Source organism: Anastrepha ludens, chromosome 3 (genome assembly GCF_028408465.1).
Source record: "Anastrepha ludens isolate Willacy chromosome 3, idAnaLude1.1, whole genome shotgun sequence".
Classification (NCBI taxonomy): Eukaryota; Metazoa; Arthropoda; class Insecta; order Diptera; family Tephritidae; genus Anastrepha; species Anastrepha ludens.
Window position 1 is genome coordinate 25,398,463 of NC_071499.1, and position 288,358 is coordinate 25,686,820.

Consider the following 288,358-nt stretch of genomic DNA (forward strand, 5'->3'; position numbering starts at 1 on the left):
GTTAATGCAGCTAAGTTAAGAAAGAAGAATTTTTAGTAGCAACAAATAAAAAAATTAAATTATTAATTTCAGATTTTTTGCAATACAAATAGCTGGAGATTTTTTCAGTAGTTTTTACTTTAACTAAGCAAGGAAATATTAAAAGGGGGCAGATAAAGTAGTGTTTTCTTTTACTAAGTAAGTAAACTGAACTTAAAATATTAAAAATGCCTCCTTTTGAATTAAAAATTTCAATTTGTATACAAAAAAATATGGCACTTCTACAGTTACTTTTAAAAAATTAAAGTTTTTCTTTTTAACCCCTTCAGACCTGAATTATTGTTAATGGATAATAAACTTTTTTTTTTACTAATTATTAGTAAGAAGGACATCATAAAAACAAATGTGTGAAAAATCATACATATTTATTAAGTTTTCCGAATTTTTTTATTTTATTTTTTAAATTAAACTAATTCTTCACTTGAGGTCCGAAGGGGTTAAGACAGCAAATTCATAAAGCGACGCTAACATTGAGCAATCGAAAAAGGTTTTTAAAGCTAAAAGAAAATCAATTTATATTGGCCGATTTCGCACATTTAATAGGTCTGTTCTTGTATGTAAAAATTATCCAGTAAAAACTTGCAACTTCCCCTCGAAATGTAATGTCATTTAACCCTTTGCGCTCGACGGCTTTTTCGTTTGGGTGGAGCAGCAACTCGAGACGATTTTGCGCATATATTACGAGTGTCTTATATGTGGCATGCAATGAATTTATATACAGATTAACATACGAAAACGTTATATTTTAAACCGATATATGGAAAACATATTTTGGCCTTGATCAAGTTAGATATTTACATTTTACCGTAAACTATTCAAGAGAGTTCAAAAATAGAGCTACAGGTGTTTACACAAATACAATAGAAGGAAATTGGACTGCAATATAGAGAGCTGTCCCATACAGAAGCAGAAAACTAAAACTTATAAAATTATATCTTTTTATATTTATGTTAAAAAAAGAATCCTTCAACTGGATTACTAATAGAATTAATAAAGTTTTTAACTTGAATGTTGTTATTTTGTGATGAATTTATATATATTATTCCACTTACTTTATATACTAAATTTTAGTTTTTGTTATGAATAATTCTTTTACACAGCATTTTTGGAAAATAGGGGTAAAACTTGTTTTTGTTTTATACCAAAATTCACGAAATTTCCTTTACATTAGCCTAATATCTTTATTCATAAACCAATAGTGAACTTCTATGAACTGGATATAAAGAAATCTAGTCTAAACAAACACTGTCGCCTCTCACTCGCCGTTCGAGTTGCTGCATGAAACATCGTGGCGAGGGAGAGTCGCCACTTGAGCGCAAAGGGTTAACACTCTCTCTCTCACTTTCCGCAACTTTGCCAGCTACAAATGATCAGGTTTTGGTATTCATGTATCAAAAACATTTGCAAAGTAGGGGAAATGGAGAGAAAGTTACAAATTATTTACTTCATGAACAGACTTAATATATTTGTTTTTAATTAAAAGCGCCATGTTAAACTTTTAAGGAAACTTTTATCGTCAGCTGTTTTTAGCCATTTTTTCTGAATCGAGGCTTGCAGACCTATGCCCCATAATCGCTAGGCACACGCATGGCTTGCAGCATCTCTAATCAGCAGTTGAGCGTAGCCGTTCACCGAGTTTCTCTAGCATGTTTACTGAGCTTCTTTACCACGTTTACTGAGCTTCTCTCTCTGTTATACCAGAATATGCATGCAGGGTTTTAGTAGGAATTTGAACTCCTACTTTCTGCTTGCATAAAAATTTCGATTTGTTGCTAGAAAAATTTCCACAACTCGGCACAATCACAGACCAATGCTCTCACATTTTCTCACAAGCATCTCAATTAATTATTTCGATAGTGGGAAGTAAACCGCAAGTTAAACTGACAAATACTTTATATGGACCCTAATATTCAAAGAAATTGCAAGTTTATGCATCAAATATCGTAATTATGCATTGAACGAGTTTTCAATAATTAAACATCAGTTTGTTCGACAATGGGAATGAGAGTCAAAGGTTAGGCGGTGAAATAAGGAGAATATATCGAGTAAATATATTTTATTTATATATGTATGTATGCATGTATGTATGTATAAGTATATATAACATTGTGATTGTGATATCTGTTATTTTTTAGAATTAAAAGTGCTTGCTAAATGTTTACAATGATTGTTATTATCATTATTAAGAGTAAATGGGCTTGTAATTTATTATTATTATTTGATATTTGTGTGTATTCATATGCGTCTTTATATATACTATCCATTCTTTAGCGTTGAGTCAAGGGTTCTTTTCTCTATATTTAATTGTTGCTTATTTAAGGTTTCTAAAATGTGACTAAGTGCAATTTCGTGTTTTTGTTTTATAAATCTCTGGCAACAATATTTTCCGCCCCTTCAAAGTTCCACATTTTATTTTACACTAAATTTGCAAATTCATTTTTTGTTATTTTTTTTTTTAAGTGCTCTCAGTATGCTTTTATAAACGTACATATGTATGTATGTAAATGCGAAAATTTGTTTCATATCAGTGTCTGGCTAACCAATATAATTAACGGTATCTGTGTCTAATTCAGTGTTTATTTTTTTTTAGTGAACATTTGCTTTATTTGTTGCTTTTGATTTTCAAACTATATTTAAATGGTGCATTGTCGATTACGTAGGTATGTATGTGTGTATATAAATATGTAAATATCTGTATACAAACAAAAAAATTTACCTTCAGTCAATGCGTGACATTCGCCAATTTTTGCTTTTTGACTCGCGAGTTAAATTTTTTAAATTAAATTAAACTTTTCAACTCGCTAAATTGATCTCATCGAACTGTAAGCTTTATTTTTTACTGACATTTGGTATAACCAACGGCAAAACATCGACATTCTAATAAAGAACGAGATTTAATTTGAGACGAGATTTTTCAAACTTGTTAAAAGCCTGCCTTAAAAAGGATATGCCCATTATTCATGCAAGTTGGCTCGATATTAAAAAAACGTACATACCGCATCCTATTTCCGGCCCTAGACATTAAATAGAAGAAATTTTGAATGAAAGGAAGTTACTCATAGAGAGTCACACTCTGGGCATAGATACCAATAGCGATGCGTTTCCACGACAGTCGGTTCTACGTTACCGAAACGACCCAGATTTATATCCGGCCAAGGATGGGGAATGTTTATGATGCTACAACAACAACAACCAATAGCGATGCTTAGAAAATATTTCCTCAACTCATACCTACGTGACCATAAACCAACTCAAGTTTTGAGTTACAATCAGCCCAACCAGCCCGAGCGAGACGTGTCTGGTTTCCACGATAGTCGATTCCACGTAACGGGAATGGCACGGATTTATGTCTGGCCAAGGACTGTCACTTCAGCAGCATTCCCCGTATATGTGTGAGGAAATGCTTATGCTGCTACAACAACAACAATGGAGGAGTCTAGACTAACCAAATTCTGGGAAAATTGGTTTCCAGCTCTTTGAAATGCATTCTTCGAAGTACAATATTTTTGGGTAATGTTTTTGTTGTAATAACAAGAAAAGAATCTGCCCTTGCTCATCTCCAAAGCTCCTGCAGAAATCGTTACGAGACGCTCGGATACTGGCGATCGTATGCCAGTGCTTGTCAGTATTCCATTCCATTCAAGTATCGTGTTGTTTGTTTTACTCGTAGTAGCCTCACTGAATATTGGGATCTTCGTTTTCCACAGAAAATGGGTTGCTTTTTTGCAAGTATCTATATTAGTTCACCTGCTAGTGCTGTTCTAGGTTTTTCTTCAAATTTTGAATACGGAAAACCGAGAGTAATTAGACTGCTTTAGTTGAGAATCTTTGTTTCTGAAATTTTCTTTGTGCACTCGTCTGCTTCCTCGTTTTTCGGAATACTAGTATATCTAGGAAGTTGTACAAGCTGTCGGTTTTAACTTATATCGCAGTCTAAGCGTCTACAATTAAGACGCGCTTTAATGGACAAAGCGCAAGGCGAATTTATTACAGGTGACAGCAAACACGTATAAGTAAAACCCTACATGTATTTGTTGTTGCGTTTGGTTCAACCATCACGTCAAAATCAGCAAGCAAATGTAAACATACGAATGTAAACATACCAATACATACAAACAAAGCATATCATTTTGACGTAAGCCATACCTACGGTAAAAAATTCAGCTGGGTGAATACTGTCACCTTAATAAATCCACCTTGACAAAGCGCTATCACTATGTCGACCATAGCTTGAAAAACATTGGAAGTCGTATAAGCTTCGCTCAGCCATAGAGACCAGATCCCAGCTCGAATATGCATTTCTCTCAGGCACATCTTGCTCGAATATCGACTTTCCATTATTCTGTGAAATTTAGCATCTCGTCATGTGAACAATATTAGATTTCCACGTAATTTTCTAGGGACTTGCACGCCGAAGTTGTAGCCAAAGTCGATCTCGGTGAACTAATCACAAACATCTAAGTTGATCCCTCGCATTCTGCGTACATACAATAGTCGGAACTAGTATTACCCGGCTTTCAATATTTCTAAAGACTGTCACCCCAGCAGAAAATTCTTCAGAAAATTTCTTGTAATGCTTTGTACTGCTACAAATACTAACCCTCGCCGTCTTTATGATGACATGAAAATACGCAGACTGTTAGTCACGCTTAGAATATTTTCTCAACAGGTCATGACAGCCAAAGAGCGAGAAGTTAGACGCAAATCACTCAATGTTATGTTTAAGTCCACAACTATACATCTGAAGAAGTACTGTTTAAATTTTAACGATTGCTTTTTGAAAATAGTATCAGATAACCCAAATTTTCGCTCTTTAACGTATACCGATACTTCTGAAGCAAATATTATTCACTCAAGTTGGAGAAATAAAACTCTCAAGTCTAGAAATTTAAATATACTCGCGAGTGAATCAAAAGACCAACAAAATGGTGCGGAAGCACTAGATGGATTCTGGATGAATCACCACTTTAATCAACGAGTCAAAAGACAGTATTCCGCACAATTCCTAAATTTTTTTTTTTAATTTTTTGAAAGATGTTAATTCTGGTTAAAATTCGCCAAGACATGCAGTATGAATTATATAAAATGGTATCCTCGACTTTAGATATATAGCACTGGCAAAGCAAAGGACCCTACGGGAGCCTAAGTGAGATCTTTTTACAGATAAGCCAGCACTCTACCTAACCAAATTCTGGCTATTGACAATGCAATGTACATATGTAAAATATGTGGAATAGGATTTTCTACGGGGAAACTGTAAATACATACGCATGACAAACAACAAATATGGAGAAACACTACATGGGATTTTTCTCCTCTCGATCACCTATTGTAGATATTTACCTTTTTGCATAAACACCACCACAAACGTTTCACTTTTAATTGTAATTGTACCCGTATCGATTTAACTTTGAATTGCTTATTCGTTTAAATATATTATAATTTTGTGATTTTTGACTTATGATTATTTTAAAAAACATGTGTAGTACGATAAACTTTTGAATATAAAAAAGTGACATTTGTAACAGTTGAGATTTATCGTTTAAATACTGTTCAATAATCCCCTCTATAACGTTTCTGTTTCACTCGTGGTGCTATTCGTATGCATGCATGTAGGTATGTGTGAATATGTGTGATGGACAAAACATATTGAGCGGGGTTACATCTGTATTTTTGTTGCTCAAACCAGATGTGTTTCACAAACACATATGACCAATCACAATTAATTGCCCTTATAAAGAAAAAAGAAATATGAAAAAAATCAGCAAAAGACTGAAGAATTTTAGTAGAATACAAAAACAAGAAACTACACGCCAAATCGCATTGATTAGAGTTTAATAGTCAACATTTAGTGGCAAATACTGCGTTTTAAAAAACTGCTTTGAAACGATTTAGCATAGAAGCAGAGGGAATTTCCAAAAAGCTGTGCGGAATGCCATTCTCTTTTGCTGTTCCGATTTATAGTTTCTCAAAGATTCTCATTCGAATGGAGATTTTAGTATAATTTTTTGCACATTGAGCTATTTTTTCGTGAATGAATGCCTGTTTACCCACTCAATAATTATTGACCAGCTCTACACTCTCTTCAGAACTATTCGACTACTAATTTCAAGTTATACATATATACACATGCATATACATATACACATATAATTGGCGCTCACACATTTTTGGGTGTTTGCCGAGCACACTCACACCCTCCACTTTGTGGTGTGCGTCTTAATGTTGTTCCACAAATGGAGGGGCCTACAATTTAAAGCAGCCTCGAGCGATAGATGGGTTATTATAAGAAACTATTTCATGGCAGAATTACACTCGAAGGTTGCCTGCTGAGAGGCAAGGCTATAAAAAAAAAATGGTTCTCTCATTTTAATGTTACGGTATTTAAAATTGATCGTTTGAAATAAACAAAGTCACTTTCGGAAGTGAATTTTTCTGCTCGTTAACTTCTGCACTTATCAATCGGAGGCTGTTGTTGCGGTTTCGCAGAAAATTTCGCAAAAAATAGGTGGCCCAATCAAGTTGGCAGATGGCGCATATCGTATTTGAACACCTTATAAAGGGACAAAACATCATAAAATGCATAAAAGCCCAACGAATATGCTGGCTTTGACACGTAGAAAGAATGCCAGAGCAAAGAGCATCACAAACGGGTCTTCATCGAGTCAAGACCAAAGAAAAGATGGATAGATTGGGTTATCGATGACCTCAAAGATATGAACATACAAAGGTGATTGACAGCGAATCGAGAAATTTGGATAAAGATAGTTGCGGATGCAGTGGCGCACCCATGCCTGTCATGCTAAGAAAGAAAGAACTTCTGCACCAACTCTGCTTTGAAATGTTCACCTACGAATTGGCGAGTTTTAAATGACTTTAAGCTAGTTGGAGATTTTACAGTTTTTGGCCAGTAACTGCGTCCTAACGCATGGCGCAGATACTTGGATGATGACAATGTCCGTCAAGATTCTAATCCAACGTAACGTAATATTCTACGTTACGGGATTGACTCGTGTTTTTCCCGACCAAGGGCGGCCGCCCCAGTAAACTAGCCCTGTCTAGTGTACCATACCTCACAGTATCCGCAGAGGCGTCTCTTGGTGTCTTTGCGAAGATTTTTGGACAACGGCGAATAACGCAGGCGATGGAACAATGAGCTGTATGAGCTTTACGACGACATAGACATCGCGGCAGCAGCGAATAAAGATATAACGGGTCATGCCGTCCGAATGTATACAAACGCTCCGGCTCTGAAAGTATTCGATGCGGTACCAGCTGGTGGTGGTGGTAGCAGAGGAAGAGGTTGGTCTCCGCTGCGTTGGAATGAATAGGTGAAGAAGGACTTGGCTTCACTTGATGTGTCCAACTGACGTCGGCTAGCACGAGAAAGAAAACCTTGATTGATCGGCAAAATCGCTTAAGCGGTTATCGCGCAAACCAAGAAGAAGAAGAAGAGAACTTATAACCATGATTCAATTATTAAAGGTTTGCTCACTTGTGACATTAGAATTTTGACACTCCCTTACAAAAGGTTGCATTTAAGAACGGTTAGAAAGTGGAGAAATTAAATACCTTTTTGGTAAAAATGGTAGCAAAAAACGTTTTCTTTTTACTTAAATTATAACTGGTACAAACAGAAATTGCCAGGAATGATATTAAAAAAAATGTGATTAAGTTAAACCCAGACTGATATTTTGTGAATTAATTTTTAAATTGAAAACTGATCACAATATGAAGCTATTATGTTACCTAAGCAGTATGGCCCTAATGAATTCCTTGCGCTTTGCTTTACTATGCTATGCCCACGTAAGTTTGGAGTTTTGACCCCCAAGTCGCGATTATTCATTCCTAACTACTTGACAAACTACCACGGGCATGAAACACCAAATGATAAAAATGTTGTTTGTAATAGCAGAGGCTCCTCATAAAAAGCCATCTGCCATCAGGAGGCTATGATTAGTTCCATATTGCTAAATGAGCTCTTGTTGGTAACTTATGTAGCTTTGAAGTAACGTATTAAGTACTTCCCCCACCTGTATTTGAAAGGCATTGGACTCAAATTGTCAAAACGTTCATCTTTCACGTTCATTGCCCCAAAAAGATGCTTTGTGATATCCTGATTTAAGCTGTATAGCAGTATGTTTTCCATATCGTCTTGGTTATTCACATACCGAGCAAGTGCTTATACACCCTTTTGAAAACGAAATGTTTTTCCTACAAATTTTACATTTCTTCCACTTTTGCTAAACATTTCTAGAGTTAACAACCCAGTGACTTGCTAAGGGAGCCGATTTGTCAAGAGGGAATGAGAAAGCTGCTTACTGAGCAAACCTTTTATTATTGAATCAAACTTTTTTCCCCCAATTAAAAATAATTATTTAAAAACATATTCAACTCTTTGCTTTCAAAGTCTTGATGTGCTATTTATATGACCACGGCTGTATGTGCCCTAGTAAGATTTTGACTGCAGCTGTACATATTTTTTACACATCTTCTTTTTTTTTTTTTGCAATAATATAACCGTTGAATTTATGGTACTCAGAGAACAACTAAAATAATTCGCGCAACTGTTTTATTTTCTTTTTTCTAGATATATTTTAATCCATATCAAGTGGATTCAATTGGCCATTCCCCAATATGCCTTGTCCGACTGTGCATGTTTTGCTGATTAGGGTTATTGTAGTGGTTTGTGGATTTTGATAGTTAAGCGTGCTTTTCCATGTCAAGAAAAAAAAAATCCATTACCACTATGCGACTTTGCTCTTTATATTATTTATATTCCACGCTCCTGCTTGGTTCATTATTAATTTTTAATTATACTAAATTTCCTTAATTTCCGAGAGATTTTATAGATTTTATTTTAATAATTGCTAGTTAATTTGTTTAGTTCATATATTTCATATTTCCTATTAAATAAGTACATTTAAATTCATTTATTGAACAGAGATTTTAATAATCATAAAATTGTAAAAAAATTAAATAAGGTACAATCATACGATTACAGTATTTTATATATGTATGCATGTATGTGTGTATGCGTGTATGAATGCATTTAAAATCTCTTTCAAAATGGCATAACAGAAGAGTAATAAGTAATCCGTTGAGAGGGGTTTCGTTTAAGCACAAAGTACAGCATTTATATAATGTATGTACAACAACAACATAAAGGAGAAGTTGGAAACTTAATTTTAAATTACAACACTTGAAATGCAAAATGTACCTCTTTTGTTTTCATTATTGTTAAGCTATACTGCTTATATTTGCTTTTGTTTACACACAGTTGCGGATAATATTTTTGTTTTTTGTTTTTTTGATTTTTCACTATACTTGCCTTTGTTTTTGTTTTTCAAATTAAATGCGCTCAAATGCTATTTACTTCAAACATTAACTATACATTTACATAAATTTACTTTATTTGATTTTGAAATTTAACAATATTCCTCTTATTTGCCGTTAAAATGAAGGCAATTTTGTATGTTAGTTCGCAAAGAAAAAACACATAATCAACTCATGGTGAATTATTCAATTTTAAAATATCTAATATTATTGTACAATATATTGATTCTGCAGCGATATACACAAATGTTTGTATGTAACTGTGTTTTTTTTTTTGTTTTGTTTGTTTTTTTGGTGTTTTTGTTTTTCTTCTTTTTTTTGTACAATAATTGTAGTCGTTTTATCTTATGGCGCTCTGTGCTTAGTTAGTAATCTCGTTTTCTTTCCAAATTAATTTTTTACATGATACTTGCAACAAGCACTAACGATGTGGAATTAAAATTGCTTTTTTTTCTTGTTTTTTGTTTATTTGGAGAAATTTCTTTGTGTGGTACATTCATTAACGTCTTTGACTTAGAATGATTTTATATATAATTTGTATTAAATTACTGTATGTGTGTATATGCATGTTTGATTTCTTATATACGTACTTTAATCCAATGTTTACTAATTTGATTTGGCGTCAAATGTGAATTATATTTAATTGTGTTATAATTAGTTTTGTGACACGAAACATACTCCGTCGTTTACTTGGACACGAGCAGCACTCGTTTTAACTATCGTATATTTCTTATGAATGTTTGTTTTTTTTGCGAGTATATTTTTTATGTAATATTCATATACATATATGCCCTTCGTTCTATGGTCGTGCATACTGTTGGAGCATTTCGGTGGCCGAAAGCAACAAAAGCCGAAATTGAATTTTGAAAAATACTCGAATTTGAAATATGTACGTTGATAGTTTTATTCAAAAAAAAAAAAAAAAAAAAAAAAAAAAAACATTACACGGATTTAAACGAAGTTTGAAGAATATGGCAATAGGCTAACTAAGACTGACGACTAAGGCTATCATTGCTTTCGTTAACATACATATGCGTATGTACATATGTATGTATGTATGTCTTTTCATACCTCTACAGATTTCCCCGCTTTTTCACCATCGCCAATAATACTGCACAACGTTCTATGACAGTTTTGTTGTTTTCTCGATTTTTTCTTGAATTTTTCTTGAAAAATGTAAATTACTTTTTTCATCACGCAGAAATATGGAAAAAATGACATGGAACGCATTGCAGGATCACCAACGATATGCTGCTGCTGCTGCTTTCAATTTCCTATTGTAACTTCAACTTGCCTTAAGTTTAGGTATCCTCTGCTCTCTCTCTCTCTTTCTTACTTTAAATATATATTTATTTATTTTATTATTAGTTTTATAAACATTATAAATAAGCATTTAATTGTTAAAGTATTTCATTTTATCTTTCCTTGCCTTTTCATCTCCAAAAGGGTCGGAGTGGCTGTGTTGAATATTGAACAAGCAATAAAAAGTGTCACTCTCTCATTCGCATGCTGTACTCTCTACTCATTCGTTTAAGTGTTGATAATACAACAATTCAATAACTCTCTCATCTGCTCATTACAATAAAACTGTGTTATTTATTAGCTAAATTTAGTTATACCATGTTTTTTTTTTGTTTTTAATTTTTTATGCAATTATCTAATTTAACAAATCTTTCCAAGGTATGTATGTTATTTTTTCACAAAATACTTGGTGGAATTTATTTTTCGGTATAGGCCCATTCACCAATTTTCAAATGGGGTTTTTTTGTTGTTTATATATATGTATATATATATATTATATATATATGGAGCAACTTTTTCTGTGTATATGCCAAAACTTAACTTTCAAAAAAATTCTTTTATATGCATATGTTTATAAATTTTCTACTACACTTAGTCCCCCTTCCCCCAAGTTTTCGCTAATTTCACCTCAATCCTCAATATAGATGACAGATTACTGATAGTTTAAAGCTTAGCATATTCCAAAAAGGTAGTAAGGAGTGTCTGCAGAAAACGTAGTCTATTCCCTCAAGTTCAAATGCAGACTTTAATGGTGGCGTTCACGTAACGGCCGATTCAATACTAAAATAATGCGTCCTCTTTGAATTTCTATGCTTATTAAATCTCAAACAATGCGTCCTCTTTGAATTTTTATGCTCAATTTTAGTTAAATTGAAAATCATTCACCAAAACTAGTCTAAAAAAATAGTTACACGAATTTCTTAGTTCTTCTACTAACAGAACAGAACAACAGAAAATAAATGAACAAATTAATCAACATCAATTTTCATTTGAAAAAGCATTCACACGGAGTAGTCAATAAGGCCTTTTAAGTACGAAAAAACATATTACTTCGACTGGGTAGGAGCAACCTTAAACAACACATTCTCCCGATTACTAAGTAATTCTGTATTCAATTTGATTTCTCTTTACGCCAATCATGCACAAAAACAATTATCGAAGAAAAGGAAAGCAATTCCGCTCTACCTTAACGTAACCGCATCATTTTCTTCTATGCTAAGTTTTTTCCCAATTAAACAGTTTTTTGTTTGTTTCACAGTGACACGTTTTAGAGTGTGTCATAGGATTTTAAAACAAAAACAAAAAATAAATTATGTGATTTATGATTTTTGTGGTTGCATAATTTTTAACAAATCTGTTTTTTAGCATTCCGACAGCTTTAATCAAGTTCCTCGCTAAAACTGTCTAGTAAAGTTATGGAAAACCGAACTGTTTATATTATATATTAAAATAAATACTCGTAAATAAAACTCAAGAAATTTAACTGGGTCCTCAAACTTGTAATATATTTTCACTTTGCACATAAAAAATAGGTATAAATTATTTTGTGGATCGTAACTTATATTGTAGTATTGTTCGAAAGTATTTTTGACTGGCACTTTCTTGTAAAGGTGAATTCTTCCTCAACTTACAAGGCAAAATAAAGTCAATTATTCTTACAACAACCAAACTTTTTTTTTTTTGTTTTGCAATAAGTGCTCTGCTTAAATATTGATTTATTTTATTTGTTTTATGTTTATATTTATCAATTTCATCATTAACTTTAAACTTCAATGAATTCATAATTGGTATTTAACATGATGTATAATTTAAACGCATTCCACATTTGAACGAATTGCATTTTCAAATTTTCATGCATCCCTTTACACGTCTCTCAAATCTCGTTTACTATTGCATATGAATTATTCAATTACTTACACACCTTAGACTAATTACCCATTATGCGCAGCTGTTGCTCCCTGACTATTAATATGCTCTTCACTGGGTGTTGGCGGTTGATCCCGCCGCGGCGGCATGCGTTCGTTCACCGCATCCAGTCCCTTGGCTTCGGCGAACGAAGTGATCTTGTGATTGGGTGAGAAGCCTTGCATCGCATTCTTCAATGACTGTTTGCCACCGGATAGTGCACCCAATGGCAGTGCACCGGTTGGTGTGAGCCCTTTCAATTGTAATACAGATTCAGACTCCTCACGTAGCACTGAGAATACACGCGCCATTTTACCGATCGCACGAATTTTATTCCGTATGACTTCTTTGCGTAACGCCGCCTCGTCGTCGGATAGCGGTTCTTCACTCTCCTCGGTCATAAGTTCATCGTCCGAGCAAATATTCAACACATTCACCAACATCTCGGTTACTTTTTCGCCCACAAATGGCAAAGACCATGTGAATACGTCCATGAAATTCGGAAGCCAGTATGGATGTGAAGAGCAATTGAATTGCCTGATGTTCATCACATTGTTCTCATACTTCAGCACTGCCGCTTTGTTGTTGTACACATCCAAGTAATTGGGTGCCGAGAAGATGGTTATAAGTGAGGGAAATCCAGTGGTTTGACTTTTGCGATACATGCGATAGCCGGCGTCCTGCGCCTCATGCGCACGTATAATCGATAGAAGATTGTTGTTTTGCAAAAAGTCACAGCAGGCAGCGTAGCTGTAGAAATATGAACAGCCGCGCACCGAGTTGTGCGAATAGAAGTCCGAATTTTTCTCATTGCCGAAATCTTCTAAGGGATCTGACCACAATAAATCACACATTGGACCGAATGCTGGTGGCTCCTTAAATCTATCCAGACGGCGTATATCCTCCAACTCGTGAATCTCGGGTGACAAACCGCCATGGACACACAGAAACTGTTGGTTCATTAGTGCCGCTAGGGGTAAACAATCGAAAGCCTCCATGCAAGCATCATACACCCGTTCCGAATATTTAATCTTGCACTCTTGCTTGAAAGTGAAGTACTCTGTTAAGTGACGGCATTCGTGATTGCCACGCAGCAAGAATAATGTATTCGGGTAGGTGATTTTCAGTGACCACAAATACAAAACGCACTCAATACTAAAATAGCCTCGATCCACGTAATCACCAAGGAAGAGGTATTTGGTGGATGCTGGTGACCCTCCTACTTCGAATAATTTCATGAGGTCATAAAACTGTCCATGTATATCGCCACATACTGTCACTGGCGCCTCGATGTCTATCATAGTTTTCTCTTGGCGCAGCAAAGCGGCACCTTCTTGAATAATTCGCAATGCAGGGGCCTCCTCTATGCGACCTTCAAGAATGAAATGTTGCTTTAACACGTCGTGATTTGGTTTACCAGTTCGCAGATCAAAAACCTCTGCCATAGTTAACTTGTGGCTGGGTGGAAATGGAACGTTGTCAATTACGCGTTCCTTTGTATTGACAGCAGGTGTTTTCGCAACTCGTGTTGGACTATCCGCTTGTCCACCGGCAGGCGTTGTGCCACTGCTGCTGCCTGCAGTAGATTGAGTTTCTGTTGGAGCATTGCGTTGATCCGTAGCCGCACTTGTTGCCCCACTAGCTGTTGCCGAATTTGGATTGGGGTTCACACCCTGAGTGACGGTTGATTGATTATTCGAAGACATATTTTTATGCTTAACTGTTTTAACTTATGCTTCTATTAGATATAAATGCTCAAGGTCTGAGCAGTTATCCCGGACACTACACCACTAAATAGAGGCTACACCTCTCCAATGTTTATTTTGTTTGGTGTGTGAATTTCACTTTGCCTGCGTAATTCAGGTTTTTCGTATTTAATGATATTTCGTTTATATCCGCACTTCTTTATTGTAGTTTTTTTTTCTTTGCTATCCGTATACTCCTTCTCTAGTTTTCTTTTACAGTCACTTTCCTTTCGTGCACTGCCTCCCGTTTTTTCACTGCTTGCTTGCCTTGTACCCGTATTGCCTTTTTGACTTCTGCTCGGTGCTGCACTACCTATTGCCTTTGCCTTCTTTTTTCACTATCTTCTTATTGCACTCTGCCCACTGCCAGCTTTTGCAAAACTTTCACTATCGTCACTGGCTTCGTTAATACTCCCAATGTTTATGATAAATTCATTATTGCAGGGGGTATTTTTAACTTTTCACTTTTTTATATAATTTTCCAAACAATTTTAACAACTTTCTGCTAATTTGCTCAAGTCTTGGTTGGTGAAAATTTTTTCGTTTCTCTTCTATTTGACAATCCAATATTGTTGGTGTTGCATAGTTGCTTTTCTTACGCAGAGTCGCATTCAATGTGATGTTAAAATAATGGCATGAACTTATTACGTGAAATTTCGCTCGGCGCACGAATACAAAATTTTTCGCAAACGTAACATATAGTGAAGACAATAAAGAAATATAAAGTTAATGGGGAAAAAAAGAAGCAAGAAGTTGCCAAAATGGAGCTATATAGCTTTTAACTGTACTTAAAAGACGTAAATGAAAAATTAAGGCTAAATCAGAGATCAAAGTTAAATTATTTACAACCGGAAGTCTTTATGTTTCAAAAATTAATTGACCGTATTAAATGTTTAAGCCTTCCTGTTAGTGTATAAAGATTCCATTTTAAGCGATTATTTTCACAAAAAGTTTTACTATTGCGAAAAATAGACTTTTCATCCTTTAGGAGATAATTATTCATACCCATCAAATATTTTTAGTACCGTTATAATCAACTTCAAATTCAACATTTCGGAATGACTTGGGGCGGTATTCCCCAGTCGATCGCGGTTGTTTAGAGTTCTGAGCCTTTATGCATTGAACTCTGCCCATCGTTGAAACGTTTAGTAGCTGCAGGTATGCTTAATATTCTCTTGCTGTTATTAAGTCCGTCCGCAAGAACTTTTGGTCTATTTGGCCGTCGGTTGGTTGGTTGGTTGGTTAGAGTGGAGATTCATCCTGAATCCAACTAGCGCTTCCGCACCATTTTGTTGCCACATCCTCTTTACCAACTTGTTATTTACGGCATGACTATACCCAGTCTGTGCGGTTCAGGAACCTTATTAGGTTGTTGACATCTAAGCCAGACAGTTGTTCGAGCTCCTCGAACAGCGGTTTGCCCAGGGTTAACATTCTGTCCTTCCATAGGGCAGGGCATTCACAGAGGAAATGGAAGATTGTTTCCTTTTTCTCCGGTTGTTTGCAACTGTGACAGTATGTGTTGTGAGGGATGCCCATTTTGGCTGCCTGTTCTCCGACAGACCAAAAGCCAGTTATGACTGCCGTTAGTCTCCAGGCATCCCGTCGTTTCATGTTTAACAATATTGATGATTGTTTAAGGTTGTAGGTGGGCCATAACGTTCTGCTGATTTTGCATTTCGTCTGGCCCCTCCATCTACACTCCGCCATTCGGAGGTATTTTAGGGAAATTGTACTCTTGACTGCGCCTAATGGTGTGAATACCGGTTCTGCAAGAGCGTTATTCATGGCAGATCCCCCTCTTGCCAGTTCATCTGCTTTTTCGTTACCTTCAATATTCCGATGTCCTGGGACCCAGATTAAGGTAACATTATGTTTTTCGCTCAAGGTGGAAAGGCTATTCCTACTTTGTTCCACCACCATTGAGGTTGTAGTCGCTGAATCCAGTGCCTGGATTGCAGCTTGGCTATCCGAGAGAATAGCGATATTGCTCTTAAAAGAGAAGTCTGTGATTAGTAGCCTACAAGCTTCCCCAATTGCCAGTACTTCCGCCTGGAAGACACTGCAGGTATTGGGGAGGCGCACAGATTTTTCAATTTTAAGTCTATGAGAATATATACCAGCTCCAACACCACAATCCATTTTAGAACCATCTGTATAGACTGTAGTGTCGAAGTTGTTTAATGAGAATCCCTTATTCCACTCTTCCTTAGATGGAAAGAGAGTGGCAAAATTCCTATTGAATGTTACCGTCGGGACGATGTAGTCAGTCCTCACCGAGGTTAACTGAGTTTGCCGCAATAGTAGACTGGCATGACCATAAGTGTTTTCTTTCCAGCGGCCCGCTTCGTTTAACCTAAACGCACTCATGGTTGCCGTCTTCTTAATATGTAGGTCTATTGGAATAATTTGGCCGTCAGTGGTCATAATTAATTTCATCTAATGATAGGCCTAAAAGCGAGCTGTTTCGACAAGATCAAGCCAAAGAGTAAGATTCATTATATACGTTTCCACCACAGTCGGTTCTACGTTATCGAACCGACCCGGATTTATATCCGGCCAAGGACTGTCACTCCAGCAGCATTCCCTGTATGTAAGTATGGGGAATGTTTATGCTGTTACAACAACAACAACATACACTATATAAATAAATTGGTTTGGTATCCTTTCTCTGCCCAATCCTGACTTGAAACTCCAACTATGCGGTTAGGATTTCACACATCGTTTCTTCTGTATCAAGCCATGGATCAATTTGCCATAGAAGCTTTCAATGTAAAGAAAAGCGTGCAAAGCCATTCAAGTAATCCCTCTACTAAACGTAATGCCTCATCCAAGTCCAGTTTTCTCAGTAAACCTTTGATGGAGCCGAGTTCGGCTGAGAGTATGCGATTTTTCTTCTAGCCAATGCAGCCGCTACTTTGTTACCAAGCAACCCCTGTTTCCTGGAGCCCATATGACCCGGATAGCATTGTGGACTCAAAGACTAGGACGACAAAGTCTTGAGTGCAGCCTGACTGTAGCTCAGAAGGACAATTCGCTCATTTCTCGGGTTTCTTTCTAAATTTATGACTGCACATTTATACTGGCAAACACCTACGCTAGAAAGATGCTGGGAAAACTACTCATTGCCATTGACATTGACAAATACAGCTTTGTTTTAGGGCCATAAATTCCAGCGCTTATACTTTCGGGTTGTTTTGCGCCTTCGGGTGGAGTATGCAATATTGGAGGGTCCTTTCAAGAATAGGTATACTTCAGTTAGCCTTAGAGGCCACTTCAATCTTGAACGTCTTCTCACATTTTATAATCTTTGGGCTATCAGTTCTCGGTGGTTGAGAAAGCGAGCGCTAAAGGCTCAACAATAGTATGTTTTTGGATGAGACAAAATGTTTTATGTTAAAAGGACATGTTTCGCTTACTGTTTACACCTTAATCGCAGCTGAGGGTCAGTACGCATCGCGCCCGCCTGTTAGGAGCTGAAGTTTAGACATGACTTCCCATACTGTCGATAGGACGGATCTTGATACCCACGGCACTGCTCCGTATACTAAAGGATTTTCCAATAAGAGGTGTTATTTTGATATTCAAAGAAAAATGCTATTTTTTAATATAAATGATCGGATGTTTATCATTTAACATCAGGCAAATGATCACCACGACCACGCTTACAGGGCAATATCCTTTTCATGAAATTTTCCATAACCGAATTGCAAAGTGGCTGCCCTATGTCCTCGATAGCCTCACGAATTCCATCTTTCAAGTCTCGAATCGACCCTGGGTTGTTGGCGTAGACCTTCTCTTTCACGTGGCCCCAAAGAAAAAAGTCACAAGATGTTAAATCGCAAGATCTCGGTAGCCAATTATGATCACCTCTTCGAAAGATAACACGATTCGGAAACTTTTCCCGCAAAAGTTCAATGGTTTCGTTGCTTGTGTGGCACGTTGCGCCGTTTTGTTGAAAATAAACGTTGTTCAGATCAATACCATTCAATTCCGGCCATTAAAAAATCGTTAATCATCTCTCGATAGCGATAGATAACACCTGTTATTGGAAAACCCTTTATAATTTGCCTGAATATCATCCATTTCATCAACATGGTTTCATCCATCTCAGGATTTTTGAACAACAACTCCAAATATCTTCTCTTGGTGGACACAATGATGGCTGTTCTGAAAAGGTTTATATTCAGACCCATCTCAACATACCCTCTCTACGTCAGGTACAATTTTTACACTATATCGCAAAGGGTATTCTTGAACTTACTGACTTACCCCTTGCTTGCGAGGCGGATGAGCTGGCCAGACAAGGGACATGTGAGGTGATCTCCCCGCGAAAGGAGAAAATTGGGATCCCCCTGACTACCTGCGGTCTGCTCCTGGAAAGATGGGCATCGCGCCAACTCAGCGAGCGTTGGGCAAGTACACAAACTTGTAAGATCGCGAAATCCTTCTGGCCACATGTGGACCGGGGGCGCTCGGTCGAGCTTCTGAGGTTGACAAAATATCAGTTCTCGAATCTCGTGGGTTTTCTCACATGCCACTATGCGCGAGGAATGCATGCTGTGAGGCTTGGAATTACTGCAAGTCCCTTTTGCGATGGATGTTTGGAGGATGAGTGCTAAGATCCAGGCATCTTGGCTCTTACTTCTTTGCTGCGTCTGCTGATATAGCAGGCGTTGTCATTAAAAAGCTGATGAATTTCATCAGTAGCACAAAGCGGTTGACGCAAACGCAGCACAGTCATCGTTCGTGAACCACACACTCTAACCCACCCTCCTAACCATCCCAGCACCACCTCTCCCCGCATCCCATCGGTCTTCCTCTCTCACCTCAACCTCACCTCCTTCATAATGGTATCACAAAGTACCAATCCGTTTTTCCTCGTCCAAGTGTGCTCATTCCTTGGGCAACCATACCAACCTAATCCAACCCACCTCTTGCTTTGATTGCAATATCCTTGCAATGATAGATTTACAAGGTTTGCTCTTTAACTATGGTGAAGAAGAAAATTGTGAGGAGAAGTGACATTGTGTTGATTTTTTTCGTATATCACCAAGCAGCACTTAAGTTACTAGTTTCGAAATTGATTTCCATCAGGGTGGCTTTATTTCTGAATACTCATATTTGCTAATTAAATTTATTTTCCATTTTCAAGACTCAGTTTAACAAATATTTGCGCAAGTGATGAAGCTCTTAGTTACTGAAATTGCTTAGTTTTGTTTTTGTTATTTTTATTGAGAACGCAATGATTACACATAAAGTAAGTCTAGTTTCAACACAACTTATTTGCGTTCTCTGTGTTGCGCGCCTCACAGATAATGTCGTATTATACTATACATCCATATATAGCGGGTGTTTTTTAAGAGCTTGCGAACTTAAAATGATAATACAAAACAGAAATATTGTTGGAATGATTTTTTTATTATAATCTGGTTAGATTCGATGTGGTTGTTGTAGCGGCAATACAATGTAGTGTATATCACCGTACGTATTCGTCTAACTCATCTAAAGGTAGGCCCAGGAAACGTGCTGTTTCGACAGATTGAGTCCAGAGGGAGAGGGGTGTTATATGAGTGGGTTTGGTGGGCCATGTGAAAAGGTGGTTAGTGTCGTGCGGGTTGCCTTCACATGCAGGACATATGTTTAGTACGTCGGGGTCAATTCTGGATAAGTAGGAGTTTAACCTGCTACAATATCCAAAACGTAATTGTATCAGTGTTACGCGGGTCTCAAGGGGAAGCTAAAGCTCTTCATCTGCTGCAGGTGGTGGTTGGACTCCGAATACGGCATTCGGTGGTCGGGCGCTTAGGAAGCTGGTGACGGTCTCTCGATGAACGTCGTTTATTGTCTGTCTAAACACTGTCTGGTCCAGTAAGTGTCTGTTAGTTTTGTACTGGATCTTGTCGGTGTAATTGAGTAGTTGTCTCCTGACGTGCCTGGGAGGCGCCTCTGGCTCAAGCAGGTGTCTGCAAGGGTGAAACCTGCTGTAGCACCCAAGAAGAAACTGTTTGCTGAGTATTTTATTGTGCTCCATTACGGGGAGCATTTGTGCCCCGTTGTGAAGGTGTTAAAGAGGGGACATCAGGAGACCACCCGTCGCTATCCGAATAGCAGGGTTTTGGCGACCAGGCAGGTGCAGCGTAGTTTAGAACCGGCTGGCCAATTGCTTTAAATGTCGATAACAACATTTCTTTGCCTTTGCCTCAAGTGCTGCCGGCAAGCGATTTAAGGACCTTGTTGCGATTTTGGACTTTAGTGGCAATTGCGGTTGTGTGCGCAGAGAAGGAGAGCAAACTGTTAAAGGTTACACTCTAAATTTTGGGATTGTTAACAGTCGGAATTAGGGTGTCATCCACTTTAACCTTGAGTTGCAATTTTACCTCCTTTGTGCAGGTGGTAAAAAGGGAGGCGGGAGTGTCGACTGATAAATATCATCTAGTAGGGTGGAATGGCTGACAGTATCGAAAGCTTTCTTCAAGTCCAACGCTACTAGGACAGTCCTCTTGCAGGAGCGGTTTTGGTTAAGCCTGCGGTTTATCTGTGCGTTTATGACGGTGAGTGCTGTGGTGGTACTGTGCATTCGTTGGAAGCCATGCTGATGGGGGATGGGACCAGGTGATTCGTGAAGAGTGGGAGTAGGAGGGCTTCAAGTGTGTTTCCTACTGGGGAAAGGAGAGTTATCGGCCGATAAGATTTCCCTTGGTTGGCGGGTTTCCCAGGTTTCAGCAGCGGGACCACTCTCCCTGTTTTCTACTTGTCAGGGATGTCCACATTTCGATGTCTTCTTCAACACTTCGCTTTTCACTTCTTCACTTCACTTTTGTTTCAGCTAAACTACTGAACAGAAATGTTAATGCAATTTGCTATTCTCAGCTCTCAAACCATAGTTATCGATATCGATAGATTTTATGCAGTTAAAAAAACATCGATATATACATACCTACGAGGTGTGTTCAAAACGTAAGATGTCTTCTTACCCTTTTCGAAAAATATTTACTTATTTTGTATCCTTCAAAATATTCGCCCTCAGATATAATACATTTGTGCCACCGCTTTTTGCAATCCTCGAACGACCTCTGACCAAAAAGCGCTTGGGTTTAGTCTAAGCTTTTCCAATGATGAGGACTATATTATCCGACGAGTACAGTAGTATTTCCTAATAATTTTCTATTAACATTTCTTACTAAGTACTCCCCCGGGTGTATAAAGTTCGATTCCGGCTAAGGTCTAACTCGTCTTAATCTTTTGTTTTCTTTTTGCTATTTTTACTATCAATAACCAGTTTATTAATAATCAGTTATAAAGCAGAAATTGTAATTTCTATTGCTCGATGTCCCTTTCACTAGATGGGCTCCAACAGTAGCCGTTCACCATCCATTGTACCAAAGTCTTGAAATGGTGTCAGTTTTCGACATTCACCATCTCTTCTTCCTCATCGCTCTTATTGCACAGGTTTTCCGGAGAGTCGAAGCATTGGCACAAAAAAGTTTCACCACCGCCCAAGGTGTTCAAAGTGTCGTTCCCGCGACAGTCGGTTCTACGTTACCGGAACGACCCGAATTTTTATCCGGCCAAGGACTGTCACTGCAGCAGCATTCTCTGCACGTGTATGGGGAATGTTTGTGCTGTTACAACAACATCTTCAAAGTGTCACCAAAGATGATGGGTTTTATGTTTTGAAATTAAAAAAAAGGGTATCTTTGTTAGTCGATTATAAGAAAAAGAATATTAGGGAGAATGCGACGCTATACTCGTACATTTAGGAAAAATGTAGATGACATTACGGTGCTAAAAACAGATGTAAATTCGAAAAAAGAAATGGACAATGTATTCATAAAAAAATTACGTTGCGATGTCTGTCCTACAAAAGTGCTACTTAACCAACTTCTATAGTTCAGATTTAATTTCTTCACGTTATTATTAATTTCCAAAAAAAAATGTATTCGTAAAACATATTTACCTACATTCCACATTTTATTTAAATTTAGAATTTTGACTCAATTCACAAATTTTAAGGGGGAACGCCACTGTAGGGGGTAAAAAAAATAGTCGATTTTTGGGAATTTTTTTTTGAAAGTAGGAATGACTATTCGAGGATCGGACGAAAGGCAATTTATTATATATGTATTAAACTATGTTGATGTAAATTTTTATAAAAAAATATTGAAAATTTACAAATTTATGTAAATAAACGTAACGAGTTAAAAAAATGACGTCATCTGGTGGCAGCGATGCAGCAATGAATAATCAGCTGAAATCAAAAAACCAAAAATCTTATTAATCTACACAATAGTGGCTATCGTTGAACGTAGCCGTTTGTTTTTTCCTTTTTTTTAACAAAATGGTGGTGATTTCAATTTCGATGTGGGTTTTTTACCATTTTTTTTTTATTTTTAACAGGCCTAAAAAAGTTGTTATTTTCAAATTTTTAAAATCGGCTACGTATAACGCTACCCAATGCGATAACAAAAATTTTGAAAAAAAAGAAAATTAAAATCGGTTCATTAGTCTTCGAGAAATCGTTGCCGCTGTATCAAAAAAAGTCGTTTCGAGAAAAACGCGTTTGAAATAAAGCATCGTATCGTAAGCGCTACGGGGCCGAACCGACGGGCGCTCACTTAAGTGACCATAGAATCGGAAATAAAGCGAATTTCGCTTTAACATTTTTACCACATTTTCTTGAGTAAGAATTTATGCAAAAAAAATCAATTTGTTTGAATTTTTACTGTGGCGTTCTCTCTTAATTCGTCTTTATTTTTACTTTGCGGTCAGCTGTTTTTCACACTTGCAAACTCTTACAAGTAAAAATGTATCCAGTAAAAACTTTCAACTTCCCCTCTAAATGAAGTGTTAATTTGCTCTCTCACTTTCCCCTACTTTGCAAGTTTGCACGGATGCATGAACACCAAAACTTGTTTCATGAACAGACCCAATAATAATTATCCAAAGAGGATATAGAGACATGTAAACGAAGCTATTTGAAGAATAATCCTTAACTGGTTGAAAATCACTAGAATTCCAATTTATCCAACTTGGCAAGCTTACAACTTTTAAGTTAAAACAATTGTTTGAAAGGAAATAAATAAATGTGCGCATTTTTATTGGAGGATAGGTACTTATATTTTGTTTTCTTTCATTTTATTATTTTATTATTTTTGTAGTCTGTAAACGTTTGGTTGTTGACTTTATTTTATTCAAATAACATTGATAATTTGGTTTTGTTACTTAAATTTTTACAAATTTTATAAGGGATTGCATTATGTTCTGTATACCGTCGAAAGGTAATTTCTTCTTCGCGTTGAATTTTGTTGTTTGCTAATCATTTTTGTTCTTGTTTGCTTTTTTATAATAATCGTATTCTTTTTTCCTTAATTTTTCTTTTTTTGATGCTTTGCAATTTGCTTTGGATTTTTATTTTTTGCTTTTTATTTTATTTTTTTATTTTTTGCTTTTTATGATATACGTAATTAATATGTAACTTTTACAATAAAATTGAAAAATTTTAAGATTTATCTAGAAATGAAGATGTGCTCTCTGCTACTTTGCAATTTTAAATGTATGACATAATCTGCCTTTCCCGCTCACAGTACGAATTTTCTCTTTCAAACTCTTTTTGTATGTATATACGAGTATGCATAAGTATGTATGTAAGTTCTCACGTTTCAACGGTAAACGATTATTTGCCGCATCCCTCTCTTTCCGCTTTGGCGAATTCACACTTTTTCATAATAATTTCCTAATATGTATTTTTTTTTATATATATTTTTATATATGTATTGATATTATTTGAATTTGTTGTTGATTTTTTATTGAAACATTATTCGCTGCTTGTTTTTGTTTTTGTTTTACTTTGAAATGAAGAAATATTGCGAATATTTGGTAATTGTTTTTATGTTGTCTGTTTTACTATAAGTGGATTAATAAAAAAGTACTGGTAATCATTTCATTTCAATTTCATTTGAAACTTAAGATTTATTTAAAATTTATATTTGAGTGCACGAAAAATTACTACAAAAATAGAATTTGGAAATAAATTAAACAAAAACGTAGGCGTTGTTGTACATGCCGCGGAGGTTTTCAGCCAATCGCTTGCAAGATTACCTGGAAACACCCACCACAGTTGAGTTTACGCTATCGAAAGGGCACGGATTTCAATCCGGCCAAGGACTATCACCGTAGCTGCTGTTGCTGCTACAACAACAACCACCTGGTACGGTACTACCATTCACATTCCCGCGACAGTCGATTCTACGTAACCGGAACGATCCGAATTTATATCCGGCCAAAGACTGTCACTTCAGCAGCATTCCTTGCTATAACAACAACAACACTACCATTCAAGAGTTGAAGGCTTTAATAGTTCTATCTATCTAATATGAAAATATGTTTTTGAATTTTCTTTGCTCCACACACAGAAATTACGATAAAGTCAATCTCTATTGGTTTTGAAATATTGCGGAATATTCTTTTTGATTTGGTAAAATTTTTTGTTAGGGGGAGAGCCTGCTTTAGAGGCTTCAAAAAATCGATTTTTTTTTTATTTTGCATAAATGTCTTCCCAAACTATCCAAGAATGTGTACTCAAAATTTCAGAAGCAAATTCAAAATATTTTCGGAGTTACAGAAGAAATTGTAAGCAAGCGTCGAGCAGGCATACGAGCGGCCGGATCGTTCGAAGTGAGATTCCTCGGTTTTTTTATTTTTACGATTTTTCCTAATTGGCGGGAAAGGAAGCCAAAAAGTTAAACGTACTATCGAAACGAGATAACATAGATTGTATTCGGAATTAAATTCTCTTCTAGTTGAACCTAAAAAACCTTAAGAAAGTTGTGATTAACCCACTTTTTAAACAATCTAAAGTGAATTTGTTAAATTTTTTTTAATTAGCGAAAAATTTTTGAATTTCTCACTTTTTGCTTAATTTTCTTGGTTTAACTAGAAGCTATACTATACTAAAATAAAATTTTTTTTTGGGGTTTTTGGTTTCAGATGAAAATTGCGACCTGCATCTTTCCCGCCGCACGACACATGCACACTCGAGGCGCTTTGGCAAAATGCTTGTACCAGGCATAATATGACATATATTTTAATGAAAAAATTTGAGAAGACTGCTGAAATATATAACAACAACACCTGAGAGTTTCGTTACAATCGAATATTTCTTTCCTTCCCAAAAAAATCCACGAAAAATTCGATTTTTTGAAGCTTCTAAAGCAGGCTCCCCTCTTAATATGAATCGAGTTGTTTTGTTGTAGAAAAATTTAAAAACTTATTTTAGGATTTTAATATTAGATTTATTAAGGGGGAACACCACTGTGAACGCGTGAAAATTAAGCGATTTTCATGAATTTTTTTTTATAAATAGGAATGATTGTTTGCGAATCGGACAGATTATAATTTATTTAACATATATTCAACTATACTGACACAAATTTTTATTAAAAAATTTAAAAAACTACAATTGTTATTAATATTAATGCAATGACGTCGTAAAAAACTGATGCACCCTAGTGGCCACGATACAGCGGTGAAAAATCAACTGAAAGCAAAAAACCAAAAACATTCTGAATCTATACATGTTGTTGTTGGTGTTGCAGTAGTAACGTTGCCCTGTCAGTGTAGTGTAATCGCTGGTCGTCTTCGTCTAGCTCATCTAACGGTAGGTCTAGGAAACTAGCTGTTTCGACAGGTTGGATCCAGAGGGAGAGGGGTGTTAGATGAGTTGGTTTGATGGAGTATGTGAAAAGGTGGTTGTGTCGTGCGGCGTGTCTTCACATGCCGGATACTTAATCTATACATCAATGGCTATCGTCGTACGTGGCGGTTTTGTTTTTATTTTGTATTTTTTTTTTTTTTTGAGAAAATGGTGCAGGTTTGAAAAATGAGTTTGTGTTTTTACCCTTTTTTGTTATTGAAAGGCTTGAAAAAATATTAATTTTTGGAATTTAAAAAAACGGCTATGGACGACTGTAGCCAATACATGTACAAAAATTAAAAAAACAAAAAAAAAAAAAAATTAAAATCTTTTCATAAGTCTTCGAACAATCGAGTCCACCGCGTTCAGAAAAATCGTTTTGAGAAAAACGCGTTTAAAGTTTTCATTGGCCGTTGCTACTCACTGCCTGCACTTATTGTATTGGGTATAACTTTGTCAATCTTCAAGATTTTAAGTTTATTTTTTTTTACATATTTTTAAATATATCTACTTTAAGAAAATGCCAAAAACAAATCGATTTTTTTTTGAAAAATCACAGTGGTGTTCCCTCTTCAGAACTTTTTTACAAATAGTTTTGTGTTGAAAAGGCAATGTAATAATTTTTATAGAACTGATTGAAGCTTTGAGGAAATAAAAACTTTGGTCTGTCTTTTTGGTTTTTTGTACAAGATGGCGCAAAATTAATCACTCTATCGGAAGATAGAGATAAGTTAGATAAACTAGGTTTTGATTCAAAAAGCATAAAAGAAACAGAAAAAAATCGGTTATTATAAAATTTTAGAAGAAGAGTGATCAGATTTCAAAAAAAAAGAAGATATTTGCAGGCATTGAATTGAATTGCCAATTTATTATTATTTATTAACAAAATTAAAAATTAAACTTTTTTTATTATTTGGGACCAAATCAAACTCAAACTCTGTTTTAACTCGATTTATAAACAATGTTTTGTTTGAAGAATAAATCACAAAACCAACAATGAGAAGTTTAAAAAATCAAAAATACATTTTTTACATACCTTTTTGGGAGTAATTCAAACTAAAACTCAAACTCTGTTTTAATTCAAAACTTTAACTAAAAAGTTTATAGTTTTGATTCAGAAAAAAACAGAAAAAAATTATTCAATTGAAATGCCGATTTATTATTTTTTATTAACAAAATTAAAATTTAAAACTTTGAAAAAACAAAAAATTTTTTTTTGCTTACTTTTCTGGGACCAATTGAAACTCAAACTCTGTTTTCACTCAATTTTTAAATGTTTTTTTTTTTGTTTTCAAGGAGCAATAAAAAAATGTAAAAAAATCGGTTATTTTAAAATTTCCGAAGCAGACATACAATGATCAGATTGAAAAAAGAAAGTAGAGTTTTGCAGCGCTTAGTTTCTAAAATTCTCTATATAATTTTGTGTATTCGTGCAATGGTTTAAACTGTTTTGTATTTTTGCTGTTCTCTTGGGCGATATTTTAAGTTATAAGTATGTACGTATTTCTATAATGTAAAGTACTTCAAATTGCTATAAGTTTTATATTATTTTTAATAATTATGAATTAATGAAAAAGTATGTATGCATGTTTTTGTTTCTTTTTTGTTTGTTTTTGGTTTTTTTTTTTTTTGTTTTTGGTTTTGTTTTATTAACTTAGCATTTGCTTTGCTGATTGCGTTGATGGTCTCAACTTTTTTGCTTTTTTGTTTTTTCTTGTGAGTTTGCACATATTGTATTTAACTTATTTATTTATTTATTCATTTATTTCTTTATTTATTTATTTATTTAATTAGCTTTAATCTTAATTGTAAATTCACATTTCAGTTATAAGTAAGTGTAATATTATTTAAGAAAATTTTAGTAAATTCTTTATAGATAGTTACATATCGCTTACGTAGAAAGGAAATCAAATAATAACTGATAGTCTATTCATTGATTAACAATTAACTAAACAATTTCAATGCGATCCCCTCACAATTGGTTAACAATCATCATACATTTTACATGTGCATATTTATAAATATTTACTTTTTAGATCAATAGATTACTTGTAACCATTATAAAAATATCAAAATAAAAATCGCTAAGCTTTATGATTATTTCGAGATTCTTCTTCGGTTCGGTCCAAGTAAATCAGGGGCAAATAGAGAGAGAGAAAAAGAGAGAGGGAGAGGCACACATATATATATAGAGAGAGAGTGAAGAGAGAGAAAGGAGAGAGAGAAAGGAGAGAGGAAAGAGAGAGTAGAGCGAGTAAATAGAGAGAAAAGAGAGTGAATCGAAAAACTGCTTATTATCAAAAGTATACATTACAGGCCTTAGGCACAAAAAGTGTGCTTTAACTCAAACAAAATTTGCAAATTTTCCGAGTAAAAGATGCGTTTTGTATATATGTACGTATGTGGAAAATACTGCTTAACTTGCGCGCAAACATTTGTTGCTGTGAGCTCAAACTTTACACTCCGGACTTTATCACAAAAGGCGGCGTTTGATTTGAAAGTTCAAACTGTGACTTAATCACAAAAGCGGCACTTGATTTCAAAGTTCAAGCTGTGACTTAATCATAAAAGCGGCACTTGAAGTCAAAGGCGGTGCTTGATTTCGAAGTTCAAAGTGTGACTTGATCTCAAAGGCAAAGCTGGATTTCAAAGTTCAAACTGTGACTTGATCTCAAAGGCGGCGCCTGATTTTAAAGTTCAAACTGTGACTTGATCTTAAAGGCGGCGCTTGCGTTCAAAGTTCAACCTGATTTCAAAGTTCGAACTGTGACTTGATCTCAAAGGCGGCGCTTCATTTCAAAATTCAAACTGTGACTTGGTTTCAAAGGCAAAACTGGATTTAAAAGTTCAAACTGTGACTTAATCACAAAGGCGGCGCCTGATTTTAAAGTTCAAACTGTGACTTGATCTTAAAGGCGGCGCTTGCACTCAAAGGCGGCGCTTGCTTTCAAAGTTCAAACTGTGACTTGATCTAAAAGGCGGCGCTTGATTTTAAAGTTCAAACTGTGACTTGATCTTAAAGGCGGCGCTTGCTTTCAAAGTTCAAACTGTGACTTGATCACAAAGGCGGCGCCTAATTTCAAAGTTCAAACTGTGACTTCATCTCAAAGGCAAAGCTAAATTTCACATAGCGAGTTAAGCAATTTTTTTTTGTTTTTGCATAAAAAGTGAAATGTAGATACATTTATTAGCATGAAAATTCAGTCTACATTGAAGTTAACTTTTTATGCAAAAGTTGAATTTTCTCTTCTCTTGCGCAAGAACGTAAAATAGGTATATACAGGCGTGTAAGTATGTTCGCATCTTATAGATACTAATTTCGCATCACTGAAAGCTAAGTTTGAGGATGTACAGATGTACATATGTACATACATAATTGTTAACTATATGGCAACTACAAAACAAATATGAATCGCTTTTCTCAGCATTTTTGTAAAATGCCTATTATGACTTAGAGGAAATTTTAATGACCGAGCGAACAGAAATAAAGGCAGCAATTACATATGTATGTATGTATGACTATAATGAAGATGGCACGTATAAGACCACAAAACGATCACCAGATGAGTGTGCACGGCGTTTACGCCAACATTACGTGAAACACGACGGTCGCTAGGAGCGTCGCGCCACGCCTCGTTACTCCATAAACCAGCATATATGCACGTATATAAGTACAATATGCAGGTGTAGGTGCGTGTGTGCAGCTGCACATACTTCAACTGCTCAGTAGCTTGGCGTACTCGTATTCACTTGTCAAATACAAATACGACCACCTTATGATGGTCTCACCAATACAGTTGCGGACACGCAATCTCGGTTGCGAATGCGTATAGAGTTCGAGTCACTTTCGTTTGATTCGCGCGCGTACAACAACCGTGCATCAAAAGTAGGACGAGAAGATATAACAACGACGAGATATATTTATTTAATTTTCTATGCATTTCTTTTCATTTGCTTTGTTTCATCTTTTGTTTGTTTTTATTTTTATATTTTTTGTTTTTGTTTTTGCGTGTTTAATTCTCTATTTGTTTCTGTTATACTTTTGACACAACTCCACGATTCATTCAACTTGCATTTTGATATTTCTTTCCTAATCTGTTTTTTGAATTCTTTCCTTAACCTAAGAGTTACGTTCCTTTTGTTCTCATTTATCATATATTTTCTTCTGGCTGGCTTTCCGCTTGACCGTTTACTGTTTACTACCCGTAGTACAAATACAATGTTGTTATGAAACGTAACGTTGAGTGCGGGCACTTGGCCTACATATCTACTAAAACACTGTGGACTTAGAATTATCCATTGATTGCATTCGCATTGGCGTTAGCATTGGCATTCGCCGCTGCAGCAGCGGCAGCTGACAATGATTTTTGTCCCTCCTCAGCTGGCGATGGCGTCGAGTCGCGTCGCGGCGGCATGCGTTCGTTCACCGCATCCAGTCCCTTGGCTTCGGCGAACGAAGTGATCTTGTGATTGGGTGAGAAGCCTTGCATCGCATTCTTCAATGACTGTTTGCCACCGGATAGTGCACCCAATGGCAGTGCACCGGTTGGTGTGAGCCCTTTCAATTGTAATACAGATTCAGACTCCTCACGTAGCACTGAGAATACACGCGCCATTTTACCGATCGCACGAATTTTATTCCGTATGACTTCTTTGCGTAACGCCGCCTCGTCGTCGGATAGCGGTTCTTCACTCTCCTCGGTCATAAGTTCATCGTCCGAGCAAATATTCAACACATTCACCAACATCTCGGTTACCTTCTCGCCCACAAATGGCAAAGACCATGTGAATACGTCCATGAAATTCGGAAGCCAGTATGGATGTGGAGAGCAGTTGAATTGCCTGATGTTCATCACATTGTTCTCATACTTCAGCACTGCCGCTTTGTTGTTGTACACATCCAAGTAATTGGGTGCCGAGAAGATGGTTATTAGTGAGGGAAATCCAGTGGTTTGACTTTTGCGATACATGCGATAGCCGGCGTCCTGCGCCTCATGCGCACGTATAATCGATAAAAGATTGTTGTTTTGCAAAAAGTCACAGCAGGCAGCGTAGCTGTAGAAATATGAACAGCCGCGCACCGAGTTGTGCGAATAGAAGTCCGAATTTTTCTCATTGCCGAAATCTTCTAAGGGATCTGACCACAATAAATCACACATCGGACCGAATGCTGGTGGCTCCTTAAATCTATCCAGACGGCGTATATCCTCCAGCTCGTGAATTTCGGGTGACAAACCGCCATGGACACACAGAAACTGTTGGTTCATTAGTGCCGCAAGGGGTAAACAATCGAAAGCCTCCATGCAAGCATCATACACCCGTTCCGAATATTTAATCTTGCACTCTTGCTTGAAAGTGAAGTACTCTGTTAAGTGACGGCATTCGTGATTGCCACGCAGCAAGAATAATGTATTCGGGTAGGTGATTTTCAGTGACCACAAATACAAAACGCACTCAATACTAAAGTAACCTCGATCCACATAGTCGCCCAGGAAGAGATACTTGGTAGAGGCGGGTGAGCCGCCAATTTCGAATAGTTTCATCAAATCATAAAACTGGCCGTGTATGTCACCACAAACGGTCACTGGCGCCTCAATATCAATCATGGTCTTCTCTTGGCGCAGCAGTGTGGCGCCCTCTTGAATGATGCGCAGAGCGGCAGCCTCCTCGATGCGTCCCTCAAGTATGAAGTGTTGCTTGAGTACGTCATGATGTGGCTTGCCAGTGCGTGCATCAAATACGTCGGCCACTGTTAGTTTGCGACTCGGCGGAAACGGCACGCTGTCAATGACGCGCTCCTTAGTCGATAGACCTGTCTTTTTGGTGGGACTTTGTTGAGATTGCGTATTCGAGTTCTCGCCACCGCCACCATTGCCCGCTGTCCCATTGCCGCCGCTCACTTTGTCATGTGTGTTGTTGGTAGTGGTGGCTGCACCACCGCCACCGGTGCCAGTAGCATTTGACTGTTGTTTACCATTTTGCTGCGGCACCGCTTGATTGCCCGTATGCTGTGTAACCGAAGACATGCTGTTTGTTGTTATTTTTTTTGTTTTTGATTTTTTTTTTTTTATTTTTACTCGCTTTTCGCTTAGTTCGGTGCTGTGAATTTGTGAGCGATTTGCCAGAAACTGTCTGCGTTGCGGCTACTTTTGGCCGTCGCTAGCAGTGGTAATGCAGCAGTTGCCTGCAAGAAGAGGGAAAAGAATAAAATATTTTTTAATTGTCTTATTTTTCATATGCATTTCCTATATATTAAATTAATGCCTTTAATAAAAGATGAGGCATTAAACCAATGCAGACGATTTTAATTAAATGTAGCAACCATTGCGAAATATTTCTTTGAATAGCCAACCAAACTTTGTTTATTCGATGCCCATAATTTTTGCTCTTGCAGAGTAATGCCAGCTGCATAATCAGTATATTTTCAAATACATACAAACATATTTTTTTTTGGTTTTTTTTCGTATACGCGAAATATACTTTTAGTCAACATCACATGTTAAAAAAAAAAAATTACATGAAGTTGAGTAAATTTATTGTTGATAAATTACTTTCAGTTTAATTGCACGGCATTCTTGCAAACCTCGTGGTTGTGGTTTCGTTATTATTTCTGATTGCGCATTCTGGCACTGCTAATAATGACTTTCACGAGATTCATACCCCAAATACATGGGGGTATTTTTCATGCTACGCCAAATTTTTGGCCTACTTTATGGCGTAGAATGAAAATGACTACATCAGATGCAGCGCACCACGCGGTGTACGAGACAAACATTTCCATTTTTTCATTTTTGTTTTTCAGGTAAAAAATTACTGGTTTCATCTGGCCACTGGTTTACAAATAACTCATAATTTTTTTAAACCAAGAACCAGGCCATCCAATTCCTATATAAAATCAGTCGCTGATCCCGAAAGGTTAGGTTAGGTTGAAGTATTTGACTTGTAGTCACGCATAGACCGGTTCGGTCCACAGCGATACCAGATGGAGCTCATTAGTTATGTGTTTTGAAGTAGTTGTTGTTGTAGCAGATTATTAAACTCTGCTAGTGCGATGCAGTCACCTGTCGTCTTCGTCTAAATGGTAAACAGATCAACCTTCCCCAAGTATAAACTGAGAATGCTCACGGGCATTCTTACAAGGCTCTGTAGACCGCGTAGTCATCTACGCATGATCGGGATTTGGTCTATGGACTTCTGTCGTTTTTGCGAGCAATTTAAGGAGATTCCAATGCACCTTCTCCTGGAATGCATCACTATAGCGTAGAGAAGGTTAAGACATTTTGGCCAACTGCAGCCAGAAGAAAAGATCGTAAGCTCAATCTAACCCAGCTCTATCCTGAGTTTAATAAGGGAACCGGGTTTGGATGAGGTACTGTGAGAGTAGAGAGTACAAAAGGTCATGAGGTCGAAGTACAAACCTCATAAAGGATCTATCTGTCTATCTACAAAGACTCGGAAAACGTGATATTTCGACAGGTTGGGTCTAGAGGAAGATGGGTGTTAGGTGAGTAGGTTTGATAGGGCATGTGAATAGGTGGTTAGTGCAGTGCGGTATACCTTCACATGCTGGATACATATTGGGCATGGCAGGGTCGATTCTGGATAGATAGGAATTTAGTCTACTACAAAATCCACAACGCAATTGGGCCAAAGTTACGCCAGTCTCGCGAGGCAGCTGAAGCTCTGCATCTGCATTAGGTGGTGGTTGGACTCTGATAACGGCCTTTAGGGGTCAGGAGTTTAAGAGGGTGGTAAGAGCCTCCCAATTAATGTCGTTTAGTGTTTGTCTGCATACTGTCCGGTGTAAGAGTTGTAAATATATTTTGTCCTGGATCTCGTCAGTATAATTTGGGAGATGTCTCCTGGCGTGCCTACGGTAGCAACCTAGAAGAAACTGCTTGCTGAGCATTTTGTTGTGCTCTTTAACAGGGAGCATTTATGCCTCATTGTGTAGGTGTTCCAGGGGGGGGGGCCATCAGGCAATATCCCGTGGCTGTCCTGATAGCAGCAGAGCTTCATCCACTGCGAATCGCTGGTAACAAGCAACCGGACAGGCAGTCGGAACGATGCAGATTTATAGCCGGCCAAGGACTGTCACTCCTGTAGCATTCCCCGTAAATATATAGGGAATGTTTTTGCTGCTACAACAACAACAACCAGACAGGTGCAGCATAATTTATAACCGGCCGGCCAATTGCTTTAAATGTAGCCAGCAACATTTCTTTGTCTATGCCCCAAGTGGGGCCGGCAAGCGATTTGAGGACTTTTTTGCGGTTTTGGACTTTAGTAGCAATTGTGGTTGTATTCGCAGAAAAGGAGAGCAAACTATCAAAGGGGAGGCCCAAAATTTTTGGTTGTTTACTGTCGGCATTGGTCAGAATTAGCTGTTCCTACGACAGTCGGTTCTACGTAACCAGAACAACCCGGCCAAGGACTGTCTTCTCAGCGGTATTCCTCGTATATGGATGGGGAATGTTTATGCTGCTACAACAACAACAACAAGAATAACAACCTTTAATTGTAGTTCGACCTCCTTCATCCAGGTGGAAAAGAGGGTCGCCGTGGCTTGAGTGGGAGAAAGTTGGATATTCCCCTCAGTGGAAAAGCGAAAAAGTCTGGTGAGATAGTCTACCCGCATTGTGCCCGTTTCTACTGCGATTTTAAGGAGATATTTCTAACTTGGTGCTGATATTTCTTGTAGTGCATCAAACTGTCGTACCTCCAGATATTTTAATCGCGTTTTGAATAACGCAGAAGATTCACAAAGGAGATGCTCTACCGTTTTTCTTGAGCTTGAGAACTTTATATATCCGCGCACATTTTAGTAAACGTTAATTTGGGCTGGTTGTATTGGAATCAAACAAACTCGTAGACAGTGAGCGAAGATTGGAAGATCAAAGGCACGGATGGAAATTTAGTCTTAAGCCATAAAAAGTAGTTCCGATCTCAAGATTTCTGCTTAAAACGGCACAGAGCCACAAAGCAGGCTATTGGCAGCACTATCGAAAAGTTGATAAAGTACATACCAAAATAGTGAAAAAAATTGATGTCAAAAGTGGGATTGCATGGAACAAGTTTAAGCCTAACGATTACAATTTGCGTGAGCATTTCTGCGAGACAAGGTTGGAGCGCTTTCGTATGACAAACGGTATCTTTTGGAGTGGTGAAACCCATTTTCATTTAAATGGAATTGTTAATAAGTAGAATTGCTGTTGTTATAGCAGCATAAACACTCCCCATACATATACGTGGAATGCTGCCAGAGTGACAGTTCTTGGCCGGATATATAGTAAATCCGGGTCGTTCCGGTAACGTAAAACCGACTGTCGGGAGGGAAATTGCTGTTATTGGTAACCTAAAAGCAGAACCCACTATTAAAACATTAACAGTCCCAAAGTGACGGTTTGGTGTGCATTGTCAACCAGTGGAATAATTTTACTATTTTTTTTTTGTAATTGTCGAGTGCACCATCCAATTTCTGTGGACGGTGTCTCTTATCGGCGCGTGCTGAACGATTATGTTGTGCCAATAATGAGAGAACATCCTTCCTTGATGTTTTCAACAAGATTGCGCCACGCCCGGAGAGTCCGTAGCGATACTGCGTGATTTCTTCCCTAAAAAACTGATAAGCGGGTGACCAGGATACCCAGGTCGTCCGATCTTTCCGCTATGGACTCTTTTCTATGCGTGTAATTCAAAAGTAAAGTCTATGAAAAACACACCCAGCCAGCCATCAACTCAGCGCTAAAAGTAAATATCATTCGCGAGTTTAATGGCATCCCGACATCAGACAGAGTACGGAGGTCAGATTCTAAGAACGTATCCAACGTACACATTTAGATGAAATAATTATTTTTTTTATTTTATTATTAATTAAATTAATAAATAAAAGAATTGAACTAATACAAAAATTAAAAAATAAAATACGCACTAGTCTTAAACTTTTATGACTAGTAAGTTTTTTTAATTTAGATTTTAATTCCTAATCGTGCCAGCGGACCACCCTATATGTATGTATATTCGTACTCTCATAATTAAGTGCTTTATTTTATAAAATATTCGCATTATTTTCATGCTATCTTTTTTTGGTTCATTCTTAGAAAAACATTTTTTTAATTTTAAAATTAATTAATCAAAATCAAACACTTTGTACAAAATTCACAAAAATTTTAAAAATTGCCATCAAATTTTTCCAGTTTTTAATCAAAATTTGTGCTAAAGTACCAATCAAAAAGGCCATAAATTTAGTTTGGAAAATTGCCCGAATGTGATTCGCAGGTGTTTTGGCCCACTTGCGGGCAATGGCTTTTTTCAGCGCCTCGAGACTGGTCTCCTCTTTTAGTTCAATCCTTGCTCTCCGAAATAGCCCATAGACAATAATCCATCGGACTCGCGTCTGGTGAATTTAAGAGCTATTGTGTGGACGTTATGAAGCTCGGAAGCTCGTTGTTTTATAGCCATCCTTGACTCACTCGAGCTTTGTGAGATGACGCCGAGTCTCCTCCTCGCCGAGTCAACCTCCAGAATGACCGCTTTCGGTCAAGCGAAGCAACTCCTTTGCTCTTTCAAGTCTGACTTGTTGCTGCTTTGGCGTGAGATCATGCGCCTTTTGGATCTTGTAAGGCTTGACTTTGAGATCATTTTTCAGTATGCGGCGGATGCTACGCTCAGATATTTTCAGTTCTTGCGCCATTTGAATGGCACTTCGTTGGGGACAAGTCGCTTCTTCACTTTTTTAACCATTTCACGTGACGTTGCAGTCTTTTGATGACCACCTCCATGACGTTTCGCGATGCTACCAGTATCATTGTAACGCGTAATGGTGCATCAGCTGCGCGAGCGGTCTGAAGTTGTTTACACTTCGAGTGCCGGACCCTGTATATGGAAGAAAATGCTCAGCATTCTGTGCAAGATAAATTGTCAAAAATCAACGCGATTTTTGAGCGATTTCAAACTCGCACTGAAATTGAATGGGCTACAAAACTGTATACTTAGAAAGTTTCTAGAAATTCTAATTGAAGAGTTAAACGTTTTGAGGGGAATGTTTTGATTTTTTTTTTAATTTTATACAAAGTCTGGAACTTTGATTTATTTATTTTTATGATTTTTCTATTTCGATGAATTATGTATTTTTATGATTTATATATTTCTATGATGGAACTATCTAATGATTGATTTTATATATCTTACTAATTTTTGTAATTTCAATTTAACCCTAATCCCATATCGTTCCATTTGGCACCTTAATCCCATGTCGATGGGTCGGCGCTTATTTCTACTATATAACGCCAACAGAAAATTTGAAAAAATGCATAAGGTATCTTCTAAGCTTTAAGGGGGGAGCCTGGTTTATGAGGTCTAAAAATTGCATCTCTTTGCGATTTTTGTTTTTAAGGAAAAAATTAATTTAGCACTGCAAAGTTTTTTCTATCTTTTAATGAACATTTAAAAAGTATAAAAAATTTTTGTACTGGTTAAAATAAGTTGAAAAAAATGTTTAACATAGAAATTAGTAGAGCGATGTTCCTTTATGGACATAGAGGGAGCCTTCGACAACGCAAATTACAAATCCATAGAAACAGCACTCGAGAAAAGAGGTGCAAACCCAATATTAACACATTGGATAAGCCAAATGCTTAATCAGAGGATTATTAAAGCCTCGTTAGGCCAAGCTGAACTGAATGTCACAACAGTAAAAGGATGTCCGCAAGGAGGAGTTCTTTCTCCACTGCTATGGTCCCTACTAGTTGATGACTTGGTGCAGCACCTAAACAATAAGGGATTTATAACCATTGGCTATGCAGATGACATATCTGTTATAATAAAAGGCAACCATGAAAGGACACTAACAGACTTAATGCAAAATGCCTTGAACGCAACATGGGAATGGTGTAAAAAGGAGGGGCTGTCGATCAACCCTAACAAAACCACAATAATCCCCTTCACAAGAAAAAGAAAGCTAGAGTTTCCTGCATTGAAAATAAATGAAACAGTGATAGAACTAAAGGAAGAGGTCAAATATCTAGGTTTAACTTTAGATAAAAAACTCACTTGGGAATCACATATCTACACTAATATTATAAAGAGGAAAACTTTGTTTGTTTGGTTGTAATGAATAGGCTCAAAAACTACTGGACCGATTTTAAAAATTCTTTCACCATTCGAAAGCTACATCATCCACGAGTAACATGGATTATATTTTATTTTGGAAATAGGGCTCGAGATATAGGTCAAAACGTGGACCCGGGTAACCTTCGGATGTGTATGTACAATATGGGTATCAAATGGAAGCTGTTGGTGAATGCTTTAGTCCAGAGTATTTTTCATACCGCTCCGTGACTAGGGTCTCGAGATAGAGACCAAAACGTGGACCCTAGAATGTGTTTGTACAATATGGATATCAAATTGAAGCTGTTGGTGAATGCTTTAGTACAGAGTATTTTTCATGCCGCTCCGTGTTTTATTGCGTTTACTTGTTTCATCGACGATGATTACCACGTCACCCTTGTCGACAGGTTCAGGTAGAGGTTGATACCATTTTGCGCGACGAGTTAGGTTAGGAAGATATTCCCACACCCACCGTCTGCAAAAATGGTCAGCTGTGTTCTCGTAGTCCGCTTGACAGCGGTCTGGAATTCAAGACATTTTCGACATCCGCTAGTGCTGTATGCGAAGTATGTGCTCGTTCGCGCGAATTATGTCCGACAAAATAGATTTGACGGAGCGAATCATCCTCTCTTATGCTCCGCCCATATGCGGTGCGGCCGGGGGTATAAAATGCCACTCCACCTCTGGGTACTTTTGCTATAACTCATCAGACGAAATTCTCTCTATCTCGGCTTGTAAATAATATAACAAAAAAAGCCATGAAATCCTTGTGGACAACCAAACAATAACTAGGGAGATCCTGGGGCCTCAGCCCTAGTATGGCCCTCTGGATATACACCCAAATGGTTAGACCAATCATACTGTATGGGGCACTAGTATGGTAGAGCAAATCTATTCAAAAAACAGCGATAACCAAACTGGGAAAAGGACAAAAGCTTGCTTGCCTATGCATCACAGGGGCTATGAGAACTACCCCAACAGCTGGCATGGAAGCACTCCTCAATCTCCCACCACTTCATATAGCAATCCAAGAGGAAGCAGCTACGCAAGCACTCATGATACACATGAAAGAAATATTCAAATTGGGCAACCCCACTGGTCACCTAAATATCCTAAATAAAATCAAAAACACCATAAGCATGGCTCAAGTTTCAGACCACATTGACCTAACCCTCTGTTTCACAAAAGGATACACAGTTACCTTTCCTGAGAGGATCGAGTGGAAAACAAACCCGAAATGGATGAATGATGGTACACTGAGGGATCAAAAACACCTTATGCTGTAGGAGCAGGAGTAGTGGGGCCCAGAATCCACAAATCATACACTCTCACCAGGGACACCACTATCTTCCAAGCGGAACTATATGCAATAATGGAAGCAGCAAACATCATGCAACGTAGAAACCACAAGAGAGTAAAGATCAAAATACTCTCGGACAGCCAATCAGTTCTAAAAGCTTTAGATAGCTATACCTACAACTCAAAAACTCTCTTACAATGCCACAAGGCACTCAATAACCTGGCAGTCAAAAACAATGTTTCATTAATTTGGGTACCGGGACATGAGGGATATGACGGCAACGAAAAGGCAGACTTTCAAGCCAAAAAAGGGACAGATGTAAACTTCATCGGACCTAGTCCTATGTTCGAATTCAACAAAAACAACCTGAAACAAAAAGTAAAATACTGGGCCAAAACTCTATTAAATCAGCATTGGAACAACGTAAAGGGTCTTAGACACTCCAAAAAGTTCCTAAGTTTCAACGCTAAAAGAGCTACCATGGCCCTCACGTTAAACAAAGAGAGCATTCGCACTCTCACAGGCGCCCTCACGGGTCGCTTCACCTGCAACAAACACTTACATAAATTTGGCATAACTAACACCAGCACCTGCAGATTTTGCTGCGAAGATGAGGAGTCTATAGAACATCTCATTATCGAATGTCCGAGGTTGACGCATAGAAGGAAAAGGTTTTTAAACAAGTTCATGCTTACAGATGAAGACCTTCAATCACTCCCTCAGAAGGAGCTGGTACAATTCATAAGCATACTTAATAGTCAATAGACAGCATAGGGGGCACAATAGATCAATATGGTCGCAGTGTTAAAGGGCCATACCTTAACCCTTTACAACCATTAACCATTAACCATTAGTAGAGCGCTGCAACGCTGGAGTTTCCAACTGGCGTACAAGATACAGATCGTAATTATTATCTAAAGCAAAAAATTCAAATGGGTTTCTAATTATCATGATTTTTTATTCTACATGAACTAAGAAAACTGAGAGAAATTCTAAAATTTCAACTTTTTGGAGGTTTTAAAGAAAAAAATGCCTTTCTATAAAAAAAAATTCACTTCAACTTGGTATAAAAATCTTGAAAATTTTTTTTTATCTATTTTGTTAGTTCAAATAGAAGAGAATTTAATACTGAAGGGAACAAGCTATGATTCATTTCAAAAGGTTCATTAGTTTTTTTTCATTCATGTACGCCAATTCAAAGAAATCATAAAAATGAAAAGTCGAGAAAAGAAGATAAAGTTTGTACTATAGCTGTCCGGTCACAGCGTAACTAACTAACGCTCGCCTACCTTTGGCTTTGTATCTACGGAAATATTGAGAATTAGGCTCTGTAACTTTGTGTAAATATTCTGAAATATATTAGGAATCGCTTAAAACGAAAAAAAAAAAATTGATTTTTTTGACCTTATAAACCAGGCTCCCCCCTTAACTAAGCATATCCGAAGAGAATTTTTGAATTTTTTTATTTTAATAATATTTTATCATAAGCAAATGGTATGAAATATGCATCGTGCAGTAGTTTCATAAAAAACGGGCCGGACACGAACGACCATCGACATGGGATTAGGGTTAATAATTTACTTTATTTATTTTTGTAGAGGTATTAGTGTTTGTATTATTGCATTTGCCGTACTAATAAAATCCATAACTGACCCTTAACCTTACTGTTCTAATGTTTCGAATAAAATAAATGCAATGAATTGACTTTAATAAGCTATTTCCCATAGCTATTAACTAAAAAAGATTAGAAAAATATGGGCTAAATGAAAGCTAATGTAGCAAAAAATGTAATTTTCATGGTGCGCCAAGGTTCATGTCCGCAAATGTATGTGCAAATAAATACTTGTGTAATTGTAATAGCTTTGCTGCAATTTTTATTGAATTGAAATTTACTATCGCGGCCCATAGAATTTAGAAAATAAAATATAATTGCAAAATGAATATGCGCCAGCCACAGTAGGCGCTTGCCTATTGTGAATTCGATACTAACATAAACAATGATTAAAAATAATTTCTCTAATGGCAATTCGAAATATTTCTTCGCTTAATAAATCTGCGAGCAATTAGGCGAGATCACTTGCAGCGCCGTGCACAAATGTTTGCAATTCACTCATTAAGTGGTTGCCAATGCATTGCGAAAGCGGCATACTTCCACTGGCTATGGTGGTGTCACGGGCTATTGTGTTTTAATCCCTCAAATCCTCTTTAAAATTCGTAGTCTTATTTGTTCGCGGCTGCACGAGAGGGGGAGGAGGAATGAAACTTGCTTGCATATTCATTTGCACAGGCCAAAGTAAATTATTTCAATTAATTTACAACGTAATGAATGAACGATTTGCTGCCACAGATTTTCACACATACACACACACACAAGAAGACATATTTGTAGGAAAATACACACCCAGCAAACAGCAAGATTTGCTATGTACATACAAATGTACATGAAACCGCATCTCGCAATAAAGTCAAAAAATTGCAATCATTAAAACGGAACAAAAAAAAAAAAAGAAATTAAAATGTTTAAATTGAGTTTTTTGAAGTATTTCAGGCACACATAAAAGAAATATTTTTTCAGCGCACTGTAAAATCGCCAAATTGGCATTTTTCATATCACCTTTTTGTTTGATGTCCGATTTTTACGAGTGATATCGCGTCGCCTGTTCTAATTTTAGGAAAACCACCCACAACGGAACAGAAAAGTAGCCGTTAAGTGCACCACATTTACAGAAAAAAGTATGAGTCTTTTCTTTGCACTTTAGTGTTTCAAATTTTGATCAAAGAAATTTTTATAAATTAATAATAAAATTTTCGAGGCGGAGAATTTTAAATTTGTAAAAAAATGGTATATCAATTTATAAATGACAATAGCTGCCTCGGTAGCCTAGCGTAAGTGCACTAGCCTGCCATCCCAGCAGTTGTGGGTATGAATTTCACGTAAAACACTTTCCCACACTTACCCACTTTCCCTGTTTCTAAAAACAAAAATAAATCATTCCGCAACCCCAAAAACGTATCCTTTCCATCAATTACACATTGCATCAGTAGTTGCGCCAGCAAGAGGAAGCGGTCAGCCGCTGTTAAAGCGCAGACGCACCAAATTTAGCGAAGTCCTCAACCATCTGTGCGATCCTTCTGGCAGAAAAATGTGAAACACAGATGGCGCTCCAAGCAGCAAGAAGGCGTTGTTCCTAAGCAACGACAGGTGGGCATTCCCACTACTTAGGACTGGTAGCGGCAGGCTAATCACCTCCATCGTCAGAAATCAAAATAAATTAACGAAACCAACGCAAGACTGAGTCTTGTCGAGGCCCTATGCTCCTAAGAGGAGTGAACAAGGAAAAAAAAAGAAAATTGTAAATGGCCACACACCCGACTTGGCAGCTTTCGGTTATTTTGAGGTTAGTTTGGCTTGACAATTCACCAAATTGTTCAAATTTATTATATTTTGAAAAACATGGTTAATTTCGCGCTGCTAATCCATAAGTCATTGTTGAAACACTCTTTTCGTCCAGAAAAAGTCAATGTTAGGTGTGATTTAGGCGCCAGCGGAGTCACTGGCTAATTCATTCATGCGATTTAACTCCTTGATATTATTTTCTCAGGCGATATGTACGTTTGTATGTCATGCATTCCCATAACAGCCGGTTCTACGATACCGGTATGACTCGCGGTTTTCCCCGACCAAGGGCTACCGCTCCAGTAAACTAGCCCTGTTTAGTGTACCGTATCCCACCCCCAATCTCTCGTCACAGGAGCAATCCTGCAATCCGGCTCCACCCGAACTCCACCTCGGTTAGGTGCCATAAGTGCAACCACAGGGAGTGGTCCACAACGTTTGTGGCCACGTGTTGCTCCCGCCATCAGGCGACCCCTGCCTCAACGTCCTCAGTGCCGGTACGTCAAACTGCCGCCACCAACCATACCTTAACGGTAAGGAGCCCTCAGGCGCAACACAACTCCCTTACTGACCCACAATCCAGTGTGGGGACAAACCAGCAGCTCTTGGTCCCCCGCACAGTCCAGAGTTCCTCGGAACCTGACAACAGTCCAGTGCAATTCTTGCAATGGCTGGTGTGACTTTCGGAGGTGCTCTGGCCTGCGCACCACCCGTGAGTGGACACGCGACTTCGTTGCCCCCTGCTACAGAGCTCTGCACCCGCAACCGCCCGTCAACGTTACCCCACAACAACTTTTGCGAAACGCATAGCAGGACCAACGCAGACAACACCACGCGTCCCTCACCCTCGAGTTACGACCATACTCCCGAGGAGTTTTAGACTTTTACAATTTAACTGCAACGGACTTACGAGCAAGATTGACGAGATAGTCGACTTCATGAGCCGACAAGGTATCAAGATAGCTGCGGTCCAAGAGACAAAATTGCACGCTAGCTCCTCCCTGATTACCAGGGACGGCTACAACGTGCACTGAAAGGATCGCAAGCGAGACAACGGTGGAGGCCTGGTGTTTATAGTCCACCATACAGTGCAGTATCGTCCCATTGATGAAGGCATCGAGCGCAGGGACAGCACCTTAGAATGTCAAGGGATTGCTGTCCGGTCAGGCGATGCCGAGCTCGAAATATTTAATATATACATATATATCCCCTGTCACCTGCTGCCCGATATTGGTGCGCTCATCAGGGGTGAAAACCGATTGTTAGTAGGTGACTTTAATGCGCATCACGATCTTTGGCATTCAAGCCTGCCGAATGATCGTAGGGGACAGTTATTGGCAGAGCAGATAGACGATTCAACATTCAGCACTGTAAACGACGACGCCCCCTCCAGGGTAGTAGGCAATTGCAGCAGCTCGCCTGACATCACAATTGCTAGCGCAGGTCTGATAAATAGCATAACCTGGTGACCTGTGCTATCCCTTGCACCAGACCACTTGTCCATTATCAACTCGATCGAGAAACCTGCCGACTTTGTTTCCGCGGATCACCGGTCATATATCAACTTCAACAAAACTGATTGGACTAGATTCGCGGAATTTACTGAAGACATCTTCGCCGCTCTCCCCATTCCCACCGATGTGCGCGCAAGCGAACGCGCATTCCGCAAGGTGATCACAGCCGCCGCGGCTCGCTTCATACCCGCTGGAAGGATCCGGGACTTACGTCCCAATTTCCCAGCCGAAGCAGCTGTTCTGACGAACAAGCGTGGCCGATCCCGGGGATCCTCTGATAAGGGATCTCAATTCGGAGATCCGGCAACTGGTAACTCAACACAAGCGGAACAAATGGGAAGAGCATTTGAAGTCCTGCAACTTCACCTCTGATGTGAGTAAGCTCTGGTTCAACGTAAGGTCCCTGTCGAACCCGACCTAAGCACAACGACAAGGTGGATATCACCTTCAACGGTTGAAGGTGCTTCGTCGGATCCGAAGAGATGCGCGAGCTACTTTAGCCGGCAATTTATTCTGCGCGGGTTACCAACTGCCGTTAATGCGTTTGAATCGAGCTCTCAAAGAAAACCGGCCGGAATGGGACGGTAGACATGACAAACTGATTTTGCTGACAACGCCAGGCCCCACGTTGCTAAATCGGTCCAGTTACTATTTAGAATGACTGAGGAAACCTTGCCCCACCCGCCGTACTTCCAAGACATTGCACCTTCGGATTACCATCTGTTCCGATCAATGCAGTCAGCCCTTAGTGGGAGCGGTTCGCTTCTTACGAGATCATCGCAAACTGGTTCAAGGAATGGATCAAGTCAAAAGAACTCGAATTTTTCGTCAGAGGAGTCCGTATGCTACCTGAAAGATGGAGTCAAGTTGTACAGGGTTGCCAATATTCGACGGACCCATCTGGCAACCCTGTATCTTTTGACAGAGACGTCAGATCGCTTAATGACATGCGCGTTGGAAGCGTCAGTCCAAGCAGATTTTTATCATGGAACAGTACACGCCACGCGAGCGCTCCCAAATTGTTGAAATTTACATTCAACAAAAGAAGTCAATTGTGAAAATTCAACGTGGGTATAAAAAATTAAATATTGTGAAAAGTGCGCCTTCTAAGAACACCATTAAACGTTTGTACGAAAGGTTTTCGACTGGTGATGCTCTTTCTAATCCAAAGAGGGCAAATTGCTTTTGTACGGGCGGGTGTTGAGACGTCGCCAAGGACATCCCAAAATCGCCGTTCTCAGCAGTTGGGCATTGCTCAGACCACTTTACAACGAATTATCCGCATTGATTTGCATTTATTCCCGTATAAGATTCAATTGACGTAAAAATTGTTGCCTGCGGACAAGCCTCGTCGATTGGAATGGGCCCAAAAAACCCATGGGTCCGTCGAATATGGGCAACCCTGTAGCTTCTAATGGCACATACTTCACATAATTCTTTAAATAATTCGTAACTTTGGCTAAGGAAAGACGGAAACTTATTCCCATAGCCAATAATTTAGAAATCACACATTCTCAAATGTTCTAAACTGTGTTTGCTGGGCAACTGTCTACAAAATACAAATATACACATCTACCCATTAATACCTGTTCTCATATGTATGTATTTATGTATATATGTTTGTGTTTGCATTTAGTTCAAACAACCGTGCATTTGGCACCGTTAGCGTTTGCACCCGCATTTAATGTGTTCTACATGCATACGCGTGAATATGAGTGTATATGTGTGGGTGTGTGAATGGATGTGCATGGGCATATTACTTATACGACATGTGGCTCGCTGATGAGCTGATATAAAAGTATCAGTTGTTTTGCATATTTCTCGCAAACAAATGTGATTTTTCCTCAATTCTATTATTTTTACTGTTGTATAGTTTTTAAAATTTGAATTTTTATTTTTAATGTAAGTTTCTGGGCAACGCCATTGTTCGATGCATAAGTATGTATGTATGTGTGTGTGTGTGTGTGTGTGTGTGTGTGTGTGTGTGTGTGTGTTTGTGTAGGTATGCATGTACCCACCTGTGTTCCCCAAAGGCTGCCACAAAAGATGCAGCCTAGAATTTGCAATTTACAATACAAAAGTAGCATACATACATACGCACACAGTGGATGCAAAAAATGTGCGAAAAAGAAAACGAAAACACAGTGTATGCACACAGTAAGCGCATATGTACATACATATGTATGTATTTGGGGCGTAGACATAAAAGGTGCAAGATAAATATTTTTTCCTAATTTACTTTTGCTTGGCGCAGAATGTGGTGTAAAAACAAAACGAGCCTACAAATATGAACAAACATGTGTACACACCTACGTACATGCATACATACATATATATGTACATATGAACAAGTAAACAAGCGGGAAAATAAATACAATGGTACACAAATTTTAACGGCGCGAGTGCGTTCGCTTTGACAAAAACAATGAATACATTATGCATACATACAAACATACACAGGAACTATTTGTGGACGAAAAGTGTGAATTTCGCTGTAGTTTCCATAATTTTTCTTAAAAGTATTTTCATATGTACAGTGGCGAGCGTAACTGAGTGCAGCGTATTTTGTTTTTTTAATATGTACAATGTTTTTTGAGCTAGAATTTTTTTATAAAGGGTGGTTAAGTTTCAAGGGCCGGTGTTGATTTTGAATAAAACACATTTTTTTAGGAAATTATTGTCATTTCTCTTTATTATGATAATATTGATATGGCTCAATTACATATGGAATATAATATCGGTCAAATGGCCGCCGCGGCCTCGGCGGCACACCTCCATCCGATAGTCCAAATTTTCGATGACGCTGAGGCATAATTGAGGTTCTATGCCGTTATCTCATCTTTTATCTCTTGAATTGTTGTTGGCTTATCGACGTACACCTTTTCTTTCAAATAACCCCAAAGAAAGAAGTCCAACGGTGTCGTTGACGTTTAGGTGTGGTTCACATTCAACATCGGCCCTTGAAATTTAACCACCCTTTATAATTTTTTTTTTATTTTGTTATGTGTTTTTCTTCATATTGCTATGCTTTAACCAGAATCTTGTATGCAGATCAAGCTTTTTTTAAGAAAAATCATCAAATTTTCATCTAAATTTTGAATTTTTTATTCCGAATTTCTAGAAAATTTTCGAGTATGCAGTTTTGGTTCAATAAAGTGTATGTTTTGCAGGTATCACGCAGAAGCTTGGACTATGACAACATCCAATGAGGCGTCCCTTGGGTTGTTTGAGAGAAAAACTCCGCGCTTGGAGCTTTGCACGTTGGCAACGGCGAATATCGCAAGCGATGGAACGACGAGCTGTGTGAGCTTTACGACGACATAGACAACTCGCAGCGAATAAAGATCCAGTAGTTTTGTTGGCTGGGCCATGTCGTAAGAATGGATACCAACGACCCGGCTATGAAAGTATTCGATGCGGTACCAGCTGGTGTTAGCAGAGGAAGAGGAAGGCCTCCTCTGTGTTGGAAAGATTAGGTGGAGAAGGACTTGGCTTCACTTGGTATGCCTAACTGGCGCCAGTTAGCAAGAGAAACGACTGGCGCGCTTAGTTAAATTCGGCCGAAATTGCTTAAACGGTAATCGCACCAATCAAGAAGAAGAAGAAGAACATGTATGTTCTAAACGGCTAAAGAATCAAGTTGATTTTCTGAAACCGCTTTGGCGTCTTTTTTTCATACAACAAGGGCATTTTATAAAAACTGGAGTTGATTCTTCAGAAAATAAATTATTAAAACTCCTAGCAATTTTTTAGCCGGTAAACATTTGCACTCATTTTATTAAAATTGTATGTGCCACGTTGCTACGTACTCGATTTTCTAAAAATTCAGATTAAAAATTTTCAAAATTTAGAAAAATTAAAAAAAAGTTCTAAATTTTGTGAAAAAAAAAATTAACGAACAAATTTTAACTCGAAAAACATTTTAAATATTGAAAAAAAAATCACAATACACGTATAGGGTTTTTCAGTAAGAGCGCTTCAACTTTTGAACTTTTTTGAATAAAACACAAACGATTTGACTTTTTTAACTAATTTTTTTTTTATTATCGAGTTTGAACATATACATTTAAGTATGAAATTCGATTTCTTTTGCATGACCACCGCGTGCACGTTTTACGAAGTGCAATCGTTGAATCCAATTTTCGACCACTCTTTTGCATAAATCGGCCGAAATTCCAGCAATTTCGCGTTCAATATTGGCTCTGAGCTCACAAATCGTCGCCGGCTTGTTACTGTACACCAATGACTTCACATAACCCCAAAACGGGACGGCTTGTTAAATGGACCGTAAAATGGCCGTAATGCTCTTAAAGTAGCAGCAACAGAACGATTATTTTCATAAAAAATTTGCACGATTTGCAATCGTTGCTCAAGTGTGTAGCGTTCCATGATGAAATGTATACTAATGAAGTTTACAAATGACAAGCGAAAAACAAAAAATATTGCGTCGTTCGCCCTCCCTATCGGAAAAAAGTTGAAGCGCACCTATTGAATAACCCTTTAGGTATATGAGATTTTACTCAACCTAATCTTTGTACATGCAATGTGGCGCAAAATTAATAATCCAATTTTTTTTTTTTTTTTTTAATAACTTTTTTACTAAAAAATTTAAAAAAGATTTCGAGTGATGGAAATCTTTATATTGACCTTCACGCGCTCCATTGCTTGTCAATTCATATACTGTTGTTGTTGTTTTTGTAGCAGCAGTCTAGTTCCCAATTGTCAAATATGATTGACGTACAACGCCATTTGCAAAAATTTTACATCTTTCGATAGGTGATTAATTTTGTGCCACCTTGTAGTATTAATAATAACTGAAAAAAAGTGCAATAACAAAAATATAGTAATTTTAGTTGCCTAACTTTTTGTTATTTTTTTATAAAAATTATTTGAAGTTCTAGAAAATTCGATTATCACTTTGCAGCGGATTCTAAAGACTGCTTTCTCCTCTGTTACTAACACTTTTGCCCTTCTGCACTACAGCTAAATTGAGTCACAACTTTTTCTGTTGCCACTACTTCGCTTGGAGTGGAGTACGCTTTAAAAGGAAAGGATATATTATGGATATATATATATATATATATATATTAGGGCGGGTCGATTTAAAAATCGCTCATTGCTCTGTGAAAATCATATTCTAGGGATCAAAATAATAAACTTTGCCGAAGGAACCATACCTCTAAAACGAATTCTGATGTCCCCCATTTCAAAATATCACCATTTTTGGCCTTTACATGAAAAAATCACCTGAATGGCTATGTTTTTTTCTTTATTTTTATTTATTTATAATAATATCTATTTTTTCTCTTAAGAAATTTATTTAGAACATATGTAAATGAAAAAATTAATTTAAGTGAGTTATAGAAAGGGAACTAAAAAGTTCGACCCAAATTGGGGGACATTAGAATTCGTTTTAGAGGTATGGTTCCTTCGGCAAAGTTTCTTATTTTGATTAGAATATGATATGAATATATTAGAATATGATTTTCACAGAGCAATGGGCGATTTTTTTGCCTCCCCACAAATCGACCCGGCCTAATATATATGGGTAATTCAATAGTGTCATTCCCTTTATCTCCCATTGGCGCATAGAGCCTCAATAAAGCGTTTCGACCCGGTCCTGTTTTTGACAAGCAATTTTAGTGCGTTGCATGATTTCCCACATTCATGAACTGATTTTTGTAGCGATCTTCTCCATGTAGTCTTAGGTCGGCCCCTTTTGCGGCTTCCTTAAGGGTTCCAATCAACAGCCACTTTCCTAATTTTATATGGTTGGCCATTGGCTGCACGTTACACTTTTTTATATAACTCATCATCTGATGACGTTTGGTCACCACACCTCGAGAATTCTCCGGAGACATCTGTTTAGAAAACTTTAAAGTTTTCCGGTTAGATGACGCATTTTATGTGGCTGCTTATGCTATACAAGCAGCTCTAACAGTTAATGAAAAACGCATTTATTTTGTCTATAGTATCTCTCAAACTTTAAAGATGGAAAGTTAATAAGAATTTTAATCAAATATATTTTTTAGTGGTTTGGTTACAATATTTTGATGGTAAAATATTACGTATTCCACTCCTTCGAGTACTTTTACAGGAGCAGCATGGCTTTTTTCCGGACCGCTCAACAGTGTCTAATTTAGCTGTATTTTCGGATGATTGTATCGCTGCCTTCCAATCAGGGCACCAGGTTGACACCGTTTATACCGTCTTCTCTAAGGCCTTTGATTGGGTTTCCCATATAATACTAATAAACAAATTAGGCTGTATTAGCTTCCACTCAGCCTTCTTAAGTTGGATCTCATCTTACTTGCAGAATCGCCATTCTTAGGTCGTCCTCGACCACGTTAGGTCTCTTCCTTTCGTTGCTTGCTCTGGGGATCCACAAGATAGTATTCTTTTTGTTCTGTTTATCAACGATATTTATTCTTGCTTTTCGTCAGCAAGATTCCTGCTCTGAATTGATGCAAATTGATTTAGATAATTTCAGCAACTGCTGTATCAATAATCGTCTTTGGCTCAACATAAATAAGTGCTTCCAATTTCCAAGCGTGCGACTGTTATTGACTCCTTTTATCATATTTCGAGAACACCCTTGTCATGTGTATGTGAAATTAAAGACTTGGGTGCAATATTTGATTTGAAGTTTACTTATACTAGTCATATAAATTTAGTTATTGCCAAATCTTTCGCCATGCTTGCTTTTGTTAGGCGTCATAGCTCCGATTTCTCCGATCCTAATACGTTGAAGCTTTGGTATACGGCGTTTGTCCATTCCAAACTAGAGTATGCAACTTTCATTTGGTCTCCGTATAATTCGTGCCATGCTGCTGGAATTGAACGAATCCAAAAAGTATTCTTAGATTTCGCGTTGCGTAATTTACGCTTTTCGAATCCTATTCCTACATATGAAGCGCAATGCTTATTGATCAACTTAAAATCATTGCAAATCAGGAGAATAATCCTATCTTTATCCTTCATTTTCGACTTAATACGTGGGGCTGTTGACTGTCCGATGCTTTTTGAGAGGATTTTCTTTAATATTCCGGCCAGAGCTCTGCGTTGGTCGGAGTTCTTCTATATTGGTCTTTCAAAATCCCTTTATGCTCAGAATGCTCTTATTTCCAGAACCTTAATTGAGTTTAATAAAATCACTAGATTTGTTGAGATCGATTTTTCATTTTCAAAAGATCACCTATTCAAATCTTTGCATAACTATTTATTATAAATATTATAGTTTAATTGTACACTCTTTTTTTATTGTCTATTAACCTTAAAATATGTCTACTTAACATAGCCTATAAGAATCTTTTATGTATATTCATTGGTTTAATAAATAAATAAATAATTTAATTTTAAATTCATTTAAATTGATAAAATTTTGAAATGCGTTCCAACCAGTGCGAGTCAGTCTGAGCCTTTATCACCTTCACCATAACGAGTTTTAATTTTTTTTAAGTACATGAGAAAAAATTATAAAATTGATAAAATTGTGTAAATTTTTATTTTCAAATTGTATAAAATTTTTTTTATAAATTTCTTTGTTGAAATTTTTAAGTTTTATTTTAACTTCCTTAATAAGTTTCCTAATTGCTGTCAAAAACTAATAAGATTCGAAAGAATTCCTGCTGAAATATTGCAACCAGTAAAAAAGCTTGCAAAAAGGTTGGTTACAAATTCCTCATCTAAAATTTTAAATTAACGCAATCGCTTCCGTGACAATATTTCACACCAGACTAACTCTCAAAGTCAACCACTGACATATAAATCGCAAAGTCAACTTTGGGTGGCCCACTTGGGAAAACTTTACTCATTATAAAATTCGACTTGATAAAATATTTTATTGTGAAAGGAAATATTTAAAAATTGTATGCTGCAAAATTCTGTGTAATAAATTTCTCAGACTATTTAATATAATACAAAATGTTACAGCGAATCGTGAAAAAACAAAAAAAAATTCCTTTGAATCCAATGATGCACGTTTTCCTTTTGACAAACTGTTCCGTAATATCTCTGCTTTTCAAGGTGTTCCGCCTGAGACTATGCAAAATGGGTTTGATGCCGACGTAGCTCGGTCAAAAGACAAGCCACCTGACCTTCACCACCTCTTGCTTAAACTGTTACATAATGCCAGTGCTTTTCAAAGCATCCCGTTGCTTTAAAATACAAATTTTTTGCTTGGCGGGCAGCAGAGAAGTGGTGAATTGAGAGCGGCAATTATTCAAATAACCAGTGCAAATTACGGGAACGGTTCAAATCACTAAAAATTTAATTGTATATTAATTTCGTTTGTGCCTTTTATCATAGTCCCTTATTGCAAGTGATATGTCCGTATTGATATTCAAATATTGATGCCTCGTGTTTGCCTCGATTGTCATACGTTAGCAGTAATTGGAATGCAAAATACTCGTATATGGCCTTATTTCGCCTTATAACAATGAAGGCAATTACAGGCGCGCATGTGTGTGTGTTTTAGCATCGATGTAGCATTGTTGAATTGCTAATTGCTGTCACTTCTTTCTGAGTTTTTAAAAAATACTAATATTTTCATTGAAAACATAGCATATGCACATTATTTGCTTTGCAGTACCGTAAAAATACAGAATTATGGCCCAAAATAAAATTTTTATACAGGATTTTAATGCCCATAATTTTATTTTTACATTATTTTTCTTTTACATAATTTGCAAATACCGAATTATGACCCAAAGGAATTTAAGCTATTTAAAATTTGTTTCACATTTTTTCCGGAATTTTTACCCAAAACAGTATTGTAATGCAGAAATCAGGATCTCTCCCATTTTGAGTACTGGCGCTCCAACTCGACAGTTTCTTTCTCTGCTATGCGCATATTATTCAGGGTCTACTACAGTTGTACCTCGGTTAACCGGGCCTCTACTAACCGGATACATCTGTTAACCGGCATGCTGTGTGTTTGATTTTATATCTCTATTAACCGTGCTTTACCTCTATTATCCGTGCGGCGTATAATAACTTTTTTCAATTTAAGTGAATGTGCAAAGAAATAAAATTCGGGGATTCCCATTTTTTGTTTTTATGTAATAAATTTGTATCAAATTTCACTTTCATTCAGTCTGTAAGTGAAATTTGATCTCTTAACAGGTGCTTTTGTGAAAATGGCTCCATCAATAAGTAAACTGACAAAAAGAGCAAGAAAAGTTCTTTCAATTAAAGAGAAAATAGAACTGATTAACGAATATCGCAAGAACCCATCCGTTCATTTTTTATCTGAAAAATATGGTGTTGGCAAACAAACTGTACGAGACTTAATAAAAAACAAAGAAAAAATTTTGAAATATGAATCGGAAAGTGATTCAATTCACGGTTTAAAAAATAGACATACTCTGAAAAAATCCGAAAATCCAAAGGTTGATTTTGCAACATATGAATGGTTTCGACAAGAAAGATTTAAGGGATGTCCCATTACAGGTAATATTACTCAAATCCAGACATCCACATAAGCTGAAAATTTCCTGCAATTTCTAGGCGAAATGATTACTGAGAAGGCAAAATATTTTCATGGTAAATTAAACATAAATTCCGAGTGTAAGTATTCATCTGGTTGGCTGGAAAAATTCAAAAATCGGCATGGAATTCGTAGGCTGAAATCCACAGGAGAAAAGGAGTGTGCTGATTATGTGTCTGCAACGATGTTTGTGGAAGACTTAAACGAATACATTAAAAATGAACAACTTACAACTGAACAAATTTATAATGCAGACGAAACCGGTCTATTTTGGAAGTGTTTGCCCCAAAATTCGTTGGCGAGTGGTGATGAATATTCTATTGAGGGGTACAAAGAGTCCAAGGAAAGAATCACAGCTTTACTTTGTGCAAATGCAGCTGGGACTCACAAGTGTAAATTGATGATAATAGGAAAAAGTGCTAATCCAAGATGTTTAAAAAATGTTAAATACATTCCTGTAGTTTATAAGTCTAATAAGAGAGCTTGGGTAACACAAGAGCTATTTCTGGAGTGGTTTAACAACAATTTTGTACCAGAGGTAAGAGAACATTTACAACGCATTGGTCTCGAAAAGAATTGCAAAGTTCTTTTGCTATTAGACAACTGTCCAGCACACCCGGATGTAAATGCAATGATATCTGATAATGTTACAGTAAAATATCTACCACCGAATTGTACATCTTTGATTCAGCCTATGGATCAAGAAGCCATTCGGAGTTTCAAATGCCAGTACCGTAAATTTATCGTGCAAAAACTTGTGGATTCTAATAGTCGACACGAATTTGTTAAATCTTTGAACATTAAGTCAGCTGTGTCAGTATGGACAGCAGCGACTTCGTGGGATTCTGTAACCCCACGTGTTTTAAATAAAGTTTGGAATAACTTACTATCTCAAGATGATGAAAATGATTCAACTTTTAGTATTGAGATACAATCAGATGTATTAATACCACCTGGTTTTACAGCTGATGCTATCTCAAAGTGGATGGAGTGCGATATTGATGTCGCACCGTTTGCTATTGTATCTGATGATGAAATCGTTAACATGGTCAATCAAACAGAAGAATATGAGCTTGAGTCAAATTCAGAGGAATCAGATGGAGGTAATACGGTAGAAACCCCCACATTAGCTCAAGCAATAGAGGCTAGTAGTGTTTTGTTAAAGTTCTTAGAAAACTATACTGGTACAGGTATTTCAGAACCAGACAAAATACAAGTGTATCGCATACAAAGTCATTTACTTAAGGAACAAATGAATTCTAAAAGACAAACTACTTTAAACGAATATTTTAAATTAATATAAATATGCATTTAAGTACCTATATGTATGTATATGAAAGTATATTATAAAAACAGTAATAAGATATGTATCTGTATTCATAAGTATGTTAATAGATGCAAATTTACATGTTCTTTTTAAAAATAAATAAAAATAATAAAATTTTTGAATATGTATTTCAAAAAACCTCTTTCAACCGTGTTTTCGATTATCCGTGCTGAGCCCGGTCCCGAGCAACCCGGTTAATCGAGGTACAACTGTAATTTTATTTACTTTTTCAACTTTACTTATTCAGTTGAATTTTTTTTCACATATTTCACACCACTTAGAACTGTGAAAAGTTCAGAATTCAGCTGTCTCGAAGCTCGAATTTCTTGCTCCCAATATGTCGGTGAAAAATCTGAGAGTTCTAAAATGGTGGATTTCTCGATAAAAAATTAATACGCGAGAATACAACTGCGGGGAGTATTTGTGATTGGACTGGTTGATCTATAATCGTTGTTGTTGTTGGTGTTGTTGTATCAGCAAAAACATTCCCCATACATGCAAGGGTAGTGCTGCTGGAGTGGCAGTCCTTGGCCACATATATAGTAAATCCGGATCGTTCCGATAACGTAGAACCGATTGTCGGGGGAACGTAGCGTCGAACTGAACAATTTCTTTGTGATTGTTTTCCGCTCAATAAGAAAAATAATAATTGGCGCGTACATTTCTGTTAGGTGGTGCGCGTTTTACAGTTCTAAGCCGACTCCGAACAGCAAACGGTTTTTTATGAAAAGCTGTTTAATAGCAGAAATATGCTCGGAGGTATAACATTGCCTGCCGAGGGGCGACCACTATTAGGAACTACTAATTTCTATCATTTTGCTGTTTCATGTACGGAGATTCGAAGCTACGCACTCCCAAATGGTAGTTACACACCAACCCATTCGGCTACGGCGGAAGCCTATATAAGAAATGTTTATATTTCATTTTTCTAGTTTTTTGTTTGATTTAATATATTATTTTTTATATTTATATTTTTCATGGTTTTTTTTTTATTTATATATTTTTTATTTGTTTTTTTTTTTAATTATTATTTTTTATTTACTTTTTTTTATGATTTTTTAGAATTTTGATTTTAATTTTCTAGTTTTTTTTTTTATTGAGGGCATAACGCATTACTGGCAGCCATAATTCTTCTTTAGTTGGAAAAAGTAGTACACGATGCCATTAAAAAAATTTACAACTGCGATTACGAGGAGTTGTTTACAGCTGCTCCAAGCTTACCATGTGACATCTCTGACCTGGCTTTTTTCTTGGCACCATATATTGCGAAATTCAAATATGGGTTCGTATGAAATTTTGATTTTTACAATGGAATAGGAAAGCAAAATCTATTGAGAGAAATTAATTGAACTGCAATGCGATTGAATTGAATTGATTGAAAATATGTACAATGAATGACTTTAATAAAATAGAAAGATTTGCACGCGTCAACGTTTCTTGTTATAGACTGGAGATCAGATTAAAGTTTCCAGAAGAAAAAGGAGGAAAATGATATATGTACCTATGTGAATTTTGTATTTTTTTGTATGGAACGTTGATTTTTTTCTTAATATCATCATTTTGATATTTTTCTGTTTATTCATAAAAAAATAACTTTATAGGCGAGATGAGACCAGACCCAGCTGAATCGATTATTCGTTCCAGACATATTAGAGCAGGGTTTAAAGTTCAAAGACGAGCCGATAGCTATTACAAAAGAGCCTTGTAGCACCGAAACATTTTAATCGACTTATGGACGGCAGGTTAGAGTCATGTCAGCTAGAAAAAAGCCCTTGACAAGGACAAAAGTATCTATACTTTAAAATGTTGCAAAATAAGGCGAATACCCCATTGGTTGATGGAGAAAAAAGTTTTTCGATCGAACGAAAATTCTGTAAAATGTTTTGGGCAAGGCATTTTATTGTTTTAATTTTCATCAGATTGTAAATGTGATAATTTCATAAAGATAAAACTTTTCATAGTTGCCACATTTTAACTTTAGAAGAAAAGAGTGGGTACCCTAAACGATTGCATTCTTCAACATTCCTCATACATCTGCTGTTAATTGAGGACCCCTCGTGATTTTTCACGATTATCCAACATAGCACGGAGTTGCTACTGTGAGTAATTGAGAATTTTAAGCAATAAATTATTACTATTTTTACAAAATTAAATATATTTTCTTTGAATGAATCCAGTAATAATAAAGGATTGGATATGAAATTTTTGAATTGGTCAGGAAACAGGTCAGACGACCAAGCCATAGAAAATGTAAATTCGATTATGAAGCGAAAAACTCGAGTAATGGAACTAAACACGATATGAGACCTTAAAAACCCCATAAAACACGTGTGACTAAATAAAACAGTTACAAATGAAAGCTATATAATTCTATACGAATTGAGCTAAAGAATATTTCGAGGGCAAAAGGCGAGGATATCCACAAATAAAAGATTATAAACTACTTTAATAGTTACGGATTATACTGAAAAAGACTATTTTTCAATTGTTTCTAAGCGTTATTTATTATTCGCAAATAAATGGATGCACAAAATTTAAGAATATATGCGATTTTTAAACTAAATTAATTTGAAAAAATTCGTAAGACTCTGGTCTGGGTTGAACTCTAGCAGAGTAGCCAAATGCTTTGAGAAAGAACCAAGCAGGAAAATAGCGACCTTTCTCCTAAAACTGAGAAGAAAGCACCAGATAGTACGGGTGGGTGTAATCACAGGGCACAACGTCTGTGGTCAGCATATGGCTGCCATGGGTGTCGTAGACAGCCCAATATGCCGATCCTGTCTTGAGAATGACGACACTGCAGAGCATTTGCTCTGTAGCTATTCGGCGTTTTCCAGAATCAGACTTAGGATATTGGGTTGCGATACACTGAGTATGGCTAAAGTTCATACACTTCCTCTTCCGGATTTCTTAAGATTCATCCATGTGGATTTGTGGAAGAGTGACCTAAAACTAATTTATCCGTCTTATCATCCACTTTTTATCATTCCTATCTCTATTCTTTCCACTGAAATCTATCCGGGTGTTGTACAATGGTCTCCTGACTGAATATTTGGACTTGTCCAACCCTCCACAAATCTAATCTATACCTAAATAAATTCATGTTTTGCAAGCACATTTTTTTCAGAAACTTGCTTGAATAAACAAAAAGAACTTTTTTTTTAAATGTATGTACTTATAAAAAATCACGAAAAACCGTCCAATATTGCATTAACTACGAGATATGTGTATGACCGCTTAACAAAAAAAAGTTATATAATATTTTGAGATGCAACGCTAGTAATCTCGCCGAGTGTATCAACTTTCAATCTGATTTTTTTACTTTTCTTTTGTTGAATATTTTTTTAAGTTATACTCGAATACATTAGTCATTGGGCCCACAATGGACACATCGTTGTCTCTATGTGCGATTGCGGCTGCCAAACCTAACCTACTTCAACTTCACATTAGTCATTGGGAATACGGGTTGTATGAGTGATCTTGATATGAAATTAATTTGCCCTCTAATCGACTTGTTCCAGGAAGCCATACAAACACTGCGCTTGTAAATTTATTTATTTTTTTATTTTTTTAATTTTATTTTATTTTTTTTTTGTGTTACTCCATAAGTTTGCTCTATGGTAATAAAATGGTACAGCATGCCAACGCTTGGAAAATTACCGTTGAATTCCCATGGGAAAAAGGCACTTTAACGTAAAATTGGTTTAAAATGTTGGCAAGTCGATATTATTTAATTTGCTTTCACAAATGCCCAAAAAATTATGCCATATGATTTATTTAAAAAATAATAATTTAAACTATCTGGTGAAGGGATCGTAAAAATAAAACTTTCTAACTAAGATAAAAATATATATTAAATATCAACAGAACTGTTTAAACGTTTTACAAAACGTTTAGAAATATATAATAATACTAGGTTGTTCAATAAGTTTTGCGGTTCGATAAGAAAAACACAGTTTTATGATTGGAAATACACTTTATTATTCAGTATAGTCTCACTGAACATCAATATATTTGTACCAACGCGATGCCATTTTATGAATTCCATGCCTGAATTTAGAATGTGGATTAGCTTCAAAATATGCTTCCACAGCTGTTGTGAACTCATCATTTGACGAAAAACGCTTTCCACGCATGCATTTTTTTAGGTCTGGAAATAGATGGAAGTCGCTGGGGGCTAAATCTTCTGAATACGGTATTCCAACAATTCGAATTTTAAGGGGTTATACGCAGTTATGAAGCAAATAAAAGACGGGTTGTCAAGGATTTATCCTGAAGAAACTTCAGAATATTTTAATTTGAAAATTTTTGGCGGTTATAAAAGCATCCTTCAAGAACGTAACAAAATTTTTTATTTATGAAAATGTTGATTATAGAGCGCGCTGCAGGCGATTTCTGGAACCTCCTTTAAAAAAAGACGATTTACGGTGTACATCGTAACTCAGGATTGGATTATCTGAAATCAAAAAACCAAACAAATTTTGTTAATATATTAGATTATCTAGTAATTAATCGTTCGGCTAATCAAAAGAAATCAAGAAATGATTTCGATTTCTACGTTAAAATTTGGCCGTAAATTGATTATAAAATGGAAATAAGTATCAGATTTACAAAAGGAACGATTAATTACTAGAAAATGTATCTTTAAAGATTGAGTTAAAACGGTTGACCGATCAAACAAGCCGTTTTCGAGATATCGTGTACACCGACTTGAAAAATGCCGTTTTGAAAAAAACACGTTTAAAGTTTCAATACCTACCTTAAAACGTGTCGAGGCATCTCTACATATTTAGGTATAACTCCGAAAGTATTGCTTAGATCTACTTCAAATTTCGTGCGCATACTGTTGAATATATGTACATTACAAAAATGCAATAAAAAAATCGATTTTTTTGAAAGTCATAACTGCGTATAACCCCTTAACTCATGGATTTTAACCATTGCCAAAATGCTCTTGTGACGCACTACATTGTCCTGATGAAAAATATTTTTTTTCTTTTGCAAAGTGGGTAATTTTTCACGAATTTTTTCGTTGAAGTGGCCTAAAAGGTTACAACAGTATTCCGAATTTGTTGTTTTACTAGTTTCACAAACGAAATTACTTTCGCCTCCAAAAAAACTGGTGCTAACAACTTCTTGGCCGATTTTTGGACACAAACTAGTTTCGGAGACGAAGAGCCAGGTTCTCACTACTCTTTAGCCTCTTGTTTCGATTTAGAATCATGGGGATAGACACAAGTCTCATACATGGGGATGAATCGACGCACAAAGTCGACTTCATCCTTACGAAAACGCTCGAAATGTTGCTGATTGCAGAGAAAGTCGGATTCGAATGTCTTTTTTGCTGCATTGTTAGCGAATGCGGCACCCATTGTAAACACAGCTTTTTGAAACCAAATACTTCAGTGAAAATATTGTTTACAATGAAATGCCTAAGTCTTCTACTAAATCTTTTTCAGTAACTCGACGATTTTCCAATACGAAACCCTGTATTTTTTATACGATTTTTGGTATTGCTGCTTTTTTTTGACGTCCTTAATGTGGCTGGTCTTCAAGGCTTGTACGACTACGTTAAATTCAGCAACCTATTTTTCCACTGTACTAATTGTTGGTGAAAAGTCCTTAAACACTTTCAACATTCGTTAATAAATTTGCTTCGCATTTAAACCTTCCAAAAATACAAATTCAATCACTGCACGATACCTCACAGAAATAAGTATATGTGAAAGTTTTTTATACCGATGTCTTTGTTGATAGTAACGGTGCATTTTTGTTTGGTATGCCAAAGTCTGCATTTGCAGTCCAACTTAACTATTCGGTTGCAAAATTCTTCTTTAGTCATTATTCTTAGTACCGCTGTTACAAATTTGTGTTGGGTTTTCATATGAAATAAGTATATGGGCAATCAGAGATCAGTATTGATTGGTATCATAAGGAAAAATTTAAGTGTAAAATAGATTACTTCTTTTGAACAAAGACTAATTGAATTATTCATGGGTTAATTTGTAGAATGCCACGTGGAGGACATTTATCCGTTTAAGAGCGTGGTCTGATTCGATTGAAATCGCTGCTAGAGTAAATCGGCATAGGAATACCATGAGCAACTTTCTGAAAAATCCAGAAACATATGGTCAACTCAACCGAAGCGGCAGATCAACTAATATCGACAGCACATGCAAACGAGAAATTCGTCGTCTGGGTGCTCAAAAAGAGATGTCTTGCAAGAAAATGAAACACCATTTAAGTCGGACGGAACACTTAAATATTGTTTGCGGGAGCCGGTACCAAGACTATTAGCACGCCACATTAAGGCTCGTTTAGCATTTGCCGGAAAATATAAATTTTGTACTAACGAATTCCGAGACATTTTATTTTCAGATGAAAAAAAGTTCTACTTAGATAGTCCAGATGGTTGCCAGAAATATTGGCGGGACCTTAGGCAACCACGGCAAACGCGCCATAAGGCCGGCGGGCCAATTAAAAGGTCAAAAAAATCGATTTTTTTTTTTTCCTGAAATCAATAGCTTAGATATTCAAGAACATGAGACACAAATTTTCAGAATTAAATTCCAAGTATTTGCAGAGCTACAGAGCCGAGCGTAGTGCGGCGTCGAGCAACCGTGCGCTTATTGTTGTAGTGTAGAGCGCGTTTTCTCGGCTTTTCATTTTCTCGATTTTACCTAATTTATGTACACGATTGCAAAAAAACTAAACGAGCTATCGATTTCATTCAAAATGCGTTATCTTCAGTATTGTTTTCTCTTCTATGTGAACTAAAAAAAACATCCAAAAACTTTTTTTAAGCGACTTTTTTTACCCAGTTGAAGAGTTTTTTTTTCCTTGAAAAACCACTTTTTTTTTCTACCTTCCCCAAAAATTCGAATTTTACGTGTTTCTCCCAATTTTCTTAGTTCACATCGAAGATAATTACATCAAAATTAATAATCTTTTTTTTTTTGTTTTCAGATGAAAATTGCAAGTTGTATCTTGTACAGAAGTTGGATACTTCAGTGGCAAGGCGCTCTGGGAATCTATTGATAACTCGGCTTACAATATATTGTTGGAGATTGTACATATTTTTTTTTTTAGTTCAAATATATATTAAACTATCCCCAAAACTTCATTTGGCTAATTGTTTTTTTTTCTCATCCTACAATGCTTCGCGAAAACTACTGAATTTAGGACATCTAATTGGCCCGCCGGCCATAAGCGGAACAAGGGTGGCTGGTCTTTGATGATTTAGGCCGCTTTCGGACATGGTGGAAAGTCTTCAATTTGTTTTATTCTGATAAGAACCAACGCAGAATTCTATGTTGAGATATTAGAGGATGTTCTCATTGAGTTTGCGGGAAACATATACGGAGACGACTGGGCTTTCCAGCAAGACAACGCCCCACTCCATTCGGCTCGTTTAACTAAGGCCTTCCTATCGTGAAGAAAAATTTCAGTTCAGGATTGGCCAGCTTTAAGTCCCGATTTTAAACCAATTGAGAACCTCTGGGGAATATTGCCGGCCCATATTTATAAAAATGATCGGTAGTTTGAGCCAATCAAAGACCTGAAAGATGCTTTAGTAAAAGAGTGGAACAAACTTGACAGACTCTAAGCCTAAGCGTATAAATGATGTTCTTTCTCAAAATGAAAAAACATATTAATTGTTAGAAAATCGAAAGTTTTAGAAACGTTGAAAAAAAGTGTAAATAAAGGCCAATGCACATATACTTATTTCATATGAAGTTATTTTAATTTCTTTTTTAATTTAATAACTTTAATCAAGTTGAATTTTGTTGTATAACTTTTTGTTCCTATTTTTCCTAAATATATACAATATTAAAATCATTGGTTGAACCTTTCTCCTGCTTCTTTATAGGTTTTCATTTGAAAATACCCTTGCACATATACTTATTTCTGTGAGGTATTTGATTTTTTCCTTTGTAAAAAATACTGTGTCACGTCAATACTAAATGGCTTGTAAACAAATAATGAATTGACAGATTGAAATGAAACTTTACTTAAGTTCATGTGAAGAGTTTACCAATGTAAGTATCAAAACAAAAAAAAAAATTCAGGCTAATAGCAGCGCCTTCTCTCATCGAACCGCAAAACTTCTTCAACAACCTGGTACATTATTTTGTAATTAAAAATTTCTTAGTCCATTATTTACCTCATCTGTTTTTTTTTTATTTTGTTTAGATTTTTTTTTAATTTATTTTTAAAATTTTTTTAGTGTTAGACGTTCATTTGGTGTCTATTTTTTTTCTTGCCGCAGAATAACTGTATATACATACATACATATGTATACGTACGTATATGTAAGCAGCAATTTCAATTGCGAATTGCGAAATCTCAACCGCTTACTAGCGAACACAATTCCTTATTTCTAAGAGTGGTAGCTTTTAACTGAACACTTGTGTAAAGTAGTAAATTCAAATAAAACTTTGCTCGATGTGTGCACAATTAATTTTCATGCATACGCACATATGCCTACATGCATAAGCGTATGGAGCCACCAGCGAACTACGCCTTCGCGCACACAATATCGCCAACGATCTTCAATTACTTCTTTTCCCGTAGCGCCTTCACATCATTGCCGTTTAATGTCGCACACAATCTCGGTCGCTTATAAAATACAAATGATTTCGGTTTTTTATTTATTCGTATTTATTTGCACTTGTATGAACTATAATTACTTGTACACATGTCGTATAAAACATATGTACGTATGAATGTACGTACATTATCTGTGAAACTGCTGTACGTTTTATGGCTACTCTTGCATGTGCATGTGTGGGTGTGTGTAAACATTCTTGCCAACTTATTGTTTAGCGAGCGTACGGACACCTGCAATTTTCTTTTATTTCTATTGTTTTTTGTTTTGTGTGTTTTATATTTTCTCGAGCACACCGCGTATTGGTCAGCGGTTTGGCATTTCCTCCGTTTTCTTCCATCTGTGTTTAATCAACACAGTACCGAAGCATAGCCGAACACTCGAAATGGCGAAGCAATTTTCACGCAAACACAAACTATAATACAAACATACATACTATGTACATAGGTGTGTGCATGTGTTAGGTGAAACTACGATCAGCTAATCTTTAACAATGGCACGGAAAATAAGCTCAATTTCATATTCTCCACCGAAGGTTATTTAATATTTGTATGTACAGGTGTGCATACACTTTTTTAGGTGATTAGGTGAATTTTACATAAACTACATGAAAATACATAAAAATAATAATGCGATAATAGACTGGCGCATACACGCTTGCACACATGCATGCATGCGCATCCTTGAAAGCTGCACAGGCTAGGCTTCCCTCCCAATTTGTGTTGTACGACTACAAATGGAGACCTGAGGAGCACTGCAATGCAATTGAAGATGAGTACTATTACTGCCGGAACGTGAGTACTATTGGTACTATTGATGTTTTAATATTTTTAATCCGCATAAGCCATCGAAAGCAGAATCAATCAGGTCAGTCCATAAGTTCGTGCGTATTTTACCCATAATTTCACTTTTGTACGATTTTTGCATACAAAAAATTATTCGCGGAATATAACGGAACTATTTATATTTTCTTTGATAAATTGTGCATTCAACAAGTGATTCTAATCGCCGATAGAAGCACGTGTTGTTAAAAAATAAAATGGAATCTTCAAACGCGTAGAAGAGGCATATTTTGTATTTTTTTTATAAAAGTGGTAAAAATACAACAACTGCTGCTGCAGAAATAAACACTGTTCACGGAGAGAATACCGTGAGTGTAAGGACTGCGCAAAAGTGGTTTTCAAAATTCCGAAGTGGTAACTGCGACGTGGAGGATGCCCCGGGCGCTGGTCGTCCTGAAGTATTTAACTCCGACGCCTTGCTCGAACTCGTGGAAGCTGAGCCAAATTTGACAGTCGATATGATAGCTCAGAGGTTAAATTCATCGCATGTTACAGTTCGCAGGCACCTGGTTCAGTTGGGAAAGGTTTCAAAGCTGGGTGTTCTCAGCTGCTGCAACGGCTTGAAAATGAAATTTTTTTGATCCGTATCGTTACTGGTGATGAAAACTGGGTCCTTCACAATAATCGTGTTCGCAAATGCGAATGGTTAGATAAAGATGAAACACCAGAACCGACCCCTACAGATGGCCTTCACCCCAAGAAGATTCTCCTGTCTATTTGGTGGGATATGGCCGGTATTGTTTATTATGAACTTCTGGAACCAAACCAGAAGATAACTGCTGATTATTATTCCCATCAGCTATCAAACCTGAATAAGGCGCTTAAAAAAATCGACCGTCTTTAGTGAATAGACGCAAAGTTTTGTTTCACCACGACAACGCAAGACCTCATACCGCAAGGCAAACATTAGATAAGCTGAACGAGCTGGGATGGGAGCTAATGCCGCATCCAGCATACTCTCCGGATATTGTACCTTGTGATTATCACCCTTTCCGTGAACTTCAATCCCATATGAGTAACAAGAACTACTCCTCAAAAGAAGCTATAAAAAGGGATATCGAAGCGTATTCTGGCTCCAAGGACAAAAAATTTGTTGAGCAGGGAATTAAAAATTTGCCTAACCGTTGAGAAGACATTGTAAATAATAATGGAAAATATTGTATATTATTGATTAATAAATACTTTAAACATCTTTTTTATTAATTTTAAAACCACCTTTAAAAAACGCACGAACTTATGGACAGACCTGATACATAGTCGACATTTAGCCGTGGTAGTCAAGGTGGCGCCAAATTATTAATCTAGTTTTGTTTATGAATAACTTTTTTATTTCTATTTTATTTGTTATTTTTATTTTATTTCTAATTTTTTTTTTTAGTTTTTAACTTTTATTATTTTTGTTCTATTAATTTTTATATTTTATTTCTTATTGTTATTTTATTTTAATCTTTTTTTTTTCTTTATATTTTATTTTTATTTCATGTATCATTTCTAAACTGTTTTCGTTTTCGTTTTCCTTTTTAGTTTTATGTTATTTATTTTTTATTTTTATTCAGTTTTTTATTATTATTGTCTTTTATTTTATTATTATTTTTTATATTGTACGAGGGCGGGTCAATAAGTCCGTGACTTTTTGTATTTCTGATCTTTTTACTGAAAAAGAAATACTGCTCCTGTCAACAGGCATCTGTCAGTTGACTCCTATCGAAATTTGAACGTGCTGCGTCAGTTAGTTTGTGTTATACAGCTACCTTTATCAGACTACCCAATCAAAAATTTGGTATATATTTCTTATAAAAAATATTTAGCTGTAATACTTATGTATATTTTTTTAATAAATTACTTTTTTTGAATCCTTTGTCTCAAAACACCGTGTGGGGAAGGCGATCCTACTTCCTTACATGCCTAAAATGGGAACCTCGTATCAGACACATGATGTCTTTTTCAGGCCAAAGAGAACCTCGTATCGAATACGAGATGGTTTTTACGCACGAGAAAAACTTTCATCGAAAGCGGCACACATCATCGTCGCTCGGTTCAGAAGGCAACTGTTACCCCGGCAATACCCTTCTAAAATGTGTGTTGCACACGAACCATTTACGACCCAAAGGCTTTACAAAAATCGGGACAGTAGTTTGTCAGCGATGCTCTTTTAAAGAAATTTTGTAGAGTTATTAATCAAATATAAAATTAGCCGAGAAATTAAAAAAAAACCAAAAAGAAAGTGATTAGGCGTAACAGCTTTGTAATTGTCGCCTCACCTAATGAAGAAAAAGAAAATGTCTTGCTTTCCTAATGATCATTTGTAGATACAACAGGCTATTTTCAAACTAATCTATATACTTATGCAATCTATTTGTGTATGTAGGTGACCAAGAGCACCTCTTTCCAATTACTTCACAGTCCGATTTGGTAACGAAAAGAATTTTGTTGCAACTTGTTTACTGCTGCTGTTCGTTGCAGTGCAGATGACAAACAACTAACAAACTTGCAAGCATTTGCAGGTTGACAAGTGCGACAGAAAGGTGGTGGCGAACATTGGGGAAATATATGTAGGCATGTAGGCATGTGCATATGTATGCATGTAGATGTGTACGCATGGGAGAAGAAGTGATTGGCCGACAGCAGAGCAGGTAGGCGCAGGCAGACACTTTATCTAATTTTATCGTTTTTGAAGTAAAGTGTCTCTCTACTGTTTCACGAGGTCGCCGTCAACGTTACGCCTGTGTGTATGCTTACATACATACATACATACAAACAAATGTACAAACAAACATATAGATATATGTAAGCACATTTACGAACATATATACAAGCATATATATATAGGTGAACCCATATACATACCCATCTATGCATGAATGAGTGTACCCCAACCGCTGACACTTGTACGAATACTGAATATAATGTAATCCTTGTGTCTATGTTCACACATAAAGGGTGTGACGAATGCAAGCATATTTTTTTTTAATTTATCAAATAAAGTGAGTTAAATTTTTTTTTTTTTGGAACGAGTAAAAATTACAACTATGCATGGACTAAAATTCGCTTCATCTGGCTGCGATGGCTGCCTTTGCAGAAGTGCAGTTTGTTCTCCCCCCGTAACCAAGAATGGCTCGAACAATATCGCTTTAAAGACAGTTCATATATAGGCCACGCCGCTTATGCTTCGAAAGATAAATTAGAATAAGAAACATCTCCACCACCGGAGTTGGAAAACCCCAGAATGCCTGCAAGTGCGCAATTTTGCTACTGTTTAGAGGCTTTCCAGCCTCTAGTGGCAAACAGCTGTGTCGAAGATGTCTTTTGACGCGAGTGAATACGGCAGCGAAAGAATCGATGAGTGTTCCTATATTTTATAAAAGTTGTGCATTAAATTGAGAAAATCAAATTAACACAAACATTTGCTAAAACGCTAATACATACGCGGCGAAGGTATACAAACAATGAACGAATTAAAATTGTTGAGGTAAAGGATTTATGCCTTTTTTTTTTTTTTTTTTTAAATAAATTTTATAATACCTCAAGCATATTGTGAAAAAACTCAAGCCGATCGAACCAAAATTGATAAAGTTATGAGTATTTGAGCGTCCGTTGCTCCAGGCCGGATTTTTATACCTGCGCCACTTCAACCCTCCGGCTCTGGCCAGACTGGCTTTTTCGACTTTGGACGTGAATTTAACCTATTTCTATTATAGCTAACGACTTGAGCTTCCTGTTAGCTTCCTAAAATTAAATTTTCTATCCATTTCTAGATTTAACCTTATAAAAAATGATCCTCAAACAGGACGAAAAAGGCCAGAAAGGGTGCCCAACGGAAAGTTTTAAAAAATGGTGTCCAACAGAGGGTTAAAGCGGTCTTCTGAAATTTGTTGTTTTTCAGGTACGTATACGCTACTAGACCAAACAGTACACGGTGCTTTTTCACACAATTCACCAGCTGTCACTGAACGCTTTTTTGTTCGTTTTATAATAATTATTAATTTTACAATAAATAAAATTGTAAATTTTTGTTGTAAATTTTTTTGTTGTAAAATTTGTAAATTTTTGTTGTAAAATTTGTAAATTTTTTTGTTGTAAAATTTGTAAATTTTGTTGTTGCAATTTGACATTAATTTACATTTTGAATTAAAGAATAAAAAGAATTCTTTCCCAAACATTTTGAATCAAATATTATTTTAAGACAAACGAGGGAGACATACAAAATTTTTTTTATTTAAATTTTTTTTCCAAAAATTTTACATTTTTTTAAATACCGTATTTTATTCTAAAATTTATTATTTCGAATTTAAAAATAACCGAAGATATTTCAACAAAAATTTTGAAGTAAAACATATCAAAAAATTCCCAAAATATTTTTCCAAAATTCCAAAAAAAATGTTCCCTAAAAATTTTAATTTTTTTTCCAAAAATTATTTTTCCAACATTGTTCCCCAACAATTTGTTCGGCGTCCATATGCTTCGAAAAATTTTAGAATCGAAAGAATGATCCTCTCAGAGACACCTCGAAAAGCATCTCTTTTAATGATTGCATTCGCGAATTTTTTTGGTTCCAGTGATTCTGTAGGCAGTCATGATTTGCGCCTCCGGATAATCACTAACTTTTTAGTATTTTGCAATGAAAATTTAGGAAAATAACATTCACATGTTGCACCCAATTAACTTTATTTAATGGTACGAAACTTACGCACGAACCACCTTGTGAACCACCTGAACTACTAATAAAATACTAACAGTATTTACAAATGATACTTGAGGAATGTAAGAATTACGAAGACATTTTAGGTCTGAGTGTTATCTTTGAGGAGTTACGAGCTCTAATACCTGCAACACCTGAACAAATTCTACAGGCACTGAAGTTCCAGCTTAAGGGTCTGGATAGTTTCTGAATTATATGCATAGCTGCGATGCCACAAAAACGTCTAATGGAGTACAATCGAAGTTGCGGAAAAGCATCTGATAATATGATTAGCCAATCGTTTCCACGGCTTTCGCTTATACGTTACCGAAACGACCCGGACTTAAAAGGTGAAGTCCAAAATAAACAAGACTGAGCTAAAATAGAAACAGCAGGAGCTTTGTTCTGACAAATTAGAATTTATTTATTCAAAATAGTCCCTTCTGGCTTCGATATACTATTTTGCGCGATCTAAAAGATTTTCGAAAGAGTGTTTCAGGTCATTGACCGGATTGTCCTTCAGGACATAGCCTTTTGGATGGCCTCTACGGACGCAAAACGTTTTCCTTTCATGGCCAAATGCAATTTTCCGAAAAGGCAGAAGTCAAGGGGGGCCATATCAGGCGAATACGGTGAGTGATTGATGGTTAAAATGCGATTTCTAGTCAAAAAATCAGTCACAAGGGTGGATCGATGAGATGTCGCATTATCATGCAATAAGCGCCAGCTTCCTCCTTCGCGGTATTCAGGGCGAATTCGACGAATGTACGCCAAGATCTAAAATTGCATTGACGGTTTGGCCCATTGGCACGAACTCCTTGTGGACAATTCCCTTGGAATCGTAAAAACAAATGAGCATCGACTTGATTTTTAGCTTCTCCAAATGCAATTTTTTGGGCGGCGGCTCGTCTGAGGTCTTCCATTCGGCACTTAGATGCTTAGTTTCAGGTTCAGCATTTATCACTCGTTACAATGTTGTAAAGGAAGTTCTCGTCCATTCTCGCCTCTTTAATGAGATCTTTCGAAAGTTGAATTCTGAGTAATTTTTGGCCCTCACCTAATTTGTGCGAAATAAAACGTGCACAGACTTTTCGTAAGCCCAAATGATCAGTTAAAATGCGATAAAGCGATGTTTAGGAAATATTCTTCTCCGATTCCATGAATTTCAACGATGATCTCGGTTCAGTTTTGATAAATTTACGAACAATTTCGTTGGAGTTTTCGGTAATTACTGATTTTGGGCGGCCCGTTCATTGTGATTTATGTCCTCACAACCATCTCTGAAACGTGTAAGCCACTCATTAACTCTGGCATGAGATAGACAATCATCGCCATAAACTTTTTTCATCAATTCAAATGGTTTGGGAAACGTTTTACCGATTTTGAAACAAAGTTTGATATTTGCTCCTTGTTCGAAACTCATTTTTGTACCGATGGCACAAACATACTGACACTTTAGACGCAATAAATTCGCTTCCACTGAACCGAATGTCACCAAGCTCTCACTGGAAGTCAGCTAGGGATGTAACTTCTACCGCACTAACTCATTAAAAATATGGCGCCATCAAAAACATTTTTATGACGAAAGCCTTGTTTATTTTGAACTTCACCTTGTATACCCGGCCAAGGACTGTCACTCTAAAAGCATTCCCCTTACATGTATGGCGAATGTTCATGCTGATATAACAGCAACAACAAGGATTACCGATTATTTTCCAAATACAGATCTTCAATTTCAGCACACCAAAAGTCAGTAATCATGGCTATGCAGCTCATCATTCCTGGCAGTATGCAGCAATAATGTCATCACTTCAAATCAACACCAAAAAAATTCATTCAATTCATTGAAAATGCATTGACTTTTCGAGCAGCAGCCGATATCCGAATTGCTGGTACCCAGATATGGCACTTTTGTTTATTAAAACAGCTGCCCAGATGAGAATACGCCAAAACTTCGAAGGTTTTGAGCAGCACAGCTTTCAGTACAGATGTTTCAGTTCTTCAGTTCAAGATGTTGTAGAAATAGACATCAAATAAATTTCGCATAGCACCGCAGCCAATATTTTGAAAACAACAACAAAAAAGCACTCAGTGTCAAAATAACCTGTGACTCGAAATGATGCGTATACTTAAACCACCCTGTACAAACGGTAGCTACACGATTCGCTGTGCTTATTCGAACACTGTCATGTTGTTGGCGAGTTGGAAGGCGAGACCGTTTGGCGGAGGCTACGACGAATTGTGTTGTAGTGTCACGGTGGTTGTTATTATTATAGACAAGTACTTATTTTTAAAATAATAACAAAAGCCGTTGACGCGATGCTGGCGATCAACGAATTGGTACATTAGTAGGGCTCTCGCAGAGCAACACAATCCAATTTGGTATTTCAAAAACACTCTGAGGCACTAGGCCGACGACGAAAACCTACGGGAATGACAACTTAAACGAAATTCAAAACTTACTTGCATAAATATGGATATTCACATAAATATATGTATTTATGTATGTATGTATGTTTGTATGTATTTATGAATATATAAGTGAAAAACTGGCTTGAATGACTGCTCACTTTAAGTTTTTGTGGATAAATATGTTTTTACGTGCATATGTATGTATGTGTTAGAAAGGTTGTACGAAAATACATGCAAAGAAACGAATACTTGCATAAAAAATTCAGATTTGATAGCAAAACGAACATTTGAATTCTGCTAAAGTTTAAAGTCAGTTTGTCCAGCTAATTCGTTAATTTGATAAACTGGTTTTGGCATTTCATGAAAAGCGTAGACGAATTTTTTATCAGCAGCCACCCAGCCAGCATAGTTATCAAACTTGTTGCTCAAAATATATTCAAAGCACGGGCATACCTACAAACATACAGACATACAGACATACATACATACATATGTACGCATGATTCGTGGGCATGTATGTAAATATGTATGCATGTATGTAAGTATATATGCCATGTATGTATGTATGTATGAATGAAAACTTGCAAGCTAACTTTGTACCTTTGTGCGTACATATGTATGTATGGATTTGTGTCAAACCTTAGTCCATAACTTCCGTATTGGCATATGTAACATAGCTGTGTATTTGTATATACATATTTCATACTCCTTTCTACAGGTATGCGGGCATACATATGTGTATGTATGTAAATACTTTTTTGAATTACGGAAATTTGTTTGGAACAGGGTTTTTCTAATCTTGTGGCATATTCCAACATAATTCTATGTACTACTACTGTGCCGCAACATTTAATCGGGCCAAAAACCGTGCTTCGTTTTCTACAATGGTTCGCTATTTTTAGCAAGTGGTAGCAGCAACAGCGTCGTCCGCAACGCAGTAAAGTTGAAAAATATTCACTTCTTTTTTTTTTGTTTGTTTTCAATGTTTCACAAGAATTTAGTTTAGTTTTCTTATTTGTGTATCTTTTGTTGTTGTTATTTTTTTCAATTATTTTACGATTCGCCTTGCTTACTTTCAGTCGTCGGCACATTTGCATTCATGCCAAATTTCTCAGCATAGTTAGTCGTACGTACTTTATATGTCTATGTACGTACATACATACATACATACAGATGTATATACATATGTATGTATGTATTGTATTTCTGCATGGCTTTCCTTTTTTATCTACACACGCTATATGTACGTATGTATGTATGTATGTGTCTCGTGCAGAGGCCCACAAAAGTATTACTTCGCCAACAATTTTCGCACAACTTTCATCTACTTTGGTGGCACTCACTTTTTCATACTTAGGAACTCTCAGCTGCAGAAATATTTGTAATTAAAATTCTATGTACGTGCTAAGGTAAAAATGCCGTACAAAGTTGCTTGAGGAGGCGTGCTGATGCGAAGAACTTCCTAACTAACCACAACTCATTTGGCAGTTATGTATGTACATATGTATGCACCTACATACATATGTAACTACGTACATACATATGGACATTATACGGCAATTTTTTTAGTCAATGCAGTGCCCTGTTTCCCGCAATGCTACTTCAATGCAGGCTTTAAACATTAATATCTCTTAGCTACTTCACTTTTGTTTGCGTTCAGCCCAGCCATTTTTTGGATTTGGTTTATTGTTTTTTGCTTTCATTTTTTTTGTGTTTTTTGAAATGTTCTACTCGTCCACAATAACAAGGCACCGCAATAAGTAGCAAACTAAATGTAAAGCAAATATAATAGCAACGGTAATTTGTGCGCATATCATCACACCATCACCCTCATCATCCTCTCCCACTCTGCACAGCTCCCTGCCAATATTCATATCCACATCCAGGTCACTGCATTGCGCGAGTGCAATTTTAATCCTTGCGCTCACTGGGTATGCGCACACAAAATTGGGAAGCATTGAAAAATTCCTGACTGACTAACTCTGCTGCTTTTGCATGACCTACCTACCTACCTACCTACCTAGCACAATTTATCGGGTGTTTTCCTGCTTAAGTAGTTGGCAGGGGGGCGGGCAGTTGAACCATGCATACCCATATCCCCCATTCGGTAACTACTACCAGCCATTGGCCAGTTCGCCAGACAGTCAGTTAGTTAGTCGGCCAGCAGCTAGTCAGTTATTCAGCCACCCTCCGAAAGGGGATGTAATTTTCGAAATTGTCCCTTCGCCCCACCGCAGCAAAGCAAAGGAAAAACCACTTTCCTACCCTGAAATGTATCTTTTATGTTCTTCTTCTCGTTCACCGTTGCGTTTTTCGAACTTCAACTTTCAACTAATTTTTCTGGATCCTGCTGACAAATTTTCACTGCATTTCCTGCAAAATTTTATACACCAATACACTTGTAGAACTTTTTTACTCACATTCAACACTGTTCGCTAATTTTTTTAGTTCTTGTTAGTTTCCAATAAGAATTTCACAAAACAAAAAACAATCAATTCCACTGCAACCAAAAAATTTTCCCGTCCGCGACAAAATGATGTGAAAGAAAAACTAATATTTTTCATTCTCTGCTAATACATGACGAGCTCTCGCCAGTGCTGACAAGTTTGTGCCGCCTCAAAGTGCACGCAAGATGTCGCTCAAATGTGATTGGTGCGCAGAGCACAGCAGTTGTCGCCAATGTCAATGTTGTTGTCATGACTAAGCAGAGGTGAGTAGAGAACGTAAATTTATGTTCTCTATAAAATGTTCGTTAATTTAAGTGCTCTGCCTTTCTCATTATTAAACTTCTGATTAGATAGATATAAATTTTTTTTATTTACATAATTATAATTAACTTTTAATAATGAAAAGTTCTCTGTCTGTTTGAAGCTGTATTTTAATTTTGAATTTGTATTATGTGGATATGTTTTTAAGGCCTACATACATATTATAATATATGACTTGTTCAAAAAATGACGATGGCACCGTGTTCGCATCTCGCGATAAACCGAATGAATCTTTATTTATGCAAAACGGCATCTACTCGTACCAAACGCTACCATCAACGAGTCTTAAAGTCTAATTACGTAAGTATAAGCACATGCCTACAACTACTGTTTGCCTTACAATATGCATGTGCATATATCGAGATATAAGAAAATATAAACACCAGCGTCAGATTACCCATATAAAATCGCTTCTTTGATAATCTGTGCAGAAATTAGACAAACAAGCCAAACACCTAACCCGTCTTACTCTAGCAGAATTATGTTTCAGATTTGTAGAATCGACCCTGACATATTCAGTAGACATACGGCCGCCATGTGAAGATACCCCTTTAAAACATAAACATAACACCCCCTTCCCTCTGGGCCCACTACATTGAAACTGCATATTTCATGGGTCTACTGTTAAATGAGATTGGCGACGACGAATGATGACTTCACTGCGCTTAACAGGGCTACAACAAAAAAAACTAACTGATTCGTTTCCATGCCAGGCGGCGTTGGTTTTATCAAATAATGGTTTTATGCTGTTACCACAACAAAAAGTAATAATCCCTTACCTTGGCTTCTGTTAGTGAATTATACTAGAAAAATTTATTTCTACTGTTAAGATCTAAAAACAACCATACTCAAACCCAGTGATCACGTGAACGTCTATTTAAATTCAAGCTTCAATCTTTTTGTTGTTGTTGTTGATATAGCAGCTCATTATCTTGTTGCTGTTGTTGTTAAATTTGGAGCAGAGTAAACTCTCTCAAGTTCTTGGTGCTGTTGTTGTTAAGTTTGCAGCAGGGTAAACTCTCTCAAGCTCATGTTTGAGAAACTACTGATGCGGTAACACAAAACCTGTCGTGGAAAGGAAATCTGGGTGTATTACAATTGAGTAACATTAAGAGTCAGTTTTTCTAATCGATGATTTCACAACATTTATCATGAAACATGAATTCCAATTATATAATCATCACATGAACACCTGAGAAACATCATCCATTTTAAGCAACCTTTGCATTTGAGGTTATATCTATTGGGAAGTGCGCTGTAAGTTGGTTTTCAAGGCTGTATGGTTGACAAGTTCATAGGCGAGACGATGATTTTGAATGTGTATGACAAGCGGCCGCCGGAGCCGAATGAGTTGGTGTGTGACGATCACTTTTTTTAATTAATTTTTTTACTTCTGTATAGCTCTATGCTATTATCAGCGAACTAAAATGACAATGAGAACATGCACGTGCGTGTTGGAAATGCCTGCAATGCCTTCTCAGCAAGATAATGTTAATGCAATCTTGAGATGAGTGGTGTTTTAAATTTTTGTGTGTGGGTCTAGCAGAGAGTATTAATGAAATTTCATTAAATTTTCATTTTTTATGTTAAATTTCAATATGTTTTAATTTTTAAAGTTAATCAAATCTCATTAACATTGTCTCGGTCTATATTGTCAGTTCTAAAATCTCTTACTAGCAAACTTTTCAAAACTCAATTGCACTAAAAATATTCAATTGTAACATTTACGCCCACTCATTTCATAAACATTCTCTGGGTGTTCACCATCGTGAGAGTTATTTTGAACAGTGAATGTTAATGAAATGAGAAGGTGCAAATGTTACTGCATTCTCTGCTTTAAAGTGACGAAAAAAATATTAAGTTAAATGTTCGCCAATAGAAATATATAAAATTGGGTGCCGATTACTTACAACTATGATCTATGTATGTATGTAAGTACAAAATACGTGAAAGTTAGGTTGATATGGTTGCCCAAGGAATGAGCACACTTGGACGAAGAAACGATTCGTCCTTTGTGATACCAGTATGAAGGAGGTGAGGTGAAAGGGCAAAAGACCGATGGGATGCAGGGAGAGGGCGGGGAGAGGTGGTGCTGGGATGGTCAAGAGCGTGTGAAATACGTGAAAATCTGTTAGAAAAATTTACAAAACTTTGAAACAAATAAAATATGGAATATTTTTAGGTAATGAATGTTGTTTAATTAATTCTGTTTGCAAATTTAAGGGATTAGGGGTAGTCAGAGGCCCGAAAAAATGATGATTTTCAAATTTTTTTTTTGCTAGTCAATTGCTTTTTTTTACAAAAATAAAAATATGGCATTAATACATCATAATTCGACTTGATTTTAACAAAATTTCAACAAAAAAAAGTAATAATTGCAAAAGTTATCGCTTTTTGTGTGGAGCCCGTTTCTCTAGAAGTCCCTTGCGGTGATCATCACAAGTCCTTGGAGATTCAATCGGGAAAGAGAAATTAGTTTTATTAATAGATAATCTTGTGCCTGATCGAAGCTTTTTCTTTCCAAAATTAACAATATGGCGGTCTCAGCAAATATTTTTCAGATTTTTGAAAAAAAAAACCGACAGTTAATTGTTTAAAAAAAGTCGTAATTTTTGAAAAACAAAAAATCCTTCGATCAGGCACGAGTTTTTTATGTTTTTAAAAAGCAGTATAAATTTTATTGGAATCTACTAAGCGATTTTTAAGTTGCAGTAATCACCAGTTCAAAAAACATAGTTATGAGAAAAATGCATTTAAAGCTTTGCTATCGATTCCGGAGCGCCCGAGCGCCCTTTGTTAATTGTTGAATAACTCGAAAAGTATTTGTCGGATTCACTTCAAATTTTCACAAAATATTTTTAAAATATTATGCTTTAAGAAGATGCAAAACAAAAAAAAAACATGTTTGAAAATTCTGACTACCCCTAACCCCTTAAGGGGTTACACGGGTTTCGTTGGTTCAAAACATCGATTTATTTTTTTTTTTTGCTGATTAATTTCTACAACTTCTCAGAAATATTATCCTAAATTTTCAAGTCAAGTCAATTCGGAGATACAGCCTTTGGAAGGTGTACGCTCCAAGCCACTTTTATTGTTACTCAAAACTTTAAACGCGTTTTTCTCGGAACCGTGTTTTCAAAGTCGGTTGTCAAATGTTCTCGAAAACTACTCAACCGATTTTGATAAAATTTTACACAGGTGTTCGAAATACAATTTACTCGTGCTTGAACGAAGGATTTTTTTAAACAAATGTCAAGCAAATTTTACCGAAATTTTCATTTTTTTGCAAAAATGTCTGCCAAAATTCCAATTTTTACTTTTTTTTCTTTCCTTCGTTCAAGCACGAGCTTATGGTCTTAACTAAAGCACATATTTTTGTTTTTTCATTTTTGATGAGCCTGTCAGGAGCTATGCTGACAACGCGGACGCACCTTTTTTTCGTGGGGTCACCGGAAATGACGTCACAATCGAGGAGTTTTAATTTTTTTTTTTTTTGAAAATTTCAGAAATTATTCGTTAAATATGTATCTATAAGACAGAAAAAAGTTTGAATTAAATAAATAATTTTTAACATAAAAAAAAAATATTGAAAATAGGACTTTTTTTACCCGACGAAACCCATGTAACCCCTTAAGGGAGGAAGTCCATGTAAAATTAAAAAAAAATCGATTTTTTCAATATTTCGAAATTATAATATCTTAAGAATATACTGTGAAATTTTCATGCGTAAATTCCTAATATTATAGCTTCTATAGCCCATTAACTATGTAGAGAGCGGTTCGCGCGCTCCTGTACCTCAAACTTTAAACTCATTTATCTCGAAACTGTATTTTTAAAAACTGCTCGTGTTGTAACTCAAAAAGTTATCGACCGATTTGTTTGAAGTTTGGTGAGGCCTTTCTGTACATTACTATCGGTAGGATAAACCTAAAATTTCAGATATTTGGCGTTGATAAATTACTTTTTGGGGGTTAAAAATGTCAATAAAATAACCCTAAATTCTGACTTTGTTTTCAAAGGCTTATTTTATAATTAATTTTATACTTTTATGTTATAAAAAAAACCAATTTAATTTTTTTGTTTCAGATCGATAGATTAAGAGTAATAAAAAGAGCAGTTTGGGACCTCGCACCGTAGGCAGCCGCCAAGAAATGATCCTAAGCCGCCATTTTGGAAAAAAAAAATATTAAAAAAGGTTTTTTTTTTGTACTTTCGAAAGATTAAATAAAGCTGTGTTAAAGCTTCAAGCTGTGAGGCTTCTACGTGGATTTCCCCCCTTAAAAACTCTGTTATTATTATTTCCTGCTTATTTATGTAAGAAAAAAAAAAGTTCCTGAATAAGGAACGGGGTGTGATTTGTTCATTGCTTTCATTCGATGCCTAAATAATTATTGTTATGCTTTGCATTTGTATTTTGAATATTAAGGTAGCTTTCAATTTAGATTTTTTTATATTTTAAGGGGTTATATACAGTTAGAAGGCCGAAAAAAGCGAATTTTTCCGAACTTTTCTGATAAAACTTTTAAATTTATTAATTTAAAAATTTGTACACATTTTATGTTATCTTTTAACTGTATTTTAAGACTTAGTATTAGTAAAAATATTTATTTGGAAAGAAGCTACAGCTCATCTGCGGGAGCTCCTCACAAAAAAGACGTTTTGCGGTGACCACTATATCTCTGAACTGGATGCTCTGGAATTTAAAAACGAAACAGATGTCGTTAAAGTATTGCTAAATCTAGTAATTAATCGAAAAAATAAGCAAAATATTTTTTTTTGACAAAATGACGGGATCTCAAAAAAAAAAAAAATTGATTTTTGACCAAAGTTTCGGCCTTAAATTGTTTATAAAAAAATAAAAAAATTAATCGGTGAGAAGAAATCTTCAAATAATTAATAAAAAATATTTTTAAGAAGCTCGTGTTAAAATTTGAGACTAATCGGTTTAGCCGTTTTCGAGTTATGTTGGTCACCGACTTTGAAAACACCATTTTGAGAAAAACGCACTGCCGCTCCCGCCTTCTACTTTCAAGCACTTCACCGGAACGATATTAAATTTGCTGTGTGTAGTCTTTAGTTTTTATTTTTTTTTATTTAAAATTGTAAAAGTAATGAATTATAATCAAAGTGATTTTAAAGCTTTAGCGGCTAGGCCATCAGCTTATGTGTGTATTCTTAAATATACATATGTACATTAAAATATATGTACATTAAGAAAAATAATAAAAAAAAAAATCGATTTCTTGGAAATTCTAAGGGTATATAACCCATTAACTGTTTTTGTTGATTTAATTGATTGCATTGAATGAAAGGTCTAACTATAGTTTTTATAAATATAAATATGCATACCGACTGCAGATCGTTTTGCACTTGCCAATTATGCGTCAGTTTAATTTCGTTCCCGGCAGATGTCGCCGAAGTCAGCGTGCTTGAACATCTTTCAAAAAGCGAAGCAAAACAAAAATAAAGTTTTATTCACCTCACTGGTGAGTAGATTTGTTAATTCTGTTGTGAAGTGCGGTTGTGTTTTTGCGAGCGGCGCGTTGCGATTTCTTCGTCGCTAAATTTTTTTTGACTATCGCTTGCCGTACGCTGTTGTTGTTGCTGAGGCTTATGCGGTTTTTTAATTAATGCTGATTTTTTAAATTAAATTAATCAGCTGCTATACGCTTGCCATCAAACGAAATCAAGTGCTATCGAATGTGAGTGGAAAATGTCAGCTATACGCTGGTAAAACGTGATTTACCCACTGCTGCAAGCTGAAAAGGTGCGATGGTGCCAAAAATAAAAGGAAGAAAAGCAAATTAAGTACCAAACGGGAAGTTATTCCTGCAAATAGCAGCACAAAAAAGAATCTGCGAATTTGCAAATTTAAAAGAGTGAAAGTGCCGTAAAAAGTAAAAAGAAAATATAAGAAAAGAAAAATTCAATTTTGGTGCCGCATTCTCAATTCAATTGTGTGTTTTTTATGAATACAGCCATCGTGTTTTCGTTTGCTGATTTGCCGATCCATTTGCTTTGCGTCTGCCGGTTTGAATTCTTTTTCGCCTGTTGTTGTGTTGTTGCGTGCGTGGTCTATTTGCGCATGTGTTTGTGTTGCGATCTCATACGTACATATGTGTGTGTGTGGTGCGACGTGTGGAGCAAGTGGCATGCTGCATTGTCAGCCCATCGTTTGCTGGAGGTAGCGTGAACACAGCTGCAACGGCAGTAACCGCCAGCATCCGCAATAACAGCAGCCAAACCAAAGAGAATTTATTTAAGTGCATAATTGCCTGTGTTTTTCTCGTTTTCTGTGGTTGTCTTTACAACGGTTTAATGCCGGCTGGAGATGACGACGGTGTTGTAAGACAGTGCTATTGTGATTTGCAATTATCAACTACTTATTGGCTGTTTGAAACGCTTATAGGCGGTTATCACCGTTTTGGGCTGCTAACCACCAACCGGCTTGTTCTTCGCTCATTACATTCCGTCTGCATAGCATAGCCATATTTCCATTGGATTTTCTCAAATTCCACAAACTGATCATGCGAAGATCTGCGCTTAGTCGGAATCATTACTTTGTTTTTGGTATCCTGGTGGGATTGGCGCTGAGTTTCTACTTGCCCGAAGATGTTTGGGATCTGGTGCAACAAGAGGAATGTCCTCAAGAGATTGCTGAAAATAGTCTAATCGAGAAGTTCGGACAAGACTTTGAACCACATTTGAATTTGATAAGCAAACCTTTGGCAGCTAAGAAACCGGTAAGTGCCAATGGCAATAATGGAAAAGTTGCATTTTTACGTTTTCGGTTTGTTTTAAGGCAAAAACAATAAAACACTATTTTACGAAAAATAATAAAAAATAATAGTTAATTAAAAAACACTTATTTGTTTGGCTCCGATTTCGAGCTGATCCTGACTCTTTCAATGGTCGGCCTCCTTGCGCTTATAGAAGTTACCACCATTTATAAAGGGTGGTTAAGTTTCAAGGGCTGGTGTTGATTTTGAATAAAATACTACTTATTTAGGAAATTATTGACATTTCTCTTTATTATGATAATATTGGTATGGCTCAATTACGTATGGAACAAAATATCGGCCAAATGGCCGCCGCGGCCTCGGCGGCACACCTCCATCCGATGGTCCAAATTTTCGATGACGCTAAGGCATAATTGAGGTTCTATGCCGTTAATGATCCGAATTATCTCATCCTTTAGCTCTTGAATTGTTGCTCGCATATCGAGGTACACCCTTTCTTTCAAATAACCCCAAAAAAAAAGTCCAACGGTGTGGTTGTCGTTTAGGTGTGGTTCACATTCAACATCGGCCCTTGAAATTTAGCCACCCTTTATAAAGGGTGATCAATTTAGAGGCGGCGGCCGCCGTAGCCGAATGGGTTGGTGCGTAACTACCATTCGGAGTTCAGAGAGAGAGCGTAGGTTCGAATCTCGCTGAAACACCAAAATGAAGAAAAAGTGTTTACCAGTCGCCCCTCCGCACGCAATGGCAAACCTCTGAGTGTATTTCTGCCATGAAAAATCTCCTCATAAAAAATATTTGCCGGTCGGAGTCGGCTCAAAATTGTAGGTACCTCCATTTGTGGAACAACACCAAGACGCACGCCACAAATAGGAGGAGGAGCTCGGCCGAACACCCAGAAAGGGTGTACGCTCTATATATATATAAATTAGAGGTGTCTGATTTTAAATTCAAATAAAACAACGAAAATTCAAAATGATTGGTCAATCTTTATTATTTTTCCGTAGATGTAAGATGATTCATTTCAAATGTTGACCACACCTGCGCCGTAATTCGGCCATCCATAAACACCAATTTTGAATGACTCGCTGGAGGCTGAATAACTTTAGTAACGTTGGCTTTCAATGCCTCAATCGTAGCTGATTTATACACAAAGCAATTAGACTTTACATATCCCGATAAATAAAAGTCCAAAGGTGTGATATCACACGCTATTGGTGAACAATCCACTGGTTCGAGACGAGTCAGAAATTTCTCACTGAAACGACGGCGCAGTAAATCAATTGTGTCACGGGCTGTATGGCCAGTAGTGCCGTCTTGTTGGAACTAAATGTTGTGGAGATCATGGGCTTCAATTTCATGCATTCGGCCTCAAAAAGTCGTTCATCATGGCGCCATAGCATTCGCAATTCACTTTTAGATTGGCGTCAGCCTCGTCTTTGAAGAAATATGAGCCGCTGATTCCTCCAATGCATAGGCCGCTCCCAACGGTTGTTTTCAATGGATGCAATGGCTGTTTTTGAATGGCTTCGGGTTACTCTTCAGCCCAAATACGACAATTTTGCTTATTGATGTAGCCATTAAGGCAAAAAATGGGCCTCATCGCCATACACCATAAGTTGGCCTGAGCGCGCGATGAACACTTTTCACAGAACGTCGATTTTCGTAATGCAATTTTACGATTTGTAAACGTCGTTGAGGCGTAAGTCTTTCCATGTTGAAATGTCAACTACCGAAAAAAAATTAGGTATTTAGTTACATAGTAGTCACGCGTGATCTGTCAAAAAATCCCTATTGGAAAAATACCTCCAATTAGTTCACCATTTACAATAATCTGATCACCTTCATGATCACCCACGCGATATTTTAACCAATTTCGGCTAAATTTTTTTTATATTGGTACAAGGGGCAACGCCGTCAGGGGGAAAAATGATCAAAAATCAATGAGAATTTTTAGTCACCACTCAAACGGCAGCGCTGGAAATGATTCTCAGCATACCACCTATTGACCTTATGGCGGAAAATCTGGCAGCGAAATCCGGGAGGAGGTTGGTCGCTGCTGGAGTATTCACCTGCAGAACCTTCGGTCACAGCTCAATAGAAAAGTGGAGCTCAGGTTGCACAGACTACATGACTCCGTACTTTAATTGGGAGAGAAGGTTTCGCACTACAATTGAAGAGGAGGGATGGCTCAAAGGCATGAAGCCTGGCCATAGAACTTTTCACATTTTTGAAAATCATTCTGTTAAAGTAGGGGGGGAAAACCTGGCATTTCCGATAAGTCAGCTTAACAGCAATGAGCGAATTCTGGCGAATAAAGAGTAAGAAATAATGTATTGTTAATAATTTCAAGTTTTTAGGCACATAATGAGTGAATCGCGCGTTAATTGGCTTCATATCACTCCTCCTTTGGGCTCTACGGTGTTGCCAAAAGCAAAATACCAATGCAATTTGCGGCCGGTGCCTGTTGCTGGGAGCTCAATGGCAGTCTTGAGTTGAATAGTAGTAGCAACACAATGACAATTTTTTTATCCATATATTTTTTCCTCTGAATGCGATTAATATATGTTTTTTATTAGAACAATTGAAATCAAGGCATTAATATATTCCTTATATATTAAAAATAATACAACAAATACTTTTGTTATTGATTTTATAAACTTATTTGATGCTTTTATTTTCATTTAAACCTTATTTCAAATTGACATTTGCATTTCAAAATACTTGCATTACATATACATATACACACACACACATATGTGAACATATATTTTTTCATTCTTATTTCATTTACCTATTCAATGCTAACAGATAAACAAAAACACTTTAATACTTAATACACTTTCCTCACTCACTCACACTCGTGGACTTCACTTTTGTGTACTTTTCTAATTGACGCGGTTTTTGTTTGCCTGCCGCCATGTGCTTCGGTGCCATGCAAAAGTCATGCATCTACATACGTACGTGCATATGTGCATATGCATGAGTGCGCGTAGGTATTAGGGCGCATGCCACTTGTTCTTCGCCTTGTTTTGTTTACTTTTCTCAAATCTTTATGCTCCGTTGGTCAGTACCAGTGATCCGCTATTCTGTCATCGATGTGAGAGAGCGAGTTGACCGCGGCAATTTTCGGGTTGATGATTGTGGTATGTATGTACAAATGCTTGTATGTACAAATGCACATAAGTAAGTAAATATTCTTTGAATGTGTTGGTGTTAAACTTACATTTGTATACAAAGTACTAATGCTTCAAAGATTAATGCATATTTTTTTATTTGTAATTTTCCTCTGTCGTGATTTTACTTTATAGTAGAGTAAAAAATTTGAATCGAGTTGAGAGTCGAAAAATGAAGTGAATCTGTTGGAGCTTTTCTTTGTATTTTACTTTTCTACCATTTTTATCGGACTCTCGTGAACGCAAATAATATGCAAATATTCCAGAATAGTATTGAAATAGTAATGAGTTTAAAAAATGCTAATATTACATACATACATGCATACATATACATATGTATGTACAGAAAATGTGTACATATATATAAAAATGAATGTTTTTGTTTTTGTTGGTATGTACGAAGAAACACATGAAAACTAGTTGACGATTGAGCGCAAATTCATAGTTTAAATTTACCTTCGAGTTCACCGTTTTGCCCTCTGCATCGTAATCTACCAAAAGAGATTTAAAAATCTCATAACTCTCCTCAAGGATAAACTAAGAATGCTCACGGGAATTCTCACAAGCCATTGCAGAATGCGCAGTTATCTACGCATGATCGGGATATGGTCCACTCACTCTTGTGGTTTTTGCGACCAATCACAGGAGACTCAAATGCACTTTCTCCTTCAATGTGGCGCTATAGCGCGGAGAGGGTTGAGATATTTCGCCAATTGTAGCCAGAAGAGAGGCATATACACTCAGTTGAGCCCAGCTCTATCCTGAGTTTAATAAGATGTGTTTATTTTATTTTGATGAGTAGAGGGGATAAAAGACCATGAATTTGAAATGCAAACCACCAATAAATCTAAATCTAAACTGGCATATCAAAATTGAATGGGCTACAGAACTGCCTACCCAGAATATATTTTTTAATTCTGACCAAAAACTGTGAAAATTTGTTTTTTTTTGTAATGGCTGTATTTTAATAAAAAAAAAAAAAAATAATAAACGACTTACTCAACGTATGCCTGGCATGTAATAAAATTAATTAATTAATTAATTATTAAATGTACCCGACGTGCCACTAAGCATCCATTCACTGCCCCTCAAAGCCACTCATCTAACCCCCTTTTCCTCTAGATCCACCTTGTTGAAACAGCATGTTTCCTGGATCTAGTGTTGAACGACATAGACAACGATGACGACCACTAATGACTTCACAGTGTTTGCAGGGTTTTATAAACTGCTACAACAACAACAAAGCTAGCACTTATGCATATAAATGCCCATAGAGCACAAATTTATTGTTGTAAACCCGAATGCAAAGGCATTCAGTCATAGCCTTTCTCAACACGATTTTTTGACTTCTCCAAATGCAATTTTTTGAGTGGCGGCTCGTCTGGGGCCTTCCATTCGGCACTTTGACCCTTAGTTTCAAGTTCATGTTGGAAACACCACATTTCATCACCAGTTACAATGTTTTACAGAAAGTTCTCATCATTTCTCGCCTTTTTAATGAGATCTTTCGAATGTTGAATTCTGAGCAATTTTTGGTCCTCAGTTAGCTAGTGCGAAATGAAACGTGCACAGACCTTTCGTAAGCCCAAATGATCAGTTAAAATGCGTTAAATCGATGGTTAGGACATACTCAACTCCGATTCGATGAATTTCAACGATGATCTCGGTTCATTTTTGATAAATTTACGAACAATTTCGTTGGATTTTTCGGTGATTACTGATTTTGGGCGGCCCGTTCATTGTCATTTATGTCCTCACAACCATCTCTGAAACGTGTAAGCCACTCATGAACTCTGGCGCGAGATAGACAATCATCGCCATAAACTTTTTTCATCAATTCAAATGGTTTGGGAAACGTTTTACCGATTTTGAAACAAAGTTTGATATTAGCTCTTTGTTCGAAACTCATTTTTGTACCGATCACACAAACATACTGACACTTTAGATGCAATAACTTCGCTTTCACTGAACCGAATGTCACCAAGCTCTCACTGGAAGTCAGCTAGAGATGTAACTTCCAACGCACTAACTCATTAAAAAGATGTCGCTATCAAAAACATTTTTATGACGCCAGTCTTGTTTATTTTGGACTTCACCTTGTATAATAAAGATTGCAAATTAATGATTTTGTTTCAGTGTAATTATTCGTGATGTTCGCAATTAAATTAATTATTTTTTTAAACATTAAATATTTCTTTTTATCTGTATGGCAAAGAGTTTTAATGCATCAGGTTTTTCAATAAAGACAACAATCTTGTATTGAAATACAAACGAACACTTACGTTTTTTATGATTTGGAAATTAAAGATTTACGTTTTACGAGGTTTGGCTTTTATATTTTGTGCCTTTGCGACACTACGACACTGATGAGCTGTATTTATTTGACTTTTTTTGTTTGTCTAACTTTTATATTCGATATTTTTATAACCAACTTTGGTATTTTTAGCATAAACTTGCATATAACATTTTACTTAAGAGATTTATTGTATTTGTTCTTTTTTCAGTGAGTTGAAAAATTCATCTCGCCCAAAAGATGGAAATTACGCGTGAATATTTTTGTGCGATGATTTATTACGATTTTCGACGTAGATTAGCGGGACAGGACTGCATTGATCAACTTGAAATTTGAAAACGTCGAGCACCAGGAGATTAGGTGGCTCCTAAAACACTCAGGCTAAAAAGCCCATGTAGTTAAAGCTCTGGAAAGAGGGTAGATAGTCAAGGAGGGAAGGAGAAAAGTATCAGAGAAAGAGATAGGAAAGAATAGAGAGAAAATTAAAATTTAATTACACTAAAAATTCAAATGCAAAAAAATACAAAAACAAAGTTGTTAAAACTTAGTAACTCATCGCGCTCTTGAAAAAAATAAAAAGTTAAAATTTAAATACAAAAAAAAATATATAAATACGAAAAAAATTTAAATACAAAAAAAAATGTAAAAAAATTAAATACCAAAAAAAACATATATGAAAAAGTTTAAATACAAAAACAAATTGTTAAAACTTAGTAATTCATCGAATTAAAAATTTATTGTAAATTTAAATAAAAAAAAAACATAAAAAAATTCAACTACAAAAAAATTGTTAAAACTTAATAGTTTGTCGCACTCCTGAAACAATTAAAGACTAAAAATTTAAATACAAAAACATATGGATATAAAAAAATTTTAAATACAAAAAAACTATAAAAAATGTAAATACAAAAAAAGTTGTTAAAACATAGCAATTCATCCCGCTACTAAAAAAATAAAAAAATATACAAAAATTGAAATACAAAAAAAAAATTGTAAAAATTTAGTAGTTAAAAAATAAAAACTAAGATACAAAAAAGAAATTGTTAAAACTTAGCAATTCATCGCGCTCTTAAAAAAAAAAGTAAAAAATTTAAGTTTAAATACAAAAAACAAAAAATATAAAAAAATTTAAATACAAAAACTTATTAGTTCGTTGCATTCCTAAAACAAATAAACAAAAAAAAAATTGAAATACAAAAAAAAAATTGTTAAAACTTAGTAATTCATCGCGCTCTTAAAAAAAAATAAAAAGTTAAAATTTAAAATTTAAATACAAAAAAAATATTAAAAAATTGAAAAAAAAAAATAAAAACTGTTAAAACTTAGTAGTTCGTCGCACTCCTAAAACAATTAAAGACTAAAAATTTAAATACAAAAAATATATAAAAAAAATTTTAACACAAAAAAACTATAAAAAATTTAAATACAAAAAAAAATTGTTAAAACTTAGAAAATCGTGCCGCTGCCAAAAAAAAATTACAAAACAACTATAAAAAAAATACAACTATAAATAAAAAACATAAAAAAATTTGGCGCTCCTAAAAAAATACAAAAAAAAAAACATGTTAATCCAAAAAAAGGAAATATTAAAAAAAAAATTTAAATACAAAACAAAATCGTTAAACTTAATAATTCGTCCCGCTTCTATTATTTTGAACATTTTAACGCTCCTATTATTATTTTTTTTAATAACCATTTTATAAACGATGATAAAAATGATTTTAAGTGATGGATATATGTTTCTCGACCTTTACGCGCTCCATTGCTTGTCTGCTTGTATGCCGCAGCTCTCTAGTCAAATATGTTTGACGCATTTGCAAAAATTATAAATCTTCCGATAGAGTGATTAATTTTGTGCCATCTTGTATGTATTAATATGAGGTCTGTTCATGTAAAAATTATCCACTAACTTAACTTCCGAGAATTCGTTCTCAAAGAAAAAAATATCAAAAAAAGTGCATGAACGCAAAACCAGTAACAATTTGCGTGTTTTACGAACAGCTGATTAAATTGTTGTTGGCGGGAAAAATCACAAGAATTAAATTAAATTTTCAGTTGAGGTACCTCGTATTAAATTAAAAACAAAAAAAAATTATGCAAATAAAATGAAAAATAACGAGATTGGCATCACAAGATTTTATTTTGTCCACAATAATTTGTTCCAATTCACCAGCGCTGTCATGTGAAGAGCATTCCTTTAGCAATTGTTGTTGTAGCAATCACAGCTTTCTTCATATATTTCCTGCTTCCATGTATGTATGTACATACGTATATACATGTATGTATATGTATGTATATTGCCAAATTAATTAATAATCAAGAAGTAAAAGCATAAAAAATGAAAGATACTTCCAATGCTTTCGATTTGTATGTCGGCGCAGCAACGGTGACTGAAGGCTGTAGTTCAGAAGATACATACTTCTTTATCATTGGTCGATTCCTATTTAATGCTCGTATATGACGTCAAATAAACTTTATGAATGTTATCTAAAATATATTTACTTACATTTTATTTAAATTAAGAACTTTGACTCAATTCGCAAATTTGAATTCGTCTTTATTTTCACTTTGCGATCAGCTGTTTGTTCTCACTTGCAAATGCTTACAAGTAAACATTTATTCAGTAAAAACTTGCAACTTCCCCTCAAAATGAATTGTCATTTAGCTCTCTCAATTTCCCCTACTTTGCAAGTTTTTTGGATACATGAACACCAAAACTTGATCATTTCTAGCAATTATTACAAATTATTTGCTTCTTAAACAGACATACATACATAGATAGTTTGGGAAAAAGCACGTGGCAGATTAACATTTCACCCAACACCTCCGTCGAACCTTCAATACGGCATCACAGTTCGCATTTATCGACGCACTACTTTTCAATTGAAACGATTCATGTCGCTGATATGTGTGATAATGTGTATATTGTTGTTGTTGTTGACCTTCCGCTTATCTGTCTTATTGAACACGTCATACTTCGGTTTCCTTCTTCGCTTCATTGCAATTTCTTTTATGTGCCTAGACGTTTATATTATATTTTACATATATATTTTTTATATGCACATATGTGTGTATGTTTATGTGTATGTTTTCAGAGATGAGTGCTATGCCAATTTCCTTTTCATTTCATTTCAACTCGCCTGTTGAGCATTTTAACATTTTTAGTTTTTCTTTTAATTTTTCGCTAGCATTTTTTATCGTTTTTCAGTATTTTGAGAATATGTTTTTTCACTTTACTATTGCGTGCGATAAAGATAAATATATTCACATATGTACATATGTATGTGTGGATGTGTGTACTCGAATGTAGATATCGATATTGCAAAGGTGGGCCACTTTTGTTTTGTTCTGTGGCTCCTTCAACTCTGCGTTGAAGCTGATCGGCCAGAAAAATGTGGTCAAAGTACTTGTGTGCATATTTATCTACGTACGTACATACATACATACATTCAAATATACCCACGAGCATATGTAAAAATGTGTCTAGTGTGTAGTTGTAGTACGTCAAAGCATATTGGGAATTCATTCATTGCTCTTATCGCCGCTAGTTGGGTTGTCGACGCACCTATGCACATACATATAATATGTGCGATTAAAATTGAAAGCTTGGCAAAACTATGGATACAGGTTTAATACTTATAATAAATAATATTTTGAATTGCTTTTGCAGTTGATTTCTTTTATACAAATCCATCTAATCGCGAATAAAAATAAAATAATATTGTAAATCACTGAGAATTTATTACATGCGTTCATATGTATTTACATATATGTATACATACATACATACATATACGAGGATTAACATTGTTTCTTGGTAAAGCTATGACAATTGTCGCCACAGATGGCGTTTACACGTTTTTTACACTCGTGCGCACTCGTACACCTGGCGCACATAACGTTTGTTTGTAACAACCTAACCAAAGCGAATACATTCGTTGACGTCCGAATAAAGGCTGATTTTACGAATGTGTGAATACGTGCGAAATGAGCGAGCAGAAATCTGTTGCAGAGTACCCGGTGGCGTGCAAGTGTGCCCACTCTTTGGGCAACTATTTTAACCTAATCTTTCCTGAGGAGACGTGTCAGCCCAAGCTACTTTCACAATTTTGCTTCGGATGGTCAAACCTGGTAATCTATCATCCTTGCCGGATGGTGAGAGCAACATCTGACCACAAATTATATGGTCCACTCTCTGTGGCTTTTAAGGCCTGAACAGGTCTTCAGATGGCACCGAAGTTGGTAAACGCAGCTGAATTAAACTTCGAGTCCAGCGATAGGGTCAATGCCAGCCTTAAGAAGAAGTAATCAGCCAATGCGATAGACGAGGGGTGAAGGGTGGCAAAAACTCTAGTCATTTTGGTACGTAGAACCGTCTGCCATGGGGCTAACTTCTACTCGTAATAGCATTCGCTCATAAAACTACCGTTGTATGCAATTAAAAGATATCAAATCAATGTTTCGAGGGGGTGTAGGGGAGCGATTGACCTTTCTATTGAGCCGTCTTACTCGAAAAGAGCACATCTTGCCCTGAGCCCTTATTGCATCTAATTCCTCAATTGCTCAGTTTATTTGATCAAGTTTTTATTCGAAACAAAAAAAATCAGTTTACTGGAAGCCAACATAAATATTGCACTGACCTCAAAACCATCAATGACAAGTACCTTTAACATAGCCATTTGACCTATTTTCATGCCTAGTTAAATTTAAAATACCTTCAGCCACATACATTCATACATACATACATACACATATACATTATATTACTACATACAGGCAGTGCACTATAACTATTCAATTGTGAGATAACCATCGCTGTAAGATTTTGCTCATACATACCTATACATACATGCACATGCATACATACGAGTACATAGCTAAATATGCACCAGTCTTTTCCTTATCCCCAAACGCACTCATGCCGAGTAAATCGTTCAAATTTCATTGCTTTAAGTGTTGTGTGTCTGATTGCTTCATTTAACCTTATGTATGTATGTATGTGTGTGTGTGTGTGTGTAGGCATATATACACACATACCTATGCAGTCAACTGCTGCTAAAAGCCCTAGTCAGTGATCTCTTCGCTAACCGAGCTCTCCAAGCTGACTGTCAAAGTCCATTGTAATTTATCCGCCGTAATGTCATACATCTAACAAGTTTACTAACGAGTAGATTTAAATGAAGCGTCTTAAAGTTATAAATATGCTCGCTAGTTAGTAGATATTTATGTTTGCCATTTGTCGTTTATATTGCAAAAAGTGTATATGTACATTCATACCCTGTGTATGTACATATGAATGTGGCTTAACGTTTATAATGCCAAAAATAACAATAATAAAATGCTCATAATTCGTTTCTGCTACTTACCGTAACAAAAGTGAAATTGTACAAAAAGGGGGGGAAAATAATGCGATTATGAAAATATAAAAAACATAAAATGTATACATACATACATACATATAAATTTACATTGGCAGCTGAAGTAAAAATTTACAATGCCCACATTTTAGTTATGAACAATTAGATTTTGATGCGGCGATACTTTTTTTTTGCCTTGTTTTGGTTTTTGCAGATTGTAGACGACCCTTAAACCACACCTCAGTTTCTCCTCATACTTCTCTTATTATACAATGCCCCCACATACATACATTTGTGGCTCCGTTACCGTAACTCACGTATGCATGTTTTGCTCAAACTACCCGAACACAAGGAACGAAGTAAGTTTTTTTCCTAGTAACTGCGCGAAGCAGGGCCGTGGAGAGCATATCCGGGCCCAGGGGGAAAATTGCAAATGCGGGCCCTTTCCCATGATGTATAATTCATATAAATACGTATAATCTCGAGCCCGGGCCCCTCTGAAAACTCCGGGCCCGGGGGAAAAAGTACCCGATCCCGCCCCCCCCCTCTCGTCGGGCCTGGCGCGAAGAAAAAAGAGTGTAGGAAATTGCGAATAGGTGACCATGAAATACTGTCGCAAGGGGCAATAAAGTATTTAGGCGTAATGATTGATGCACGGCTCTGCTTTAAGCCACATTTAGAAACTGTGGGTTCCAAAGCAGCGGCAGTCAACGGTGCTCTTACAAGAATACTTCCAAACATAGGCGGACCGCAAGGCGCCAGAAGGCACCTCCTGGGAAGTGTGGTGGATTCAGTCGTCTTATATGCTGCTCCTATATGGGCAGGAGCTAAGCCATCGAATGTTAGACCAGTAGCTCAAGTGCAACGGCGAAATGCACTAAGAGTCGCGTGCGCATACTGGACCGTATCAGACGACGCGGTTTGCATCATCGCTGGAAAGCTCCCAATAGATATACTTGTGCGGGAAATGGGACAACTTTATGACAGACAAGGAGTAAAGCCGACAACTGAAGCGAAAGCTGCAGAACGTCTGCATTCGTTAAAAAAATGGCAAAGCAGATGGGACTCGTCTGTTAACGGACGTTGCACCTATAGACTTATCCCCAAAATTAGCCAATGGGTGACCAGAAGGTACGGTGACGTAGATTACTATTTAACTCAAATGTTGAGCGGCCTCAGATGCTTCTTGGAGTACCTGCATCGTTTTCACATCGAGGACACTTCGTTCTGTCCAAGCTGCAGCACTGCAATAGAAAGCGCGGAGCACGTGTTCTACTGCGATCGTTTCAACGAAGAACGCCGAACGCTTGAGTTAGTCTTGGGCGAACAGCTGAGCCCAGACAGCTTAATCAATTTCATGTGTGAATCACTTGACTATTGGAACGCAGTTAAAAGTTTTGCAAAAAACATAATGCTGCACCTGCAACGCGCGGAGTGGCAGCGCAAAACGTAGAGAAAAACAAATCAGCCCACGATAGGAGGTGGACTGTCTACGAACTGACGACAAATAACAGACAGTCGAGTCATATGCTCACGACGGCAAAAGACGGTATAATATTACCGCAACATCTTCTTTGATGCAGATACAAAAGAAACCTCGATAGCGTATAACATACATACGCCCATGTGAGACGAACCTGAGAACATGTCACACATACCACTGGTATGACGGCACTGAGACATTAGAAGACGAGCCTATGAAGCTGGTTACAAATATGGTGGACCCAGACGTGGGTGAATAGTATTGGTCCATTTAATGGACACCTTTCTGGGCCTAAAGCAAGGTAGTTCCGGGAAGGGAGTCTCCCCAGAAGAGGAGGAGGGATTGTTTTAGTGGCTACACCATTCGACGCAGTTGACGACGGTCGCTGTTAGTGCGAAAGCATTTAAAACCCGCCTCACTCACTACAAAAAAAAAACAAGTAAGTTTTAGTATTGTTATTGTCAGAAGCACTGGGTTGTAGTTATTGCACTACATACAGTCAAGATTGTTGTCTCTCTAAAAACTGTAATTTGGCCTAACAAGAATCACCTGTGATCAGCTTTGAAATGTTTTTTACCTAGTGAGAGTGAAACTCCCATTTAGGAATGGAGAAGTGAGAGGTTTCTGTCTTTAGCTAAGCTAATCCAACAACTGTCAGGTTGTAAGTGTATACAGACTACCACGTAGAGCTCATAAATGAGAGCCTTATTGTGTAAGCACACATAATGTGCTCACTAATTTTTCTGCTGAGATCGTTCCATGATCTTGTTTCTTCCGCTTTTTTTTTATCGAATCATGGGAAGATGAACAGCTGGCAAATGAGCGATTCCGTGTCAAGTGCTCCAAGTAAAGGGTTTTTCAATAAGGGCGGGTAGCTGTTGAAATGGAATAAAATGGCGTTTGCTGTGTGGCGTCCTGCTGGAACCACATGTCGTCTAGGTCCATATGGTTCAATATGGGCCATAAGAAATTGGAAGGGCCACCACGTCTACCGAAAAATGGGCGCCATGCGCGCAACGTTTGCGTTAATGAACACTCATTTTGATAATTAAGTTTTATCATTCGAACGTGCTGTTCAATTGTGTAACTTGCCATGATGATTTGGCATAAACAACTGAATAAACAAAAGATTTGACAGATGTCACCAAAACAAAATGGCTGCCACAGGGCGCCAAAATCGACCCGCGCCAATTGAAAACCCCTTTACTTTAGATATTGTCGTAAATTCTTCGAAAAGTTTGTTCATTTGTAGGCTTAAATATTATATAATAATCAGCAAACTGAAAAAATTTAGAAACAATTTTTATAATTTTAAGATTTATTCCATGTTGAAAATTTTCGTATAGGGTTTTTTAAAGTGAAATATCTTCAACTTTTCTTAACATTTTTATAATTTTTTCTTAATTGTTTGGGCTCAAATATACTTTAAATAAAAATTTTTTGACACATATTTTCAATTTTTACTCAAAATTTTTGAATTTTCCCTTCTTTTTTTGAATTTTTGTCTGAAAGCAATACTTTCGAATTATTATAAATTCCATGAGATATAAATTTCTTCCTAACCGTTGATTTTTTGGGATAAATTTAGTGACAGAACTAATAAGATTAGTTTACATGGAAAAAGTTATTTAATAAAAAAGTGTTTTAGGGGTTGCTGATCATGAAAATGATAATAATTACAAAAAGACGCTTTTTTGAAGAAATAAATAAAGCACTTGAGCAGCGACCCAAAATTAGTCTAAAAAACACTTTGTTAACAAGATACCACTTTTTAAGAAAGTATACCAATGTTAGCTATGAACGCATGGAGAAAATTCAAAACTATTAAAAAGTTTGTTTGCATTTTTTTATGTAAAAGTAACATTTTTCTTTCTATTATTTTCCATGTCTGCGTTAACTTAACCTAACTTTTACGTAAAAGTAACATTTTTCTTTCTATTATTTTCCATGTCTGCGTTAACTTAACCTAACTTCTAATTTTTGTTTGAAAAAATTTTCTATTTTTAAAATAATCCCCAATAAGCCCCACTTTATTTTATGCTAAACGAGCCATTTCTAAAAATGATAATCTGTCCCACATTTGGACTGTATATGTATGTATGTACATATATTAAAAAATAAGTACACTATGCAAATTTAGCAGCTGTTAAATAGCAGAGCTTGACTCGGAAAAAGTTCGTAATTGATAACCCGTTATTAACCGCAGACAGTAATACATCCGATTCAGATTCATTTCAGCAACAGGATGAATTTTTGTTGTGCTTTATTTGTTTGTTGGTTTAAGCTTGTACGAGTAATAACATGCATACATATATACACACATACATATAAATTAATAAAAGTTTGCACGTAAATGTTTCCTCTCACATGTATGTATGTATGTATAATATCTAAGTACACAAACACAACATCCCGCACATTCCATTGATCAAATAGCATTCGTCTCAGCTCAACTCAATGCTCTCGCATTTGATCCGTGGAAGAAGGAAATATAAATACTCCGCAAATTGTATGCAATCCGCCGGCGGTGGCGGCGTTGCCTTCGTGAATGGGTATTCGAATTTTTCAATTACAAACAATTCCCGCAAATTGCAACTGATTGCTTTGCAGGCTGAACTGATTTTCTGTTTCTTATTTATTTTTTCTGTGGCAGCAACGTGCGAACGAGCCAATTGCTGTGCTTTGCAGCGGATAATTGATATTTGCATAAGATTTGTAGATAGCAGAACACTTCTGGCGCGTGTCCCCAAACACAGCAGCGAAAGGCGGTACTAAACGATGCGATGAATTGCACAAACCGAGGTATGCACACAGAATCTTAAAGGGGTTTTAGTTACAAAACAAAAAAAAAACACAGTAGGAAGCGACTAGAGTGAACTATTATTATTAATCCTCGATCAATTTTAGTCCTATTTTTATCACAATTATTATGCAGGGAATTAGTGCTGGGATATGACAGATCTATGGCTTCATGGATTCAGAGTATTTCTCTGATCCTCAACAATAAATTTAAGTATTCGTCGAAATTTATTGAGTTTTATTTCCTCCTCTGGTAAAATTTGTAGCTTATGCATTAATGAACACGTTGCCAGCACATGTTTGACGGCTTCATCTTCCTGCCTACAGAACCAAAAAATTCTATTCGAGTATATTCCCAGGTTAGTAATGTGGAAAAATGCCACTGGTACACTGCCAGTAGCACTAGAGTGCCGTTTTGATTCCATAATGCAGACCACTACCTACGAAAAATTTCATAACTTAAAGGAAGAAAAACCATCATCTATAGCCATCCAGTGCTGTTGATGTAGTGGAGGAGAGAAAAGGGTTATAGGCTGGAGAACTGCCTCAGGCTATCCCCAAAAAGCACACTAAGGAACCTCAAGCGCCTAGCCGCCGGGCCTGGGCATTTGCGAAGAAAGTGTGTAACAGAGTCTTTCTCTGCCGAATCTCCACAGCTTCTGCAATTTGTGTTACAGAGAAGTCCAAGCTTCTCCGCATGAGTTCCAATCACCGAGTGACAGGTGCTCACAGCTATATGTTTGGAACTTCACTGGCGGGGGGTCTCTAGCACTTTGGGCATCCTGCTTTTGTCGTACTGATGCTAAATGGCTTTTGCGATAACGCACGATAAGATAAAACTCCATCTGTCCTGCACTTTTTTAAGAAAGAAATTGTGCAGTTCGTCTTTAACGACGGGCAAGGAGACACCGGTGTCTGCAATGGAAACTACTGAAACTGGTTCTGCCAACCCCTTCCTGGCAAGCTCATCGGCAATTTTATTTCCCTCTATGTTCCTATGCCCTGGAAAGCATATAAAATAAATTTTTCCTGCACGTTCGAGACGTTTGAGATCCTCCTTACAGGAATCGCAGCTTGCAATGTTAATGTCTCCCTCGCTCCCGCATTTCCTAAGCATTTTGCATGCCTGCTGGATCGCAAAGACTTTTGCTTGAAAAACGCTGCTCGTTTCCGGCGGTTTAAAGTAGACTGAAATATTGGCGGATCTAGAGAAAACCGTCGCTCCAACTCCAGATTCCATCTTGGATCCGTTGGTGAAAACAGAGATACCTACGTCCGTGTTGGCTCTACCTTCCTTCCAGGGAAAGCCTTCTTAGAAAGATCGCTCTAGTGCAATCCTCAAAGCCCAATTCTTATTTAATTCCATACAATCTTTCAATCGGATGGTGGTAGATTGACCAGTCTGATGTTTCTGTGGCTTTCCCATGCGAGGACAGGAGAAGTTACCTTTTCTTAGGTCACAAAATGGCTCTGGGCCTATACATAGGAGAGGCCGCCCAAGATCTGTTCACTCAACCAAGATTGTTCATACAATTCAAATCAAGTATTTAAAAAATCTTCGTGTTTGTCCACTCTACTCAGTATCTAAGAAATTTCGTGTTCACATTACGGAGTACATACGCAATGAAAGCTGCTGGTAACGCTTGATCTAGAAGCGCGAAACCGTTAGTCAATCTACTGGTACGAGTATAGACAGAAGAAACTATAACCATCTGCTTGGCTCACAGAGCTCATTATACCAATTCACAAAAATGGGGACAAGACTAACTGCAGCAACTATAGGGGCATAACATTGCTTAACGTATGCTACAAATTGCTCCCAACGCTATTATCGGAATGCATTAAAGCGCTAGCCGAGCAGGTACTGGCTGAATATCAATGTGGTTTCAGATCAAATCGATCCACAATAGACCAACGGAAATGCATAAATTAGGAATGCCATTAAAGCTGGGTCGTTTGACGATGGTTACGCTGAAGGGCGCGAAAAGTTTCTACAAAGTAAAACATGACGAGCTCATTTAATATCAACAAAAAATTAAAACAAGGTTATGCCCTTTCAACAACTATCTTCAGTGTAGCCTTGCATTATGCCTAAAGGCTTCACGAGATCGGGGCATCTATTTTCCATGTCCGCTCTGACTATAGCATACGCGGACGATATAGCCATTGTCGCTCATAGTATACGCTATCTAGACGACATCTTCCTAGCGATAAAAAAGGCGAGATTGGTAGGACTGGCAATAAATAAAACTAAATATATGAGGATCTCAAAAATAAAAACGAAAGCATCTCGCGTTATTGTCATCGAGGACTTCAGTTCTGAGAGCGCGTCCAAATTTACATATCTCAGCGTACAAGAAAGTAACGAGAACAGCCTGCAGATCTCTCTCACGTAGCTGCAAACGCTCGCTATTTATAAATCGCTCAATCGACACGTGTTGAACTACAGCGCAGAAATATGGAGCATCAATCTTGCAGACGAGGAGCACTTAAGAATATTTTAGCGCAAAATATTGCGTAAAGTATTTGGCCTAATACACCAAGAAGATGGAGAGTAGATACAGAATCAGGCGCAATAAGGAGCGGCTAAGTCTTTGCAATGGCGAATATATTGTAAGACTCATCAAATCGGCAGGTCACATCATTCGTATGGGTGACGGTAGGCACAAAAACTTCTGATGGACTGCAATCCTTTACGCCCAAGACCCCGTGGCAGACCAAAAACAACTTGGCTACATAACGTCACCGGGAACCTGAAAAAATTAGGCGTTAAAAACTGGAAATCTTTAGCTCTGAATCGTGTTGAATGGAGGAAGATTGCTGAGGCAGCTGAAGCCCACCCGGCGCTATAACACTAATAGATGATGATGATAGTCAATGAAATAATTTAGCGTTCACTTGGTCGAAGAGTTCAGTTTAGCCGGGATTTATTCCGCTCGATTGTACTGTAGATTTTTGGTAAACTATTTGCTAGTTACTTATTTTTATCTTCTGCACGTTTTGGCCTGCCGACAAGCATTTTCAAATGAGGCTTCTAGCTTTGCTGTGTATGCCCACTGTTGAACTGCTAAAGCTCCGATTTGTGCAGTGTCTTTGAATCGTTTAAGTCACTTATTACTGGTTCGTCTATGACTTACAAACGTGCGCCTGTACGAATGTCCTCAAAGTGTGGCCGCAAAAATATTCACTTTTCGACTTCCCTACATAAATATCATCATACTTATACACACATACATAGGTATATTACATATGCACTATGTGTCCATCCAATTTATGCACATTTCACCTTCACCTTGCCCACTTTAAGGCTTTGCAATATGGAAGCGTGACATAATTTTAAATTATGAAGCTTGTTGGGTTGCCACAATTTACCTATTTCTAATGCACTTGTTCGTATAAATAAATGTATGTATGTACGTGAGGGAATATTTGTACAACAACAGAAACGGAAGTTTTTTTTATCAGTAGCTATCTTTAAAGGCTGATAAGCTGTGTGTTAATTTAAATGGACATTGAAGTAGGTGAAAATATTTATCATGAACAGAAGTGTGCGGTGCCCGATAAATAGACTTTGGTCCAATAAAATACTTAGCCATATAATGATTACATGTTTACTCATAAAGTAGTTTGGCACACCGTGTATTTTTAAACTATATTTGATGACTTAACAATCTGAAAATATTTTTATCTTGGACCTAAAGGGAATTACCGCTAGTTGGTAGTTTTATACAGGTATCCACATTTTAACGCTCACTTTTTCGAAAAAAAAAACTCGTCAAAGTTTTCAATTTACTAAGCCACCGAAAGCAATAGTTATATTTTCATCTAATAAAATACTCGATTAATCGATATTGCCACAACATAGGAGAAGAACTGACGGTTATTTCTGCGCACTTATCTAAATAAATTTTTGTTTTTGCTTCATTGTTTCTCCAGCAAACGAGCGAATGATGTTTAGGTAAATAGCTGAGGTGCCGAAAGGTTTTAAGCTCAACAATTTGAACGAAAGTACCCAAAAACATTATTTCCATCGCTGCTCAAAGTGCAATCAGGTTCAAGGAGGTTGGCCTCTGGCGGTAATCTTTCAAGGGACATGATAGCATTTTTGGGCAGTTAACTCCGTATTTCTCCGAACCTTGGACAGATCGCTCTATCCGTAAACTGGAGTTTTAAAGCCGTATCAGGGCAATATTTCCAAGTAGGCAGGATTGGAATGAGGGAAAATCTGTACCGAGGCTGATATCTTTGTCTTTACTAACGGTTTCAAGATGAAACCGGGAGTCGGAGCAGGGGTTTCCTTAAATTAGTCCATTTATCTATTTCTCTAAAATTTCCGAATACTGCTACTGTTTTCCAGGCGGAAATCTTTAGGATTGAAAAGCATGCAAAATGCCTTGGGAACGTAGAAGCGAGAGAGATATTAACATTTTTTCCGAAAGCTAATACGCAATCAATGCTCTGACGATACCTTGGTGCAGACCCAACTGCTTAGTCAACTCCTGTAAGGAGATCAAACCTCTTGAATGTAACATTTCCCTGATCTGGACTCCAGGCCATAGGAACATAGAGCGAAATTGGTGATGAGCTTGCAAGGAAGTGGACTGAATTGGTCTCAGTGACCTCCTACCCGGTCATCGGCTTCTCCCTGATTGTTGTTAAAAGGGAATTGCACAACATATTTCTCAGAAAAACGCAGAACAGATGGAGCTCCATTTCTTCGAGTGCTATTTCGAAAACCCTTTAGCCCCCGTACAATATACAGGGGCTTCAAAAAGTCTTAGGGACTCCACGCCATTCAATTACCAAACTCGTAGCCGTGTTTACCGGACATTGCACGGTCGGCTCACATGCGGAAAAGCTGGCTGCCAGTAGATATCTGCCTGCTGGAGGTCTCATAATGGTATCAAAACGGTGCTTTAGTGCAACTTGGGGAGGGCCAGACTGGTACTTCAACCATTTCGCCTACCTAAAAACAAAATCAGTCAAAGCAAAGCCAGGCTAAAATGCTTCGGCTCTGAAGGTCTCCTCTGCGTTGGCAAGATCAGGTGGAGAAGGGCTTAGCTTCACTTTGTGTGTCCAACTGTCGCCGGTTAGCACGAGAAAGAAGCGACTGACGCGCTTTATTAAACTCGACCAAAATCTCTCTCTCTCTCCCTCGATTTCTTCTTCTGAGCAAATCAATAAGCAGAAGAAGAAAATTCTTATAAAGTTGAATTAGATCCATTCAACAAAAAAACTAAAACTTCGCAGGGTGTATGAAAATATATACTAGCTCCAACACAACAATCCATTTTTGTGTCATTTGCGTAGACTTTAGTGTCTTAAGTTGTTTAGTAAAACTCCCTTGTTCCATTCCTCTCGAGAATGAACGAGAGTGGCAAAATTCCTATTGAATGTAACCGTTGAGATGATGTAACCGGTCCTTCCCAAGGTGAACTGAGTTTGTCGCAATAATAGTCACGTATGACCATACGCTTTTTCCTTCCAGCGATCCGCTTCATTTAACTTAGATGGTATGTAGATCTATCGGAATAACGTGTGTCAGTGCGTTAAGAGCCTCCCTAGGGCATGATCTGATTGCACCAACCGTTATTGCACAGGCTGATCTTTGTGTTCTGCCCAGAAATTTGATGTTGTATTCTCTCTCTAGAGCGCTTTCCACCAAACTACCGATCCATAGGATAAAATTGGTCGAATAACCCCTTGTACAACCATAATGTATACTGGGGTTGAAGTCCCCGTCTTCTTCTAAGCATACGTTTATAGGCAGATAAAGCAATTTCTGCTTTTCTTACCTGCTCTTCAATTGTTCTTCTTCACTTTCTAGTTAAGTTTGGTGCCCAAGATTACTTCTAAGTACTTTGCGGTGGATGAAATTGGGAGAGTTTGTCTTGTGGTAGCGTAAAATTGGGTACCTTGAATCTAGTGGTAAAAAGCGTGACTTCTGTTTTACGTGGATTCAAACTTAACCACAGCCTGAAGTCCAAGAGTTAAGCTCGTCTAGTACCCTTTGAATGATGCCATATCATCAGTATACGCCACCACTTTTGTCCCACCTAATCAAGATTTTGCTTATCGCACATAACCAAAGAAGTGGGGATTATACGCTGGTTTCTCTCATAGAGATGATTCAACTGCTAATGCAATTTTTCACCCCTAAATCTATCAACGCCCGTTGGATGACATCAGTACCGTTATTAAAGGCGCCTTCTATATACAAGGATTTCGCCATGATGTTTCTTTTCTAGAGAGCCCTTTATAGTTCGAATTACCTCTTGTAGTCTGTCTGCGTAGATTTGCCTTTAAGGTATGCATCTTGTGCACTTGATGTACCAGAACTCTGCAATGAACTTCTAAGGTATACATCCAAAAGCCTTTCAAAAGTTTTTTAAAAAGACGGAAGAAACAATGACTGGTCTAAATCCTTCGCTAATTCATGTCCCCTTTTACCTGCTTCTGGTGTGAGAACGACCTTAACTAACCTCCAACTATCTGGAGTGAAGTGCTACTTTGGAGAATTAAGAGCCTCTCTCGATGAACAAAACTAACACCTTATTAGTCAATCATCAAAGGAGAAGGACTTGGCTGGACTTGGTGTGTCCAACTGACGCCGAGAAAAAAACGACTGACGCGCTTTGTTAAACTCGGCCGAAATTGCGTAAGCGGTTATCGCGCCAATTAAGAAGAAGAACGTCTTCGTACCAAGTATCAATAGTTCGTAAATAATAATTTAAAAGTTATGAGGTAATAAAAGTTTCACACACCTTTGGTGAACTCCATTTCTGTATGTACCTGTATAACCTAAGATGCCCCCTTTGTTATAAACATCTCGTAATACGTATGTGTAAGCCTCATAAATATCGATTGGGTGATCTAGAACTCTATAAAGAACGAATAGGCGAACAGGCGAACAGGCGAACACTAATTTTTATAATTTTATTAGATTAATCGCTAAATCTATTTAATGAAATAAAGATTTTCTAAATCATTATTAATGCATTTATTAAAATATGCACACATACACATTAAGGCTACATACGAACCGCAAGCAGCCTGCAATTGACTTTAATTACATTCCAGGAAATTATTTCTCTATTTATAGTAGTTTCTTAATCTTTAGTGTAATTACAGGGAATTAACGACCCGTACTTATGGCCTCATGAATCTGCATCGGCTTAGAAGTCAAGGGGGTTTTTATAGAATGCATGGAATTTAGCGGACGTCGTAGCCGAATGGATTTGTGCGTGAATGTCTTTCCTGTTATTTTTTTTCTATAGAAAAATTAGGCCCTTCATACAAGGAATACTCTGCGCTTTTATCGGCCGTGAAGCCAGACAGGAATCGATTCAACGCATATTTATTAAACTCGGCCAAAATCGCGTAAGCGGTTATTGCGCCAATTAAGAAGAAGTTGTACGATTTGTAAATGTTGTTGAGGCGTTAGTCTTTCCATAATGAAATATCAATAAATACTGGAAAAAATTACAGCCATGGACAGATAAATAGCACAAATGTGAACCTTATATGTTAAGTTAAGTCTTTAGTACGAACTTCGAGGAATTTACCGTTCTTTTTTCGATGGAATTTTTTGCATTCTATTTTATTTATGCTTACTGCTGTTTTGAAGTGGACACAAAAATAGCACATCTTAACTTGTACAGCGGAGAGTAAAACTTAAATATTGTTTCAGCGATATTTGGTATAATTTTTTGTTTCTCAAATAAAATTTTAAAGTGATTACTAAAAATGGGACGTGGAAAACATTGCACGCCGGAAAAAAGAGCTCTTATAAACCGTATGAGTCAAAACGGAAAAAGCTATGCAGAAATAACTGAAATGATGATGTGCTCTCGGAAAGTGGTTTTTAATACTCTTAATTTAGTTAAGAAAGATTCATCCTATCTAAGCAAAAAAGCGGAAAGAAAGCCAAAGCCGCGAAAAACTGATGTTAATGTGGATAGGGCTATAATACGCAAGAGCAAAGCAGATCCTTTTAAGTCGGCACGGCAAATAATGCTTGAAATAAACTAAGAAAGCTTGTAGGAAGGCGACTTAACGAAGCCCAGCTATTTGGCCCATAACTCCTCTCAAAAAGACATATCAAACATCGACTTGCCTTTGCGGAAGCCCACGAAGACAAATCTATTCAGTTTTGGAAAATCGTACTTTGTACCGACGAAACCAAAATAAATAGGATGGGACCAGATGGGAAAACTATTGTACGTCGTCCAAACAATCAAGCGCTTAAACCTAGGTTCACAGAAAAAAGACGATTAAACATGACGGCGGAAGCATTATGGTTTGGGGAGCTTTTCCTGGCATGGTGTTGGGCCGATTGTTCGCGTGGTTGGTAAAATGGATAGATTTCAGTATCTGGATATACTTCAGAATAAAATGAAGCCATTTGTGTTTGAGTCTGTGCCATTAAATTTGACATTTGTGCAGGACAATGATCCAAAACATACTGCAAAGACAGTAAAGCAATGGCTTAGAAGAGAAAAGAATTAATGGACTGGATTGGCCGGCGCAGAGCCCTGATCTCAAAACAATAGAAAATTTATGGAGTGACGTTAAGGTCAAAATCACTAACAAAAATTTTTAAAAATTTTAATGATTTGTGGGCCGCAGTTGAGGAGGCTTGGTACTCGATTCCAGAGGAAGAATGCCACAAGCTTGTAGAAAGCATGGAGCGACGGCTAGAAGAAGTAATTAAAAACGGTGGATATAGTACAAAATACTAATCTGCTAAAACAATATTATTACTTAACTATCTGATTTGTTTACTATCAGGTCAGTCCATAAGTACGTGCGTTTTTTAAAGGTGGTTTAAAATTAATAAAAAAGATGTTTAAAGTACGAACGATTAGGCAAATTTTTAATTCCCTGTTCAAAAAACTTTTTGTCCTGGAGCCAAAATACGCTTCGATATCCCTTTTTATAGCTGCTTTTGAGGAGTAGTTCTTGTTACTCATATGGGATTGAAGTCCGCGGAAAAGGTGATAATCACAAGGTGCAATATCCGGAGAGTATGGTGGATGCGGCATTAGCTCCCATCCGAGCTCGTTCAGCTTGCCTAATGTTTGCCTTGCGGTATGAGGTCTTGCGTTGTCGTGTTGAAACAAAACTTTGCGTCTATTCACTAAAGACGGTCGATTTTTGTTAAGTGCCTCATTCAGGTTTGATAGCTGATGGGAATAATAATCAGCAGTTATCGTCTGGTTAGGTTCGAGAAGTTCATAATAAACAATACCGGCCATATCCCACCAAATAGACTGGAGAATCTTCTTGGGGTGAAGGTCATCTCTAGGGGTCGGTTCTGGTGTTTCATCTTTATCTAACCATTGGCGTTTGCGAGCAAAAAACTTTCATTTTCAAGCCGTTGCAGCAGCTGAGAACACACATTCACTCTCTGCTGAAGGTTGGCGACGGAAAGTCTATGCGGAACCCATTTTCCCAGCTCTGAAACCTTTCCCGACTGAACCAGGTGACTGTGAACTGTTCCATGCGATGAATTTAACCTCTGAGCTATCATATCGACCGTCAAATTTGGCTCAGCTTCCACGAGTTCGAGCAAAATGTCGGAGTTAAAGACTTCAGGACGACAGCGCGCGGGGCATCCTCCACGCCGCAGTTACCACTTCGGTTTTTAAAAACCAGTTTTGCGCAGTCCTTACACTCACGGTATCCTCTCCGTGAACAGTGTTTATTTCTGCAGCAGCAGTTGCTGCATTTTTACCACTTTTATACAAAGAATACAAAATATGCCTCTTATACGCGTTCGAAGATTCCGTATTTTTTAACAACACAACACGTGCTTCTATCCGCGATTAAAATCACTTGTTGAATGCACAATTTATCAAAGAAAATATAATTAGTTCCGTTATATTCCGCGAATAATTTTTTGTATGCAAAAATCGTACAAAAGTGAAATTATGGGTAAAATGCGCACGAACTTATGGACTGACCGATATTTTTGCTTTTATTTGAATTTTTTTAGGATGTGCTATTTATGTGTCCAGAAGGTTTCGTGAGTTATCAACGTTCTCGTAAATTAATATAAATCAGAACTGAAATTCTTATTCACCATTTTTTTGTTTTAAAGTGGAAGTAAATAAGTTTTTTTTGACGTGATAACGTCTTATAATTCGATTTAACAGGCTGCACGCACGAAAAAATGTGTCGTTACCTTGCTCATTAGTGTTACCTTGCTCATTAGTGTTACCTTGCTCATATGTCGTTACCTTGCTCAATGCCGTTACCTTGCTCATTTGTCGTTACCTTGCTCATTGCATTGAATGAACTGCAAGCGAAAGCGCGGAACGAACGACAAAGCAAACAAAGCAAACGAACGGCAACGTTCGACATCTTGCTCTCTCCTACTTAAGTGAGCGTATATATGTATGTATATGCGCATATGTACATATATAAATTCACGTATTTGTATTTGCATATGCCTTCTTATTGATTATTATTAATTTGATTTACTTGAAGAATTTAAAATAAAACCAAGTTTGTTAATAATACCTGTTGTTTTAATGTTATTATTATTAATTTTTTTATTATATATGAAGGAAAAAATGTATGGTAATATTTACCATATCTATACTAATATTATAAAGAGGAAAACTTTGTTTGTTTGGTTGTAATGAATAGGCTCAAAAACTACTGGACCGATTTTAAAAATTCTTTCACCATTCGAAAGCTACATCACGAGTAACATGGATTATATTTTATTTTGGAAATAGGGCTCGAGATATAGGTCAAAACGTGGACCCGGGTAACCTTCGGATGTGTATGTACAATATGGGTATCAAATGAAAGCTGTTGATAAGTGCTTTAATACGGGGTAATTTTCATATCTATTGATGACTAGGGTCTCGAAATATATGCCAAAACGTGGACCCGCCGTGTCTTTGCACCGAATTAAACCAAACTTACACACATTGTTAAGTAGGTATTGAAGATGGTTTCCGTATAGTTTGGGTACCTATTGGTAGATATGGTCTCGAGATATAGGTCAAAACGTGGACCCGGGTAACCTTCGGATGTGTATGTACAATATGGGTATCAAATGGAAGCTGTTGGTGAATGCTTTAGTTCAGAGCATTTCCATCCGCTCCGTGACTAGGATCTCGAGATAGAGACCAAAACATGGACCCTAGAATGTGTTTGACAAAATGGATATCAAATGAAAGCTGTTGATAAGTGCTTTAATACGGGGTAATTTTCATACCTATTGATGACTAGGGTCTCGAAATATATGCCAAAACGTGGACCCGCCGTGTCTTTGAACCGAATTAAACCAAACTTACACACATTGTTAAGTAGGTATTGAAGATGATTTCCGTATAGTTTGAATACCTATTGGTAGATAGGGTCTCGAGATATAGGTCAAAACGTGGACCCGGGTAACCTTCGGACGTGTATATACAATATGGGTATCAAATGAAAGCTGTTGGTGAATGCTTTAGTACAGAGTATTTTTCATGCCGCTCCGTGACTGGGGTCTCGAGATATAGGTCAAAACGTGGACCCGGGTAACCTTTGGTTGTGTATGTACAATATGGGTATCAAATGAAAGCTGTTGATAAGTGCTTTAATACGGAGTAATTTTCATACCTATTGATGACTAGGGTCTCGAAATATATGCCACCTAAGTATATGTATGTATGCATGTTTATATACAAATTGGATCATAAATGTCACGCATCCACGTTTCAGTCAGAATCGAAAATCAGACTTTGGAATCACTGTGCCTTTTTCAATATCTGCAAAGAGAGCAGGCGAACTCTGCGAATAAGGTTCCTTATTAGAGTTTGTCCTGCATTGATTACGTCATTACAGAATTGTACTGCAGTATCAGTAATTTGATAAATGTTTCGTAATTTTTCACCTTTGTGTAGATGTAACTTGATCAATTTCATTGCGATTCCATTTACCTCCTTCTCTATATCCTATCAAACAAATAAAATTAAATTTTCTTTTGAAAAATGCAACCATTACATCAGTCTTTTCTTATGACGTTGTCACGTTAAACTATTGTCAGTAAACCGACTTTACAGACAACCTCTTTTTTAATGTTGCTTTTTCCCCAATAAAAAATAATTATTTAAAAATATATTCAACTCTTTGATTTCAATATCTAAATGTGCTATTTATATGACCATGGCCTTTTTTTTTTTTGTTTTTTTTTTTAGTCAGGAGGTGTCAATCAAAATGTCTGAAACATGATCAAAGGTGCCGTCACACCAATGGTATGTGGGGCACGCTCCCACTAACACTATAACATTCCTCCTCCTCGGCTGATTTCCACCCTGGAACCGCGTTAGCATTTCTTCAAGGTGGAGCTGCGTTTATGTCTATTGACACAACAGGTTCCTGCGTCCAGGTTCCGCTTCTGTGGGCGTATGGAGATTTTACGCCATCGATAATATTCACTTATCCCACTGGCTTCGAAAGCGGTTGTGGGGGGAGTTAAACATCGGAGAAAATGCAATAGTCCGATACTCACAAACTAGTCTTGTCTTCAGTTCGGTACTGTTGTGAGTGTTTAGCTCAAGCGTCTGTGTATGTCGTCGATTTGTCTAAAACAGTTCATCTCCACTGTCCACCTGCTAGTAAAGGTACCAAAAACTTTGTAATCAACGAATAGGCTTTATTTATAAGGTTGTTTGGTATATGCGATCTCGACTGTATTCGAGCAACTTGGGCAAAAAGGGTTGTCGGCCAGCTGGAAACGGTGTAGATATTCAAGGAAGCAGCAATGTCCTGTGGGTATCTGAGTAAGGTAGTAGTCAATATCGCCATGCTTCCTATTCATTCACCTTTCAAGGTTCGGTATGAGTTTGTAAGTCCACCGGCCTTTGGTTGAATCATCCCATCTTCTTTGCCATTCGACCATCGATCGCGTTCTTTCTAGCGCCTTTTCTGTTTCACTCGTTTTACTCCATAGAGACGATACAGCTCCATCGCATGAATATCCACTGGTTTTTTTCTAGCAATAACGCATATTGCGTCGTCTGAGACCGTTCTATAAGCGCATGCAGTATGTAGTGCGGCGCGTCTGTGGGTGCGAACTACCTCGCGCATATGGCTATGCTTAGCCTCAGCCCATATCGGCGCCGCATATAATACGATAGAGTCCGTCACAGTCGATATGAGTCGTCTCCTCTCTCCTTGCGGGCCACCTATGTTAGGCAGATTCCTCGCTAGTGCGCCATTGACAGCCGCTGCTTTACAATTAACTGCTGTCAGATGATGCTTGAAGCTTAGCCTCGTGTCGAGCATGACTCCGAGATACTTAATCGCCTCCTGTGAGAATATTTCGTGTCCGCCAACCGTGATTCTCATAATTCTTTTTTGCTTCCGCGCGCTTATAAGCACGGCCTCTGTTGTCTGGGCTGCCAGCTCCAATCCCGCATTACCGAGCCATCGCTGTACTCTCGCTGCTGCATCGTTACATTTTGCTTCCAGCTGGTCTAACCGCTTGTCTACTGCTACCAGCGCAATATCATCAGCATATCCTACTATATGGTAATGGCTGTATGTATTTAGTTTAACAGTAGTCACGCGTGATCTGTCAAAAGAATCCTATTGGAAAACTGCCTCCAATTTGAATACCCTTTAAAAGTCTCGCTCTACGCCTTAGTGTACCACCGAATGTGACAATTTTGCTTATTCAAAAAGCCACAGAGCCAAAAATAAGAATGCCGTAAACTGAGTGAATGGCATAAAACTCTTGATGCCTAAACAAAGCACACTTTTTATATGGGAACATGCTGCCCTGTCCGCCCCCTTCACTAGAATAAGTTTGCCAACGTTATGCCTTACCTAAGTAATTTTTGTATGCCTTTTTAGGCCATTTCATACACATTGTCCCATTGAAGGTTCCAAATAATCTTTAGAGTTTATAATCAATCTTCTCCAATCACACTGAGAGAGCTTGAAAAGCTCCTTAGCCGATTATGGCGGCATTTGGTTTCATTCTTCACAAACGGATGTTTAAGCACTTAAGTGCATTCGCATGTATGCGTAAGTATTTGTACATAAATAGTCCCCTTCCGCTCTGCTCAATGGATTGGATTTAGAGTACTTTAAACAAATAGCGCACCTTTTTAGTGTCTGAAGATTTCGGGCGAGATAGCTGCATAAAACTATAGACCTGCTTCACGCATGTGTGTATGTTTGTAGATAACCGCATATGTTTGTATGTGGACATTTTCCGGCATTTGTTCATACACATAAATACATACATACATGTGTACATATGTGAAATGTGTGTGGCCATATGTCGCTAAAGTGAAGTGTTTCAGCTGTAATTCGGCGGCATTCGATCCCACTTCAAATTCATTTGAGTGGGTACTTCTAAAAATTGTCTAACTCCAAGAAAATCTATAAAAATTCAAATTCCCAAAAACGAACTAAAGTGCATACATACGTACATATGTACAAGTGATGCACATAGATTGCATACACATCCACTAGTAATGAATTGATGTGCTTCTAGTGAATTTTGCACAGCTGCATCTCTTTTTTTATCGTTTGCCACTGCCCTGCAGGCCTTTTTCGGTAGGCAGCATCAAATTCTAAAAATTAATCATTTTTGGCTTAGGAAAACCAAACCACTTGTCATTTAATAGCTCTATCATAACTTCAACTAGCAAATACCCGGCATGCGTTGCTGTGCCGTTAGACCATTCGATTTTCATTCTTGCTTTGCCTGCTTATGCTCGCCGAGTGCAGTTGGCAATTTTTTGAAATAATCTTACTTTTGTTTTCAAAATTTTAATAGTAATAGGAAATCAATGATACATTTACAGGATCCGGCACTCGAAGTGTAACCAATTAAAAAGGCCATAAATTTGAAAAAAGGCACCAGGAGATGGCTCCTAAAACACTCAGGCTAAAATGCCCATTGTATTTAAAGCTCTGGAAAGAGGGTAGATAGTCAAGGAGGGAAGGAGAAAAGTATCAGAGAAAGAGAACGGAATGAATAGAGACAGAGATAGAGATAGTTAGTCCTGTGAGAATTTTCCACATTTCCAGAATTTTTTCTGTAAATATCCTCCAGTTTTAGAGAACGAATATAACTCATTCTCACGACATCGGAACCCAAAACTGGTCGGCCATAAATTTAGTTTGGAAAATTATTTGTATTCAATTCAAAGTAAAAAATGTGTGAAAATAATACAAAATTAAGAATCAATTTGCTTTTGCTCGATATGACCACCTTTAGCCTTTACTATGGCCTTGAGACGGTCCAAAAACGAATTGCATGCTGCCCGAATGTGACTTGCAGGTATTTTGGTCCACTTGCGAACAATGGATTTTTTCAGCGCTTCGAGACTAGTGAATCTTTTAGTTCAGACTTTGCTCTCCAAAATGGCTTAAAGAGAATAATCCATCGGATTCGCGTCTGGTGAATTTGAAAGCCATTGTGTGGACGTTATGAAGTTCGGAACGTTGTTTTTTAGCCATTCTTGGTTCACTCGCGCTTTGTGAGACCGTGCCGAGTCCTGCTGAAACGTCCGTGGTCTGTGGCGATTGCTGCCTCCTGGTGGCCAATCGATGCTCAAATCGTTTGGGAGTTTACGAATTGCTCGTCAGAAAACACAATGTTCAGAAATTGATCGCTTTCGGCCAAGCGAAGCAACTCCTTTGCCCTGATCAATACCATTCAATTACGGCCATAAAAAATCGTTAATCATCTCTCGATAGCGCAATCCTATTCAAAGTAACACCTGTTATTGGAAAACTCTTTACATATGGATGTAAAACGTAAAATAATTTTGAAACTTGCAATCTAGTGAAAACGTAATACTTTCCATGATTCAGCTATTAAAGGTTTGCTCATTCAATTCTGACACTCCCTTACAAAAGGTCGCATTTAAGAAAGGCGAAGAAAGTGGAAAAGCTAAATACTGTTTTGGTAAAAATGGTAGCAAAAAATGTTTTGTTTTTACTTAAATTATAACTGGTACAAACAGAAATTGCCAGAAATGATATTAAAAAATAAGGTTATTAAGTTAAACCCAGACTGATATTTTGTGAATTAATTTTTAAATAGAAAACTGATCACGAAGTTGGGAAGTTTTGCCATTATGACGATATTATGTTACTTATTATTATGGCCCTAATGAAAGTCTTTCAGAGGAGAAACGAACTCATCAGCAATTTAGTTGACTAACAACAAGCTGTGAACATAATCACGCCTTGCTTTCCTATGCTATGCCCATGTAAGTTTGGAGTTTAGACCCCCAAGTCGCGATTATTCTTACATTCGTAACTACTTGACATACTACCCCGGACATAAAACAAGAAATGATAGAAAATGTTGTTTGTAATAGCGGAGGCTTCTCGACAGACAATGGCACACCTCCGAGTGAATTTCTGCCATGAAAAAACGCCTCATAAAAACCATCTGTCATCACGAGGCTGTTATTAGTTATATATTGCTAAATGAGCTCTTGTTGGTAACTTATGTATCTTTAAAGTACTCCTATGTATCTAGTAACCCCAACCTGTATTTGAAAGATATCGGATTCAAATGGTCAAAACGACCATCTTTCACATTCATTGCCCCAAAAATATGGTCTATGATATCCTGATGCAAGTGCTTATACACCCTTTTGAAAACGAAATGTTAACAACCCAGTGTCTTGCTAAGGGAGCCGATTTGTCAAGAGGGAATGGGAAAGCTGCTTACTGAGCAAACCTTTTATTATTGAATCATCAGTATCATGATACTTTCTGTCTTGATATCTGAAATTAGGAAAAAGAGTTTATTAGGTATAAGTCATATCTTTTTAATTTCAAAATTTCACGGTTGTGAACTTATTAACATCCTTTTAATGAAAAGTTTACGGAACGGTATTTCGCCAATACTCGTATTTGATAAAAAAAATTTAGAAAACATTTTCTGATTGGAAAACTTGCACCAAATATATTAAAAACATATTGTCTGACTTCACAAACAAAACCTTCCGGTCAACTGCTTACATTTTAAATAAAATGCAAAATTCGTTTTCCCACATTAAAGAATATTGGTTACTTCAAAAGTATAATTTATAAATAAATTAAAATTTACATTCTTGTTATTTACGTATTTCTTTTTATATAGGATGGTGGTATAGAAGGCGAGACCTACTTACTAGTAGAGGAGTGAATTTTACACACCATTAGAATATTTCATTTTTCATTTGAAAACTTAAAAAGTTTAATTTCAAACATTTCATTCATTTTTTCTTCACAAGCCATTTGAAGTTAACCTATCAGTGAATATATTTACAATGGAAAGAACCAAATATCGTGCAGTGATAAAATTATTTGTTTGAAAGGTTTATCAGCAGCAGAAATTCACAAAAAAAAAAATGATGAAAGTGTTAAAGGAATCTGCTCGCGCTCATTTCCAACTATGCAGCGATGAGTTTTAGAGCGTTCTACAGTAGACGTGCGAAAAGTGCAACAATACCAGAAATCATTGAGCAAGGGTATCTTAATGTTAGGGGGAAAATCCGGATTTGACTAAGCGTGAAATTGCTGATAACAAAAGCAGCTCAGATGAATGAATACTTCAAACCGTATTTTACATGAAGAATCACAAAATCACACATGAAGAATCAAGGAATCACAAGGTTTGGCCAGCCGAAGCAAAATTGTGTGACTAACTTCGGCTGGAACGTCATAAGGGACTCTCCATCAGACTTGTGGCCGCTCATTTCCGACGTATTCTCTCGCTTTACCAAACAGTCGTTAATAGTTTCTTACATCCCAAACACAATGTCAGTTTTGTCGTAAATAAACCATTGATACATCCCCTACTACGTCAGCAAATCAGCTGATGCCTTAAGAAGCACTAAGAGCCCGTTAGGGGTCTGATGTTGGCCACACCTTCTGAATTCTCTCCATCGTCAGAATCACATATGGAAAACTTTTTCGGAAAGTTAGAGCTGCATTCGTTAGCAATTCAATAAAAGTAGTGGAACATTTTTTTTGCAGAGCTTACGGAAAATCGTTATAGAGAAGGCATACAGTTATTTGTTTGAACTACTATTAGAAAAAGGGTATTGAAATTGCTTTACGTACAGGGCGCTTACGGTATTTGAGAACAACTTGAGAGTAAAACTTATTAGGTTTTTATTTTGAACAAAATTTAAAAAAACTTCACGAATTGTTTGCCCAACATTAACTTATTTATATCTATAAAATCTTTCAGTAAAACTCCCACTAGCTGTAATAACCTCCTCGATCCGGGTCCGGGAACGATTGCATGCCCGCATCAAGTGCTTCTTGGGTCACATTGACCATAACGGTATAAATTGCAACTTTCAGTGAAGAAATAGTGTTGTCAGGATGCTTATTGGTTTCATGCTCCTCTACGTCCAATACATATTACTCTAAGGGATTAAGCTCTCGGAAGTTAGGGCAGCCATAAGTTCGGTGTTATGTGGTCATGGAAATTTTCAACCATCCAATCTTGAGCCGCGATCGCTTTGGATAAAAGAGCAGAGTCCTGCTGAAGAATGTATGGACTTTCATTGCGTACAATTGGACTATCAGTCCAGACGTTCAGTACTGCTTCTAGCACCTCGATGTATGCAGCCGAATTCACTTGAAATCCTTGAATAGAGAAGTGCGACGGCATGGCATGTCCTCTGTTGCTCACCACACTTAAAATCATAACAGAGGCTGAAAACTTCGTGTGCATGACAACAGGAACCTCTGTAGGATTGGAACATAGCCATCTGTCATTTCTGCGGTTGATCTTTTGATCTCGATAAATTTTTTTTCGTCAGGAAAAACCATAACATCTCAGTCGCTCAGGATGTTTCATTTTGTTTAGAAGGCGTTTTGAACGGATAACTCGCTGTTCTCTGACTCGTTTGCTTCGACATAAACTCTCTTCTGTCCATTATCTATGATTCATAGCGGAGATCTTCATGGACAACTCGACGGATAAGACCCTCAGAAACATTAAGCTTGCTCGCAAGGATCCCCATTGATTTTAATTCACGGACTATACCGACGAAAGACAAAGTCAACTTTATGCTAATTTACGTAGGGTTAGAAATTGTTAATGCGAAGCTATGAGAAATTAAGTGCAGGCTAACAAACTTCAAAAACAACCAGACTGTAATTGTGCATCATCGCTATTAAACACGAATTGTAAAACAAAAAAATGCACATTTACACAACATACAAACCCCTACTGCATACAAATTGCGCCAAAATCTGATGGCTCACAGATTTGCATAAAGAAAAACAAAAATGAAAAACTTTTGCTGCTTTGTGTTTTTTTTCGTTCGCAATATATTTTGCGAAGCAAAAACACTCTCACTTTGAAGTGCACTGACTTCATTATTCTTCCAACTAATTCAATTGTTTACCAAATTCGCAGCCTTGGTGATTTGACTAATTTATGGTTTCTGAAAGAATTTGCGAATTCACTTCCATGCGGCCAATTTAATGAAATTTCATAGTTTAGCAACATAGCCACTGGTGGGCGCGCAGCATTGGTCCCCTTGGAATTATCAGGTCAGTCGATAAGTTCGTGCGTTTTAAAGGTGGTTTTAAAATTAATAAAAAAGATGTGTAAAGTATTTATTAATCAATAATATATTTTCCTTCATTATTTACGATGTCTTCCCTACGTTTACGCAAATTTTTAATTTCCTGCTCAAAAAATGTGTCCTTGGAGCCAAAATACGCTTCGATATCCCTTTTTATAGCTTCTTTTGAGGAGTAGTTCTTGTTACGCATATGGGATTGAAGTCCACGGAAAAGGTGATAATCACAAGGTGCAATATCCGGAGAGTATGGTGGAGGCGGCATTAGCTCTCATCCGAGCTCGTTCAGCTTGCCTAATGTTTGTTGCTGTGCTACGGTGAGATTGGGGTATCCTTGGCAACGAGCATCAATCAGATTTTATATAATCACCTTATGGTGCCACACAATTTAAAAAACCACCTGGCGATTGTCTAAAGCACTTCGAAAATTGATTTAAACGAATGCAAAGGCTTATTGATCATCATGGAGACTATTTTGGAAAACAATAAAATCGTTTTCAACCACCAATGTTACTTTTTCCATAGTTAGGCCAGATATATAAACAGCAATCCGTATAATTTTCAGTTTTGTATTTTATGAAGTTAGTTGGGTGTTACAATCTTCCAAAATAAAGGTAGAAAAGTAGAAAACTCAACAAATTCTTTAGTATCTCAACGAACACGGTGAAAAGTCAGAGCAGCCATTCTGCACAGTCGTATTAGCTTAGCAGAGATACCGAACTCAGACATTATGCGATATAGTTGATCGTGAATCGGGCTATGAAAGACTGCCTTGTCGTCGACGGATAGGTTCACTTGGTACTCATTGGTCTTCCCCAGGATTTGCTCCAATGCCAATATTTGGTCGACGGTTGAGTGACCGGGTCTGAAACCGCACTGGCACGGTCCAATTGGGGATTGGGCGTAAGTTTTCAGTTTATCACATAGCAGGAAGGGTAGAATTTGATAGGTGATGGAGATAAGACTGATCCCTCGATAGTTGACGCACTTCGTGGGGTCACCTTTCTTTAAAATAGGACAAAGGGTACTGAGACTTCAATCACCGGGCATATTTTTTGCTTGCTCTATTAAGCCGATAAGTCGGTGCATGCTCCCTACCAACTCATCTCCTCCAGATTTAAGCAGCTCGCACCTAATACCTATAATTTTTAAGGTTATAGGGATCGAAAAAATCGAAACTATTTCAAAAACATTCGGACATAGCTCAATATGATTCGGAAATGCAAATGGGTGAAGATATTCCGAACAACAATAGAAGCGAGTTGGAAAAGAGGCAATACGCTTCATATATTTACTGACGAATCGAAAGTGTTGGAGGGAGTAAGAGCAGGGATTTTCTGCGCAGAGCTAGGCATCAGGCGGCCATTTAAGCTCCCTCACCAGTATCTTTTGAGCAGAAGTCTTTGCTGTAAGAAAGTCTGCAGTCACATTTGGCATCGATCAGATCTAAAATAAATAAATACAATATATACGTTTGTAATTAAGCAGCGATAAAGACAGTAAACTCATATGAAATCTCATCTCAAAACGTTCTCAAGAGGAGGGAAGCCATAGAGATACTGGCCGCAGACAGTACCCTATTGGGTACCCGGCCATAGAAGGCATAGCAGGAAACGAAATTGTAGAAGAGATTGCCAAGGGCGCTGATCACATTACCAATTGAACAAGAAAAAGACATAGTCATAGCCACAGAACGCAGATAAATACACCAGATTCGTACTAGCCTTGTCTAGAAAGGAAAGCAGAACTTACGTAGGTATACTAATAGGGCACATTTTGCTAGCGGCACACGCCTACAAAATAGGATTCACAAACAACGATAACTGCAGATTTTGCAATGAACTGGAAGAGAGGGAAACTCTAGAACACCCTCTACGTTCTTGTCCTGCATTAGGTTAGGTTAGGTCAGCCTGGTTGGCAGTAAGCCACGCATAGACCTTTTGGTCCCTAGCGATACCAGATGGAGAGCGACCTCTATGAATACCTAAAGTAGACATCATGTAGGATGTCAGCGCTTTTGGCGAATCTAAGTAGGGCTGGGAGCTCCGCTTTTGAGACGTCTTCCAGACCCTCAAACAGTGGGGCTCCCAGGCATCTTAGTCGTGTTTTTGATAATGCCGGACAAACGCACAGAAGGTGTTCTAAAGTTTCCTCAACATCCTCTCTGCATTTCCCGCATTTGTCTGTGTTAGCAATCCCTATCTTGTACGCATGTGCAGCCAATAGATTGTGACTTGTTAGCATACCTATGATTGTTCTGCATTCCTTTCGCGAGAGCGTAAGTACGAATTGAGTAAGTTTTTTGTCGTTAGTTCTACACATGAGTTTTGCTGTTTTGCATGTGGTCAGGTTAGTCCACCTAGCTTTAACTTGCCTTTTCATGTGGTCGTCCATTTCATTGTATATTGTGTTTAGCGGTCTCGGTATGTCGTTCTCTTGTTCAAGTGGTAGTCTCACAGCACTTTTCCTGCATTAGCTCGAACCCGAATGAAATGCCTAGGAGCTCTACAATATGAAAACTTATATCTCTCGGTGTTTGAACTTCAGGTCTTATTTAGATTCGCAAAGGACGCAGGCTTATTACATGAAGTCTACTAAGTCTACTACAAAGAAGCATAAAGGTCTAGCTCCATCCACTTTTGGCTTCCACTAAAAAACTTTTCTCTTTCGTTCCTCCCCGTGACTGTTGTTTTATTCATACCAAATGATAAATTTTCAGTTGTTCGCAAGGTGCAGCATATACTCGTACTGATTGCAAAATTGAAATTGGATCTCATATAAGCGCTACACTGCAGTGCCACCTTTGGCAATTGAAAATATTATACAATTATCTTTGGGCTTTGCGTAGGCATTGCCAGGTCGGCGGGCTATGAGCCCAATTGCACGCTCCCCGTGGCTCTGGGCACATGTTTTCCACAATTGCTCCAGTTCTCTACCAATGGGGGTATGCATACAACATATGGGGGTGTGTATAGGGTGCTCCATTGAGACCGCAGATTTTAAATTTAGCACAATTTGTGTCTTGATCGTTCAGCGCCGGTATTTGGCTGCCTTAATGAGTGAGCATTGAGGTTGAGTAAAGGAGTTTCAGTTCCGGATATATAACGCACAGAAATTGTGAAAAACCAATACCGAAATGTTCACACTTTTGAGGAAACGGTTCAAAATTGTTGGCAACTGGCGCTGCGCCAATGTGAATCCGTCACCAGACTTATGCGATTTGCCACAGTTTGTTGCTGTTTTCAGGGTTTTTCGTATTAAGCAGTTTTTCGAAAGTATGGCGATAATCTAAGAGCGATTTCTGAATTGAGGAGTTGAAATCTCGCTGAAAAATCGGAGGCCACTTCGAGATCATTTATTAGAAGTTGGACCTTATTCGTTTAAGGCGAGTTTTGGCTGGGTGAATATCACTTAAAACGCTAGCTGTTGATTTCAAAAGCAAAAACTCACACTGAAGAACAATAGAAATTTCGTAATATACAGTGGGCCATGTAGAATTTGCTTTTTGAATCGGCTATATAAAAAAACTAATCAATATTTTTTCACACTTTTTTTTTTTGAAGATTGAACATTGTCATTTATTAATGAAAAATAATATCGTTCAAATGACTGCCACGATTGGCTTTACAGTAGGCCATTCGATCAACCCAATTTTTAAGCACATTTTCGATTGTTTGGGCTCCAATTTCATGAATGGCAACTTCAATTTCGTGTTTTTAAGCATCAATCATCTCTGGATGGGTCACATAGCATTTGTCCTTAACGCCTTCCCACAAAAAATAGTCCAACGGGCTTAAATCACAGCTCCGAGGCGGCCAATTGATATCGGAATTTCGGCTGATTATTCGGTTTTCAAAAACGGTAGCCAAAAGTTCGAGTGTAACTTGGGCAGTGTGACAAGTTGCACCGTCCTGTTGAAACCAAATGTCGTCCATGTCATCCTCTTCAATTTTCTCGTTGAGCATATCACGGTAACGCTCGCTATTTACAGTAACCGCGGCTACTCGCTCATTTTCAAAAAAAAAATGGCCCGATGATGCCGCCAGACCAAAAACCGCACCAAACAGTGACTCATTGTGGATGCATTTGCTTCTCTACAGTAACGTGTGGATTTTCTGAGCCCCAAGTCCGACAATTTTGCTTATTGACGTAGCCACAGATGTGAAAATCAGAAAAGAAAAAGAAGACTCACCACTTTGGAACAAGGTTTTCAATATTTCCCAATTTTGTTCAAGCGTATAGCGTCCCATTTCGTAAATGTCAAACCTTTAAGTAAATTATGAACACATTTGACATGTCATTTGTGTTACCATTCTCAAAAAAATAAGTGGTTCAAAAAGCAAACGCTATATGGCCCACCCAATAGGTTAGGTATGACTGATCTGAATAGATCGCACAAGGGGCAGTAGTGTTACCAGTGTTGTTGGAGTCGTGTTAAATATAGTTCATGTCTTGGCGAGTTTTAATAAACAGTTTAAACTTTTGTCAACAATATCCTTCAGAGATGAAAAATATACCGACCCCAGGCAGTTGTAACGAGTTCGGCTTAGAGTAGGACAGTAGCAAAAGGAGGTGTTCCAACATACCGCTTTCTTCCTCGCAGACGTTACACGCCTCGTTCTGGACCAATCCCATTTTAGCAGCGTGATATGGAGTGAGGCAATGACCCGGCAGTACTTCAACCAATATTTTACATTCTTTCATTGGGAGTGATAGAATCAAGTTGGTTGTTTTCCTGTTGCACGTTTGGAGCATTATTTTGGCAATCCTGTGGGAAGTCGATGCTTTCCATATAGACTGTGCTTTCAGAGTTAGTTCCTCGTCTAGTTCCGTCTTTACAACTGAGAGTGAGGGATATATAGATATATGTTCGACGTACTCAACCTGGGCAAGCGGTTGCCTGCCTTAACAGTAAATTGAGACCTGTCTATTCAAGCAGAGCTTGTCCATTTTGGATCTAAAGTATTGCAAGCATTCTGAGCTAGTTCCATTATTGTGTCGAGTGTCGAGGGTAGTAAATTTCAATGCTAATTCAGTTGCTTTGGTTACAGCATAGATCTCAGCTTGAAATATGCTACAGTGAAAGCAGTGGGAAGCATGAAAGATTTCTCAAGATCAAACTGCGGGCAGAAGACAGACGCTCCTACTTCTTCCGTCATTTTGGATCCAACTGCAAAGAAATTCTATGCGTGGTGATCGGATTCTAAGCACTTCTGCCAGCCATTCGGTTCTATTACAAAACCAGGCCTCTTGCCGAAGTTTACTTATGGAATAACTCGTCAGTCATCCTCAGTCTTAGTGCGGATCTTTTGGCTGATTTTCTTACTACTACGAGTAATTTGATTGGATGCCAGTCGAGAAGTCGCTTTTCCAGCTGTGCTCATAGCGCCGGTTAGAGATATTTCTGCAATCCTTTGCACGCTCTCCAATCTTTTAGCGTACGTAATAAATCCTAACATTTTTTTCATATTCTCAGAACAGACAAAATCTCATAATGAGACACCCTATACTTTTGTGCGCACACTAACTCTTGAAAAAATCTGCATGCGAATAGTTTCGCAATGTGGGCTTCGCCATTCGACATGCGTATTTTTATTTATAAACAAAGATAAGATAAAAAATTTGCACATTACCCAAGCAAAACTTTGCGAAATTGTGCTTCTGGCAAAAATCTTCTTCAAGGATGAACGAATTTTCGCTGGAACTGAAATACATACATACATACATACAATGAAAAAAAAATTATCTACATAAACACCGACCGACCCATTCGGCACTATAAAATAATCTTTCACAATTTCGGGATCCACATTTGCAAGTCATAATCCAAGGTCGAGATGTGAAATGCGATAAATGGACAAATACACAAAAACTAGTGGCTAATAGGTTAACACAAGCAGAAGCAGCAGCAGAAGCAGCAGCAGAAGCAGCAGCAGAAGCAGCAGCAGCGGCAGCAGGAGTAGAAACACTTAATGACTGCATAAATAAACTTATTTAAGAAAGCTAATAAATCGAGAGCGAGGAAAGAAATGAACTCATTTGATTTGAGGCAAATAAACAGGGGAACACACATCCACACATACATACACGTACATATGTACGAATGGATTTATTTATTTGCTTTATTATTAACATTGGAATTCAATATGTTATTGTTGGAATGCGCACGCACATAAATATTGCATAACCCACAGGGGAAAACTGAACTGAATTTGAATTTGAATTTGAAGAGGTCGAGCCAAGGAGCACCAGGAGATTTGGTGGCTCCTAAAACACTCAGGCTAAAAAGCCCATTGTATTTAAGGGGGTAGTATGGTTAATTCGGTGTAAATCAAGCATATTTTTCGAAATTTTTTTTGTCGACACAGTTGATTTATTCAAAATTTTAAAATTACTTCATTATAAAGTCATATTTAAAGAATATTGTGTGAAATTTTCATTGATTTTTATGAAGAAATGAGTTGGTGGCAGCGAATCTTCGCGGAAGTCTCATAAAAAAGTTTTATTGCGGTGTCCCTCAGAACTCATTACTGGATCAACTAAAATCAAAAAACCAAATTGATTTCATCAGCTAATAAAGTTTCGCAGGTAACAACGTCGAATTTTTTTTTTTTTTTTTTTTTTTTTTTTTAAATTTTTTAAAGCGCTTTGAAGTCAAAACACCGATTTTTCATAAAAAAAACTTGAAAACTTTGTTGTTTTAAAATATGACAAAATTTAAAAAAAAAAAAAACTCGACGTCATTGCCTCGTGAATAAAGTAAAGAAACAAAAAAACCAAATTTGAAAAGAATCGGTGCAGTAGATATGAATCTACAGTGGACACCGACCGTAAAAAAGGCAAGTGTGAGAAAAACGCGTTTAAAGATTAGGTAGCTATTTTCGGCAGCGTGAAATCCGGTTGGAGAGGTAGATACTTAATCTTTTGTGTCTTTGTCAATTTTACTCTAATGCACTTCAAACTTTCACACAATAATCTTAAGATGTTATAGAATAATTTAAAAAAAAAAAAAAAGAAAAAAAAAAAATACCATACTACCCCCTTAAAGCTCTGGAAAGGTCAGTAGATAGTCAAGGAGGGAGGGAGAAAAGTATCAGAGAAAGAGATAGGAAAGAGTAGAGACAGAGATAGAGATAGTTAGTCCTGTGAGAATTTTCCAGATTCTTTGGCAAATCTGTAAATATCCTCCAGTTTTAGAGAACGAATATTACTCATTCCCATGACATCGGAACCCAATACTCGTAGTCGCGCTCTAGCAAAAGCAGGACACTCACAGAGAAAGTGCTCAGTGCTATCCGCCTCCTCCAAGCATGACAGGCATACCGGGTCCTCGATAATTCCAATGGTGGTCATATGCTGACCCCATGGGTTATGTCCTGTAATGATGCCGACCATCAACCGAATGTCTTTCCTTCTAAGTTTTAGTAGAAAGTTTGACAGTTTTCTGTTCGGACTTGTCACAAAACACTTTGCAGTTCTGCAGCGTTCTAGACCGGACCATCGCTCTTTATGTAGATTGCCTACATAATCGTTGATCCAATTCTTGATTCCTGTGGGACTGATTCCGATTATTGGCTCTGGCCCTTGTGGGGGCACCGCTGATCCACGGTTGGCCAATTCGTCGGCAATTTCGTTTCCTTGAACACCGGAGTGTCCCGGAACCCATATAAGTACAAGCCTGTTTTGTCTTGCGACAGAATTAAGCTTCTTCTTACATTCTTGAACAATCTTTGAGGTTTGCTTCGCGTTCTCCAGGGCCTTCAATGCAGCGTGACTGTCACTGAAGACTCCAATCTGTTTCCCGCTCCATCTCCTCTCGATTATCCATTCGGCTACTTTTAGGATGGCAAAAACTTCTGTTTGGAAAACAGTTGCCTTTCCCCCCATAGCATAGTGATACTTATTACTATCGTTTAAGTACCATCCGGCTCCAGACCCTATTTCAGTCTTGGACCCATCGGTAAAGAAAATATCCGTCAAACCTCCCTGCATGCATTCTGGATTGACATCTGACATCTGATCTGACATCAAATTTCCTTCCGAATGAAACTGTGGGTATCAGGTCATCTTTAGGTGCCAAAAACAGTGGATACTGCTCCGACAGCAACTTAAAGATTTCTCTGTGTCCCGAAGTTCCATCTTCGTGCCAGAAACCATATTTATGGAGTATACACATTGCTTTTATTGCTTCCCGTTGTATCCTAAGATCCAGGGGGAGCAAATCAAGCATAGCATTTAGGGCATCAGCAGAGGTTGTACTCATGGCACCCGTGATGCATAAACATACACTTCTTTGCAGCCTGTATAGTTCCCGGATTGTGGACTTAACCATGCTCCGTCGCCACCAGACCACAGAAGCGTAAGTGATGATTGATCTAATAAGTGCCGTGTATATCCATAGGACCACAGCAGGTTTCAGACCCCAAGTTTTGCCAAAGGCTCTACGGCATTGCTGAAAAATCTTCAATGCACGATTCACCTTCAGTGAAACGTGTGTCTCCCAGGTCAGCTTCTTATCCAAGATTACTCCTAGATATTTAACTTCGTTGGAAACACCTTTCAGTGTTGGAAGACTGAGTCCATCCAATTTCCGTTTCCTCGTAAACAAGACTATGGTTGTTTTGTTCGGATTAACGGAAAGACCTTGTCTCATGCACCAATCATCGATTTTGTCAAGAATCCTCTGCACTTTCGTGCAAAGCCTCCTTAAGGATTTATCCGATGTTAGCGCACAGACGTCGTCCGCATATGCTTGGACGTGAAAGCCGAGTTCCTGCATCTCCGCTAATAGGGAGTCTACGACGAAGCACCACAGCAGCGGGGAAAGAACACCCCCTTGGGGACATCCTTGCTTGGCCCTAACTGTGATTTGCTCGTCATCGCTCCCACCAGCGGTTAACAGCCTCTCAGAGAGCATGGAGTATATCCACTTTATAATTTTTGCTAGGGAATAGTCATCTTTTCCTGGTTTCGGAATGAATACTACTCTTACGCGTCGCCATTGGGATGGTATATAACCAAATGCAAGACAGGCTGTGAAGATCCTTTTCAGGGCCGCAATCAGCCTGTCTCCTCCTTTTTAAGCATTGCTGGATATATTCCGTCAGGTCCAGGGGACTTAAAGTTCTCAAAGGAAGATAAGGAAAACCTTATCGATTCCCTTGTCACTATCCGACTAGCAATATACCAGCTGTACCTAGAGGTTCCACCGTTGCCACCGTCATTGTTCATGCCACTCTCAGCTTCAGAGAGAGTTCTACTACCCGGAAAATGGGTTTCGAGTAAAGCATTAAACGTTTCCGATTTGGAAATGGTGTATGAACCATCAGGTTTTCGAATGGAATCCAGCCTTACTGAGCGGTGTAAATGAAGGACCTTACAAAGTCTCGCTGTTTCCCTCATTTCTTCGACGTTACTGCAGAAATTTCTATAGGATTCAAGTTTGGCTTGCCGTACTTTTTTCTTATATTCTCTCTGTGTAAGTCGATGATTGGCCCAGTCCTCTTCTGTTTTGGTCTTCAAGGCCTTATTAAGAAGTTTCCTGGACCGTACACGAAGCTTCGACAGTTCAGGGTTCCACCAAGGAATCGCTTTCCCCTGTCTGCTTTGCCTGAGTGGACACAGTTCCTCAAAGCAATTGATTAAAGTGCCTTCTAATTTCTTAGTAGCATCTTCAATCATTTCTGCTGATTTGAGTTTTTTCAGGTTTGGTAATCGCTCTGTTACAAGCTCACCATACCTGTCCCAGTCCACATTTCGAGAATTCCTACCGGAAGGTATTGATATTATGTCAATTCCCAGTCGGAATTCGATAAGGCGATGATCAGAAAGAGAGTCCTCTTCCAAAACTCGCCATCGGTTGATTTGATTTCCAACTGACCTATTGGTAAGTGTTAAATCAATCACCTCTTGTCTCCTTCTGGTCACAAAAGTTGGTTTGTTACCAGTGTTTTGAATGGCCAAATCGGATGACAGGATAAAATCCAGTAACTTGAGACCTCTGGGGTTGCATTTGCTGCTTCCCCACAGAATGTTCTGTGAATTTGCGTCACAACCCACTATTAGCCCCAGATTATTGGATTCTGCGTACTTGACCACTTCTCTTAGCTCCCTCGAAGGAGGTGGCTGTAAAGAGTCGTAGGGTAGGTAGGCCGAAACTATGATAGCTTCGACACTGTTCCCACTTTTCAAGTACTTTATTTTTGCAGCAACGATATCTCCGGAGCATAGCTCTTTTAACATCGTGTGTTCGATCAACCTCGGCATGATAATACATGCTCGCGGTCTCACATTCCCTTCACAATGAAGTATTTGTCCCCACGACATAGCACTTAGACCACAGATACGCTTGTGACATACCCATGGTCCTTGTATAAGTATTATGTGTGGGTTTGTTTGCAGTTTTGCATGCCTACGGCACAAGAGAGCCGTAGACGCTTTGCTATGCTGCAGATTTATTTGTGTAAATATTACTTCAGTCATGAGACTGAGTATACTTACGCTTTGTCCTCCACCTTATCCTGGACACGGAACTGGATCCACCCCAGATGTAGGTGAGGACGGCACCCGTACTTCGACTTAAGCACCTTGAGGGGCCCAAGATCGATACCCAGTACCAGGTGGGAACCCGCCTCCGAAGTGGTAGCGGATTTCTGCCTGGTGCACGAGTATACTCTCTAGAGAGTCGTGTCAAGATCCTTATTCTGAACACGGATGCGTTTGAGGAGTTCTGCTGAATTACAGGAAGGGCCCGGAATCCAGACACTCGCTCGTACCAGCCTTTCTTTGCTACTCTCAACAAGAATGAACTTGCTGTTTTCGCAGGCTGGAATCTTTGCTATCGCTTTTTCTAGCCATTCTCGGGAAAAAGCATTGGAACAGTGCACCTTTTCCCCTCGAACGTCGGCGCGTCTTTCGACTCACCGATAGCTTTCCAAAGATAGCTGTCAAGATAGTCTTGTTGCCCTTTGGACAGTAGACCATCTTGTTTGTCGGTATGTATCTCCACCGTCATTGCCTTTGCTGCCATTCTCGCGAATGATTCGCCAGACGTTGACGGAAGAGTGTCATTCGACATTTGAGGTCCCTTAGCCTCTACCTTGTCAGGCAAAGGTTTGTCTGCCTTGGATTGTGTCGAGGATGCAGGCATTTCCGAATTCCGTCTCTCGACTTTCCTCTTCTTTGCCTTTCTCCTCCTCCCGGTCGTTGGCACAGACCCCGTTTCGTTTCCGGAAGAGCGCAGCGCTACAGAGGAATCCTCTGTTCTGCCACGCTTTCCCGTTTCCGTTACAGGTGTCGAAGTTGACGGAGCTTGAGTCCTTGCCTTAGCTAGTGCTTCGGCTTGCCTCGCCTTCTGTCTTCTTCGTTTGATCTGCCTTGCGGTTAGACCAACACCTGCGTTCGAATCTCCAATAACTTCGGTCTTTTTACCGGTACTTACCTGATTCACACCAGGTTTAACCGTTGTAAAAGACTTACTCGGTACCAGAGATCCGTCTGAGTCTATTGAGAGATTGTCCGCCATCTCCACATCCTCCACAACTTGTTCAGTTGCTTCAGATCGTTTCGACGGCGGTGTATCGCTCACACTCACTCGGCTCTCCATTGGCATAGCCAATGTGCCATGTTTCACCACTAGTAGTGCACTTCCTCCGGAACCCTGGGTGCCAGTTCCGGTCATAGGAGAATGTGGGGTTCGGGCCTGCACATCCGATGCCCGAGCCGTCGATTGCTCGACGGGAGGATTTCCCAGAAGTGGGTTACCTCGTGCAGAGAGATCGTTGTTTAGCCTCCACATTGTAGGAAAATGCATTTTATACCTCCTGCCAGGTTGTCGGTACGGTACTCTCCACATAGTACTTGGGTGGCCACCAATTCCGCCGTTCCGCGGTTGAGTGGATACCCAATTCCTATATGGAGCTGCCCTCTTAGTTCGTGGTAAGTTAATCTCCATAGAATGGGGTTAACTCGCCACTTAAGCCTCATCCCCGCGGCAAGGAGACCGACATGACAAGGGAAACTGAACTAGTGAACAAAATGTCCACTTCAGAGCTGGTACAAATTCGAAGAACTTCGTTAGTGCTGCCAGAAAAATGTTGTCGAAAATTTGTCAAGGGCGGATAAAATATTTAAAAAAAATAAAAACAATAAAACAAATATAAAAAATTAAAAATTATAAATAAATAAAAAAAGATTTAAATGAACATAAGAAACTAAGAACAAAAAAAGTAAAACATTATGAAAAAAAAAAATTAAAAAAATTGTAAAAAATAAAATTAAAAATTAAAAAATAAAATTAAAAAAACAAAATATTAAAAAAAAACATTAAAATAAATAAATAAATGTAATAATATATACAAGGTCCGGCACTCGAAGTGTAACCAATTAAAAAGGCCATAAATTTAGTTTTGAAAATTACTTTTATTCAATTCAAAGTAAAAAATGTGTGAAAGTAATACAAAATTAAGAATTAATTTACTTTTGCGCGATATGACCACCTTTTGCCTTGACTCGCCTTGAATTTGCCTCACAATATGCATACCTCGCGGATAGTAACCCGATAGGATTGCTTCGAAGTTTGAAAGTCGAGATTTTGTCATCCTCAGAAGATTCCTCGAACGCTTCTGATCCACACGTGAACAGTAGGATTCGTGACTTTACAAGTTGTTGTACTGGCCCAGCGCTTGCTGAGTGGACACGAAGCCCACCGTTCCAGAGTAGAGCGCAGGCTGTCAAGGGGATCCCAATCCTCTCGGAGAAACTACCTCACAGGTCCCTTGCCTGGCCGGTATTGCATTTGGCGTACTTTGTTTTTGCTAAAGAACTTTGAAATGAATACTATCACTCTACATTTATTACAGGGTCCGGCACTCGAAGTATAACCAACTTCAGACCGCTCGCGCAGCTCGGGCACGGGCATCAGCTGTTTGTTAGTTGACTAAATTACAGTCCAGAGTATTGTTTAAAAAAAGAATATCAGTAATGGGTTTCAAACGTAATGGAATGTGATTGCATTACTTTGGCTGGAAAATCTGACCGTAGCATTCGCCGCATACTGAAAAATGATCTCAAAGTCAAGCCCTACAAGATCCAAAAGGCGCATGATCTCACACTAAAGCAGCAACAAGTCAGACTTGAGAGAGAGAAAGAGTTGCTTCGCTTGGCCGAAAGTAAACTATTTCCGAATAGTTGTTTTCTGACGAGAGAATCTTTCAAATTGCGCAATTCGTTAACTCCCAAAACCGTAGGGTTTATTTGACCCACCGTGCAGGTAATGATTTTCGGCGGTATTCAGGAGGTTGCTTTGAAGCTGTGAACAGACAAACATTTCGGTGGCAGATCATGGACGTTTCAACAGGACTCGGCACCGTCTCACAAAGCTCGAGTGAACCAAGAAAGGCTAAAAAACAACGTTCCTAACTTCATAACGTCCACAAAATGGTTCTTAAATTCACCAGACGCGAATCCGACGGATTATTCTCTTTAGGCCATTTGTAGAGCAGGGTCCGAACTAAAACTGACTAGTCTCGAGGCGCTGAAAAAATCCATTGTCCGCGAGTGAACAAAAATACCTGCAAGTCACATTCGGGCAGCTTGCCATTCGTTTTTGGAACGTCTCAAGGCCATAGTCAAGGCAAAAGGTGATCATATCGAGCAAAAGTAAATTAATTCTTAATTTTGTATTATTTTCACACAGTTTTTACTTTGAATTGAATAAAAATAATTTTCCAAACTAAATTTATGGCCTTTTTAATTGGTTACACTTGGAGTGCCATACAGGGTCTGTGTATAGTACATTGTAAAGGGTAGTGTTAAGTTTCAAGGGCCGGTGTTGATTTTGAGTAAAATACACTTTTTTTTAGGAAATTATTGTCATTTCTCTTTATTATGATAATATTGATGTGGCTCAATTACGTATGCAACAAAATATGGGCCAAATGGCTGCCGCGGCCTCGGCAGCACACCTCCATCCGATGGTCCAAATTTTCGATGACGCTGATGCATTATGCTGTCAGGCTCTATGCCGTTAATGTGCCAAATTATCTCATCCTTTAGCTCTTGAATTGTTGCTGGCTTATCGACGTACACCTTTTCTTTCAAATAACCCCAAAGAAAGAAGTGCCACGGTGTCAAATCACATGATCTTGGCGTCCAATTGACATCGCTGCGACGTGAGATTATTCGGCAATCAAATTTTTCGCGCAAAGGAGCCATTGTTTCGTTAGCTGTGTGAAAAGTGGCACCGTCCTGTTGAAACCACATATCGTCCACATCTATATCTTCCAATTCGGGCCATAAAAAGTTCGTTATCATCTCACGATAGCGAACACTATTCACAGTAACTGCCTGACCGGCCTCATTTTGGAAAAAATACGGCCCAATGATGCCGCCGGCCCATAAACCGCACCAAACAGTCACTCTTTGTGGGTGCATTGGTTTTTCGACAATCACTCTTGGATTATCATTCGCCCAAATGCGGCAATTCTGCTTATTGACGAATCCACTGAGGACCATTAAATTGACCGAAAAAATCACGAAGTGCGCGATATGCATTTTGATTTGAACGCCCGTTTTCATAATAAGCCTGAATAACTTTGACGCGTTGCTCGATTTTGTATCTTTCCATGGTTCAAATTGAGTTAGTCTCAAATTGAAAAATGTTAAATAAAATGCAGAAAAACATTTGACTTTTAGGTGTGGTTCACATTCAACATCGGCCCTTGAAATTTAACCGCCCTTTACATTCTCGCAACCTTATTATTTTATTTTTTTTGTTTTGTTGTTGTTGTATTATTGCTTAGATTTTCCCAAAATTTAATATGAAATTTTAAAGCGTTGATTTTTAATTTCAATTTCCGCATCCGTTCTCTTTCAGGCGAAGAATGTCAATCGGCCGCGTTATTACTCCTCCGAGCTGGGCATACGCGAGAAAATCTTCATTGGCGTCATGACATCACAGGACAACATCAATACACTAGCCACAGCGATCAATCGCACCACAGCGCATTTAGTGAATAAGATAAAATTCTTCATCAATGCCGACAATGTGAAAACGAACTACAAACTCAAGAATATTGTCGGTTTCACAGATACTCGTGAAAGTTTACGTCCATTCCATGTGATAAAATACATTGCAGACAATTACCTCGACGACTATGATTATTTTCTGATTATGCCAGATACAGTTTACGTGGATGCACGCAAATTGAAAGCAATGCTCTATCACATCAGCATCACATTCGATCTGTATATGGGTGCGAAATTGGAGCAAAACATCGCCGCAGACGGTGATAGTGTTTATGCGGCGGCGGCGGCGGCAGGGGCGGCGGGTGATCGCTCTGCAAATTCCAATGGTGTTAATGATCTCGGTACTCAAAGTGATCGTAATTACTGTGATTTAAATGGCGGCATTTTGCTGAGCAGCAGCGTCATAAGGAAGATGCGCAACAATTTGGACTGGTGTGTGAGGAATGGCGTCACCAATGTGCACAGCGTCAACATCGGGCGGTGTGTAAAGTATTCGAGCAATTTGTCAGGATGCCAGTCGAGCTTTCAGGTGAGTACATAATGCCCGACGTGAAGCATGCAAATGAACATGAAAACAAATATTTGTGTGCACTGCTTTCTGCTTCATATAATCCAATACATATTCAGTGTCACAACTCCGAATCGAGCGTGCAAGCTGTTGAATAATGGAAAAGGTAGCAACAGAATAAAGAAAAAAAAATGTTGTGAATAAAATATCACTTGTACGTACAATATGTAAAACATCTATAATTACACAGGGTGCCTTATCAAGCGTTTAGAATTTCATTTCATTCGTTTATAAATAAAAATTCCATATTTTTAACTTATCGGATTAGGGAATAAGTTCGTAGTGCTTTTTAAACAAGAAACAATAAGTTAATCAACTATAAAGGGTGATTAAATTTCAAGGGCCGATGTTGAATGTGAACCACACCTAAACGTCAAGTTTTGTTCTGCAGTTCATTTGACATTTTTCAATTTCAGACCTACTCAATTTGAACCATGGAAAGATACACAATCGAGCAACGCGTTAAAGGTATTCAGGCTTATTATGAAAACAGGCGTTCAAATCAAAATGCATATCGCGCACTTCGTGAAGAAAATCATCTTCAGTGATGAGGCACATTTTCACCTCAGTGGATTCGTGAATAAGCAGAATTGCCGCATTTGGGCGAATGATAATCCAAGAGTGATTGTCGAAAAACCAATGCACCCACAAAGAGTGACTGTTTGGTGCGGTTTATGGGCCGGCGGCATCATTGGGCCGTATTTTTTCCAAAATGAGGCCGGTCAGGCAGTTACTGTGAATAGTGTTCGCTATCGTGAGATGATAACGAACTTTTTATGGCCCGAATTGGAAGATACGGATGTGGGTGATATGTGGTTTCAACAGGACGGTGCCACTTGTCACACAGCTAACGGAACAATAGCTCTTTTGCGCGAAAGATTTGATAGCCGAATAATCTCATGTTCCGGCGATGTCAATTGGTCGCCAAGATCATGTGATTTGACACCGTTGGACTTCTTTCTTTTGGGTCGTTTGAAAGAAAAGGTGTACGTCGATAAGCCAGCAACAATTCAAGAGCTAAAGGGTGCGATAATTCGGCACATTCACGGCATAGAACCTCAATTATGCCTCAGCGTCATCGAAAATTTGTACCATCGGATAGAGGTGTGCCGCCGAGGCCACGGCGGCCATTTGGCCGATATTTTGCTCCATACCTAATTGAGCCATACCAATATTATCATAACAAAGAGAAATGACAATAATTTCCTAAAAAAATTGTATTTTATTCCAAATCAACACCGGCCCTTGAAACTTAACCACCCTTAAATACGCCGTTGCTGTTTACAACCCCTTCTCACCTCTCGACCAATTTCTTCATGCCTTTCCGCAAAAATTCATCTGGTCTGGTGTCAAAGAAGTTGGTGAGCCAGTATTCAAGAACCTCTTTGTTATCGATGGTAACGTCCTTCCTATGGTTTCACAGGGAGCAGAAAAGATGGTAATTGGTCGGTGCAAGTTCCGGAAAATACGGCGGATGCGGGCCTCCCATTCGAGCTGTTGGAGTGCGGCTTTAACGACTTGGCCAACATGGGGCCTGGCGTTGTCGTTGTTGTTGTAGCAGTAATTTTGCCCTGTCAGTGTAGAGTAACCACCGGTCGTCTTCGTCTCACTCATCTAACGGCAGGCCGAGGAAACTTGCTGTTTCGATAGGCTGGGTTCAGAGTGAGAGGGGTGTTAGTGTTAGATGAGTGGATTAGATGGGGCATGTGAAAAGGTGATTAGTGTCGTGCGGGGTGTCTTCACAGGCTGGGCATATCGCACCCTAAATACAAAAGGGGCACAACTCAAAATTTTCCACACTCGAGCTTGACTTGTTTACAGTAGCACAGAAAACAAACTATGTGACATATCACGCTGAAATTTGCCATGTAAGCTTATAACAGTCCTACCAAAAAACAAAAAATTTATTTTTGCCATATGTCATCCGCGGACCGTTTTATTGATAACGTCTCGTTCATATTTGAGCAGAAGTACATTTTGAGTTGTGACCCTTTTGTATTTAGGGTGCGATATCTTTGGTATGTCGGAGTCAGTTCTGGATAGGTAGGAGTCTAACCTGCTACAGTATTCAGAACGTAATTGTGCCAAGGTTACGCGAGCATTCCCATGGCAGCCGGTTCTACGTAACCGGAATGACTCGGGTTTTTCCCGACCAAGGGCTGTCGCCCCAGTAAACTAGCCTTGTTTAGTGTACCGTGCAATTAGCGTTGTCGTAAAGGAGCATGGTTTTTTGTGTTTTGTCGATCAGGTCTTTTCAGTCGAATAGCCTCATTCACGTGGTGTAGCCGGGCAATGTAGAGCTCTTTGTTGACCGTGGCTTTCTTTTATAGCATTTCCCAGTGCTCCATGACCTCCCAGTCCCACCAAACGCATATAATATCATGAACTTCTTTGGATGAAGATCCGGCTTGACTCTCAGCTTTGGCGTATCTCCTGGAGCCACCCATCCCTTTCTTTGCTTAATATTGATGTATAGGCAGCATTTCTCATCTCCTGTGAGGACTCGGTTTAAAAAGCGCTGTTTATGACCGTGTGTTGCTCGATGCCGGGCGAAATGTTGAGAAGCAATTTGAAGGCGACTTTCTTTGTTTTTTTTTTTGCGTTGAGTTCGTGAGTCACCCAGGCTCCCAATTTTTCGGTAAATTCCATTGAACGAAGGTGATAGAGAATCGTTTTATGATCGCAGTTCATGCTTTCGGCCAATTCACGACTGGTTAGGCGGCTGTTCTCCTGCAAAAGTGATTTGAAACCTTCTTCATCGAATTCAGAAGGCCTTCCGCTGCGGGACGTGTCGCCATTTTTGCGCTTTGCAAACCATTTCCGTGCAGTAGACTCGCCTATGACACCTTCTCCATACACGTTGCAAATGCCCCGGGCTGCTTCGGCAACTCTTTGACCTCGTTGAAAAGCAAAGAAGAGCAGGTGTCGAAAATGTTATTTTTTGCCTCCCGGATGCTCCATTTCTAAACCTTAAAACTACAATAATAAAAAATTAAACAGCTCAAAAATACAATTAACATAGTTTTAAAGAGCAGAAAGAGTTCTATCGAATGAATACCGGGAATGTTTAATTTAAACGAACCGCGCACGTGGGAACCGGTCCATATTTTCTTATGTTGGTAGGACTGTAAGACACACATCTGTTACTTTTAAGCGCCATCGACTCATTAGTGTCTGCCTGGCCGGCCGAAAATGTGGGCAAATAATTCTTGGATTTTCCATGATGATAACGCGCCATCGCACAGAGCCCAAATTGTGCTGGATTATTTGACCAAACACCAAGTAAATACCATCGTGCAAGCACCGTATTCACCTAATATGGCCCCGTGCGTCTTCTTTTTGTTTCCCAAGTTGAAGTTGAGGAGATTTCAATCGATAGAGGAGATCAAAGAGAATGCGACGAAGGAGCTTAAGGCCATCCCTTCGTAGGTCTACCAGGGCCGCATGGAGGACTGGGTTAAACGTTGGCACATGTGTGTCGCTTCAGACGGGTCATATTTTGAAGGAGATACAATAAGATTTGCCAGAAATTTAATCCTGTTTTGTTTTATTTAAACATTCCCGGTACTTTCTTGTCATAGGGTACGTACCCTTTGCCAAACAGCAAACAAATCGTTGCCAAATAAAAGTAAATATTATATAAAAACGCTATGATTTTATTCCCCAATCCAATACATTTTCGCAAGTTTCCGCACTTATCTAACCAATCTCAACTTCGATTTCATGCTTTAAATCTTGAATTGCGACTGGATGGTTGACGCTCTGCAGAAAATAGTCTAATGGAGTTCAAAGCGCAACCACCAGATATCCACTTGTTGGCCGATTGCTCGATTTTTTAATTATTCCTAACTTTGTTGAAGCGATAAAAACTAAAACTAAACATAAACTACATTTCTGGCACTTCACAGATATTCAATAGTTCAAATTCCAGCCGCTAGATGAACCACCCTTTAGCCTATTTTAATCTTTGTGCCATGCAATTCAAAATTTTGAAGGACTTAAGATTTGGAACTAATCAAAAAACTCAATTTGGCTGTAATTAGGTAATCGCTATAAATATGAGTCAACCCAAACATGGTGAGCCAACGTGAATATTTTAAAGCTAGGAAGTAATATTTATGATTGCATAAAATATCCAAAGACAGGCGTCATTTTGGTGATTAAAATAAGTAATAAAATTGCAAGTTTTATAGACGTATTGGCATGCGTTCATGATTTATTAGCAATGCGAGCGTTTGCTGTTGATTGAACACTCAGGAGATGACGAAAAATGGTCAAAACTGTTGATAACACATTTTGCTGTTGTTATTGTATTCATATACACAACAATAACCCTCACGGCGCATTAATTAAAGGTGGGTAGCACTGATCAACAACAATAATTTGTACGTTTGATTGTCAAAGCAAAGTATTGGGAAAGTAGAAAAGAAAGCATGAATTCGCCTTATTTCATTCTGTGCTGACAGCCACATGGGCACGGCGAAAGAAAACAAAAAACAAATCAGCTGATTTACCGTTACCACTTTTAATAGATTCGTCTTGGTAACCTTAGTTGGTTAAAGTAGTGATTCTTCCAGAATCCAACTAGCGCCTCCGCACCATTTTGTTGCCACATCCTCGTTAACAAATCGTTTAACGGTTATTTACAGCATGACTATATCCAGTCTGTGCGGTTTAGGAACCTTATCAGGTTGTTGACATCTAAGCCAGACGACAGTTGTTCAAGACTCTCGAACAGCGATTGCCCAGGGTTAACATTCTGTCCTGCCATAGGGCAGGGCATTCGCAGAGGAAATGGAAGATTGTTTCCTTTTTCTCCGGTTGTTTGCAACTGTGATAGTATGTGTTGTGACGGATGCCCATTTTGGAGGCTTGTTCCCCGATAGACCAAAAGGCAGTTATGACGTTCGTCTACAGGCGTTCCGTCGTTTCATGCTTATCAATGTCGACGATTGCTTGAGGTTGTAGGTGATAACATAACGTTCCGGTTCACTTTAACGCAAGGTGGTGAGGCTATTCTTACTTTGCTCCACCACTTTAGAGGTTGTTGTATCCGCGTCCAGTGCCTGGATTGCAGCTTGGCTATCCGAAAGAATAGCGATATTGCTCTTAAAAGATAAATATGCGATTGGTAGTCTACAAGCTTCCCCAATTACCAGTACTACTTCCGCCTGGAAGACACTGCTGGTATTAGGGAGACGCACAGATTTTTTAATTCCAAGTCTATGAGAATATACATATACCAGCGCCAACACCACAATCCATTTTACTGCCATCTTTATATACTGTAGTGTCGAAGTTGCTTATTCTATTTCCCTTATTCCATTCTTCCTTAGATGTGAAGAGAGTGGCAAAATTCCTATTAAATGTTACCGTCGAGACGACATAGTCAGTCCTCACCGAGGTTAACTGAGTTTGTCTCAATAATCGACTGGCATATCCATACGTTTTTTCTTTCCAGCGACCCGCTTCATTTAACCTAAATGCAAATTTTTTTACTCGTTACATTTTCTCAAGTTTGGCATTGCCTACATGTCCGGGTGTCCGGTGACTGAATTAAGAATGAAAATCTAAATTAAAAAAGAAGTACTAATGATAAAAAATGTATTCAATAACCATTACAAAGAAGCATCTGAGATGACCGCCCACAGCAATCAATCGTGTCATACAACTCCGTAAGGTTTGACAAGTTCTAATGGGTGTTAGAAACTGGAGAACCGGTTACGGAGGAAAGAGATTCATGGAAATGAATCTTGAACGAAGCTAAATCTTACCCCGAGCTTTAAAGCTGACCAATGATGTTGATTACAAAGCAGAAAAGTGCGGATTTTATAATTATTTTTTTAATTGTTTCCTCTAAATTTTGCCTGCGTTTGTTTAGGAGCTCTACAATATAAGAGGTTAGAATGTCTCTCGGGGTTACAGCTTCAGAGCTTGCTTAGATTCGCAAAAGACGCAGGCTTATTATAAGAAGCCTACAGGGTTTGATTGAAAAGTAATGAGTCTTATTTTTTTTAAGCAGTTTTATTAAACCTTTTGGCTTACAGGTATACATCTAATATTCTTCAAAATAGAACCTTGAGCGTCAATACACCGCTGGTAGCGGTCCTTCCACTGCATGAAACTTTTTTTAAACTCATCCGCTGGAATCGCGTTCAATTCGGCTGTCCCAGTTCTTTGGATCGCCTCGATGGAGTCGAAACGCCTCCCCTTCAGCTTTCTTTTCAGGCGCGGGAACAAGAAGAAGTCCGGAGGGGACAGGTCTGGGCTGTAGGGAAGGCCTTCCAGATCGCTGTTCGTCTTCGACGTCCTCCCGGCCTTCCTTGAATGACTTGTGCCACCCTGTACAGAGATTGGTCCTCGTAAGCCTCCTTGAGTAGCCTAATAGTTTCGGTACTCGTTTTGTTTAGCTTTACGCTAATTTTGATCGAGTAACGTTGCTCCAACGATCGCTGCATTTTCGCCACTGCAAAATCCTAACACACTTTTAAAACAGCTTTCACGCGCGGATTCGGTTGATCGTTTGGCAGACGCTCCGCGCGGGAAGGCTCATTACTTTTCAATCAAACCCTGTACTACAAGGAAGCGTAGGAGTCAAACTGCATCTGGTACCACTAAGGACCAATAGATCTATGTTATGGCTTTCAGCCGGCCAGGTCAACCTAACCTAAAGTTTGCCCGTTACGTCAGATGCACTCTTGGAGTCCGACCTCCGTACTCCGTGTCACTCGCTGGAGAAACTATGTTGGGATGCCATTAAACGTGCGAACGATATTTTCGTTGAGTGTTGAGATGGTGCCTAGGTTTGTTTCATAGACTTCAAGGTACCTCCTCAAGGGGTATAAGATCGAGCGACTTGGGTGATTAGGATATGTTACTGAAACGGCTTTTGGTTTGAGGACAAATTTATCCTGTGAGTTTGAGATCAATTGACGGGCTAGTTTTTAAATTTACCAAGTGGAAAATAAGTTTTTCAATAATGATAAACCTCGTGTTGGGAAACATGTGGGAATACAATAGAATTAAAAGGAGGCTAACACTTCGACCTAAAGGTATTTTGTGCCCTCTGCTCATCACAATGTCACATACGCATCCAGTTTCCGCAACAAACCTGGATGGAACAGTGTTGGTCCGGCCGTACCAGGCAGAGATGTCTACTTCTTCTTCTCCCTATAACATTGCATTCGAGGGGAAAATGTATTGAAGTTATCGAAGTTTAGTCGCATGAACGACAGAAGTCGGCAGACCGTATCCCGAGCTCATACAGTTAGTTGCGCAATCTGCAGTAGACTGTGGGAGTGCCAGTGAGTATTCTCAGTTTATCTGAGGGAGGCATGTGAGCTGCTTAAAGGTTTTTTGGTTAAACCCTCCCAATAAGGACTTAGTCTGGCTTAACCCTACGGTTAACGGGGCGCTGCCTAATAGGTAGACACGCCCAAAGGAAGGGTATGCAAACACATGACTTCTGTAGAAGTTGTCTAGATGAGGACGAGGAAGAGACAATCTCGCACCTAGTGTGCCACTGCCCTGCTCTATCCATACGCAGGTGTACTATTCTGGGTAGACAATTTTTTAATGAGTTAGAAGATCTCAGTTCTACAGAAATCAGAGATATTTTAAAATTTTTGAAAAGCACACACTGGTTTTAGGAGAGATAGGGACAAGCTCCTCGCGCGGCATCACAATGGGCTATGAGCCTGTGTGTGAGGACTTGACCTCTCAGGATGACAAAGCCTTAGGTGCAGCCTGACTGTCAAGCAGAATGGCAATTCGCTGATCTCGGAAGTACATATCTTAAATTGATCTTTGCACATAAATAAATGTTATACACCTCCTTGGACGCTAGACACCGCTTGGAAAGTGTGGAGGAAACTACTCATCGACACATACAGCTTCATTTAGGGGCCTCCATGCTACGATTCTTTATATGAGTTAAGTCGATTGGGTCAACGAAAATCTCCTATTACAGTGCTGGGGCTTTTTTAAGCAGTCGCTAAACACTCGTCGGTAGCCAGTCGATCTCTAACTAATTTTAGACGTTTATCGATGACCGCTAATTTCCCTAAGGAAGTTCTATACACAATCATCGAGGTAATTGCGAATCTTGCTAAACTGCGCATTGGCATTGAAGTGACCACTTATCTAGCACGAGGCCAATAGGCACAACATAACATAGGCCAAACATCGTACGCGTGCCGCCAATTAGTCTTCTGCTAGTCTTTTTCCTATTTTCGCCGCCAGATGAATGGACAGAGCACTCTTCAGATATTTTCAATTTTGATTTGTCTTTTCAGCAATGAAATATATGTACTCGTATGTACATATGTATGTATATGTGCCACTTTGCAATGGCCTGCTTTGCTCACGTCCACTTGAATCCACAATTTTAATCAGAATATTTAAAATATTTTAACATGCATATAAGCAAATTTAAAAGTTGTCTGTTAAACTGAAAACGAAAAAAAAAACATAATCATTGAAGGAATTGGCAATAATGTCTTCTTCGCTTAGGTAGTTCACCTAATTCATTGAAAGCCGTTAATCAAAAAAACCCGATCGGTTTAGCCGATGAACTGCGATAAGAACAGCAATAATAACTGTGACGACAGCGGAATTTCGGACGCCTGCTCTTTTTATTTGCATGCATCTTCCCCTACACACACGCATATATATACACATGTGCGCATGCATGGATGTGTGTATGTTCGCTTTTCATATTTACTCGTGCCGCATTTAGCATTTTTTTTTTTATCACCAGTCATATTTCTGGTTTAGTAGAGCTTTAATTTAATTTTATATTTTATTTGTTCTATAAATTATGTGTTGACTTCCCGCGCAAACATACACATACAAACAGACATAAAAATTACACATGCTTAATCAAACAATCAGGCGAATAGGCCAATGCTCGCTTTATATTGTATAGACGGTTGTGAGGGGTCAGACGGGCGCGTAAATCATGCCATACCACTTTGTGACCACTCGGATTATCGTAAATACAAGTGTACATATGTGTGTATGTATATATTTATGCGTACGTATGTGTGTAGTACGTAAAGTAATATACAAGACAATTTGATACCAATTCTACAATTTGAGGTGAGAATTCGTCAGTAATTCTTATGCGAGTTCAATGATTTATTGCTGACCCTGAAAATAGTACGAAAAAACACCACTAAGCATTACATTACAAGAACAAAAACATGTAAAAATATGTACATAAGCAAATATGAAACGGTATTTTCTTGAAATTTTACACCACCACTGAGCAGCAGCAGCGTCGCGGCTACCTACATACATATGTGTACGTAAATTTAGATTTTAATAGCAACAAATTTTAAGTCTTTCTCTGCGGGATATCCAAACGTTTGGGCTTTCTGAGTGAATCGGACACTCCACTTCAATAGGCTGTCACTGCACAGACGTGATGCATAATAAACAGAAGAGTGCGAGCAGCAGGTCGTCGTGTGTTGTCGACAGTTGTCTAAGCGCACTCAACTGAACCGAGGCCGCCTGGACATTCTGTTGCTCAATTAAATGTTAGAGTACTTAACTAATTTGCATCTGACATTTATTTTTATATACATAGTTATTTTTGCATTCTCAATTAATTTTGATTGCTCGAGTTGCCGGCAGTTGATAACTATTTGGTGCTGTGGATGAGACAACTGTGCGCACATTTGGTCGTTGCGATTGAGGAGAGCAGCGAGCGGCGAGCGCGGCGAGTGATGATTGGCTAGTGCGATTGCAAACGACGCCAAACTGACTGCACATCTTTCGTTTTTTTTTTTGTAGTCCCCCCAAATGCATGCGGGCCCTACAACACATGGAATATTCACTCTTTCTTTCGACGCTTTGAAAGTAGCCACCACCACACCTCCATACATATACAAACACACATTTGCACATATTTGTTATCGTATTATTTAATGTTGTTTACTTTGGCATTTGACAATCTTAATGCAATTATAGTCAAATGTATTTGCACTCAACAAATTGCCGCTGCTGATGCCTGATGCAGTTTATGGCTCATACGGTTGGTTAATTAAAAAGCTAGAAATTTTATTGTAACGATAGTGATCTTATGAACTACGCCAACGTTCACGAGTTATCGGCAAAGGTCAATGAAATGCATGCGCTGCTGCAGTAAATAATGATTACAAAGTAATTTGCTTAAGATTCATAATAATTTAATTTAATTGTATTTGAGAAAACAAGTTTAAACCACTATAAAGATGGAGGTATAATGAATTTTAATTTGTTTTGCTTGAAGAGTGGGGGACCTATGTATGTACGTATGGAAGTACTTTGGAATCTCGTAAATGAAGCGTTATTTTTTAAGACTTTTTGGGTTATGAGAAACCATAATAAAAAGCATTTTAGTGCGATATTAAAGTGCAAAAACGATTTTTTTAATAGCAAGAAAAATAAATAAAGATGGCATAGTAATGCAGCGCTGCATTACGCTTCGCAAAAAACATATAAAGAAAAGATGATGCCGTTCCCGCCCCATTCAGCCAACAAAAGTCGGCTAGGAAATTCACCACCTTAAGGCGACAGATACCTGTAAAATTTCATAAAATGTTAATATTATCCTTTAAAAATATGTCAAAAAATTTTTGGAACGTAAATTTAAGTATTTCTTATATTATAGATCGTCAACCGTGAAGACTCTATTCTTTGCGTTCGAGCGCTGATAGAGGCATACTTACGTTGCCGACTTTAGACGCGTTTTTCTCAAATTTTTCGAATTGGCGTACACGAATTTTGAATAAAATATATTGACTTGTTCATTTTAAATAATTTTAATGAAAATCAGGTAAAATATGGCCGTTTACAGGTATATGTCCGCTTAAAGTCAATTGAAATCTGAAACTAATTTTCTATTTAGTCCCAAATGCACATTCTTGTCTTTGGCGTTTTTATTTAAATTTTTATTTTTTTTTATTTCCTAAACACTTTATACTCTAAAGTAAATTCATGCCAATTCGTTCGATTAGTTTTTAAGTGGGACGTCATACCAATTTCAAAAATGTATTTTTCGAAAAAACGCATTTACTCGTAGACATGGATTCCGCTCACAGGCTGTGGCTCTTGTAAGACATTGCAATTTAAAACTTTTACACGATATTCGAGAAGGTATAAACTAATCTTAATAAAAACAAAAATCGATTTTTCGAAAATTATGAAGAGATTACCGAAATCTTGTTTGAAACATTTTAGGCGATTAAAAAATTTCGTTCATTTGCTGGCAGAATGTCATAATTAAGGGGTTAGGAGTAGTCAGAGGCCCGAAAAAATTATGATTTTCAATAATTTTGTTTTTGCTAGTCAATTGCTTTATTTTACAAAACTAAAAACATAGCATTAAAAAATCAAGTTTCGAGATGACTTAAGCAAAATTTCAAAAAAAAAATTAATGATTGTTTAAGTTATCGCTGTTTGTGTGGAGTCCATTTCTCCAGAAGTCCCTTGCGGTGATCATCACAAATCATTGGACACTCATCTAAAATCAATCGGACAAGAGAAATTAGTTTTATTGATAGATAATCTTGAGCCTGATCGTAGCTTTTTCTTTTCAAAATTAACAATAGGCGGTCTCAGCAAATATTTTTCAGATTTTTGAGAAAAAACCGACAATTAATTGTTTAAAAAAATCAAAATTTTTGAATAAAAAAAGTTCTTCCATCAGGCACGAGTTGTTTATGTTTTTCAAAAGCAGTATAAATTTTATTGAGATCTACAAGCCCTTAGTTCCAGTGATCAGCAGTTCAAAAAACACAGTTTTGAGAAAAATGCATTTAAAGTTAAGCTGCTGCTCGCTACTTGCTCACGAACGCGCCGGAGTGCCCGAGCGCCCTTTGTTAATTGTTGAATAACTGGAAAAGTATTTATCGGATTCACTTCAAATTTTCACACAATATTTTTAAGATATTATGCTTTAATAAAATGCAAAAAAGTCCAATTTTTTTTTAATTCTGACTACCCCTCCCAACCCCTTAAAAAGCAAAAACCTTAAATGTCAAAAAAACTAAAAAAAGTTTTCAACTTACTAAGCGTACCAAACTAACTGTAAAGGCACATTTTTATGTGTACAGACATTGAACGACATTCAGCGGGAGTCTCTCACCACCTTCCTAAACTTCCGACCCCCCATATCGTCATCACAGTACAACCGCCACCCATCGCAGTCGAAGAGCTTCAGGTGCCTCGTGTGGCCTGCGTAACTTTGACTCAATTACGTTCTGAATATTGAAGCAGGTTAGACTCCTACCTATCCAGAATCGACCGCGACATACTCAATATATGTCCGGCATGTGAAAGTCCCTCCATGATACTAACCACCTGTTTACACGCTTCCCACTCAACTAACACTCCTCTCTCTTTGGTACCAAACCCGTCGAAACAGCATTTATCTTGGGCCTAGCGTTAGATGAAATAGACGATGACGATCGGGAACTACACCGTACTTACTTGCAACAACAGCAACAACATTTTTATGTAATGAAATCTGCATATTTATATGTATAAAAAAAGATTTTATTGTAGTACAACAAATTAAATTTAGTGATTTTAAGTTTAACATTACAAGATTGGTTGTTAATTTAATTGAAAAGGTCTAAAATTACACTGAAAAGTTTGTCCTGAAAATTAAGAGAAAACTAGGTGTAAAGATATTTTTTGAAGCAATTATGGAATACATTTACTTGTTGGTTGTTGGTACCCAGTTGGTTCGATAGATGGCGCTGGCCTCGAGATGTCTCTAAAAATCGTATTTATGGTGCGCTTCGACTCAAATTCGAAACAATATTAACTTGCAGAAGTGAACTATTTTCCTTCAAAAACGGCTCGATAGGTGGCGCTGGGCTATGAAGCTCTCAAAAATTCAAACTTTTAATATTTTTGAAGATTTTATGAGAACATTTCTCAGATTTATCTAATAATTTTCATAAGTATCTTATCATTTTTATTTTTTGGGAACACGCAAACAAAATTTTATGAAAATTTTAGATTAACTGCTAATTACACATAATAAAACTGAAAGAGTCACGTCAATTTCGAAGGTAGGAAAAAATCTAATTAGCAGAAACAAATACTAATACAAAGTGGCGCAAAATTAATCACACTAGCGAAAGATTTATAAGTTTTACAAATAGCGCCATACGCCAATCATTATCGACACTTGTAAACTAGAGCGCGGAAGTATACAAACAGACAGGCAATGGAGCGCGTAAAGGTTGGTGCGAGGCTACCATTCGGAAGTGTTCCAATCTCCCTGCATACTTTTCTTCTTCCTTTGCAAAGTTTGCTGATGATGGTTTTTCACAGTTTTGCGCGCATGAAACTGTTTTACGTCATACGCATAAAATATCACCCATACAGTTTTCGAAAATGCTGCCGAAGTGGCAGTCGATGACAGCAAATTTAATGTTAAATTAGAGGTGCCATACCATAACACCATAACCTTAACCGTAGTATTAACCATAATGATATTTACAGCCCTCTATGTTCTTATCGGTGCCATGGTCATAAGCAGCTGATATTTACAAATATTATCATTTATTTGTCCATTTCGAAGCGGTAAAGGTCTAAAGGAAAGGTAACAACATGAGCAGTGACGAGGAAATTCGTAATTTTTCCATTAATAGAATTGGTTTATATCGCACAATGCAGCAAATCAACAATCAGTTGGTTACGGTTACGACGAAAAACCAATACTCAATTGGTCTGTACGGTTACGGTTATAGTACCATATTATGAAATGTCACCTCTAATCGATTACAATGTTGCCCATAGATTGGTTCGATCAGCAGATTTATCTGGTTATGGCTATGACATCTCTCTACTTTGAGGTTAAACCTGGGTTATTCCAGGAAAGTAGAACCAACTGGCCCATTGTGATACCTGACCTGCATTTGATTCCCATCCCATAACTAAGTTGCTTAAACCACTTAGATCTTTTTAAGTAGTTTGCAAATTTCCCAGGTCTTCAAAGAAATACTCGCCAAGATATTTCGCATGGCTTCTTTGAAGTGCAGGGCATTCAAAGAGGAGGTGTTTACCGACTTAATTTCTTATTCATCTCCTCAACTCCTGCAGAAATTATTGTAAGGTACACCCATTATATTGGCTAGGGTGCCAATTTGCCCAGAGTGCTTTGGAAACCCTGCAGTTAATAGTCAGCGACCACCTTCTATTGGTTTCCGCGATTACAATCGAGTCAATCGCAGTGTACAGTTCATTTAAAGGAATGCCAATGTCCTCTACCACTCCCTGAAGGTCCAACTCATACCCTTTTCTTGCACACTCATCCACTCTTTCATTTCGCTCCGCTCCAGAGTGGCCGGTACCCCAACAAAGTGTGGAGTTATGTTGTTGGATAAGCAAGAGCGATCTCCTGTGTTCTTTAACACATCTTGAATTGATTTGATGTGCACTGAGGCCAATGCCTTGATTGCTGCTTGACTATCAACAAAAATGGTAAGGTTTGCCGGAGGTAAGTCCATTAGTCTTGTCGTCTTTGCTGCTTTGTCTATAGCGTAGATCTCTACTTAGAAGACGTTACACCGGTTTGGGAAGTTAAAGAAGCAATTTAAAGATAATTGTTGCGAGTACACTCCCGATCCAGTGCCTTTGAGCCGTCCGTATAAATATCATCTGAACTGGCTTTGGTCTGTTTATCGGGTATTCTCATTTTACAGAGTGTAGTCCAAAATAAACAAGACTGAGCTAAAATAGAAAGGACAGGAGTTTTGCTTTGACAACTTCGAGTTTATTTATTCAAAATAGTCCCCTCTGGTCTGGATACACTGTTTGGCGCGATCTAAAAGCTTTTCGAAAGAGTGTTTGTTCCGTAGAGGCCGGACGCAAAACGTCTTCCTTTCAACAATTTCGATGGAGTTTTCGATAATTACTGATTTTGGGCGGCCCGTATGTATGTTCATTCAGGTCATTTATGTCCTCACAACCATTTCTGAAACGTGAAAACCACTCACGAACTCTAGCACGAAATAGACAATCATCGCCATAAACTTTTTGCATCAACTCAAATGTTTCGGTAAACGTTTTGCCAATTTTAAAACAAAATTTGGTATTAGCTCTTTGTTCGAAGCTCATTTTTATACCGATGACACAAACATACTGACACTTTAGACGCAACAACTTCGCTTCCACTAAAGTGAATGTCACCAAGCTTTCACTGGAAGTCAGCTAGGGACGTAACTTCCAACGCACTAACTCATACAAAAGATGGAGCCATAAAAAACATTTTTATGACGCCAGTCTTGTTTATTTTGGACTTCACCTTGTGTAGTCTTTTTTCAGATCTATCTTGGGATCAGATAGTCTGTTTTCGATGCGTCTTGCAGGTATTCCACAGATAGTAGAACTGATAGATGACTTTTAGCATGCCTGCTGTTTTGATCCTGGAAGCAACGCCCCCCACCACATGAAAACTCCACGGTTCGCCAAATGTCCTCTTACAGATAAAAAAGGCATTTAAAGCTTTCTTCATCCTTTCCTAGGTGTTCCTCTTCCAAGAAAGCTTTGAGCCCAGATACTTATGCTTATGCCAAGATACTTGGCTTCGTTTGATAGGGTTAGTGTTACTCCATCAATAGACGGTAACTGAAAACTTGGAATCTCATATCTTCTAGTGAACAGAACTAGTTCGGGCTTGCCCGGATTAACCATTAGACCGTTTAAGGTCGCCCACTTAGAGAGTTCGCTTAACGCTGATTGCATGAGTCCGTTGATAGTCGAGAGAAACTTCCCTGAGAATATCCTCCTTACTATGCACTCTTTATTTTGTTTTTGTTGCCATTATTGCAATTTTTTGGGTTTTGTTTGTTGCTCATTTCGATAAAATTCCGATAAAAATTAGTTGTTCCCTGCAGGGTTTATAAACAAGAACAAAAATTTGTATTTACATTTGAGATTCATAAAGACCTCCTGGTGAATCAACCAAAATAGCAACGAAGATGTTAGATGACTCAGATGGTACTGGAAAATTATTAGGTTGATTTTTCATGTTATTATTTGCACTATTTATGCGAAACTATTGATGTATGCTTGTATTTGTACATATATGTTAGTATGTATGTATACATGTGCATGTGCATACGTATATTTAAGAACAAATTTAGTAAAATTTTGCTTTCAGCAAAGCAGCTCACATACATATGTGCATACATATATGCCTTTGATATAGACCTCATCGTCGAGGAATAAACATTTGTAAACAAAAAATGATGTTGATTTTCATCTTTCGCGCATTTATTTACTTGATGGCCAACATAAAACAATACCACCGAATATGAAATGCGAAGTTAAAAGCACGCAAAAATCGTTCGTTCTGCGTGAAGGTTCCCCGAAATTGGTGCTGCTGTTGCTACGAACGAACACATGGCGAACAAAAAATGAGAGCAGAAAAAAAGTATTCTCAGAATTCATTAGAGGTCCGGCGCTTAATTAAAAAGCTTTGCCATAACATCATTTAACTGAAGTTTAGCAAAAGAGCAAAAAAGCAAAAAAAAAGGCGCGTATGCAAGAAATACACAGCACCGCGAAAATTTTTTATTTATGGTTTCAATGGTCGTCATGCCGGAGATGATCACACGCCATGCAATTAAAATATGTAGATAGAATACTTTATGTATGTGTGTACTTACAGTTGCGCACTTAAGAGTCTGGAAATGTAGTTATCTTGTATTTATCATATTTGTATGTGCGCCCAAGTATCTTTTTAAACCGTCTTTTTTTAGACGAATCACAAATGTTTTTTTTTCACGACATTTTCGTTCCTGCACGAATTTCAAAACAAAACATAATTCTTAAAAGAATACCAAGTCCGGCCGTGGTTTAAAATTTCAACATAACCTTTAAAGCGCGTGTACCCGTTTCTACGACAGTCGGTTCTACGTAACTGGAACGACCCAGATTTATATCCGGCCAAGGACTGTCACTTCAGCAGCATTCCCCGTATTTGAGTATGGTGAATGTTTATGCTGCTACAACAACAATAAGAACAGCGCGTGTACCTGGATAGCAAGTACTGAACAAGGTGGCGCAAAATTAGTCATCCAATTTTGTTATTGTTTTTTATTTAAAAATTTATTTTTTTATGAAGTAAAAAAAATGTATTTGAGTGATGGGTATCTTTATTTTATCTGTTTGTATTCTGCAGCTTTCTTGATCACAAGTGTAAATTATGATTAACGTTTAACATTCTTCCCAAAAGGTGATTAATTTTGTGCCACCATATGTAAGTGCTTAAGCGTAAATCATAAAGTTGTGTGTGCATTGTGAGAGTGATGTGATAAGTCGCATTTTAAAGGGACAGATACCTGTAAAATTTCGAAAAAAAAAATTTTTTCTTTCATAAAATGTTAATATAATCCTTTAAGAATATGTCAAAAAAAATTTTAGAACGTAAATTTAAGTATTTCTTATATTATAGATCGTCAACCGTGACGACTCTATTCTTTGCGTTCGAGCGCTGGGAGAGGTATAGTTACGTTGTATTCAAAATTTAAATGCGTTTTTCTCAAAACTATATTTTTCGAATTGGCGTACACGATAACTCGAAAAGTTATTCACCGATCTTCCTGAAATTTTGCACACATCTTTTTTATGATATTACTTTCTATGTGTCAAGTTTTTGAAAATTTTTCGCAAAAATAATGTTTTCGAAGCAAAAATAGTAGGGAAATTCGCCCCAAAACTCATGTTTTTAAGCATTTTATTCCGCGAATTTTTTTTTTATCATATAGAAATTATGACATTCTTCTTCTTAATTGGCGCGATAACCGCTTACGCAATTTTGGCCGAGTTTAACAAAGCGCGCCAGTCGTTTCTTTCTCGTGCTAACCGGCGCCAATTGGACACACCAAGTGAAGTCAAGTCCTTCTCCACCTGATCTTTCCAACGCAGAGGAGACCTACCTCTTCCTTTGCTACCACCAGCTGGTACCGCATCGAATACTTTCAGCTTCTGCGCCATACGTTAGGACGGGCATGATGACAACCTTGTAGAATGTTACTTTTGTTCGTCGAGAGAGAACTTTACTGCTCAGTTGCCTACTTAGAACAAAGTAACACTTGTTGGCAAGAGAGATTCTACTTGTATTTCAAGGCTGACACTGTTATCGGTGTTAACGCTGGTTCCTAAATAAACGAAGTCTTTTTATAACGCCGAAATCATGACTGCCGACAATGACGTGGGTGGCGATACGCGGGTGCACCGACTGTTTGTTTGACGACAGGAGGTACTTCGTTTTGTCCTCGTTCACAACCAGACCCATTCGCTTCGCCTCCTTATCCAGTTTGGAGAAGGTAGAACTAACAGCGCGGTTGTTAAGGCCGATGATGTCAATATCATCGGCATACGCCAACAATTGTATAAAATATTGTGCCTGAGCGATTAAGTTCTGCGGCTCGTACGATGCTCTGCAAAATCAGGTTAAAAAAGTCACACGACAGTGAGTCTCCCTGTCCGAAACCCTGTTTGGTATCAAACGGTTCGGAGAGATCCTTCCCAATTCTGACGGCGCTGCTCGTACTGAGCAACGTCATCTTGCATAGCCGTATTAGTTTTGCGGGGATACCAAATTCAGACATCGCGGCATACAGGTAACTCCTTTGCGTACTGTCGAATGCAGCTTTGAAGTCGACGAAAAGATGATATGCGTCGATTCTTCTTTCATGGGTATTTTCCAAGACTTGGTGTATTGTGAATATCTGGTCGATGGTAGACTTTCCAGGTCTAAAGCCACACAGGTCTAAAGTTACACTTATGTGTAATTAATTGCAGTGTCAACAAACATTGTTATGTATTTTATATTGTATCTATGCTGGTTATAAAACAAAAAATCCAAAAACCCCCAAAGAAAAAAATCCAATAGCCTCAAATCGCATGATCTTGGTGACCAATTCACATGAATGCGGCGTAAGATATTGTGAAACGTTTCGGAAATACTTTCCTCATCTCAGTAGAGAACCTCATTAAACGAGTGGGGGTTCGAGTGACTACAATTCGGTTGAACTCGGCACACAGTGGGCATGGCCTCCAACTGCAATTCTGATTTTAAAAAAGCTTCTCTAGAAACACCGCCTGCCGTTCGAATGCGGCATAGGTTTTCCCATCAGGAAGTGCATTGCAAATGAGTGTAAAGTGCGTACCACTTTGTTGTATCTGTTCGGTCCAGCGCCAATTAAATGGTTGCGTGGATTTTTTTACATTTTGTTTATTTTTTTTTTTAATTAGCTGAATGCATCGTGTAAATAATATAACCCAGTAGTGTAACTATTAAACACCAATTTTCTTTTATTATTTTAGGGGGTGCATGAAGACATGTACACATTGCAGCCACATGTGAAATTATTTAAGGATTTAAATATCCTTGCCAGAGATGCGACCTTCCGAAGTGCGACTTTGGTGTACCCCGTAAGATCTATGGACGACTTTTATCGTTTGCATGCCTATTACTCCAGGGTAAGTGGCGGAATTTGCTTCCCAGTAACAATTACATAAAAATACTAGGCTGTCCAATAAGTTTTGCGGTTCGATAAGAGAGGGCGTTAATACTAGCCTAATTTTTTTTTTTTTGTTGCATTGGTACACTCTTCATATGAAGGTATGTATCTGAAGTTTCATTAATCAACAACCTAGTAGCTAAAAATCAAGTATCGTGTATTCGAATTATTGAAAAGTTTAAAAGCAAAGGAAATTTATGGAGGAATGTTGAAAGTGTATAAAGACTTTTCTCCATCGATAGTACAGTAGAAAGATGGGTTGCTGAATTTAAACGTGGTCTCACGAGCCTTGAAGAGGACGCACGTCAAGGACATCCAAAAACAGCAACAAGATCAGAAATCGTAGAAAAAAAATACAGGATATGGAAAATCGACGCGTGACTGAAAGAGATTTTGTAGAAACCCCTAGAAATCCATTTGGCAGTGGAAGCAATATTTTGACTGAAGTATAGGATTTCGGAAAGCTGTGTTTACAATGGGTGCCGCATTCGCTAACTACGGAACAAAAACACATTCGAATGCGACTCTCTTAACAATCAGCAATATTTAGAGCGTTTTCGAAAGGATAAAGTGGACTTTGTGCTTCAATTCATAACTATGGATGACACTTGTGTCTATCACCATGATTCTAAATCGAAACAAGAGGCTAAAGAGTGGTGTGAACCTGGTTCTTCGGCTCCGAAACGAGTTCGTGTCCAGAAGTCGGCTAAGAAGGTGTTAGCATCAGTTTTTTGGGATGCGAAAGTAATTTCGTTTGTGAAACTAGTAAAACAACAAATTCGGAATACTATTGTAACCTTTTAGGCCAGCTGAACGAAAAAGATCGTGAAAAATTACCCACTTTGCAGGAAAAACGGACATGGTACTTTTTACCAAGAAGTATATACAAGGTCCCGGCGTGGAACCTCCCGAAGCTATGCAACAACGAACTACTACTCAAAGATCATGCGAGGTACCTCGGAGTAATACTGGACAGTAAATTGCTGTGGAAGTAGAATGTTGAGGAGAGGGGAAAAAGGCCAGTAATGCGTTGAACGCATGTAAAAGAATGCTGGGCGTTACTTGGGGTATATCACCCTCTCTGATGCATTGGTGCTACACGGCAGTAGTTAGACCGATATTGCTGTATGAAGCCTTAGTATGGTGGACTCCGACAAGAAAACTGGCATACTTAATGCCACTGGAAAGGATTCAACGACTCGCTGCTCTATGCATAACAGGAGCGATGAAAACCACTCCAACGGCGGCGCTGGAAATGATACTCAGCATGCCACCTATTGACCGTATGGCAGAAAACCTGGCAGCGAAATCCACGAGGAGACTAGTGGCTGCAGGGGCATTCACATGCAGAACCTTCTGTCACAGCTCAATAGGAAAGTGGAGCTCAGGTTGCACGGACTACATGACTCCGTACTTTAATTGGGAGAGAAGGTTTCGCACTACAATTGAAGAGGAGGGATGGCACAAAGGCATGAAGCCTGGCCATAGAACTTTTCGCATCTATACAGACAGCTCTAAAACTTTAGACGGAGTGGGAGCGGGAATTTATTGCTCAAAACTAGGGATAAGGCAGCCTCTCAAGCTGCCAGACCACAGCAGTATTTTCCAAGCGGAAGTTTTTGCTGTGGGGAAAGCCGCGGAGCTAGCATACACTAGAACAAGAAAGAACTCAACAATTAATATATACGTGGACAGTCAAGCAGCAATAAAAGCAATAAGCTCATATTGTATTAAGCCCAAAAATGTTCAACGGAGCAGAGAGGCCATAGAAAGGCTAGCCGCAAACAGTAGGCTGCATATGCATTGGGTGCCTGGTCACAAAGGCATTATGGGGAACGAAATAGTAGATGAGATAGCAAATAGTGCTGTTAGACTACCATTTAAACAAGAGACCGACATGCGCAATCCCGCTAAATACAATATACAACGAAATTGACGACTACATGAAAAAACTAGTGGAAGCTAGGTGGACTAATCTGACCACATGCAAAACAGCAAAAGTTATGTGTAGAAATAAGGACAAAAAACTGACTCAATTCGTATTTACACTCTCGCAAAAGGACTGCAGAACTACCATAGGTATGCTAACAAGTCACAATCTATTGGCTGAACATGCGTACAAGATAGGGATTGCTAACACGGACAAATGCAGGAAATGCAGAAAGGATGTTGAGAAAACTTTGGAACACCTTCTATGCGTTTGTCCGGCATTATTAAAACCGCGTTTAAAATGCCGGGAGTCCCATTGTTTGAGGGTCTGGCGGACGTCTCAAAAGCGGAGCTCTCAGCTCTACTTAGATTCGCCAAAAGCGCTGACATGCTACATGATGTCTACTTTAGGTATTCATAGAGGTCGGTCTCCATCTGGTATCGCTCGGGACCAAAAGGTCTATGCGTGGCTTATTGCCAACCAGGCTAACCTAACCTAACCTACCCACTTTGCAAAAGGAAAAAAATTATTTTTCATCAGAACAATGCACCGTTTCACAAGAGCATTTTGACAATAGCGAAACTCTATGAATTAAAGTTCGAGTTGTTGGAGTACTTACCGTATTCACCAGATTTGGCCCTAGTGACTTCCATCTGTTTCCGGACCTAAAAAAATGCATGCGTGGAAAACATTTTTCATCAAATGATGAGTTCACAACAGCTAGGGAAACGCATTTTGCAGCCCTTCCTGATGCTCACTTCTGGGATGGAGTTCGTTAATTCAAATCTCGGTAGAACAAGTGTTTTGGTATTCAGGGGTAAGTGTATCTCAAACCATAAACCAGTGTTCTTCTAATCGAACCGCAAAACTTATTGAGCACCCGGGTACATACTAATTTCTAGTTTTTATAAAAAAATTACACTTTTACCGCCATTTTCAGTATCATTTAGAATTAGTACAACAACGCAGCTTCGATTTGGAGCGTAAATCCTATCGGATAGCCAACGGTTCAATATCAAATAACATACTCGAAATACGCTGGCCACTTGGTGTGCCGCTTGGTTCTGCGCCCGAAACGCGGCATGACATCATAACATGGCATCTCATCAACAACACACACATCTTTCTGCCCAATGCCGAAAATGTGGTCGAGCCGCTGAGTCACAACGAAAAGTTGGATTTTGATAGAGTGCTTGAAATTGCGATTGCCTACGCCAAACGGAAGCATCCGCATTTGCAGTTTGTCAACTTGCATACCGTCTACAGGAAATTCGATGCGACGCGTGGCATGGATTATCAATTGCATTTAAATTTGCGTGACACCAGCCGTTCAGATGAGTTGGTGACGAAAAGTTTTCAAGTTGTTAAGCCACTGGGGCGCGTTGAGGTGATACCATCGCCATATGTCACCGAAAGTACACGCATTGCCATTATGGTGCCCACTTTTGAGCATCAAGCAGAGGATGGTATCAATTTCATAGCCGAATATGAACGCATTTGCATGCAAAATCAGGATAACACATTTCTACTGATGGTATGTTGAGGCAGCAAGAAAGTGAATTCAATAAATTACTTTTATAATAATGCATTACCTAACCCCCTAGATTTTCCTCTATCGATACGATTCCATGAGCAAAGGTGACAACGATCCATTCAAAAGTCTCAAAACGCTCGCTTTAGATCTATCAACAAAGTACAAAAATGATGGTTCGCGCATAGCTTGGGTATCCATACGCCTGCCGTCAATACTTAGTGATGCGCCACCACCCGAGGATATTATGCTCAACTCCGTGTATGGACGTAATGAAATATTAAGTGTTGTGGTGGCAGATTTGGCGCTGCCCAAAATCGGACTCGATAGTCTTGTGCTGATGGCGTCAACCGATATCACTTTCAAAGCGGACTTTTTGAACCGAGTAAGTGCTTGAAAAGTGTGAACAATAACATTTTTGAATACCATTTCGTTACTTACATATTTTCCATCATTACATTTAGGTTCGTATGAATACCATTCAGGGTTTCCAAATATATTCGCCCATTGGTTTTATGATGTATCCATGCAGGTTGGCGCACTTTTGTAAGGAATGTGAATCGTGTGATGTGAGTCAAGGAACCGGCTATTTTGATAAATGGAATTACGATCTAACAGCTTTCTACAGTCGTGATTATGTGCAAGGTATGTAATATAAAAGTGACGAATTAATTGATGCGTACGTCACAATGTTTGCAAAGCAATAAAAGGGAACCAGTATAATCCAATCAAAAAGTACATATTTATCTGGAAATAGTGTGACCTCATCGTTGATTTTTCGCATAAGGAGCGCGTGAAGTATGAAGCTATCTATTTAAAGAATTGCACATAAAGTACACAGGTCTATAAAATTACACTATTACCCCGTTTTTATTACCCTATCATTGAGCGCTGAACACTATTCTGCCTCATATAGGGTGGGCCATGTAAAATTTGCTTTTTGAATTGGCTATAAAAAAAAAACTAATCAATATTTTTTCAAACTTTTTTTTATTTTGAAGATTGAACATTGTCATTTATGAATGAAAAATAATATCGTTCAAATGACTGCGACGACTGGCTTTACAGTAGGCCATTCGATCAACCCAATTTTTAAACACATTTTCGATTGATTGGGCTTCAATTTCATGAATGGCAACTTCAATTCCGTGTTTAAAGCATCAATCGTCTCTGGATGGTTCGCATAGCATTTGTCCTTAACGGCTCCCCACAAAAAATAGTCCAACGGGCTTAAATCACAGCTCCGAGGCGGCCAATTGATATCGGAATTTCGGCTGATTATTCGGTTTTCAAAAACGGTAGCCAAAAGTTCGAGTGTAACTTTGGCAGTGTGACAAGTTGCACCGTCCTGTTGAAACCAAATGTCGTCCATGTCATCCTCTTCAATTTTTGGAAACAACTCGTTGAGCATATCACGGTAACGCTCGCCATTTACTGTAAACGCGGCTCCTCGCTCATTTTCGAAAAAAATGGCCCGATGATGCCGCCAGACCAAAAACCGCACCAAACAGTGACTCATTGTGGATGCATTTGCTTCTCTACAGTAGCGTGTGGATTTTCTGAGCCCCAAATCCGACAATTTTGCTTATTGACGTAGCCACCGATGTGAAAATCAGAAAAGTAGAAGAAGACTCACCACTTTGGAAATAGGTTTTCAATATTTCCCAATTTTGTTCAAGCGTATAGCGTCCCATTTCGTAAATGTCAAACCTTTAAGTAAATTATGAACACATTTGACATGTCATTTGTGTTACCATTCGCAAAAAAATATGTGGTTCAAAAAGCAAACGCTATATGGCCCACCTTGTATAAATAACTACTCGTTGGCTTTTGAGTTCTGTGATATAAAAAAGTTGAACTGAGGTTAAAGCGGCCGCCATATCCGAATCGTTTGGTACGTGAATACCATTCGGAGGAGCAGAGGTTCGAATCATTTTTTTTTTAAAAAGCGGTCGCCCCTCAGCAGATAATAGCAAACCTCCCATTGTATTTCATTGATTTTTGGCTGGAGAAACTCGTTAAATATGAAGCTATCTATTTGAAGAATTGCACATAAAGTACACAGGTCTACAAAATCCCGTTTTTTTTTTGTTTTGTTATATAAACCCGATATCCAATGATATAAGACTGATTTGTGCTTAAGGGGTTACATGGGTTTCGTGGGTTCTAAAAAATCGATTGTTTTTGCTTATTAATTTCTACAACATCTCAAGACTGTTGTCTTAAATTTTCAAGTCGATCCGAATAATAGTTTCGGAGATACAGCCTTTGGAAGGTGTACGCTCCAAGCCACTTTTATTGTTACTCAAAACTTTAAACGCGTTTTTCTCGGAACCGTGTTTTCAAAGTCGGTTGTCAAATGTTCTCGAAAACTACTCAACCGATTTTGATAAAATTTTACACAGGTATTCGAAATACAATTTACTCGTGCTTGAACGAAGGATTTTTTTTAAACAAAATGTCAAGCAAATTTTACCGAAATTTTCATTTTTTTGGAAAAATGTCTGCCAAAACTCCAATTTTTACGTTTTTTTTTCTTTCCTTCGTTCAAGTACGAGTCGTAACTAAAACACTTATTTTTTTTCATTTTTGATGATTCTGTCAAGAGTTATGCTGACAACGCGCACGCACCTGTTTTTGGAGTGGTCACCGGAAATGACGTCACAATGGAGGAGTTTTAATCTTTTTTTTTGGAAATTTCAGAAATTATTCTTTAAATATGTATCTGTAAGCCAGAAAAAAGTTTGAATTAAATAAACAATTTTTACATAGAAAAAAAAATATTGAAAACAGGCCTTTTTTTTACCGGGCGAAACCCATGTAACCCCTTAACACATCTACCTCATAAAATAACTACTCGCCGGCTTTTGAGGGTTCGGATTTAAAAAAATTGAGTTAAGTTGATCAAGTTGCACCCTCTGAGATTTTTAGAGTCGCTGATTATTTCTCTTGTAGTTTTGAACAACTTACATCTGAGTAGTTATTTTAGTTTAGTAGTAATTTAACTTAGCTCATAAGAATTTGCAATTCGATCGCAATCACTGGACCTTAAAGAATTAACCCCATTTTATTTAAAGCTGTTAATTTTTATGGAACTTGCATATCTTCTTCTTCTTAATTGGTGCGGTAACCGCTTATGCGATTTTAGCCGATCCTTAGTTCGTCCTCAGTATAGGAAGTTCTCATCCTAGGCTTTGTACATCTTTTCATTGGGAGCGACTTTTAAGTGGCGGGTCCCAAACTCAGCGCACAACCAGCTATCCTGGAATGCTTCGCCTTCTCACGTAGGCTCACTCCCGAACGGGTGTTCGGAAGCTACCCAGAGGATACTTGAGCTAATCCCGGAAGTTGTGAGCTGCTTTGAACCATATGTAGAAGAATCGTCTTGGCCACTCCCAAGTGAATGGCGCTCAGTAACTTTCCCAACTTGCGTGGACTTCTACATATGGAACCATCCCCATAATAACCATTTAAAAGCGTAAAATTTATGTTTTATTTAAATTTCCATAAACACGCGGGTTTCTACGGATTTATGATGGTGGCGGTGGTGGTGGAGGTGTTCTCAGAGTGACATAGCCCAGACTCAATTAGCACAAAAGATGCCATTTTGATACACCTCTTCCAGAACCATTACTTTTTATTAGTCAAACCACCTTAATTTGACTCTGAAGCTGCCTATGTCGTTTATTTTCTTTTCTGCAATTTCTTTCAAGTTCACCATCGATAATTCCCCCAGCGTTCCATGCCATAGAGCACCCAGACTTGGGCACTCACCAAAGTAGTTAAAGATTGCTTCTTTAGATTCTTCTTGATTGCAGCTTCTATGTTACATCTATCGTTGCTCGGCCACCCCATCTTCCTGCCATGGTCTCCCAAAGGTCAGTGGTCGGTGATTGTTGACATAATTCTGAATATGTCTGCTCGTGGCTTTCTTAGCAACTCATCAGTTCTGGATTTGTTGAAATTTGGGCACGTTTGTTTAGTTATTTTGCAGGTATCTGCGTTAGTCCATCTGTCAACGGGCTGCTTCTGGAATATCGAGAAGATCTCTCTTTTGCACGCGCCTTGAGGACAGCCTATTTCTACCGCTTCGGATTTGTCATAGGATGTCCCTTGTGTTGCCAGTTCATCAGCTTTCTCATTTCCTTTATTCATTTCTGCCAGTTCATCAGCCCCTTTCCTTCTTTCCAATTTTTTAAAAAACCGTGACGTGATGAGCATTTTGGACCTAAAAGTCGTTTGCAACGCTCAAAACTACTTTGGAAACCAGAAAGAATACTATGTAGACCTGTGTTATTATACTGCTTATGTATATACATAGGTTCTTGGACCACTATAAAATAAAACTTCTATATCTATCTATATGTGAATCGACAACGCATTCCATCTTGATCGGACTTCTGCTGCTCTTTTTGATGTGCATCTTTTTTTATTCTCCCACCTACAGTTCTGTATGTGCTGCCAAACCCCAGTTGGTTTTTTGAGAAACTTTTTTCTGTCAGAAATGCACTTGCATATTCGTCATTATCTGATAAGGGTCAAGATTTTCTTTCATTTAAATGTTTCAAGTCCATTTGGCGAATTTTTTCATAGTCGGCGGGTATAAATTTCAATGTTCGCTTTGATTACAAATGCAGTACTTAATTATTATTATTATAAGGCGATGCAACACTGCGATCTGAAAGATCTATTGTGCCCCGTTTATGTATTCAGAGTATTTCTTTGAGCCCAACTTGCTGGGCTCGATGTCAGCATATGTTTGGCAGTTTCATCTTTCTGCCTACAGAACCTGCTAATTCCATTGGAGTATATTCCCACTTTAGTAAGATGATAATTCCATCTACAATGCTCTGTTAGATTTTCCGTGCTGATTCTAAAATTAAGCTCAGTATACAATATATAATATAAATAGGTTCAAGGTAAAGACAGATGACTACAGTATGATTTTCTTAGCATTTACTCTATTTCCTGAATATGAGAGAATTTACCCTTTACCGATTGATTTAATTTAGGTATCAGCTAATGTTAACGGATTAGATTTCATCTGAAGAGATTCTTTTCACTAATTTCTTTTCATTGATACTGTTTTTTTTTATATGTGCCGGTCCGGCGTAATCTGATGTTCATTCGATATCCTTTGAAGAAGTTTTTTTCCTATGGAATGATTTGACGATTTTATATCAACTGGCATAATTTGATATCACAACATGATATGGCATCCCCTTGCGGTTTGATATCGTCTGACATGATTTTGTTTTTTCGAATGGCATGATTTGATCTGATCACGCGATTTGATATCGCCTGGCATGATTTTTTTCGAATGCCGCGATTTGATCTCATCACGCGATTTGATATCGCCTGATATGATTTTCGCTCATCACGTAATTTGTTATCCACTGACATTATTGGGCATAATGACAGAATTTGATATCATTTGAAGTGATTTTTTTTAGAATGACATGATTTGATCTCGTCTGAAATGATGTGACGTTATCTGACATGGCCTTATTATATGACATAAATGTGCTATCATCACATGATTTCATCCACCGGTTTGATATGCTTACATTGACATCATCACGTTAACGTGATTGTTTGCATTGCATTTGCATTAGGCGGTAAGAACTGAGATCTGTTGGCTACTTGAACGGGGTACCTCAACCAAAAAAATTTGAAACAAAAGGAAATGTCTTACTCTAAGATATGACTATAGATGTCGAAGATATGACGAAAAATTTAAATTTTAAATTTAATTTGACTTTTTATTTAATTCAATTGTTTTTATAAATAATTTTTATAATCGTTTTTAATTCATTTTATTTAATTTGTATTAATTTTTTGTTAGTTTTTTTTTATTTTTTTTATTACTTATATAATATTTTATTATCATGTATCGTTTCGTTTTTCTTTATTTCATTAATATTAAAAAAAAAGTTTTACTCAATTTTATATTTAATTTTCTTTGTTAAATTCTTTTTCTATTTAATTCTATTTCGTATAGTTTTATATACCGATTTATTTTAACTTAGAACTTAATGTTTCACTTTATGATATTTGTTAAATGTAATTTTTTTTAATTAAATTTGATTAATATTAGTTTTTTTTCTTTAATGAATATTTACTTTAGTTTTATTTTATTTAATTTTTTTATAATACTTTTATAAATTACTTTTTACATAATGTTTATTACTAGTTTGTCGTTTATTTAATTTTATTGTTTAAAATAATTTTTTATTCAATTCTTTTATTTAATTTGACTGTTTAGTTCTTTTTCTGTTTAATTTTTAAGTTTTATTAATTTTATTTATTTAATTTTTTTATAATAACATTTCACTTTTTGTTTTGTTTTTTATTTTGTTTTCTTAGGTTTTTCTTTATTTTTTTATTCAAACTTTTTTAAATATTTTATTTTAATTTCTGTACTATAATTAATTTAATTTTTCCTTATAATATTTTTATGTATCGTTTTTTTTTAAATATTTTTGTTTAATGTTTTTTATTAATTTTTTTTATTTATTAAGTTCTTTTTCTATTTAATTTATTCATATATTTTTATTTATTGTTTTTTTCTTTTCACCTGTCGTGTTTTGGATATAAAAAAGCACTTAAATGCCCATTATTTATTTATTTTTTCATTTGGTTGGTTGGTTGGTTTAAGGGTGACCCCGCATCGGAGTGCCACATAGACCGCAAGTTGGGTCCGTTGTGTTGCCCTAGAGCTCATTATGTTACATGATTTCCCCACCTAACCGAGATTTTTATTGTGGATTTTGGTCAAAGATATTAATTCGTTTCGAGAATTTGATGAGAGATTCGATTTTCAGGTTCGAGAGTACTGAAAGATTGTCAATTGTTGGAGAGCCAAGAAGAGCGAGGCGACTTCTGGCTAGACCGGGACAACTGCACAGCAAATGTCTACTCGATACTTCCTCATCTTCGTCCTCGCAGTATCTGCACAGGTCGTTCTGAGGAACCCCGAGCCGACGTGCGTGAGTGCCCAACAGGCAGTGGCCGGTGATAAGAGATATTATATGCCTTAGTTCGTGTTTCGAAAGACTTATAAGGGTTTTTGTCTGTTTCAGATTGTAGGATGGCCAGATTTGTCTGGTCGTAACGCAAGTAGTTTCCACTCGCCACCTCCGATCAGCAATGCTGTGAAATTCTCGATCAATGAGTAATTTACATGTTGAGAGCGGAATGTGGATTGTGGGTAAGTTACTAACATTTGATTGCGCAGCTCCGGCTCTTGCGAGCTCATCAGCTTTGCAGTTACCTTCGAATCCACTGTGACCCGGTATCCAGATAACTTGGACAGAATTCTGAACACTTATCTCGTTAAGAGATAAGAGACAGGATCGAACCACATCAGAGTGGGTATAAGAGGAGCTGAGTGCTCGAACGGCCGCTTGACTGTCGGTGAAAAAGCGGATATCCTCTAGTGATATTCTATTTTCTAAGAGAGTTTTCGCAGCATACCAGATAGCGCATACTTCCGCTTTGAATACGCTACAGTAGTCGGGTAATCTAAATGATAGATTGATGTCAGGGGAATTGGAAAAGATTCCAAATCCCACTTTGCCGTCTTGTTTTGAACCATCTGTATATATAGTCAGAGGGCCATTGATTTCGGTTAGATTTGTCTTCCATTCTTCCCTAGTTGGGAGTGAACAGGAGAATAGCAAGGGTGGTGATGGAAGACTTACATGATAGTCTATGTCAGAAGAGATAACAGTGTTCCTGTTCAGTATGGCCGAATGGCCAAGATACTTATTCCATTTCGATATAGCATTCATGCGTGTCGCTGCTTTCGCTGCAATCGCTTTGCCAGCCAGATCGATAGGGAACAAGTGAAGCAACGTATTTAGAGCCTTAGTAGGTGTTGTACTTAAGCATCCTGTTATCAGGAGGCAGGCTGTTCTTTGAACTCGATCAATTGTGGCTACTCTACACCGTTTACGAGTGCTGTCCACCATACAACCACACCGTAGAAGAGTATCGGTTTGATGATCGAGGTATATATCCAATAAATGATCCGAGGTGAAAAACCCCAGGTTTTGCCTATAGCTTTCTTGCAAGTATAAAGAGCTATGAAAGCTTTTTTGCATCTGTTTTCGATGTTCAATTTCCAACTCAACTTCCTATCTAGAATAACTCCTAGATATTTAGCTGAATCAGATAGGAGTAATGATTACCCTTTTAAGGTTATTGTTTGCAGTGGAGGAGATTGTTGTTTCCTATTGAAGAGAACAAGATCTGTCTTTGCTGGATTCGCATTTAGTCCGCACTCGGTGCACCATTTTGACAGAATATTGATTGAGCGTTGCATGAGCTCAGTAAGAGTATTCAGGTGTTTGCCTGACACGCAGAGAGCAATATCATCTGCATAGGCTACAACCTTGCAGCCTGCTTTTTCGAGATTTCGGAGCAAACTGTTTACAGCGAGATTTCAGAGAAGGGGTGAAAGTACTCCGCCTTGAGGAGTGCCTTTGACGGCGTACATTTTCATGCGGCTTAACCCAAGCTCTGAAGTGATTATTCTACTTTGGAGCATTTGTTCGATCATCTTTCGGATGGAGTAATTAATACCCAATTTGGCAATTTCAGACAAAATAGCGTTGGGTTCAATATTATTAAAAGCACCTTCTATGTCCATAAATGCGACAAGAGAGTACTCCTCATTTAATTTGTAATTTTGCATAGTTTTTATAAATTTTATTTTACGTCTTGAATGAACTAAAAACATTTTATTTAATTTTTATTAATTTTATTTATTTAATTTTTTTATAACAACATTTCATTTTTTGTTTTGTTTTTTATTTTATTTTATTCGTTTTTTGTTTATTTTTTTGTTTTTTTTCTTTTATTTTATTAAAATATTTTAATTTAGTTTTTTTTGTTTATTTTATTTTTTTTTTATATATATTTTTTTTCTTTATTTAGTTCTTTTTCTATTTAATTTATTCGTATATTTTTATTTATTGTTTTTTTTTTTTAATTTAGAACTTAATGTTTATGAAACTTGTTAAATGTATTTTTTTTAATTAAATTTGATTAATATTAGTTTTTTTCTTTAATGAATATTTAATTTAGTTTTATTTAATTTTTATTTAATTTTTTATAATACTTTTATAAATTGTTTTTAATATTATTTTTTTTTTTATTGAAACTGTAATTTAATTTTTAAGTTTTATTAATTTTATTTATTTAATTTTTTTATAATAACATTTCACTTCTTGTATTGTTTTTTATTTTATTTTATTTTTTTAGTTTTATTTTTATTTTTTTATATAAATTGGTGTTATTATTTAATTTTAATTTTTGTACTATAATTAATTAAATTTTTCCTTATAATATTTTCATGCATCATGTTTTTTCTCTTTATATTATTAAAATACTTTAATTAATTTTTTTTTATTCAATTTTTTTTTTTAATTTCTTTATTTAGTTCTTTTTCTATTTAATTTATTCGTATATTTTTATTTATTGTTTTTTCTTTTATAATTTAGAACTTGATGTTTATGAAACTTGTTAAATGTTAAATTTTTAATTAAATTGGATTAATATAATTTTTTTTCTTTAATGAACATTTAATTTAATTTAATTTTTGACGTGATAACGTCTTATAATTCGATTTAACAGGCTGCACGCACGAAAAAATGTGTCGTTACCTTGCTCATTAGTGTTACCTTGCTCATTGTCGTTACCTTGCTCATGTGTCGTTACCTTGCTCATGTGTCGTTACCTTGCTCATTGCCGTTACCTTGAATGAACTGCAAGCGAAAGCGCGGAACGAACGACAAAGCAAACAAAGCAAACGAACGACAACGTTCGACATCTTGCTCTCTCCTACTTAAGTGAGCGTATATGTGTATGTATATGGGCATATGTACATATATAATATAAATTCACGTATTTGTATTTGCATATGCCTTCTTATTGATTATTATTAATTTGATTTACTTGAAGAATTTAAAATAAAACCAAGTTTGTTAGTAATACCTGTTGTTTTAATGTTATTATTATTTTTTTTTTTATTATATATGAAGGAAAAAGTGTATGGTAATATTTACCATATACCTTATAAGATATGTTGTACACTAATATATGTATATAAACATGCATATACATATACAATTTCGCGCAATTTTCACAAAGAACCAATCTATATGTAAAGATGCATACAAGTCATATGGACATATCAAATATACGAATCTATTCCGTACGCAAGCAAATGTAAGCTAATGTGCTTGAACTGCAAGCGAGAGCGCGGAACGAACGACAAAGAGCACAATCGGCCCCAGCGTTCGGCAACGTTCGACATCTGGCTCTGTCCTACTTGAGTGAGCATATATATGTATGTATATGCGCATATGTAGGTATATAAATTCACATACCTGTATTTGCCTATGCCTTCTTCCTGTGTGCATGGTAATGAACCATTTCTCTGTTGAGAATAGGACGATGATAGAAAAAGTAGGAAATGAAAGGGAGTGTTTCGAGTGTAAAGTGTCTTGAAAAAGGCAAATCGATGATGGTGCCTCTTAGTGTTGTTGACTTTTTAACGTCTGATGCACAATCGAAATTGAAGATATCTTTCATGAATTTGATAAATGTTTCGTCATTTTTCACGTTTGTGTAAATGTAACTTGACCTATTCCATTGCAATTCCATTTACCTCCTCCGCTATATCCATTCAAAATATCTATCAAACAAATAAAATTAAAATTTTCTTTTGAAAATTGCAACCATTCCATCAATATTTTCTTATGACGTTGTCACGTTAAACTATCGGCAGTAAACCGACTTTACAGACAACCTCTTTTTTACATAATTTTTATAAATTTTGTTTATGGTTTGTGTTTTATTTTATTTAATTTTTATTAATTTATTTTAATTATTTAATTTTGCTATTTTCTATTCTTATTGTTGGTTTTTAATTCATTTTATTTAATTTTAATTATTTAATTTTTTTATAACATTTTCATTTGTTATGTAATTTTTTTTATTTTGATTTCTTTTTTTATTGTTACTTTTTAATTCATTTTATTTAATTTTAATTTACTTATTTTTTATTTTATTCATAATTTTGCATAGTTCTTAAACATTTGTTTCGGCTCGTTTTTTAGTTCATTTTATTTAATTTTTTATAATTACATTATTTATTTTTTTATAATTACATTTCACTTGTTGTTTTTTTATTCTTTTATTTTATTTTCTTAATTTTTTTTAAATTTTTTTATTTAAATTGTTTTTATTTTATTTTAATTTTTTTACTATACTTAATTTAATTTTTTCTGGTAATATTTTATTTGTCGTTGTGTTTTGTTTTTATTTTAAATAAATTTTTTTTTTTCGAAATTTTCTTAAAAAATACTTTCAAGTTAGGGGTGTATAGCGACCTTTTTTCCGTACGGTCCAATGCACATACGTGCATACTTATATACTCAACTTAGAAAATAAAAAAGTGCACTTCTTTGCTTACAAAAATTAATTTCTTTTCTGTTTACCATTTCAGCACGCAAACTGATTGAATCAGCATTGCCAATAACGCGCTCCGATAACGACATTGAGCAGTTACTTAGCCGCACAGATCAAACGATTACCACCATTTTGGATATGTTTGTCGCCTCGCAACTGCCGGTGCATATCCTACGCGGCACCGAACCCAATTTGCGTTATGGCAACGAGATCAGGAATTATATCAACAGTGGTGGAAATATATTGAAATGTCCGGCGCTAGATGACGGAGCGCACCGTTTATCCAATGAGATACCACAGCGCTATGATGTGCTACGGCCAGAGGTTGACGCAGCGAACGCTGATGCCGCCTTGCACAAACGAAAATGCATTCACTTGGCGTCGAGAAAACAAATTGGCGATGCCATTATACGGTACGAAGATCGAAGTATATTGCACAAATAATTTGCAACAACACAAAGTAAAATGAAAACAAAAAACAATAGAATTGTTGGAGAAATATTGCATACTTGGCCGACGACCCACCGCCGGTTGCGTGAAGTTACTGCAATGATTTCTTGCACGCATTTCAGAACACGCGCGTGGCTATGACACAGTAAAACTGCAAACTTAGCCCTGCGTGGGATGTATGTAAACTTTTTAATGCTCAAATTTGCATGATAATGTAAATATTAGCTTAATTCTTGCAAACTTTTAATTTAAGGAGACTCAAAACTATTTTGCAAAAAGCAACAAATTCATACTCCTTTTGTGTGTTAGTCTATTTTGCCAAAATGCTTGCGCTCTATTAAATAAGAAATGCGCGCAAATTTGTGTTAAATGTAAATCTGTGTGTGTTTTAAGTGAAATTAATTTATTATTTTAGTTTTAAGATGGTTGGTTGAGCGCAGCTAATTCCTATCGATTGAATGTAACGAAATGACTTTTATGTATTTACATGTACAATAGGCTTAGAATGCATACATAGTATGTATGTGTAAGTATAAGTATATACGTATGATGTAGTTGTAGGCGGAAGGAAAAGTGCCTTCCGGTCGTAGTTGTTTTTTACGTAGTATGGCTGTTATATGTTTTGTCTATGTCAACAAAGTAGAAATGCCCAAACTTGTCCTTTCCAAATTCAGATTTTTTACATATAAGCAAAAACAAAAAAATAATATACGTATACGTTTAGGTAAATAAGCGGGTCTAATTATGTAAAAATTTGGTGTTTAGTTACTATACGAAATGTGCACATATACACATACATATGTACGTGCATATGTATTTGCGGTTTTCAAACTACACGTACACATTTTCAGCTTGTCACGTACATCCTATAATTAGCGTTTAAGTATTGTATGTTCATCTCGCCATGACTGCCAAGTATTCAGTTTGCATGAACCACATAATGTTAAATTTTTTTTTAATTTGTCTATATATTCTATATATTATAAATAGATACGTGCAAGAATTTAATTCCTTATGTAAGCAAGGAGAGAGCTAAGTATTTGTAGTCTGTTACTTTGGTGTAGTATTTTTCAGCAATCTATTTAAGTGGTTTCTAGTTTCTTTCTACCTCTTCCACACTTTCCATTTGAAGCTATAAAGATAACATAACGGAATTTGTAAATAGACATACATACGTATGATTAGTTTTAATACTCTCCTACCTATGCAATCAATGTTGCATGACTAAAGGTGCCAAAGCTTTTAAATTTCTAATTAATAGATATTTTAGTGTTTTGTTTAGGAACAAAGGGTAACGAGAGAGTCAAAGTATTATGTCTAGCTGTAGAGCAGCTGCACGTAAGCTAAGAGCGCAGCAACAAAAAAACAAAAACACTCAGTAGATGCATGCGTATAGGAGTTAATGTATGTAAGTATGTATGTAGAAATTAGCAAAACAGAACAATAAAAAAAAAAAACAAATCACAATTAAATAAGCACATTTTTTAAATATGTAAGCGATCCTCTATGCACATAGTAGTCATAAAATATTATTTGTACCCAATTGAGGTGGCTGACAACAAAAGCAAACATTCGACATTGAACATTAAAATACAAAAATTAATATAAAAATAAATATCAAATAAGACAAAAAAGAATGCAGCATTCATTCATTCAATAGCAGAAAAAATAAATTAACTAAAATTCGAAACAAGAGGGAAATCCCTATGGTGCTCACATTCACCAACGTAAACGCAGGATCGTGTCAGCTGCTATGGTGCCAGCACTAATTGCAGGCCCATGCCAGCTGTTACGATCAAACTAATGAGAGTCCCATGTAAATGAATTCTCACCACCCTTACGTTCCGTAGTATCGTAAATTTTATTGCAGGATTTATGATAATTCCCGTAGAATCGTGTCAACTGATTGCTAAATATGTAACTAAAAGAACGCAGTTGTTTTCTACGGGATAAGTTTTGCCCAGTTTTGTGTTCTCTATGGGCTGCGGTAAGGGACTACGATACGTTGGTGAGTATGAGCACCATAATTCTTGGCACGATGGAGAGATGGCCGCCTATGATGGTACCGTTGCTTTGTTCTAAGCGAATTTAATAATATCAGCTGATTTTCGTGAGGTCCTACTGGTACAATTGGTAAGCAGCGTGACCAGATCAACGCTTTCGTCCTTGGAGATTCATCTAAAATCAATCGGACAAGAGAAATTAGTTTTATTAATAGATAATCGTGTGCCTGATCGAAGCTTTCCTGTTTTTTAAAATCAACAATATGGCGGCCTCAGGAAATATTTTTCAGATTTTCGAGAAAAAAACCGACAAAGTTAAAAAAATCGAAATTTTTTGAAAAACAAATCCTTCGATTGGGCACGCATTTTGTATGTGTTTCAAAAGCATTATACATTTTATTGAAATCTACCAAGCGGTTTTTAAGTTACAGTGAACACCAGTTGAAAAAACATAGTTTTGAGAAAAACGCATTTAAAGTTTTGCTATCGATTTGTGTAGAGTTATACGAATTATATATTTACTTGCACTGTCATCTATTCCTGGGCCATATAATAGTTCTTCAGTCGTCATAGCAGGTTCCAAAATATCGATTTAGTGTTGCCTACGCAGCATTCTACCTTCTCGAGTGTTATCTCTGTACGAACGCTCCGGAGCGCCCGAGCGCCCTTTGTTAATTGTTGAATAAGTCGAAAAGTATGTGTCGGCTTCACTTCAAATTTTTACACAATATTTTTAAGATATTATACTTTAAGAAAATGCAAAAACAATTTTTTGAAAATTCTGGCTACCCCTAACCCCTTAAAGAACTTTGTATGCGTGAGAAATTGTATTTACTTTTCTTTCAAATTGAAATAATGCAAACCACACAAAAACAAAGTTTTGCTTCTTTTTATATAATATAATAATTTTAACGTAATAACTTACACTGTACACTTTTAAATCAAAAGAAAACGCTTTAGTTCATTATTATAATCTTGGTCTTATCATCAGTACGTCACTTGTTATATAATATGCCAGTTGGTATAACTATCCAAAGTCCATGTCATTCCAGTAACTTGCATATAAGGCTTCCAACAGAAAAGTTTTAAACACAATTTTCTTTAAACTACCAGAGATATACTTACATAAATGTAAATACGTAGTCTTGCCATAAATTCTGTGACAAATTTTACAATGCATAACGGCGAGAACAAATTCGCACAAAAAGTTCCGTTATTTTTGCTTTTGTTCGAATGCATTGTCTACTCATAAATTATTGTCACTTTCGTTGAAAATTTCGCTTGTTAATAATGGAGTGGGGAGCTAGGAACAATCGTATTGCACTGATTGAATTACAAAAGAGTGGTAAAAGTGCAAGTGAGATTTACGAATGGCTGAAAAAACTAAATATTTCGAGAATGTTTGTTTACTGCGCCGACTAATCGTTTTTCCTAAGCGTCTGAAGTGACGGACAGAAAAAGAAGTGGTCGTCCTCGCGTGGTTCGAACCAGTGCAGCCCGAAAAGCCGTTCGAGAAAGAATTCGCAGTAATCCTCTTAGAAAGCGGAAAATCATGTCCAGGGAAATGAATGTATCGACCAGATCCATGTCAAGACTAATTAAAGATGATCTCCGTAGCTCAGCTGGTCATCTTTTGACAACGCGCTTGCAGAAAATTAGACTCGACAGATGCAAGCAGATTCTACAGTGGCACGCGGTCAACGGCCATGAAAATATTCTTTTCATAGATGAGAAATTTTCGCTGTTGAAAAGGGTTTTAATAAGCAAAACGACAAAATCTACGCTAAAACTTCTGAAGACGCAAAAAATTTTGTCCCAAGGGTTCAACGTGGCCACCAACCAACCTCCGAAATAGTTTGGTGAGGGCTGTCTTATAAAGGCGTTAAATCTCTTCAATTCTGCGAAAAAAAAGGTTAAGACCAGTGCAACGACCAGTGTATCTTAGAAGATGTTGTGAAGCAGTTGAGCTGTACTCTCTTCAATGGAGAGCATCGGTTCTTCCAGCAAGATTCCACTCCACCACATAAGGCAGAAACCACCCAGCAGTGGCTAGAAAACAATATTTCTGGGTTCATAGCCGCAGAAGATTGGTCGCCTGGAAGTGCAGACCTAAATCCATTTGTGATCAAAATTTGAAAACATCGCCTGTCGAAGGCCGCACAGAAATTTGGAGAGTCTCATACAATCTTTGGTTCGAGCAGCGACGTCAATACCCATGGAAACCGTGAGTGCTGAATGGTCTAATCGTTTTAAGACTTATGTAAAAGCAAATCGTGATCATTTCAAATGAAAATTTAAATTTTTTTTCTTATATTTACATGATTAAATAAAACTAACTTCATTAAAAAAGTATTATAATTTCATATCTATAACGGACTTAACTTGTAACAGAACTTTTGGCAGGACTAAGTATATGAGTATAGTAAATCCCCAATCCACTCAGATCGATATCCAATCTTATAACTGTTTGCAACCCTATTGCAAATGCTAAACTGATATTTTTCTGATGTTCGACATTTGATGACCTTGCATAGATAGGTGAAGGTGAATACGTAAATAAAAATAATGGAGTTTACGATAAATATTTTCCTTGGTAATTGCGATACTGACAGTAATTAACTATTGAAAATGAAAAAGAAATAAATAAGGCAAACAATGCCAAATTTTGGACAGTTAGCTATACTTTTGTCGATATTGCCAGAATTTCACACCGAAAGTAATACTTTAAAAATAGTTCAACTAGGTTTACGTTTGTTTCGAATGTTTGCTTTTGTATTTGAACGCTTCATTTATACGTATGAAAGTCCATATGTAGGTACATACATACATACACATGTAGCGCTGTTTATACATTGTAAAAAAAAGATTATAATAAAAGGAGCCATGTAAATAATTATATTTTCATTGAGCTATTTAAGTCTACTTTACTTTTAAAATAATTTTAGATAAGATACAGCTATAATTTCGGTATGTGCAAATAATATTTAATACTATGAATGTATAAAATCGAACAGTTAAGTAAATGCTTTTTTATTTGTAAAAACTTTGAGTAATGGTTCGTAAATTATTTTTCATTATTTTCAATAAAATGTTGTAAACCAAAACATAAAGATATTGCCTTTTGTCATACGTCAAGAAGACGTTGGTACATTAAACTTTATTCAGCAGAAAACTGAGATCAGCGTTTGGAGCGAATTCGACAGGCTCTTTGTCACTGTAACAGAGGAAAAGAAAATAATAGAATATAACCATAAGCAGTATGCCTTTGCAAATAAAGTGTAAAGTGTGTTAATAATGCTGGTTTATAATAAATATCCCTTCGATTTATACTATAAACATTTAATTAAGAGAGACATTTATGGAAAACCCTCTACTTACGGCACAAACAATTTCGCTTTGCGATCTCCCACTAAAGTCGCTTTATCACCTTCCACCAACAATGCGGTGCCTTCGCGCAAACCCAACACCGGCAATTTGTGATAATCTATAAACTCAAGTATACGTTCATCTCGCGTCTCGCCTTTGTGACGTGTCGATGCATCTGGCTCCAAGTAGTGAGGATTAATGTTGAACGGTACCAGCCGGAGCGCATCGAACGTAGGTGGAAATGCCACTGGCATATCATTTGTTGTATGTATGGAAAGTGTTGCAACATTTGTGCCGGCACTCGAACCAATATACGGTATGCCTTTCTGTAGCACACGTTCGCGTATTATCGAAATTAAGTTTTGATCATAGAGCGCTTTGAGCAACACAAATGTATTGCCACCGCCAATGAAAATCGCTTCTGCTTGTAGCACAGCCTGAATGGGATTCGGTTTAGCGTGTAAACCTTCCACTTTATAGCCCCATGGGGAGAGTGTTTTCTCAACAAGTTCCGTATATTTCGTGTGATCCTTCTGCGCATAGGGTACGAAAAGCACCGTCTTCACATTGTGTCTATGTATGTACAAATTTCTAGTCAGAATTTAATTTTCCAATAATCGATAATAACTTACTTTGAGAGAAAATCAATTAGTAACTCCTTGGCATGCTCCAAAAAGACAAAGCCATGTACACGAGAAGAGGAGAGTAAGAAAATTGAACGTTGTGCCATTCTTGTTGTAACACTTTGGAAATTTCCAATAGGCTGAGGGAGCCGTGCGCGTAGAAATGAACTTGTATCAACTTGTGATCGTGTTGTTGTCCACTACACCGCACACGATTTTATTGCTCATAAATTTTAAAAGAAATCATAAAAAAATACTGATACAGATAAACCTTAATATCGATTAAAATAAAAGAAAAACTATATTTGAAATTGTTGATTGCTGATGGGAAAAATCAGCTGCTCCATCACTGTACTGATAAGAACAAATACCGGATGGCGGATAAACCGGGTACTCAAGAAATATTCAATGTTGCATTTAAATTCAAATAAAGATTTGTATAATTACCTGTAAAAATACAAAAAAGTCCAGTATTACAATACAGTTTTAAATTGAATTTAAGTGTAACTTCAGATTTTGCTTTTCTTCAACCTCTTTTTGAGCAAAACTTGAATTCGACTTAAGTTGTTCTCATTTTGACAACATTAGCAGCAAAGCAAATTGTGAGGAAGGAAATAAGTGAAATTACAAAAATAAATTCGCCTTTAAGAAATGGATTCTGATGAGAGTAGCGCCGAAGGCAGCGATTCGTAGTATAAGAAAATAACAAAACTAGCTATATTGCAAAGAACCGAGGCGATATGCGAGTGTCCACGATTTTTTCAACTATATGAGGGAAAATATTATTGTGGCATATTTTGATTTAATAAGCAAAATACGTGACTAGTACTTTATTAAATCTGCAGTAATATTGCATAACATAACCAGAAAATCAATTTCTTGCAGAAGTGAAAGTTATTTCTTCTTGCTCTTTTTTAACAAATGTCAAAATTTGTATACAAAGCAAGGCGAGGCAATAAATGCGCCTGGTATACAAAGCACTTTACTGCGATGCTACTATATTTCTAAATTAAATATTCTTCACACTTAAGTATGCTTTGTGAAACGCAATTTTGAAAGAAATCTTAAGTTGTACAAAGGTGGATTTATTAAATTCGCCTTGAGTTGTACTTAGCTAGCCTTTGATGAATACTTAGGGCTTAGATTTTAAAATAATAAAAAAAACAATGCTACAGTTTGACCTGTACACTGAATAAAAAATTTGTGGCATATCAAAAGATAAAATTTTGAGTTCATAAGAATTTCACTATCTTCAAGCAAATTTCCCAATAATTAATGTTGCGGGGAGAATTCTATATATGTTGCAAGAGGACCAAGTTGACAGAGGCAATAAATTATACGGCTCGAAGGACCTCACTAATGATGAACACAAATTTCTGCTGGTTATTGTAGCGATGATGTTGCGGCAAAATTCCCAATTTAAAACTAGTTGGTTCACATTCAAAATTACAATTTTTCTCACTCAATTTATTACAAAATATTCCCTATATATACACATTTATTTCAAACAAAACCTACTTATTTTCACAGAAAATTATAACGAATAACAGGAGTTGAAAAACATTAAAGTATTTTAAACGAATACTAAATTGAACTCAACAATTAAAACTATTTTGCTTCTACTATTTATAGACTTTTCTTTTGTTGTATGTTAAATAAAATACGATTGAGAAGAGCACATAGTAATTTCTCATTTAAATTTCTTGGGTTGGCAACTAAGTAATTGCGGATTTCACTCATAGATGGCTTCAGTTGAATATTTAGATTTGCAGACGTAGTACAAATGTAAAACACATTTTGTTATTTGATAGTTAGCAATTCAGCTGTCAATCAGTAAAAAGAGTTTTTTGATCGGTTGCATGTTTTCGTTTGGCGTTCGTTAAAAAATGCAACATCAAAAGGAACATTTTCGTCATATTTTGCTTTTTTATTTCCGCAAAGGGGAAACCGCATCGCAAGCTCATAAAAAGTTATGTGCTGTTTATGGTGACAAAGCATTAAAAGAACGACAGTGTCAAAATTGGTTTGCCAAATTTCGTTCTGGTGATTTTTCACTCAAAGATGAAAAACGCTCTGGTCGTCCAGTTGAAGTTGATGACGCCCTAATCAAAGCAATAATCGATTCGAATCGTTACAATACAACACGTGAGATTGCAGAGAAGCTTCATGTATCACATACATGCATTGAAAATCATTTAAAACAACTTGGCTATGTTCAAAAACTCGATACATGGGTTCCTCACGAACTGAAACAAACGCATTTAACGCAACGCATTAACAGCTGCGATTTACTAAAGAAACGTAATGAAAATGATCCATTTTTAAAACGACTGATAACTGGCGATGTAAAATGGTTTGTTTACAACAATATCAAGCGGAAAAGATCGTGGAGCAGACCAGGTGAACCAACTCAAACAACATCAAAAGTTGATATTCATCAAAAGAAGGTTTTGTTATCAGTTTGGTGGGATTACAAAGGAATTGTCTACTTTGAACTCCTACCACCCAACCGAACGATCAATTCTGATGTCTACATTGAACAACTAGCGAAATTAAACAATGCAGTTGAAGAAAAGCGGCCCGAATTGATAAATCGAAAAAGTATTGCATTTCATCATGACAATGAAAGACCACACACATCTTTGGCCACTCGGCAAAAATTGTTGGAGCTTGGTTGGGATGTTTTGCCACATCCACCATATAGTCCTGACCTGGCACCATCTGATTACTTTTTGTTTCGATCTTTACAAAACTGCTTGAATGGTAAACATTTCAATAATGATGATGTCAAATCGTACCTGACTCAATTTTTTGCTAATCAAAACCAGAAGTTTTATGAACGTGCGATTATGATGCTGCCTGAAAGATGGCAAAAGGTCATTGATCAAAATGGGCAATACATTACAGAATAAAGTTATTTAGTTGCATGAAAAAATTGCCTTTGATTTTCTTTGCCAACCCATATCTTTAGCAGTGCCGTGGTGCAAAAAACAACGAACGAACACTGAAAAAGCATTCATGAATATCTCTCGATCAGCTGGGTATTAAGAGGGCAGAATGGAAACCAAAAACGAGACAATATACAAAGCATTTAAACAAAAATGTGTAGAATTCATTAGGAATGAGAGAAATAATATAATGTAAGAAATGTTAAGTATTGTTAATGCTTACAATAAATAAATAAAAATAATTCATAAAAAAAAAAAAAAAAATAATTAGAAACAAATAATAATACAAAAACAATTAATAAAAAGAAATAATATAATGTAAGAAATTTAAAGTATTGTTACTACTAATAATAAAAAATTAAAAATATTGTAATAATAATAATAAATAATAAAAAAATAATAATAATAAAATAATAATAAATATTTAAAACTAAATAATAATAAAAAAAAAATAACTAAATATTGAGAAATAAATAATAATACAATAATAAATAAAAATAAATATTGTAATATAATGTAAGAAATTTAAAGAATTGTTAATACTAATAATAAATAATAAAAAAAAAAACATAATAATATTGTAAATAATAATAATAAAATAATAAATAATTAAAAATAAATAATTGAAAATAAATAATAATAAAAAATTAAAATAAAAAATAATAAAAAAATAAATAATGGCTTATTGCCAAACAGGCTAACCTAACCTAACCTAAAAAAAATAATAATAAAAAAATTACCAAATAATAAATAATTAAAAATAAATAATAATAAAAAATTAATAATAATAAAAAAATATATAAAAAAATAATAATAATCAAACTAAAAAATATCAATAAACTAAATAATAGAAATAATAATTTTTTATATATTAGCTCAATAGCTCCTATTCTGGACCTATTCCATTTTTTGGCATATCAGACCTACGAATTAGACGTGCAATTTGAAAAAACCCATAATATTGTAAAATATATCTGCCAGTTTGGTTTTTATGATGATATATTCCTTGAATAAACGAGGTATTCAGAATAAATCATAATTGATTGCTCAAGTATTTGGGCATGCCCTTAATTATGTGCTTTGAGCATAACTTTCTCCACCTGCTTCGCATAACTGTGAGAAATCTGGACGGCCTGCACCAGCCAGTTAAGAAGGACATTCAAGGTAGTACAAATGAAATGGTTTATAGGATTTGGAGAATGCGAGCCGAATTTTAAAAATAAAAATTATGAGCTTAGTTAAGGGGTTACAGTTAGAAGGCCGAAAAAATCGAATTTTCCAAAATCTTTTCTGGGAAAACTTTTAAATTTATTGATCTAAAAATTTGTACACATATGATGTTATCTTTTAACTGTATTTTAAGACTTAACATTAGTAAAAATATTTATTTGGAAAGGTTCTACAGCTGATCTCCGGGCGCTCCTCTCAAAAAAGGCGTTTTGGGGTGACCACTCTATCTTTGAACTGGATGCTCTGAAATTAAAACACCAAACAGATTTCGTTAAAGTAATGTTAAATTCGGTTTCTCAAAAAACAAAATCGGTTTTTGACCAAAAATTTAGGCCTTAAATTGTTTATAAAAAAAAAAAAATATTTATCAGTGAAAAAAAATCTTGAATTAATTACTAAAAAATAATTTTTTTTAAGAAGCTCATGTTAAAATTTGTGACTAATCGATTTAGCCGTTTTGAGTAATGTTGGTCACCGACTTTGAAAACACCATTTTGAGAAAAACGCCTTTAAAGTTTGAAAATCACTTTCAAGCACTCTGAAACGCCTTTTGAAATTTGCGTGTAACTTCGAAAATACTCACCGGAACGATATCAAATTTTCTGTGTGTATTCTTAAATATATGCACATTAAGAAAACAAAACGAGGTTATATGTAAAGTCGGTTTACTGACGATAGTTTAACGTGACAACGTCACAAGAAAATACTGAATTTTAATTTTATTTGTTTGATAGATATTTTGTATGGTTGTAGAGGAGGAGGTAAATGGAATTGCAATGGAATAGGTCAAGTTACATTTACACAAACGTGAAAAATGACGAAACATTTATCAAATTCATGAAAGATATCTTCAATTTCGATTGTGCATCAGACGTTAATAAGTCAACAACACTAAGAGGCACCATCATCGATTTGAGTTTTTCCAGACACATAACACTAGAAAAACACTCCCTTTCATTTCCTATTTTTCCTATCATCGTCCTATTCTCAACAGAGAGAGTATCTATTATTGGCTACGCAAATGGCGTTGCTAAAGTAGTTAGATGCTACAGCATCTTGAACCTCCATGGGTTCACTCATCGAAGGTAGTCAGGTTGTTTTTCCATGGTGCGATTATAAGCGGTTCTGCAAATGAATCACCGTTCGAAACAATTTAGAAACATTTTTCATAAAATTCTTCGTTCCGAATATCATTTTAATTTACAAAATAATTTTATAAAATATTATTTCAATTTCTACTCGACTGTTAAAATTGAATTTTTGATTTTATTATTTTATAATAATAATATATTTTGTATTAACATTATTTCTTTCACCAAGTAAATTGAATAAAAGTTGTTGTTCAATTACTTAATTATTTTTGCAAATTTAATTGTAATTTGTTGTAAAAAGTTATAAGTTTGAATAATTTTCTTATAAGAATAAACTGTGATTAAATTATTGTTCATAAATCTTAAATTTAAAATTTAAAATTTGGAAACATTAAAATTTTTGTATATTAACTCTAGCTTTTAAAAAGCCCTCCTCAATTTGTATGATATATGTATGAGAAAATTGTTCCCTTTGACGGCTGGCTGGCCTAACGTGTCATTTCAGACATGTTGTTATGATATGTGGAAGATTTAACATTTATGTTTTAATTTTTTGAAATCATAGCTACGCTCGATAATTATTTCAATTGCCATTGATTTTTTACCCATCCTGAAATAGTTCTGTTAACTTATTGTTGTATAAATCAACAGCCGACAGCCTTCTACATTGAATTATAAGACGTTATCACGTCAAAAAAACAATAAAAAAAAAAAGATTTTTTAACAATTCTAACTGTATATAACCCCCTATGTCCTATTATATTCGCATATCTGTGGGTTTACTTGGAAGACTATCAAATTTGTTAAATGGTATAGTCTACGTTACCCGGTTCATACCTCGGCCATGACAGGCCATGGTCACAGCAGATTATTATACCATGATGATTATACAATTTTCATTTGATCCTGGCCAGAACTTGCTTTTTAAAGGCATCACCACTTCGACAACAGGCATCCTTTCCTACTTTTAAAAGATGTCACTGAAGACAATATCAAAAAAATGTATAAATTTCCAAAAGACAACGACCTAGTCCATCCAACACATCTAACCTCCTACATCTGACCCAACACACGTCACCAACCAGCCGAAAGCCTCAGCTGCTAGTGCTGCGTTTGCTTCAGTTTACCTAATAATTTTATTATCAAGTACGCTTTTTAACCCTTAACGGCCGAGAGCTTTTTTTTCTGTAATACTCGCCCAATAGACGGCGGGAAATTTGGTGAAATTCTACAACGATAGATTTGTTGTGAATATTCCACCAACACATCTAACCTCCTACATCTGACCCAACACACGTCACCAACCAGCCGAAAGCCTCAGCTGCTAGTGCTGCGTTTGCTTCAGTTTACCTAATAATTTTATTATCAAGTACGCTTTTTAACCCTTAACGGCCGAGAGCTTTTTTTTCTGTAATACTCGCCCAATAGACGGCGGGAAATTTGGTGAAATTCTACAACGATAGATTTGTTGTGAATATTCCACAATATTTACACTTTAAACGTTATATTAAGGTGAATATTTCTTGTCAATGTATGATCAACAAACGAGGGACGTACAAAGTTGCAATATTTGTTAAAGCAACTACAGCGTTGATAAATAAATGAAATGAAAATTTAATTATTTTCATGTCTTCGTATTGGAGCCTTTGGTTTTCTATCGCATAAGTATTATGTTCCCGTAGCGGGGCCTTACGGCCGTTATTCCCCCCTTAACCAGTTTAGACTGATCACAAACTCGACTTTTTTTTTTGTGGCATAAATTGTTAGTATAACTAATCAAGAATATGTGGTAAAAATGTTAAAGCGAAATTCGCATTATTTCCAATTCTATAAGCACTTAAGTGACCGCCCGTCGGTTCGGCAACGTAGCGCGCGGTAGTTAGAACGCCGTTTTTTCAACCGAAACGACTTTTTCCAATTGGTGGTCACTCTAGCTCAAAAAGTTATGAACCAATCGTTATAAAATTTTTTCTGAGTATTCTTTATTCAATTCTAATTCATATGAACCTAATTACCTGGGATTATATCATCATTAAAAATACCTTTTTTAAGCGAAATAGATGAAAAAACATGGTATGAAAAAATGGCACTGTATTCAAGCGCCTCAAAAACATGAAAATTTCAATATTATTTTATCACAATTAGGTTCATATTCCTAGAAAATATGTTGTTAACGAAAAAAAAACAATTGTTGTTGATTACAGAGGCAAATTGCAACTACTGTAATGCCCACCAGCAAGCGGATGGCGATCGTCCATGGGCAACACGCTCACACGCCACAATTTCCGGCGGAAATGGCTTCAAAAAATTCAAAAGTGTGGGTATATTCAGAAACGCATTATAAATGCACAGTAATTGCAGCGCTGGCAGCACTGCTAATGTGACAAGTGATGCAATTGATAGATTTGTTAACGATTTGCAAAAAGATTTGTTGCATTTATGAACGCGTTTTACACTAAAATGGAAGTATTATTGAGTTTAGTTGTTGACGATATATTTGAAGTAAAAAGTGATAGTTTTTTGCTAAATTTAAGAAAAAAAGACGTGTAAAGCTAAAAAGAAGATCACATATACTAAGATGTTCATTAAAACGAAAAATTCCCAAAAATAAATCTTTTTTTCCTAGTCGCTAATGCTTTTTAATTTATTGTGATTGTAATTCATTACTTTCCCAATATTCAAAAAAAAAAAAAAAAAAAAACAAAAAAAACTTTTTTTGAAACAATTAGAAAATTTTCTCTGCGCGATTTGCCCGTCTATTTTCAAATCTTTATTCACTTTTTTTATTTCTTCCGCCACCTTATTCCACAAAACACTCTTTTTCCTCCTCCCTGAAGCAAATTCACTTTCCATGCTCAGTCGGACTCTGAGAAGCAACTTTACTTCCGATGTACTTAGATAATCGCTAAAATCAAGAAAAATGTAATAAAATATTGTTTTAATAACGTATATTTAATATATCTTTGCATTAAAAGCTAAAAAAATTAGTTTTATGCTCACTTTTCATCAGACATCATATTAGCGTAATCAGCGGCAATTAAAATTTTTCCTGCAAATAATGCGTGACGTTTGATACAAAAATGGCGTTTTGGAACGCGATGCATTTGCAGTACTGCCATATTTGCATTTCTGAACGCATTGCCAACACTGCAAAAGTACGTTGCGCATTATAATGCGTTTCTGATTATACCCTGTACTTAAAAATATGAATAAAATACCCTTCAAGTTTAAAAAATTTCTGATTATTCCTTCCTTGTTCAAAAAATTCACGAAAAACACCAAAATTTCAGCCTCCTAAACCGGTTTCCCTCCTTAAGGGTTAAAATAAAAAAAATTAAAAATAATTTAATTTTCGTTTGTTAGTTTTTAGCTACATTTTTATTTTAACTTTTTTTGGAATTTAACATATGCATGAATAGCAATAAATTCAGTCAGTATCCTTTTTACATTTACTTAACAAACGTACACACATATCTTTTCTTATTTCTGATAGACATTAAAATAAACTTAATTGACAATAGGTTTTACATTTTTTACTTGATCAATCATTTTGAATGTTCATTGAATTAAGATATAAAAAAAATTTGATTATGAAAAAAAAAAAATTCCCAATAATTTTGACGGACGTATGTATGTCTTCAACATATGTAACTATGACCAGAACCTCCACGCTTTAGATTCATTGCATTTTAATTTTCGCCTCAACGCCTATAATAGTAAATCATTCCATACGAATTATATTTAGTTACACATTTCATTCCCGTTTCACATTCTTAGCCACTTAATGGATTTTGTTTCCTTTGATATCATTATCAAATATATGCACACCCAATTCCTTTTCACAGCGTTCAATTTGCCTTATATAATCGGCCAACTGTTTTTGTGCATCCACTTGTTCGGTAAGGAATTGCGTCTCTAAGAAGTCGCAGAGCTGTGGATCGTTGTGCTTACTTGCCAAAGCATGCAGTGCTAGCAGGGACTTGATGAATGGCATGCGAAAAAATCGAACAACAATAATTTGCATACGTTCTGTTTATTAAGAGAATAATTCTGCTCACCTCATTGACCGTTTTCTCCATATTCAATGCTTCTTCGAGCGCCGCTTTAGGTGTAGTAAACTTGAATTGCGGTGCTGGCAGCTCTTCCAAAAGCACTGTACCTCCCCTTTTGTTCATATACTCCATAAATTTTGCAGCGTGCTCATGCTCCTCAGCGCTGGCGGCTTTGAAAAATCCATATAATCCAGGTAAAGCTACGTCACAGCGGTCGAAGTGCGAAGCCTGCAAAAATGCACATTAATAATACAGATTTCGTTAAAGTGCAAAAATATTTTACAAACCATAGCTAAATAATCATAGCTCGACTTCAATTCCAGATGTATTTGTTTGTTAATTGCGTTTTCACATTCACTATTGAAATTTTGACGTACTATCAGACATAAAAGACGCCGGAACTGCACGCGTCCGGTAAAATTCATAACTCCAATTTTATTTCAATTGAAGTTTCTTTCGAAAAAAATTACTCGTAATAGAAAATTAAGGTTGATTTTTTTCGTTGTAGCAATGCTCCAGTATTTTGGAATCACACTGAGAATAACTGATACCTACATCTGTTTATACGCACGCATATAGTTGCATAAAGGAATGGCACAATGACAGGATGAATGTATAAGTGTTAGAGGAGAATGCATTGCGCCGATGCAATTTTGGTATATAATATACATTACGGTTAAATACAGAGTCAAAGCGTAAATTCGAAAGGTTTCTTCAAGGTTTCAGCTGGAAATGCTCGGCTCATATGAATAATATTATGATGGCGATTACCTTGTAATATATTTTATTTTTTATTAATTTTGCTTTTAGTATTATTTCACTGCTTAACAACTTCGTTTCGTAAATATGTATGTACCTAATTATTTCATTTCGATTAAATTTTTTTGTTAATTTTAGCAATGTTTTATTACATATTTTTTTATTGTTTTTTTTTTTTTTTTTGTTTTATATTTTTGTATAATGAACAATTCAATAATCAACTCTAAATAGGCACGTTATGTTCTCAAATATTTCAATTGATGAATGCATAATTTTCACATCAATTCATAATTGCTTTTAATAATTAGTTACTTTGGGACCTAAACATACATAATTCTCTCATCCAAAGCCGATTTTCTTATTGAACATACATATTTTTCATTAATAAGGCATCATCAGTTTTCAAATACTAAGCAACAATTTACTCTTACATAATAACCTCTGATACCCTCGGTATAAAGGCATACTAAATATGTATTTTGAATTCCGAATTGTAAGCTTTTTTGTTTTCAATTCACTGCCCGAAAGTCCTATACTGTTTTTAGGAAAGTTAAATATTTTCGTTAAATCGTTTACTTAACCTCTATTTTAGTTTATAGTTTTTTGTTTTTACAATTCAGAATTGAAGCCTTGACGACGGAACGGCGCTCACGTACAAACACATTACTCCGGCAAATCCAATATTCTGGAAACAAACTCGGAAATATCTGTATCGCGCTCTATGTGCTCCACAATGAACTCGTGCTTTAGCAATTGTTCATAATTGGGACGCGCTGTATAGTTTTTTTGTAAGCACTTAGTTATAAAGTCTTCGAATTCGGGTGAAAATTTGCCGGTTTCAAGACGAGGTGGGCTCTCATTAACAACCTGTAAATTGTATGGATTAGATCGTCGAATATTGCACTTAGTTGGTACCACCTATACCTGTTTTAATTGCTCAAATGGCGTTCGCCACGAGTTATATGGGAACCTGCCAGTCGCCATTTCGATCATACTGATACCCAGTGACCAGACATCAGAGCGTATGTCGTATTGAGCAGGGTTGCCCGTTGGATCGATGCGTTCAGGTGCCATATATGGCTTACATCCAGCATCAATCGTTTTAGCAACAGAATCAACCAAGTAACCTTAACAGAAAATTATACAAATATATTTTTTGACACTTACAATATTCACTAAATCTCTTATTAGAAATCTTTTTTTTTTTTTTGGTGCAGTGTGAATAAAGAATTTCTTAAGCCGTGTGCTTGGGAATTATTTCACTTATAAATTATTTGTGCTGTGGCTCGTTTACTAAACCCACCTGAGATACCAAAATCGCACATCTTCACTTCACCACTGCGATTGATCAAAATATTTGACGGCTTTACATCGCGATGAATAACCTTAAGCTGTGCGTGTAGATAGTGCAGCGCATTCACCACTGACATGGCAATCTAAAAATTGCAGAATATAAAAGCATACAAATTCGTATGATTTCACAAAACATTTATAAAAAAATATATTTATTCTACGTGGAACGTAACATACTTTTCCCAAGACACTTTCTTCCATTGTTAGATTGTTTTTAAACACCTTCGGGTAGAACTTATCCAAACTTGTATCCATTACTTCCATACATATCCAAACATCTCCTTCCCGGAAAAGTGCCCCATAGAAATGAACTGTGTACGGACAATCGCTCGAACGCATGGAAATATCTAAATCCATAAGTAAGCGTTTCTGTTCTTTTCGATTTACCGTCGCTGTAATACGTTTCACAGCCATTACCGTGCCAGTCTGTTCATGTTTCATCTTTTCCACTACGCCATAAGCTCCACGCCCCAAATCGGCAATTTTTTCCAAGCTGTCGGCATTGATTTCGAATGTCTGATCTCCTATTTTAATTGTTGTACTCGAGTCTAAATTGCGCGGTGGCACACTGCGTTGAAATATATAGAGTTTTATGAACATTTTAATTCAATAAAGGGATGTTAAGGGATTATCAGACGTACATTTCGGGCTCTGGTTCTTTCGGAATTTGGAACCTTAAATTCGGTCTTGGTTTACCGGCCATTTTAAGTAGTAGATGTAAAATTCTCGTTATATGTGTACCGGAATATTCTTTGCAGCGGACGATGCTACAAAATAGTATAGGCCTAGTGGCCAAAAATATTTCGACCTTTACGACCTTTTTGCAAACTGATGCAGACGTTAAACCGTGACCCTGCTATAAATTTTATCAAATCTTCCCGTCGGCAGTTCTTCAAATCAGTTGCCTAAACCTCTTCTTGAGATTTTTCCAAATTTGGAATTTTCGCGGCTCCGTTCACATTTACTTATTCTATTCTTTGCCTGGCTTTCTACCTCGTTTCGTGTGGGCTCGCGCTCGCTGCACAATAACTTATTCCAATTGTCACTTTTATCCTAATTTGGTTATATTTTCTAAAACATTCTGCTGCAGAAATATAGTGTAGACTTTCACATAACTTTTTATTAAAACATTATTGCTAATATAAACCGTTTAGTTTTTCGTAAATTTAAGCTTTTACAATTTTCTCGCCGACTCTTGATTCCTATCAAATAAAATCTCGCAAATTTTTCTCGTTTTTCGTTTCGTTGTCTCGTTCGATATCTGTTTGTCTAATTTTTGCTGTTGCCATATTGTAGCAAATTTTACAAAAAGAAAACCTGAAGCGAATTGAATTTTATGCAAGGATTAATTGCATGATAGCCAATAGCCGTGGTAGCTCGAGCTTTTATATTAGATGAATCTAATCTGGATTTTAATTATATTTTAATAAATAATAATAATAATAATGATAATTGTAGGAAATATCAATTTTATTTGATTAGGTTTTGCGGCAATTGCACTCATTTCAAGGTTTATATGATTAGAGCCACACTATCGAAACTCTTTTATAATTGAATGGATAATGCTCAAATATGTTTCATAATTAAACGATTATATTATATTACAATGCACATTAACTGATAAATTCCATCTCCTTGCTTTATAATTGTTCCAAAATCCCCCAAATATCTCCAAGAATATTTCTGAATGTAAGATTATTTGTAAGAGGTATTAAAATTTTTCAGAACCAAATGACTTAACGATCAATATGGGCTCTTGTGGTTTACTGCTTTAACACAATGTATGTTTCCCTACTTTGAAAATATTACTGTGTATTAAAGCTCCTTCGTCACATTCTCTTTGATCTCCTCTATTTATTATTATTTATTATTATTATTAAAGTCAAACATACAACCATAGGTTATTTTTACAATGATTGACCTTAAGAATAGTTTACATAAAAGGATTAACAGTAAAATCAAAATTAAAATTAAAATTTCAGATAGTAGTAAAGAAGTATAAGTTGGAGAAAGTATTTAAAAGGAAAGTAAGGTAAAAATAGTAGTAGTAGGAGTACGGATTAATAGGAAGAGATTCGACTGAAATCTTTTTCCACGAAGTGGTAACTTCAACTTAGGAAACAAAAAGAAGTCGTACGGGGCCATATCAGGTGAATACGGTGCTTGCACGATGGTGTTTACTTGGTGTTTGGTCAAATAATCCAGCACAATCGGGACTCGGTGCGAAGGCGCATCATCAGAATATATTACCGCATCTTTTCCAAGAAATAATCTACCATATTCTCTTATTACATATACTATACATAAAATTCGATGCAGTTACTTTCTTATATTATTTTTAACATTTAATGGACAATCCGTTCAAATTTAAATCATCAGTTTCTTCATCTATTGCAAAGTTCAATTTAAAGCAATTCCCAGTATTTAGATTTAGGTCTTTGCTTATAAATGCGCTACTTTCATGCTCAATCTCCACAGTCGCTGTGTTCTTAACATCGATTTCAGCTGGTTCAGATGTATCGTCCTTTTGTGTAGGTAAAAAGTTGAAGCGAAATTCTTTATCCGTTTGCATTATAGCGGACCTTTTGAGGAAAGTGGACTTCTTGTTCGCTTTAATTGTTCGCCTAAATTTTTTTTTTGCCTCTAAAAATAAAAAAAATGTATATACTCAAAACTTGCAAATATTACAAATATTTTTCACACTATATCTTTTTCTTGCTTTCTTTTTCTCTTCCTTCCGCATTTTTCCACGGTAGTCGCCCAACGCCGCCTTCATTACTTGACGCTTCTCAACAAACGGCGCAGTTTGTACTCCTAAATACTTCGCGACACCAGCAGCTGTATTTTTATAAAAAAATACTTATTAACTACCTTGTTTAAATTTTTAAAGACTTACAAGCTTTCTCGGATAGCTTATTCGAATTAAGTGCTTTCTCCAAATGTTGCACACACCAACAAAGTTCCAACTCCATTTGTGCTTCATTTTCCGGGGTTTCCCTACGGGGCGCCATTAGTTCAGGCGGCTTTGGCCGGGATTCGCAAGAATGTCTATTGGGCAATTTTTGGCAAACTATAATGTCTTTATTAATGAAACTTGGTGGAGATGTTAGTGAGGTGTTAAGGAACACTCTTTATAACTCCAAATTATTCGGGAAATAATAATTTCGTAATTATTTGCTTTCAAAATGCCCTCTGGAATTTCACTATAACTTGGCATCTTACACTATATATTTTTTTACACTTACACACTCACACGCGTGGTTTTACTTATTCTTATCCTTATATTCGAATTATTTTTATTAAAACTAAATCCAAATGCATTTGTCCATACAATCACTTACCAATTTTAAACGCGAATAAGAAGAAGATTGGAATGACAACAGAATGGTGTTGCCGGATGCTTGCAAATGAAAACGAAAATATGAACAAAACTGAAGTATTTCAGTTTACTGTTAATGATGGGGATGGGGGTTATTGTGCCTTCTTATTACACACACGCATATGACGTTTTAGTTTTGGGTTCAATGGTTTTAACACGGAAAGGGTTCTACGCAAAAATACTATGGATTGCGTAGCTGGAGTTTGATTGATGAGGGTTATTTTCTTGAAGCGTGCCCGAAGGCCGCTTATGCTAAAAAAATTCTATGCAAAAATTCTACAAATTTACAAAAATATTTCTCACTTTTAAATTACTGCAAAAAATACTGCAATTTTACAATCAACCTTAAACTGAACATCTCTGCATACGAACTTCGTTTTTGTTTCAGGTGTATGGCAACACCAACTGTTCGCTAAATTACAGAACTTTAACATTAAATTAATAAAATTATAAATTGGTTCTGTAAAATGTAAGCTACAAATCAAATCATGTTGACGTTTGTTTTCATCACAATCTCGTATTGAGAAACATGCGTGAAAGTTTCCCAATAATCGATTACAATAAATATGCGCCTTAACATATCGGTTCTGCATATTTGGAGTTTGCAACTTAAAAATGCAATTTAAATTGTTAATTTATGGTATATATAAATAAAAAGTGTTATAATACGTTCACATATGCATTAATCGCCTATAAATCCACCATATTAATCTACCCGTTCACATATGGCAGATTACCCGCAAAATTGACAATCAGCTGTCAATACTGCTTTAAGAGGTTTTTCTTCATAGAAATTATTTTGGTGGAATATTTCGGTGTTTTTAGTTTCTTTAATTATTATTAACGATATGAAGAAAATACAAGGAGAAGGAATAGCTAATTTAATTGCGCAATTGGCTGCTAATAATAAACAGTTGGAGGAAATCCGTATGCGACGTTTACTGAGGTTGCAAAAAATTATGGCAGGAATGCGCATGGGATATTCTATATTACATTTTATAAGTAATAAGAGGACAAAACCTTTATGGACACACGCTTTTTTCTGTAAAATGAACCCATAATTAATAATATTTAACAAAAAATGTATTAGAATTTTGTATGGGAAATCGCGCTTCTTAATTACGGATTTTGAGTTAAGCGCGAAAAAGTAGACCTACTTATATGTGAACGTATTATTAGAACTCTAGATGCGAGGGTATCTCTAGGGGAGTCTGTATTCGCTCGAAACTCGTCCATTTCTAAACTGCTCAAACGTTTGCTCGAAAATTTCGAGCTTTTGAATAATTTGAGCAGCTAAGCCAAAACTGCCAATTTTACTTTTCAGCATTTATTTAGATTTTCAAGTGTTTGAATAATTTGTAAAACTTAAAGAAATTAAAAAAAAAAAACAAAAACAGAAGTTTCACTCGAAAATGCTCGACCTCATACATACTCAAACACTTTCTAGTAATTAGACAGACTGTTCGAAAATGCGGCCAACTATCCGTTGTCGTAGTGATCCGAAATGAAGATACTACACCTTTTCCAAGAAATAATATACCATGTTCTCTTATTACATATACTATACATACAATTCGATGCAGTTACTTATATTATTTTTAACATTTAATGGACAATCCATTCAAATTTAAATCATCATTTTTTTCATCTATTACAAAGTTAAATTTAAAGCAATTCTCAGTATATAGATTTAGGTCTTTGCTTATAAATGCGCTACTTTCATGCTCAATCTCCGAAGCCGTTGTGTTCTTAACATCGATTTTAGGTGTTTCAGATGTATTATCTGTTTGTGGAGGTAAGAAATTGAAGCGAAATTCTTTATCCGTTTGCATTATAGCGGATTTTTTGAGGAAACTGGACTTCTTGTTCGCTTCAATTGTTTGCGTGAATTTAATTTGTTTGGCAGCTAAAGAAAAAAAAAATTATAAACTCATAACTTTTAAATATTACAAATATTTTTCGCACCCAATGCTATCTTTTCCTCTTCCTCCAGCATTTTTCCACGGTAGTCGCCCAACGCCGCCTTCATTACTTGACGCTTCTTAACAAACGGGGCAGTTGAACTTTTAAGTACTCTTAAATTCTTCACGGTATCAGCAGCTGTATTTTTATAAAAAATTAAAAAAAGAAATACTCATTAAGCACCTTGTTTATTTTTTTAAAGACTTACCAACTTTCTGGGATAGCTTATTCGAATTAAGTGCATTCTCCAATTGTTGCACACACCAACAAAGTTCCAACTCCATTTGCGCCTCATTTTCCGGGGTTTCCTTACGGGGCGCCACTAGTTGAGGCGGCTTTTGTAAAGATTTTGATTTCTGTATTCTTCTCATTACTCTAGTTCTACTATATATTCATAAATTACAAATTGGTTCTGCAAAATGTAAACTACAGATCAAATCATGTTGACGTTTGTTTTCATCACAAATTCGTATTGAGAAACATGTGTGAAAATTTCCCAATAATCGATTACAATAAATTTGCGCATCAACATATCGCTTCTGCTCCCATTTAAGAATATTTGGTAATTTTCAGTTTAGTTCGCTTTAACCTACGCTTTACAATATACATTCAATTGTCGTGAATGTAAATATCTTGAAATTCTAAAAATACCTCTATAATTAAGATGAAAGCCTGTTGATTGTTGTAAATGTAATCGATTACAAAATACAACACAAAGGGAAATATAGTTGAATTTCATACAACCCTGAAGGTGCAATTTTACTTGATAGCTGTCAACGCCAAATTCTTTCTTTTCTTGCAAATTGTCATTGGAGGTAGGTGTAATTTTTAATTCTCCTTGTATATACCAAATAATTTAATAATTTTCTATTATTGATTAAATTTCAGAACTCCATCTGACCTTCTGTAATACCAATAGAATTGTAATCATGGTTGCTGTGAAGAAACAGGTAAATATACTTTATGTATTTTAACACGTGGTAATTTAGTCGGATAATATTTGAAGAACATAACCTAAATATGTACACATGGTGTTTCTCTTCCATTTGCAGAAAAAGGCTTTAGAAAGCACCAACGCCCGTTTGGCATTGGTGATGAAATCCGGCAAATATTGCTTGGGCTACAAACAAGCTTTGAAAACTCTACGTCAAGGCAAAGCGAAATTGGTGCTGATTGCCAGCAATACACCAGCATTGAGGTGAGCAACGCATACATTTGTGTACTACTACAGAGAAGTAGTTTTCCATTGATTTGCTTGCTGGAGCCATATGGAGTCTTAAGAGACTGAGAAGTATGCTTCCATACAAGTTTCCCACGTATTTTTTGCATTAAGTTGATTATTTTGCAATGGAAACTATGGAGTAGTATATCTCAGAACAAATGTTGCATAGTGCTCGTGGTTTGCGGTAAATTTGACAATGCAATAACAGACATCCAAATGGTTCCAGCAAAACTTGAAAGGTAACGAGGTTTTATATTTTGTTAGCCTTTTAGCACCATTAAGTGATGAATGTACAAAACAGACGTGTAAATCATGTTGATATTAATATACTACTAGAGACTCTTTCTGACTTGTCTTGTCTATTTCTCTATATGCCTTATATTTATATGGATTGCTAAATTAAAATTTTTTTCGCATTTTTAGAAAATCTGAGATTGAATATTACGCCATGTTGGCCAAGACCGAAGTACAGCATTACAGTGGCACCAACATTGAATTGGGTACTGCTTGCGGTAAATACTTCCGTGTGTGCACCATGTCCATCACCGACCCTGGAGATTCGGACATCATTCGCTCACAAGATAACTAAATTCAATTATGCTATTTTATACATAAAAAATAAAATCTTGAAAACAATCTATTTGTCGCTTAATTTATTTATAATATTTTCACATAAAAATGGTCAGGTACATTTTTAAAAATCAGGTATTTCGAAAATGTTTTTGGATATATGTATGGGAAGCGACTCAACTTAAATAAATTAAATGGAAACGATTTTATATTGCGGTATTTTTTAAATTTACTTGAAACGTAAAAATATTTTCTCAAATTTAATTGCTTGGCTCAGCAAGTTAAATATGTGAACCATTTACGCAATATACACAAGAGTAGCTGAATGGGGTTGGTAGGTTCGAATCTCGGTGAAACACCAAAATAAAGAAAAAGTTGTTCCTAATAGCGGTCACCCCTCGGCAGGCAATGGCAATCGTCCGAGTGTATTTCTGCCATGAAAGAACTCCTCAAAAAATGTCTGCCGTTCGGAGTCGGCTTAAAACTGTAGGGCCCTCCATTTGTGGGACTATCAATAACTAATAAAGTGTGTGCGCGCCAATTATAAATATAATATAATAATTTGGTTCACATAACGATTGTATAAATATCATAGATGGCGATAATCGGCATTACGGATTTAATTCGGAATTATCTCAGGCATATATTGAAACTAATCCGGATCAACTACTTGACTTCATTCCCATAACTTAAGCGGATTGGGGAATTTCCGATGGCAACATTGCCGAAAAACGACCGTTAATATCTAATTTGAATGAAAAATAATCAAACTTTTAAAAAGAACAAGAAATACTGAAAACAATCATTGCAACATTAATATTTTGGAGCAATATGATGAGCACAACAGGAGTAAGTATTTTGTAGCATTTTTGTTTTATTTTTAAGTTTAAGTCTGGACGGAAGGAGACTAGCAGGGGCTCATAATAAAATGAGAAGAACGCGCGAATGATTTGCGAGGGTGAAAAGAAATGCCCACATTTATAATGACATTGCTGTTGAAATGGCAGGCAAATACAGGCCGAGGCACTTTATATAAAAATAAAAAAAACTTGACGAAAAAATACAGATGCATTTTTAACTAACTTTTCACCTTATAACTAAATTGCTGATTTTTGCAGAGAAAAGAAAGGTAAAATGGGCCCATCGGGCGAACACCATTCAACGGGAGGCACTTTTCTGCAGTGCACCGCATTGTGCGCCATATTGCGTTGAACACTACCCCCACTATTAAATTTTCAGTGGGAAGATTTTACATGCCATATTATTCAGATTTTAGAATTCAATCCAGCTGCCATCACCTTCACCTCCTTCACTGCTGTCATCGACAGTAATTGCACCGCTTTCGCTAATTAGGTCTCTATACGAGCTTCCAGGGTCATCATCAGCGCTGTCGTTATTTCCAACCGTAGAGACCGGACTGACATCATCGCTAGCTCCGGTTACAGGACCATCGATGTCGGCAACTAGAAAGATACAAAGAAATGGTGCATTTGAAGCCTTAATGATGCAGCAAATGAAATTGTTAAAGAGTGACATTCAGGGCATGAAAGTCCTAACAAACCATTTTTTCTGCTATACAGCAAAAGTATTATGCATCAAAGATGATAATTTCTCTGGTGGAGAAATTCATTCGTACGAACTAATTTTGAATTTTTTATTTTTTTTTATGAATTCTTAGAATTATTATTTTTTTCAGTGTCTGTGTTGAGTTAATGTTTTAAGTTCTTTTTCCATGATCTCATATTACGAGGTAGTATTAAACTTTTACACTATGAATTAAAATATACTGCTATTCATAAGGAACACTTGTACTATGATTAAAGTACTCCGGTGAATTTGTACTTACGAAAACTCTGCGCAATTGCGTTCCTGATAGTCGTTGCCGCTTTGTCGTTTTCACCGGCTGTTGTAGTGTGATTGGGTTGATATGGTGCAGATGCCACTTCTGCAGCGTCATGCATCCATGTGGAAGGTAATTCATCATTTTCCGCTTTTAAAAAATTATGCAAAATACAGCATGCATGTATTATTGTGTTAACATTTTTTGGGGCTACTTGCAGCTTTCCGCCTATTTTTCTAAATCGCGCTTTAAGTTGACCAAATGCATTCCGTACTACACGGCGACATCTTGACAGCCGGTAGTTAAAATACTTTTCCACAACTGGCTGATTTGGTGAATATGGAAAAGGCTTAATCAAATACCGCGACAATCGAAAAGCTGAGTCGCCGATAAGTACCACCGGCACATTAACACCTTCAATGTGTTTGATATTCTGCTGGAAGATGTTAGCGTTTTCATGAAATTTTTTCAAAGAGCTCGTTTCAAAGATGTACGAGTCGTTGTTCCTTCCACTGGACCCAATGTGAATATACGTAAATTTCGAACTGCAAAACAGCAGGAGAATAAGTCTAAATATTTTCCGAGGGTTTATAACAAATAAACTTACTTATAATCACAGCTCGCAAATAAAACAACCGAATACCAGCCTTTGGAGTTGCAATAGTCAACTGCATCTTCTTTGTTTGGCTCAATCTCTATGTGGCATCCATCTATTGCTCCGAAACATTGAGGAAATCCGAGTTGCGAGAAACCATCTACAATTCGTTTTACTTCTGCAGGATGTGGAGGATATGAATTAATGCAGTCCGCTAAATTATCGCACACCGCGCTGCAAAACTGCACAACTATTTCTCCCACAGTACTCCGTCCTACACCAAACAATCTTGCAATAGCGCTGTATTCAACCGGCGCACCTAGCGCAAATAATGCAATAGCCACTCTTTTATGGAGTGGAATACAAGATCTCATGTTGCTATCTGTCTTTTCTATTGTCCGAACCTTCGCAGATACTTTGCGGAAAGCATCTTTGCTTAGGCGAAAGTGCTCCTTGAATTGGGCGTCGTCCATTCCACGCACGTCATGCTCCCAAAATGTGCCATTGCGCTCCTTCATGAATATATAATATGAATTAGAATCCAATAAATTTTATAATATCAAACTTACAATTTTCCAGATTTTTCGTCCATTTTCCTGAGATAGTATGGATGCAATGTTGGTTTGCACTAACACATCCGAAATGACATTAATAGTTTTGATATTGCGGAGCAGTTTGAGAAATAGCAATTTAAGATTTTTTTGAAATAAATAATTATTTTTTAGTATCAGGGAAGCTAATATCCGTATTTGTCGCCTGCGATCCATCTTTTACTGGCAAAAGTATCCAATAAATAAATCAGCTGTTCACTAATCCGAGTAACAAACGTCCGTCATGCAGCAATTTGAATCAGAATTAAGTGCGCCGGTAACTCCGATTAACGGTCTGTCTAGGCTATTACCATTGTGCAGATATTTAAGTAGAAGCACTATTTTTCTTCCTTTTTTTGACAGGCGCGTAAGTGTGTAATGTGTGAGTGCTTGGTGTTAGCGCTTGAGCGTATTGGCAGGGTTGCTATGCCAAAGTAGAATTTTTATGGGAACATTACAATGCGCATTCAGTAAAGGTGGTGGCACTAGACTAAAAGTACGTTCACATATGCATTAATTACCAATAAATCCACAAAATTAAACTACCCGGTCACATATGGCAGATTACCAGCAAAATTGTCAATCAGCTGTCAATACTGCTGTGAAAGGTTTTTCTTCATAGACATTATTTTGGTGGAATATTGTTTGGTTTGTTTAATTATTATTATTATTGTATAATTATTATTAGTTATTATTATTATTATTATTATTTTATATAGCTAATTTATAAGGAGAAGGAATAGCTAATTTAATTGCGCAATTGGCTGCTAATAATAAACAGTTTGAAGAAATCCGTCAACGACGTTTACTGAGTTTTCACAAAATTATGGCAGCAATACGCATGCGAAATTCGATAATACATTATTTAATAAGCAATCACAGGTCAAAGCGCCTATGGACACATGTTTTTCTGTAATATGAATGCTTAATTAATAATATCTAACAAAATTTTTATTAGAATTATGTCTGCTGGTTTTCATAAGGTTTTCGGAAGGCTGACACCTTTTGTATTCTGTAGGCCGTAGATATTACATTTCGCAATAAATATTTGCAACGCGAGCACTTTTGGACTTAATTTTGACGGTAGTATTTTTTATTGCAACCCTGTGCACAAGTAATTAGGGGTTATACGCAGTTATGAAGCAAATAAAAGACGGGTTGTCAAGGATTTATCCTGAAGAAACTTCAGAATATTTTAATTTGAAAATTTTTGACGGTTATAAAAGCATCCTTCAACAAAATTTTTTATTTATGAAAATGTTGATTATAGAGCGCGCTGCAGGCGATTTCTGGAACCTTTAAAAAAAGGCGATTTACGGTGTACAAATTTTGTTAATATATTAGATTATCTAGTAATTAATCGTTCGGCTTATCAAAATAGTGAATTTTCACAAAATGGCAGCTTTTAAAAGAAATGATTTCGATTTTTACGTTAAAATTTGGCCGTAAATTGATTATAAAATGGAAAATAAGTATCAGATTTACAAAAGGAACGATTAATTACTAGAAAATGTATCTTTAAAGATTGAGTTAAAACGGTTGACCGATCAAACAAGCCGTTTTCGAGATATCGTGTACACCGACTTGAAAAATGCCGTTTTGAAAAAAAACACGTTTAAAGTTTCAATACCTACCTTAAAACGTGCCGAGGCATCTCTACATATTTACAGTGGCTCACAGCTATTTCGTGTGCCCGTTTATCAAAATAAAAAAGTTTAATATTTTTGTATAAACTTTATTTAGAAAAAAAACTTAAACGTACATTCAAAGATAAATTATTTCTTGTTACAAACATACATAAATAAACTTAAATTATTTCTTCTTAAGTAATATATTTACAGCAAAATCAAAATTATAAGTAAATCCACGTCACACCTTATTTCGTGTGCTTAACCAAACTAGAAAAAACATGATTTTTTTTTTAATTTATTAAGTTTTTACTAATCTAATATTTTGTAGGGTAGCCTTTTTGTTTTAATACAGCCGGGATTGCATGGAGCTAACAAGTTTTCCAGTGTATTCAGGAGATATTTTCTCCCACTCCACTTGCAATGCTGTTTTTAGATATTGTTTGGTGCTTATGTTATGTTTTCTAATTTTTTGATCCAGAATATTCCATAAATTCTCAATTACATTGAGATCAGGTGATTGTGCTGGCGTTTTTACCACATGAGGGCAATTCCATATAAGCCACCGTTGCACTAATTCCGACTTATGCTTCGGATCATTGCCCTGATAGAACCTGAACCTGTCCCGAATGCCTAATTTTTCAGCACTTTGGAGTAAATTATTTTTTAATAAATTCAAATAAACTGCTTTATCCATAATTTCGTCGATAAAAACCAAGTTTCCGACACCAGCTGTTGACATGCAGCCCCAAACCATTACATGGCCCCCACCGTGTTTTACTGTACCACGCAGATTCTTCGGGTCCAGCTCCGCGTTGGGCTTACGCCAAACGAAAGACTTTCCATCGGAACCAAAGAGGTTGAATTTGCTTTCGTCGGCGAAAATAACGTCATTCCAAAATGTTTGGTCTTTATTAACATGATTTTCGGCAAACTCCACCCTTAATCTTCTGTTACGCTCATTAACAAACGGTTTGTTTCGAGCTGTACGACCATGGAAATCAGCTTTGTGCAGAATTCTTCTTATTGTTTCAGGATTACATGACTTACCAAGTACTTTTTCAACCTCTTTTGTCAAAGCTGGCGCACTAATTCGTGGGTCTTTTTTAATTTTTCTTAATATCCACCTTTCATCAGCTTCTGTAAAAATTTTGTTTGGAGCTTGGCGGCCTTTGTCAACCACTCTTTTTTCACGAGAAAAGCGTTGAATAATGTACTGTACTGTGGAAGTACTTAAATTTACAATTTCAGCAATTTTTTTCTGCGACTTTCCATTTTTGTAATGCGTAATCTCTAATTCGCGCCTTTTAATCGACGTACGACGACCCATCACGGTATTTTTAAATTAAGCTGGACAACCGACTACTTTCAATGTGTAAACTAAATAAGGATATAATCTAATATACTATGCAAAACAAATTTCCTATAATTGCTAACCGGTTTACTGGCGCCGATAACGATAAAAGTGAACACACGAAATAAGCTGTGACGTCAATTTACCTAGTATTCTGTTTTTGTTGTAAATATTCTACTAAAGCAGAAAAAATTTGAATGCATTTATACATGTTTGTAATTAGAAATAATTTATCTTTGATTGTGCATTTACATTTTTTTTAAAGTAAATCAAATAAAAATAATTTTACAATTCTTTAGTTTAACATACAGCCACACGAAATAAGCTGTGAGCCACTGTAGGTATAACTCCGAAAGTATTGCTTAGATCTACTTCAAATTTCGTGCGTATACTTTTGAATATATGTACATTACAAAAATGCAATAAAAAAAAATCGATTTTTTTGAAAGTCATAACTGCGTATAACCCGTTAAACTGATTGTGTGTCCAACAACTAAACAAATTTTTGGGAATACAATTAGCAAATAATTTTTGTATAAAAAGATGTTATGCCGTCTGTGCATTAGTGATTGTGATGAATCCTCTGTAGAGCTTTTGGATTCCGGGGGGAAAAGTACTACAGTTTACAATGTTGTTGCGAAGTATTTTGAAAAAGAGGTAAGCATCGAGGCCAGTCCTAATATCCATTAAATCATATTAATTGTAAAACTATTTTAGATCAATATGACCAAAGTTAAATCAGAATTTGATACAGCGCAATATGCAGAGTCAATAAACTTGAAATCTCAAGTGATATGCGTCAATTGCTGGCGACGCATAGATGATTTCCATAAATGGCAGGAAGAGGTGGTGATCCAGCAAGAAGAGCGCTTAAAACAGCTTCAACTACCGTATCAAAGGGATATGGTTGAATGTGTGAAATTAGAAATGGAAATGGATGTCAACAACGTAGATATATTTGCAAATTCTTTTGCCGACGATATATGTGATAATGATGAGTTCTTAAATGAGGCTACAGAAGATCCTGTAGCTGTGTGCGAAACACAACATGAAGGTCCGCCAAACAACTTTCTCTTTGTGGATCAAGTAATGGATGACAATTGTAGTAATGATAGCGCCTATGATGACGTGCCATTGTTACGTAGAAAAAAACTGGCAATAAGTACAACTCCAGTCGCGGTCATTAATCAACAAACCGGTGCCGATACACTCGCAGCGAAAAGAGAATGTCGTCTTTGTTTACAAGGGGGCGATAAAGTTCGTCGAAAAACTCGTTTTTATTGTACTGCATGCATGAATCCAGTATGTCAACAGCACTCAAAAGTCTCATATACATGTTTTGCTTGCCTTCCCCTGAATCCATAATAAAGATCTTTTCCTATTTCATCATACATTTTATTGCTATAATCTTTTGTTTCTTCAACCTTCTTCGAAATGAGTCAAACTAATGAGCAAAAAAGGTTTTTTTCACAAACCGAACTATTTTCAGCGAATATTTTTTCTTCTGTAGGTAGCTCAATGCATGCCAAAACCAATGAAAAAGGTATGAAATTTTAAATATTATATACTTGCGATGCTTATAAATGATAGCGCATTTGCCATATATTCCCATACAAATGCATGTAAATGCATAGGGTTCTAGCTAGAACCGAGGTGTACAACCGAAGGTTTAAAAAGTGGTGTACAACGTAGGGTTAAGCGTTTGGATGAATACCCGTATTAATTTTTGATCGAGTTATGGTGCGCACAAACGAATAACTTTTTGTGTGCAATTCTGTGCTCCCAAGTATTTTAATCATTTATCGGATATTTTTGTGAGCAGAAGAGAAATGTAAAAAGGAATAAGTAAACGAAAATGGACGCCGGCAAGGAAAACAGATTAGAAGGGACATAAAAGGTGCATACGCAATTTCTTGCCAAGGCGTCAGCAAAAAACTGTATTTGGAGTTATTTTTTCTTATTGTTGATTTTTCAAATTAATACACGGCAATTCATTTTATAATTTGTTGAATGTGAAGAGTACAATACTCGCCAAGCCCATAACTGAATATTCACGAACAAGTGGCATCTACTAATCATGTTTGCTCATAAAGGATCCCATTATCGTTACTATTGGCGGTACTGACGTCATTCATCGGACGTCAAAAACGCGAAAAATAAATTACCGGTTTCCGGAAGGCTGGCACCTTTTATATTCTGTAGTCTGTAGATATTACATTTCGCTACAAATATTTGCAACGCGAACGCTTTTGGACTTAATTTTGACGTTGGTAGATTTTATTGCAACCCTGTGCACAAGAAATTGAGCTGATTGTGTGTCCAACAACTAAACAAATTTTTGGGAATACAATTAGCAAATATTTTTTGTATAAAAAGATGTTATGCCGTCTGTGCATTAGTGATTGTGATGAATCCTCTGTAGAGCTTTTGGATTCCGACGGAAAAAGTACTACAGTTTACAATGTTGTTGCGAAGTATTTTGAGAAAGAGGTAAGCATCGAGGCCAGTCCTAATATCCATTAAATCATATTAATTGTAAAACTATTTTAGATCAATAATATGACCAAAGTTAAGTCAGAATTTGATACAGCGCAATATGCAGAGTCAATAAACTTGAAATCTCAAGTGATATGCGTCAATTGCTGGCGACGCATAGATGATTTCCATAAATGGCAGGAAGAGGTGGTGATCCAGCAAGAAGAGCGCTTAAAACAGCTTCAACTACCGTATCAAAGGGATATGGTTGAATGTGTGAAATTAGAAATGGAAATGGATGTCAACAACGTAGATATATTTGCAGATTCTTTTGCCGACGATATATGTGATAATGATGAGTTCTTAAATGAGGCTACAGAAGATCCTGTAGCTGTGTGCGAAACACAACATGAAGGTCCGCCAAACAACTTTCTCTTTGTGGATCAAGTAATGGATGACAATGGTGGTAATGATAGCGCCTATGATGACATGCCATTGATATATAGAAAAAAACTGGCAAAAAGTAAAACTCCAGTCGCGGCCATTAAAAAGACCAGAAAAAGAAGAAAGGCCAATAGAGTGGAGAAGAAAACATCAGAAGTCGAATCGAATGGGGAATCTAATGTAGATGAGGATAAAGATGTTATAAACACTCCTGACAAAGTTAAAGAAAAAAATGGGAAAACAAAAAATTTCGATGCCTTTATAGCCCAACATTTCAAAGAGCAATTGCCTTGTGAGCTGTGTGGGCATCAGTCCGCTGATTTCACTGAACTGCGCTTACACTTTCGCGAAGTACACAAACACGAAAAGGGTTACGTAAAATGTTGTAAGCACAAGTACAGCCAACGTTTCCACTTCGTTGAACATTTGCAACTGCATTTGAATCCACAAAAGTTTCAGTGTACTGAATGTGGTAAATGTAGTGCCAATGGTAGGAGTTTGGTAGCGCATATGAAATCAATGCACGGGCCCAAGCCATTAGAACGGCGCTTCGAATGTGAAATTTGTCATAAAAAATTCGCTAAGCAACCCATTTTGAAAACGCATATGGAAACCCACGCTGAAGGCAATCCCGATCACGTCTGCAAAGAATGCGGAAAGGGGTAATAAAAAACTATATACTTTATTTTTAATATATTTTATTTGAATTTCTCCTGCCTTTTGATATAGCTTTGTGTTAGAGAGTCGTCTCAACATTCACATTCGCAATGTACACAGCACTGCCTATCAAAGTGTTTGTGATCAATGTGGTAAATCCTTCCGTGGCCGTTATGCGCTAAGATACCATATGCTAGAACATGAGGGTGGAGGTAAACGACTTTGGCCCTGTGATATATGCGAAGCTCAGTTACATTCCAAATTCAGTTTGGGGCGACATAAACGTATAGCTCATCACGACGGGTCGACAGTATATGTTTGCGGTGAATGTGGCAAAGTGGCGTTGACTGAGGATGCCTTAAAGTCGCATAAACGCTACGTACACCAGCGAGAGCGTATTCACAAATGCACGGTGTGCGAAAAAGCATTCAAGGCATCCAAAGTATTGAAGGTATGTTTGATTCGTGGCATATTATTAAAATGATAACTTTCTATATTTAATTTTTTAATCATTTAGGAACATATGACAACACATACTGGCGAGGATCTGTATCAATGTCCGCATTGTCCGCGTACCTTTAAGGTGAATGCGAATTTGCACCATCATCGCAAACGAAAACATCCTAAAGAATGGGCGGAAAATCGAAGACAGCGGCAAATGTCTTTCAAACGTGTAGACCTTAGCACCATATCGAATGAAGTGGTGTTGTAAGTACGAGTATATGTGTATAAAGGATGTGGTTGTATTGACTCGATAAATATGTTTTTGTATAAAATGAAATGCTTAAATCATAGTTTTTTTTAGTAATGGTATTGGCGCAAATATATCTAACCTCTTTTTAATCACTTTATTAAAGATAGTAAAATAATGAAGTAAAAATTTTGAATATAAAACGATTTTTAAACTTGTCAAGAACAGCTACTATAGAGTTTTAAGAAATGTTTTTTTTTTAACAAATGAGCTAGTATTTTAGGTTAACTTCCATTTAAGACAATATTGTTTATAATTTATTAAAATGATTTTCAATATTTTTTTCTACAATAATATTGGGTGTTTTTGATTCCAGACAAGGTTAGGCTAAAGTACGTTCACATATGCATCAATTACCAATAAATCCACAAAAATAATCTACGCGTTCACATATGGCAGATTACCTACAAAATTGGCAATCAGCTGGCATTATTTTGGTGGGATATTTCGGCGTTTAATTATTATTAACGATATGAAGAAAATACAAGGAGACGGAATAGCTAATTTGATTGCGCAATTGGCTGCTAATATTAAACAATTTGAGGAAATCCGTTGTTGTTGTTGTAGGAAATCCGACTTTTACTGAAGTTTCAAAAAATTATGGCAGCAATACGCATGCGAAATTCGATAATACATTATTTAATAAGCAATCACAGACCAAAGCGTCTATGGACACAGATTTTTTCTGTAATATGAATGCTTAATTAATAATATCTAACAAAAATTTTATTAGAATTATGTCTCCGAACCTGTTTTCTTTGCCGGCGTCCATATTATTTAGTTTTTACTTTGACGTTTTTCTTTACATGCATAAAAACAATGCTCAATTACTCAGAATACGCAGGGTTGTATGTCAAAAAATATGATTATTATCTAGAATTATTTTATCTCTGATTTTGAGAAAAATTTTGTATGGGAAATCTCGGTTTTTAATTACGGATTGGGAATTAAGCACGAAAACGTAGATCATCTACTTATATGTGAACGCATTATTAGGTAGTGCTGGCTGATCTGTAAAAATATTTCGCTCAGACCCTCATTCCTGATAAAATATAATCTATGTAAGAATATATAATACTAATAACAATTTTATTTTATGAGGATAAACGAAGCCGGTAAAAGTATGTCACTCTTATTTTTTCTGTTGTTGTTGTTGTTGTAGCAGCATAAGCATTCCCCATACATATACGGGGAATGCTGCTGATGTGACAATCCTTGGCCGGATATAAATTCGGATGGTTCTGGCTACGTAGAACCAACTGTCGTGGGAACGATTTATTGTTGCTGAAATTGCTTGACGACAGTTCTAAATACTCATTTGTAGTAGTTGTGAATGAAATCAAACTAGGCCTTTGATATAAAAAGATTTTTATTCGTAGATACTATTGGTACAAAACATGAACACTAATGGTTCTAATTTCTTGGATATGTCAAGTGTAAATACGTTTTTTTTATAAAACAAATAAATTTGCTTTTAAGTACATAAAATACTTAAGTCTACAGTGCTGTATATTTTTCTATTGCTCATTAATATTTGTATCAACATTTGGGTATACATTTAACTTGCATATGCTGCTATAGAATGTTTTGTTAAGCTGCTTTATAATAATCTACTCTTAATCTACTTTGTAGTAACATTCATGAGCATGTGGCGCACAATTCTCATATTCCTTTAACATCACCTCTGTTGTGTTCAAGTCCTCTTCTTGCACGCAAGCACAACGGAAGTTACTGGCACCAATTTCAAAAAGTTGCCGTGGCAATCCGACCCATTGCCGGTGCTTGCCACCACTCGTTTTGGTACACCAAACATGCGTGCCTCGTTCGACTGACCACTCAATATTACAATCTGGATAAATTTCCCGTAGTTGCTCAGCTTGCGTTTTAGCCAGCTTTGCTTGTTCTAAAAGCGCCAAGAACTTCAACTGATACTGGGTTGGCTCGCCTTTGCCATCGTAGAAGCGTCCGATGAGTTTACCTTTATATATGTACTCTTTTCTATAAAATTGTTGCCAATTTTCCAAACTTATTAGATCGCTGGGCCTTAAGGTGACAACATCGTCGGATTTTTCTTCGTCATAGCTTTCGAATTCGCCATTTATGAATGACACCGAAGCATCGCGCCCCACAAAGAAATTATATGCACAGCCTGGTCCATAGTGTTTGATACCCTTGGACACATCAAAAACAGTGCCCATTATGGCCAAATATAACGGCGCGCCATTTTCTCCATTGAAATTTGCCAATTCATCACGTGTGAAGAGTTCCTCACTTGTTAATGGTTCGTTCGAATTTTCGTAATGAACAGCTAAGCTTTCGCTCGTTAAATCGCCAGTTTTATACACTATCCAACTTATAATTTGATTGTAGTAAACACCGGTAAGTGCAGCGACTACAATAAGTAGGAATTGTAGTTTAAAGAGATGTTTTAAAAACTCGAACATTTCCAGCTGGGCAATAGGCACTTGGATTGTTTATGTTGTTCTGTTGTTCATATAAATATGTGCATAGTGTTGCCACATAAATGCTGTTAAACCAATTTATGATTTATTGTTTTCGATAGATTATTACTGGAAAAATAGTAAATTAAAAAATAAATTGTGAAAAATTAACACTTTGATTGGTTTTATTTTAATACAGCTGTGGTAATATGCGAATTAACATCTGTGCAAACAATTCGTGCAAAAAGTGGAAACAAGTTGTAAAACAGAAGAGTATAATAGTGTGCAGATACAGGATAACAGCAGAAAAATATGTTAAGCTTACAGTGGAACATGCATGGATATGTATGCTAATAACATGACACAGCATGACAATGCATTAAACAGTGCGCAAATACAGGATAACAGCAGAAAAATATGTTAAGCTTATAGAAGAACATGCATGTATATGTGACGGAGAGGTTAGGAAAATGTAAAAGATTTGAAGTAGATTTAGGTGGAACTTTTGTCAACCCTTTTGATTCGCAACAGTAAAGTCTTTTTTTTATCTATTTATAACATTTACATACATTAGTTTCTAAAATACTTCTATAATCTGAATTCACATTGAACAGTGTTGGTGTTGTAAGTACACCTAAAAGTAAACTATCGGGTTGAAAACAAAGACGTGAAGAGAGTAGCAGAAAAAGGCGTAACAATTAATAGAGAAGAGCCAAGAGGAGAAGGAAATGCATTTAAATAAGGTATCCAATAAGCGGCAGTTAGTTTGATGTTTGAAAGTTGCGGGCGGGCTTTTTTTTTTATTTAGCCAATATATGTACATACGTACAGTAACAATTTTCACATCGCGTGCGGTATTGTTGTAATTCGTCTTTCGAACATAGAGGAGCCTTTTTCCATTTTCTAGTTAAACTACCATCAAAAATTTTTAGGGTTAAAGCGCCTGCATCCATTTCCTCGACAAGCTTTAGCTAGTGGAGGCGCTAATCTTAATTTGCCGAACGACGTCACTGTAGTCATGAAACCCATTCGGTGCATCGCTATATGGCGTTCTCAATAAGAGATGAGAAAACTAATGAGGCATTTGTTGAGGATCAGAAATGGTACATGTATCATAGTTCCAAAGCAGCCAGAAGCTGGTAGGGTGCATACATCAGCTCCTATGCAAAATATGGTCGGATGAAAGCATGCCTGCTGATTGGAATTTAAGTGTGATCTGCCCAATCCATATGAAGGCTGATTCTACAATCTGTGCCAATTATCGCGGGATTAATCTTCTAAATATCGCCTATAAGGTTCTAGGGAGCGTATTGTGTGAAAGGCTGAAGTCCACCGTCAAGTGTGGCTTCAGACCTGTAAAATTCACAATCGACCAGATATTCACAATACACAAAAGTCTTGGAAAATATCCATGATAGGAGGATCGACGCACACCATCTTTTTGTCGACTTTAAAGCTGCATTCGACAGCACGAAAATCAATTTTTTTTGTCGGGACAGACTAGCAAGTGCAACACTCAGACACAATTAAATCCATTGTAGTGCACTCGGGCTCCCTTTTTAATTTGCTCATTTTGCTTAATCTACTCGACCTCCGAAGAAATCTGAGTAGATATTGTGGTGCCAAGGAGCCAAGGTGGTCGCTTCTTAACACATCAGTGCCAAAGATCTCAGGCCTGATTCGAGCGAAGGCGAGACAGACGAACAGAAATTGGTCCGCCGTCTCATCCTCCTCTCCACAAGCTGGGCAAAGTGCACTGTCTGAGATGCCTACCTTTTCCATGTGCTTTGCCCATAGAAAGTGACCCTTCATCAGTCCAACCAAAAAAGTTGGCCTCAGAGCCCAGTTAGGTCAGAGCGGCAGTTATGATTTCGAGGTTGTACAAGACTTCGTTTATTTAGGAACCAGCGTTAACGCCGATAACAGTGCCAGCCTTGAAATCCAAAGTAGAGTCTCTCATGCCAACAAATACTACTTTAGATTAAGTAGGTAATTGGGTAGTAAAGTCCTCTCTCGACGAACAAATTTACAAAATTCTGTAAAAACAAAATTCTGTACTGTCTTAAAAAAATTCTGTGTTGACAAAATTGTGTATTGACGAAATTCTGTACTGACGAAATTCTGTACTGACGAAATTCTGTATTAACAAAATTCTGTATTGAAAAAATTTTGTGTTGACAAAAGTTCTACGCAAAAATACGGTGGATTGCGTAGCCGGAGTTGGACTGATGAGGGTTATTTTTTTAGAAGCGCGGCCGAAGGCCGCCCACGCAAAAGGAGTTCTACGCAAATATACGGTGGATTGCGTAGCCGGAGTTGGATTAATGAGGGTTATTTTTTGTAAGCGCGGCCGAAGGCCGCCCACGCGAAAAAAAGTTCTACGCAAAAATACGGTGGATTGCGTAGCCGGAGTCGGACTGATGAGGGTTATTTTTTTGAAGGGCGGCCGAAGGCCGCCCACGCGAAAAGACGTTCTACGCAAAAATACGGTGGATTCTATCGAAACTGAAGAAAAAAGTGCGCACTTTTTTTTATAAAATTTGTTGAATTTCTTATCATTTACTTACAGCATTTCGTCAATACAGAATTTTGTCAATACAAAATTTCGTCAATACAGAATTTCGTCAATACAGCTTTTCGGCAATACAAAATATTTTTTACAGAATTTTGAAATACAGAATTTTGTGTACAGCATTTTGTAAACGGAATATTGTATCATACAGCATTACGTACCCAACCCGTTTTTTGGACCTTTGCAGGTTGGCGACGGCGAATATCGCAGGCGATGGAACAATGAGCTGTAGGAGCTTTGCGACGACCTAAAATGACATAGACATAGCGCAGCAAATAAAGTTCCAGCGTCTTCGTTGGCTGAATCACGTCGTCCGTAAGGATGCAAACGCTCCGGCTCTGAAAGTATTCATTTGTTTCATTGTGAAACTCTCCTCATATTGGGAATATTTTTCAAACGAAAACTTTGCAGCTAAGAAATTTCGTAGATTTTTCATTTTCAGTTAATTCAAATAAAAGATTTTTTATTTGATTTTGCTGTCCAAATTAAACAACATTTTTATCATTTTTCATTCTATTATTAACTAAAGAAGAATTTCCAAATGGATAAACCACTAAATAAGGTAATTAACTTACAAAAAAATCAAATGAAAGAACTGAAAATCATTTCGAATTGTAGAGCAATGAGTCAACCATTTCAACAACCGGTACTACTGGCTCTCCACAGTTTTCCGACAACTTGGAGAACAACGTAAAGTACATAAAGTAAGTTAAACGCGTCAAGAAGCAATTCGTGGCAGATTTTTTTGATGCTAATCTAATTAATCTATATTCCTTTCTTTCTTGCCGCAGTTTAAATTTCGTGGACAATTCGGAGTCTTCAAGTCAGGCCAAAGATGCAGGTGTTGAATTCCAAAAGATTCCTCGTAAGCAATCTTTTTGTTATCTGTGTTATATTTTGTATTTCAAAAAAATAGTTGAATTCCTTTCAGAAACATATGAAGCTGTGACTTCGAAGAACACAAAACCACCACCCAGTAAAATTTTGCCATCCAACATTCCTTTGCCAGGCAAATATGATAATCAGAAACCAAAAACAGTTTGCACGCTCAAAGAAAAATCTCTGCTCGAAATGGGTTTTAAAACAAATGAAATTCAAGGTTGGGAAGACATTGTCCAACCGCCCAAAGAGAGTCTCTACAAACTCTTACGTAACATGATCGACAATCACATCAAACCGAATGTGCAGATACGTATCGGGGGCGTCACCTTCAACTGCCACATGATGGTGTTGCAGTGCTACTCAGATTTCTTCATGGAATGCAACAATGAGGTACTAATCCAATTGCCGGAGGAGAAGATAACACCAGGCGCTTTCATGATGGTCTACGACTGGATGTTAGCCGAGGAGCCGTTGGTGCAACGTGAGGGCATACTGGAATTATTCAATGCGGCCAATTTTCTACGCATCAAAAATCTGGTGAATCAATGTTGGCTCTGCTTGGACGATGATGTGCGCTTCCGCGAAGATACAGCATTTCTACTCTATCTGGAGGCACGCAATTATAAGCTTGAGAGTTTGGAGCAGTTGATGCTGACAAGAATTTGTAAATTTTTCCTCACGCTTGTCGCCTCAAAAGAGTACTTGGAGTTGACCACCAAAGAAATTTGCACGCTTTTGAGCTCCAATACGATTGGCGTGAATTCGGAAATCGAGGTAAGCAAGTTGGTAAAGGAAGCGATTAGGGTGATTAGGATTGCGGAAAGTTTGGAGTTGGGCTATAAAAAGTAAAGAAAAGTTTGGGTAAGACAAAGGGAAATGGAGAAATTGGTAGGAGCAGAAATTGATAGCCAACGTAGACGAGTGGCAGATGAGCCAGTGATGCAAAGGTTTGGCTTAAGATTCCTTCAGATAAAAATATGATATGACAATAAGTTCTGTTTGTCGGGACAATACTTGTAGAGAATAGCAATGAGCTCACAAAATTTGCTTCAAATTTTTTTCAGATCTAAATATTTTATAGAATAAAAATGAATTAGGCAGTGAAGTAATGAATTTTATTTGCGAAATCAGTTATGAAAAATTGCGTGGTTGAAGTTGCTTATGTCCTAGAACATTCTCGCTGCCAGTCTTCTACTACACCTACGGGCATATTCTTTGGAATATAGTCATTGGCCTGAAGGACTGCAACACGGGACACATCGGTTGAGACTGCCATTAGATATGAAATTGGTGGAAAGCGCGTGATGTGATGAACTCGAAAAGAAGCTGCCCCTTTACAGTGTAGACCCTTGGCATGGTAATACAGGTTATCAACAAAGTTACAGTAATAACGCAGACCTTGCCCTCGATCTTCAATTCCGCGATAACCAAACCTTGACAACTGAAGTGCTCAAGTATGGTCACTATAAAGTAAATATGAACCTTAGAGTGAGCCCTCGGTCTGCCTATCTGAAGGGATTTTCTGGATTTTACGTGGGTTTTAATAAAGAAAACTACTATCCAAACTAAAGGTCATGCATTTTATAGTTCACTCGAACACTCGAAGCGCAAAACGGCGTATGACGGGATTTTTTCATACAACGGTCAGTGAAAGAATTGATAAACGAAGTTTTTAAATCTTAATAATTTTAATAGTAGTTGCAACTTTTAAAGTGACATCAGCCCAGCCCAGCAACTCATTCTGTGAAATGAGAGGCCAAGCACCAGGAATGAGCCTTCATACACCACAGGCAAAGCAATCAGCTGGCAAAGTGGTCACCGTCAACAGGGGTCGTCTGGAGGCTTTAAATTGAGTAGACATTAAGCATAATTTATTCTAGTACAAGTGAATGAAATAACCTCTCTTAATTCGGTGTCTTGAGTAATAGGTTTTGCTGGGTTTTCTACTTTAATAAATAAATATGATTTCTTATTTTTTTGAGATTTTGCTTAAGATCGGAAGGGAAAGAATATGAAAGAATGAATGAAAAATGAGGTTTGCATTTCGACCTCATAGTCTTTGGTGTTCTCTACTCATCACCTAAGATAGAGCTGAGTTGGGCTGAGCGTATGTGCCTTTCTTCCGGCCGAGATGCCTTATTCTTCTTCGTGCTATAGCATCACATTCACTTCAAAGCCCCTCACGAGCGCGTGAGCTGAAGCCTCAAGACGAACCCAAACAGATGACAAGTCGATATCGAGTAATGATATTGTAATTTTCCGATGCCCCATCGGAGACATAACCAAGCCATAACCACGGCTTCACCTTGATCAAATTGCTTTTAGCAGTCCCAGGGTGGAATCAGCCGGGAGGGGAAGTAATGTTATAGGGTTAGTGGGAGCATGCCCCACATACCACTCGTGTGACGGCCTCTTTGATGATGTTTCTCACATTTCCGATTTTTACCTTCTCTGCAAAACAAAAAAAAAAAAACAAAGAATGCTGTGTAGATGGCTACGCAATCTTAGTTTGTTCTTAGAGAGGATTGTGAGTTGCTTGAATCTCCTCAATAACGAGACCGCAGTTTCTCTCTCGCCAAGGTATTCGCTACTTCGTTCCTAGTTATACCCTTATGTCCTTCGACCTATATGAGCCGGATGCGATTGTGCATTTTTAGCAAATTCAATTTCTCGATGCACTCAAGGACTAATGAGGACAAGAGAAAGAGTAATGTTTTTCTTTTTAATTTTGCTGCGAAATTTCTATGTACGAGCTTCGAATGTTTTCCTTTCTGCGGATGTTCTGCATTATTGGCGATAAGAACTGCCAGAAAACCCTTTTTTTAGAGCGCTATTGATGTCTAAGTTAATACAATTTTGGGTCTTAATCGATTATAATTAGGTTAGGTTAGGCTATACTGGCTGGTCGAAGCCACGCAAAGACCATTTTGGTCTTGTTCACACGACAGTGTGCTCTACGTAACCGGAACGTCCGGCCAAGACGTGTCACTTCAAGATACATATGTATGGGGGATGTTTATGCTGCTACAACAACAACAACAACAACAGCCATTTTGGTCCCTAGCGATACCAGATCCTTTTTTTAGCGAAAATAAGCATCACTCAAGATGCGTGTACTGTTCGCGAATTTTAGTAGTCACTCAAGCTCCAGTTCAGGCATAGATTCCAGTCTTTCAAAAAACTGAGAGCACCCAGGTAGCAAAGTCTAGTTTTCGAGAGAGACGGACAGTAGCAGTGAAGATGCTTCGGGGTTTCCCTTGCACCCGGCTCATTACATTTTCTGCAAGCATAGAGTCGGTTATAGTACTTGGGGTATCCACTCCACTCCTCCATTTTTTTATTCACTATGCTTTACCTTAGGTTTAACGGCTTGATTTTATGGAGATTCTCTGAAATGGAGTCCGACGGAGCTTTAATTGACAGATGAAATACTTTTCAGAGCCTTTTTTTGGCTATTTTGCAACTCAAAAATATCCGCTAGATGGCGCTGCTGCTTAGATATTTCGAAAAATTTTATTTGCGGGCCGATTTAGTACCTCTACTGAATATCTATTGTATTTATGAATGCAAGTTCAGTGAAAATAAATACTTTTTTTTTAAATAAATCTGCTGGGTGGTTTAGGGGTGAAATATTTCGAAATACTCTATGATCTGCAGTAAAACACGCAGGGTATTATCCGGAAAGAACTTCAATATATAATTGGCATATTTGCATATATCCATTTTGCATATATCGCAATTAATAAAGTCCCACATGCTTTTTGACAAAAAAACAAAGTTTAACTACTGTTGCTTTCAGATTTTCATGTCGGTTGTGCGCTGGCTGAATTACAATTGGGACGAACGTGAGGCGGATATGCTAGAAGTGACGAAATGTGTACGTTTCAGCTTAATGCCGCCTTGGTTTCTTGTGACTCTAAACAAGAATATTGACTGCGTAGAGATAGATCGTATTGCTAGTCATCCGGAGGTGAAACGCATGATCAACGATGGCATTTCGTAAGTAGAGTTTCTCCTCTCACATACACACATATGTACATATATATTTCAAGTGACTTTTATTTACCTTTTACAATACCCCTTTCTCATTTTACAGCTATACAACAACTCAATTGTATTATGGTGAGAATCGTGAAGAATTTCTCCACTTTCTGGAACGCTATCAGCTGGTTGCACCGGTTCAACGTCAGTGGGTTTTCGACAAGGAATGCAATTATCATCATCGACTCGAATGTCCGAATATGCAGTACGTGACATACAAATCTTTTCTCGAGTATATTGAAATGATACATACTATTGGAAAAGACTATTGGCGCTCGCTGGAAATGGCTAAGAGTGTGGAGAAGACGATGCAGTGTTGTGTACGCTCCGATTGCCGCAAATTGAACGGAAAAAATTTAGTATGTTAACATTTTTTTTTGTAGTTGCTCCACACTCACAACACCAAATCACTTATTTTAGATGACTCTACTAAAAATATATATGTATGTACGTGCACATGTGCGTTTAAGTCACACAAATTGTCAGATTGAATTGGAAAAAATTTTTGTTGTAATTTTTGATTTGGAATTTCTGAAAAATTATTGTGACTAATTTTATATCATAAATATATATAAAAAAAACTTAAATAAAGATCACGGAAAATTACAATTGCGACGGGAATTTGACTTTTGTTTCTCTTTCTTGTCTGTATTACAGGCCTCCATTTTCACGATGCAATGTCGCGATCAGGGTGTACAAGTAGAGACCAGTTTGAGGCAGCGCAAGCCGTTTGCCAGAGGTAACTAGCGATTTAATGAAATTTTACTAATTGAACGAGAATATTTGAAAGGAATGTGGATAAATTATTTGAATTAGTTAAAAAAAAAAAGTTTTAATTAATTTACATTTTATGACTTAGTAGCAATCAAGGAAATTAAATTAATAGTTTTTCTGTTACTCCCAAAGTTTTTATCTCCAAAAATAGTAAATATTAAGACTTTATCTATAAGTCTCTGGAATAAAAGCTTTCAAATTGACTAAGATGATTTTCCAAATAATTTGCAGTAGGCCAAAATAAAATCGCATTTTACATTCGCATTAAAACTTACAAAAAGATTTCCAAAATTAATATTATTACTTCAAATGCAATTCAAGTAAATATACAGATACGGATAACTAAGCACAGCAAACATGTTCTTTCATGTTTCTCTCAATACGTATGTTATTATATTCTCTTAGATGCACGCAACAACACATGTGTTATTATTAAAGTGATCTGCAAAATGAAGGGGAAATCTAACCATAGGCACTCCCAACCAATAAGCACTCTCCTTTCGAAAGGCTGAAAAATAAATTGAAGTATAATTTTGAACAGGCTGCGATATTTTATCTTCATTAGAAGACTATAAATTCACTAGAGGCTCTTTCGAAACTCAATTGCTCCAAAAATATTTAACAGTAACCTTTTCGCCTTCTCATTCCTTTAACATTCTCTGGTAGAGCGCTCTCATTTGTGGTTTGGAAGTGAGCAGCGCTGTTATGCTCGCGTGTGTGTTAGATTGAAGTCATGTAAAGCCATATAGACACATATTTATAAATTTTGTTGGCCCATTTTGAACCCATAATTTAAAAATCGCAAGCAGCTCGAGTTTTGCGAACAGAAAAAAAACGGATTTCAAAATATAATATATACAGACATAAATATATAAATGTGTATATATTTATTTTTTTTTTATTTGAAAATTGGAAAAGTAATGAATTACAATCACAAAGAATTAAAAAACATAAAACTTTTAATGTTTTCTGCGTTAACTTCGGACAGAAGTTCTTCTATTGTGTGGCTTGATATTGATTGTCTTATTGAATGTAATGCTTCACAATTTGTAACGATGTGTTGGATAGAAAGTGTCTCTTCGTTGCAGAATTGACAAACGTGGTAAAAAATATATATTATTATAGATTAAAAAACCTAATTCAAAAGTTACGAATTCCCGTTTCAGAATTTACTGCATTTACAACTTTTTAGTCATTTTGCTTCTCTTTACTCTTTTGAATTATTTTCCGCAACTTTCCCCTTTTCAACTTTACTGTTAATCACCTGAGAGCAAACGAAGTGATTCCATATTTTGTGAATTGTTTGCTTTGAAATCCGATTTGAATTTGCGTTATACAGGTGGCTCAATATTAATCATCTAATTTTGTTTGTTAATAAATTTTGTACTAAAGCAAAAAACCATTTATAGTGATAGAAATCTTTATTTCGACATTTCAGCGCTCCATTGCTTATCTAGTTATTTGTATACTGTAGCTGTATAGCTCACAAGTGCCATATAAGTATGATTGACGTACGATGCCAATTGCAAAAATGAAATAAATTTTTCGATAGGGTGATTAATTCTGTGTCACCTTGTACAATCTATACATTTTCTCTTGCATAATGAATCGAAAGAAAATTGATTTTGAATTTCCGAGAACCTTTCACTTTCACTTTCATTTCCATTTCCATTTACTCACCTTCATTAATTCCTAATCGCTCCACAAACATAGATCAACGGTATCACGGTGAGCAAAATATGACTATGCTGAATTCTTCAAGTCTCAAAAATTTCAGCAAAATGACAACTACCCAGGTTCCGCCTTCCATGCCGTCTAGTTGTCACGAATTCACCTACATAGCACCTTGCGAACAACACCACCACCATAACAACAATCGACATCAGCAACAACACCTTCGCCACTTGCAAGAACCAAACCAACAGCAATCAACAAACTACAATTACAACTACCACAAAAACAATACCATTAATGACATTGCAATGCCGACAGAGCAGCATGAAATGAAATGTGACGCTCACCGGATATTGAATGATGAATACGAACAAGTCGGTGGTGAAATGAATCATTGTGTTGAAGGTGGTTACATTTGTCGTGGTGTGAGTAGTGTGGCTGGTGGCAGAGGCGATATCCCTAAGACAATGATACCAACAACACAATTGCATACAAAAGCCTCTCAAACGCCATGTAACAATGTTAGGGAATCAAAAGCAACATGTCCGCCACGTATAGAAAATCACAATGAGCAGCGAATGGCGCAGCAGAGTGAGAAGCAACACATGATACAAATAGTGCAAGCGCTCAAGAGTGTTATGCCAACTGCAGAGGAAGTCGAATTTAAAGCGTGAGTTCAAAAAGTGTATACATCCATTTATACATGAGTGCATACATATATATTTATAAGTTCTAGTACATAGATGCAATAAAATTATTTTTTGCTTATTCTTCTAAAGCATAAAAGGTCGTAAAATACTAATATTCGGCGGCATCGATCCATACTGTCAGCATTGTCTACGGGACAACGTGATGACGACATTGCAGCAGCAAAGGAAAAATTTTAAAGTTTTGGGTGGCAGTGATGCGGACAACATAGAGCCTTTGCATAACCACAATGGTGTCGGTGGTTGTGGTACTTGTGGCGGTGTAGATTCGCGAGTCAATCAGCTGCAGAATTTTGGTGATCGTGTCCTTTACTACGTTGCTGGTGCTAAGCAGTGGAGGCACTTGTGTTACCTACCATTCGGCTCACGTCATCATCATGCTGCTGTTGTTTGCAATGGACTCATTTACATTATAGGGGGCACAAAGACGGCGCTGGGATGTACAAAGAAGTCGGTGAGTTTAATAGAAACTAAGATATCTATAGGGTGGGCCATGTAAAATTTGCTTTTTGAATCGGCTATAAAAAAAACTAATCAATACTTTTTCAAACTTTTTTTTTTATTTTGAAGATTGATCATTGTCATTTATGAATGAAAAATAATACCTTTCAAATGACTGCCACGACTGGCTTTACAGTAGACCATTCGATCAACCCAATTTTTAAGCACATTTTCGATTGTTTGGGCTCCAATTTCATGAATGACAACTTTGATTTCGTGTTTTAAAGCATCAATCGTCTCTGGATGGTTCGCATAGCATTTGTCCCTAACGGCTCTCCACAAGAAATAGTCCAACGGGCTTAAATCACAGCTCCGAGTCGGTCAATTGATATCGGAATTTCGGCTGATTATTCGGTTTTCAAAAACGGTACCCAATAGTTCCAGTGTAACTTTGGCAGTGTGACAAGTTGCACCGTCCTGTTGAAACCAAATGTCGTCCATGTCATCCTCTTCAATTTTTGGAAACAAAAACTCGTTGAGCATGTCACGGTAACGCTCGCCATTTACTGTAACCGCGGAAGAAGAAGAAGACTCACCACTTTGGAAATAGGTTTTCAATATTTCCCAATTTTGTTCAAGCGTATAACGTCCCATTTCGTAAATGTCAAACCTTTAAGTAAATTATGAACACATTTGACATGTCATTTGTGTTACCATTTTCAAAAAAATAGGTGGTTCAAAAAGCAAACGCTATATGGCCCACCCTGTACATATGTAATTGCTACATCAGGTAATTCTTTTAGTATTTTACCATTTATTGGATCGTAGCCCGGTGCTTTTTCACTGTTCGGATTTTTCAAATGATATCTGATTTCTGCTGAGGTTGTCATTTTCATTCTGGGTCACTCGGAAATACGTTTGGTTCAATGTGCTGATTGTCTTTTTCGCTTGAGAATAAGGTTTTAAGGTGTTCAGCTAGTGTGTTTGCCTTCTCTTTATTGGTCTTTGCCCAAGTTCCGTGTTGTGTTTTGATGGGAGGTTTATGTGGAACTGCTTTGACTAAGTTGTTTTTAGTTGCTTTCCATAGAGAATAATTGTTAACTGCCGTGGCTCCCAAGTTATGTATGCAATTCTCAAGCTTTTTATCTTGGTGTTGTTTAACTAATGTTTTTAATTCAATTGTTGATTTGTTAAGTTTTGCCTTATCTTCAGGATGTTTAGTAATTTGCCACTTTTTACGGAGTTTCCTTTTTTGTTTGAAATGTATTGGAATAGACTCTTTTTGTTGAATTTTTATATTTGGTGTCGAAAGGGTGCGGGCAATTCGTTGATGATGAATTCGTTGAAAAAAGCTATTGCTGAGTCAATTTCGTTTTCCGTTTTTAATGAAATATTTATAGACAATTGTGCTTTCACACTTTGTCGAAAAAAATTGCAGTCTGTTTTATTATTATATAGTCCTCTAAAAGTTTGTTGGTGCAGAGTTCCAAGAATTGTCATTAGCAGTGGTGAATGATCCGATGAGGGTGTTTTTGGCATCAATCTGCTCGTAGCCTTGCCATGTCATATCCAAGCGAGCGACCGGTATAAGATAATAGAAAAAAAACTTCTTTCTAAAATTTGATATTTCATGTCCTTAGTGGCCTTCGAACCTTGGTCCAACTCCATAATTTTCACGCACAAATTCATTAGTCAGAATATTGATGCTTATTTCTTATGAAATTTTTTTTTTCAATTTATAGATTTTCGAAAAATCTGTATGGAGCTTTGATCCGCAGACTATAAAATGGACGTTTGAGTGCAATTTGCCTGAACCGCGCCGTGACTTTGCGGCGATTGTAAGCGATGAGTTCTGTGGCGGCGAAGTTGCTTGCGAACGTTGCAAAGGCATAAAGGAGGCGCCGAAGCAGGGAAATGGCAAATGCGCTAATGGCTTCTTCGTGATTGGTGGTGAAGGCGTTAATGGAACTGCATTGCGTACGGTCTGGTATTACAATATTCTGCACAAAACATGGAAAAAGGTAAATAAAAATGCCCACAGATGCAGAGCTACTAGAAACAAGTAAAAGGGCAATCAGATAAAATAAGAGCGATAAAAAAAAACACCCTCACAAAAAAACCAGCCTACACAAATAATATTCATGAACTATGCTGGCATGGCTCATTTACACACCCATTTTCTTCTTCTTGCATGCTTTGGACTAACAATCGAATCATTGAACGAACGAATCAATTGCCAACACATCCAAATCTAACAAAAATACTCACTCGTACTTTGCAACAACAACTACGGCCTATGAACTATGAACAAATATGCGTTTACCGTTCTGACTTTATGCCACTCTTGGGATTGTTTCACTATGACTTGTCTGTCATTTATGGGTTTTAGAAAGCGCCACTGAATGTGGGCCGCTATGGCCTTATGGCTGCCATGGTGAATAACGAGATTTGGATAGCTGGCGGCATAATCGAAACGAAAACGAGAGCATCCGCCGAGAGTGATTGTTTCGCTGGTGTTTCCACTACAGCAGTGGATATAAATGGTGGTGGTGGTGGCGATGGCGTCGGCAATGGCGCGGCAAAAGTCGGCAATGGTAGTGGTGACAGCTTTGCTGTCGAGACAACAAAAAGTGCAGTCGTGGACGTAATCACCGATTCGATGGAGTATTACAGTTTGAAGTGTGCCTACGGCGACGAATACGTTTCGGATATGCCGATGCCCAGAGTCAATGATGTGAATGGTGGTGATGCTGCTGCTGTTGCTGCTGTTGATATCGGCGATGGTAGCGATATTGGTGATGGCAGTGTGCCTACTCGTAGACGGCGTGGTGTGAGTGTCGATGGTGGGCGATGGATTAAAGGCAAGCAGCATTTGCGTATTCCCCGGTAAGCGGTTTAAAGTCCGATTTTATGACAGAATACTCATGTGGAAATGATCCAAGACGGCAAGTGGATTGTACTAGATAGGAAGTGGAATTTGCGTCTGCTGAATGTTTATGTATATATGTGGGGGTATAGATATGTATTTACGCATACATACATACAAAGTCAATTAATTTTTCAGGCACTTGCCATTCTTTTTAGTGCAATTCTTACTTGGTTAGATTTAGAGCTGAATGGATGAAGTGTTTTTGCCGTTGACTTTTATTTAAACGAAAAACAATACTTATATCAATAAGTTCATCAATTATATATTCTTCGTGGCTGTTTACAATCTCTTCCCACCTCTCGACCAATTTGTTGATGCCGTTCCGCCAAAAATCGCCTGGTTTGGTGTCAAAGAAGTTGTTGAACCAGTTTTCAAGGACCTCTTTCTTATCGAAGGTAGCACCCTTCATATGGTTTGACAGTGAGCGGAAAAGATGGTAATCGGTCGGTGCAAGTTCCGGAGAATACGGCGGATGCTGAAGGAACTCCCACTCGAGCTGTTGGATTGCGACTTTGGCGACTTATGCAACATGGGGCCCAGGCGTTGTTGTTGTTTTTGTTGTTGTTGTAGTAACTTTGCCCTGTCAGTGTAGTGTAATCACCGGTCGTCTTCGCCTAATTCATCTAACGGTAGGCCCGGGAAACTTGCTGTTTCGACAGGTTGGGTTCAGAGGAAGAGGGGTGTTAGTGATAGATGAGTGGGTTTGATGGGCATGTGAAAATGTGGTTAGTGTCGTGCAAGGCGCCTTCACATGCCGGACATAAGTTTAGTATGTCGGTGTCGATAGGATAGGAGTTTAACCTGCTACAGTATCCAGAACGTAATTGTGTCAAGGTTTCGCGGGCATTCCCATGGCAGCTGGTTTTACGTTACCGGAATGACTCGGGTTTTTCCTGACCAAGGGCTGCCGCCGCAGTACACTAGCCCTGTCATTGTACCGCGCCCCTGGCGTTGTCGTGAAGCAGTATGGCTTGACAATGTCGATCAGGTCTTTTCAGTCGAATAGCCTCATTCACGCGGTGTGGCTGGGCAATGTAGAGGTCCTTGGTTACCGTGGCATTTATTTCAAGCATTCCTCAGTGCACCATGTCCTCCCTGCCCTGCCAAACACATATCATGATCTTCTTTGGTTGAAGATCCGGCTTGACTCTTGGCTTTGGCGTATCTCTTGGAGCCACCCACTCCTTTCTTTGCTTCAAATTGATGGATAGGCTCCATTTCTCATCTCCCGTGACGATTCGGTATAAAAAACACTGTTTATGGCCGCCTGTTGCTCGATGGCGGGCGAGATGCTAAGAAGCAATTTGAAGCGACTTTCTTTGTTTTTTTCGTTGAGCTCGTGAGGCACCCAGGCTCCCAATTTCTAGGTAACCATTGAACGAAGGTGATTGAGAATCGTTTTATGTTCGCAGTTCATTTTTTCCGCCAATTCACGACTGGTTAGGCGGCTGCTCTCCTTCAAAAGTGATTTGAGACGTTCTTCATCTAATTCAGAAGGCCTTCCACTAGTTTGGATGAAATGGAGTTGGAGTCTAAGGTCTTAATAGCTGCTTGACTGTCTCAAGAGATAGCTAGTCCTGCACCAACTTCCTCGTAAAGTTTTAGTGATTTGCATGCTTCTTTGATTGCTAGAAGTTCTGCCTGGGACACGCTGCCATGGTCAGAAAGTCGAATTGACTGAGATAGGGTGAGTAGTTCAGGAAATCGGCCTATAATTTTCAATATTATTTTTATTCGGACGCAGGTATTTTTGAACAGTTTTTCTTAGATTTTATATAACTCCAAAAGGATTTTGATTACATTTAACACTGCTCTCTACATTACCAATATAACTTCGGTACAAAGATTTATTGAGCTTATTGAATTTACTTCTGTAAAACACATACCGCTTACGAAAATCGGCATCATAAGAATGCTTTTGTTTTTTATAAAACGTATTCTTCGAGTTCCTTAGACGTTTGAGTTTTTTAGAGAACCACGGCCGCTTCGATGGCTTAGTACTTAACATTGGGATGTGACTCACGCAAGTTTGAGGTATTACAGATTTAAAAATATTGTAACAGCCAGCTATTGTACATCATTAACACAATCTCAGTTTTTTTGTAAACACAACCCAAGTGACGTCAGCTCATCAGCTGATTGTGTCGAATTCGCTCAGAGCTGAATAACGGTCTGTTAAAGAGTACACCTCCAAAAATCTTTTCACGAGCGGTAGCGTTAATGGTGCGTTGAAGTGCCGGTTCCTAAAAACGGTAGCAATATTTGGAAATCAAAATAAGGGGTATAAAAGTTCGGTAATATGCAGAAGAGTTACTATTATTAAGTACGAATCTCCGGGGAATTTCAAGGGTGACGTTATGCCAGCTCCTAAATAGCATTTAAATTATAAGTGCTAACAGTGGAGGGGAGGTAAGGTCTTAATATACCGTCAGTTTGTTTCATGACCGGGGATCATTGAATGTATTTTCAATAAGGCTTGGTTTACAACTTTATTTCGATTGGAGTATTCAGTATTTACGACAGAAAGTGACGAAAGCAATATTAAATACGAATGCCTAGTTTTTATAATACAAAAATTGTTAATTGTTTTTCTATTTTTTTTCATAAATTATACTACCCAGTATTTTATTCTATTTTTCGTTTCAGTTTATTTGGAAAATTTTGCAGACCATCTGAGAAGGAATTGTATCTCGTTGGCGGCATTGGCTTCAATTTGGATGGTATTCTGACTTCATTGTCATCCGTGGACCACTATAACTTTAGTGAGGGCCATTGGCATCACTACGGCGATATTAAATGGGGCAGGTATGTCGCGCATCATTTGTTTTCGCCTTCTTCTCTTTATATATTGGGTATGGGAATAAGTTTCCGTCCTTTCTTAGCCAAAGTTACGAATTATTTAAAGAATTATGTGAAGTATGTGCCATTGGAAGCTACAACTTTATTCCATCTTTCAGGCAGCATACGGATTCCTCTGACGAAAAATTTGAGTTCTTTTGACTTGATCCATTTATTGAACCAGTTTGCGATGCTCTAGTAAGAAGTGAGTCGCTCTTCAATAAGGGCTGACTGCATTGATCGGAACAGATGGTAAAACGAAGATGTAATGTCTGGGAAATACGGCGGGTGGCGCTAGATTTCCTCATTCAGTTCCTCTAAATATGGGAGATGGAGCGGGAAAAAGATTGGAGTTTTCAGTGACAGCCAGGCTGCACTGAAGGCCCTGGAGAACGGGAAGCAAACCTCAAAGATTGTTCAAGAATGTAAGAAGAAGCTTAATTCTGTCGCAAGACAGAACAAGCTTGTACTTATATGGGTTCCATGACACACGGGTATTTAAGGAAACGAAATTGCCGATGAATTGGCCAACCGTTGATCAGCGGTTTCCCCACAAGGGCCAGAGCCAATAATCGGAATCAGTTCCGCAGGATTCATGAATTGGATCAGCGATTATGTACGCAATTTACATAAAGAGCGATTGTCCGGTCTAGAACGCTGCAGAACTGCAAAGTGTTTTGTGACAAGTTCGAACAGAAAACTGTCAAATTTTCTACTAAAACTTGGAAGGAAAGACGTTCGGGTGATGGTCGGTATTATTACAGGACCCAACCCATGGGGTCAGCATATGACCACCATTGGAATCATTGAGGACCCAATGTGCCTGTCTTGCTTGGAGGAGGTGGATAGCACTGAGCACTTTCTCTGTGAGTGCCCTACCTTTCCTATGGTTTTGGGTTCCGATGTCGTGAGAATGAGTAATATTTGTGCTCTAAAACTGGAGGATATTTTCAGATTTACCAAAGAATCTGGAAAATTCTCACAGGACTAACTACCTCTGCCTCTGTCTCTGTTTCGCCTCTGTCTCTATCTCTGTCTCTATTCTTTCCTATCTCTTTCTCTGATACTTTTCTCCTTTCCTTTTTGACTATCTACCCTCTTTCCAGAGCTTTGGGGCTTTTTAGTTTGAGTGTTTTTGGAGCCACCAAATCTCCTGATGCTACTTGACTCGACCTATTCAAATTTCAATTTTCCTTCTAAATATTTCTGGACTGATTTAGTAACGTCTGGCCTGGTGATACAGAAAACCTTTTCTTTTATGCCGTTCAAGAAGCATCTCACATGTCACCAAACGTCTCTCGATATTCCTCTCCTTCAATTGATGTGGCACCCAGTTACCTGCTTTCTGGACCATTCCCATCGCGTGCAAACGTTTACCGACGATTGATCTGTCAACATCCAACTCTTTAGACTTATCATCAAGGGATCGACATGCGTCTTCATCCAATAATTGTTGTAGTTGAGTATCTTCGAGTATCTTTTTCGATGCCCCTTCGCGAACTTTATCACTCACGTCGAAACTGCTGCTTTGGAAGCGTCGAAACCACTCTTTACAAGTTGTATTGGATGGAGCGTTTGATATTGATCAATGATCAATAAACGACTCGCTTCACCTGCACTTTTCTTTAGAAGGTAATTATGAAGCTTGACTTCCCGCAAATGTGGCCTTTTTCGGGACGAACGTAGACATTTTTGACATCAGATAAAAAAGGATCTTTACGCTTCAAACAAATAGCAACTACTGCGATCGATACCTCACATATATACCTTCAAATCACCAGAATATTACTAGAGCGCACACAAAAATAGTATCAGCAGCGACACCTCTTTTACGAGGGCGGAAACTTATTCCCATATCCAATAGTTTTAGTTTTACTTAATATAATATAGTTTATGTGGATTGGAATATAACGAAATCGTTAAAAAACAATTAGTTATAAAACGATCACCACATTAATGCATTTCCATATTCGCTTTTGAACTTATTTCCTCATCCATCTTATCACTTAATTATGCTTTTGTTTTATCGCCTGCGTTTTCCTGATTTTAGACATGGCCACGACATCGCCACACTTAATGACCGAATCGTTATAATTGGCGGCGTCTCCACCATCAAAAGATGCACACTGACGAAAGTGGAAACGTTTTGCATGAAAACGCGTCGAAACTTTAAAGATATGCCCGACTTGCCATGGCCTCTATCTGGCAGTGCTGTGCTCGCCTTGGATTGATTCGTTTAGAGAAGGGCAGTGTTCATTGACACTAGCAGCTATTAATGCACACTTTTATTTCAGAGTTGGTTTTTTTTTTTAACATTCATATATAGATTTGTATTCTGCTATTCTTATAGAAATATATTGAATCTGTTGTATTTTTGAGTATTGGAAGTTTTAATTTATTGCGGAATTATAAACTAGAAAGTATTTACAGCTACTTCTGCCTTGTATTGACGACTTTTTCCCTTCGATTTCTGGTACCTGATAGTCCCAGCTTATTTGTTCCGTACCAGCTCGGAAGCATGATCTTTGTCTGCTATACTAGGTTGCTCAATAAGTTTTGCGGCACGATAAAAAAAAAACACAATTTAATGGTTTGAAATAATACTGTGGGCAAAAAGTAATGTGAATTTATTTGTCAAACTTCGCGGGATTAAAATTTCGCTCTAGTTATTTTTTTCATGAATTGGCAGCACTGTTAATAACATGTGAGCCAACTTTCATGTGAATGTCATTATCAGTAATATATTTACGCTTGTGTTTACCAAACGACCAAGAGTGCATTTTTCGATTTTTACAATGTCTGATTGAGCAGAGAAGTGCCATCAAATTTTGTTTGCGGAATGAAATTTCGGCTGCGGAAACGTTTAGCATGTTGCAGAAGGCATTTGGTGATTCGACCATGTCGCAGAAAAATGTTTATAAGTGGTACAAAGACTTCAAAGAGGGTCGAGAACGTGTTGATGACTTGGAGCGCTCCGGACGACCATCGACGTCAACAGATGACCAACACGTCAATAAAGTGAAGGTGTTAGTGCTCAAAAATCGTCGGTTGACTGTTAAACACCTTACTGATATGATCGGAATATCAGAAGGATCTGTGAAAACCATTTTGAAAGACCATTTGGGCCTACGAAAAGTCAAATCTCGTTTGGTACCGAAAACTCTCAATTTCTTGGAAAACAGTCGTCGCGTTGATGTGTGTGAAACAATGCTTTCAGACTATCATGACAAGCTTAAATGCATCATTACGGGAGATGAGACTTGGATTTATGCTTACGACCCTGAAACAACCGACCAATCAAGCGAATATCGTGCTAAAGGCGAGGCCAGACCGAAAAGAGCACGTCAAAGTCGTTCAAAAATAAAGGTCATGATGACAGCTTTTTCGATTTTCGTGGTGTGGTGCACTATGAATTCCTTCCACCTGGCCAAACTGTTAAAAATAAATAATTGGCGCGTACACTTCTGTTAGGTGTTTGGCCGAGCTCCTCCTCCTATTTGTGGTGTGCGTCTTGATGTTGTTCCACAAATGGAGGGACCTACAGTTTCAAGCCGACTCCGAACGGCAGATATTTTTATGAGGAGCTTTTTCATGGCAGAAATACACTCGGAGGTTTGCCATTGCCTGCCGAGGGGCGACCGCTATTAGAAAAACTGTTGATAAGGAATATTATTTGAGCGTTATGCGTCGTTTACGTGAAGCAATTCGTCTAAAAAGACTAGAATTATGGGCCAACAACTCTTGGTTTTTGCATCACGATAATGCACCGTCTCACACTGGACTTGTTCTTCGTGACCATTTCGCCAAAAATTCCACGCATATCGTTCCGCAACCACCGTATTCGCCTGATTTGGCTCCGTGTGACTTCTGGCTATTCCCAAAACTCTAGAGACCACTCCGGGGAACGCGTTTCGAGTCGATTGAGGAGATAAAAGCTGAATCGAAGAAGGTGTTGATGGCTATACCGGAAATTGACTATTTGACATGTTTCGGGGATTGCAAAAATCGTTGGTATAAGTGTATTTCATCGAGAGGGGATTATTTTGAAGGGAATGAAATTGATTTACAAGAATAAATAAAGATTTTTCATTTTACAACCAAATTCACCTTACTTTTTGCCCACAGTATATTACTCAGTATAGTCTCCCTGAGCATCAATACACTTCTTCCAACGAGATTTCAATTTATGAATTCCATCACTGAAGTGAGAATCAGAAAGGGCTACAAAGGGCTGTTATGACCTCATCATTTGATGAAAAACGCTTTCTACGCTTTAATATTTATAGATCTGAAAACAGATAGAAGTCGCTAGGGGGCAAATCTGGTGAATACTCCATGGATGGTGGATGCTCCAACAATTCGATCTTTAATTCATGGATTATAGCCACTGTAAAAATGCTCTTGTGATGCGGTGGATTGTCCTGATGAAAAATAATTCTTTTTCTTTTGCGAAGTGGGTAATTTTTCACGCATTTTTTCGTTCAGCTGGCCTAAAAGGTTAAAATAATATTCAGAATTTATTGTTTTACCAGTTTGCAAGTAATCCACAAACGAATGCTGCTAACATCCTCTTGACCGATTTGTGGACACGAACTCATTTCGGAGCCGAAGATCAAGGTTGACACCACTCTTTAGCTTCTTGTTTCGATTTAGAATCATGGTGATAGACCAACATCTCATCAATAGTGATGAATCGACGCACAAAATCCACTTCATCCTTCACATCGTCATATGTTTTTTGAGGTTTTTATGAAATATGGATATTGTGTAGATAGCTAATACCTTCCAAGTCACCATGTGCTACTGCCGTAGATGCCGCAAAGGATTTGAAACATTGCGGACTACTTTTAGCAGCAAAAAATGCAGTTTTGAAGTTTTAGTATGGGAAAAGTGTGTAGGTACTTTGATTTATAATACCCTGCGGGTGAAAATTCCAAAATGAAAGTGTGGTGTAATTTCCCTGATGCGCTCAGTGAGCCCCCAAAGTAGGTGATTTACGTTTACGTAAATTTGTGAAGACTGAATACTAAAAAAATTTAATAACATGTTTGACTTTCCGATTCTGGTTCACTTTCGAAAACCCGATTGCAGAACATAAAGCGCAGTAAATCTTCTTAAAAGTGCAAGCGAAACATTCTCCCGAGACTTGTGGGACTACATGTCAGGTTTAAATAACTATTTAGAGAGTGAGGGAGAGGATGGTTAATTTGCGGTTATTAATCAAGTTTTCTTTCACTTTATTGATGTCTTCATCAGTTATTATTAAGGTTTTCGTATCATTGAATTCCTTTTTAATGCAAAATTTCAGAAAAACTTGTTGTGACAAACTCAAATTTATTTTTAAAACTGTAAAAAATCGGAAATACGGGAAACTTTTACAAATGCCAGGCAATGGCGATAAAATTTTGGTAGTAATGTTAATCAGATGTGGCAAACTAACTAAAAAAACAAAAAATAGAGAACTCAAATTAGTTGACTTAGAGCGTCACACGGCGGGGAACTTTTTGATCAAGGTGGTATTAAGGTTATAATTTTTTGAATATTCGTGAAGGTGAATAAAAAGAGGAGAGTAAATAATATGGATGTGTAAGCATTTTATATCAAATTTAAGGAAAAGTGCATTTTTTCATTATCAGAATTCAGTGGTAATTTGTGAAGTGCGTTTATCATAGGTAATTAAAAAACAAAAAATAAAAATAGTTGTATGCTTGTTTTAAACATAGAACGAATGTATAGCATCAAGAAAAATATATTTGTTTGCCATCCGTATATACAGGGTCCGGCACTCGAAGTGTTACCAACTTCAGATCGCTCGCAGAGTTGATGCACGGGCATCAGCTGTCTGTTAGTTGGCTAAATGACAGTTCAGAGTATTGTTTACAAGCGCGCGGAAGCGAAAAAATCAGTATTGGATTTGAAACGTAATAGTGGGACTGCAATATTTGTGGCTGGGAAATCACAACCAGCGATTGTGCGTGAGCTCGAGCACCTTAAAGTAAATAAAGTTTTTGTTTATCGCACCATTACTCGTTACAATGACACTGAAAGCATCGCGAAACGTCATGGAGGTGGTCATCAAAAGACTGCAACGTCACGTGAAATGGTTCAAAAAGTGAAGAAGGAACTTGAGCGAAATCCCCGACGAAGTGCCAATCAAATGGCGAAAGAACTGAAAATATCTGACCGTAGCATCCGCCGCATACTGAAAAATTATCTCAAAGTCAAGCCTTACAAGATCCAAGATCCAAAAGGCGCATGATCTCACACCAAAGCAGCAACAAGTCAGACTTGAGAGAGCGAAGCAGTAAACTCCCAAAACGATAGGGTTTATTTGACCGACTGTGCATGCGAGAATTTGAGTCATCAATTGGCCACCAGTAGGCAGCACCCGCCACAGGTAATGGTTTGTGCCGCTGTAACCGCTGATGGGCGCTCTCCAATCGTTTTCATCTAGCCTGGCGTCAAGGTAAATGCGAAATATTATCGGGAAAGTACTCTGGAGGTTGCTTTGAAGCCGTTGACAGTCAAGCATTTCGGTGACAGACCATAGACGTTTCAACAGGATTCGGCACCGTCTCACAGAGCTCGAGTGAATCAAGAATGGTTAGAAAACAACGTTCTGAACTTCGTAACGTCTACACAACGGCTCTCAAATTCACCAGACGCGAATCGGATAGATTATTCTCGTTGGGCCATTTTGGAGAGCGAGATCCGAATTAAAAGATTCAACAGTCTCGAGGCGCTGAAAAAATCCCTTGTCCGCGAGCGGGCCAAAATACCTGCAAATCACATTCGGGCAGCTTGCGATTCGTTTCTGGACCGTCTCAAGGCCATAGTCAAGGCAAAAGGTGGTCATATCGAGCAAAAGTAAATTCATTCTTAATTTTGTATTATTTTTACACATTTTTTACTTTGAATTGAATAAAAGTAATTTTCCAAACTAAATTTATGAACTTTTTAATTGGTTACAATTCGAGAGCCGGGCCCTGTGCGTGAACCTAAATTAGCTTCCTCCAATAACCAGCCTGTATTCTATCTAAAAATGAGACCAAATCTGCGTTAATATAATTTAAACTTAACTGGGCTTTTGCTTTATAAGAATTGAAATTCAATCCACTACATATGAAATTTATTTCGAATTTAATACCATTTACTCTCATATAAAATAAAAAAAAAAAACACACACACACACTCATAGGCTCTTTAACGGAATTTTAATACTTTTCTATTTAATTTTGTTGCTGTGCATTGTTAGCGCACGCAGTGAAACAGAGCTGTTGCCTCATTTATCTTCGACATTGTGATACAATATTTCATGATGCCTCCTGTCGCCTTCGGCAGGCAAAACACGTTGGATGTCTGCCCACTCACAGCGCTGAAGAAGGAAGAAAAGTATTTCCAAGCTTAATTTTTGTATGCTTTACTTGTATGCGTATTTTCGCATGTCGTTATGTAAATAAGGGCAAGAGCAGCTGACATAGCAGACAAATAATAATAAAAATATTGAACAACAGCGTCACATTCAGTGCCACCTCCGACGCAGCGCGCCGGCAACAGTCGCCGTATCCGTATCCGTTTTTGTTTCCGCTTACGGCATGTTGACGATTGCAAGACTACAACAGCATTTATTTAAAACACTTTTCTAGTAAAAATAAGAATGCGAAAGCTGATAGCTACGATATTGAAGTCGAAGCTGTCAGCAGCGAGAGAAAAAATAACTCGATAGGATGAACGAACTAAGTACGTGCATATATTACCCCTACAAATGAAAAAAAAAACAACAACAACTTAAAAATCAAACGGCTCTACTCGCATTCTCATGGCCATATAATCTCACGGATGCTGAGAAGAAGAAAAAATTAAAAAACAAAAAAAAAAAAAGTAAAACGAAAACCCCGTTGGGACAACAAGACTAGCCAAAGGATGCAACAATAACAAAATAACTTGTGTTCATCATCATCATTAACAACAATGACAATGGCAACAAAAAGGTGGCAATATATAATACATAAGTCGATGTACGTATGACAACGGCGCGAAGGGTGGTAAGGGAAAAAATAATACTATACCAAATGACGACGATTTTTATTGTTAATAATGGCGCCAAGCTGACTACTGTCGACAGTAGGCAGGCCTTCGGGAAGAGGTACAGCAAGCGCACTGTAGTACTTTTTGGTTGGTTTTTGCGCAAACCAACTGGAATGGAATGAAATGGAGATGAGATAAAATTAGATGAAATAAATTTAGTGGAATGATTTGAAATTAGTTAACAGTATTGAATTGAAATTAAATAAAAGACGAATGGTAATTAAAATAATATAATGGAACGAACGCGGCCCCGGAAGTCTAGCGTAAGTGCACTAGCCTGCCTTCCCAGAGGTTGTGGATTCGAATCCTACGTAAAGCTCGGTCCTGGAATTTTTCCAAATTTACCTACTTTGCCTGTTTCTAAAAAAAAACTACTTCCAATTCCATTCCTCAACCCCAAAAACTTATCCTTTCCATCCTCACTCCTGCACAGTAGTCTGTGCATTATTTGCATTGTGCAAGCAGAAAAAAAAAAACAAATAGGCCACACATTTACACATTGCATCAGTGGCGCCAGCAAGAGGAAACGGGCGACCGCGGTAATAGCGCAGACATACCAAATTTAGCGAAGTCCTCAACTATCTGGGCGATCCTTTTTCCAGAAAAATGTGAAACACAGATGGCGCTCCAAACAGAAAGAAGGCGTTGTTCCTAAGCAACGACAGGTGGGCATTCCCACTACTTAGGAATGGTAGCGGCAGGCTAATCACCTACCCTGTCAGAAATCAAAAACAGATTAACGAAACTAAAGCAAGGGTCGACCGGTGTAGTTAAACGCCGGATACAAACCGTGGCAACAACGCGCACTACTCCGAGCGTTTATCACCCGCACAAACGCAGCGATTCCAGGACCGCAGCAACGGCACAAATTACCCCAAGGCAATACCAATAAATCCGACGCCGTAATGGATAGCACTTTATAGTAGGCACAAGCACTAGCCAGGAAACGGAAATAGCGCCAAAAAGTAGGTACAAAAAAAAAAAACGCCAAAAAATTGGGGGAAAACGCCCCAAACAGTAGGCACCAAGGAAATATAACGGCAAAAAGTAGGCACCAAAAATATACATTTTCTACAAGTTTACACCAACCGACAAGCGCCAAAAAGTATACAGTGTTATTTCTCACTAGAAATTAGCAATCACAAGGAAAAACTCAGGACAAATAGCCTAAAGTGTATCTAAGATATATATAAGGTATAGCTCTCTCTCTCACTTCTTTTCCTCTACGCTATATCTTTTTTCTCTCTCGCGGAACGAAAATGCCCAAAACGTTGCAAGGCCTTGAAATTTTATTCTCCATTCTCGCTCGTCCATCGACGCCTAAGAAGTTCCACTTCAAAAGCTAGTTTGTTTTAATGAACTGTGTGTTGACTTTGTCATTCCGCTTCTTTGTGGCTTTGTTAGCTTTTTTGTTACAAAGCCAGTGAAATAATTAACTTTTGTAAATTTATGAAAAAATTTGAATTCCGTAAAAAAAACTACAACAACAGTTTTTTTATATATTATTGTATACCTCCTGGGATATAAGAAAATATGCTGCTATATGTAGACTTAAGTCCTTCACTGTATGTATAATATATATTTACTTTCTTGCTAGTGGCAACGTGAAACAGATCAAAATCTCGCAAAACCCTGCAAGTCACAATTCATATTAGTTTTATCCAACAGAGAGGGACAATCAACGGAGCCGGCGACGATGTCAAATAAGAAATAGGCTGACAGGGGTAGTCAGAGAAGCGAAAAATATGATGATTTTCAATAATTTTTTTTGGTAGTCAATTGCTTTATTTTACAAAAATAAAAACATGGCATTAATACATCAAGCTTCGAGATGACTTAAGCAAAATTCCAAAAAAAAAGTTAATAATTGTAAAAGTTTTCGCTGTTTGTGTCGAGCCCGTTTCTCCAGAAGTCTCTTGCGGTGATCATCACAAGTCCTTGGATATTCATTTTAAATCAATCGGATAAGAGAATTTAGTTTTATTAATAGATAAATTTATGACTGATCGAAGCTTTCTTTTTCAAAATTAACAATATGGCGGCCTCAGGAAATATTTATCAGGTTTTCGAGAAAAAAACCGTCAATTAATTGTTAAAAAAATTCGAAATTTTTGGAAAAAAAATTCTTCGATTAGGCACGAGTTTTTTATGTTTTTCAAAAGCAGTATAAAATTTATCAAATCTACCAAGTGGTTTTTAAGTTACAGTGATCACCAGTTCAAAAAACATGGTTTGAGCGCCGGAGCGCCCGAGCGTCCTCTGTTAATTGTTAAATAACTCGAAAAGGATCTGTCGGATTCACTGCAAATTTTCACACAATATTTTTAAGATATTATACTTTAAGAAAATGCAAAAAAATCCAATTTTTTGAGAATTCTAACTACCCCTAACCCCAGGCAGGCAAAGGATCTGAGAAATGTAGGGAGTGCAATGCAAGCCGGAAAAACGCATTTTGTACAGATTCCAGTCGATTTATATAAATTTCAATTCAATGTGACCAGATATTTATTTGCGGGCTTATTTGAAGTCCAAGGTATAAGAAACACGTCTTAGCTCAATTCAAAGCCACTACAACACGACATAGTGATGGCATCGCGCGAAACATTGACAAGTGTAAAAGAAAACGCCGAAAAAAAACACATACTTTGCTATCAATGCCAGAAGGGACCATTTTAAATCATCTTCAAAAAATGGTTGTACAATTTTTCTTGAACTAAAGTAAATAATTGTCCAAATGAACAAAAAAAAATAATTGTTTGCTTTAAATTTTTGTGTTTTTGCAGAAACAAATACGTCCACTCTAAATGGGTAATACTTTATTTAATAAATCCCAGAGTTTTGGGTTCAAATTCCACGTAAAGCACGGTCGAAGCCTCGCACTTTTCCAAATTTACCTACTTCCCTGTTTCTAAAAAAAAATCTTATTCCTCAACCCCAAAAACTTTTCCTTTCCATCCTTACTCCCGCACAATAGTCAATGCATTATCAGGAAGCGGGCAACCGCGGTAATAGCGCAGAGACACCAAATTCAGCGAAGTCCTCAACCATCTGTTCTGTCCTTCTGGCAGAAAAATGTGAAACACAGATGGCGCTCCAAGCAGTAGGGAGGCTTTGTTCCTAAGCAACGACAGGTGGGCATTCCCACTATTTAGGACTAGTAGCGGCAAGCTAATCACGTGAATAAGGAAAAAAATATATTGTATATATTTAATAACCGAACTAAATTTTTTAACTGATTTATGTATTTTGAATCACTTTATGCCATATTTTGAAATTTTACTTCTAATAGTTTTTTATTTTTTATTTATTTATTTATTGTTTTTTTTTTGTTTTTTTGTGATTAAGTAAATTCCATCTCATATTTACAAAAAGTAATATCTAAACTTTTAATTTGTTTTGAGAAAAACAAATAGGTGCCCTAAAGTACAATAAAACCCACTGTAGGCTCGAGTAGCATAGCGTGTGGGCGTCAGAAAAATTGCGTAGGCGCTTTAGTGAATCGATGTGATGGTTTTGACAGCTTAGATAACTTAGACATTCATTTTGCTATCGGTTCTTCATGGTGGGTTCATAAGCCATACCAATCAATGGCGGTCCCAATGCGAGGCGTAGCTGAACAAATGACTCATAATTAAACCATTTTGCATGAAACAAAAAATGGAAAAAAAAACAGATTTCAAATAAAATAAATAAATAAATAATTGGAGCGTACGCTTCTGTTAGGAGTTTGGCTGAACTCTGCACCTATTTGTGACGTTCGTCTTGATGTGGTTTCACAAAGGGAGGGACCTAAACTGACTCCGAACGGCAAATGGCTTTTTATGAGGAGTTTTTTCACAGCAGAAATACACGGGGAGGTTTGCCATTGCCTGCCGAGGGGCGGCCGCTATTAGAAACAACTTTTTCTAATATTTGGTGTTTCTTGAGCGGAAATACGAACCTACTTAACTCACGAATGGTAGCCACGCACCAAACCATTAGGCTACGGCGGTCGCCACAATTTTTTTTAAATCAATGAAGTCAGTGTTTGAGTAGGTTTGTTCTTTTTCATTTTCGTAAATTCGCGGCACTGTTTTTAGAGGTGACAAAAACCAGCGCTAGGCTCGTTCAAGGCATTCCTACATTCTACCTACAGCTACTTTCGAAGAAGTGTTACCCTGTTGGCGGGACGTAATGCCAGCCTTATTAAAATACTTTGCCGTTATAGTTAAATTTTTTCTAATTCCCGTCTCGAACTTATTCCGGCAATGTATAATTTCAATAGGCATCGGAATAGGCATCACTAGACAACTTCGCCATCTTTCGATCTGGCCCGATCTTGAAATCCGTTGCCGAAAAATGATAGACGTCAACTTTTTCGCTTGGTTTCCATGAAGTGCCGCACGATTTTACCCCATCGTTTCTTTTCATCTTGTCTTTTGGGACATAAACAACAAAAACAGTATGGCTTGCTAATTTTATTGGCAAAAGTTTTGATTTCCATGCTTTTGAGTACTTTTCCTTTGCCCTAAAATAAAAAATAGCTTTTCCAAGAGAACATAGCGATTTTATTAAGTAGCTCAAAGTGGGTGGCACTGGGTGAATTTATGACATCTTACTGGGCTATATACCTATGATATGAGACTTTTTTTCAATTTCAAACGTTTATTAACAAAAAATGGTTACAAATTTAATCTTCAAAATAATAGCCATTGCTAGCGACACATTTTTCCCATCTCTCAGGCAATTTGTGGATGCCGCGCCAAAAAAATTGGCCGTCTTTGGCCGCAAACCAATCATCGAGCCATTTTTGGCTTCTCCGTGAGAATTGAAGCGCTGCTCGGAAAGTGCGTGGCCCATCGATGCAAACAAATGATAATCGAAAGGCGCCAAGTTCCCAATTGTACGTCTCCACCAATTCCCGGGTCGCTCTTGTTCGATGTGGCGGTGCATTGTCACATTGCCAGTTCATGTGGCACCCATCTTCCGACCTTTAAAATCATGTCCATGTCTTTCAAACGTTTGGAAATGGTTTTTTGGGTCACTCCCAACTACTCTGCCATCATTTCTTGCGTTTGACCAGCATCTTCATCCAACAATGCTTGCAATTCGGCGTCCTTAAACTTTTTCGGTGGCCGACCAGGGTCCTCGTTCTCCACGCAAAAATCACCACTTCGGAATTTTTCAAACCAGCGTTGAGAAGCGTTTTTCTTCAATTGAAGGCACGAAATTCGACATTTTTAAAAGCGACAAAAATGCATTGTTGTATAAAACGTAACAAACAATGAACTGAATATTGTTGACAGGTGACAGACGAAAAAAACAAGATTTTTGGGAAGGTACATCACCAACAATTATTTGACTTACAATTCAATGAAAAAAGACTACCACCATTTTGAACCCCAATACCAACCACTAGACGTGTTTTGGTCCAAATTATGTATTATCTATTTCTAAGTTCATACAAAATTCGTACAGCTCTTAGTTCCCTTTTCATTCATGAGCATAGAGATATGGTATACAAATCTTTCACGGAACCTTTCTTTCAAACACTGCAGCGCCGTCCCATCTGATGTTGTTATTGCTCATAGGTCTATGCCATACAACTACAGTACGAGAGATTTACAGAATGTGGCTTTTGTAGGTCGAGAGAGTTCATCGACCGGCTCTAATGTACCACTTTTTGCAAGAGTCATTCTCCGTTGGTATGTTATCGATTGGAATGCAGGTTTCCAAGTATTTTTCGGATAACATGGCCGGCATTTCTGTTAACCTCTTGCGCTGGAAATTAATTTCCAAAAGCCGGTGAGTGCATTGGTAAACCAATTTATAACGAGCTCTTGCTTGGCATTATTTCCATTAAAGCTTTTAGCAGAGAGTAATTAACAAATGCATGTAGTCACAATATTTAAATGAATATAAATGAAATGCATAATATTTTAAAGAATTTTGCTAATAATTTTGTACAGTGTGATATATTTCCAAACAATCAGGAATGTGCAGTACAACAACACATTTCTTACATTCCCATACAGTTTCGCAGCTTTTATTCTGTTTCGCATATATTCGTAACTGACATCTTCGTTGGGGTTTTTGCTCACTTCGTGTAGGAGGGATTTTTCTTGGTAAATCTCCCCACTTTTTGCCTGCAAGCACAATGGTGTGTTATCTAAAGAAATCCTTTCGCGTGTTGGGTATTCAGAAATATTAACATTTTGTAGAATTTCTTCTGCAATGTTCAGCCGAAATTTTGGAAATGATTATTTCTTAGAATTTAGAATTTCTTTTGCTTTTAGTTGCATGTTGTTTATGCTTTTTTTACAGTTAATTCAGCAGGCGTAGGTACATTGCCAATCTACATAGAGCAGATAACAAGTCAACGTGCATTGTGGCCTTTCCAGAGCAGGAGGTTAAAATGATTCCTAATAGGTGAGTTACATATAATTTTATAATATTTCCGGTTAACGCTCTCATATTAGTCGCATATGTGGCAACAAGCATCCTCAAAAAACCGAAATATTTATATTGAATTCATAACCTCTCTTTTTCGAAGTCGGCGAAATAAACAAAAACAACTTTTATACCTAACCCACTTAAGGAAACCTATTCCTGCATGGGTGATACACACACGCATAACTACTTATTTATACACACACAAGTCTACTTATTTATACACATAAATAAAAGGATAACTGTGATGCTGTGCGGTAGAGGAAATAAAGGTCAGCAACTGCCATTTGCTCGTGTAACCACTTGAAATGGTGGTATGCTGCCAAAGCACACATGCTTGTTTGATTAATATGCAGAAACACATACATAGCGACACATATATGTGAATTTATTTAAATATTAATACACGTGCATAGGTACTCTTGTACTTTTGTATGGTGCTGAAGGCATACAAGGTGCCCCATAGTTGCTATTTCACATACAGGTGAAATGCACAGGGACGGGAGGCCTGTGATATTAATAACTTCTACAATGGGTCGTTTTAATGGAGAGTAATACGTTGTATAATAAAATATCTATCAGAAATACTTAGTTCAATAATTTATATAATAACTTTTATGACTAAGGTAAGTTCACGGAACTCAAAAAAAAAAAAAAAATCACACGAATTCAAATGATAGCTTGAAGATGGCCAAATGCATGAGATTTTCTGAAGTACTTAGGGGCTGCCCCGTCGTGTAGGTTTCTGCGTGACTACAATTCGGTTGTGGAAAGCAACAACAAGTTACAGAAAAAAGTAGGCGAAGGCGAATCTATGAATCCAATACCGTTATGAAAGAATATTCTTATAAGTATCACTAGGAATGGCAATTTTAATCAAATAAATAGCATTAATTGAGTAATTTTTTTTTCAGAAAGCGATTTAATCCAATCGAATTTGCTGTTCTGATTAATCGAATCATTAATAGATTAATTACACTGTGCGACAATTTTGGGGTCATCAAAATCAAACCACACCGGACCTTTTTTTTCTGAAAATATACCTATTCAATAGCAAAACCCTCGCTGGGTTTTTAAAAGTTAGCTCGATTTTTTTTTTTATAGCGTTTTGAAGTTTTCTATTTTCATGAGATTTTGGAGTTTTACCTGTACGCTAAATTTGACTTATAAATCGACCTTTGTTTGATTTAATCGATTTATTTTGTCATAGCTTGATGCAGAAATTTCGTACATGTACAAATAAACTTATTTTGAGAAGAACCCATATCTCAATATGCAATTTTGAATACCAAAATTTCGAAAAATTGTATGTTTTTACCATTTTTTACTGTAATTATGAAAATAATTAAAATTTCTCACTATTTCTTCTAGCAAAGATGTTGCAAAATGTACTAAAAAAGTCATTTATAAGATAAAAACATAAAACTGAACTTTAAGTTTGTTATTTTCTAAAAAAATAAATTTTTAACAAGATTTTTCTTCATAAAAATAACTTTTTTATACTCTGCTTTAAATTTTTTTTTAAATATCTAAAAACTCTGTAGGTAAAAATATTAAATAGATTAAGTAAAAAGAATATAGACTTGAATTCTTATAATTTTTTTTTTTTTTTTTTTTTTTATTAAAATAAAGAATTTTTACGTACTAAAACCTTAGAGACGAGCTCTTTTCGAGTAATCGGATTCATCAGTAAAGAATTCCATGCCTGTCTCTTCTTCTTCTACCTCATATTCTTTTTCCTCCTGGTTACTCCATTTTCTTCCGGGTCGTATTGAAAAATATGTTTACTCCACCAACATATTTCGGCTAGTATGGCACCTGGAGCTCGTTTTCCTCGGTATCTTGACTCAAATGGCATCGCAGTTTGATGGTAGCGCTCTTCTTGCTCATCTGATTCTGTCGACAATTGTTGACTAAAATAGTCCAAATGTTGGTGAAGAAAGTGAATTTTTAGCGACATATGGACCCCAATTTTGGAAAAAGCATCTAGCATTCGTCGCACAGATTCTTTGTAATTTGGAGAACGATGTTTGCCTAAAAGTCCAACTATTATTTCTTTTAACGATTCCCACGCAACGATTTCATTGTTTATTAGGACCCTGTTAAAGTCTTCAGACTTTACCAATTTGCGAATGCCAGGACCATTTAAAACGCCTGAAAGAAATTAAAAAAAATATGAAAAAATATATATACAAATAAATGATATATATGTGTGCATCTGGAAATAAATGTATCTCAGAATCTCACCATTTTTCAATTTTGCACCACTGATCTTCGGAAAAATGTCACGTAGGCAGGAAAACCCCTCATCCCTTTTAGCAACAACCATCAGGAAATTTTTCACAATTCCTAGCTTGATGTGAAGTGGTGGCAAAATTATTTTTTTGGATGATACAAGTTCCTTGTGAATTCTATTGGCGTCTTTCTTTTTCTTTTTGTTCAATCCGATCACAGTATTTGCACAACTATAACAATTTTTTGGATCATGTTCTTCTGGATTGTGCCATAGCATTGGCATTCCAAAAGGCATTCTGCTTTGTTTTTTGTGCAACCAATTAACTAAACCAACATAACAAGCTCTCCACACTATGTTTGGCGCCCAAGGTACATTCAAAATAACTTCACGATCAAAATAATGTCTGTATGCCACAGTAAAATCATCACTGATTGATCCATGCTTTTCACTCGCTGGTGTCAAACGTCCACAACAATAGCAGAAAACGTTAATATTTGCAGGACAATTGTACATTTTTTATTTTCTTAATTCATAAAAAATTCACGTAAATGAAATTAATAAATTCAAATATGTTAACAAAAACTGTATTGTTCACAAAATATTTAGCGCGTCAAATGTGTTTTAGGAGTTGTTATGCACGAACCTGATCTCGCAAGACTGCTGCGATCTTAGAACAGGTAAAATCGTTGGGAACAAATTTTGGAATTTCTAAAACAAACATTTCCTGATAAGACAGACTACAACCTTCTTTATACTTTTTATTTTGGAATGTGTGCTAGCCACTTCTCTATGTACTTAACAGGCTAAAAGTCTTGTGAGACCAATCTTGCTTTTCACTACTCACGATCACATTTTGTTACTTCCAATATTCATTGGAAAACCGTATCTGGAAAAAATACTAGCAAAAATAGAAAAATCTGAAAATGTGTATAACGGGTGGTTACGTATAAAATTATTTTCATAATTACAGTAAAAAATGGTAAAAACATACAATTTTTCGAAATTTTGGTATTCAAAATTGCATATTGAGATATGGGTTCTTCTCAAAATAAGTTTATTTGTACATGTACGAAATTTCTGCATCAAGCTATGACAAAATAAATCGATTAAATCAAACAAAGGTCGATTTATAAGTCAAATTTAGCGTACAGGTAAAACTCCAAAATCTCATGAAAATAGAAAACTTCAAAACGCTATAAAAAAAAAAATCGAGCTAACTTTTAAAAACCCAGCGAGGGTTTTGCTATTGAATAGGTATATTTTCAGAAAAAAAAGGTCCGGTGCGGTTTGATTTTTGATGTCGCACTGTGTTATGGAAAGAATTTAATTAAAACATTTAAATTGCTACCATTCACAACATTTCCTTCGACCAAAATTCAAACTACATCTTGCTTTAAGGGGGAACGCCACTGTGGGGGGTCAAAAAATAGTCGATTTTTGGGAATTTTTTTTTGTAAGTAGGAATGATTATTCGAGGATCGGACAAAATGCAATTTATTATATTGTATATGTATTAAACTATATTGATGTAAATTTTTCTTAAAAAATATTGAAAATTTACAAATTTATGTAAATAAACGTAACGAGTTAATAAAAAATGACGTCATCTGGTGGCAGCGATACAGAAATGAATAATCATCTGAAATCACAAAACCAAAAATTTTATTAATCTACGCAATAGTGGCTATCGTTGTACGTAGCTGTTTTTTTTCTTTTTTTTTTTGACAAAATGGTGGTTATTTGAATTTCGATGTGTGTTTTTCACCATTTTTTGATTTTAAAAATTTTGAAAATCGGCTACGTACAACAAAAGCCAATGCGATAACAAAAATTTTGAAAAAAAGAAAATTAAAATCGGTTCATTAGTCTTCGAGAAATCTTGTCACCGTATCAAAAAAAGGCGTTTCGAGAAAAACGCGTTTGAAATAAAGCATCGTATCGTAGGCGCTACGGGGCCGAACCGACGGGCGCTCACTTAAGTGCACATAGACTCACTTAAGTGCACATAGACCTACACTTTCTTGAGTAGTTATACTAACAATTTATGCAAAAAAAAAAATCGATTTTTTTGAACTTTCACAGTGGCGTTTCCCATTACGAATTCATCAAAATAACAACTGAACTTGTGAGTAAAAGGCAGGGTTGCCATTTCTTAAAGCCACATCACTGGTTCCAATTAAAAGGCGCATCACTGTTTTTGTTAATTCGGAAAATTAAGCGCGAGTGTTCGAAATGACGTGAAGTGAAATTTGGAATTTTGTCGGAAAAATTTAATATAAGAATTTTATTATACGCAGACAAAAAACTTGAAATACTTATCTAAACCTTTAGCTGCTTTCCTACAAATATTCGCACCTGATTGGCACATCAGTACCCGTAAAACTTCTGTTTCCTAAAGCAGTGTGCCAGCCTCCAGCTGGTGGCAGCAGAGGAAGGAGAAGTCCTCCTCTGCGTTGGAAAGATCAGGTGGGAAAGGACTTGGCTTCACTTGGTGTTTCCAACTGGCGCCGGTTAGCAAGGAAAGAAACAGCTGGCGACTAAACTCGGCCAAAATCGCGTAAGCGGTTATCGCGCCAATTAAGAAGAGGAAAAGGAAAGCTGGGCAATAGCTTTCCTAAGCCAAAAAATGATCAAATTTACTTTATTTTACAAACTTGCACGTTTAAATTAAAAATTGTACGTGAATTATTTATTTTTATAACAAATATTTTTATATAAACAAATTTTAAAACAGTTTGTTACTTTAGTTTTTAATATAAAAATAATAAAAGATGTCGATTAATCGATTATTCTAATTAATTTTTTGTTGTTATTTTAACATTAAATATAAAAATAATCGAAAATTTCTTATTAATTGACTAATACTTTTTTGTCGTTATTTTAACTTTGAATATAAAATTAATCGAAAATGCCGATCTAACGATCTTGTATAAATAGTCGAAAATGTGGATAAACAAATTAATTTTTTGGTCCCCGTCCCCGCTTTGGTATAGTGGTATGATCTCCAGTGCTTCGTATCAAGTCCCTCTTTCAGGGCATGAAGCCTAGAGAAGATCGCATGTGGCTCCCTTGAAAGCCCAGGGATCAACATGCTCACCCTCACCAGTTTTTGAATTTTGTTCGTTTGCCGAATGACAAACTTACATCCTTCAAACGCTGGCATCGCAGCCACAGTTTTGGTCAGCCATTCGAGCGATTGAGTGTTTGAATATTGCACCTTCAAGACACCTTGTTCAACTCTCATTCGCTCGAATCTAGGTACATCTTTCGATTTCCCTATCGCTTCCCAGACTTGACTGTCGACAAAATTCAATTGTTTATGGGTCAATTGGATATGCCCATCGCTACAGATCTCCACCATCATGCCGCTAGTTGCTGCCGCAGCATAGTCACCTCCAATGGACAGTAGTGGATCACTAGGCGGACCCGGTTTCGCGCTCGCTACTGCGCTCTTAGCCCCCGGAGCAATAGTTCCACTGGATTCGTTGGTACTACTACCAGGTACTTGATTGCTGCAAGAGGCTCCTCCTTCCAGTCACAACAACCTGTTGCTTACTTCGGATTCCGGTTTATTACCCTTCCTTCTTTTCTTCTTCCTTGAGCCAACTGGTGCGCTCACCGTCGCTTCATCTGTCAAGGTGGCCAGATCAGATGGGCCATCATCAGATCTGTTCCTCTTGCCAGATTCGGCTACAGGAGTGGACGAAGACAGATGAGCCGCAACTCCGGCTCGAGTGGCAGTTGCCATAGCTACGTTAGCCGTAATCATACCTACTTTTTCTCTTGCCTTCTTCCCGTTCTTCTGCCTTTGCCGCTTCTTCTGTCTATTAGACAGATTTTCTCCTGAAGCTGGCATCTGTTCCGTGACCATTGGTGCGCTGGTACTTTCTGAGCGTGAACTCTGATTAACCATATCCCCAACAGTCGTCGAAACTGGAGCCAGGACAGGAGCCGATTTGGTTTTCTCAGTCGTGGTGACATGACAGGCAGGGGTTTCCTGCGTTATAACCACGTCTGCGTCCTCCAATTTGCCTCCCGAATCAGACGCTTTCTTTGTAGCCGTTAGTGCAGTGGTACTTTTCGGATTTGCATCCAAATTAACCACATTACTTCCGTCCGCAGAGGAAAGTGTCAGAGCAATGAGACGTAAATGAGCCAACGCAGCCTCCCCAGGATCAGCTAAAGGGTTTGCAGGGGTCGCCTGCATCTCCATTGCTTTCGCAATGCATCTCCACTGAGCCAAGCTCATTTTCGCCCAGTAACAGGCTCTCTATAGAGCTACGTATACATAGAGCCTGACGAGGATGCACCGTCCAATAAGTGTCCATCCTCAACCAGTAGCTTGCTTCCTCCAGGGCCCTGATTTTCAGCCCTGGTCGTCTTGGTGGTGAATGAGTTTTGGGCCTGCACATCCGAAGCCCAAGCCGTTGGAGAACCAGCGGGAGGATTGCCACAAGTGGTTTGAACTCATTTCCGTTTGGTGGCCCTATTAATACTCTTTAAGTCGCCACTGTTGAAGAGGAACCCGTTATCGACAGTTCAAGTCTAGAACCGTAGTGTTCTGTTTTAACTCAGTAATCACTCTATTTACCAACCAGCAGCAAGGGATCTTACTGAGTTAAGAAGCAGGGTTACCTCGCGCAGTATGTGATTCTTCATCACGCACAAGGGTCTTCGCTTAGTAAAGGCTATGGGGTTGGAGTAACCCTCTGTATTGCGCATATCTACGCCCTGTGCCGTCCTCATAGTAGTCATAGTCAGTCCTAAGAAAAACTCATACAGTGAGAACAAACACTTAACCCCGAAAGAGGAAGGATGTACGGTCCATATCAAGGATGATAGATTTACAAGGTTTGGGCATAAAAATCCTTTTCGCCCAAATATCAACGTTCCTACAATACCCAAGACACCTACATACCCCCTAAAGAAGGCTAAGAGGCCCTTGATGGCCGAGTCATACAATAGAATTAACTATAAATTTAGTAAATATTATATTACTCATCTAGAACAAGCCATAGCCAGACATGTGTTTGATAATTATATGAAACCAACTGACTTCTGTTAAAAATTCTTTGTCAGCGAATAATACGAGATCTTTAGGCAAAATTGTCATCAGGCGGTAGCGTTGGTTGTTGTTGCTATTGAGTTTGCATATCCAACTGTATTTAGTTGAGCACTGACACTCTCGCTCTGGTTTAAAGTAATTTCTCAGAAACTAGGATGCAGAGAGTACAAAGGTGACTACCGTTACTCCGCTCTTAGTGAATTTGAGAGAACGACTGGTGCAATTGTTGATTGTAAAAATAACAATTTATTCTGTAATTTTTGTAATTTTCTCTTCTAGTTGCATTTTTCTTCGCGTTTTCACATTTCTGTATCAGTGTAACATCACACAAAAATTATTCCTGTCTGATGGGTGCAATCTTGTTTTCCATCATTCTTGGCCAGAAGTCACGTTCCGGTGTAACAAACCGCGCGAGGATGAAGGCCATATGAAAATATTGTTCACTGTCGAGTTAGTTTCACTAAAATGATAAACACTTTGCCACAATTCAGTTTGCAATAAAATTAAAAATCAAAAAATAAACTTGCACTTAGTTCACCCTGTATTGAATAGAAATGGGAGGTGAACTAGGAAAGCTTCCGAATTCATTTGAGGGGCATCAGTTTGGAACCAATGGATTTCACTGCAAGGTATACTAGCACACTCAAGCAATACAAACAATTTCTATACAAACACAAACGCCACAACACAAGAGTCGCTTGCCACACATTCAAGTTCGTAGCACTTATGTAGAACACAGAATGCCAGTTATATATGCATTTATATATACATACAATACATGCATATATAAAAATAAATATAGTACAATATATGTATATGTAAGTATGCGTGTATATGTGTATGCATTCAAAAGCATTGCTTGCTTGTAATGTAAATTAGGGGAACCATCTGCTTGCTGTGCCAGCGGTATGCCCAAGGTCACTTGAAATTAATAGTGAAACGAAAAATACACAACAAGAACAATAACAATGGCATGCATTTAAAATGAAATACAAATAAAATGAAAAATAAAAGTAAAAATACGTGAGCTGTCGATGGGGGAAAAAATCGATAAATCTTAAGTGCAACCCTTAAAGTGCTTTTAAAAAAGTGCTCCAATGATTTTCATAGTCAGTTCAATGCATTTATGGAACAAGTGATTGCAGTAAGTGGAAATAGACTGGCAAGATTTCTCCAAGGTTTATTTTTCTCCTTTGTCATGCATGCATAAATTTATTTTACCTGCATATACGTGTGTATGTATGTATGTATGTATATTCAATGGTCAACTATATAAAGAGCTTGTGGCTCGGTCGCAGAATACCACTGTGAGGAATGAACAAATAACAAGATGCATTGCTTAAAAAATTCACAATATTTCGTATGTTTGGTTTATTGATTCTCTATGAGTGGTTTTACAGAAAAAATTCTACGAATGAAAAAGCGGGACTTAGACGCAGGCACACAAACATAGACCTTGTAATGACGAAGATGAAACCCCACTCTGAAGTAATGCGAAAGCGGTTCCAAAACAGGGGGAGTTTTTAGTCTCCGAACATGCCATTTGATGACGCATTAGGCATTTTAAGCCTCCTCAGCAGCGAGAGATTCCTTAGCGTGCCCTTTGGGGATGACTTGAAGAAATTCTCTAGCCTAGATCCCTTTTCTCTCCACCACTACATCAACAGCACTGGATGGCTGTAGAAGGTTTTCTCTTCGCAAACATTTTTCTTTGCACAGGTAATGGTCCACATTATGGTATTAAAACGGCACGTAAGTGCTACTTGAAGTGTGCCTGTGGCACTCTTGCCATTTTACCTACCTACCTCAGTAGCAAAAACAAAAGAAAAAAAAAATACAATAATAAAAAAAAAATTAAATGATTCTCCAAGTACGAGTAACATATTGTAGTCCACAGGCAAGCTAATATAAAAAAATGGAAACGGCTATCGTCACTCCCTTCAAATGTTAGTAACACATATTTGAATTCCCGAGACCTTTAAGAATATATTAATCGATTCTTTTGCCAATTGTTTCCAATTACTATCGGCTTAATAATTCTTATTATTTTTTTTTTATAAAACCAATGAGCAATGGAGCATACAAAAAATCATTCCAAAAATATTTATGTATGTTTTCTATTATCATTTTAATTTCTCAAGCTTCCAATATAATTAAGTGCAAGTTTGACGTGAATCAAAATTTTCACTAATTTTTGGTGATTTTTTTTTATTTTGCTGAGTTTTATTTTCTGCTCTGGTAAAATATGTTTACCCAGATATTTGGCGGCTTCAACTTTTTCCAGAACCAGCAAGTTCCATTGGAACTTTCCATATTTGCAGGATACTAAGATGATAATTTCAAAGGGTGGTTAAATTTCAAGAGCCAATGTTGAATGTGAATCACACCTAAACGTCAACGACACCGTGGGACTTCTTTCTTTAGGGTTATTTCAAAGAAAATGTGTATGTCGATAAGTCAGCAACAATTCAAGAGCCAAAGGATGAGATAATTCGGCACATTAACGGCATAGAACTTCAATTATTCCTCAGCGTCATCGAAAATTTGGACCATCGGATGGAGATGTGCCGCCGTTTGGGCGATATTTTGTTTCATACGTAATTGAACCATACCAATATTATCATAATAAAGAGAAATGACAATAATTTTCTAAAAGAATTGTATTTTATTCAAAATCAACACCGGCCCTTAAAACTTAACCACCCTTTATATGAAATGTCTTGTTAGAATTCCTGTGATGATTCTAAAATTAATCCTTTTCAATTTCATACAATTTTGAAATCGATGCAGGTTAAAGTCACCTTTTATTCACTTTGACTGCGACAAACCCGGTAGATTGTCCCAGTATGCCTCTTCTCTACTTCAAGAACAAGAGCGTAGAAGTTACACTCTCCGTGGCCCCAAAATGGCTGTGGACCCATAAAGGGGGAGGCTTCCTCTTTCCCGGCTAATTTATCTGCCATTTCATTCTCAGTAATTCCCTGTGACCTGGAAAACCACAAAAAACGTACCTGGTTGGTTTAGCCTAAGATATTCACCTTATCAACACATTTCAGCACAAGCTTCCATGTTGCCTGGAAAGAGTTGAGAGCCTCGTATCAGTTCTCAGTGGGGAGAGCTGCGCATCTGTTGTTGTAAAAGGTTTTTTAATAATAACAGGTGTTACAGGTAAATGGATTGCGCTTTCGAGAGATGATTAACAATTTTTTATGACCGAAATTGGATGCTATTGATGTGGACAACGTTTATTTTCAACAAGACGGCACTACGTGCCACACAAGCAAGGAAACTATTGATCGTTTGCGGGAAAAGTTTCCGGTCCGTGTTATCTCTCGAAGAGGTGATCCCAATTGGCCAGCGAGATCTTGTGATTTAACACCTTGTGACTTTTTTCTTTGGTTCCACGTGAAAGAGAAGGTCTACGCCAACAGCCCACGGTCGATTCAAGACCTCAAAGATGGAATTCGTGAGGTTATCGAGGACATAGGGCAGCCACTTTGCAATTCGGTTATGGAAAATGTCATGAAAAGGATATTGTCCTGTAAGCGTGGTCGTGGTGGTCATTTGCCTGATGTTATTTTCCATTATTAACGGCATACGTTCCTCTTTGCAATGAAATAAACATCCGATCATTTATATAGGGTGGGCCATGTAAAATTATTCAATATTTTTTCGAACTTTGTTTTTTATTTTGAAGATTGAACATTGTCATTTATGAATGAAAAATAATATCGTTCAAATGAGTGCCACGACTGGCTTTAGAGTAGGTCATTCGATCAGCCCAATTTTTAAGCACATTTTCGATTGTTTGGGCTCCAATTTCATGAATGGCAACTTGGATTTCGTGTTTTAAAGCATCAATCGTCTCTGGATGGTTCGCATAGAATTTGTCCTTAACGGCTCCCCACAAAAACTAGTCCAATGGGCTTAAATTACAGCTCCTAGGCGGCCAATTCATATCGGAATTCAAAAACGGTAGTCAAAAGTTCGAGTGTAACTTTGGCAGTGTGACAAGTTGCACCGACCTCTTGAAACCAAATGTCATTCATGTCATCCTCTTCAATTTTTGGAAACAAAAATTCGTTGAGCAGGTCACGGTAACGCTCGCCATTTACTGTAATCGCAGAAGAAGAAGAAGACTCATCACTTTGGAAATAGGTTCTCAATATTTCCCAATTTTATTCAAGCATATAGCGTCCCATTTCGGAAATGTTAAAACTTTAAGTAAATTATGAACACATTAGACATGTCATTTGTGTTACCATTCGCAAAAAAATAGGTGGTTCAAAAAGCAAACGCTATATGGCCCACCCTGTACAATATAACCCTAACTTAATTAGCACACTGGCTACAGTGCTTAATGACGATTACAAAATCAATTATTTCTAACTGTACAATTTAAATATGGTCTGATATATTAATACATTTCATATAATTGTATATTTTAATCACATTGTCAAAAGTAACATTATTTAATACAGTGGATGGTACCATAGTTCCAAATGCAGTAGTCCGTTCGACAGAGATCTAGGATGTGTTCGATTGAGAGATGCCCTCCACAAAACTGACAAGTCCGGGAAGGAGAGTCGAGGAGAAGATGTTCGTGTGTTAGTTTAGTATGACCGAGTCTCAGACGTATGAAAGTTGTGATCTGGTGTTTGGAAAGGGAAGTTGGGAAAAGGGATTTTTTACAATTAGGATTTCAAGTGGAGGAAGAATGGAGGTTGATAGTTTTAAGGATGTCATTCGAGGAGAATGTATCGAAAGTGATGGAGGGTTTAGAATATGTATTTTTGGCTGCTGCATCAGCTTTTACATTTCCAGGGATGAATATGTGGCTAGGTATCCATAGAATCTTTATTTTGTTAGGATATTTTATTAATTTATCCCTGATACGACAAACGCTCTGATTATCACTACAGATATTTTTTATCGCTAGACAGCTGACAAGCTGTCTGTACATATTACGAATTTTCCCTTATTATTTGTTGTATACTCTGACGCTTGGATGGCCAATGCTTCGGCCGAAAAAATTGAGCTATTCGGAGTCACCAACCATTGGATATTAGGGTTCTGTCATTCTCTACTACAGCAAAAGTTGTACGTGAACCATCTGTGAAAATCGTGACTTTAAAGACTGTGAATGCATTATTTCCACAAAATGTTGTATAAAAACTACCGCATTTGTATTAATTTTACTGAGAGCATGAAGGTCAACATTTATTGATGCAGGAAGGAGTTTCCAGGGACACTGACTACTAATTTTCGAGCAAGATACCGGTAAAGATATACCTAGTTTGTTGCAGTTGTAGATGCAACGACGGATGACCGACCAAATTTTGAAAGAGCGATTATGCCGAGAAGCGGTCTTAAATTTGCTGAAAAGAAGTTTATTTGTAGTGCTTGAAAATTTGGTTATAAGTTTAAGAGTAGTTATTTGACATCTTTCAGTGATAGATGGAAGACCGGCTTCAGCTAAAACACCCATGATAGAAGACGTTGGGAAGGCGAAACACTCAGAAAACTCAAGGCTTTGCTAAAACTTTTAGTCACTTCTGAATTGTCTTTGTTTGAAATTGAGCTTTGTTTCAGTGGCCTTGAAGTTTGGTGATACACAGATTATAAAAAAAAAAGCAAATAAAATAACGACAGCCCTAGTGCAAAGCTGTATCCGCGCTTCTTTTACTTTTGAAATTAATTAAAATTGCGCCGCAGCTCGCACAGAGACGATGCCAAAAACAAAGAAAACAAAAACTGCAATTTAAAGTTTCCAAAGAATCCGGCACAAGAAGAAAGTGAAAAATTAAGATTTAAAACTTTTCAAAGCAGCACAAACAAATATGTGGAAGCAGCCAAAAAAGGAGACGCGTTAAAAGGCGAAGGGAAAGTAATTCCTTGAATGCAACACATTCACACACACACACACACACCGAAGAGAGTAGGAAAATAGCTTTCAAAACTTTTTATATGCGAAATTAGCGCAAGTGCTTTAGTCTCAATCCATGAAAGAAGAAAATTTATACACGACTATGGCAAACAGGCAACGGCTTACGCGTAAATATAATAGAATCCATTAATTTATATACAAATATTTATGTAAGTAGACTACAGCTACTATTGAATAAAGATCCAGCGGCTTTGTTGACTGGCGCATGTCATACAAACGCTCCGGCTCTGAAAGTATTCCAAGCGGTACCAGCTGGTGGTAGCAGAGGAAGAAGAAGACGCCCTCTGCTTTCGAAAGATCAGGTGAAGGGGGACTTGGTTTCACTCGGTGTTTCCAACTGACGCCGGGTTGCACGAGAAATAAACTTTTGATGGTTCCCTTATTTTGGGTCAATTTGACTTATACCTTATGAAGATAAGCGCCAGTCTCAAGTGGCATTCCGTCTGCAGTAGGTGGGAGTGATATCTGATTATGGGACTCATTGGGCGAGAGAGTTGAACCGTCGGTAAATGCCATTTAAGACATGCCGATACACCGTTAAGCCCATTGATTGCTGGAGTTATCGGGGAATCGCATCAGACTGTTCAACTGAGACGCCTTTCGGCACTTTCTGAACCATTTTCTAAATATCTCGTAATATGCCTTACAGAGTAGATCTGTAGCTTCGTCTACTGCACCCTATAAACACCAGCTAGATTAGAAAGATTAGATTTGTGGAGGGAAGACCATTGTACTACGCCCGGATATATGTATTACAGTAGAAAGAATAGAGAGACAGGATAGATATACATATAGAGGTGACAGAGGTGTTATTTTGATATTCAAAGAAAAATGCTATTTGTTAATATAAATGATCGGATGTTTATTTCATTATAAAGAGGAAAGTATGCCGTTAATAGTGGAAAATAACACCAGGCAAATGGTCACCACGACCACCCTTACACGACAATATCCTTTTCATGAAATTTTCCATAACCGAATTGCAAAGTGGCTGCCCTATGTCCTCGAGAGCCTCTCGAATTCCATCTTTGAGGTCTTCAATCGACCTTGGACTGTTGGCGTAGACCTTCTCTTTCACGTGGGCCCAAAGAAAAAAGTCACAAGGTGTTGAATCACTAGATCTCCGTGGCCAATTGTGATCACCTCTTCGAGAGATAACACGGTCCAGAAACTTTTCCCGTAAAAGATCAATGGTTTCGTTGCTTGTGTGGTACGTAGCGCCGTCTTGTTGAAAATAAACGTTGTCCAGATAAATACCATCCCATTTCGGCCATAAAAAATCGTTAATCATCTCTCGATAGCGATAGATACCACCTGTTATTGGAAAACCCTATAGTATGGATGGTAAGACCGAAAAATTCGTCTGAGGTCACATTTCCGCAAATTTTTTGGATTCATTGATGGATCTTAAGAGATTCGGAGGAGGAAGAGTATGAACTCTATCCATACTCGCTGTAAGTACAGTCTCTATTTGAAGAAAATAACCCCTTTTTTTCTTGTAACTTCAAGATATATTTCGCTCTGCTTTTTGCTGCGTAATGGTCCCACTCAATCTACGACGCCAGTGCTAACTCAGGTTAGTGTCGTTCGAAACTTTCCCGTAAACGCAACCAAAAAAAAAAAATGAGTGAGAACTACGCGAAGCATTTTGAGTTAAAAATTTGCCTAAACGTTGGGAAGACATTGTAAATAATGAAGGGAAATATATTATTGATTAACAAATACTTTAAACATCTTTTTTCTTAATTTTAAAACCACCTTTAAAAAATGCACGAACTTATGGACTGACCTGATATACATATATAATTGGCGCGTACACCCTTTTTGTGTGTTTAGCCGAACTTCTCCTCCTATTTGTGGAGTGCGTCTTGATGTTGTTCAAGCCGATTCCGAGCGGCAGATGTTTTTTATGAGGAGCTTTTTCATGGCAGAAATACGCTCAGAGGTTTGTCATTGTCCGAGGGGCGAACGTTATTAGAAATTTTATTTTTTTCTCTTCATTTTAGTCTTTCAGCGAGATTCGAACCTACGTTCTCTCTGAATTCCGAATAGTAGTCACGCACCAACCTAGTCGGCTACGGCGGCTGCCAACCAATCGTTGTCTACGCAAAATATTGAGAAGTTTGTGACCCGAAACGATCTCAAAGACTGACCTGTGGAATCGCTGTAACCAGTTACCAGTGGCTCTGGAAGTCCTGAAAAGGAAATAGAGCTGGCTATGGTATGTGCTAAGAAAAGAGTTCAAACCGACATCCCCCGCAACACAAACGACTGGAAGCTTCAAGGCAGCCGTGATGGAGGCAGATCAGCGCTGACCTGGAGGAGGAATGTGGAAGTTGGCGTATTCAAAACCAACAAACCCTGCAGCGAAATCTAGAGGTTGACACATGACAGATGGAAATGGAGAAACCTTGGTGCGGCTCTTTGCTCCCCCGCGGAGCCATAGGACCGTCTATTATTCTCATCACGCGTATCGCGCCAGATTTCGCAGCATTTAGCGCTTCCAGCCTATACCGTAAAAATTTATAAAGTAAAAATTATACTTGAAAAGTCAAAACTCTATGCTGGTAAAAAAATATACCAATTAAAGGGCTATTTTGCATGCGGGGTGCAGTGGGTGCACGTTGTAAAAGCAAAAACACATACATGCGCACACATACGCATACGCACGCGTTCAGCTGTGTAGGCCTTGGCAGTTGTCGTCATTGAATGCATTTTCACCTACGCATACACAAAACTGCGCTCATGCAAATGCAAAAAAAAACATGAGCATGCACGAACTTTCCTTCATACGCACACACACATGCATGCATATACATTCACGTTTATACATACTTATTATCTTCTACAATATCACGTCCTACATGCCGTTGTAGTTGGAGCCGAATGCAAAATTTTACAGCGACTGCAATTGCAACCAAATCCCATCCGACTCAGTCCCATTGCTGCGCCACGAACACCGATGAGCGCGCGCAAGACGCAAACGCAAGGGACGTGATTCAGACGCAGCACGTGGCAGGGCATCACCACTTTGTGGCCCGGGCAAAGCTCCCAGCGTTTAAATGTCAGAGTTCATGCGGTTGTCTGAGGGACGACCATGGACGGATGGATGAGTGCAACTACTGGAGCAGCTACTGGATGACGCCAACGTGCCCTGTTGCATTTCCGTTCGTGTGTGGTCATACGCAGTTGACTGACCAAAAGGTAGTTGACGGTCAGTGAGTTCAACCAATATTTATAACTAAGTAGGGCCTTCCCGGAGCATGCTGAAATACTTTCGAGTCGTTTAAGTGCATTTGAAATTGAATTTACCGAATGTGGGTGGTTGCCACAATTCCACACTCCCTCCCAGGGTTGTGCGCTGCTGTTGGTTCGTTAAAATCTTAGCTAAAATCTCAGTGAAACATCACAATCAATGTTGAAGGTCATGCGCAAAATTGCAGCTCGCTGACAGTGACGGCACCGGCGACGCAAGCAGCGTGCCCTGCCATTGCAATTTTCATTGTCGTCATCGTTATAGTGCTGCGCAAATATTTGCCTACCTATACATATAGACATTGAATAACTGACACGAATACATGGACACTTCCTATATGTGTGCACGAAGTTCAACTACTCGGGCTTGCCTTGTGTGTGTGCGCCCTTTTAAATTGGCTTTACAGAATTTAAGCGCACAAACAACAAATTTTTATTAGGTTTTTGTAAGTAATGATAAAATTTTTTTTTGGAACTAATTTAAAAAGCTATAGGACAGACCCAATTTTGTGGAGAGTTTGGAGACAGCATCAATTGGACTTACTCGGTCCAAGAGGGTCATTGCCGAAATATGAAGTCTTCCGTGTGGCGTAAGGTTAGCTTAGGTTAGATTCCATGGTTGCTTATGAGAGGCGCCAATTGAACGAAAAACCAGATTCTTTGCAAGAATGAAAGAGAGACAAGACCAGGAATGAAAGGATAAGGAAGAGTTGCAGGGTAATGAAAAATACCGAACGATGTATACTTACGGTCGTGTTGCTTCACACCACTAATGAAATTCATAAGGTGGCTAATATATGTATAAGAAAAAAGTGGGAGCCCAGATGCCTAAATCCTCGTGAGAGTAGCAGGGCTGAGGGGAAGGCGTTGCGGGAATTCCGTCTTAAATCAAGAACTCAAAAAGAATTAAAAGAACTCAAAGAAATGCCCAGCGCTCGCTGAGCTGACGTGAAGCCCACTTTTCCAGGAGTACATCACTGGTTTTGAACGGAACTACAATCATTTCATTTTGCCAGGATACCGCCTCAAAAGCTCCTTGTCTTGCTTCTCCAATCACTGGCATCAAATCAAACTAGCGGTAAGATACTTAGCTAAAAGATCTGCTCTAAGACGGAAGATGTCACGACAACACTCACATCTCGTTTTCTCTTCGTAAAACCTAAATCATCCATCTCCATTTTCTTCTACGTTTCTCGAGTAGCACCGTGGTGTGGTTCGAATATTCGCATTTGAGATGCATTTTTTATTGAATAGTTTTGGATTTTTCCCAAACACCAATTACCAATGACTTGCAGTGAGCCTGCGTCGGTCGTTGGTGTATTTACGTTTTGAAAATTCCTTGACTCTTGGATTGAAAATTCCAAACAAAAATGTCTTACGTTGAACAAAAACCTCTGCACCTTTTCCACGTTCAATTGTAGGTAGTTGTACTGTGGGCAAAAAGTAAGGTGAATTCATTTGTCAAACTTCTCGGGATTAAAATTTCGCTGTAGTTATTTTTTTCATGAGTTGGCAGCACTGTTAATAACATCTGGGCCAACTTTTGTGGTACAAAGACTTCAAAGAGGGTCGAGAACGTGTTGATGACTTGGAGCGCTCCGGACGACCATCGACGTCAACAGATGACCTACAAGTCAATAAAGTGAAGGAGTTAGTGGTCAAAAATCGTCGGTTGACTGTTAAAGACTTTACTGATATGATCGGAATATCAGAAGGATCTGTGAAAACCATTTTGAAAGACCATTTGGGCCTACGAAAAGTCAAATCTCGTTTGGTACTGAAAACTCTCAATTTCTTGGAAAAAAGTCGTCGCGTTGATCTGTGTGAAACAATGCTTTCAGACTATCAGGACAAGCTCAAATGCATCATTACGGGAGATGAGACTTGGATTTATGCTTACGACCCTGAAACAACCGACCAATCAAGCGAATATCGTGCTAAAGGCGAGGCCAGACCGAAAAGAGCACGTCAAAGTCGTTCAAAAATAAAGGTCATGATGACAGTTTTTTTCGATTTTCGTGGTGTGGTGCACTATGAATTCCTTCCACCTGGCCAAACTGTTGATAAGGAATATTATTTGAGCGTTATGCGTCGTTTACGTGAAGCAATTCGTCTAAAAAGACCAGAATTATGAGCCAACAACTCTTGGTTTTTGCATCACGATAATGCACCGTCTCACACTGCACTCGTTCTTCGTGACTATTTCGCCAAAAATTTCACGCATATCGTTCCGCAACCACCGTATTCGCCTGATTTGGCTCCGTGTGGCTTCTGGCTATTCCCAAAACTCTAGAGACCACTCCGGGGAACGCGTTTCGAGTCAACTGAGAAGATAAAAGCTGAATCGAAGAAGGTGCTGATGGCTATACCGGAAATGGACTATTTGGCATGTTTCGGGGATTGGAAAAATCGTTGGCATAAGTGTATTTCATCGAGAGGGGATTATTTTGAAGGGGATGAAATTTATTTACAAGAATAAATAAAGATTTTTCGTTTTACAACCAAATTCACCTTACTTTTTGCCTACAGTAGTATTAGTCTGTTAGGTGCTTTAGATTCGCTTCGCCTTATTTCGTTCTGTCGGTTGGAAGTCACGAAGGATGTTGTATTTGGGTAGATATGGTTCAGAAGATCTACCCAGAGTAAATAAAAAGAAATGCCAATCTCTATTTCAGCGCGTTGAGTTCAGAAGTATCCGATAGAATTTTGCTCTAAATATAGCAAAATAAGCGGAACACAGAAAGGCCGAGGGAAGCCTAAAGCCATACATGCCATTAAAATGTTTTATACCTGAGAAGTTGGAATCGAGTAAATAACTTTTGGGCTAACGAACAACACGCCATGCGCGATCACACGAAACGCTATTATCTTTTATTAATAAAGCAATTTTGCCAGTCCATTTTGATTACTGATGACTGCTTGCGGGCAATTTAATTCTGGATTTACAGCGAACCAGTGCTTACATCCTTTATTGTGCCCTTGGCCAAGCTTATTCTCCTATTTGTGGTGTGCGTCGTCTTGATGTTATTCCACATTAGGTGCGTAACTAAGTTTCCGCTGTTCGTCAATAGATGCCGCCAGCAGTGTGTGATAGTCGATTCTAACATAACCTAAACGTCATAAACCTAGCTTAGACATATGGTAAACAAACTGCTTCGACAGTTTAGTGATTTTGTTTTGGTATCATACGAGTATACTTTTGGTTTTGTGAAAATGTCTGATTTTGTGCCGAATAATCGTCATTTGCGGGAAGAGTTGATTTTCCTCTTTCATTCGAAAAAACGAAAAACGGCGGCTGAAGCGAGAGGTATAAAAAGTTTATGGAGATGCTGCTTTAAGTGAAACAACGTGCCGAGATTCGTTCCGTCGCTGCAAAGACGGTGATTTTAATGTTGACGACCGTCCGAGTGAAGGAAGGCCAAAAACCCTCGAAGACGCTTAATTCGAGGCATTGCTCAATGAGGATCCGTGTCAAACGCAAGAAGAGCTTGCTTCAGTATTCCAAGCGATTGCATGCTTTGGGAATAATTCAGAAACAGGGGACTTAGGTTCCTTATGAGTTAAAACCAAGGAATGTTGAACGTCGTTGTTCCGCCTGTGAACTACTGCTCCAGCGGCAAAACAGGAAAGGTTTTCTGCATCGCATCGTGACGGGTGATGAAAAATGGATTCATTACAGCAATCCAAAGAAAAGAAAGTCATGGGGACTGCCCGGTTGTGCTTCTACGTAGTCGCCTCGGCCGAATATTCACGCTGCGAAGGTTATGCTATTTATTTAGTGGGACCAAGTTGGTGCTATTTATTATGAACTGTTCAAACCAAGCGAAACCATCACTGCGGACCGGTATCCACTTCAATTGATACGATTGAGCCGAGCACTGCGCGAGAAGCGGCCGCATTATGCGGAGAGACATGAAAAAGTGATTCTACAGCATGACAATGCTCGGCCTCAGGTTGCCAAACCCGTTAAAACCTACCTGGAAACACTGAAATGGGAAATCCACCCCGCCATATTCTCCAGATATTGCGCCATCCGGTTATCACCTGTTCCGATTGATGGCACATCGTCTAGCTGACCAGCAGTTCCATTCATATGAAGACATCAAAAAATGGGTTGATCCGTGGATAGCCTCAAACAGTGGATGAATAGTTTTATCGCGACGGTATACGAGATCTACCAGAAAGATGGGAAAATGTAGTAGCCAGCGATGGGCAATACTTTCAATGATTCACTTGTAACAATTTTTTCAGAATAAAGTTGTATTTTCATCAAAAAAAAAAAAACAGCGAAGCAACTAAGTTCTAAGTTCCTAATAAAACCTTAAGCCGACATTGAACGTAAAATGGTTTTTTATGAGAAGCTCCTTCATGACTGAAATACAATCAGAGATTTTCCATTGCCTGCCGAGGGGCGACTGCTGTTAGAAAACACTTTTTCCATTATTTGGTGTTTCGTGCACGGAGATTCGAATCTGTGCACCGCCGAATTGTAGTCGCACACCAACCCGTTCGGCTACGGCGGCCTTTCGTGCCGTTCGGCATTTTACAATATACATACAAACTCCGACGCACAGTTACGCACGCATACATCTAAATATTATATTAACAATATATGCACTTTTATGTATACTCAAGCGAGCAGGGACAGGAAGTTTTAAGATTTATGTAATGCCCGATTTATTGTGGTTACATATCACGTGCCACATTTAGGTCAAAATTAAATTATTCTGACCCTGAAAGACCGAAATTGATGAGGGTGAGAAAAGAGGCTGACTGAAATATGACGGTGGGAGGCTGTCATACGTTTAAATGAGCTAAAATTGTGTTAAGCAACAACAATTCGCATGCATATAAATGAGAACAATGGCAAAGATTTAAAAAAACCAAGTTACGCATATAACAACACAGTGTGAAATACAATAACAATGCCATGTTGGTAGGTAAGTGGCGGGAGAAAAAAGGGGCAAAACGTAAAGTGTTCGGAGGAAGAGTGCCAAACAATGGCAACAACTGCGTCGTGCGTGCTCTGCATAAATTCATTAATAATTTGCGAAACAACTGTTTTAGGCAGAATTTATGAGTACCAGAAATTGATTCCGCAAGCTGTGGCCCACGTGGCAGTTGCAAACGGGAGAGTCATGCAATAAATGACATAGAAGGCAATACCATTTTGTGGTGGGTAAAATTGTAAATAAATTTAATGGCACCCAGTTTTGGAAACGTTGGAAAATTGATTTTACCGCAATGCAAAATTTTGTAAATACCATCAACATTTGTCAATAAAACTTCAATACCACTCAATCACAGTTGTGGTTCCACACAACTGGAATTTTCAATTTACTCGTACATGTGTACATTTTTATTGAAAACAAACGATTCAAACAAGCACAAAACTGTAATTGGGATTATTGATTGATCCATTTTAAATTGTAGTTGTGTGTGTGTGTACATGCATATGTAAGTACATGTGTGGTAATTGGCACAGATGTAGGTCAATTGTTTTGCAAAGTGACCAAAAGAATTTGTTTTCCAAAAATTGTTGGGGGAAAAACAAATAAAAAAAAAATTAATAAAAAAATAGAAGCAACAAAACGATTTTGCTTCTCCAATAATTTGGTTTTAAAATTTATATTTTACTCTAAAATGTTAAAAAAGAAAATTATAAAAACGTTAATAATAAAAAAATAAAATAAAAAAAAATGAAAAAGTAAACTGCAATTTCCAAAAAATTTAGCAAAAAAAAAATGTAAAAAACATTAAAAAATTAATAAAAAAATATAAGCAACAAAAGGGTTTTATTTCTCAAAAAAATGTTTGTTTTAAAATGTGTATTTTACCCTAAAATTAAAAAACAAAAATTATAAAAATGTTAAAAAATAATAAGAATAAAAAAAATAAAAAAGTTATGTATAAACATAATAACCGCAATTTCCAAAAAAATTTAGCCAAAAAAAAAATTAAAAAAACAATAAAAAATTAATAAAAACTACAATAGAAGCAACAAAAGGGTTTTGTTTCTTAAACAATTTTTCTTTTAAAATGTGTATTTTACCCTAAAATGTAGAAAAGAAAATTATAAAAATGTTAAAAAAAAAATAAAAATAAAAAAGTATCAACATAATAAAATCGTAAGCCGCAATTTCTAAAAAAATTTTGCCAAAAAAAAAATATAAAAAAAAAAATTAAAATATTTATAAAAAAATAGAAGGAACAAAAAGGTTAATTATAAAAATGTTAAAAATAAAATAAAAATTAATAAATAAAAAAGTATAAACATAATAAAATCGTAGACCGGAATTTCCAAAAAACTTTAGCCTAAAAAAAATTAAAAAATTTATAAAAAATAGAAGCAACAAAAACGTTTCGTTTCTTAAAAAAGGTTTTGTTTTAAAATGTATATTTTACTCTAAAATGAAAAAAAAATACAAATAATAAAAATAAAAAAGTATAGACTTAATAAAACCGTGAAGCGCATTTTTCAACATTGAATAAATCTCACTGTTATTAAAACTTTGTTTTTTTAGTTTTCAGTTTACTTCTCATTTTAATCAAGCCTACAAATAAACGAATCTTTTGTAGAAGTGACGACAATGTTAAACATGCTAGGGTTAGTAGGGTAGGTGTTTTTAGCCATCCCGGTAAGACGGGATATATAAATATTCGCGCGTATACCCTTTTTGGGTGTTTGACCGAGCTCATTTTCCTATTTGTGGTGTACGCCTTAAAGTTGTTCTACAAATGGAGGGATCTACAGTTTCAAGCCGACTCCGAAAGGAGGAGCTTTTTCATGGCAAAAATGCACTCGGCGCTTTGCCATTGCCTGCCGAGGGGCGACCGCTTTTAGAAAAATGTTTTTTCTTCATTTTAGTGTTTCACCGAGATTCGAACCTACGTTCTCTCTGTGAATTCCGAATGGGAGTCTTGCACCAACCTATTCGGCTACGGTGGCGCACAAACTTACATACAACATTTTTACCTGCGAGTATTTGTTCTTTTTTCAGAGAGTGCAAAAATTCATCGCGCCCAAGATTGGAATTAAGTCGTGAAAATTTTCGTGCGTTGATATATTACGATTTTCGACGTGGATTATCGAGGTAGGAGTGCAATGATCAACTTACTTTGCCTTTTGGCGTTGAAACATACACCACCCTGAACCACTTTGAGACGCTGGTACAACGAATTCGAGCGCGGCCGTTGGTTCGTGCAGGATGAATTTCGTGAAGTCTTGTATGTGGAAATATTTTTGAATACGTTTTTGATTTTTATATAATTTTTTAATAAAGATTTTTGTTTTGTAAATAATTCATTTGGTATCCCTATTTTGGTATTTTTAATAAAATGTATTAATTATTTAAGCACACCCCACTGTGGCTCACTCTGGTGCTATCAATAAATAAAAATACGTGCATCATAAAAAATTCCCTTTTGAGGGTTAAATGTGGCATATCGTTCGAAAAAATCGATTTCCACTTTTTTAGTATCTCTATTACAAAAACCGCCTGCTGCTACAGCCGAATGGTTTATCTGCTACTATTATTCGGAATTCGGAGTACGTAGGTTAGAATCTCCGTGAAACACCAAAATGAAGAAACAGATTTTTAAAAAAGCCGTGGCCCCTTGGGAACCGATGGCAAACCTCCGAGCGTATTTCTGCCATAAAAAAGCTCCTCATAAAAAATATCTGCCGTTCGGCGTCGACTTTAAAGTGTAGATCCCTCCATTTGTGGAACAACATCCAGACGCACTCCACAAATAGGAGGAGAAGCTCGGCCAAACACCCAAAAAGATTTACCAATTATTCATTTTTTGGATTTTGTTTTTATTAGAAAACTCCCTGAATCTGATAAGTTTGTTTTTTTGGAATTGGAACCGCCGCCATTTTGAGTTTTGAAAAATTTACATCAGATCGTAGTCAGTGAGACAAAAACCCACTAGTAAAGAGTATCAAGCTATGACAAAGTGAAAAGATATGTTAGTGACATCAACTTGTTAACTCAACAGACGCTTGCTTGAAATCTTGTGTTCAGACTATAAGACTTTTTAACTGTACAAAGCACAAATATTTATAACTACGATTTAAGGTATTCTAAAATATCATCATCACAAAATAATAAAAAAATAAAAAAAAATTGAAAAAAAGAAATTCCTTTACACAGATATTTCATGTAATTGTACCTATACAAGTTATATATTTTAAGAAATTTATTTTTCTAGTTTCTCTTGGAGGAATAAATATACAAGTAAATAAATAAATAAAAAACAAAAAAAATAAATAAATGAACAAAAAAATAATAATAATAAAAGGGTAAAAGAAATAAATAAATAAATAAAAAAAAAAAATAATAATAATAAAGGAATAAATAAACAAGTAAAACATAAAAATGTAAAAAAATAAAAATGTATTTAGTTCTCGCCAGCCTTCGCGCTATTATTCTATATATAATATATAAACTCATTGAACTGGATCGAAAAAAGTTGGAAAGTTGAGAGCTCCCTATATTTAAAGCTTATGTTGAGAGGATTTCGGCACCATACAATATTTTGTTTATCCTTTCAAAAACCACCAAAATGTGTTTTTTAATCATAACTTGGTTATTTGTTACCGATTTTCAAACACAATATGTCGCTATAATTTCAGTCATGCGGATTTCTATCTTTCGTTCTAATGTCCTTTTAAACTCCGAAGTTGTTTTCACATATTTTGGTCAGATATTCCCGTAAGAAACACTTTTCGTTTGATCGTTCTGAAATACTTCAAATTTCATTCAAAGTTTGCTTTAGAACTGTTTTGATAAAATCAAAAACAAAAAAGTTAAAACACTTCAAAAATTTATCAACTCATACGAAAAAATTAACCCTTAAATACGCAATTTTTGTTTTGTTATTATTGTTGTTATTTAATTTTATTATTTAACAATATTTAAATATTATAATAATAAATAAATGATAATAATACAAAATTCATCCCACCATTCATGGCGTATCATTTGGGTGAAAAATTGTAGAAGTACAGCGTTTGAGTGTATTTTTTCTTCGTCTGCACTGCTCATCAGATGTCACTCATACGCCCAGCGTTCCGTTAGTCATTTCTGTGCACTAATAAATCGACAACATACAAACATAAATACATCTATGAGAGTTTTGTAGCCGCCATTTGCCATTTCGGTACGCCATAAGCTCTGTGATTTGTTTGTGCTGCGGATATCCTGCTCAGTGGCATAACAAATGACTGGCGGCCACATTTGAGCTTGTAAAGGGTGTTTTTATAGACTTGTACAATTTTCGTTAGCAATAACTGTGCAATCAGCTGTGCAAGTAAACACAATTTTTCGAATTTTTCTTCTGAATAAACTGGCAAGTTACGATGCGAAGCCTTACAAGCGAAGAGCTTTTAAAATCGTGAAAATTTCCTTCATTGCAAAATGAGTGTACAGTAAAAAATTGCAGAGAAATTCAGTTCTACCGCTTAGAGTATTGAGTCTCTTTGGGTCATTTTTGGTCCTAATTTTTTCAGAACTGAAGATACTTCCAACTTTAACGAGAATGACGAGCGCTAACGACAAACGATTCACGACTTTTAAATTTCTCACGTAATTTCCAACAAATGATTCCAACATGACAGAAGAGGGTGCCACATGTGACCTACTTATATGGCTACATGAGGAAAAGATTTTTAGAGGAGTGCTCTTTAACTGACCGTTATTCGGCTCTGAGCGAATGTGAGAGAATCCGCTAATGGGCTAACGTTACTTGGGATGCGTTTACAAAAAAAATGAGATTGCGTTGGTAATATACGAAAAAATTAACCAATTACACTTTGTTGCCATCTGAGCAACGACTGATTGGCCGAGTGTGTGAATACAAGTAAAATGATCGTGCAGAATTCGGCTGCTAAATTCCCATGAGACGTGGTAACCGAAGTTCCCCTCGCAGTATGGACTTTCTTCGTGTCCAAAGCGGTGAAGGTACGCTTTAAAGCAGCCATAACCACTTCGGATTTGGCAGAGATAGAAGTCTACTAGCCAAGCTTCAACGTTGGGGATGAGACGGTGGGTCCACCTGCCTTTATTTGCACTGTCCCATCGCGTCTGCCACTGGTCCATGCAAGGATGGTTTATTGATTTTCTCAGTGCCAGCTGGTCGCATTGGGCTTGGTTGTTCCTCATACGTCTCAATTCACACATCTCCTGCGCTATCAGATTAAGTGGGCATAGACCAGCTATGATGAGCGCCGCATCTTATGAGACTGTCCTGAAGGCAGAGCAGACTCTAAGTGCACACAAGTGGTACGTGGAGTTACTGCTTCGTACGTATGAAGCGTGTTGGAATGCTGCAAGCGGTCGCAGCTTTGTTGCAAGCGTACTCCAAGTGGTCTCGAAAGCTAATTCGATGGTCTACCAAGACGTCTAAGTATTTTACTTATGGCTTTGACTCGATGATGCTGTCCCCAACTCTAATCTTGACCTTTTCAACTCTCTTTCGGCTTCTGATAAGTACGGCTTCTGTTTTATGAGAAGCTAGCTTTAGACCGTTCACGCCTAGCCACCTCTGAGCCGCGCCTATAGCTTGTTACGCGATATTAACAATTTCCGTGAGCGTTTTCGCGGTTACAACGATTGATATATCGTCCGCGACACCAACGAATGATGCTCTCTTGTGTATCTTTAGCCACAAAATGCCGTCGTACATAATGTTCCACAGGAGAGGCCCTAGTACGGATCCTTGTGGCACGCCAGCTGTGACCTTGTAGTCAACGATTCCGGCGTCGCTGTCGTAACGTAACACTCTATCAGACAGATAGCTGGATATGATATGCTGTAGATAGGTAGGCACTTGCATGCCGCGGAGGGCGTGTAGTATGTCTATCCATCTGGCACTGTTGAATGCATTTTTGATATCTAATGTTACTACCATGCAATATTGTTTTGCGCCACCTAACCATCGCTTGCCTTCAATTGCCTTTTCCGCAATTACTTTTACGGCCTCTATCGCGTTTGTGGTTGCTGCTTGACAGCTGTCCATCTACATATGTGTAGTTACTGTAATTTGATGCCTTTGTAGCAATTTTTTGCAGGCTCCTCAAGCAGCTGCACTCAAAGTCTTTAAAGCCAACATTTTTCAAGTTAATAGCTGGAAAGGATCGGTTTTGCTAGGAAAAGTTTCGCCGAGTGGGTAGTTTTATAAACGGATAGCTTTCGAAGAACACAGCCAAGCTTGCCATATGTCTCACATTAATTTTAAATTAAATAAGGCTGTAAAATTTGCAAACTAAAAAAACAAAATATTTGCGATTTCAAAGATGTTTGTGAGTCTTTCATTTGAAAAAAAGTTATGCACTTCTAAAATACCACCCGTTATATAGAACGATAAATATTGCAAATATGTATGTAACATTTCAAAGCAAAACAGCAAAGTTGACACGGAAAGGAGATGAAGCGCTTTCATTTTCCATCCATTTCCTTGTCAGCATTTGAACCAGTTAATGCCAGCAAATCAATGATTGAGTGCATTTATGTGTACATATACATATATACATATACATATACATATACATATACATATACATATACATACACACACATGCAGTTATTTGCAAATATAAGCTTATGCCTGAACATTTATTCCATCTGGTCTATCAGTTTGCTGACAGTTAGCACTTTTGCCTTAGTAACCATTTTCACTATTGCAACTCCTTCTGCCGCTTGTGAACAAGTAAAATCGTGAAAAAAAATAAAAATATCGGCAAAATACAAAATATAAGGGAATAAGCAAAAATGTGTTGAGCCAAGTGCTGTTTTCTCTTTTATTTCCACTGAATTTTTCAAGCTGTTCATGTTGCTGATTGTTATTCAATTTTTTTCCCAACTTGTTGTCTACTTCACAAGCTGCTTAGGGTTAGCAATACATTTTCCCTTACACTGAACGATTTTTTTTTCGTTATCCTTCAGTTCTTCTGTTTGCCCCAAATTCATTCCACTTCATTTCAACTTTGTTTCATTTTTATTTTTTTGTTATCAACAGATTTTTATTAGTGCATATTGCTTTTTGCTGGCCCTTTTCAATTTTTTCGATTATGTGGCACAAACCCATTTGACATCAATTCAACTTTGCTTGACTGCTACTTCTGAGTTTACATACATAGATACATTTTTGTACATAGTTAATGAAGTGTAGCAAATTCTCCTCTTAGCACCACTGTAATACCATTGAAAGGGGCTGCACTTATTGTTATTGCACGACTTCACTTACTCCCGTTGTAGGGTTGCAGCACTTATTCGAAGAGAGAGCATTAACTGTGATTTTTGTTTTTTTTTTTGCAAAGAGGACGTTGCAAAACGTCTTTGCCCAAATGATTGCTGTAGACAACATAATTCTCCACGAAAAAATAACTCAGATGTTTCATGAAAAAGTTTCTGCAAATGTACGAATTGTGTTTTTTAATGGGAAAAATGCGCAACACCGGAGAAAATTTATAAAATATCAACAGATATTATGATAATATTACATACTTATTAATTTAATTAAATCACTAAAATGTTAAAAGTTTGTTTAGTTTTTGAGATTTTATTAAATTCATTTGATTTCCTTTGTATAAGAGGCATAAACCGTTCTAATATACTACAAAAAGAGTTTACACCGCAGGTTTTGTGGAATGTAAAAATGTATGCGCTCTAAAAGAAGGGGAGAGGCAATTACACCACCGATGATATCAAAAAGATAAAGCAGAGTGAGACCCTACACCCCCCATTTCCACTGGATTGAAAGTTCAAAAACTTTACTGAAAAATGTGTTTAAAAAGTTTTATTTGAAAACTTTTTCTAATCATTATAAACATAAAAAATCCATATATTAACATAAAATATCAAAGCTATGGCAAAAAAACCTAAAACCAACGTGGACAAAAGTCTTCATACAGTACACAAATATCTTACTCCAGTGTGAAAAACTTCACTTAACTCTAAGTAATATTGCTTCTTAGTATTTAGTTGGCCCACCATTAGCATCAATTACAGCTGGAAGCCACAGCGTGGCATCGAGGTGACTAAAGTTGTTAACTCTGCAGAAGTTATATTGTTCCAAGCTTCTATTAGTCGTTCTTTGAGTACTGAAACGCTTGACATCGGATTTTTCTAATTTTTCGATCTAAAATTTCCCAGACATGTTGAATAATATTCAATTCTGGGCTTTGCGGTGGTGTATTTAACTGCCTTGGAGTATGGTAAAGTAGCCAATCCTTCACAATGTGTGCTGTGCGCTTTGGATCGTTATCCTGTTGAAATACCCAATCTGGACCAAGCTCCAAAATATCCACCGAAGATTTCAGATTGCCTTCAATAGTGATTTGTATTTATAACGATCCATATTACCTTGAATAAATACTAATCTTCCAACTCCATATGCAGCAACAGTTCCCCAAACCGTTACATTGCCGCCACCATGCATCACTGTTGATACCAAATTCCTCGGACTCAGAGCAGTATTTTTTTCCTCCACACTTTTGCTCTTCCATCACTACCGAATGTATTAAACTTCGACTCATCTGTAAACCAAACTTTTTGCCAAAAATCCATCCCCTTTTCCCTGTGTGCTTTGGCGAACTCCAGGCTAAGTTTATGGGTTTTTTTCAGAAATAAGAGGCTTTTTTGTGGTGTTCTACTATGAATGCCGTTTTTGTTCAGAGCTCTTTGAATTGTTCTTGGATGAAGCTTGCTATATCCTCGGCCAATTTCGGAGCAGAAACTTTTGGATTTTTGTCCACTTCTTTTAGAATCAAGCTGACGTCTCTGCGACATAGTTTGCTCGGGCGGCCATTGCGTGGCTTATTTTCGATGGAACAACTATTTTTTAAGTTTTTTTCAATGGTCTGGATTGTTGCACGACTTAAGTATAAGATTTTTGAAATTTCGCCATATGATTTTTTTCTTTCCTATGCTGAATGACTAAATTTCTAACATCAACTGATATTTCTTTTCGAGGAGCCATCGTAGATGCTTAAGTATTCAAATTCCAACTAAAATCAATAGTAGCAAAGCAACAAACATAAGAAAAGGAAAGAAATAGACAAACGGTATTTTACCGTTATCAAACATAGGATATGAGAGTACAAGCTGGGAAACCGCTCCTGTATGTACACTTTTGTCAACGCGGTTTTTGCGTTTTTATAGCATAATTGTGTTGTTTTATGTTACAGAGTGGATTTGTTTTAGTTAAGTCGATTAGAAAAAGATTTCAAATGAAATTGCAAAAAGACATTTTTAAGCAAAGTGTTTGCACTTTGTAAACAACGAAACGGAGGGGTGTATGTAGACTTCTGTCGGCCACTGTTAATACATTCCATTATATAGTTAGATCGTACAAGTGAGGTAAATAGTAACTTCAGGGTATATGGCTTACGTATATCAGTAAAGTTTGAACGAAATTAACATCAAAAACGAAAGGAAACATCAAACTCGTACTTTATTGTATTAGAATTTAATAAGCTTAGTAAAAATTGGACTAAAATTCGTATTACAAGTCTTGGAGGAACAAAGAGAGGCCGACCATGAAAGAGATGGCTTAATGACGTAGAAGCAGACTAAACGCGATGACCCTGCGTAATTGATGAAGCTATGGTCCACAGACTGTGAAGCTGAGAGAGAGACAGAGAGAGAGAGAAGTATTGGAGTTGTGATATAAAGTTTATGAAAGTTTCTAATTTTGGTTTAAAGCTTCAACTTCGATTTATATAGCTTTTGCTACACAATGAGCTGCAGTTTTATAAAAAAAATGCTTAAATAAAATAAAAATATACACATTCGAAAAAAGTCAAAACTGCTCAAAATATTGCATATACCAGGTGGCGCAAAATTAATCACCCTATCGAGAGATTTATAATCTTTGCGTTCCCATGACAGTCGGTGATACGTTACCGGAACGTCCCGGATTCATATCCGGCCAAGGACTGTCCCTCCAGCAGCATTCCCCGTGCATGTATGGGGAATGTTTCTGCTGCTACAACAACAACAACAACATTTATAATCTTTGCAAATGGCGTCATAGGTCAGTCGTATTTGACACTTGTCAACTAGACAGCTGCTCCATACAAACAGACAAGCAGTGGAGCGCGTAAAGTTCAAAATAAAGACTAAAGATTACTCAAAATTATTTTTTTGTATTGGCAAAAAGAAATATTCAAAAACAACATTGAATTATTAATTTTGCGCCACCTTGCGTACTTGAACCTACTTCATGTGTATTAGCACATAGAAGTAGACAAATTTACAAAAACATGACAAGCGCATATTTTGAGGTGTTAATTTCGCTGTTATTTTGACACGATTTGCTTGTGCTAAAAAGCGATTTATTTACTTCAAGGCTGTCATGTCTACGTAGTATTTAAGTGTACATGAAAGATATTTTGGTTTATATATTATATAAGTACATTAAATATTCATTATGAGTACATACATATACAAACATACATACATACGTACACATAGGTGTAAAGTGAATTGAGTTTTCAAACACTTGGCGTAGAATAAATATAAAATCCAAGGGTATGTATGTATGTGCATATATACATACAAAAGGCTGCTTGAAGTTCCTTTTAAGTGAGTACATTCGTTACGGTACATTAAGCGTCAGCACGCAGTGGGGTAGCAAATCCTCTCCCAGGAGGTGTTTCAATACCGGCGACCCAATGTTGATACATATATGTAAATGTTAGTCAAGTCATTCAGCACCCCAACTCCTTAAGTGAAACATCTACTCACGTACATACGCATTATCCACACTGTGTGTATTCACTGTGGTTTTGTTGAACTTATGAACTTATAAACGCATAGAAAAGTGTGTACTCAGTTGTATATTTATATTCATACCAATTTATTTGATTTCGATCGGATTTTAGATGACTTGCTTGTTTATTGGAGGTGAGTATTTGCTATGTTTGTTGTTTCTTTTTGACCATTGCGTGTTCGCATGCAAATTGCGTGCTAAACACATTTATTTGTGTGTGTGTGTATGTATATGCAAACGCTATAATAATTCCGAAAATAAACAATTATGTATGTATATATAGATTGCGTTCTTGGAGAGACTCTATTGAAGAGCAAATATCGTTTATGTACTTAGTAGCTGGAGCTAGAAATCGATCGGTAAGTGACCATGAATGCTAATTTCTCTCTGGAGTGGTAGTTATATAGTTAAAGGTAGTCAAAAGCCATTGAATTCAGTGAAAATATTATAAATGAATAAGAAAATAGTGAAAATGAATATGAAAATAGTGAAAATAGTGGAAATGAATGAATAGTGAAACGTTCGTAATTGGAGAAGTGAGGCAAGGGAGAGACTGAATTGGAGGAGTATTGTTGATGAAGCTAGGGTTCACCACAGACTGTGAAGCTAAGAAAGAGAGAGAGAGAGAGTGGACATTTCCAATGAACGAAATAAACTCTAGGTGTTCTTCTAGCTACTGCATGAAGGAGGAGGTAACAAAATATGTTGGTACCTTTAATGGGCCTCGATATTTTCTCACTTAATTCAACTCCTTTTTAGATACCAGTTATCAAATGGATGGAAGCAGCTTAGATGAATGGTAGTAAAATTAGCCGACAAATCTGTTGAACAATTTTTTTTTGTAACCGAAATTTGAATTCACTAAAAATAACGATTTTAATGACCTTGACAATAATTGAAAAATATGTCTATAAAGGGTGGTTAAATTTTAAGGGCCGATGCTGAATGTAAACAACACCTAAATGTTAAGCTTTTTCTCCATTTCATTTGACATTTTTCAATTTCAGACTAACTCAATTTGAACCATGGAAAGATATACAATCGAGCGTCTCGTTAAAGTTATTCAAGCTTATTATGAAAACAGGTGTTCAAATCAAAATGAATATCGCGCACTTCGTGATTTTGTGATGAGGCACATTTTCACCTCAGTGGATTCGTCAATAAGCAGAATTGCCGCATTTGGGTGAATGATAATCCAAGAGTGATTGCCGAAAAACCAATGCACCCACAAAGAGTGACTGTTTGGTGAGGTTTATAGGCCGGCGGCATCATTGGGCAGTATTTTTTCCAAAATGAGGTCGGTCAGGCAGTTACTGTGAATAGTGTTCGCTATCGTGAGATTATAACGAACTTTTTATGGCCGGAATTGGAAGATATGAATGTGGACGATATGTGTTCAATTGTTTTGAATAAAAAGCGTAACAAAAATTTTTAATTAAGAAAAGTGTTTAATAAAAAGAAAACAATTTTTTAAAACCTTAAAAAAAAATTTTTGTTTAAGCTTTATTAAATGCTTTTTAAAGTTTTTTTTTTAATTTTTTTAATTATTATTATTATTTTTTAAATTAATTTAAATTTAAATTTAAATTTTTTGTTTTTAATTTTTGTTTTATTCGCTCGTTTTTTTTGAAGTGTCTGATAAATTTTCTTCTCCAACATTTCAAAATAGTTGTAGGTTAACAGTTAAATTCTTTTGAAGAAAAAGCGTAACAAAATTTTTAAATTAAAAAAAGTGTTGAATAAAAAAAAAAAATTAAAATTTAATTACAATTTTTTTTTTGTTTAAGTTTTATTACAATATAAAAAGTGTTTAATAAAAAAAATGAAAAACATTTTTTTTGTTTAAGTTTAATTAAATTCGTTTTTTTCTTTTAATAATAATTTTTGTTTTTTTAATTAATTTAAATTAAAATAAAAATATTTTTTCCTTAAATTTTTGTTTTATTCGCTCGTTTTTTTGAAGTGTCTGATAAATTTTTCTGTTCATAAATGGGAAAATAGTTGCAGGTTCACACTTAAATTCTCTTGAATAAAAAGTGTAATTAAAAAAAAATTAAAACAAAAAAAATGTTTTCATTACAAAAACGGACGAGCGAATAAAATAAAAACTCAAACAAATTTTTTCAAACAATTTTTTTTTAATTTTTTTAAATCTTTTGTTTAATTGTGTTTTACAATTTTTTTAACTTAATTTATTTTTAATTAGTACTTTATTCGCTCGTTCGTTTTAAATGTCTGATAAAGATATACGAAATAAAAGACAGCGTTCAAGTCTAGTAAAAATGTTTACCTTCTGGGCTTCGAATGAACTAATTTTCGTTAGCATTGGACTTCTACATCAAAATATATAGTTTTTTTTTGACACACCTTCATAGGGGTGAGGCCATTTTTAGAGCGTTCGAGTTGTGCATCAACTTTTAGGTATCTTTCGCTATGAAATTAACCACCAAATGTAACCATAAAGTTTTTGTAGTCGGTAACAAAACACCCTGTTTATACATACAGGGTACATACGGTATTTGAGGACCTACATGTGTATGTGTGGCTATAACTTCCCGAAACTATTATTTTTCTTTTCGCTCTTTTTCAGCTAAGACATGGAGGTCTACAACTTAGTTCAAGATGTAAAGAGCCATGCAGTTTCCATTGCTCTAAGAGTGAATCTCACCGATTTAGAAATCTCTAATTTCCTTAAGTGCACCCGTCCATTAGTTCATAAGATTCGCCGTGAATTGAAAGCAACAGGCGGAGATGCAGGACCTCTTACAAAACGCAAACAACACAAAGAACGTTCGACACTGTCCGATCTGCAGAATTTATTCAACGAGTGCAAGAGATCATTGACTCTTAAAAATTAATGAGGGCCCTTGCGAAGGAGTTTAATGCTTCCGAGACTCCTATCCGTCGAATTATCTATCAAGAAGATCTCCGGACGAGCTAAAACCTAATAAATTATGACAAAAGTTATCTACCATAAGAGCGGATTGTTTGATTTGACTGTCCATAGGAGGCCCACTTTGAACTTCATCTGAAAAAAGTAAATAAGGTGTATTATCTGGGCATGCTAAAGAATTCGAGAGATAATGCTCATCGCTAGTGACTGGAAAGAACTCGCGTCTACGTTCGCAAGCTCTGCATTCACTTGACATGACCCTGTGTTATTTTTTTCTATTCCATTCGATTCATGTTACCACTTCGCGGAAACTCATCCGCTATCTCATTACCCCGTATGCTCAAATGACCGGGAATCCATATCAGAGTAATTTCAAGCCAATAACCAAGCAGCTCTAGTTCCTCTCTACACTGTAAGACTAGTTTGGATGAAATGGAGTTGGAGTCTAAGGCCGTGATAGCTGCTTGACTGTCTGAGAAGATAGCTACTCTTGCACCAACTTCCTTGTAGAGTTTTAGTTCTGCCTGGAACACGCTGGCATAGTGAGGAAGACGAATTGACTGAGATAGGTTGAACGGAATGGAAGCCAGCTCCCACACCACAATTCATTTTAGACCCGTCAGTGTAGATTTCAATATCGTATCTTCCAATCATTTTCCCCCTGGCCCATTCGACTCTCGGTGGAAAACGTACCGTACAGTAGTTATTTATTGAAGTTAAGGTCGGGAACTATGTAGTGTGATTTGTTTTTGAGCAGCGAGAGTCCCTGTAGGAGGATCTTGCTGAGACTGTACGATCTTACATTTAGTTAGTCAAAAAGTTATTCTAAAAGAAATCAATTTTGCGCCACCTTGTACGAGTATATATATTGGTAGTCGAAAAAGTCTTTTCGTATTTTGTCAATAGATGTCGTTGGAGTCTTCTATCTCCAGTGCTACCAATCACATTGTGTCATATCATATGCTATTAGAAAGGTGACATTTTAAGCTTAATTTAACCAAAAAAAAAATTAAATTCGGAGAAGTTGAAAAAAAAGTTATAGCTGTTCAAAATTGAGTGAAAATAATGAAGAAATTTGCTATATTTTGAAATTTTTGTATAAAAAAGGGAAGAATGCCACGCAAGCCACCAATGAAATTTGTGAAGTTTACGGAGAAGATGCTGTATCAGTTCGTGTAGCACAGCAATGGTTCGCTCGGTTCCGTTCTGGAAATTTTGATGTGAAAGATGCACCTCGTTCCGGTCGACCTATCGTTGAAAAAGTCGATGATATTATGGAAAAGATTGACCGGGGCCGTCACATAAGCTGCCATGACATCGATCATCAAACGGTTTTGAACCATTCAAAAAAGGCTGGTTACAAAAAGAAGCTCGATGTTTGGGTACCACATGAATTTTCTGTGAAAAATTTAATGGACAGAATTAACATCTGCGATTCTTTGCTGAAACGAAATTGAAATCGAACCATTACTGAAGCGAATGCTAACAGGAGACGAAAAGTGGATCAAATATGACAATAATGTGCGAAAAAGATCATGGTGCAAGGGTGGTGAAGCTCAACAAATGGTCACAAAGCCAGGATTGACGCCTCGAAAGGTTATACTGTGTGTTTGGTGGGATTGGAAAGGAATCATCCACTATGAGCTGCTCCAGCCTGCTCGAACGATTGATTCTACACTTTACTGTCAACAACTGATGAGATTGAAGCAAGCAATCGAAAAAAACGGCCAGAACTGATCAGCAGAAAGGGCGTCGTCTTCCATCAGTACAACACTACGCCACACACATCTTTGATGACTCGGCAAAAACTGGGAGAGCTTGACTGGGAAGTTTTGATGCATCCACCATATAGCCCTGACCTTGCACCATTGGACAACCATTTGTTTCGGTCAATGCAGAACTCCCTTAATGTAAAGTTGGCTTCAAGAGAAGCCTGTGAAAATTATCTACCTGTCGCAGTTTTTCGCCGAGAAACCACAAAAGTTTTACACTGATGGAATCATGTCTCTAGGAGAAAAATGGCAAAAAGTGGCGGACCAAAATGGTACATATTTGGTTTAATAAAGCTCATTATAAATATAAAAAAAATTAGTTGAAGTTTGATTAGAAATACGAAAAGACTTTTTCGACTACTCAATACTTCTAAATTTCTGTGGAATTGTTTACAAAACTAGTCTCTTCAGTAGTACTCTCAAAGCTGCCCTTTGTGTAACTCGTATACGCAAAATGGTTTCAATGTAGGTAACAGGAGTCTACACTAAATATAGTGCAAAAAGTGCCTTTTGATCTCAAATTGGTTGCAAAGACATGCAGAAAGGGACAATTGGGAGATTCTGAATAAAATTCTCTTTTACTTCAAATCATTTGCAGTCTCTCTGTGTGTGTGTTCTAAGTCAATTCTGAGATTCTACAGAGTACTAACGAATGCTGCTGTGTAGTTGCTGTTAAAATCAGAAGCCAATTTGTGGGGAAAACAATTTGAGAGCTCACTGCCATTGCTGACGCTGGAAGCCAAGCACTTTTTATTGCTTTTGCTATTGCCGATGCTTACGTTGTGTTGGTGTGGTGTTGCTGTAATTGTACCTATTTATGTATTATCGGCAAAAGTACATGACTTGCAGTGCGTAAAGTAATGAATATGCAAAAATGCGAGTGCGGTACAAATATTTTACGCCTTCACAGAGTGTGGAATGTAGAACATAAAATACTCAAATCCGGCGAACGCTTTCAATTAAGTGGCTGCTCGTTCCGCGCACAGCAAAGTAAAATTCAAGTCGACGTTAACACAAACTGTTGGGACTAAGTTTGTGTATGAACATAAAAGGAATTTCTTGCACGTACGTAGGTACGAGTGTATGCTTAAATTTGTCTAATTATGCTCCTGAGAAGTTGAAAATATACTTGCACATATTTACCATAAAATTTTATTTGCCATTATTGTGTGTGGAATTGTGATGTGCCAAGGCTTCACCGAAAAGAATCTCTGCGCCACGCGCCTCTGAAAGCTCGTTTGCTCGCTTGCTGCAATGTTATAAATAAATTTTCGGCTTTGTTGCCACTTACACTTATCCTCAGCACAACACGCCTCAAAGTGTCGAGTGGTTGCGTGCGTGTGAAATACGTGCAATGGGTACCACTTCGACACCGTGCCATACATTTAATACAGGGTGTGGGGCAAGCCAAAAGGTAAAATCCAAAAAATATAGGAAAACTAACACATTTTTCAGGATTAACAGCAAATAGCAGTGATGCACAGTGGGATGGACGGCTGGCCTCATTAAGAGATAGGCTTAAGTGCTAGGAATATGCAGAGGTGATCCTTTTAAAATTGACTAGGAAAGGAATGACGTGAAAATTTATTTTTTCTCATTTTTCATTGAGTCGAATACTTAAGGGGAACTTTAGATTCTACGCTCTAAGCTAAAGCTAAATTTTGTGAAACACAAAACGAATGACGTAGAATCCAAAGTTCCCCTCAAAACTATTTTTCCCCATACCTTACGAACAAATCTGGTATCTATCACCCTTGAGGAAAACCTAATAATGTAGGGGAAGTTGGGCGATGCCTTGGAGAATTGGGGCTTATCGTTTGTATTCGCCTACGATATGTATGGGCGACCACCGTACTAGAATGCGTTGGGGCAAGACTACCATTCGGAAGTGCACAGGTTCCTATCTCTGGGCATGAAACACCAAATGATAGAAAAAGTTTTTTTCAAATAGTGGTCGCCCATCGGCAGGCAATGGCAAATCTCCGAGTGTATTTCTTCCATTAAAAAAAGCTCCTCATAAAAATATCTGACATTCGGAGTCGGCTTTAAACTGTAGGTCCCTCCATTTGTGGAACAACATCAAGACGCACACCACAAATACGAGGAGGAGCTCGGCCAAGCACACAAACAGGGCGCCATCTATACCATATACATAAATATGGAAGCAAGAATTAAGGGGAAAGTTCGATAACAATCAATTCGTTTCGTTGCTAAGACGCTCAATATCCCGAATACCCGAATTTGCAACGATAGAGTTGCATCAGAACTGAGCGGTGAAAATGAATGCAAATCAAGTGATGATAGCCAATGATGATATATTACTATGTTCGCTTTTTAACTATGGTGAAGAAAAAAATATGAGGGGAACTTCGGTTGCCACCATGATGGAAAGAACAATGAGATGGCGCCTATCGTGGTCCCGTTACTTTGCGCTCAGCGAATTTGACAACTAGTTACGTGATTTTAGCTCCAGTATGGCCAGATTACCATTTTCTTAACTTGATTTAGCATTTTTTTTTGTGATTTTTATTATTTTTTGTCTCGGAGTTTTAGTTCTTTCTTCATGACAATTTTTAGCTGTTCTTATTAAAATGTCATGTTTATAATTTTGTAAAATATACATTTTTTAATAATTTTTTAAATAATTCACTCAGTTTTATTTAGCTTTACTTTTTTTAACATCTGGTGGCATTGCCCGCGATTGCAGGTGTTGTTGGTGTTCTTCTGCTTTCGGCAGTCAAATCTCTCTCTCGCTACTGCCGTGTTGCCTAGCTTTGGATATAAAAACGCACTAAAATGCCCATTCAAAGAAAATAACCCAACAAATTTTTATTGAATCACTTATAGAACTTTGTATGCGTGACAAATTGTCTTTAAAATGTGCGTTTTTTTTTTTAATAAATGTGTTATGCTTATGTACAATTTAATTTATGAGTTTTTTTTTTTGTTAAGCGAGACTCTTTTGTTAAGGGAACGACGTATTTGCTAAATTTGAGGTTATGTAACTAGATAAGGTACTCTTTTTGTAAAAATGTCAGTATGGTTTCTTTAGTACTTTCTGGTATTTTGCGGCTTATTTTTACAATGAATACACCTCTTGATGCCCTATGTCCACTAAGGATTGATGGTCGGAAGAAACTGTGTAAAAAGGTTTTCAATCTTAAAAAGAGTTGAGAGAGGGACTTTTAATATTCTTGCATAACCTTAAAAGGAGCAAAAAATTAAATTCACACTTTCAAAATATCAAATTTTATAAGAAGCAACTTATTTTCATTAGAACTAAAATCTTCTCAGAGTGACCTTTTTTAACGTTTTTTTGTTTAATAATATATGTAGTTTGTTTTTTAATTTAAAGTTTCGGTAGCTTTAAATTAAAAAAAAGAAACAAACACGAAACTTCAAAATTTTCGCATTTTCGGTAGAAAAAAGCACTAAATTTATTGCGAAGAGCAAATGGTTGGCAATACTGCACAACTCAGCAAACGTGACGTCACGTACGCTCTGATGGGCGCAATCTTCTTTCTATCATTCTTGGGTTGCCACTTCACTTAGCAGATTCGGCAGCCGAATTCTGCACGATCATTTCACGCGTCCAATCAGTCGTTGTTCAGACGGCAACGAAGTGTTATTGGTTGATTTTTGTGTGAATATCATCAAATTTATCAAACTCGCTCAGAGCCGAATAACGGTCTGCTATAGAGCACACGTTGTTTTCACCAAAGATGATAGGCAGACCCGACGAGAGGGGGGGATCGGGTACTTTTTCCCCCGGGCCCGGAGTTTTCAGAGGGGCCCGGACTCGAGGGTAATTCTAAAATATAGTAAATAATACTTTTACCAGAGTTCCGTCACAGACTTTTTTTGGTGTCACCATATCGAATGTCATGATCACGATTACGAAGAATAAACATAATATGGTGATACAAAAGTGTATATTATTGAGCTCTTATTAAAATGGAACATTTTATGCTACTGATTTATAAGGTAATTAATAATTATGGCGATGATTAGATTAAATTTAGATAGTTGTATTTTAAATGAAGACCAATTTTGAAATGTAGTTATTCTTTAAAGCAATTTGTCCTTACGTTGATAAAGAATTAAATGTAGAGATAGCAATAATACTTTTTTATAGACTAGAAATTTTTGATTTTTCACTGGGTATGTTATTATATAAATAATTTTTTAAATTCGTTTCCACAGTCAATTTCACGCTTTTATTTTATTTTTTTATGTTTCGGCAACTAATGCGTGGCCCCTTTCAAGAAAAGTTTGCTGTGTGAAATAACGTTACATTCTGGTAATCTTGTCAATTATGGAGTCGTTCAAAAATGTTTCAACATATTCAGTAGTAGTACGATACGATGGGATATTTTGAAAGAATGTGTACCAACTTCACTTCACCGCTTATCGGATACAAGATCGTCTGCTCGAATTGATGCTGTCAAAGCGTTTGCTCAAAATCTACCTGGACTGAGGAAAGCTCTTACAAAAGTAACAGGACTTAATCTCACCGTAGAAACGAAACGCGATGTCGATGGAATTATTAAGTACATAAGTAAATTTGAATGTGTTGGTTCAAGGTTCTCACAGCAATAAACTACGTCAGTTTGATTTTACAAAGAAAAGAAGCAACGATTAACGTCGAGGTAAAGAATTTTGAATGCCTAGTAGCAGATCTACAATTGTTATGCAGCCAATGGGGATCGATTTTAAAAGAATGTCAAACTGTTGCAAAAGGTTTGCCAAACACTTCGTCAACATTGCCAGCAAGCCGAAAGGAGAAACGTAATGATGAAGAACCTGAGAATTCAGCGGAAAATATGACCGCCGAAGAAACTGATTTCAAGAGGAACACATTTCGTCATCATGGACTCAGTTATCACTAGTATTGAAAATCGGTTTACTGTAATTAAAACCATAAACAACATTTTCTCATTCCTGTGGCTATTTCCTAAAATTGAAAAAGCAGAACTTCAGACAGCAGCTCTTAATTTTGCTAAAAAATACCCTTCTGATGTGTCGGAAGAAATCTCAATTGAGATGTGTCACTTGAAGAGTGTGTACAAGGCGAATTTTACTGGAAATTCGGAATGTTGTATGCCTCCGTTCGACATGTTGAATGCCATCACAGCTAAAAACTTGGATACTCTGTTCCCGAACATCTGCATTGCTTTGCGAATATTCTGCACCCTGCCAGTATCGGTTGCCGGCGCCGAAAGATCGTTCAGCGCTTTATCAAGAATCAAAGACTACCATCGTTCTTGTTCAACTCAGAGACGAGTAACAAGATTGGCAACTTTGTATTTGGAATCTGAGTTAGCAAGGAAACTCGACTTCGATGATATTATAAGAGCTTTTGCCTCAGCTAAAGCAAGAAAAGCAAAATTCTAAGCATCGTGGCAGTCATTTTCAAATATTTGTAAGACTCACAAAATGAATAAAAAATTTTAACTTTTTTCAGCTGCGTTTTTTATTTCAGATCTGCTCATGAAGCAATAATTAAAGGTGATGTAAGTAGCCTAATTTTCACCCTGTGTTAGCCATCTTGAAGCTACTTAATAAATCTGTGTTGTCCTCTTGGAAAAGCTACTTTTTATTTCAGAGCAAATTCTAAAGAAAAAGTACTCAAAAGCGTAGAAATTAAAACTTTTGCTGAAAAATTTAGCAGGCAATACTGTTTTGCCTATTCCATTTTGCTTAGACTTTCGCATCTTTCAATTCTATTGAAAGTTCTGTGAAATGTATGCCTCTTTTGCCTTTTCAAAGAGGAATACAACTAAGCAACAAGTCCCTCAGGGACTTATATCGTTATGTTCAGGAAAAGTACTGCTTTCAGTACATTCTGACTTATCGATTAAATCAGGATGTACTGGAGCATTTTTTCGGGGCAATGCGTGCCAAAGGCGGGTTGTATGACAATCCTAGTCCTATGGAATTTAAATATAGATTACGAAGATATTTATTAGGTGAACGAAGGCATATATTACTCATTTCTGAATAACTTAACGCTTTCTATTAACAGCACGAAATACTTATGTATATATTAGTTGATCGTGGCAATGTTGAGGCCGACGAAACTAACTGGCTCCGTCTCAATGATATATTACTTCTTTAGAAACTTTACAAAGTTTGCTAACTGAAGATGAGATAGTTTCAGACGACTCTCTCTTCGCCAACGATTCATTAAATGAGGACGCTGACTTTAATAGCTTACACGAAGATGCCCTTGAATATATTGCCGGTTACATAATACGCAAATTAAAGTTGACCGATTGTTTATGCAATGAGCCTACATTTACTTGGGTTGACACTTTATCTAAGGGCGGATTAGTTAAACCAAGCACCGAGTTCTTGGACAAAATTAAAATGTTGGATTCAGCGTTTAACCAGTTCAACGGCAGGGAGCTTTACGGTGGGGTATCATTCTTACAAAAATTGTTCACATTAAGTGAAAACGTGAGTTTACGCGATGATGTTAAACGATTTTTTTTTAAATGCCGGATGCACTTTCGAATAAAGCATCTTAACCGGTGCAATAAACAAAAGAAGAGAACAATGAGCATTCGATAAGATAATTGTAAGTAAAGTATGCAATGCTTTGGGCGTCTACTTGTGTTTCTGCGGGTATATAAATTTATCTTTTTTTAACACAGATTTTATACTTGTAACTTTGCAGGTAATCTCGTTAAAAAATCAAATGCATGATTAGCGGACGTGACGAAATAAAAGTGGTTTTTCCTCGTTAAGACTTTCCACTATTCCCTAGTTGTTTTATTTATTACTTCAGTGTAGGTTTAGAAGTGGCACATATAGATTCCAATACGATGCATGGTCAAAATACATATATATATGACACAAATCCATGGGAATAATTAAGTTAAAAATATAAATAATTAAGTACCACTTACAAAATAACATAAAATTATTCTATGGCCTACAACGACCTTTTTAAATTTTTTACTACACTTTCAGAAAGGGGATAAACTTATGCCCTTTGTTCCCTTGCTTCCAAATTGTATCAATGGATTAAGTAGCATTCGAAATCAGTTGTCAAACTTTACTTAACCTTGTATAATTGAATCATGGATCTGCTGAATAGTTTTCTAAAATTCATTTTAATCAATATTTCATAATTAATTCTATCAAAAATTTTATCAATGAGTTTTTCAATGTTTAAATGTTATATCACTATAACATAATACGCATTTTGGTAAATAAAAAAAATTTAAAGGGGCCCGCATCTCAAGTTTCCCCCGGGGCCCGAATACTCTCTCCACGGCCCTGATGATAGGAGTATCGAAAACGAATGCCGCACAGGTGAAGTCCAAAATAAACGTGATTGAGCTAAAATAGAAACGACAGGAGTTTTGTTCTGAGAACTTCGAGTTTATTTATTTAAAATAGTCCCCTCTGCCCTCGATACACTGTTTTGCCTGATCTTTATTATTTCGGACTTCACCTTGTGTTTCTGAAGATGATGCTACCTTTGACTCCATATGCTGTTCTATCAGAAGTTATGGAAAAAGAAGAAAAAGAAGAAAAGACTGCTTACCCCATGGTAGGGAAAGCGATGAAGTCAGGGTTGAGGTTAAGAAGGGTTGCCCACAAGGCGGTGTACTCTCTCCCCTACTTTGGTGCTTCGTGGTGGACTCTCTTCTTAATGATCTGCAGGAAATTGGACACATTCAAGCCTATGCAGACGATGTGTGCGTATTAATCTCAGGACGATCACTTGAAGCTATATGTATCTAATAAAATGCAGGTATCTCTAAATAAGATTGAGTGTTGGTGCAAATTGTATGGCCTTTCGGTAAATCCTACAAAAAGTATCTTAGTGCTTTTCACTAGAAAACGCAATATGGAAGGCCTGTTACTACCCCCATTGAAAGGGGTAACACTGCAACTGTCTTCTGAGGTTAATAGACGAAGACACTAAGTAGTCCTATGCCACTGGAGAGGTGGCCACGGTATTCCTTACGAAAGTCTATGCCGTCTTGAATGTGGCGTAGTGGCTAATTGAGAAAAAGTGGCGGGGCAACAGTATTGGAATTTATAGTGACAGTTAAGCTGCACTGAACGCCCTTGCTAACCCACGCTGCTCTTCGAAGATAGTCGGTGAATGTAAGACAAAACTGAACAGTGTTGCAAAACACAACAAAGTTGGCCTTATTTGGGGGCCTGGACGTTGTGGTATTATAGGAAACGAGTTAGCTGATAAATTGGCAAATGAAGGCTCTGAAAGTATGCCACTAGGCCCTGAACCCTTTGTAGGTGTCAATTCCGCATCGATTCAACTATGGATTGAGGACTTCATGAGGTCTACCCATAGAGGATGTTGGTGTGGGTTGGACTCGTGCAGAGTAGCCAAGTGCTTTGTGAAAGAAGCAAACAGGAAAATAGCGACCTTTCTCCAGAGAGGACCTTTGTTTTGTTTTTTTTTTGTTTTTTTAAGGTTGAAATCAAAATGTCAGAAACATCTCAAAGGTGTCGTCACACCAATGGTATGTGGGGCACGCTTCCATTAATACTATAACAATCCTCCACCTCGGCTAGTTCTACCCTGGGACCAAAAAAATATAACTTTTGGGTAGAGCCGCGTTTATATCCGAAGGCACAACAGATACCCGCGTCCAGGTTCCTCTATTGTAGGCGTATGAAGGCTATACACCGTCGATAGTCTCAATTACTCCCAGAGAGGACCTGAGAGTACTGGGGGTAATCACAGGTCAAAACGTCTGTGGTCAGCATATGGCTGCCATGGGGGTCGTAGACAGCTCGATTTGCTGATCCTGTCTTGAGAAGGACGACACTGCAGAGCATTTTCTCTGTAGCTGTTCTGCATTTTCCAGAATCAGACTTAGGATATTGGGTTGCGATATACTGAGTATGGATAAAGTTCATATTCTTCCTCTTCCGGATCTCTTAAAATTCATCAATGAATCCAAGGGATTTGTGGAAGAGTGACCTCAAACTAATCTATCCATTTTTACCGTCCACCTTCTAACTTTCCCATCTCTATTCTTTTTACTGATATCTATCCGGGGTAGTACAATGGAGTAAGGACGGCAGAAAGCGAAAACAATTTAAATCATAGAAGCAAATCAACGAAAGACACGTGCCGCTGAGAAGCGAAAAGTTCTAAGAAACAATAAAACACTGCCCCTTTTTTCGAAGAAGCTACCGACTTCTAATTGCTTTCAAAGAGGATGTTGTCCAAGAATTTGAATCGCAACAAATCCATCCAAAATGCGCCAATATGAGCGAAAGTTATTTTACATGCGCAAATTGGAAATCTGATTATAAAGGGTGGTTAAATTTCAAGGGCCGACGTTGAATGTGAACCACACCTAAACGTCAACGAAACCGTGGGACTTCTTTCTTTGGGGTTATTTCAAAGAAAAGGTGTACGTCAATAAGCCAACAACAATTCAAGAGCTAAAGGATGAGATAATTCGGCACATTAACGACATAGAGCCTCAATTATGCCTCAGCGCCATCGAAAATTTGGACTATCGGATAGAGGTGTGCCGCCGAAGCCCCGGCCGCCATTTGGCCAATATTTTGCTCATAATAAAGAGAAATGACAATAATTTCCTGAAAACATTGTATTTTATTCAAAATCAACACCGGCCCTTGAAACTTAATCTCCCTTTATGTATATAATTGGCGCGTACACCATTTCCGGGTGTTTGGCTGAGCTCCTCCTCTTATTTGTGGTGTGCGTCTCGATGTTTTTCCACAAATGGAGGGACCTACAGTTTCAAGCCGACTTCGAACGGCAGATATTTTTTTATAAGGAGCTTTTTCATGGCAGTAATACACTCGGAGGCCTGCCAAGGGGCGACTGCTATTAAAAACAACTTTTTTCATAATTTTGGTGTTTCACCGAAATTCGAACGTACGTTCTTTCTGTGAATTCCGAATGGTAGTCACGCACCAAACCATTCGGCCACGGCAGCCGCCAAGAAATCTGATTAATGAGAATTTTAATTTTTACCTTTTTAAATTTCATTTATGTAATTATTTCTGTTTATTTATATCTTTTGATAAATACTTCTCGTCAAAATTGGACTTCATTTTAATCAAATTTTTTTTTTTTAATTTTCTGAGCAACCTTTTCATTGTGAACTTCAAAGTTTTCGAAAAAGTCGGATTTTTTTTTAAGTTTCGGGTCCCAAACTCAGTGCATAAACAGATATCCAAGATTGCTTCGCCTTCTCACATTAGCTGGCTCTCGAAAGCGTGTTCAGAAGCTACCCAGAGGATACTTGGGCGAAGCCCAGATGTTGTGAGCTGCTTGGAGCATATGTAGAAGAATCGTCCTGGTTACTCTCAAGTGAATGGCAATCAATGACTTTCCTCACTTGCGTGGAACCTTATTACATATGGAACCACCACCCCATCAAGAAGAAATTTTCTTAATTTTGTCAATTTTTCAAAGCTTTCAAATGATGTCAAGTTCACACTTTTTATTAGAAGAAAATGTTTTTACTTGAGGAAGTTTCTTACTTTACTTTTTAGTTGTAGGTATTTAGAAAAACCGTAGAAATACTTTAATGTGTCACCCTAAATAAGTCTGTAGTTTGTAGTTTACTTTATTTATATTTTATTTTTGGTAACAATCTCACCACAGTGCGTCGAGTGAGTGCAACATCAACGACCAACACTAACAACCATCAAAAATAGCAACACTTGTAAAAGCATTGTTGAAGTGGTAAATGTGAAGGCAGTAACGGGGGCGTCGTGTGTGGGAGTAGGCAGCCAATTGAATTTTCTTTACATTTGCATGCAAAGCAAGCTTACCACAGTTTGCTGCACGCACATACATGCATACTTGCACAGATACTAGAGATGCGAGGCTTATATTTCAGGAGTCTTCTCATGAAACGCATGTGCATGCGAGGATTTGATGTCGATATTTCTGGCCTTGGACACTTTAAGTGCTGCCAGACGCCATTTGACGTTTCCATGCGAAAGTTTGACGTATTTTATCATACGAGGGTTGCTATCGATATTTCTGGCCTTGGACACTTCTAGTACTGCCAGATGCCATCTGAAGTTTCCATGGGAAAGCCTGACCTATTTTAGCATACGAGGGTTGCTATCGATATTTCTGGCCTTGGACACTTTAAGTGCTGCCAGACGTCATCTGACGTGTCCATAGGAAAGTTTGACGTATTTTAGTATACGAGGATTGCTATCGATATTTCTGTCCTTTCACTCTTCTAGTGCTGTCAGACACCATATGACGTTCGATATTTCTGGCCTTGGACCCTTCTTGCGTTGTAAAGTGCCATCTGACGATTTCATTGGAAAGTTTGACGCATTGTAGCATACGAGGGTTGCCATCGATATTTCTGTCCTTTCACTCTTCTAGTGCTGTCAGACACCATATGACGTTTCCAGGGGAAAGTTTGAAGTATTTCATTTCATTTTCGTCAAAAAAAGGGGAATAAAATCGTGAATTTTTTCTTGTAATTATTTTTTAAAAAATTTCGGCGGGGTTTGACAAGACAAGAATGCATCGATGGTCTAAAATCATTATTCGGGCAGCAAGCACCATATTTTAGCACCACAAAAATCTGGTAAAATGAATTTTCTCGTTGTCGCTGTTCGTCCACCGACGGATATCGGGAAAGTGTTCCAAAATCAGTTATTGTGCTGGAAAATCTCGCACGGCGCGTACTAATCATATGACAGACAGTGAGTTTGTGAGGCATTCTTGAGCTCCAAGATATATTTGTTTTTGTTTGGGATGAGGTTGAAATCAAAATGTCAGAAACATCTCAGAGGTGCCGTCACACCAATGACTAATTCTACCCTGGAACAAAAGTATAACTTCTGGGTAAAGCCGCGTTTATGTTTACGAAGACACAACAGGTACCTGCATCCAGGTTCCTTTCCTGCAGGCATATGAAGGCTATACACCGTTGATATTCCCAATTACCCCCACTATGTTTATAGATGGTGCCGAAATAAAGGAGACATCGGAAAACTTGCAGTAGTGTTATCTTAACTCACTACCGTCTTGTCTTCTGTACGATACTGTATTGAGTGTTTCACTCAAACGTCTGTGCTTGTTGTCGGTTCGTCAGAAACTGTTCCCCATCTCTGTTGCTGAAACGCTTTGCATTCCCAATGAATATGGCGAAGTCGCATCATGATCTTACCTGCGAACGTTTGCGCTGCCTCCTACTTATCGCTCGTTGCGCACATATCTCGTATGGGAGTGCTGGGGGATGACCCTGATGACCCAGGGCTTGCTCCAGAATAGCTCGTTCCGCTCTGAAGCGGTCGCAACAAAAACATGACGTGCTCTCCGTTCTCGCCAGTATTCGGACAGTTTGGACAGAAAGGGCTGTCTGCCAGCTTAAAGCGGTTCAGGTATTCCTGAAAACAGCCATGTCCGCTGAGGAACTGCGAAAGGTGATAATAGGTGTCTCCGCGTTTTCTCATTAACCACTCATCAACACGTGGTATGAGTTTATCGGTACAACGTCCGCTGATGCCACCGGCCTATTGTCAGCAGTCGTTCAGCTGCTTTTTCTACTGGTGTGGGCCGTGTTCCTTGCCCGTTATAGAGCCCAAACATTTCATCTGCCAAGAGGTTCAGAGGTATCTTTCTTGCTGTTACGCAGATTGCATCAGCAGACACCGTTCTATACGCGCAAGCTACACGTAGCGCGCTTTGCCTGTGTGTCTGGGTGACTTCCCGTAGATTAGACTGTTTTGTCCCCGCCCAGATAGGTGCTGCAAAAAAGCTCCAAGATATTTGGTGGCTAGTAAAACACTCAGGCTAAAAAGCCCATTGAATTTAGAGCTCTGGAAAGAGTATCTACTCTCTATCCTCAAGGAGGAAAGGAGAAAAGTATCAGAAAAAGAAATTGGAGAGAATAGAGACAGAGACAAAGCTATAATAGTTAGAACTGTGAGAATTTTCCTGAATCTTTGGCTAATCTGTAAATATCTTCCAGTTTTAGAGAAAAAATATTATTCATTCTCACGACATCGGAACCCAAAGCTCGTAGCCTTGCTCTAGCAAAGACAGGACACGCACAGAGAAAGTGTTCAGTGCTATCCACCTACTTCAAGCACGGCAGACACATTGGATATTGATACCGACCATCAACCGAACGTCTTTCCTTCCAAGTTTTAGTAGAAAGTTTGACAGTTTTCTGTTCGGACTTGTCACAAAAAACTTAGCAGTTCTGCAGTGTTCTAGACCGGACCATCGCTCTTAATGTAGATTGCCTACATAAACGCTAATCCAATTCATGATTCCTAAGGGAACTTTTAAGGCTAACAAATCCGCAACTCTCAAATTTGGTAGGTGTCCTTTCCGAACTTTGCTCAAAAGGCACTCGCACGTTGAGACTTGGCATTAGTTCATTTTGCAGCAGTTATCTGACCAATGAGGTGGACTCATCTCAGCACCTTCTCTTCAACTGTCGTGCTCTGAGCGGCTAGGACTTTCACGTATTGGCTCTCATTTTTTTGCTGCGCTGGAGAAGTTTATCTACCTGATGAATTCCAATAATATGAAAAATATGTTTTATTACAAAGTTGTTTTAATTAACAGAAGCTTTTTCACAAACAAAGATTTACCGAATTAAAAACATGCATTAGCATTAAAATCCTTCTTAAAAAGGCATGACTCATGCGTTTATTCTCGCAAACTATCTTTAAAACTGATGTATGTATGTACGAGGCTATACAAATGCATTGCAGTGTATGCGTATGAACGTTCGTTAGGGTTGTGTCACCTCTTTTTTGTGTGCGGCTGAGCGTGTGTATGTATGTATTTAAGTGCATATTCGTGTCTCATATTGCCTCCTGACCTATTTTCGCAGTCAGCCAGCTATGCAGCTACCAGCCACCAGTACCAGCCACCAGCTACCAGCTTCTCAGCTCAACGCCTACGCAATCAAATGCATCCCCGGGAATGTGCAACACATTGAGCATTTTCGCTTTGCACAGCCAGCCTCACATCTCGCACCACTTGTCTCTGTCACACACACCTTCCTGCATCGCTTTACTTCATTCATTCGCTGTTGTGTACCGTTCGATGCTGCTGCATTCGGTGGTTTTGCTATTGCATTGCCTTTCACATAATTTTGCGTCAATTCCGTTTTGCGGCACCGCCTTTGGCAATTTCGTTATAGGATTTGTTGTTATTTCTTGCTTGTTGCCCAACCATTGTGTGAGATTTCTAAGTTTGATATGAAAAATTGAATAGCATAATAAAAACAAAAACAAAAACAAAAAAGCACAATAATTTCATTTTCCGGCGCCGTTGTGGAAATGATTTCAAGAGCGGATTTTGCTGGAAGACAATTTAAGTTAAGGTAAAACTAATAAGAAATGAAATTTGGTTTATATGAGGCATGCAATTTGTTGCCGTTTTTCAGATAAGGTGCTTTTTTGAAATTATTTTATAAAGTTGAAATAACATCTACAGTTACTCGCACCTTATTTGATACAGAGACGATTGTTTTGTTTTGATTGTTCTATATTTCGTAATATTTTGCGAAAATGAAAAAAACAGATTATGCAGATATTTTATTTATTTTATTTTATTTCTCAACGTAAAATACAAAAAAGTGTCGACTTATTTCACTATATATATAATTGGCGCGTACACCCTTTTTGGGTGTTCGGCCGAGCTCCTCCTCGTATTTGTGGTGTGCGCCTTGATGTTGTTCCACAAATGGAGGGACCTACAGTTTCAAGCCGACTCCGAACGGCAGATATTTTTATGAGGAGCTTTTTCATTGTAATGCAAAAAAAAGTATCTGTATCAGATTAGGTGTGAGTGACTGTATGTTTCCCGCGAGGAGTTGCCCGGTCTCGCATCGGGCGCGTCCCAGGTGATGGTTAGCGAAGCCCTGGCATCACACGAGTGGCCTTCCCTGATGGGTTAGGTTCAACACTCCTGTGATGAGTCAAAGTTGGCATAGAATCTGTGTGTAATCAGCAAACCAAACTGGCTAGGGAGGGGTCCCGAATAAAAACCATACTTTGTAATAGACAACATAAAGGATATTACTCCAGGTGGTGGCCACACAAGTGGCAATCCACCCGTTTCGGTGGCAGGGGCATAGATTCTGGAGACCCCAACTATTACTAAAGCCCCTCAGTTCTATACGCGATAGCGCATCCTGGAGGAGACGGGGGTTGCTAAGGCAATCTCCTCTTCTTCAGAGACTGAAAAACGTTTCCCAGTTTTGGAGGGCCTGAGTTGTGAGATCTCTTCGGTGGCGGCACGACCTCCCAAAGAAGCCGGAAAATCGAGTCAAATCATTTGCATACTTTACCACCAGTTTGGTAATTTTTCACTTTGCATGGAAAATACCTCTCTTCATTTGACTTGTCGACATCTACTCGTAAAGAGCGTGGCAAGGAGGGGGAAACAGCTTCGGGCACGGCTCATGCGGGAGAAATCCTCATGTGGCTCTGTCGGCCCTTCTGCGTGGGTGTCTTCCAAAAGATCTCGATCGGCGGAAGTGACACTCACGGAAACTACCGAGTCCTCGGTGGGCAGGGGCGCTCCCAAGCTGTCTCGCTCTCGAGGTAAGCGGAGAAGGACAGTGGCTGAAAGCACTACATCGTCCTGCCCTGCACCTACCACTAATAGCCGAACCCCGACCCCCCAAGTTACGAGCGCGGTCTTAGCGGCAGTTAATGTGGCGCGAAAAGGTTCTGCTGAGCCACGTCCCTATCTGCGCTTTGACAAAAAGTCCAGTACTATTGTCTGCCCGGCGAAATTTACATCAGTGGAAGATGGAGAGCTGGACCTTTGCCCAAGCACATCCAAGGGTGCGGCCAAGCCATCCTATAGCGAGTAGGCTGCTGGCCCACGACCTGTGGCTATGATTGGGAAACTGGGGCCTGACCATCAGCTGACGGATGCAGATATCAAATACTGCAAAAGTCGACTGATGCGTCAGGTTATGGCCTCCGGTCCTGAAGCCAGCGCGAAGGGCTATGAGACAAAGGATGGCACCATAAGGGTGACGTGCTCTCTGGTCAACTTCGAGTGGATCAAGACCGTGGTCAATAACGTGCCCCATGGGGACCACTCGCTACATAGCGCGGTATACAGCGAAGATAGTGTACCCCTCAGAAAGATCAGGATCCAAACCTGTCTACGGCGGACCTATCCTGTCTACAGGCATTATGGACATAAGCACGAGTCTTTGGCGAGACCTTTCGTGGACAAGGTGTAGAAGCTGGGAAGGAAAGGAAGGTGTGGTAGGACACACACCGAACGTATCTTCAACAGCATTTAAATTACAAACAATACAAGTTGA

The 288,358-nt window shown here is 37.2% G+C and overlaps 14 protein-coding genes across 15 annotated transcripts; 5 read left to right on the forward strand and 9 right to left on the reverse strand.

Annotated features, from left to right (window-relative positions):
- Positions 1-12,155: 12,155 nt before the first annotated feature.
- Positions 12,156-14,908, reverse strand: LOC128857205 (serine/threonine-protein phosphatase 2B catalytic subunit 2). The gene has a single exon (XM_054092849.1). The coding sequence runs from the start codon at positions 14,286-14,288 to the stop codon at positions 12,609-12,611; it is 1,680 nt and encodes a 559-aa protein (XP_053948824.1). The 5' UTR covers positions 14,289-14,908; the 3' UTR covers positions 12,156-12,608.
- An 8,555-nt stretch (positions 14,909-23,463) lies between these two features.
- Positions 23,464-74,263, reverse strand: LOC128857207 (serine/threonine-protein phosphatase 2B catalytic subunit 3). Its single transcript, XM_054092850.1, has 2 exons — positions 74,116-74,263; positions 23,464-32,206 (listed from the first exon to the last, which is right to left on the reverse strand). The coding sequence occupies exon 2, from the start codon at positions 32,046-32,048 to the stop codon at positions 30,315-30,317; it is 1,734 nt and encodes a 577-aa protein (XP_053948825.1). The 5' UTR covers positions 32,049-32,206; positions 74,116-74,263; the 3' UTR covers positions 23,464-30,314.
- On the forward strand, positions 53,854-55,131 carry LOC128857420 (jerky protein homolog-like). Its single transcript, XM_054093179.1, has one exon. It carries the CDS (start codon positions 53,854-53,856, stop codon positions 55,129-55,131), a length of 1,278 nt encoding a protein of 425 aa, XP_053949154.1.
- A 5,709-nt stretch (positions 74,264-79,972) lies between the features above and the next one.
- LOC128857208 (chondroitin sulfate synthase 2) lies at positions 79,973-167,883 on the forward strand. The gene is made up of 7 exons (XM_054092851.1): positions 79,973-81,206; positions 130,752-131,432; positions 150,807-150,962; positions 153,874-154,467; positions 154,538-154,849; positions 154,929-155,109; positions 165,980-167,883. The coding sequence occupies exons 1-7, from the start codon at positions 80,991-80,993 to the stop codon at positions 166,384-166,386; spliced, it is 2,547 nt and encodes an 848-aa protein (XP_053948826.1). The 5' UTR covers positions 79,973-80,990; the 3' UTR covers positions 166,387-167,883.
- A 1,617-nt stretch (positions 167,884-169,500) lies between these two features.
- LOC128857209 (probable alpha-aspartyl dipeptidase) lies at positions 169,501-172,752 on the reverse strand. The gene is made up of 3 exons (XM_054092852.1): positions 172,394-172,752; positions 171,774-172,334; positions 169,501-171,609 (listed from the first exon to the last, which is right to left on the reverse strand). Exons 1-3 carry the CDS (start codon positions 172,489-172,491, stop codon positions 171,546-171,548), a joined length of 723 nt encoding a protein of 240 aa, XP_053948827.1. The 5' UTR covers positions 172,492-172,752; the 3' UTR covers positions 169,501-171,545.
- Positions 172,753-181,013: 8,261 nt separating this feature from the next.
- On the reverse strand, positions 181,014-182,296 carry LOC128857211 (ferritin heavy chain). The gene is made up of 3 exons (XM_054092857.1): positions 181,993-182,296; positions 181,712-181,933; positions 181,014-181,632 (listed from the first exon to the last, which is right to left on the reverse strand). The coding sequence occupies exons 1-3, from the start codon at positions 182,128-182,130 to the stop codon at positions 181,435-181,437; spliced, it is 558 nt and encodes a 185-aa protein (XP_053948832.1). The 5' UTR covers positions 182,131-182,296; the 3' UTR covers positions 181,014-181,434.
- A 306-nt stretch (positions 182,297-182,602) lies between these two features.
- LOC128857210 (dual specificity mitogen-activated protein kinase kinase 3) lies at positions 182,603-185,085 on the reverse strand. The gene is made up of 5 exons (XM_054092856.1): positions 184,459-185,085; positions 183,995-184,385; positions 183,768-183,900; positions 183,389-183,591; positions 182,603-183,331 (listed from the first exon to the last, which is right to left on the reverse strand). The coding sequence occupies exons 1-5, from the start codon at positions 184,518-184,520 to the stop codon at positions 183,128-183,130; spliced, it is 993 nt and encodes a 330-aa protein (XP_053948831.1). The 5' UTR covers positions 184,521-185,085; the 3' UTR covers positions 182,603-183,127.
- Positions 185,086-185,380: 295 nt separating this feature from the next.
- LOC128856317 (UPF0488 protein CG14286-like) lies at positions 185,381-186,819 on the reverse strand. Its single transcript, XM_054091612.1, has 3 exons — positions 186,714-186,819; positions 186,521-186,655; positions 185,381-186,460 (listed from the first exon to the last, which is right to left on the reverse strand). The coding sequence occupies exons 1-3, from the start codon at positions 186,787-186,789 to the stop codon at positions 186,156-186,158; spliced, it is 516 nt and encodes a 171-aa protein (XP_053947587.1). The 5' UTR covers positions 186,790-186,819; the 3' UTR covers positions 185,381-186,155.
- Positions 186,820-188,547: 1,728 nt separating this feature from the next.
- Positions 188,548-189,631, reverse strand: LOC128857213 (UPF0488 protein CG14286-like). The gene is made up of 3 exons (XM_054092859.1): positions 189,367-189,631; positions 189,162-189,296; positions 188,548-189,102 (listed from the first exon to the last, which is right to left on the reverse strand). The coding sequence occupies exons 1-3, from the start codon at positions 189,527-189,529 to the stop codon at positions 188,795-188,797; spliced, it is 606 nt and encodes a 201-aa protein (XP_053948834.1). The 5' UTR covers positions 189,530-189,631; the 3' UTR covers positions 188,548-188,794.
- Positions 189,632-190,000: 369 nt separating this feature from the next.
- Positions 190,001-191,020, forward strand: LOC128857214 (60S ribosomal protein L30). Its single transcript, XM_054092860.1, has 3 exons — positions 190,001-190,108; positions 190,211-190,356; positions 190,804-191,020. Exons 1-3 carry the CDS (start codon positions 190,088-190,090, stop codon positions 190,967-190,969), a joined length of 333 nt encoding a protein of 110 aa, XP_053948835.1. The 5' UTR covers positions 190,001-190,087; the 3' UTR covers positions 190,970-191,020.
- LOC128857212 (uncharacterized) lies at positions 191,017-194,292 on the reverse strand. The gene is made up of 4 exons (XM_054092858.1): positions 193,955-194,292; positions 193,398-193,897; positions 192,797-193,335; positions 191,017-192,413 (listed from the first exon to the last, which is right to left on the reverse strand). Exons 1-4 carry the CDS (start codon positions 194,150-194,152, stop codon positions 192,223-192,225), a joined length of 1,428 nt encoding a protein of 475 aa, XP_053948833.1. The 5' UTR covers positions 194,153-194,292; the 3' UTR covers positions 191,017-192,222.
- A 3,208-nt stretch (positions 194,293-197,500) lies between these two features.
- Positions 197,501-201,580, forward strand: LOC128857421 (transcription factor grauzone-like). The gene is made up of 6 exons (XM_054093180.1): positions 197,501-197,614; positions 197,675-198,214; positions 199,232-199,447; positions 199,508-200,538; positions 200,606-200,984; positions 201,051-201,580. The coding sequence occupies exons 1-6, from the start codon at positions 197,501-197,503 to the stop codon at positions 201,243-201,245; spliced, it is 2,475 nt and encodes an 824-aa protein (XP_053949155.1). The 3' UTR covers positions 201,246-201,580.
- A 1,055-nt stretch (positions 201,581-202,635) lies between these two features.
- On the reverse strand, positions 202,636-203,848 carry LOC128857216 (neuferricin homolog). The gene has a single exon (XM_054092863.1). The coding sequence runs from the start codon at positions 203,726-203,728 to the stop codon at positions 202,901-202,903; it is 828 nt and encodes a 275-aa protein (XP_053948838.1). The 5' UTR covers positions 203,729-203,848; the 3' UTR covers positions 202,636-202,900.
- Positions 203,849-206,687: 2,839 nt separating this feature from the next.
- Positions 206,688-222,906, forward strand: LOC128857215 (uncharacterized). 2 transcript variants are annotated; one of them, XM_054092861.1, is made up of 13 exons: positions 206,688-206,859; positions 206,916-207,001; positions 207,089-207,162; positions 207,214-207,953; positions 210,979-211,178; positions 211,276-211,579; positions 211,878-211,959; positions 213,708-214,338; positions 214,448-214,829; positions 216,559-216,837; positions 217,206-217,702; positions 220,392-220,550; positions 222,634-222,906. In XM_054092861.1, the coding sequence occupies exons 1-13, from the start codon at positions 206,839-206,841 to the stop codon at positions 222,812-222,814; spliced, it is 3,636 nt and encodes a 1,211-aa protein (XP_053948836.1). In that variant the 5' UTR covers positions 206,688-206,838; the 3' UTR covers positions 222,815-222,906. The 2 variants fall into 2 exon arrangements, with proteins under 2 accessions (XP_053948836.1, XP_053948837.1); XM_054092862.1 differs by having other exon boundaries at positions 206,689-206,859; positions 207,229-207,953.
- Positions 222,907-288,358: the final 65,452 nt, after the last annotated feature.

Excerpts from the sequence above, each read along its gene's own strand:
- LOC128857205 (XM_054092849.1), bottom strand. The coding sequence starts at position 14,288 with ATGTCTTCGAATAATCAATCAACCGTCACTCAGGGTGTGAACCCCAAT.
- LOC128857207 (XM_054092850.1), bottom strand. The coding sequence starts at position 32,048 with ATGTCTTCGGTTACACAGCATACGGGCAATCAAGCGGTGCCGCAGCAA.
- LOC128857420 (XM_054093179.1), top strand. The coding sequence starts at position 53,854 with ATGATTACTGAGAAGGCAAAATATTTTCATGGTAAATTAAACATAAAT.
- LOC128857208 (XM_054092851.1), top strand. The coding sequence starts at position 80,991 with ATGCGAAGATCTGCGCTTAGTCGGAATCATTACTTTGTTTTTGGTATC. Across the intron at positions 81,207-130,751 it reads CTTTGGCAGCTAAGAAACCG|GCGAAGAATGTCAATCGGCC; the intron begins GTAAGTGCCAAT and ends GTTCTCTTTCAG. Across the intron at positions 154,850-154,928 it reads AAGCGGACTTTTTGAACCGA|GTTCGTATGAATACCATTCA; the intron begins GTAAGTGCTTGA and ends CATTACATTTAG.
- LOC128857209 (XM_054092852.1), bottom strand. The coding sequence starts at position 172,491 with ATGGCACAACGTTCAATTTTCTTACTCTCCTCTTCTCGTGTACATGGC. Across the intron at positions 172,335-172,393 it reads CTAATTGATTTTCTCTCAAA|ACACAATGTGAAGACGGTGC; the intron begins GTAAGTTATTAT and ends GTACATACATAG. Across the intron at positions 171,610-171,773 it reads AAAGCGAAATTGTTTGTGCC|TGACAAAGAGCCTGTCGAAT; the intron begins GTAAGTAGAGGG and ends CCTCTGTTACAG.
- LOC128857211 (XM_054092857.1), bottom strand. The coding sequence starts at position 182,130 with ATGAATTTTACCGGACGCGTGCAGTTCCGGCGTCTTTTATGTCTGATA. Across the intron at positions 181,934-181,992 it reads GCTATGATTATTTAGCTATG|GCTTCGCACTTCGACCGCTG; the intron begins GTTTGTAAAATA and ends GCATTTTTGCAG. Across the intron at positions 181,633-181,711 it reads TGGAGAAAACGGTCAATGAG|TCCCTGCTAGCACTGCATGC; the intron begins GTGAGCAGAATT and ends CCATTCATCAAG.
- LOC128857210 (XM_054092856.1), bottom strand. The coding sequence starts at position 184,520 with ATGGCCGGTAAACCAAGACCGAATTTAAGGTTCCAAATTCCGAAAGAA. Across the intron at positions 184,386-184,458 it reads AAAGAACCAGAGCCCGAAAT|TGTGCCACCGCGCAATTTAG; the intron begins GTACGTCTGATA and ends ATTTCAACGCAG. Across the intron at positions 183,332-183,388 it reads CATTTGAGCAATTAAAACAG|GTTGTTAATGAGAGCCCACC; the intron begins GTATAGGTGGTA and ends TACAATTTACAG.
- LOC128856317 (XM_054091612.1), bottom strand. The coding sequence starts at position 186,789 with ATGGAGTTGGAACTTTGTTGGTGTGTGCAACATTTGGAGAAAGCACTT. Across the intron at positions 186,656-186,713 it reads TAAGCTATCCGAGAAAGCTT|CTGCTGGTGTCGCGAAGTAT; the intron begins GTAAGTCTTTAA and ends ATAAAAATACAG. Across the intron at positions 186,461-186,520 it reads GAAAGCAAGAAAAAGATATA|AGGCAAAAAAAAAATTTAGG; the intron begins GTGTGAAAAATA and ends TTTTATTTTTAG.
- LOC128857213 (XM_054092859.1), bottom strand. The coding sequence starts at position 189,529 with ATGAGAAGAATACAGAAATCAAAATCTTTACAAAAGCCGCCTCAACTA. Across the intron at positions 189,297-189,366 it reads TAAGCTATCCCAGAAAGTTG|CTGCTGATACCGTGAAGAAT; the intron begins GTAAGTCTTTAA and ends ATAAAAATACAG. Across the intron at positions 189,103-189,161 it reads AGAGGAAAAGATAGCATTGG|CTGCCAAACAAATTAAATTC; the intron begins GTGCGAAAAATA and ends TTTTTTCTTTAG.
- LOC128857214 (XM_054092860.1), top strand. The coding sequence starts at position 190,088 with ATGGTTGCTGTGAAGAAACAG. Across the intron at positions 190,109-190,210 it reads TGGTTGCTGTGAAGAAACAG|AAAAAGGCTTTAGAAAGCAC; the intron begins GTAAATATACTT and ends TTCCATTTGCAG. Across the intron at positions 190,357-190,803 it reads AGCAATACACCAGCATTGAG|AAAATCTGAGATTGAATATT; the intron begins GTGAGCAACGCA and ends TCGCATTTTTAG.
- LOC128857212 (XM_054092858.1), bottom strand. The coding sequence starts at position 194,152 with ATGGATCGCAGGCGACAAATACGGATATTAGCTTCCCTGATACTAAAA. Across the intron at positions 193,898-193,954 it reads GACGAAAAATCTGGAAAATT|GAGCGCAATGGCACATTTTG; the intron begins GTAAGTTTGATA and ends ATATTCATGAAG. Across the intron at positions 193,336-193,397 it reads TTTGCGAGCTGTGATTATAA|TTCGAAATTTACGTATATTC; the intron begins GTAAGTTTATTT and ends GCTGTTTTGCAG.
- LOC128857421 (XM_054093180.1), top strand. The coding sequence starts at position 197,501 with ATGTTATGCCGTCTGTGCATTAGTGATTGTGATGAATCCTCTGTAGAG. Across the intron at positions 197,615-197,674 it reads CGAAGTATTTTGAAAAAGAG|ATCAATATGACCAAAGTTAA; the intron begins GTAAGCATCGAG and ends AAACTATTTTAG. Across the intron at positions 198,215-199,231 it reads GTTTACAAGGGGGCGATAAA|ATTTTATTGCAACCCTGTGC; the intron begins GTTCGTCGAAAA and ends TGACGTTGGTAG.
- LOC128857216 (XM_054092863.1), bottom strand. The coding sequence starts at position 203,728 with ATGTTCGAGTTTTTAAAACATCTCTTTAAACTACAATTCCTACTTATT.
- LOC128857215 (XM_054092861.1), top strand. The coding sequence starts at position 206,839 with ATGGATAAACCACTAAATAAG. Across the intron at positions 206,860-206,915 it reads TGGATAAACCACTAAATAAG|AGCAATGAGTCAACCATTTC; the intron begins GTAATTAACTTA and ends TTCGAATTGTAG. Across the intron at positions 207,163-207,213 it reads TGAATTCCAAAAGATTCCTC|TTGAATTCCTTTCAGAAACA; the intron begins GTAAGCAATCTT and ends TCAAAAAAATAG.